We start from the raw sequence: 288,358 nt of genomic DNA, 5'->3' as shown, positions 1-288,358 counted from the left end.
CCTGTGGAGGTGATTTCCTACCCTCATCTGCCTAGTAGGGATGACTGGAATTTATATTCTTCTAGTTTCAGACCTGGTATAAAACCAACCTATCAGATTGATGTTGTAGTACAGAAGACAATAGTATTTTTGTGACCTGATTCACAAATTTCACAAACCTGTGTTCCATGGCTTATTGAATAAACCACAGTTGACTAGGTTCAGGCTACAAATTTAGCCATAAATTGTTATACTTGGGATCACAAAGCAAGTTGAGCCACAATCCAGCTTGGTTTAAAGGGGTGTTTTAGCGCAGTCAGCATACTCCTGCTTTTCTAATTCAACTTTTTAAAAAATTCTTGAAATAAACATTAGTGCTAAACGGCTGGAGACAGACAATGCATGTGCTCCAATCGAATAGCAGATCTGAAAGTGTGGTATGTGCTTATCCCATTCATGTCATTCTTTGAGCCAGATTTTATGTTGTCAGGTTTCTAAAAGTCTTATTGGCTACATAGTAACCAAAACAAAAGAAATAATACCTGTGCCATGAAAATCATTTCAAGTAATTTAAATTCCTAAGACATATTTCATCTGCCTGCTATGGCATGCAACAACCAGAACAAAAAAATAAATTGAGTTCTTGTGCAATTTTATCCCTGGTCTTGTAGCTATTTAATTACCCAGTTTCAAACTTCTCACCTTTAAAATCTTCCACTTTCCTAAAGTATCAATAATATCCAGCATTGTTAATGTGATTGGTTAATCAGAAATGTTAAATAAGCTGGAAATAAGGTTTTTCATATCATGTAAGCCAAAATCAAACAAGCATGTTATGTCTGAATCTAGTGGTAGACTTCTTTGTAAACTCAACTGGAGCAACGACACACTATCAATTCTTCTATCTAAGATTACCTCTAATAGCATTTTCATTTTCTGATTGCTAACTTTTTGACCTGGTCTCAGTAAAATCTGACAAAGTTAAAAAAGAAAAAATACATTTCAGAGAAATTGTGATTTTATAGATGAGGAAGTATTGAGGGGATTAGTGATTAGTACGTTGATGTCAGACAGAATATTATTTCCAAGTTCTCAGTGTCATTATTGGTAGGGGATATAGAAAAAGCTGGACTGTGGATTCTCATTCTAGCTGTCATGGAGTTCTTTTCTTATTGACTATTTGCCTCATCACCGATATATCGCAACATAAACATTTTATATTGTTTGCTTAGCATATTACATACTATTAACATATAATGTATTTTAGAGTATTAGATGTACCAGAGTATAAGACGCACCAAGTTTTTGAAGAGGCAAATTTTAAAAAAAAGTTTTTGCACTCTGCAGACCTCCCAAAAATGGCCCATTTTTTGTGAAAACGGGCCTGGTTTATTTCCCCCAAAAGGCATGAATAGCCTTTAGGAGGTTTGTAGAGTATTCGGGAGGGGCAAAAACAAGCATTTTTTGTGAAAACGGGCCCATTTTTCACTCATTTCTGCCCTCCCTAGCCCCCAGGAGCACTCTATAAGCCTCCTAAAGGCTATGCACACCCATTTTGGTGAAGGGGCGGGGTTTCAGGAGTCAAAAAGTGCTGTATTCAGTGTATAAGACGCACCCAGATTTTCAGCCTCTTTTTTGAAGGAAAAAGGTGTGTCTTTTACTCTGAAAAATATGGTATATTATTGCAATCCTTACTTGCTTACCTTGGGACTTATTTCTGAATATGCAATTATGCTCTTTAAAGTTACTTTTTAGAAAGGGCAGTGAAGCTGTATGTGAATGTGTATTTCATGGTGAAATTTAAGAAAACGAACACTACACTCTGTGTAGACTAATGTAATAACATAGACCAATACATTATGAGCCCTGGAAGTCAGAATGCAAAATGTACTGATTGATCTTACAATCTTATTTTTTCTTCTTCTTTTGCCTATTTAGGGAGGAGATAATAAAACAAGTACTGAAGCTCCGGGCAATAATTCAGCTGTGACTTCTGTGTCACTTAGCACAAACACCACCAAAGGACATGGAAATAATCTTCAGTTATCTACTGGCCTCTTCATACTCTCGGTCTCTCTCCTGTACTTTTGTTAAAGCATCTGGTCTGGGAAAACAACATCCTTCCCTACCAAGTTTCCTAATTCATCTAAGATGGTGAGACCTTCGTATTCTGAGAATTATAAAAAACAACAACATAAAATACTTGTATCCAGCCAGTACAATTTAAGCAACAGTTAAATCACAGTTACCAAATTGACCAAGACTCTTGTTCCTTCAAAAATAATTTGGTTCACAAGGCTGCCTATGGACTCCAATATTCCACACCTTGAAGTCATAATGTAAGAGAAATACAACTTGACAAACCATGGATCATGCCTTCAGAGAGGAAAGAGTTGATAAAGCTACACAAAATAAGCTTAATTTGAAAATGACGCTCATCCTCTAAGCTTATAAAACCAGTAAAAATATGGAAAAAAATTAGCGCCGAATGGTTTTTTCTTCTTCTCAATATAAGATCCAAGGATATCCAGCAGAAGTAATTCCATTCAAAATTTCACTTTGGAATTTTCTAATTATTCCATTGATTGCATCAGCAGAATGAGATATTTAAAATCTATTGTAAGAATATTTGTTAATAGCTAATATAAAATAAGTAATAAGGAAATAAGGAATCAACTTACATAATTAAACTTGAATAGTTTTTCTTATGGTAGTCTCCTTCTAAAAGTTTCCGGGGGTAATTTCTAAATGTCAGTTTTGGTGCAATTAGTGATTATTTGATCCTTTCAATGAAACATCTTTGGGCAAATAATTTTATGTTGAGTGAAAATACACGATGTTTAAACCCTGAAATATTAATCCTTAAAGTGTGTATCTTTTAAAGATTGAAACTGATATATTTGCACAAATTATTTCTATGCAAAATGTTCTGTACAGTAATTTGAATTAAAGCTGGTACTAAAATGTTATCCATATGTTTGGCTCTTCAGAAATAAATAATGGAAAGTCTTGTAGGCAGAACCATACCCGTAGACAGTCTTGTTCACTTAGTATGCGTGATCATGGCTTTTTAAATGCACACTTGTCTTTGATTTAGTCATTTACCCAAAGTCTGTATACATCCATTGCATTGTCAGGTACCTACATAATAAAACTTGGGGTGGGGGGGGAGGGATGTATGCATTCCTTTTGTACTGAGTACACTGTTTGACTTCATTATGTGATTATGCTATAATTTTAAATCAAACTACAAATAAAACAATGGACCTAATTCTTGTTACATTCTAGTTTTTGACAATCATCTTTAATATTCTGCTAACAATTAGGGCAGAGCTTTCTCTAACTGAGTAACCGGATTCAAAAGAAACATTAAAGTTCTATTCCTAATAATCTTGTCAGTGACCATACACTCAACAGGATTTGTTTGCTTCATTTATGATATTTCAATGGCTATGGACTGAATCTGGTGGCATCTCTGAGGCTGGGGACCAGAAGGTCTATTTTGAGGGGGGGGGGGTTCCTGCAACTGAAAGAGGGTGTCTGCAGGTCCTAGGAAAATATGCCTTTGCTTTAAGAGCTCCTATGTGCTTCGATGTACTTTTTGTAATCTCACCTGAAAGGCCACACAGCTCTAACACCCCTATTTTAAATATACCCACTTCTGGATTTTTCTTTTCTTGGGAAAAAAACCAAAATTCAATGGAATCATAAGATGAAATAGCTACAACAAGGAAATCAGGGTTTATCATTATGAATATAGTATACTATATAAGCTAAGGCAGGGATGATAGTAATAAAAAAACTGGAGGTGTAGCTTGCAATGCATTGCATTGTTTGCATTGTATACTGTTGTAAACATGTCAGGGAGCTGTTACAACGTTTGAAAAAGAAGTGGCTACAAAAAGGTTACTAACCTGCATTTGGGAGACTAGTTAACATCATTTGAACCTCTTTTTAAAAGCTAGTTACAATGCTGGCTTTTTTTGTTTCATGAAACCTAATTTGATTTAGAGAAGCAGTATTATTTGGTATCTGTTAATCAAATCTAATTACATGTCCAACTTCTGCTCTAGTCAGTGCAGGATAACTATGAATTGCTTAACAGTGCTTGAAAAAGACTGGACGAAGAACTTTGAAAGAGACTGGAATAAGCTGCAGAGGCATACAGTGAAAAACTTTTATCTCCTTTCTATGGTTGCCCTGGCTTCTAACCATATTAAAACTGAATGAGTTCTGTATACCCTGCTCATTGACTTGGAAAAAGATAGTTGGAAAGGTTTCTTAGTGTAATTTAATCACAGGACAATGAAACCATTGAGGAACCCGCAAACATGCCCATGAGAACAAGGTGTATTTATCAAGCCATAGGGGAAATGGCAGCCTCTTGCATGTTAATATTTCCCCACTTAAACCTGGGCGGTGGGGGAAACTTGATTGGTGGACTCTAGAAAAGGTGATAATACAAAATAACCTGGGCTGTTTGTGGGGAGTTGGGAGGGAGATTCTCTGAAGCCCAGTTTAGGGCTTCAACAACAAGTTGTGTGGCACAAAACTGTACTAATAGTTGCAGTCTGGGTTGGCAGCAGTATGAGGTCCTACGCCTGATTTAAACACAGCTACACTATATATTCAGTATTGGATCAGTCAAAATTATCTAACAAGTTTAATCTGGATCCTGGAAAGATCCTGGAAAGTTTTGAAGAAGTTGAGCTTCTTTAATGCTATGCCCCTGCTTTAATTTTTTCAATATATTTTATTTACTGCTGACCCTGTAGAACTTTAAAGTCACTAGAACCATAATTAGAAACTTTAAGCAAAGCTTCCACTTTGTCACAGATCCATTTTTCTTAAACTTTCTCTCAGAAACTCTTGCCACTTAAAAAAAATATGGATGACTGCAAAAGAGCTTTGTTTGTATAAATTACCGTATATTCATTTATATTTACTGTATTAAAAATTAATATGTTTGCTGAGGCTACCACTTCTCATAATTGTTTGATGGGATTTTAATGAATTGTTTTCCAAACTAGGCTAGCAAAGAATTTTCATTTTGGGAATCCCCAGGGGGATCTTGGGGAACCCTTAGGTTAGGCCCTATAGCAGGGGTGTCCAAACTTGGGAACTTTAAGACTTGTGGACTTCAACTCCCAGAATTCCCTAGCCAGCCTTTAAGTCCACAAGTCTTAAAGTTCCCAAGTTTGGACACCCCTGCCCTATAGGATCACATTTTAAGAAACACGGTTCTAGACAAAAGAGTTAAAAGACCAAATAGACCTTATTTATTCACTTTACTCTTCAGATAGTATGACAAATAATACTAAACAAGAATTGCAAGCTTACTTATGAACACCTGTGATTTTTCACTGTATCTAACATTCTATATGTATCTACGGTACATATGCATATATTAAGCTTATTTCAGCTAGAGTCTATTCTTCCCTTCCTTTTAGACATCTGAGGTTTCCAATGTGGCTGAAACAGTGGCAAACATCATCCAATGATTACATTGTGTCACAAAGAAGGATCTACAAGTCTACCTCTGTCTCCTTTTTTTTCTATAGTAAAAAGCAATTTTGAAATACTGTGGACATCATTTGCTTTTGCAGGAAATTTTTATACCAGTTCTGCATTTAAAATACACTATGTAGTATTGACTGCTATGGTTTTTCTGAAATCTACCGTTCTGCTAAACAGATATGCAGTATCATGCCAGATACATTTACTCAATGTGAAACCTTATGTAGTTCAAAGGGACTTATTCTCATGGAAGGGGGAATAGCACTCACATTCCAAGCTTTGCTGAAAGGTAAACTTGATCTCCTTCAGTGAGCAGCCTCTGATCAGTCAAATGAAACACTCAATTTCCTGGTCACGAATGCATTTAATTGCATGTTCTTAATGTCCCAGAGCTGCTTAGGAGGCACGATTGATTCTATTTTACTCTGCCAATTTTCTAAATGTTTTCTTTCTTCAGATACAAACTTTCGTGCCCTTCAGAGATTGATAATGAAACGTTTGTTACATTCAAGATCCAGGCAATATCTTATTTTTCTGGTTCTCTCGACATCTTTATTTCTTGCAACTTTCAGCTTTAGATATGAACTGATACAATTTTAAAAACTGGACAATACATTATAGTGATAAAGACCTGCAAACAGAGTTGATTTTAAATTGAGCACACCCAATATCCTGATCTAGTGCAGGGGTAAGCAACTGGACCATGGACGCATGTGGAGCATGGATCAAACCTTGTGTCAAACTTGCTAAGTCTAAAGCTCTCTGGCACCCAAGGTTTTCACACACACAGGCACATTCAGAAGTAACTTTTTAAATTAAATTGGATAGGAGAAAGAACTAAAAGTATCAATTTCCATATATTATAAATAACAATAGTGTAATCCAAATTTTCAAGCAAATGCCACAATGTTTAATATAATACTGGAGAAACAAGAGTCTGCTATTCCTTTGAAGGGAATGCTTCAAATCACCCAGGAGCACTTCCTTTTCCCAAATCAAAAGCTGTGTATTTTTCCAGGACTGTGTAGCTGCTTTAGCTGCCTCTCTGGCTGCAGAAGCCTGGGGAAAAATATTACTACTCTGATGACTGCGGGGGAAAAGAAAGAGAATTCCTGGGTATCCTCAGGAATCTGAACACCTCTAATGTGTAACATATAAATGAATGTCTATGAAGGGGGGGGGGAAATCACCAAATAATTCAGTGGAGTTAGATTAAAATGTTAACCCCTTCTTTGCTTCCCTATTTGAGGGGTATTGGAGTGTCAATATCATCATACATAAGCCTCTTTTTCATGATTACATTGACGTGTAGTTTTTCCATCCTTGAATCAGAAGAAAAAAACTAGCTGGCATAAATTGTGGTTTTCTCCTACTTTGCCTCAGTAACAAGGGCAGGAAGGGAAGCTATCCTTACCATTTGAGGGGAACTATCATTAAACACGAGTGTAGCATGCTTCAGAAAAAATTCTAAACCCATGCTTAAAATTGGCCCCAAATCAGGGGTGAAAACAATTTACCTTCCCTACCAGTTCACAAATGTGATCACACGTGCCACCTCCACACATGTGCAGGACCTTCTGCGCATGTGCAGAGAGTAAAAAACGGGACTGGATGACTGCTGCCGAGCGCGCCTCCAAAGGTGAGTAGAACAGCGAGCAGGGGGGATCCGCTGTGCCACGCGATTTAGATTAGCTAGAAAGCAGGAAATCCTACGATTCTAGCTAATATAAATTGTGCATCACAGCTGATCGTCAGAGATACGGGTTTGAGCAAACCTGTAGCATTTTTACTACCGGTTCTTGTGAACTGGTCCCAACAGTAGCATTTCACCCCTGCCCCAAATTCCTGACAGACATTGCATGGAGTTTAGAATGGTGTTTCTGGAACATGGCAACTTTAAGATGCCTAAACTTCAATTCCCCAAATTCCTCAGTCAACAATGAAACAAGATGTTCTGTCCTTCCATATACTTTCCAGTTGGTTCCAGCCAGCTGCTTATCAGAGTCCCTGGCTGCAGGAATTCAGTTCTCCCCTTATCAGGTCAATAAACTCATGATAAACAGAGGCTTTGCAGCACGAATTGCTCCGTGGTGCCTGGTGCCGCAGGTTTAGCTGCTAACACTGGCTGTAGCAGTAAGAGAAGCAGGATGATGCAAGTAGTTTTTGACTTACGTTCACAATTGGGATCAGAATTTTCATGGCTAAGCAAGACGGTTGTTACATTTTCCCCCAAGATTGTTAAGTGAATCACTACACTTAATTGAACCACGTAGTCATTAAGCAAATCTGGTTTCCTTCATTGAATTTGCTTGTCGAAAGCTGGCTGGGAAGGTGGTGCAAATGGTGAACACATAACCCTGAGATGCTGCAAATGTCATAAATACATGGCTTGTTGCCCAGTGCCTGAATTTTGACCATATGACTGTTAGGATGCCACGATGGTCGTAAATGCAGGGAATGGCCATAAGTCACTTTCTCCAGTGCTGTGGCAGCTTCAAACAGTTTCATTTACTGCCTTGGTCTGATAGCATGGAGTTAGTGGTCAACCTGCCAGTGGTGGTTACGACCAGTATGCCCCAGTACAGGTGTACGGGTGCCTCCTGGGAACACTGGGTACTGTTCCAGTATTATTTATTATTATTATTATTATAAATTTACCATTCCAGTACGGCGCTCCAGAGGGCTCACTCGCCTGCCTGCCCATGCTCCTTACCGATATTTGAGCTCTTTGGCGCTTCTGCGCATGCGTGCAGAGTGTACGGCGCCTGTGTGATGCTCCACCAAACAGCTGGAGTGTCACGGAGGTGTTGTGGAGCGTCGCAGGAGGTAAGGACACATGCGCGTGCTGCGCACGTTGATGTGGTGGACGTTGGGCCCCCATTGCACCGTACGGTTGCAACAGGATCCGACACCCACCACTGCAACCTGCCCTCTTGTCGACCTGCTCAGCCTTGATACCTTTGATATGTGTTGCTGGCCTGGCAAGGATGGCGGAAGTGGAGGAAGTTAGATCTTTGGTAAGGGGGAGAGGGGGATTTGAAATAACCAAATTCCAATGGCTAAGACCAAGATGGTTTTGAAAAACGGTTTCAAGAGACCAAAGGTGCCTGCTGCAGCATAAAATGCCAACGAGAGAAGAACAGAGTCACGGCCTCTGTCTCAATTATTGACCACAATGAATAAAACGTTGCAAATATCACTGGTATTGCAAGACTTACGTCACCAGACCATCACTTTAACATTGGAACATCTAAGGAGAAACATAAGCTGATTCCAAGATAAGCTGAGGATAAACTGACATCATGAGGACCTGTTCTTGAAGGACATGTTTTTGTTAATGGGGCATCTACATGTTGCAGTAGAAGGATGTACAGATGGGACCATAAGCCAGAAAAACAATGTTAACTCTACCCATCCCCCATCCCCCATACCCCTCAAGTAAAAAGAAGGAGAAGGAAAAACAGAAGGAGAAAGAGACTTGACATCTAACAGTATCTGAATGGTCATAAAACAATCCACCTTTGGAGATCAGGAGACATTTCCTGCTAAAACAGCAAACATATCATTTTGCATTTAAAGATGTGTGCTCATATATTTAGGTATATACTTATATCAAGATTAATCTAGAATCTAGTCAAGAAGGAGTTTTATTTAACATCTATAAATGTGAGGAAATATTGCCAGCTAGCTTAGATTTATTGATAAACTGAAACAGGATGGGCCACACTGATGACCATCAAATGTCTTCTCACCAGTCCTTCCCATTGCTTTTGTTTAGATTTTGACATGAATTGCAAATCCACAGGAAAATGTCTCAGAATCAAAATGGCAGCTCCAGTGCTATTGAGCAGGAATTGTTCCTCTCACAAAAGCAACCTGCTTCAAGCTGGAGTGATAATTTAGAAGAATCTCTTGTTAGGGATACCAATAGTTCCTGAGAAATCTAGGAGAATCAACAAATAAATACTGCCATAATTTCTTCCCACAAAAACAAAAAAGTCCAACATGATTGACTAAGTTATATTCCTAAATTTGGTCTAAAATCAGATTGAAATAGATATTTCACCTACTTAACCAACCATTTTGACAGTCTACCTAGATAACCAGATCCAAAGAACATGAGACTGAGGGGCCACAAATGTCTTGTTTTCCATATTTATTCATAGAAATAGCATTATCTACATGGCCCAGCTGGGTGGGGCTTCCAGTAGTCCATCTGAAGGCCTGCATATTGCCAACATCTGGCTGATATTCCACCGAATTCCACACATGCATATTTCCCTTTAACTTTGTTTCCTTTCAACTTTAGCACTTAGTCTCAAACTAGAAGTGCCATTGTTTTACCATAGCTTTTTCTTTTCTATTACCTGGGATTTATTTTTATAAATTTTGTAGCTGTACTATACTGATGATCTGATGTCGCTATATTTTGCAATATCCACTATTCCTCATGGGACTGAATATTATTTTGCCATTGTCTGTTCTCATAGCTGCTCTGCCTGTTTGGGCAGGAAGCAACGCCTGAAATAAAAGGTTACCTCAACCAGGAAGAATTTTGACTTCTTATATTAACATTTTGCATACATTATTTGGGGACGCAAGACTTCTGAAGGTAACTGTGGTTTGACTTCTCATTTCCTTATGGGCTATTACCTAATCTGTCCAGTGAAGCCATTCTACACCTTTCACAGTCAGTGACTACATGGAGAGATGCTAATGACTTGAGGCAATTCTGCTTTCAGGAAATTGTTGCACCTGCTCGCTCTTGCCTAAAGATAGTCTGTCTACAGTTTCAGAGGGACAGAGTCTGAGAATATCCTCAGCCCACCTAGCCTTCTTGCAAGGTGACTTGTGAGTTTTCTAGCTCCCCATCAAAAGTTGCAGTTTTCTACTCTGACGGCACACACAGACCAGCCTAACCAATTTGGTCCACTACGTTTGCTTGAGAGAGACCTCCATTCCAATTAGCTGATATGTGCTTTGGAGGACCTGCTCCTCATTCCTAGTCTCTGCCTTCAATGGCCATTTCATCCTAAGCTACTGCATTGCCTTCCATGAATTAATTTGTTTGCTTCAATTGTGGAATGGTGAGATGTCATCATTACTTTATTTTTCTTTTGACAGCTTCAACAATGGGTCCTCTTTTTTTTTTTACTTTTAACTGAGTGAACCTGACAAGAATTCTGTCAAGTTTCCTCTTCTAGCCCAAGTGGCAGGAAAAAAATGGTAAAACCCTTGTTGCTTCTTCTTCCCGCAAAAGTTGGAAAAAGGTGGAAAAGGTCAATATGGAATGACATAATTTTGATAGTCAAAATTAATCTAGTGTTTTAATGTAATGTTAACAATAAGCAAATATTGGGTGTTTTGTAATATGGGTGTCTGATGGAATAAAAACAACTACTGTATATAATTTAATAGTTTGTTACGTAAGTTGTTTTTCTCTTCTGTTATACTCAGTCATTTTTGTGTCATTGAATGGACATGAAGACATTGAAAAATATCTCTCTATGACTCTATCCCCCCTCTCTCTTTGTTCACCTATTCATCTATCTGTCCATCCATCTATTATCATTTTAAATGGAATATAGATGATATGTAGATAAATAGGTAGATAGATAAATAGTAGATAGAGATAGAATAGATAGATGATAGGTAAGTAGATAGATACCTAGATAGATAGATAGATAGATAAATAGATAGATAGATAGATAGATAGATAGATAGATAGATAGATAGATAGATAGATAGATAGATAGATACGAGTTCTGATAAAGGAAGTGCCTGAATAAGGTTGGCTACACTTGTAGCATACCACACACACATAAATAGTAGTAGTTTGCAAACTCTTAGTAGAATAAATTGGAAAGGTTTAAAGAAAGAATAGACTAATAGATTTTCAAGTTCCTTCTGAGTTCCCACCCACATATAAGCAGCCAGGTACAGCTTACAGGCAAAGATTATTTGCAGTTTCTCAAGATTTAGCTTCCTGTATTTGGAACACTTTTGAAAGAGACCTCAGTTGACTTTAAACAGAAAAGTCATACAAACAGATGTCAAGACAAAGGTGAAACGGAAACTATGTCACGGATGCTTCAGATTAGGGTACAGTAATCAGGGGAGAAATGGTGAAACACCAGATGGCTTAATTTTGTCAAAACCATGCCTAAATCTACTCAATACCGGGAGAAAGAAAATTTAACCATTTCTCTTCTAGTGTGCTCCAGAGTTCTCCCTGAAGTTGCTATGGCAGCTTTCCTCAAGGAAAAGAAACAGCAGGCTTTTTTAAATGGTGGGGGAAGGTTAACAGGAGAACACTTCATTAGGATTGTTCCACTGAGTGTGACATTTTAATTTCTTCATACGCCATGTTTCTGATTCCCCTTCCTCCTTTATCTATAATCATTCTAGGTATTCGTTTTTTCTTCCATTCAATTGTGTGCAATTGACTACCTGGACTAATCCCTGCAGTTTCCTGGTAAGGTTTTAAGAAATCAATTGCCAATGCCTTCTTTCTAGAGTTGAGGAAAGGTGACTGGCCCAGAGGTGGTATTCAGCAAGTTCTGACCAGTTCTGGAGAACCAGTAGAAGAAATTTTGAGTAGTTCAGAGAACTGATAAATACCATCTCTGATTGGCCCCGCACCCATCTATTCTCTGCCTCCCGAGTCCCAGCTGATTGGGAGGAAATGAGGATTTTGCAGTATCCTTGCCCTGGACTGGGGAAGGAATGGAGATTTTACAGTATCCTTCCCCAACAAGCCACGCCCACCAAACCACACCACGTACATCGAGCCCTGCCCATGGAATCGGTAGTAAAAAAAATAATGAATCCCACCACTGGATTGGCACAAGATAACCTGGCTTTGTGCCTAAGGTGGGACTAGAGTCTCTGGTTTCTAGCCTGATGCCTTAATCACTACACCAAAGTGGCTCATTTGAAAACTGAAAATGGAAAATGGCTGTATATTAAAAATGCTGATTTCAGTGATTTATGAAAACATTGCATGGCTTCAGGGGTTCAGCGGCTTGAGGAGAAAAAAGCCCCGTCCGCCATTTTTAGTAATAGGCAGGCCATTTGTAAGTACAAGCTGTCTATACGTCGGGCTTTCTTAGCCTGGGCACTGCCTGACAAAGAGAAGGAAACATAAACACACAACCCACATAATTATATACTAACATCTATGGCAGGGGTGTCCAAACTTGGGAACTTTAAGACTTGTGGACTTCAACTCCCAGAATTCCCCAGCCAGCATGGCTGGCTGGGGAATTCTGGGAGTTGAAGTCCACAAGTCTTAAAGTTCCCAAGTTTGGACACTCCTGATCTATGGGGTACAGCAAAGGCCTCATGGCTGGATGTTCAATTCAGCTATCCAGGCGATTGGCTCTGGTGTTGCTTCATGCAGATCTTCTAAAGAACCAGATAATGCATGTTTTGGGCACTCTTGCATAATATGTTTAGTAATATGTGTATCAGTATCACATCACGACAAGGGGAATTTTTCTGGCCCCACTGATACACAGCACAGGGACGTCTTCCAGTGCCACAGCTAATTCTGTTCAGTTTCATCCATCCAGGCAAAGTAAAACCAAGTGGTTTGGCAGAGAGATCTTTTTGAGGAGGTACAAAAAGGTAACTTGGACCATTCATTTGTACTTCTTTGTTTAATAAGACAGTATTTGAAATACTGTCTTATTAAACTATGAATCTGATCAGACAGTTCATATGCCTTCTCACGGCACCTACTGTGTGGAGCAAAATAACATTCCCCTGCCAAAAATTAGGACGGCCTCAGTCCTGTCAGCTTTTTGTAAGGTGTTCAAGGCTTGTATTTGCCTTCTAGCTAGATGAGCCCATTTCTAAGGGTATCAGTGAATGAGATTGACCTCAGACACACTATGTTTTCTTTTTTCTTTTTGAACCTGATGTTAGTCACCCAGGGTCACATTGGTGAATGGAGCAATTTCACCAACCAACCAAATATTCTGCTTTCTGCATGTGGATATCCTTGGGTGAATGCAGAGATAAAAATTAGCTTGCTATTTTCCTTTCATGAAAATACCCAGTTCTCTCAGCTACCATCACTAGTAGTAAGCTGGGAGAAGAATGAGAGTGGTCTGAGTACCAGAAAATTAAGGTATCACTTCAACAAAGCTGCTGGCTGGAAGGAGATATACACACTTTGAGTAACAAATAAAGTGGGAGTTTTTCCCCCTTGAAACTGAAGCCCTAGGTTTTCAAACTTATGTATACAGTATATAGACTTATGTATGAGTTAAATCATTGGTTCATTGGGGTCTTTACCAGAGGTGGTATTTAGCCGGTCCTCTCTGGCTCAGGCAAAGCAGTAGCAGCGGCTGCAGGAGGCTCCACCCCCCCTGACATAATGCATGAGCACTGTGCATGCACAGAAGGCAATGTGCATGTGCAGAAGCAGCGCATGCGCTCACATTTACAAACTGGTAGGGAAGGTAAGTGAATCCCACCACTGGTCTTTACCCTTTGGAGTTTTACAGTTCCACTATATCATGTCTGTTCTGACCCCCCCTCCGTCTGGTAATGAACGCAGACACAGGCTTAGCTGTTTGCCACACTTTATTGACAGTCCTGTAATCTTGTTGGCTGAAAGCCCAAACACGACTCACAGACAAGATGTTGGCAGCAACCCAGACTCCAACAGTTACAGACAAGAGCTTCTCCAGCTCGATACAAATGGAAACACAAGGCAGATCAGACAAAGAGTTCTCCAGATTACAATGAACGGTTGTGTCCTGCAAAAAGCCTCCTCCGAAAGTCCCTTCTTATATATGCTCTTGGGAGGGGCCACGCCACAACCACCTGAGCTTGATTATCTCTTAGGAGCTTGTCTCCGGAGCAGCTGTTGCCTTCGTTTCTCCGCCCTTCTTAATCTTGCATCAGAGGCAAACTCCCTTTGATCGTCCCCACTGCTCCATGCCTCAGGTGCCTCCTGGTGGCCAACCAGCCTCTCTGGTCCCTGCTCTGAGTCTGAACCCTGCCCAGGGTCCTCCATCTCCTCCACAGCCGACCCACAGGGTTCGTCGCTATCTGAATTGCTCAGCAGCTGCAATGGATCCTGCTGGGTCACAACACATGTCTATCTTAACAAATTGGCAAGACCAGATTTCTTGCCCGCTTCCCAAGAGCCATTGAAGAAGGAGTCCACACGTCTTCTGCTCTGCCTCAAGTGTCTTGTGCTAGTCTGCCTCTCACTCCAGCCATTTATAGTGTGGGAAGCCACCACCCAGTCCTAGAAGAATGACATATTTTTGAGAATATTAAAATAGGCAGAATATTATATTTCTCTAAATGAGAAATAGAGAAACATGTTTTTTTACAGGCAGGAAGCAGACTCACTCTTAATAGCCCCCTCCCCCAGCAGATATTTTGTGCCCATTAAGAAAGACTGGGGCAGCCTATCTACAAAACAAAAGACCTTCAGCTCCAGGATGATGGGATTATCCTTCAGAACATAATAGGATTAACTCAGTACCATTTAGCAGATGACACAGAGCTCACTACATTGTACAATCTCCTAAGGGTATTTCAGACACCACATCCCCCAGGGCAATTCAAAACTTCCCCCAACGTAGCTCAGACAAACACCTAGGATTTATACTTTGCCTATAGAGCCAGCTATGACCCTTACATAGCCCCTACATGGCTCCATGGGAGGCTGACAACAGCAATAGAATACATGTTCTTGCACAGGAACAGGAATCTCAAGTCCAAAGCCCAAGGGAAGGTATGAACCCCCCTCTCTCAACTCCATGTGGTCAGCTGCCCAGAACCCAAGATTACTGGTGGTCCTGTTCATCATTAAACCATCGTTCCCAGCAGCCTCCATGTTTCCAGTGTCTTTCTCCCAGCTTGGAACTGAACCAGATGGATATTTCTTCCAACAATAGCTAGCATGTTTGTCTTATTCATGTTAAATTTGATTTATTTATTTATTTGTGTCTCACCTATACAAATAACTCAGCAGTGAACATATCCAACATACCTTTTCTCCTCTGATTGTACCCACAATAATAACCCTGTGAGCAATGTTCCCTCTAAGGTGCGCCGTTGCGCGGGCGCGCACGTGGCAAGAAAACACCACACAGCAGTTTTCAACTGCCGTGCAGTGATTTCTATTGCCACAGGCTCCAGAAGCTTGGGAGGTCCTTTGCAGGCAGCTAGAACCGGCTGCCCACAAAGGACTTCCCCGGACTTGCTTTGATGAGCACGGGGCGACTGAGGGTAGTTGTGAAGCCCCAAAGCCCCCGCCGCCACCGGAATAACTGCTGCCACCTCCTCCTCCTCCTCTAACAGCACTGCTGGATTTGGCGCCCGGCGCTGTGGCTGACTTGAAGCCAGCAAAGCTCCAGCCGGCATCCCCGCGCGTGGCAGCGCCGCCTCCCCTCCGCTCGGAGCACCTGAGCTCAGCGCCGTGTTACCCCTGCCCCCTCCTCCTCCGCCGTGCTTTTGAGGAGCCATGAGGCTGCGGGAGCCAGTAGGAAGGTGGGGGGGGAGCAGGGGAAAAAAAGCCTCATGGCTCCTCAAAAGCATGGAGGAGGAGGAGGGGGCAGGGGTAATGCGGTGCTGAGCTCAGGTGCAAATGTGGTGGTGCTGTTGGAGGAGGAGGAGGAGGTAGCAGCAGTTATTCTGGTGGCAGCTCATCGGCATCTTCAGCAGCAGCCCTGCCCACGATGAAGAAACCAAAGATGGAGCAGATTCACGCAGATGACGTCGCTGCAACATGACTGGTGGAGGAATTCTGGGAGTTGAAGTCCACAAGTCTTAAAGCTATCAGGTTTGAAGATCTCTGTGTTTTTTTTTCTAAAGGGTTAGGGGTGCAAAGGTCTTGTAACTTGACACCTTTGAGACTTGCACACTTCAAATGCCAGAGTTTCTGAGCCAACATGACTGGAGGAGGAATTCTGGGAGTTGAAGTCCACAAGTCTTAAAGCTGTCAGGTTTGAAGACCCTTGGGGTTTTTTCCCTAAAGGATTAGGGGTGCAAGGATCTTGTAACTTGACAGCTTTAAGACTTGCGTGCTTCAAATGCCAGAGTTTCTGAGCCAACATTTTGGTTGCTAAGCAGGAGCGTTGTTAAGTGATATTATATAACACTTTGAATTAAGCGGGTACCTTGAAGAAACATAACTTTGAGTTTCAAATAATACTGATTTCGTTGTTGTCTTAGGTGACATCTGTGAAAAAAATTCAGGTGCTGCTCAGGCATAAAAATGTGCCGCTCAAACACTATACTTTTCTGCTCACATTGAAAAAAAATTAGAGGGAACATTGCCTGTGAGGTGTGTTGGGCTGAGAGCAACTGGCCCCAAGTCACCCAGCTGCTTTTGTGGCTAAGATGGGACTAGAATGCATGGCTTTCAAGTCTGATGCCTTAAATACTAGACCAAACTGGCTCTCTAATGGTTGTAACTGTGTAACATACTCTGTACAAATCATTCAAGGTTCCTCCATTGTAAAAATGTGATTTGTTTATTTATTTTAATTATTGGGTCTATATGACACTCCGATCGAACAGGATTCTGATAACTAGACACTACCAATTATCTGTACCAGATAAGTCTCATGTCCTTTTTATTCATATAATTTATTGCTATTTTATCATCTCAGACTAACTTCTCATCTGAAACAACCAGTGACTCTGGTGGATTGAAAAATTCTGCAGTTGTATGCTTGCTGCATGTGAGTCAAAATCCTTCTCTTTTCCCTTCCCAATAGTACACTATTGGTTGCATACAAGGAAAACCAGTACAAAATGTTTTACAGATGGCACCTACTACCAGCAAAGTTAGCAAAAATCTCAGCAAGTATATCACCAAAATGTTGGAAAAGTGAAATAGCACGGGGAACTTATTATCGCATATGGTGGATGTGTGAGGGAGCCAAAAAGTATTGGAAAAAGATTAAAAATTGGTTAGAATCATTAACAGGAGTCAAAATTGATTGGAAACCAGAATTGTTTTTATTAGGAATAAAGACAACCAAATATAAAAAAGAAATCCAGTATTTAATTCTACACATAATTACAGCGGCGAGGATTGTCTTCGCTCAGAAATGGAAAAATAAATTGATACCAAGCGAAGACGAAATAATAAGAAAGGACAAATTAACAAAAGAAATTCAGGGAAAAGAAGAGACAGAATATTATCAGACATGGGGAAAATGGTATAAGTGGTTGGAGGAAAGAAACAAGGTCAATGAAAGAAGCCAATAAAGGCCAAAAGTAGACTTTAAGGAGGACTACCATGCATATACTGGTATGCACTCAAGAGAGTTTAAACTTATTAGAGGTAAGCACCCAATATATCAGATAGATAAGTAAAATAAGAGGGTTAAAAATGGTGAAACTCAAACGAAATATATTACAAAGGAGAATTGTACCGATTTGAAACTGCTATAAGAAGGAACATGAAGTTCCAATGTATTGTGTAAATGCAGTTTATGTCTGTTTTGTTTTTGTGTATTTTGTATTTTTGAAAATATTTTTTTTTAAATGTGATTTGTTTATTTATTTTAATTATTGGGTCTATATAACACTCCGATCGAACAGGATTCTGATAACTAGACACTACCAATTATCTGTACCAGATAAGTCTCATGTCCTTTTTATTCATATAATTCATTGCTATTTTATTATCTCAGACTAACTCCTCATCTGAAGCCACCAATGACTCTGGTAGATTGAACAATTCTGCAGTTGTATGCTTGCTGCGAGTCAAAATCCTTCTTTTCCCTTCCCAACAGTATAATAAAATTGAAGCTGGACATTAAGAAACCCTCAGAATGGTAGGTGTCTAAAATTGTCTGCTAAGTGAGTTTTCAAATCCATATTTTATGGCATGAGAGTATATTTTCAATCTGTCGCAGATACGGAAGAAGAAAGCGATAATAAAAATTAACTAACTGCTTGCAAATGGCAACAGTTGCTTGTAATTTTCACAAAGTGAAAACAAAAATAGCTGTAGAAGAACTTATCATTACATAAAACTATATCCCAAATGACTATTTAGTAAGATGTTTCCAATTTGAGGAATGTGATATATGCTGGACAAAAACTCTGGAGTCCAGAGAATCTAAAGAAGGGAGATTATCTAAAAGGTAACAAAGAAGTGGGCTGCATTTTTAGCGGTAGCCTAGGGACATCATTCAATTGATGTCACAAAGGCTGCCAAGTACAATTCTTGGGCCATTCACTTAAAGATGCATTTCACATATCTTGTAACATATCAAGTTCCCCTGTGGTGCAGACCAACTCAGTTGCAGAAATGACACATACTCTGTACAAATCAAGTATGCGTTGCTACATAACAAAAATCTGCCCATGAATAAGTGTAGGTTGAATCCAGATTGTCAATTCTAGACTAGAGCTAACTGCCATAAATGTTGAGCAAGTGGAGTCTCAACCCATACTAATTTCTAGCATATGAAATAAAACGTAACTGTCCAAGAATTAAGAGGCTGATGAAACATAATGTTTGTTGGAATTCCCTTGATGTAGTGGGTAAAATACATTATAAAATGAGCTCAGGATAATTTATTTTGATGTCTTAAGTACCAGTATGTCTTAAGTATGTCTTTATTTTGATGTCTTTAGTTATAAGGCACTCAACTTGAGAATTTTAGTTATACATTTAAATGGGACATGAAATTAATCCCAGACTTTGCATTTGTCCAGCAGACATCTTTCCTATTGTAGGTAACTTTTTTTTTTAAAATTAGTATCTTGTATCGGTGTGAATTCTGTTAAGGAAGTTACAAAGCTACATAATTGATGGAGTCAGGCTATAAATTAAATTGCACATTTGTTTATACAGTTGAGAAACATAAATAGTAATAATTTATAATTACTATGTAATAAATAATTATCTCCCTCAAAACAAATTCACTTTATTAGTTCTAGCACTTTTCATTTAATGAAAAGATGGAGATACTTGTAAGTCTCAAATGTCTGTGAGCTGAAACCTCCCAAATAGCTAAAGTATTTTTACTTGGTTTCATTAGTAAGGCTATGACCACATGAGAAAGCTCAGTGCACCTCAAGGATCCTCTTTTTTAATGTCTCCACCTCGCCCCCCCAAAGTTCACATCTGCAATAAATAGTATTTATTTAATACCCAACGCACATCTCATATTTTCTCTTGAGACTTCTAAATGGTCCTTCTAACTTTAGCCACATAATGACAGTCCAGTGATGTAGATTGGACTGAGAGAGAATAGCTGGCCAAACCCTCCGCAAGAGTGGCTTTTTAGGCTACGAGTGTGGAATTAGTAACAGAACAGCCACAACAAAGTAAAATCTTGTAATTTATTTTTTTTGTCCCTTCATTTAAGCTGTGGAATGATTTTCTTTAGCCACGCAGGCAGTTTGTTCAGGCTGGAGTTGTGCCAGAGGACTCCATTTAAAAGTAGTATTCAAGTCCTTCCAGCCATGCCTTTTTTTCATAACCCCAGTCATGCCTCTATGCAGAATTGCAACAAAGTGAATGCAAAGGTGCTTCTAATGAACTATCTAATCTAAGCTTTGGGTTTCATTTAAAAATTTGCTGCCAGATAGCCAACTACACAGATGTCTCACCTGCAAGCTTTAGCCAAACAAAGTGGCTATTGATTCTTGTTTGCTGGTGAACATTCTTTGAGTCATCTCTATACTAACACTTAATTTATTAATTGTGGAAAAATATATCCCAAATAAAATAGTGGGGGCGACTGGCTTTTAATTATACAGGTGGATATAAAAAGTATTTCTCTAGCTATAGTGGGTTGAGGGGTGGGGTGGAATCACTAACTGGTTGCCCTTCATTATTAAGACTTCCAAAGTTTCTGCAGATGGACAGTTACTAGCAGGAGAAATCTGAAGGTATTATGAAACTGTTTTATCATCCGAATATTTTTCATTGCAATGAAAGAAGCAATGGGAAAGCAAAGGAGGGTGGCAAATAAAACAGCATGTAATTTGGATTCCTCATTAAAAGTTGTGTTTGAAAAAACATAATTGTGCGATGGAAATCTGGAAGCATGTCTATCTGCCAAGCCCTTGAGAAGAAGGCAAACTGAATGTCCCTTCCTTTCCCAGCCTTCATTTTCCTCAGTGATCCTGATCTGGCAGAAGCATTGTTATATCTGCAAAGGAAGAAAAGTGCCTAGGGTAGAAATAAGAACTCTTGAGGTGTAATAAACACTAGCAACATAAACACTTATTTTCTTCTGAACCACTTTGAAGGCAACCCTTGCTCTGTTTGCCCTAGGAAGAATGGACCTCAGTGGCTTTGTTAGAGATAATAGTTGGAATGTAGCATGTCAACTAGCCATTAGTAGCTGAACTAGGACGTGTCTACCCAACAGCATGGTCCCTATTTGCTGAAATAACATGTGAAGACGCAGGACCAGAAACAAACAACAGGAAAGACTTTGGGATGGGATGAAAATTTTCATATTTCTTTCACAATCAGTTCTCTCCTGCAAAAGTTCCTTCAGGCTGTCTCTCTGCTCCTTCCCAGCGCTTGTCTAATTGCCAGCTCAGAACTCAGCAGGGAAGAAATAATTAAAAGACTGTTCCTGAGGGGTTAGCATGAGAAGAATAGAAGTGGAGTCACCATGTCTCCTTTATCACATTAGTTCACCAAGGCAAGCTTGTAAATAGATGTCTGGCTGTTTAGCTCCACATGGACCATTGAAAGTGGGTACACCATTGCAGAAAAGGCTTTGTTAAGGTCCGAACAAAAATGGGATAGCAAGCAATCTAAAACAAAAGTGTGCTACAATTACATCAAAGGTGAGAACTGGGTGGCCTTCAACCAGATGTGAATAGCCAAAGTGATTATGACTTCAGAATAAACTCTGTTGATGAAGCTTCTGCTGCAACATCTGGAAGGCTCTAGAGTCCCCTTCCTGATACCAAAAGAAGTTGTGTATAAAAAGAAGCTCTAATTTAGAGACTATTCCAAATTAAGATGCAAGGAGCCAAAGTTCCCTTAAGTATAGCTTAGATCTTCACTATCCCATCCCCAAGGATTTTGAGGAGCTGCTTTCTGAAGTAAGCCTGCTTGCCTCTTTAAAAAAAATGGAAAAGAAAATTCCAAGACAGGACCTATAGAAGGAGAGGATGCAGGATCTTTCGAATCCAGTATAGCTCTAAAAGGCTGAAGATTCATGAAGATTTGCGAGCAGAAATTATCAGAGTGAAAATAGAAACCCATTAAAAAGTAATTATGTGAAACCCAAAACAGAAGGAAGTGTGAAAAGAATTCTAATTAGGAAACGTAATGCAATTCTGTCCATACAAGGTGATATGTTCTTAGGACATAAATGTCAAAGGGCTCTAGGATGTCCAGCACTGCTAAATAATGGCTAGAAAATGTAAAGCACTGGCTTCAGTCATCTCTTGTGTATAATGCTGTAAATAAAAAGTACAGTACATTGAAAGTGAATTCTGTTTATATGTGTTTTTCCCAGGCTTGTGTCTGGAAAAACACATATAAACAGATTTTAAACAGGAAGTTTCATGGTTTGCTTCCTTTGGGGTGATTTTAATGGATTTGTATTGATATGTATACATGCATGAGATTTGTAAGGCCACCCAGCTCTCTCTTTCCCTCTTTCCACACACACCAAGATAACAAATATAATCATACCTACATAACCAAACCTGGGCTTAATAGACACTCACTCTCCCAGCAGAACGGGCTCAATTACCATTCTGGCCCCAAGTATTCACAACTCTATGAAATGCTATTACAAAGGGCTACCAAGGGTGGTGCAGTGGTTAGAGTGCAGTACTGCAGGCTACTTCTGCTGATCACCGGCTGCCAGCAGTTTGTTAGTTCGAATCTCATCAGGCTCAAGGTTGACTCAGCCTTCCATCTTTCCGAGGTGGGTAAAATGAGGACCAAGATTGTTGGGGGCACTATGCTAAGGTGTGGATGGCGGGAAGCTTGGAGAGCAACAGAGAAAGGCAGTAAATATTTAATGTACTTAAGCATCCCAACTAATTTCCATCTTCCCCTATGAGTGAAGCCCCAAACAGAACCTGTCCTCCTCCATCCATCTGGAAGTATCAGATTTGGTGGTGATGATGAGGGGGGATGGGGGTAAGGCCACAATTTAGTAGAATAAGGCAGGATTTGTGGCAGGAACCACTTGAAAGGAAATGTCCTTAACCATTTGCACAGATACCATCTACTTGAGCAAGCCATTCATATGACTTCTAGTATTACTTCCTCACTGTAATGGAATGTGAGAACAATCTTGGGAAATGTGTATGCATTTGTTTGTTGGGGAGGGGGAGAGATATGTCCCTGAGGGAATGATTAGATAAAAGAAGGAGTAGCCTACAAGTGAGTACAGGCAGAGAAAAATAAAACTTAGAAAGGATCTTCTGTAACTAATAAATGGGTAAAAAGAGACAATAGGAGATTTGCACTTTCAGACTTGCAAAATTCTCTTAATATATCCTTGAAATAAAGTGTAGAATTAACTAATCTTGTCGTGTTTCTTCCCTGGTCCACTTGGGAGGCTGACATTGATTACTTTCAAGTCTCTCCAGAAAAGGGAAGACTAGAATCTCATATGGGCTGCAATAAGAATGCTACATGTCCACAGCAGTAACAATATGAATGTTTCATTGGGGGAGAGTGCGTAGACTTTTTTCCAAAACCTTGTAGGTGGACTGGTAGTAGAATCAAACTGAAAAAGTGAACATTTGCCTAAGGAAAAAAGAAAAACTGTGCAGGTTTTGCGTTGTACAAGCCTTCAAATTTCCCAATATAATTGACACCATTCCCCACACCCCCCAAGAAGTTCATAATTAAGCTCGGTGCATATGGTTAGGCCTAGCCTGGTACTTATCTGTAAAATATCCAAGGGACTTGAGGAATGCAGAATATGCCATTTTTTGAACACAGGTGAAACTGTGGGAACCTTTTTAGCCACACCTTAAAAACCTGTCATAGGGCTATGTGGCAGGGCAGATTAAATTGCACAGGAGGAACCCAGGGCTCTGTTGTGGACCCTCCTGGGTTTAAATATACAAGGAAATGCTGTCAACTAAATGTCTGCTTTCCTGGAGATTTATCAACAATGTCTCCTTTATTTATAGTTTTTCTCTGAGCTTCCTCATAAAAGGATGGCGGCTTTATTTTACGACTCTCTTTTATGCAACCCTTATTCAGTTTCACACACCCTAAATTTGTGTGGGTCATAAAATGATCCAGTTTCTTCAGGAAGCTTTTTCTCTCCTTGCCCAGAACTTTCAAATGTGGTGTGATGAATAAAAACCTGGGCATACATTTTAGAAGCTATTTTATTTGTTTGTGTGTGTGGCATTGTTGATCTGGACCCACACTGGAATCAAAAGAATGCAATATAAAACCAGGAACACCTGCCTGTCAATTGACCTCATTGGGAAATAATGACTGTTGCCTTGGCTGAGGTAAAAATGTCCAGCGGACATTCAAATTCATTAATTCAGCATGGAAGAAACATTTAAACAGAACATCCCAACAACACTCTTACATGCAAAGTTCATGGGGGATTTCAAAACAGTCAAGATAGCAATCATCGATCACTCCATAATCAAAGCTCGCCTCTTTTTTTACGTGCGTTGTGATCGGTTTTGATCACAGGGTTGCGGATTTGGTCTTGACTTTTGACATTCCACTTGTGCCCCTAATTATATGATCAGATTTATTGATTTCATGATCTCGTTGTAAATGTTGTGCATAGCTAAATTAAAATTTGATGCCATTTTCAAAGTTATATGTGGCTGTCCTAGTGGTGAAATTCATTTTTTTACTACTGATTCTGTGGGTGTGGTTCGGTGGGTGTGGCAGGAGAAGGATACTACAAAATCTCTGTTCCCACCCCACTCCTGGGGGAAGGATATTGCAAAATCTTCATTCCCACCACACTCTGGGGCCAGCCAGAGGTGGTATATGCCGGTTCTCCAAACTACTCAAATTTTCTACGACCGGTTCTCCATAACCTGTCAGAACCTGCTGAATTTCACCCCTGGGTTATACCCTGCAACTGTGGCTCTTGCATATGCCAAAATCAATGCATAGCACATTGGGGTTTCTGCTGTAACTGACATCTTACAAAAGGATCTCTGTAATTTATGTTGCTGGAAAAAAGGTACTAAATGTACAGATTTGATTTGATTTGATTTGATTTCTTTTTTTTACATGTTTATTCTGCCTTTATTACTTTATAAGTAATAAGACAGTGAACGTATCTAACACTGCCTACTCCTCCTTCTATTTTCCCCACAGAAACAATCCTATGAGATGAATTGGGCTTGAGAGAAATTGACTCGCCCAAAGACATCCAGCTGGCTTTCATACATAATGCAGGACTAGATTTCACAGTCTCCTGGTTTCCTGCCTTGTGCCTTAACTACTAGATTGGATCTTGGATGCCACATGAAAAACTGGTCACGTGTGCAGACACTAGCCAGACTCTGTGGTTCTAGGGTCAATTAAACTGAGCAAATAAGAAAAATTAGCTTCTTAAAACCATTGAGTCATTTTAACAACAAATTCAAGCCCTAAACCACAAACTGAGGCTGCCAAGAGGTGTACTGAACACAAACCTAGGTCAGCAAACCTCTTGACTATTTAATGACAGCAGGTCATGCTTATTAGCTACAAAAGGCCGAGTGTCTAAAGGGAAAACGCAGAAATGTGAAAGAGGGATAGAAAAGAGCAGTGTGGAAGAAATCAAGATTGACTATTTTATCTTTGGCTGAAACCAGGAATATAGGTAGTTATCAACTTATGATCACAATTGTGTCACAAGAATGTCAGTCTATAGGGCAAAAATGTTCCCAAATATGCCACCAGAGTGTTAGAAAGGTACCTGGATCTTACTATCATATGTGGATGACCTGTCCAACAGCAAAAAAAAAATGGTCAAAGATAAAAAGCTGGTTAGAAGAGATGACAGGACAACAAATAGATCTAAACCCAGAACTATTAACTATTAAGTATAATCTTTATTATCATTGTACTGAAATACAATGAAATTGATTATTGATATTGAAATTTATATTCTTACTAGGTATACTACCAGGGAAATACAATAAAAGAATCACACACTTAATGTTACATGTAATAACAGCAGCTACAGTCATATAGGCACAAAATTGAAAAAAAAGAAAGTATACCTATAGACGAAAAGGTAATAAAGAAAATACTAGAATGTGCTGATTTGGACAGGTTAATGATGGAACTTAAGGAAAAAGAAGATTCAGAGTGCAGCGATTAGTAACTTAATAAAAAAAGAAGATGAACATAATAGAAATAAATACAGTTATATAGATATACAGTATATAAGCAATATTACTTTTGTACTGTATGACTATAGATTAAAATGTCTAGAGTGATAAATAACAGGTGCAGCGATTAGTAACTTAATAACAACAGAAGATTAACAAAATAGAAACACACACACACACACACACACACACACACACACACACTGGTCTTGTTGTATTCAGGTCTTTTCCCATGTAAGATTGAGATTGTCTTGGCAACGTTTTGGCGAAGTCTCACTCACCATCCTGGACATCTTCCTCACACATGAGGAACTGGACAACTTCCTCACACATCTCAACAGCCTACACCCCAAAATACAATTCACTATGTAAATAGAAGCAAACAACCAACTTCCCTTTCTGGTTGTCCTAATCTACAAAAAACTCCCTAGGACACACCATCTACCAGAAAAAAGCACACACCAACCACTACTTAAACACGCAATCCCATCACCACCCTGCACAGATCAACTCTGTAGCCAAGACCCTCAACTCCAGAACCAAACGCCTAGCCGACAAAGACCACCTGAAAACTGAATTACACACTCTCACAAATGTATTAATCTCCAACGGATTCCAAAGAAAAACAATTACCAACCTAATCCAAAGGGAGACTCCCCCAAAAAACTGAGACACAGAACAGGACAACAACATCACCCTCCTCCCTTACATCAAAGGCACCACAGATAAAACCAGCAAAATTCTCCACAAACACAATATCAAGATGGCCTTCAACACTGACCAAAAAATACCCAACATCTTAAGAAACCCCAAAGACAAAATCCAGCTAGAAAACCAACGTGTCTGCGAAATACCATGCAAAATCTGCCCTGCAACATACATAGAATAAACAAACAGGAGAATAAATGCATGCATTGCAGAACACAAGAACGCAGTAAGAAAAAAAGAAAACAACTTTCTCCCTTTTCCAGCACCTTAAAGCTGCAGGACATATAATTAAATTTGAAGGAACCAGGTTAATCTCCAAAACTGAATATTTCAACAAGAGAATAATTATGGAAGCTATCGAAGTAGAGAAACACCCCCACAACATGAATAAATGTGATGATACCTCCCGCCTACCAGACATCTGGAAACCAACCCTAATCAACAAACAAGCCCCACCCATCACCCAGGCCGTTACAACACGAAACAACAATGGACACACAGCCAGCACCAATCAGCACCAATCTACCAATCATGATACAACCACACAACCAATCATTCCACTTGGAAACAAAACCAGCACTCTACACACACTCCACCAAGGTTTGTAGAGGAATGGCAGCTCCGACCACGCTTTAAGCCCAAAACTCAGACTGAAGATAGTGAGTGGGACCTCGCCGAAATGTTGCCAAGACAATCTCAATCTTACACGGGAAAAGACCCGAATACAACAAGACCAGCATACCTACACCCGTGAAAATCTACGAATATGTTTGTGCATGCGTGCGTGTGTGTGTGTGTGTAATATTACTTTTGGACTGTATGTGACTATAGATTAAAATGTATAGAGTGATAAATCTATATGGTACAATTATGAAAAGAATGGTTATAACTATGACGTACAACATTATTCACTTAAAAGAGACTGCAATGTATGATTAAGAGAATATTGGTTATAATCAGGGTGTATAATACTATGTATTTTTAAAAAGGACTTGATACAGACAGTACACTGTCGTTGCAAAACTGGAAATGTGATGTATTATAAAGAAAAATGTATAATAAAAATAGTTTTTTTAAAAAATGTCAGTCTCTAAGTGATACGATTATTAAACGAGTCACAGCTATTTTCTTTACCACAGTAATTAAATGAACCACCATGGTTGTTAAACAAGTAATGTGGTCATGAAGTAAATTCCCTGATTGATTGATTGATTGATTCGGAAGTTGCCTGGGAAGGTTGCAAGTCGCAATTGTGAGTGCATGCCGCAGTGGCAGCAACCATCATAAATGAAGCAGATCACTAAGGATCTTGGCTGAATGAGCAAAAAAATAAAAATAAACGACAGATGGGATTCCTTCTAATGAAAAACCAGATTCTCTGAAGGAGTCTGAGGCAGCTGTATCTTGAGAATTTGACAGATAGTTCATTGGAAAGAACAATTAACCAAGATATATTAACATTCTCTCATCTCCTGACTCTGTAAGTGAATTTTAGTTGTCTCCTCAAATCTTTTGAAGCACATTTCCTGCTTATTGGCTTTCAGAATTGGAATCCTTACTTTTGTGAACAGGCTGGGGGAGGGTGCGTTTGCCAGTGTGCGTTTTGCTTAGAGCAGTTTGTATAATGACTGATTTTCTTTTTTTAAAAAATCCAAAAACTTAAATTTGGCTCAACATTCTTTCAGTTACTCACTCCTCTAATGATTTGCCAACTGGACAATTTCCTTTAGTTCTTCTACATTTTTTTCTTTTTACATTCTGTACCAAGAGACAGAATTACATAATAGATCACTTCATCAATAAAAGAAGCTGAATTTATCAGGACAGAAACCGTTCTTCGAAATGCATAACTCGTGACAATGTTTTTTCCATCAAATATTTGAATTTGCCTATGCTTTTTGGCACCTGCAGAAATAAACTCTTCCTTCTAATCTGATAAAACGTTTGAGATTTGAATCTGCACAAAGATAGGTCTTTCTTTTTTAAAAAAAAGAAAAGAAAATGATATTAATTTCCTCATTTAACGAGGAAATGAGATCATTTAATGACCATTCACAGTCATAATGAGTGCTTAACTGCAGAAGTAAATTCTTCCTCCTTTCTCTTCTAACCTGATAAGTGTTTGAGATCTTAATCTTCATGAAGGTAGGTCTTTTTTTGTAAAGAAAAAGATGAATTTCCTCTTCAGATTTTTAAATTAGATGTATTCATTTATTTATATTTCATATTTCTGAAATGCTCATATCAATTATCTTTTCTAATATACCAATTACAGACCACTCAGATTGAATAGAAGTCATGGCTACAAATGCCAGGTTATTTAATGATCATTCATAGTCACAATAGCTTCACAATGTATGTGTTACTATAGAAGTAAAAACTTCCTCTTTTCTCTTTCTAATCTGATAAAATGTTTGATATCCTAATTTGCATGAAGGTAGGTCTCTTTTATTTTAAAGAAAAGGATTCTTTTCTTTAGATGACTCAATTCTTTGGCGCTCAGCTTTTCTTATGGTCCAACCTTCACAGCCATACACTGCAACTGGGAAAACCATAGCCTTGACTATACATACTTTTGTTGGTAGGGTGATGTCTCTGCTTTTTAGTATGCTGTCTAGATTTGCCATAGCTTTCCTCCCCAGGAGCAAAATGTCCTTTAATTTCTTGGCTGCAGTCCCCATCTGCGGTGATCTTGGAGCCCAGGAAAATAAAATCTCTCTCTACCTCCATTTCTTCCCCATCTATTTGCCAGGAATTGAGAGGGTCAGATGCTATGATCTTAGTTTTCTTAATGTTGAGTTTCAAACCAGCTTTTGCACTCTCCATCTTCACCCGTATCAAGAGACGCTTTAGTTCCTCTTCACTTTCTACCATTAGTTCATATGATAGCCATTTGCAATTTTCTCTGCTAACGTTCCTAGAAAGTCAACAGGGAAGGCAGGAGAGATGGTTGCAAGCAGAAGGGACATTGGCTTTAAGGGCTACTTCTCCAATGTGGAAAGGGATTGTTTTCCTCTCACGTACTGGAGGAAGGGGTCTCAATTCTGGCAAAAATGTTATCAAATACCAGCATCCTGAGTGTTTCAGAACAAAGACATTTGTTGGCTTTTTAACAAATGCCATAATATCCGCCCCCCGCATTGTAAAACAAAAATGAACCAAACATAGCATTCTTAGCCTTCCAGAATGATGGCATTCACCATTGTTTTTCCAGATTTGGGATCCCTTCATCTAGCATGCTGAGAAATTTGCCACTTGTGGAGTGGACCTCATATCTGGCAGAAACAGCAAACCCCCCTCATTCTCACAATCATTCTCCCTAGTAGGGCAGGGATAAGTTTTGGCTCTCCTGGGTATGATGAGAGGCCTGGTCCCTCTCTTCCCCCAGTGTTTCCCTTAAAAATGTGTGCAGTTACTTAATAGTCACAATTCAGAGAGCCAGGACTGCAGTCATTGAGCAAAGCATATGGAATCTCACTTAACGACCACTTCACTCAATGACCAAGATTCTGGGTTCAATTGTGATTGTAAATGGAGGAATTACTGCAACTTTCTGTAGTTAGATTGTCACAAAATTCTTGAAAACAAATGTAGTAGATCCTTCACTTGACTTTGTGAGCACAGCTCGAGAATTTGCATTATTTGTATAAATTCAAACAAGTTCCTGGCTGGGTCTAACCACAGTTATTCACTTTATAAGCTGCTCTTATTTTTTAACAAAGATAAAATTGTTTTCAGAACTGCTTCAATAGTTCAGAGAAGTGGGTTCATATGCTTCATGAGTGTATCCTCTATAAACATCTTTTCATGCATATAGATTAGAGTCTTGCAGAACTAGTTTTTCAGTTATCCCTGGAAACATTAAAGGTTATGTTTATTCTGAGCATCGTGAGGGCACTTGCCAAATTTCACTAATCTTCTAAATATATCATGGCGTTCAACTCAAATTTTGCCCTCCTTTCCTTTCCTATTCCAGCTACACTGGGAATACCAAGATGAAATCTGTTAAACTGAAGAGGAAAGTTTCCAGGTAGTTTGTTTTTAACAAATAAAGATAACCATCAAATTTGCTACAATGAGTTTCTGTGAAACCTGGTTGGCTTTCATTTCCTTCTTTGACTGACCCTCAAGACATTGATCGTCATAGTACCATAAACGCAAAAACACAAACAAACAAATGGTTTCTTTTTCCTGGATTTTGGCAGAGTGAAACGGCTTTTAACAGAAATGCTATACTCCATGTATTCTAATTACAAAAATAACATGGAAAGGGAAATGTTAAAGTTACACGTTCAACTGTTGAGATGTTTTTAGCCTAAAATGCATAGATAAGTTACCAAGATTGCCTTCAAAAGTGAAATAATGTTTGTATACCCAAGAACTTGCTATTTAGTATTATACCCATTCTACCACTGATTCTTTGACATTACATGAATACAAGACATCAACTGGTGTAGAAATTAACATTGGAGAATGGCATTGGTGCAGAAGGATTCTTGAAAAAAAAAGAATGAACATAGAAGGAAGAAATGCTTTTTGTTTCTTGTTTGAACTGTCTAATCTCAGGCTGCTTCCTTTTTGTTCCTTGTTTGAATTGTCTAATCTGGTTCCAGAGGAATGTTTACTGTTCTATTAATTAAATAACCTCATCTTCCTTTTCTAGCTCTCTGTATTCCTTAGAATTTCTTCCATCTTCTTTTTTACTTCAATGCCTTTTGATCAATGACACTGATCTATAGGTTATGGGAAATTATCAACTTCCAAGATAAAATGTGTTAATTCTACATATTTTGATTAGATGAATTTGAAAACAGGTGATAAAGGTGCTGGTTGGCTAAAGTTTTCGAGATGTTTCACAATAAAGATTTATACACAGACGAGTATATTTGCCTACAAGGGATGAAGGTGTCTAATGATCATAATGCCTCGTAACTTTTTGACAAAGTACGGTAGACCAATGAAAATGGTACCACATGGAAGTGTATAAATTTATCTTCACTTTGAGAACAGCAAGGCAGGTGGCTTTGAAAAACATGTGGAAAATTTGCTTAGGTTCTATGAAGCACTTTGTGCAAACTTGTCACTAAAAATTCACTTCTTACAGTCACATTTAGACTATTTCCCTTTGAACTGTGGGGCAATGAGTGGTGAGCATGGGGAGAGATTCCACCAGGATATCACAGGCACGGAGAAAAGTTACCAAGGAAAATGTAGTCTGTCCATGCTTGCTGATTACTGCTGGAATCTCTCCAGGGATGAGTTCTGCAGTTCACAAGAGAAAAGCCTGTTGTGTACTGAGCCGGTCCACCAGTAGGTGGCGCTGCGTAGACCTTCCTTCATTGGCCCATACATCCGGCGGGAGAATCCTGGTTACCCTATTGGTTCCCCGACTGACGGCGTTTGTATAAATTGCTGTCAGCCGGGGATTGCGTATCTCGGTTTTAGTCAATTACTGTTGCTTTTAAATAAAGATTAACGTCCAGCAGCCTTCTTGTACTTCTTGCCTTGGAACACAAAAAAGCCAAAAAGCACAGCTTAGATACCAAATTAAGATGGAACCTTGCCATTTAATCTGATGTTAGCGCTCATTAGTTTTTCATGCAAAACACATGAAAATATTACATGAAAAACCAATAAATGAATGGAAAGTTATGCTATTGGTATTAATAAAAAGATAAATTTATAATGATTGGCGTGGCACCATTCTCATTGCTATGTCACATTTTGCAGAAAAGGTATGGAGCATAATTGCACATCCCCCTCATAATTTTGAATTATTTCGATGCAATTTTGACCTGAAGCTGTATCTTGGAAACTGGAGCCAATTAATACTCAGGACTTATTTTATTAGTGACCCAGTTCTGGTAAAATTAAGCTACCGTACTTTTATTTCAGAGGCTTTCTCCTTGTAGACCAGGGTAGCAATGGTCCATTTGGAAATATGCAAAAAGTGGTTTTTTTCATTCAATAGATAATCAAGCACCTTTAACTATAGCTTGACAACTGCTTTGGACAGAGGTCAGGATCAAATTAATGGGCAAAACATGTTCATTCCAGCTTGCCCAAGATTTTCTTGTTCAATAAATGTCACATTTTTAGTGCATTGATATATTTCTTGGTTACAAGGATGAAATATGGTAGAGAGCAAGAGGTAGGCATTCTTATATATCTTTTTGTCTTTATCTCACCACTGCTTTTCATCCATAATAATCACTATGACCCTTATCATTCCTTTATTAAGCATTTCAGATGCATTGGAGCAGAGGTAGGCTCAGGAATTCTGGGAGTTAAAGTCCACAAATTATAAAAGGGCCATAGTTCCCTACCTCTGCTTTAGAGTATGATTCTAATAGATGTCTACGCAGATATAAATTTAATAATATTTAATCCCAGATTGAAACATATGATTAAAATGGAAACTTTGATGAGAAGAAATGACACAGGAGCTCCCAGTGTGATACACTGCATAACTCCAGTTTCTCTGCTCTCTTTAAGATTCTCAGGCAATGGCTAGTCAAAAGGTGTTGAGTAAGTGGGATTGAACCTGGGGTGAAATATGTGTACACAACTGGGGCTAGTTTTTTTCAGTGTGTGGTGCAATGTCATGCCAGGGTCTCCCAGTTTCAGTTTATGCCAGCCACACTTCCGTTTGGAATTGTTCTCTGTAGTGTAGCATCAGCACACCAAAGTGTTCAATCAAAATATAGTTAATTTACAGTATGTCTGTTAACTTTTTTGCTCTTTGAAGAGCACCAGAGCACCAATTGCTAGGACAATAATCATGTTAAATTACTGTCAGCAATATTGAGGGACAGGGAAGAGAAGACAGCTAATCTTTTTCAGCCCCTGACCTCTCCATACAGACTCCCTATATTTGGATAACAAATATCTTGGTTACCAAGGACGTGCGGTCAGGGGAGGCAGGGGAGGCAGAGCCTCACCTCTCTTCATGAAATAATAGTATATAATATTATATACTATATATATATATATAATATTATAATATTATATACATCTGTCTGGCCGCACCCGGGAGCTGCGGAGGCAGAAATGTTGTCGGCGCTCCCAGATGACGAAGCCATGAAAGCGACTGGGTCGTTCTCCAGTCGCTTTCGTGGCTTCGTCATCCGGGAGCGCCGACAACATTTCTGCCTCCGCAGCTCCCGGGCGCGGACGGACAGAGGTAGCCAGAATGGCGCCAAGGCAGTCCGGCGGGCGAGCGACCGAGGATCAGGCTGCCTCGCTCGCTCTTTCGTCCGCCTGGACCGCCTCGACGTCGCTGTGGCTACATCCGTCCGGCCGCGCCCGGGAGCTGCGGAGGCAGAAATGTTGTCAGCGCTCCCGGATGACGAAGCCACGGAAGCGACAGTTGCGCAAAAGCAACAGGAGCGCGCGAAATCCAGCAGAGGCAGGAACGTTCTCGGCATTCCCCAGTCGCTTTTGTGGCTTCGTCATCCAGGAGCGCCAACAACATTTCTGCCTCCGCAGTTCCCAGGCGCGGCCGGCCAGATGTAGCCACAGCGACGCCGAGGCGGTCCGGGCGGACGAAAGAGCAAGCGAGGCAGCCTGATCCTGAGTTGCTCGCCCGCCGGACTGCCTCGGCGCCATTCTGGCTACCTCCGTCCGGCCGTGCCCGGGAGCTGCGGAGGCAGAAATGTTGTCGGCGCTCCCGGATGACGAAGCCACGAAAGCGACTGGGGAACGACGAGAACCTTCCTGCCTCTGCTGGATTTCGCGCGCTCCTCGCGACTGGAATATGCAGTCGCGAGGAGCGCGCAAAGTCCAGCAGAGGCAGGAAGGTTCTCGTCGTTCCCCAGTCACTTTCGAGGACTGCGGAGCACGAGCCGGCGGAGCACGCTCAGGAAGGCGGGGAATGGGATCAAGTTTGCTGGAGGCTGAGGCAGCCTGAGCCTCCAGGACACGTGGTCCCATTCCCCGCCTTCCTGATGACGTCACCAGCCTCACCAGCCATAAACCTCACCGCACGTCACTGTTGGTTACCATCACTTTCCCATTCGGATTTAGCATAGGGTAAATATCGTTGAACTCAGTGAGGCTTACCTCTGAGTAACTTTTGCTAGGAATTTTTCTTTTAATTTTCTCACCTATATTTTAAAATTTTAAACCAGTTGGGAGCCAGCACATAAGCCAATTTTGACTGATCTCAGAAAGCTTAGCAGAATTCTTAGAAAGAGAACAACCAGGAAATCTCAGAGCTGAAAACTAGACTGGGGAGTCAAGAAAAACTCCAAGATGAAGAAGACGGTGTCCAAGGGCTTCCATTCTGCTTCTAGGACAACCTCATGGATATGTCCTTTGATTTTAGCTCAGCTCAAACACATTGATTTTCTTCCAAACTGAATGAAAACATTGAGGAAAAAGTAGAGAAGCAATTTCTAGTACAAAATAAATCATTCCACAAACTCTCTCCAGCTAGTACGTAGTTGGCTTCTTCAGGTGTATCCAAAGATACAGACTTACAGTAGTTTAACAGCTTATCCCAGGGGATATTTCTTTAGTGATGAATGAATGTATTGTGCCTCATACTATTGTTTTGATACCCAGTGAACAAATGCACATACTGTGAAATGTCAAATGTAACACAGTATCATTGTGTGTTCAAATGCCAGTTTTTCAGATGTTATGAAATGGAAAAAGCAGATCACGGGATATTTATTGTTTTATAATATCACTACTGAGTCCTACTGATTAGTGGGCCATAACTGGCTTGATCAAAATTAGCTAGACTGGATCGTTTGGCTATATAAGATTCTATGCTGCTGATATCAGGAAGGGATTTGGCCTTTGAGTTCAGTGGGAGCTGGATTGCATCTGCTTTTCAGAACTCACTCTTTAGTGAGGTATACAAGCCTGAATTTCAAGGTATTCCATGAGAGGGAGGGGGGATGGAGAGGGAGGGAGGGAGGGAGAGTTCAAGTTAAATTGCTCTGGTTTCTTGTATTAACTATGTTGAGCTGCTGATATGCCACCAGCATATCTTTCCAGATTTAAAGCTGTTATGTTTTATACACATTTGGGCCATTTTAATTATTGACCAGCATGTGAATAATTAATCATGCACAAAAGCATTAGCTTAATGTCTTTTGAAAGAATATTCTTAGTTTGCTCTGGACATGACAAGGTCAGAGTTGCTTGCAAGAAGAATAAATCTGCTTAAACATATAAATCTGCTTAAACATATAAAATTATTGATCTACATTTTAGCCAGTGTTAGTGGTTGTTAAAGTACGTTCTACTCTATCCTCAGAGGTGGAAATTTCCTGCTGACTCAATTACAGACCTGTTGTAACATTGGAGGACAGAAAGCTGCTTTTGCAGTCCTGAGTTCCTGAATAAAAGGAGAAATATAGCTCTGGTTTAAAAGAAAACATGCTGACTATTGCACAGAGAATACGATCTACAATAATGAAGTACTGAAAATAGTAAAAAAAAAATTTTTTTTTAAAATAAATTCTATATTTTAGCCAAGGTGGTCTTTTTCACAGAATTGTTCTTACATTTTACTTTACTCACTTCACATATGTCCTGACTTCCTTTTGGGGTTTAGAGCAACATCAATTCAAGGTTTCTCCTTTTTTTTTTTTAAATTCACAATAACTCTTGCAGATTGGACGGAGTCACATTTAAAGGTGAGAAAGATTTAAACCATTATTTTCAACTGAAAAACTGTAGATGGCTTAGAGCAAATCAGATTAAAAAAAGGCAGATGAATTCCTAGAAGCTTAGCATTACACATAACAGACACATGGAAATTAGCCCCATCTACTGCTGGGAGTTTGAAAAAAGATATAAAGCACAATTATCTCCTAAAATGTCTTTCTTTCCAAGAAGATAAACGATAGTTACATAAACTTGGTTGATTTATGCTGATCTATTTATGTTTATTGAAAAAAACTTAGAAAAAAGAGGGTTATATTTATCAATGCTTTGCTTATGTACAATGAGCAGAAAGCTTTAAACTGGATAAAAATAATTTTGTTTTAGCAGATGAAAAAACAGACTTTGAAAGGGATTTATGTACTAGTGATAAGTATCTGATTGCCAAAGTGTATAAAACGGTTGTTGAAAATGAATAGGATTAATATGTCAAATGGTATAAAATTAAACGGAGGGGGGAAGAATTTTATCCAATTTTCCCCCATTTAATCTTATAACATTATGCTTGTTCGGTGGGAAAATATGTGTCTTAATGGAGTGAAATTTTCACTGAACTATAATTTGAAAGAATTTTTTTGGAAAATAGAATGATGTGTCATTGGTATTTAACACCTGAAAAATTGTCAAAGATATATAAGGGAATATTAAACAAATGTTGGAAATGTAATCCGTGTGAAGTCCCCTTTCAGATCATGTTTGCTGGACATGCTGGATTGCCAAGTATTGGGATCAGATGTGTTGTTTGATTCAGAAAAAACATAAAAATGGATGGAAAATTGAAACTAGAAGCTTTTCTTTTAGGTATCATGGATAAACATATTGAAAGAAAAAAGGAGATTGTGCTTATACAGTATATGATAACTACGGCAAGACTTTTTAATGTACAGAAATGGAAAGATATATAAATTCCCACAACTGAAGCCAGGACTGTGAAATTAATGGAACTGGCAAAACTGACCACTTTGATGAAAGACAAAATCTAGCTTTGTTATTACTTGTAAACCATTTTTGGACATCTTGCTTGAGAAAGATAAAAATGAAATTTTTATTGTATATTTTTAAATGTCTAAGTTTAAACCTAGAGTAAGAGATCATTTTGTTATATAATTTTAATGATATTTTATTGTCTAATCTGTGTTTTTATATGATGGATTTGTGCTTTTGTTTTAATTTAGAGTATGAGGTTATTCTACTATATATATTTGTATCTATACTGAAGAAGATTGGAAAGCAATTTTTTTTTCTTATCAAACTTTAACTTTCCTCCCTTTTGACCCCCCCTTCGCTCATTTTTTCCCCTTTTTGTTATTTGTATTTTATCTGTTTGTGAAACTTAATAAAGTTAATTTTAAAAACAGATAAGCTCCATCTACAATTCTTTCGAAAAGGGAAACACCAAAGTCAAGAAAAGGAGCAAACATACTTAAACACATCCTTTTCCATCATGCTCCTCCTAACCAATATGAAATTAGCAGGAACTAGCACCAAATTAATAAGAACAATAAAAGGAGAAACAATCATCCATTCAAAGAGCAATCAAAAAATATTATCCCAATTAAAGCTGACAGGACACAGTATTATATTTAAACAGCCAGCAAAATTTACTTACATGGCACTGGTGATGTCAGCTAGCTTGCTAATGAAATGTCTGCAGAAAGATAAGCAAGCTAGAAAACAGCTGGAACCCAACAACTCAATCCCAAACTATGTATATTATCCACTATGGCAATTTTCAGCATTGATTGTACAAGGAAAAATAGGATTTCTGATATCACTAGAAGCATTACCATCTTGACAAGTAGAACTTCAGTAAGTAGTGGTGGTTACTCCTGGCCTGGGTTCATATAGCATGTTAAGTCTCCATAATTCAAACTATTTGGCTTTAGCTTAATATATAATTTGTTTAATTTGTTGAGCCATGATGGTGTAGAGGTTAGAATGCATTATTGCAGGCTATTTCTGCTGATTACCAGGGGTTTGATCCTCACCGGTTCAAGGTTGACTCAGCCTTCCAACTTGGTAAAATGAGAACCCAGATTGTTGGGTACAATATGCAGATTCTGTAAACACTTAGAAAGGGCTGTAAAGCACCATAGTCTAAAGTGCTATTGCTATGTAAGCCACTGTTGCCATGACTAATGGTTGAGCATGCTCTGATAGCTGGCAGCATCTAGAGCAGGGGTGTCACTTGTGTCATCACGGCAGTGTCACATGACAAATTGTGACTTTTCCCCCTTTCGCTAAACCAGGCAATAGGCGTGGCCAGCACATGACACATCCAGCCCACGGGTCAGGAGTTTGACACCCCTGATCTAGAGGTCTTTGGATGATCTCGAAAAGCTAAGCAAACCTAGACAAGGTTAATGTTTGGTTGGGAGCCCACTGGAAAATACCAACATATAGACTAGGCGAGGAAGCTGAAAATACACACTGGAAGTTAATTTAAATAATTTCCATACATTGCCAAGGAAATGACACGGATATGTCCATGAAGTCACCCCCCAAAATAATTTTTGACAGTAATATTATGCAGAGCTTTCCAACTGTGCTTAGTTTAAGAAACCATGGTTTACTGTGGTTACTGAGGCAGGTCTCCATAAACAAGAGTTTGGAGACTAAGGTTATTTTAACCATTTATATTTATAGAGATATGCATACTCCTTTTCCTGATTTCTCACGGGGGTCACCTAAGACATCTCACAACCTGAAACATAAACAAGCCATGACTGGAAAGGGTTTTCTGAATTCATGGCTAAGGCCGGACTAGTGTTCACGTCTTTCTGATTTCAAACCTAGGATCAAATACTAGAGTCTAGACAAAATTGGCTGAAGGTGATAATGGTTTTTCTGTAGAAGTTAAGGAAAGCAGTATCATAATGCTTGTTCATCATTTTGCCGTGACTATACTCAGGCAAACTTTCAGAATGTTTTTTGTAATTGTTGAATTAGAATTTGTTCATACATATTTTTTTAAAGATTATTTTTATCATGCCTTTATGGTTTTTATAAACAACTCAAAGTGTGAACATACCTAATACTCCTTCCTGTGCAAATTACCCCACAAAAACAATCCTGTAATGAGTAGGGTTAAGAAAGATTGACTGGCTTAGTAAACTTTTTTACTCCATTACTGGCCTATCGGTAGTTACCATAACTGGCTTAGTTTATTCATACTAGGTATGAGCTTCTACACGCTCACTCAAATATATTGAAGTCCTTGCATGGTGTGACTTGTCTTTAAAGGGAAACAAAAAGTCCATTTGTAAGACAACCATACTATTAAATTCATTTTCTATTTCCTTGGAAAAATCCCTGGATCAATTTTATTGCTGTAATACTTCAAATACAGTTCAATATTTCTTCAGCTTCCTTCTTTCTGTTATTCCAAAAGAAGTTGAACTTTTGTTTTCTGTTTATTTTTAAATGGCTGCTTTACTGTCATATAGATTTTTGAACAGTCACTTATAAGATAACACTTTATTGCACAACTGTGTGTTGCATTAAAATCAATGAACTATGATTTTATTAACAAAAATAAGAACACAGCATATTTAGAAGTAGGGCCACTATCAGCCCCATTAGCTGATTGTGTTCTATAAACAACCAGGACCTTTTATATTTGAGTTTAAAATTTGTCTGCCATGAAGGACAAAAAACTGATTACTGCTTTTTAATCTCTGCTGTAGCTGTATTAACAATCCCACCTCCATATAATTATGAATAACGATAAACAAGGCTATTACAGATGTGAAAGATAATTGATTGCTGTTCTGCTAATGCAATATGAATATAATTGACATTTAATTGTCAATTTAAATGGTCACTGTATTTTAATTAATTCAAAAAGAGAGGCAGAGGGAGAGATAAAGCTGGTCTAGGGAAACAATGATTTGCATATTTGGGTTTAAATATTGTGTTCTTCATTCATCCAGTGTGGTATTGTTCAATTTTGATATTTCCAAAGAATGTGAAAATATAAGCTCAAACTATGCATGTATATTCATAGCCATTTCCCAGCTTATATGACTTACTGTATGCTTTTTCTTGCACATGTTTATCTTATTACTGTATCATTATAGAAGGGCGTTTGGCTTGTAATCATCTATAACGTACACATGTCTGTGCATTTTCCCACACAGTGGATATTTTATGTATATTTTCTAACCTGGGAACTAAACCAGTATGGACTCCCCTCAATGTCTTTGCTTATTCTGTAAGATCTGATAGACTGGCATTCTTCACATCCCATCTGATAAGCAACACCATCTGAAGGGCCTTCCCTGCCCTCTGGAATGGGAGTAGCCGGGAAATCCAAACAGCCCAACTCTACTGAGTTATTTGTAAAAACAATAGAGGTAAGATATAAATAATCAAATATTTTTTTTAAAAAAAGAACCTTTTATGGAGACTGGATTTCGAGGCCTTTTAAAGCTAATGAATAATTAAAAAAAATAAAATAAAACTAAATCACTAGATGTGAACAGAATTAATGATTTGGCTGACCATCAATACAGTGAAAGAGTGTCTTTGTTCCTGGTATATTTGATAATGAACTTCAGATCCATTTGTTTGTTTTGTTTGTTTTGTTTTGTTTTTATTGGATTTATATGCCTCCCTTCTCCCAAAGGACTCAGGGCGGCGTACAACATTAAAAAACACACATCCCGAAAAGTTAAAAAGAAATTAAAAATATATCCAAAAAAACAAATCGAATTTGTAGAACCCCCAGAGGGAGAGCCTTCTCTGTGGGAGCGCCTTCCCTCTGGAAGGAGCTGCCCCCGGAGCTTCGCATAATCCCTCACCTCCGGTCCTTCTAACACGCCCTAAAAAGTTGGCTTTTCCAGCAAGCCGGCCTGGCCTGTTAATTTTAACTCACATACATTTAAAAAATGAGTTAAAATTAACAGGCCAGGCCGGCTTGCTGGAAAAGCCAACTTTTTAGGGCGTGTTAGAAGGACCAGAGGTGAGGGATTATGCGAAGCTCCGGGGGCAGCTCATTCCAGAGGGAAGGCGCTCCCACAGAGAAGGCTCTCCCCCTGGGGGTCACCAGCCGACACTGTCTGGCCGACAGCACCCACATTTTGTTAAATGTATTTTTATTTCTTCTGATGGGAGGAGAGAGAGGGAGGGAGAGAGGGAGGAAAGAAAGAATGGAGGAAGGAAGGAAAGAAGAAAGAAGGGAGGGAGGAAGGCAGGAAGGAAGGAAGGAAGGGCAATTTCCAGGTACAGGGAGAATTTATCTGGTCATCTGGTCAGACCAACCAAGGCATCTGATTAAATCAACTGCAGCATCCTATTTTTATAATTCTGGGACATTCTTTTTCTTTTGTAAGATGAAAAGAGGTGTTCCTTTCCATTTTGGAAAAAAAACTGGGATCCTTCAGCTTGAAAAACCTGTTTTGTACCCTAGGGGATTGCGATCTCCTTTGCATAAAAAACGGAGGCCATTGAGCCAAAGAGCATCCTGGATCAAAGCAGATTGTTTTGTTGGCACCAGTTGGCTCAGATTTTATCAAATGTAACTCAAAAGGGGTGGAGAAAGAGGCAGCAGAAGAGAATGCTTTTGAAAAAAAAAGAATAAACCTTGCAATCCCGGACAGAAAACATTCCAATGCATCATTGTTCCAATCTCAGAATCATTGTAGCATTGTACTTAATCTCCCTACTCAAACAGAATGAGGTATTACGTGGACAAATGTGAAAGCTTGCTTTGGGGGAAAAAAAGTAATTTCCTTACATTGCTTAATCGGGCCATGCTAGATTTGCCATCATGAGAGACAGGCAGGCCCTGGATAATTAGGACATTTGGTCTCGGTCAATAAGTCATAGTTCTTAGGGCCATGGTGTGAACCATTGAGTTCCTTTTCAGGTCAAGGTTAAAAGATGACCTTTGTAATCTGACATCTCAGGCTTTGTTTATGGTTAAATATTATTGCTTTAATCAAACAGATTTACTAAGCACTATGTGTTCTAGCTGTTTTTTTTAATGACTTTGGTCAGTAAATGGCAATCTTCCTGTACCAGTTGCTTTCTGACAGCACTCATGCCACATTCATAAACATATTTTAGCCACATTGGGTAAAAAATAAATGTGTAAAATAAGTAGTATTTTTTTTTGTTACTGAATATGTATTCCAATATCTAAGGAGCTGCCAACAAAGAAGAAGGGATCAACTTATTCTTCAAAGTATCTGAAGGCAGAACAAAAAGCAATGGACGGAAATTAATCAAGGAGAGAACCAACCTAGAACTAAGGAGAAACTTCCTGACAGTTAAAAAATTAATCAGTGGAACAGCTTGCCTTCAGAAGTTATGGATGCTCCTTTTAAGAAAAAATTGGACAACTACTTGTCTGAAATCGTATAGAGTCTCCTGCTTGAGCAGGGGGTTGGATTAGAAGACCTCCAAGGTCCCTTCCAACTCTGTTATTCTGTTATTCTATTTCTATCCAACAAATCAACATGTAATATTAGATGATATCTTTGGCAATGCCACTCACACTATTATTCATATGCTCTTGACACCTTCATCTACTATTTATTGTAAGGCCTCCAAATAAATGGCAATGTTATTATGTTGAGCCTTCATGCCTGATGATAATTGTATACTATAACCCAACATATTTGAATGACTAAAAATTAGGGCAGGTTTATCTAGACTGAGTTGAAGAGCAGGGATCTGGACATTTATTATTTTTAAAAATAATAATTTTAGTTTTATTGAACATAATTTTACATAATTAAATGATAAACAAGAACCAATGTATAAAATAAAAATAGCAAAAGATAAAAGAAAAAGTGTTCGAAACAGAGAAAAAAAATTAAGGAAGCACCTTCCAATCTTCTTTAGAAGTTAAAAATAACTTATCTTTTCTCTCCCCTTAGAACTATATCATATACTGTAATTCCCTTCTTCCCATATTCACACAAATCACCAGTTCACTTTTGTCCAATTTCAGCAAAAAGCCCATAAAAGGTTTTCAGTATTTCATGAAAATATTTATTGGTTTTTCTCTAATCAGACAAGTCAATTTTGCCATCTCTGTGATCTTCGTAATCTACTCCACCATTGTGGTGGGTGCTTCTGTATTTTTCCAACTTTGTGTTTATAAGTAGTCTTGCTGCAATTACAGTATATTGTTTAAGTAGCCCGTTCTGCTCCAGTGCTGGCCTGATCCACTGGGCTTTTGAACCATGAACATCCAACATACAGAGAGGACATAAATAGAGGAATGGCTGATTTTGCCTATGGCACTTTGGGTACTTCTCTACATGATAAGGAACATAAAAATTCAATGTGAGAAGCCTTATCTATGCATCCCAAACCAAAGATTCTAATAATGCAGAATAGTCTATGTTTTTTCCATTCTCTTTTCTTTCTTGGCTTCTGACAACCATGTAGCAGTGAGACTTACAAAATGACTACTTCTAGCCTACTCGGATAAAAGATAGAGCCATTATGACAACATTTAAACCACTGTTTTGCTTAAAAATTGCAATATTACTACTAATAAAGATGACGTGTTCTGGTGAGAGAGAGAAAAATGTTTGAAGACCTAATTCCATCCACTCTCTCTTCCTTAACATTTTTATGTCCTGAAATGGCTGCTGGGATTTCACGATAATTCATTAGCACCTTTATAGTGGAAATGTGGGCCAGCATGGAAATGTGGCATTTGCATAATGAGCTTGCATGGAAGAACCCACAGGTGATGGTTTAATGAATAGCTTGCCAGGGTGGTGAAAGAGAAAGGAATGGCTGTACACTTCAGTGAGATAAGCTTGTGGATTGCTATGGTTACTAACTCTTAAATCTTGATTCCCAAACAAAATACATTTACAGCAGCAGCAGCCATTTTAAAAGAGCCTTCCGCATTCATGGCCTTTAATGAATGAAGCCTGAGGCCAGAAAGGGGATTAAAAACACCCCCCATTTGAAAAAAAGAGATAAAACAGGAGGAGGGGACATGTGGTATTATTCTGTTTCCTTTCATTGAAATCCTATATTGGCCAAATGCAAATAGATTACACTTATCCTCCTTGTGCAGAACATTCAAAAATGCAGTTTTGTGGGGGTTGTTGTTGAGAATTAGATAGATTAAAAATGGGAAGGCTGCTTGAAAGGTTTGTCTTTCAAGAAGAGGGCTGCCCAGATTCCTAACCCTACTTTTTCGGGATCTCTATTCACAGAGCTGGAAGAAACAGGTCAGGGCTGTCCCAAAGGTTGCTTCTTGAAAAAGCACCTTTGGGACATCCACCAATCTATGCAAATCAATTTTAAAATCTAAATATCTTTATAATGGCTGGTACAATCTTTCTTGAATACCCCCTTTCAAAAAATGAAGAAGCCTTCCCTCCATTGAATCCCAACTGCAGCATTCAGCTATTAGGTAAAGATTTCCCTCACACATATGTGCTAGTCATTCCCGACTCCAGGGGGCGGTGCTCATCTCTGTTTCAAAGCCCAAGAGCCAGCGCTGTCCGAAGACACCTCCATGGTCATGTGGCCAGCATTCCTAAATGCCGAAGGTGCACGGAACACTGTTACCTTCCCCCCAAAGGTGGTCCCTATTTTTCTACTTGCATTTTTACATGCTTTCAAGTTGCTAGGTTGGCAGAAGCTGGGACAAGTAACGGAAGCTCACTCCATTATGCGGCGCTAGGGATTCGAACGACCGAACTGCCGACCTTTCTGGTCGACAAGCTCAGCATCTTAACCACTGAGTTACTGTGCCTATCAATATTTGTTTTTAAAAAGTTTTTATGACTTACTGATGATAAGAATTATTGTAGCAGGAGGTACCAGCCTATTCAGGTAAACATTCCTTTCAGAATGTCAGGGACCCTCCTAATTAAATAACAAAAGATCCATTCCTCAAAGACATTGCTACCTCCATGTGCAATGTTAAATAAGTGGAAATTGCAAACTCCGTCAGCTGACTACAGTCCCTTTTGGAAACTTGGCTAATTACACTTTCTTGGAATTCCTGAGCTTTTTCTCCTGCTTTCAAGGAACAAAAGCAATGTTTTCCTATATAGAGGGATTGTGAGGGAAGGCTCAGAGTGCCCATCTCCAATGGGGGACGACTCTGATTCAGATAACTGCCTGAATTTTTTTATATAGCTCAGAAACATATCTGGAAACATTTTTTTAATGCCACTAATGAATACATTTTACATAACTGCAATAATGTATGCTCCCTTTGTACATTTCAAACTAATAACTTTCTGAAAGACACATTTTTATTTGAGCTTTGCTACTTTTATGTAGTAAAACTGCTTTAATTTACAAAACCATCTAAGAGAAAGCACCCAAAGGATGTAAACAGAAAACAGAAGTGGGTGATGGGTTTGGCATTTCAAAAAACATTTCCTTTTTCTGCTGAATGATTTCTGTCTATCTGTCCTGGAGATTCTATACACTACAGAAGATATGCACCCCCTAGCTAAATTTATGGACTTTTTTTCTGTATATTTTAATTCAATATTCATATTTTGAATCCCTTTTTCCAAGATGGAATACATTAAAAAAACAGTCTACAGAGTTTAATTTTACAGGTGAAAAAGTTTATTTCGAACTGGGGAGAAGTCTATAGACTAAAACAGAGCTAGATGGGTTTAGCAATCATCTGTCTGTCTGCAGTAGGAGGAGGAGGGGGTTGAGAAGATCACTCTGCTGTCTTTTTTGAGTGATGAGCTCCATTTCCAGGACCCATTCTATTATGTGGACTCTTCTAATTAATATACGGTATGGTAGTTAATTGTTAGTGCTTTGGTTTTGCTGATTTATTCTTCCATTCCCCCCTGGACCCCTCAACCTCAGTCTTTGCCTTGTGCAAAATAATTGCCTTATTTTTACTGCTTTGATATAAGTTATTCTTGAAAGGTTTTTTTTTAGATAAAGAGCAGGATAATATGCTTTTAAAAAATAAAGCCAACAGCTAGCCTAATAAGACTTGTAACTCGAGCATGCTTGGCATAAGTCAATAGAAATAGTGTATTATAAACAATTTAAACTCTCTTTTTCCCCTCAAGGATTCTCAATAAAAGGTAATGGCACCAGTCTGGTTGATTGTCTTGACTCTTCCAGCCTGCTCAGATAGAGAGATCTTTTTCTTTAACTAATTATAGCTATTTGTGTGGTATAGGGTTTCCTGCCTAGGCAGGGAGTTGGACTACAAGACCTCCAAGGTCCCTTCCAACTCTGCTATTGTATTGTATTGTATTATGTAGGCCTGCATCTGGAACAAGGGGAAAGATTGAAATGAGCTAAATAAAACTAACAAAGCCAACTTTCAATTACAAAAATTATTTGATTGTGAATAGAGTGTGTAATAAGAAAAACAAGAGCAGATAGAATTCCTCAAAAAAAAAATCACATTGGTTACTTCCCCCTCCTCTTGAACAAGATCTTAGGTTTCACTTCAGAAAGGATGATTTGAGAGTGATCATTTGGGATCTTCCTGTTTGGAAGTCCACGGATGGGCCCTTTGTCATGTTCTTGCTATTTTACCCCATCAATATTTGATTGCTAATGCTCCGGTCAACAGTGCATCCTAAAGAAGCTGGTAAATTGATCCTAAGCTAACAGGCCTGAAAATATGGATTTGTTTTTCTTTCTCAGAAAAGCATCTCCCATGTCATTTTTATAAAAGAGGGAATTCAATTAGGCTGGGGAGGAGAGCTTAAAGAAGGGGCCAGAGAGATAAAGGAGGACTTTCCTACCAGCAACCAACCAAAGTCTCAAAGTTCTCTCTCCCACCCTCTTCTTGGCAATAAATATGGGCTTTATTCAAGAGGTAATTAACTCCTTAGTTAATTAGTTTGTGATTGCTTCCTTCTCTCACTTTCCTTCTCTTTTCCCAATAAGCTCTTTTGAATATTTAGATATTTGACCTCCATTGATTCAAAAAGGGAAATTATTACACTCTTCCCTGGATGCAAGTTGTCTCCTGGTTTTCAGCAGCTTCCTTTTGATTTTCCTAAGGCTCATCCGAAGGCACAATTCTATGGTAGAAGGGCTAAGAAAAAGGTCAGGAAGTTCAGCTGGTCCAATGGCTGTTATAATAATTATTTTTGCTGAGTATCCCTTGGGAACAGATATCAGACAGAAAGGTTTGAAATTATCTTCCCTCCTCGGTTGAAACACCACCAGTGGGGATCATAACTCCTTGCGAAACAGCATTGCTATCCTTGCAATTTTTGCTGAAGCAGCAGCTGACTTGAGATTAATCAAGGCTGCTGCTTAAGGACTTCCACCATCCCCAAAGTAGGGGAATTCAATTTAACAACCGGTTCTCTGCCCTAATGATTTCTTCCAACAACCAGTTCACCACACTGCTCAGAAAGTTAACAACTAGTTCTCCCGAAGTGGTGCAAACTGGCTGAATCCCCCAACCCAAGGAATGGCATCCTGGAAATAAGGGCACAGTGCAATGGTCGAGAGGGGTCTGTTCAAATTCTGAAAATATAAAGCCTTCCTTATTTGTGTTTTGTATAAATGTTATTTGTCCTCTCTGCATTGTGTTTAGTGGTAAAAACTTTTTTTTTCAACAAGGAAGTAAAAGAGTTTCAGTATATTCTAATTAGCTGTCCTGACCATGTGCAGAATTAAACATCTACATTAGCTACTTCTTTGAAAAAGAAATATATTTTGCAGGGCCCTGGGTTAATAATGATTATATGATATTAGGCGAAGGCTGACAAATGCGATTTTAAAACAGATTCCAAACCAGAATCCATGTTGGAAGGGCAAAATTGATTTAGGAAGCAATTAATTTGGTGTGTGTGTGTGTCTTCATTTAAAATTAAGAAAGAAATACAAACAACATTTCTTTAAACCTGCAACCAATTTGACTAAATTGCTGTCTTTAGATTTATATAGTTTTCTAATACTCAGGCTACAAAATAAAGTAGAACAGCCTTGTAACTAAATACTCTTCAACATCATGAAGTACTCTTCAACATCTTCATCAATGATTTGGATGAGGGAATAAATGGGGAACTCATCAAATTTGCAGATGACACTAAGCTGGCAGGAATAGCCAACACTCCAGAAGATAGACTTAAGATACAGAAGGATCTTGACAAACTTGAACATTGGGCACTATCTAATAAAATGAAATTCAATGGTGAAAAGAGTAAGGTTCTACATTTAGGCAACAAAAACGGAATGCACAGGTACAGTACAGGTGGTACCGTGCTCAATAGTAGTAACTGTGAGAGGGATCTTGGAGTTCTAGTGGACAATCATTTAAATATGAGCCAGCAGTGTGCAGCAGCTGCCAAAAAAGCCAACACAGTTCTAGGCTGCATCAACAGAGGGATAGAATCAAGATCACGTGAAGTGTTAATACCACTTTATAATGCCTTGGTAAGGCCACACTTGGAATACTGCATTCAGTTCTGGTCGCCACGATGTAAAAAAAGATGTGGAGACTCTAGAAAGAGTGCAGAGAAGAGCAACAAAGATGATTAGGGGACTGGAGACTAAAACATATGAAGAATGTCAGGTTGCAGGAACTGGGTATGTCTAGTTTAATGAAAAGAAGGACTAGGGGAGACATGATAGCAGTGTTCCAATATCTCAGGGGTTGCCACAAAGAAGAGGGAGTTAAGCTATTCTCCAAGGCACCTGAGGACAGAACAAGAAGCAATGGGTGGAAAGTAATCAAGGAGAGAAGCAACTTAGAACTGAGGAGAAACTTCCTGACAGAACAATTAATCAGTGGAACAGCTTGCCTCCAGAAGTTGTGAATGCCCCAACACTGGAAGTCTTTAAGAAGATGTTGTATAGCCATTTGTCTGGAACGGTATAGGGTTTCCTGCCTAGGCAGGGGGTTGGACTAGAAGACCTCCAAGGTCCCTTCCAACTCTACTATTGTATTGTATTGTATTGAATTGAAGAACATAGAGGCAAACTTCTTCCCTTCATTAAAAAATCTGCAAGACAGTCAGTTTACTTGAAATTCAGTCAAAAAGATGAAAAGTCAAGGAACACTAAGGCTGATCTGATAGTCATATCATATTCCTCTTTAAATCTTGCTTGCACTATTAGCGTTTTGAATTAAGTACCCACGTTTTGCCTATATATGATGCCCATATGCCTAGCACGTCAACCCTTTTCACTCACATTAACAATCATCTGTGAAATTTAACTACTGTATTGTAAAAATCAACTAGCCTTTTATTTAACAGTGTTTTAGAAATGATCAATTCTAAACTCGAAAACGGTGTGATTGCTCAATAAATAACCTGGATAATTTAACTCTGTATTTTAGTCCTTAATAAGAAGTGCTTCATTTATTAAAAAAAATAGTACACTGAATGCTTTGATACACAGAGATTTGTATTTTTCGAAATCTTTTTTTATTGTGTAAATAATAAAGTGTCCCATCATTGTTCATGAAAAAAATGCTGACTTCTCCTGGTGAGACATGGTATCAAGAGGATCCATGATTCCTTCTAGGTCTAAGGCAGGGAATTGTACTTGTGTTTCAAACCATTTGGCTACGGTGAGAAGCTGAAGCTCATGAAAAGCCTGGCCAATAAATTGCAATCCAATCGGTAAGCCTTTTTTTGAGAGGGCTGAAGGAACATTTACAGCTGGCAACCCTGAAAGATAAACAAACATTTCTTTCTTTGCATTATCTGATAAGGAACATACAGTACAACAGAAAAACTAAAGCAAATGCATCTCTCTCTCTCTCTCTCTCTCTTGAAGGCAAATATTTAATTTGATTTTGTAGCTTTTCAAGCTGTATTTAATTAAGATAAAAACACCCAACCTTCATTTCTTCTTAAAACATTTCTTTTATAAGCATTGATAATAACTACTTATGATTAGATAATATAATGATTTAACCCCAGATCTTTAGTGTCTTGGAATATATATGATTGATGCAAATTGTCCTTTACAACTTCATCATTCTGAAGTTCAAATATTCTTCCTAACTATTCATCATTATAGCCTCAGATTAGAGTTCCAAGTATAGTGAATTTAATTTCTCATTCATTATCCACTAACTCCTACTTGGATAAACTAATCACTTGAAAATGTTTGGGATTTTTTATGCGGGTTTCATTCCAACAAATTATCCCCTTGTTAAATGAGTAAATTTGGCAACCATGTATTTATTTGCTCATACTTGCTAATTGAGAAAATTACATACAAATATGCTCAAAGACATAATTGATCGAGATTTGGCAGAATACTGGTGTAACTAAACTTCAGGAGTTGTTACAATTACATATACCTCCAAAACTCCTCATGGCATAAACCTCACTACATATTTTCTCCCTCTTGTTTTGGATTATAGTTTTGTCCAATCAAGATCATGTAAAAAATAATAATCAGAAAATCAAATATAATTTTGCAAACTTTTAAGTTGACCTAGTATAGGGATTTACGCAAACATGGACAGAGTGTCAATTGGCAATACTTTGAATAGCTACAAGAAGATTGCAATATCAAATAAGCCAAGGTCAATCACATCTGACTGTCTATTAGAAGTCTGACTTGGCACCTGCTCTTTATTATATTTAATGTTTTAATGTGTTTAATTTTTAATAGGGTTTAATAGGGTTACGTATCTTTGTTCTTTTAACTTTTCACTGGGAGATGCCCAAAATTGACTAGAAGATTGGGGGAAAGCCTACAGGATATTTTAAATAAATAAATAAAAACAAATATTGTCATTTACAGTGTCATGATGGGAATCTCTACAGTGAATAAGTTTTGTAAAGGACCAGATTTTCCAGAATGTTGGAAGCTTTTAGAATTCAACAAAACAATGGCTGCCTGGTTTCAATTCACAAAACAAAATGTGTCTACAATAAAAACTTTCAATTTTTTTTACCGGCCATGTTGGCAGCCTGAGTGAAGATATCATCCTGGGTGCTGCGAGTCCTGTTGTCTTCCTTGATGAATTCTTCATACAACATAGCCTGATTCAAGGTAGTTGGGGTGAGCAGTATATCCACACCAGAACGGAAGAGTTTTGCAAAATCAGTAGCTATGAGTCTTCTCACTTTCTGAGCTTTGATGAAATACTTCTCGTAATTCCTAAAGGGGAAAGGAGGAACTCCCGTAAGAAACCAAAAATGTATAGTGAGCCATTATATTGGTGGCCCTAAAAACTTTCATACTGAACTTCCCTAAGCTAACTATTCTAACTATAGGGATACTCCCAGATCTTGCACTCTTGAACTTATTATCAGGCCATCTCTAAACTCCTGATATCACCCATCTATGCCACTGAGACTCATAAATCAATGAACATAAACTTCAGTGCCAGCAATGATCACTATTGACTCTGCTTACTAGTGATGTTGAAAGTTTATTTATTTATTTTTAAAGTTCCTATCTTTAACCACTCATCTCTCTCAGAGTTTCAGTTTAGTAACATCTGGGGGCCTTCAAGGTTTTTATTAAAAGAATGGGTGAACTTTGGGGATTAGGAGCTATATGTGCCCCTAATTTAAAGATTCCCTATATTCTGCCGTATAAGGCAACTGGGCGTATAAGATGACCCCCTAATTTCAGGTGCCCACAAGCCGGCTGAAGGCCTCCGTGCTGCCGGGCTTTCGTAATTTGAGCTCAGCGCCTTCCTCCTCCAGACCGCCAGCCAGACCTTACTAAGCCATCCCAGCGCTCATCCATCCACATGCCCAGGCGAGGAGCACTAAGGTTAACGATTGAAAGGCCGGCGCATCCACTGGTGGTGGCGCGGCTTTTTGCTTGGCGGCATTGCTTTTTCTTTTGTTTTGGTTTTTTGGTATGGCTTTTCTTACCCATGGCATATAAGACAACCCTGATTTTTGAAATAATTTTTTAGGGTTAAAAAGTCATCTTATACGCTGGAAAATACGGTATAAAATAATTCTTGGAATATAAATTTTAACACAACTGGAAGTTTCCTTTTGCTCAGTCATCTTAATGGGGCTGCAAGGGTAGGATTTAGTAAACAAGTCTGCCTTTCCACATATTGGGAGTTCCCCTAGCAAATAAAATAGATTCTTGACCCATTGGACCTACTGGATTATCCAGAATTTTAAGATACCGGTAGTCCTTGATTTACAACCCTTTGTTTAGTGACCGTTCAAAGTTTCAATGGCAGTGACAAAGGTGACGTATCATTGTTTTTCTTACTTATAATCATTGCAGCATTGCCATGGTTACGTAATCAAAATTCGGATGCTTGGCAATTCAGATGCTTGGCAATGGGCATTTATTTATGACGGTTGCATCGTCCTTGGGTCATGTGATCATCATTTGTAACCTTCTCAGCCAGCTTCCAACAAGCAAAGTCAATGGAGGGTGCCAGATTCATTTAATTACATGATTCACTTAATAACTGCAGTGATTCACTTAACAACTGTGTAAAATGGGATAAATCTCACTTACCATCTGTCTTGTTGTAATAATAATAATAATAATAATAATAAGCTTTAATTTATAAACTGCACCCATTCCTAAACAGGACTCGGGGCGGTGTACAGTCATATTAAAACAGTATGAATACAAAATATAGATATACTTAAATATACAAGTAGGTAAATTGTGATTGTAAATTGAGGGCTGCCTATGTAAGAATTTTGCCATCTATTATTTCAAAAGCCAAATCAGTAATAATGATAAAAGCTGATTTGGCAAGATGAAAAAATCTTGTGTAGTTTCTCCCTTAATTGAACAACAAATAAAATGTCGGTTTTGTAACTTTTGAGCCTTAAAATGTGTGTAACTTACTGTTTCAGCAAGAAGTAGTTCCCTGATAGAATTCTTCCCCTCACAACATCATTAAAACCTTCCCGGCGTGTGGCTGCAATCAAAGCTTCTGTGGACTGCTGGGCACTGCTGCGATGCCCTGCGAAAGGAGAGGCATTCAGCAGTTGACAAATACATCCCTAAAATATTCAAAGCTGATTAAACTATACGATCCCATTCAGCATAAAGGGCTATCAAAGCTTCTTATTGTTGATAAACCCGTTACATTTCATTTATTCATCAGCCCAAAAGCTAAACATTTTATATGGGTTTTAACAGTTGACACCTGATCTAGTTAGAAGGACTTGAGCTGAACCTTCTTCACTAAATACTTCTTGCACAAAATGGATGGTACAAAGAGACGGAAATCCTCCCCAAAGATGAATAAATGTGACCTTTTTATGTCTGTTTCTTTTTTCTGGTTCTTGCTGAAGAAGGAAAGAGAGAGAGAGAGAGAGAGAGAGAGAAGAGAAGAGAAGAGAAGAGAAGAGAAGAGAAGAGAAGAGAAGAGAAGAGGAGAGGAGAGAAGAGAAGAGAAGAGAAGAGAGAGCGCGCTAAATTTAAGTGTAGTTCCCACTGATACCTTACCTAGTATACTTTGGTTAATATATTGAAAGATTTACGTGTCAACATTAAACCAAGATTTGAAATCAAGGCTTGTCTGGAACTTTGGTTCCTACTTTGCTTTTTCCACAAGGACAAAAAGATATGTGAAATAAATGAACAAGAAATAGGCTTCATCGTACCTTAGTTTATTCCATATGTAATAATCAAATTACATTTTCTATATCCCTATTCAATAATGCAAGTTATGAAAACTTCTTAAATAATTCCATGCAGAACCACTGAACAGTAGAAAGGAGCTCCACATATACTGGGGCTCCATATTTTATCATATTACAATCATTGTGGATTTGGTAAACATTAAGCCGACAAGGTCCTAGTCCTTTCCCTTCAATACTGCCATCTAATGGAGAAGCAAGGAAGCATGCCTTTTCCAGGGCAGCTCCTGCCCATTGGAGCACTCTGCCCTCTGAGGTGCACAGCCTCTACCCTCCCAGCCTTCCATAAGACCTGGCTTTCCCCCCAAGCCCTGGGATAAGATTGGATAATTACACATAGTATTTATTTTCATTGTACATCATGTATACAATGAAATTGGATTAGTACATCATTAATACAACATTAGTAGGTTGACTTGGAATCAGGTTTTTGTTGTTTTTAATGATTTAATATGTTTAGTTTTATAGTTCAATATATTTTGTATGTTGTCTTAACTTGTGATTGGGAGCCACCCAGAGTTGATTATAATGTTTTAGATAAATAGCAATATCACTTACACTTATCTACTGCTTCATAGTTCTCAGCGGGCAGTCAGCAGAATTTGCCTGCAGTATTGCATTCTAACCACTGCACCATCACATCTCATAAATAAATTTAGAATGAAGTATTTCCAAAATGAGCACAGCACAAGGCATTAAGCAAACAATGGCTCTGTTACTTCAACTGTGCAATGCAGTGTTTTATACATCGAAATAAATATCTTGAATGCAAGCAATATTTCCTAGCTTTGTCATTCCTCTCTTCAATCAAATGCCGGACACAAAAATTTAATGGTCAAGATGCTGAATTGACAATATCAGTGCTCAGAGAACTTAATATGCACAAGGGAAAATGTTATCAAGCAGGAATGATCCAGAATTACGTAGTTTCAGTAACCCTATATTCATTTTTTAGTTGAGTAGAGGATCACAGTTGAGCTTAAGGGTGTATTTCTGTTGCAATCAGATCACTCCTCAAAGGACAAACCTCAGAAAATATTTCCTTCAAGATAAAAACATTCTTCCAAAAACGTAATAGTTATTTTCACCATTCATCAAGTCTCAACTCAGATCAATGAGACTTTTCTTGTTATAAAAAGGCTTTGGCCCAGACTTGGTCACCTATAATTAAACATTTATTTCATTACTGGTTCAGAGTTGGCTCACTCTTTATAAGTTGTTTGTTACTCTGGAACATATTAGTGGATCCACATTTATTTCATTATCCTCATTCTATATGATATGATTCATAGACAGGTGTACATAGAAAGCTCAAATATTTCTTTTCATCCAGGTTGATGGATTTTAAAATATTTGGCTTTGACTTTTAATCAAAATCTTCTATTCCAAAACTGTTTTTTTTTTCCAGAAGTCAACTGGGCTTTCTTGTTTTTTTCTTTTGAAGACTTCTTCAAAATCTTCTACTGTTGCAGTTTTCTGCAGCTGAACCTTCTCAAGTTAGATTATTAACTAGATTATCCGCCCAGGTCTGAATATTTTCTATGTTTATTCCTAAATGAGATACTGTAAGAAAGGTTAATGTAGAGTTTTTCTTCTCTAATCCTATTGTATCCTGGTACTGTTTTTCTCTAATTCCTGAGGCCATTATTTCCAATTATGCTTTTGCTAGGTGACAAATTATCAACAAATCCACAATCAGAAATAGAATTATACTTGACTCACTCAAAACAAAAAGATTGCAGAACAACTTCCTGCAATGTCTCAGAATATTGCTCATATTCATAAAATATTAAATCAATTTTTTCCTGTTGTTATCTCAACTTTTAGCATAAGATTAAGGAAATATACCAGATATCGGATTCCTCCCAAAGGAAGACTAGAACTTGGGTTTCTGCACATAGCCTTTTAAGACCAAACTGTCTCTCTCACATACCATACTAAGCTATGATATAACTGATTTGATTTTGCTTTACCTGGTTGTGGGTAACTGGTTATTTATTTATTTATTTTTACAAATAACAGTGTAGGGTTTACACATTGTTTAAATGCAGCTCTTGTCACAGTGCTGTACCTGGAAAGCTTCCTTAGGATTAGGCAGATGAACAAGTTATTAGAAAAATGTTGCAATTGAAGGCTACCTAGAAGTAATATTTTATAAGGCCCCTTATTGCCAAATGAATTGTCAATCGAAGAACCACCATTCTTAATAATATATTATCTTTTGTTATTAAGATGTTTACTACATAGTGTTTGGTTGCAATTACTCTAAATGTGAATATTTAAGAGACAACTTAATATTCAGCAGTGAGAAGGCTTACCATACTCCAGACCATCAAATCGAGCCATATTAGAAGCTACCTCTGCTGCACATAACACGTGATAACAGACAATGGAATAGAAGGTATGGGGCAGGCTCACTTCCATCACTTTAGCTCCAGCTCTCTCAAAGAGGTCAGCTGCCTTGGACCACACGGCTAGAGTCTCACTAGATAAACCTGCAGTATGGTATTCCTGGGAGGGAGGGAGGGAGGGAGGGAGGAAGAAAAAGAATGTTACGCACAACCAGCAGCATTTCGTAGGGTTTGTCTGATCTGAAAATGTCAAACACACTCAAGTGAAATGTGGGATGCCAATGAAAGGTCCTGTTTGAGAGTAAAATTTCTCCCTGGATTATATCTTATTTCTAATTCTGTACCAGGTAGTTCTCGACTTCCGGCCACAATTGAGCCTAACATTTCTGTTGTTAAATGAAACATTTGTTAAGTGAGTTTTTGCCCTGTTTTATGACATTTCTTGCCACAGTTGTTATGTGAATCACTGCAGTGGACAAGTTAGTAACGTGATTGTAAGTAAATCTGACTTCCCCATTGACTTTGCTTGTCAGGACACTGCAACAGTCAAAAAAGTATGAACCAGTTGCCAAACATCTAAGTTTTGATCACATGATCATGCGGCTGTATACAAAAGTCATGTGTGAAAAACGGTCATTAAGTCACTTTTTTCAGTGCCTTTTTAACTTTGAACAGTCACTAAATGAACTGTTGTAATTCGAGGACTACCTGTATTAGGGATAGTGCTCTATACAGGGCAGCCAAGATGGCCATGAGTCTGATATTATACTTAATTATCTCAGAGTTAACTTATTTTTGGAAAATCCTGGGATAACATGGGCCCTTGTTCGGGGAACAAGAATGATATTAAGTAATATTAAGTAATAGCAGTCATATGGAATTTATAGCAATGCTAAGAACTTGTTCTAAGACATTTCATAAATCCCAAAATAGGCTTAAGAAGCTTTAGAAGAGCATACATACATCTAAACGGTGGCTTTACTCAGTTACTCGTGCCCTGCTCGCCACTAGAACACATTACTATAATGAGCTCTACATGGGGCTCCCCTTGAAGAATACAGAATGCCATTTTTCCTCTGAGATGAGTGTCATGTTCAATGATAGTCTTCTCTCCCGCTATCTTGGATTATTTTTTTTTCTGCTTTTATTTAATGATTTGTTCGTTGGTTGTTTTTATGTATTATATGCAGTCTAGAGTCACATTTGCATACATTTGTTAAACAAACAAACACATGCTAACTGGAACCAGTAGAAATTTACAAAGCAAGGTTTAATATTAAGTTCTTCTGTTACGCAATTATCAAACCAAGCGCCACTCTCTTTTTGTTTATGTAACAAATAACTCTGAAGAACATTAATCTGCAGAAATGCCAATAACAAACGGAGGCTACATGGAAGTAAGCTGCTATTACAGCCCTGCTCTTTGCTAAATAAAGGACATGTTTTTAACATGTTCCAATACCATGTTTATTCATTCCACATGCTTTTCTTTCTGTAACCGTATAGTGAATTATTTTTAATAGCCTCCATCAATCTGGACATTCTCCAGATGTATGGATTCCAGTTCCCATAAATCTCGGGAATGGCCTTGTGGCTGGGAATTATGGAGGTGAAATTCTGGATGTCTGAAGAGTGCCCTTGGAAAAATTTGTATATTTATATATTTTTTTAAAAAAATCAATTCTCAATTCATTTAAGTAATGAATGGAAAAATGGTAAATCATAGCCTTTGGTCTGATGTTCAGAATGTGAACTTCATTATCTACAAACATGAGTTTTGAATACAAGATTTTGGTTTTGAAATTTAAATTTTTGTAAAGGAAAAAAAAAGTTTTGAAAGAAAAATGCCACATATTTCCTTCATATTTATACCCTGGCACTGGCATGTATCTCTTCAGAAGACAGAAAGGTATTTGAAGCTATCACAATACAACCAAAGATTTCACAATCCTCTCTAAAACATGCAAAACATGTTTTTATTCTTGAAATAGGAGATGCTCTTCATGCGTTGAGAACTACAACTTCTAGCATCTATCACCTTTGCCAGTAAGTGCCTCATGCAGCTGGGAAGATTAGTTTACAAACAAAGGCAAATATATGTGTCCTAGGATAATGTTGCAGGATCCAATCTGGGTCAGTCACCAGGTGTAGTAGATGTGTCTCCAGATTTTATTAAACTAATCTTGCAGGATCCAATTTGGGTTGGCCAGTAGGAGCCAAGATTTAGTCTCCTGAGCTTTCGGACTCATGCTGGAGTCCATCTTTAGGGAATTTCTCTCTCAAATTTTGGTCCCGGTAACCAACCCAGATTGGATCCTGCAAGATTAGTTTAGTAATATCTGGAGTTACTGTTGTGGCTCGCCGACAGCCTGTGGAGCTGGCAACAGAGTCGGACAGTGAGGAGGTTGGGGAGGAACAGGGGCCAGTCTTGAGGACTGAGGAAAGCTCAGATGAGGGCTCTGCGTTGGAGGCAGAGAGGGAGCTAGGCAGCAGCGAGGCAGAGGAACAGCTGGATCCTGTTCCCAGTGTGTGCATGCGCAGAGCTGCCAGAAGACAAGAACAATTAAGAAAGCAGGGTCGACTTAAGAGTAAAGCCACACCTTGGGGTGATTGGCCCCTTCCATAGGAAACAAAAGAGGAGCAAATGGGGAGTGGGCTTTTGCAGGAAACAATAAGTTCATTTAGTCGTGTCAAGAGAGAAAAGTTCTGTTTTTTAATTATAAGAGACTCTGTGCCATGTTTTGCCTTGCCCTGCAGTTGGAACTAGTTATTTAGCAGCTCGCCAAAGAAAATACGGTTTGTATTTAATAAACAACCCTCTGAAAGACTGGTTGCTAAGCCTTGTGGACTGTGAATGAAAGGAATTCACAGTGTAAATAAATGGGTTTTGCCGGGATCAAGACTCTGCTTCTTGCTTGTTAAACTCATTAAACTAGGAATAAGGAACCTGTGTAAGGGAACTCCTATTAAATCCCCACTATCTCTGACTATTCATCATCTCCCCTACGGGGAGAGGGGGCGGTCTATAAATTTAATAAACCTAAACCTAAACCTATAAACCTATCTTAAGACTGGCAGAAGCTGTACTCCAGCAAGACTTGGAGAGATACAGTTTTTCTGTCTTCCGTACTGGCTTTATTACTTGTGTAGGTTGAAAACATGACTCAAAGACAGAAGGGTATGCTCACATGTTTCATTTAATATAAATTAATATTTAGTGCTCACTAACTTAATGCTCACTAATTTCTTAATTAATGCAATTTAGTATTACATTTAATGTAGCCTAATGCTCCCTAATCATGCACCCATTTACCTTAGGAACCCCAATGCAAAGATTCTTCATATCTATCAAGTTAGGTAGCTGAAATGGACAAAAGGGATCTTGCACTGTGGTTGAATCTTTCGGGTCATGCCCGCCAAGAACACCTGAAAGAAATGGAATGGCACATGAGATAACCGGAAAAAGGGAACTGCTAAAGTACACTAACTTGGGAGAAATGCCTAAGGAAACATATCATTGTTGTACCTAACACAGCCGCTGCATCATCAACACATCTGGTTAAAATGCCTGGGACGTCCATCGAGTTCACAAGTGGGATGAGACCATAGCGGGAAATGAGGCCGTAGCTGGGCTTTAGACCAACAACTCCACAGAGGGAGGCTGGATTTCTTGTGGAACCTCCTGTGTCAGATCCCAGAGCCCTAGAATTGAATTTTAAAAAAGCATGACAATCAGAAACAAATACAAAACTGTATCTTCTTTTATATCTGCCATCTGAAAGCCATTTTTGAATGAATGAATGAATACACCTCTAATTACATTTCCTTCCAGTTAACTCCCAAGGACTCCATGGAGTTTTCTCAACAACAGTACACACACAGGTATTTTATCATTACCTTTTTCTGGTATTTTTTTATTTTTATTTTCACCCTATCCTGCTGCTCTGAAATTTATCGATGGCCTCCTATCCACGATTTAAGTATGTCTGACCTGACAAGATTGACCAGATATTGTCATCTGCTGAGGCAGAAAAAGACAAGCTAAACTTAAGATGTGTGTAACCAATCAGTATTTTTTAGATTTTGTACTGGACCATTCATCTTTCAGCTGTCAGAAGAGGCAAGTTTGCATTCCAATGTATCTTTAATTCCATCATAACTTGGAAAGAACTTGAAATGGTACTTAGCCGTGCTACAGGTAGTCCTCGACTTACAATCGAACCTAATATTTCCGTTACTGAAATATTTGTTAAGTGAGTTTGCCCCATTTTACGACCTTTCTTGCCACAGTTGTTAAGTGAATCACTGTAGCTGTTAAATTAGTCAAACTGTTGCTAACTAAATCTGGCTTTTGCTTGTCAGGTCTCAAATGGGGATCATGTGACCCCAGGATACTGAAAGCGTCATAAATACTGGTATGAGTCAATTACCAAGCATCTGATTTTTGATCACTATGACCACAGGGATGCTATAACAGTTGTACTGGTCATAAGTCTCTTTTTCATTGCCATTGCAACTTTGAATGGTCACTAAACAAACTGTTGAAAGCCGAGGACCACCTGTATTACGATGCTCTAAATTCAACATTGTGAGACACTCTTACGCAAAGCATGTGAAAGATGATACCGCGGCAGCACTGCCACCAGAGCTTCCTCCAGTTATCAGCCAGCCGGTATCTTCGTGTTGAGCAGGGGGGGTCGGTGCGCATTTTTCTCTGTACTGCCTTGAATAACTCCAGGGGTTCCGCACTGGCCCAAAGGCCCCATCTGTACTTCCAGACCTAGGATGAGCAAGTCGAAAAGGAAATTTTTAAGGATTGTGAATTATTAAGCGGGCTATTTTTTATCTTGCCAGAATCTAATTCAACTTACCCCATGGCAAATTCGTCTAGATTTGTTTTTCCAAGCAGTACAGCTCCTTGATCCAGCAATTTCTGAACTACTGTTGCATTGTATGGGGGGATATAACCTGAAAAAAAATGTAAATACAGGATTGGCTAGGGACTCTATCTTGTAATAATTGAGAGTGTGTTTTACCATTGCAACAATGTTTTATTCATCTATCTTACTGATTTTTGAGTCTTCAGTAGTTTAAGCGGTTTACAGAGTCAGCATGTCGCGGCCCAACAATCTGGGTCTTCACGTCACCGACATCGGAAGGATGGAAGGCTGAGTCAACCTCAAGCACCATCATGATGGAAGGAATCACACTCCTGGCCATGTGAGCCAGAGGTAGCCTGCAGTACTGCATTCTAATCACTGCACCAATCCAGTTCTCTATTATGATATACTGTCGCGAGAGAAGTTCAAACTATAAAATCAGTGCTGTACTTTGGACTACATCTACATCACAGGAGCAAATTTCTGCTTTTTACAATGTAGCCTTTCTCTCCTCTTCCTGCAAAATGCAGATGGGTAAGGCTGCAAAAAAGGATCCAGGTCTGCTAGTGGAGCTACTCCATAGAAAAATAACACTCAATTCATAACACATAACACAGATTCCAATTGAAATTTACCAAGTTATGTTGTTACAACGACATAAGTATGTACATCAAAAAAATTGCCCGGAACAAAAAGTATAATATAAAAAGTGCCACCTTGCAGTGAGATGGGCAACAAATTTATTAAATAAAAAATGCAGAAATCAATCATTCCAAGCAGACTCCACAAATAAAAAATGTGACCCAGTCTTACAGCATGTGGTTTGCAAAACTTCAACGTCAATCTGTTACTTGAGACAATGATAGAAAAAAATTGTTTCTGAAGCATAGAGAAATGCTGCTCTGAACATGGTTAAAACTTGGTTAGATGAACCCATGATCTGTCTCAATGATAGGCAGTTATCTATAGTTCCATCTTTCTACATTAAAAAAATATTTTTTTTTAAATCCTGTTGCTGTCTTGCCCATAGCATCAGAAAATCAGCAGTTTGAATTAGTTGGTACTGGGAACGAATTCCTTGATTTCCTGCTATTAATGACAGAACTCAATTTCCTGCTCACTTACTGACCACACAGATCAGTTGAAGACTAAAAAGATTAGTCTGGAATGTCTGAAAATCATAGGGGGCTGCATTTTATGGCCAAATAACAACTGCATGTTCTTATTAGCTATATTGGACTTTCTCCCTACCTTTTTCCATTACTTTTCCATTCAAAAATGTGTAGGGAAATATTATTTTGAATTTGATGAACTTATGACAAAACTCTGGCACTGCTATCAAAATGATTGAAGGCCTCACAATTAAAGCTCCTAGATTAATGTGATACCATTAAGACACTAAGAATCAGAGCTCTAAATTTGGACTTTAAAAAAAAATCTACTTTACCTTTTAACATCTTGGATGCACATGTTGTTTCAATGCCAACAGTGCTAAAGTTGTCTTTCACAGCAACAGGAATACCATCTAAATCACCCAATGGCTGACCTTCATTATGAAGAATAGAAGGATAATTAAATCAGTGTTTTGTCAGAGTTATTTGGGAGTATTTTGTTAGTAATAATAAGGCTTTTAAAAATACAATAAAATATGACTTCACCAAACCACATAGGTAGGCCTCAACTTACAACTGTAACTAAGCTGAGAAATATGGTTGTAAGTCATGGCAATCATTAAGCAGATTACCTCATGAATGTGTCTGACTTTAACAACCCTTTTTGCAGAGGTCATTAGAAGAACACAGTGGTTGTTGAGCAAACCCACTGAACCCTGTGGATGTTTGAAATCGTAAGCTAATGCTGGTTTACAGCCAAAAAAGTTAAAAGTGTGATCATGTGACTGCAGGATGCTGCAAATAGCTGTAAATGGGGATTGGTTGCAAAGTGTCAAAAATAGGATCATGGCATGGTGTGTGTATGTGTGTGTGTATGCTGCCAGTGGAACTTTGAAACTGGGTTGTAAGTAGTCTTGGAGAGATCCACTGCAACTTTGAATGGTCACAATTCAGGGATAACCTGTATGCACAATATGTTGACTAAGCCATAATGGCTTGCTTCATACAACATAATAAGCCCTATTCTTGGGTTTGTAAATCATGCTAAATACATATTATGGCTTCTTTTGTGAACTACAACTCTAGGTAAAGGGAAGTAAGTTTAGATTATTTTGGAAGTCCATATTGATACATAGGTTCAACAATGAATTCTCTCTCTCAGATAGGAATGTGTATGAAAACACAACATCTAATCTAAAAACTGCCTGCTATCAAAAATTAAGTTCTTCCTGTGAAGCATGATAACATCTAACCCAGTAAATATATGTGGGCCATGTTCTCTGAGAAACCCAGAGAAAAATAAAATTACTTTAAACAGAGAACCTCCATAGACAGTTACTTTAAACAAAAAGAAGTGAGATTTTTCTGTTGCATAAATAAAATAACTTAGTAGTATATTTCTTATGATAATTATTCATTATTTCTCGCGAGGAAAAATATTAGGTTCAGAGGCTAACCATTTTAGGAGAGAGCAACTGTTTGGTAGTAGTATCTTACCTTGTCTGTATCTCTCTTCTGATGCTCGAGCTTGTTTTAATGCTGTGTCTTCGATTACTGTTATGTAAGCATTAAGAAATTTGGTAGTTTTTATTAACGAGAGACATTTCTGACAAAGTTCAGTTGAACTGACATGGCCTTTCTTCAGTGCTGCAGAAATCTGAAATGACAATGAAAAAAAGGAAGAAGTATAATAATTTGAACAGAAAAAGTACACTGTAGTTATACAGTGAAAAGAGCCTATATAACTTGTGATGATGAAAATACATTAAATAATGCAAAGGAAAAGAAAGGAAGAAAGTAAAGAAAAAAGAGAAACACCCATATAATATCCATTTAGTAGAGAATTAGTTCAATTAGTTCAAAAATTTGTATCGTGAATCAATTCCATAGTACCAGGAAGGTAAATGTCTATGTAAGATTATTCTTTTTCACTGAACCCCAAGGTCAGTAGAACCAAAAGTTTTCATAAAATATGTTATCTTTAATCACAACATTTCTTTCTGAATAAAGAAAAAAAATTATATTAAAAAAAACATTTCTTTCTATGGTTGTATTAACATGTGCTATATCTGAAACCAAGACAAATGATAAGAGGAGAAAACTTGAGTTAAAGAACTATGACATTTCTTAGAACGCTAGCTGAAAAATGAGGTTCAACCCTTTTTAAGTATTCATTTGGGAGTTCCAGAGACACTAAATATTTGCTGATGAATTAATTTCTACCATTTCCCTCCAGGTAAACCAGACAAGAAATACAATCAGATGAGCTATTTCTACTTCATTTATTATATTACCACATTAACAAAAACTTGCAAATTTGAAAGCACAAATCTCCTGCTGAACGTTATCAATTGCCTGATCCATTAAACGGGTCTTTCTCTGACCATTTACACAACTAAGATCTCCTCCTCTTGTCTGATAATTTTTTAGGCAGCATCTCTTCCCTTACTCCCTCAAGGTTATTCTCACATACAGTTTCAGCCTTAAATCACTAGGGGTGTGTGTGTGTGTGTGTGTATGTGTGTGTGTAGAGAGGTTCCCCCTCGCACATATGTGCTAGTTGTTCCCAACTCTAGGGATCGGTGCTCATCTCCGTTTCAAAACCAAAGAGCCAGTGCTGTCCAAAGATGTCTCCATGGTCATGTGGCCAGCATGGCTAAATGCCATGGAACTCTATTACCTTCCCACCAAAGGTGATTCTTATTTTTCTACTTGAATTTTTATATGCTTTAGAACTGCTAGGTTGGCAAAAGCTGGGACAAAGCTGGGAGATCACTCCGTTACCTGGCACTAGGGATTTAAACTGCCGACCCGCCGACCCTTCTGATCGACAAGCTCAGCGTCTTAGCCACTGAGCCACCACATCCCTTTTGTATGTATGTATGTATGTGCTTGCGTATAGATATGTGTGTGTGTGTGTGTTTGCCAAGGCAATAAAAAAGAGATCCACAAATAAATGCATTTCAGAATATTAATGTAATGGTAAACTTCCTATGCTTATTTATGTAAAAATAAATGAATTTTTGATATATTCTGCAAAAGAAGGCTCTCCTTACAGGTAGGCTCTGTTAGGTATTAAAACGCCACCTGAATTGTTCTAGATTAGATTTTTTAATTTTGTACTGCTTTTGGGGAATCAATTCCCCACTGGTATCTTAGACTATGCTCCATTTTTAACTACAAATACTAATACATCTTCAATAAATCATGTCATCACCACAACATGGTAGTATCAGGTAGCCAAATACGGTATGGAATCCCTTGCAGCCTCTCAGTTTTGTACATATCCAGCTTCCTGTTTGCAAACATGAATATTATATTATCATCACATTGAAAAAAGCATAATATGCCTACAAATGAAATGTACATTTATATTGTTAGTCTATGTATAATATGCCGTATGCTAAACAAATAACCTACAAATAGCATAATCCTGTGCGTGGAGGGCCTCAATATGTTTACTGGGGGTTACTCTTATATAAACTGTACGGGTTATACTCTTATGTAAATATAAATAGATGGTTTATTTTGTATGAATTTAGTGAGACATTAAGATATTTATTATCATGTTGCTGATAATTATCAACAATTGTATCATGTTGATAATAGTTATAAGTAACGATTTGAGTCTGTGTGTGTGTGTGTGTGTGTGTGTGTGTGTCTGTGTACTACTGATATCTATGGTTTCTTTTTGCACTGCCAAGATTGCAGGCTGCCCTGCAAAAATCGTGAGAACTACTATCTGAACTTTCCATATCTTTTTGTTGTCATCTACTGATCATCTGGATTTCTACCACCCACATCCGTTATCTTACCCTTACTACAGCAGCAATCTTTAAAAAAAATTGCTAGAAATGCACTACCCACCACGCAATACTGAGTCTTGAATTATCTGATTTTCTATCCTTTGTATGCCAAGCATACTTGGAACATCAAGCGTCTCCCCCAAATGATTGCACCAGTGAGGCTAAAACCAATTTCGTTGTATACATGATGTAAAACGACCATAAAGGTTACACTATACTATTTAAATGCAGGCGGAGAACCCAGGTCTAGAGAGAGAAATAACTCCCAGATGAGCCAAAAACAACAACGACGCACCTCTCGGATCGAGGCGCGCAGCATTTTGCCCGGCATCCCGGGATGGAAGAGTCCGAGGGACCCGCAGACCTTCCTCGCTATATGAACTTCAGTTATTGACACTCGGGAAGGAACCTATGGGGGCATCCATGTTGGTAAGCTTTTGTAACATTGAGATCGCTGATTGGCTCAACGCTCACAGCATCAAAGCATGCTGGGTTTGTATTGGTCCAGGCGAAACCTGTCACTCTGCCTGTGTGCGTGCATGGGATTTGGGTGACCTGGGGTATCAAGCAGGAGATTTGAGATTAAGACGGTAGATCTTTGCGCGGCTTGAAAAGTCATAGGAAGAACATTGTGGAAAGGGTGCAGAGAAATATTGCAATATTTGCGGCCGTTTTTATGCTGGTAGAAGAGATTAGTTTCAATTGCCTTGAGGACTTGGTGCATGGGTGTTGCATTCTAGAACTGGAAAGGGAAAAACATACTTTTACTTCCTGTGAACTTTAGCATTCTTTTTGCTCATCAATCTGGAGAATCAATGAAGATTATTTCTGTCTTTTCTCCTCCACGTTTTTTTCTTGTCTTGTGAGAAAAGAGAAACAGTAAGGGGGGGGGGTATTTTTAAAAAAGGTAAAGGAACAAAATGATAATTTTAAAATAAGGACTAAGACTTTTCTAATTTATTAGAAGCGTTTTTCAAAGCAGATCAAAAGAGGCTTAATATTTCTGTTTGATTTTTGCAACTATGTTGCTAAGGGGACACACACTTAGTAGGAAAGTATGTTCTAAATTGTTGGGTTGTCTTAGCCTGGCTGCATTGAGGAAGAGTATGAGTCTACAGCCGCTGAGTAGAAAGTTCCATGTTTCCTGTCAAAGATGTTCAACAATGCCTTCTTGGGTGATTGATCGCTATGGGAAAAACGATGTACTCCGACTCACAAGTAATATGATATTTCCTGCGATTCGCCTCCCTAATGAAGTTATTATTAAAGTTCATGCTGCAAGTTTAAATCCCATAGATGTTAACATGCGAAGTAAGTAGATACTATGCATTGCATTTTATAGATATAGATGGTTGATAGGTAGATAGATAGATAGATGATAGATAGATAGATAGATAGATAGATAGATGATAGATAGATAGATAGATAGATAATGATAGATGATAGATAGATAGATAGATAGATAGATAGATAGATAGATAGATAGATAGATAGATGATAGATAGATGATAGATAGATAGGTAGATAGGTAGATAGGTAGAGAGATAGATAGATAGATAGATAGATAGATAGATAGATAGATAGATAGATTTTAGATAGATAGATGATAGATAGATAGATGATAGATAGATAGATAGATAGATGATAGATAGATAGATAGATAGATAGATAGATAGATAGATAGATAGATAGATAGATGATAGATAGATAGAAACATCAATGAACTAACTGTAAATGTACTCAACTCACAAAGATAAATCTTATGGATGATTTCTGTACTTTTATTTCAGTATTGATGGAATATGATGTTAATTATCTTTTTAAAAACAAACAAACAAACTCTAAGATAGGTATGTGGAACATCGTAGTAGGCATGTAACTGCTCTAATAGCCAGTTTTGTGCCAGGTGTTTCTATTTTATCGTATGAATTTGTCTAGTAGAAAAAAAGTTATAGAAAAGCTGATTAATACAGAATTTTCTTGTCACCTTAAACAAGAACGTCCACATTGGAATTGTAAAAAATTCAAACGAGTACTAGAAAGCAGCAAATCGAAATGTCTGTATTTCTTTGCAGCCTTCTTTCTACTATCTGCTAAATTTTTGCAGCCAAGATACAATTGTTCTGCCTTAGCAATTTTCATAAATAGATTGTGCCTTGAGCTTCTTTAGAGTTAAGTCTCTTAAATCTGTTGAAACCAGTGGCCTAATCTACAGAGTGAATATTATTGGAAACTTATTAATTTTCATGGAATGCAAGTGACATTTGATAAAAATAGGCTTAGATTCTTGCATTCTAATCTTAACTGCGTCCGCTTAAACATTTTCATTAACTTAATTTTGTCTTAATCCAGTCTAAATGATAATAGAATTATCTCCATTGACATCTGCTCTTTGACTTTGCCCATTCCTTTTTGTCCTGTTTTATTTCACCACTTACAAGGAAGTGTGACCTCATTTTCTCTTGCAGTCAGATCATCCTATTAGGACATGTTGAGCCTTGTTGGGAAGATTCCCCTTCTGTTTTCACATTAGCTTATGATATTTAAGAATAAATTTAAAAGCGGAAAATGTGCAGTATGAAGCACCAGCAAACGCAACAGTTTTATTGTTATCTTATATTAACCAGACTCTTGTTTACATGTACACAGTTTAAAACTTCAGAATATACTAAACTGAATTCAGACAAACCTGACTTTTATGTTGCTCTGGGCTGCTCTGGCAATCCTTTGGGACATGCTGGTGGGACTGCAGTTTTAAAGAAACAAATAGATACATTTTTCTTGTTTAAAAAAGCCAAACTGGATACTGGATTATCTGACTCTTACCTAATGCCTATCTCAGTGTCAGTTTTCAGTCTGTAAAACGAAAACCCTCAGTTTGGAATGAATAAAGGCAGAGAATAGTGCAAGCAAATAGTGAGGGGAGAAAAGTATATAAATCTAAATAAAGGGTGAACAAATTGATTCCTATTTTTCCATTTCTTTTAATAGATGGCTATGGAGCTAATGCTCTAAGAGTGAAACGAGATCCGCTGCACATTTCAGAAAAAGGCAACGAATTTCCTCTAATTCTAGGTCGAGATGTTTCTGGGGTTGTTATGGAATGTGGACCGAGTGTTTGCTACTTCAAACCTGGAGATGAGGTAATGGAAGGTTGAAATAGAATAGCAATAGCATTTAGACTTATATACTGCTACAGTGCTTTACAGCCCTCTCTAAGCGATTTACAGAGTCAACATGTTGCCCCCAACAATCTGGGTCCTCATTTTACCGACCTCGGAGGGATGGAAGGCCGAGTCAACCTTGAGCCGGTGGGATTCATAGGATTATAGATTGTATGAGTGGAAAGGATCCTAAGCCTTCTTCCTGTTTTATGCAGGAATCTTCAAACCACCATGGCAGATTATCTAGCTCCCATTTGAAAAACTCCAGTGAGGGGAAGCAACCGCTCTATTAGGCAGACTGTTTCACTTCTTCACTCCTCTCATTGCCATGATGTTCCTCTTAATACTCAGCCTGAATCTCTTTAATTTCAGCCCATTGCAGTGGCGTAGCGTGGGTTGTCAGCACCCGGGGCAAGTAATTTGCGCCCCCTAACCCGAGGGCGGCCCAACTGCAGCTGCCCCTGGGTCGGCATCAGTCAAGTGAGGCTCTCCATGCTGGCCTCCTGCCTTCCTCCCGAGGAGGAGCTCAACAGGGCAGCGGGAAAAGGCTCGACTGAAGGGAAGCAGGTGCCGCGGGGGTGGGAGGCGCACCGGGGGCTTTGGGAAGGCACCGGCTCCCCGGGGCACTCCAGGCGGAGCGGGAGGACACGGTGGCGTTGCAGCGGCGGGCAGACGGAGCGCAGCGCCGCTCTCCTTCGGCTCCCGCGGGGGCGGCGCGGCGGGTCTTGGCGGCTCCGCTGGGAGATAGGCAGTGCGCAGGAGGGGCCTGGGCGGGCCGGGGCCAGGGAGCTTAGTTCGCGGGCCGAGCCGGGCGCGGAAAGAGGCGGCCACAGTCCGGCAAAGGGCGGCGCGGGGCGAGTCAGGGCGCCCCCCCAGATGTTGCGCCCGGTGCGGCCGGCCCCCCCTGCACCCCCCACGCTACGCCACTGGCCCATTGCTCCTTGTTTTTCAACAAAAATCAAATCTGATCCCACCTGTATGTAATAGCCATAGTACACATGTACTTCTTGATTTAACCAACGTTCGTTTAGTGACTGTTCAAAGTAAAAACAAAAAAATGATAAAAAAATGATGTATGACTTTTTCCACGACCGTTGCGCTTGGCAACTGGCATGTATTTATGACGGTTGCAGGGTCCTGGGGTCATGTGATCTCCTTTCACAACCTTCTGACAAGCAAAGTCAATGGGAAATCCAGATTCATTTAGCAACCGTGTTGCTAACTTAACAACTGCAGTGATTCACTTAACAACTGTGGCAGGAAAGGTTGCAAAATGGGGCAAAATTCACTTAACAACTATCCTGCTTAGCAACAAAAAAATTGGGGTCAATTGTGGGCATACGTTGAGGACTACCTGTAATATTTTCCTTGCATCTCCTCTTTAGAAAGCACCCATTTTGAGTGGATTTACAAATAATGAGGACCCAAATTGTTGGGGACAATATGCTGACTCTGTAAATCACTTAGAGAGGGCTGTAAAGCACTCTGAAATGGTATATAAGTCTAAGTGCTATTGCTAATAGTGTAGAAACCAATGACTTCAACAGAGATTTCATTTAAGGTTGTAAGTGGGAGTATTTTTCTCTTTTATTGTTATTTTATGGGAATAAAAAACTTGCTTAAAGGTTTTCCAGAATGGAACGAGTTGGACATTCTATATGTAATACACTACCATATAGGAAATATGAATTTTAAGTATCTGCTTGCTTTAGATACACCATCTTCTGCAGATCACAAAATTGGATTATTTTGTAGAAACAAAATATTTCAGATTCTTTATTTTTCAGGTATGGGCAGCAATTCCACCTTGGAAACAAGGTACCTTGTCAGAGTTTGTTCTAGCAAGTGGAAATGAGGTAAGCCAACAAGGTTTTATTTCCAAATGAAGTAAGGTAAGGGTTCCCCTCGCACATATGTACCAGTCGTTCCCGATTCTAGGGGGCAGTGCTCATCTCCGTTTCAAAGCCAAAGAGCCGGCACTGTCCGAAGACGTCTCTGTGGTCATGTGGCCGGCATGACTAAATGTCGAAGGCGCACAGAACGCTGTTACCTTCCCACCAAAGGTGGTCCCAATTTTTCTACTTGCATTTTTGCATGCTTTCGAACTGCTGGTTGGCAGAAGCTGGGACAAGTAACGGGCGCTCACTCTGTTATGCAGCGCTAGGGATTCGAGTGACCGAACTGCCGACCTTTCTGATCAACAAGCTCAGCGTCTTAGCCACTGAGCCACATATGCGCAAATGCAAAAGAATTTTTAATTTTTAAAAACAGCAATAGCATTTGGATGTATATACTGCTTCAAAATGCTTTACAGCCCTATATGTGGTTTTCAGTTTCAGCATATTGCCCCCAACAGTCTGGCTCCTCATTTTACCTACCTCAGAAGGATGGAAAGCTGAGTCAACCTCAACCCCTATCAGGATTGAACCCCAGACTATAGGCAGAGTTTGCCTGTAATCCTTCATTAAAATTACTGCACCTAAAATGTGGTGTTGTTTCTATATTTACCTTCAAATGGTGGCTAAAAACCCTTTGAAGTTAAAATATTAAAATAACGTAGAATCTCCATTCTGATCTGCATAGTATTATAAGCATTTCTCTCTTTTCTATTTGGTTTTGGAAAAGAGAGTGGAAAGGGGGAATCTGACTGGCTGCTGCAAAAGCACAGGGCTTTATTTGGCAAGCTGGCAAAACAAAGTACTGCAGAAGACAGAAAGAGAATTTGCGTTCTCTTGCCTGCCTTTATGATAGAATCAGGGGTGCTTTCTAGCAACTCAGTTCATTTGGTGTGGAGACAGAGTAGGTCATGGAAAAGATCTATCACTCACTGCTAAGTCTTACTTGCCATAGGTGAGCTACAGTACAGTTAGGCCTTGACTTAACAACAGTTCATTTAGTGACTGTTCAAAATTACATTGGCACTGAAAAAAGTGATTTATGGCTGTTGTTCACACTGTTGTTCACATTGCAGCATCCCCATGATTACGTGATTAAAATTCTGATGCTTAGCAATTGGCATGTATTTATGATGGTTGCAATGTTCCGGGGTCATATGATCACCTTTTGCGACCTTTTGACAAGTAAGGTCAATGGGAAAGCTGGACTCACTTAACAACTGTGTTATTAACTTAAAATTGTAGTATTTCACTTAACCGCTGCATCAAGAAAGGTTGAAAAGTGGGGCAAAATTCACTTAACAAATGTCGCACTTAGCAGCAGATACTTTAAGCTCCATTGAGGTCATCAGTCAAAGACTCCTTGTACTAGCTAAAGCCGAGGTGTCAAAACTCACAGCCCCTGGGCCAGATGCATCATGCGCTGGCCACGCCCACACCCAGTTTAGCAAAGGGGGAAAAAGTTGCGATAAGTCACATGACGACTCTGACAATACGAGTTTGACACCCGTGATATAAAGGATGGCTGTTCGTTTTGTAGAATTGATTATTCTGAGGTGTCTTTCCAAAGACAATGTTTTCCAACTGCTTCAAACAGAATGCATAAGAGATACATGTATGAATTTGACAAGTGTATGTACATTTGCTTTTTGGGGGGCGGGGGGGAGGTGTAGATCTGCATTTAAGGAAAATGTTCTTATTGAGAGAACCCAGAACATTATCTCCATGCACTTATTTTTATGCAGGTCTCAAGGAAACCAAAATGTCTCTCTCACACTGAAGCTGCGTCCTTGCCTTACGTTGGTCTAACCACATGGTTTGCAGTGTCCAATGCTGGAGGACTTGATGCAGATAATTGTGCCGGCAAAAGGTAAACAGCCAGATGATCTGCAAGAAGTTAGTCATGGGCTTTCTTGTCCAAAGTAAGTCCCTAACTTTCCTTTGGATGTCTGTGAGTATGAGATTTCCTTCCTGATTCCATTTTAGCATCTCTTAAAGACTAATAGATTTCGTGCCTTTCAGCTTTTGTAAAATAATTCTTCTTTGAACACAACTAATTTAAATATCTTATATCAGGCACAGGAATATGTCACAGATAAGTTCAAAAAGTCATTCTTCATCTGTATAATTTTCTCAACATTGCTCAGTTCTCAACATTGCTCAGTTTTATCCTTTGTGCCAATATTAACCAAGTGTAACCAAATTTCATATTTTATTCCCATAATATTTCTACTATGTTGATATGTTCCTATATTATACAGTACATTTAAATATTACTGTCCTGTGCTTTAAACTTGCAATATTTTAAAAGTAAGGTTACCTGAAATGTAGATTCTTTATAGTTTCTTAACGTTGTACTATAAACTGAATTTCTTAAATACAGCTTCCACAGTAGGCACATTTATCAGTTTACTCCTTTTGATCCCTAGATATAAAACTACACAGAAGTTAATATTTTCATTTATTTGTACTTGTTTTTGCTTCATAGAATATTGATCATAGGTGCATCAGGTGGAGTGGGTACCTTTGCTATACAGGTAAGTATATTAAATCCGATCATCTTGGCAGAAGTTTTGCTTATGTCTTGAAAGAATCCCAGAATAGAGACTTTCGGCATGCAAGGACGAAAAGGTTAGCCATCAAAGAAAAACTTTGACACTACATTATGTGAACTTGGAGATGCATTAATTCAGGTTAAGCGTTCCAGGAATCTCTGCTATTGAACCATTGTAGGAAAATGCTTTAGAACAGGACAATTATTAGTGTGAAATGAAATATAAGTAAAAGCAATGCACAATAAGGCTCTCTCTGAAAGTTAAGCTTTTTAAGCATCATTTGTAGGTAGTCTTCAACATATGACATTGTTTAGTGACTATTTCAAGTTATGACAGACCTCTCAGGGCTACTTATGACAGGATTCAAAGTTCTGAGGGCTGCCCCCCCTCCCACAAATCACATTTTGGGTACTCAGCAATTGCCCTGCAGTTATGGCCATTTGCAATGCCATATGACCACAATTTATGATTTATTTATTTTTTTGCTAGAAACTGCCATTTATTTTTAGTTTCTGACAGAAAAAGACTCATTGCAGAAGTGGATTAGTTTAACAAACTAGCAAACCCTTTAATGACTTCAGTGTTTGCTTTATGATTGCTGCAAAAGTGGCCACCTTACGACCCACTTAATGACCGGCCTGACCTACTACTGTAATTTTGAGTTAAACTAATCCACTTCTGCAATGACCTCTTTTTTGTCAGAAACTGAAAATAAATGCCGGTTTCCACCAACAAATTTATATATCATAAATTATGGTCATCTATTGGAGCAGAAAAAAAAAGAATTCAAGACATAGCTGTGCTGTTGCATAGTAAGGCTCATCTGTTTGGGCCAGCCCATATCAAAAATAAGATTGCAAGCTGGGGAAACAAATCCAGAACAAACTACTAACAAATTAAGTCATCTCTATTCTTCCATTCTGATGTGTGGTGGGTGAAAGGTTAAGGATGAAAAAGTGTGGAAAATGTGACCCCTGCCAAATATGCCTACAGCATTTCCAAAACAAAACTTGACTTTGAATCTTAGAATCAGGGAAGTTGTGTAGCATAGCATTCATAGCCAGTGAGAGGAATAATTGTTGTGCATGTGGTTGTAGATTTCCTTTTTTTTTTTGCCTTCTCTCTTAGTTAATGAAAGCTTGGAGTGGTCACGTCACTGCAGTTTGTTCTCAGGATGCCAGCGAATTGGTAAAACGTCTCGGAGCAGATGATGTAGTTGATTATAAATCGGGAAATGTGGAAGAGCAGCTCAAAAAATTACCCAAGTATGTACTTAAGTTATTTGGGCAAAAAGTTTCCACATGGCAAGTTGGTTGTTTATTTTCTGAAAGTCCGTAGAGATTCTCAGTCATCGGGTCATAGTTGTCCTTAGGGGGCTTTTTTTAGGAGGCAACTGGACTTTCTTGTTCTTTCTTTGAAGATGTTTATTTTCTGGTACATTGCAAACCAACATGGCTATTTTCCACAAACTGGAAATTTATTTTCAGACAGCCCTAAATCAACAGGAGTGGGCAGCCATGACAACTTTTTGTTCTTTCTATGAAGACATTTCATTTCTCATCCAAGAAGCTTCTTCAGCTCTGACAGGACAGTGGGGAGTGGAAGGATTTATATTCCTTGCAGACAGCTGGTCATTTGCATCCTTTTAGAGGGTTGTTGAAGTGCTTGGAGGTTTATCTGTGTCCTCAGGGTCACCCGAGTAGCGCTCCTGATTCCTGTAGTCTGCAATTTTTCCTCTGGAAATCCATTCCTACTCCCACATCATTCAAAGGGTGTTCATCCCAAATTGTATAGCTAAAGGTCTGTAGAGATTCTCAGTCACAAATCATGGTTGTCCCAAAGGTGCTTTTTCAGGAGGCAACTGGATTTTCTGGTTTTTTTCTTTGAAGATGTTTACTTTCTGGAACCTTGGAAATCAACATGGCTATTTTCCATAAAATAGAAATTTATTTTCAGACAGCCCCTATCCAGTGGTGGGTTCCAGATCTCGTCACAACCGGTACGCTGCAACGGGGCCGGGCGTCCATCATGTGGACCCGCACTGCCCGCGCATACGCACCACCGCCCTGCGATGCTCCAGCTGCTCAGTGGGGCATCGTGCAGGTGCCGTACGCTGCTTGTGCGTGTGCAAATGCCCCGGTTGGCTCAAATAGAGGTAAGGAGAGCGGGCGGGTGAGACCTCTGCAGCACCGTATCGGAACGGTGCTGCGGCTCCCAGCAGGCACAAGTACGCCCGTACCACGGCATACTGGCTGGAACCCACCACTGCCCCTATCTCTAAGACAGGCATGGGCAACCATGACAACTTTATGACTTGTGTATTTTAGCTCCCAGAATTCCTAAGCCAGGCTCAAGAATTCTGAGGGTTAAAGTCCAAGGTTCATAAAGTCGCCATTGTTCCTCCCGCCCCTCATCAAAAACAATAACTTTCTGGCCTCTTTTAAATATCTTATAGGAATTACATTTTTTTCTAGGATGGTTTATACTGTTGTTTTCTATTGGGGGAAAGTACATGTCATGTTGAGTCACTCACTTAATTGCTGCATGTGTTTTTCTTTTCAGGTTTGATTTCATCCTAGATAATGTTGGTGGATCTACTGAAAACTGGGCTCCTAATCTTCTCAGAAAGTGGTCAGGGGCCAGATATGTGTCTTTGGTGACACCCTTTTTAGTGAACATGGACAGACTGGGTGTAGCTGATGGCATGCTACGGACTGGCCTCACTATTGGTGCAAAGGTTTTGAAGGTTAGTTAGGAAAAAAGAAGTATTTTTGCTTATGTGAGTGATAAGCTCATGAAAATGTTTGTGGAAGGTTATGCAGTTTTGCTTGCTTTTTGGTGCTTAATGTTCTTTCTCTCTTTCATAGCATCTTTATAATGGGATCCATTACCGATGGTCATTTTTTGCATCAAATGGTCCTTATCTGGATGACATTGCTAGTCTTGTTAATGCAGGAAAGGTACGTTTAACCTGGCTATTTCACTTTTTGCTATTTGATGGACCCCTGATGTTTTGGTTGAAGCCTTTCTGCTAAGTTTAGCAGGAAAGCAACTCGCCAGCAGGTGCCCTCTCTCCTGAATATTCCTAGTGGTGGGAGGGTTGTTTTATTTTCCCTGTTGTACTAGGTTATCAGTAAAGATGTAGTTGGCAGAGTGTGGTCCTCTAGCTTTTTAGTTCCCTTGAGATTAATCCCTTCATCTTGATGTCAGGAAGAGTTCAAAAGCATTAATACCTGCAAACCGGATAAAATAAAATACACCGGGAAAGCCTTTACTTAGGTAGGTTTTGGTTTTTAATTTTATCCCAGGTTAGGAGTTATTTTTTGCATGGTGGAGGGAGCAGTTGAATTTCTCTTTTCCCCTTGAACTATTCTTCTCTTTCCCTTTATTATTGAATACTTCAGAAAAACAATAGGCAAAGCATATTCAAAGAAAGGTATTGAATTGAATGAAACTAATGAATGTCATGGCAAAAATAACCCTATTTATTGGAAGAAAACCAATCATTCTTGGGTTTTGGGCCTGGCAATAGATCAGGTAAAAAACCAACACATAAAAGTTAGGACAGTTTATTGTAACAGCTTTCTCTCTCTCTCTCTCTCTCTCTCTCTCTCTCTCTCTCTCTCTCTCTCTCTCTCTCTCTCTCTCTCTCTCTCTCTCTCTCTCTCTCTCTCTCTCTCTCTCTCTCTCTCTCTCTCTCTCTCTCTCTCTCTCTCTCTCTCTCTCTCTCTCTCTCTCTCCCTCCCTCCCTCCCTCCCTCCCTCCCTCCCTCCCTCCCTCCCTCCCTTCTATCTATCGTCTGTCTGTCTGTCTGTCTGTCTGTCTGTCTGTCTGTCTGTCTATCTATCTATCATCTATCTATCTATCTATCTATCTATCTATCTATCTATCTATCTATCTATCTATCTATCTATCTATCTGTATCTGCATATTTAAAGCAACTCTGAGATATGTTCTCAAGTTATTTTCTTGACTTGGATTCAAGCCAAATATCTGACTGTTAAGATATCCTTCCTCCATAACACATAAGCTGCATTAATTGCCAATGCTATCAGATGCCCCCCCCCCCCGCCCCTTACATGTGAACTTCTTAAAGTACTCTGTTAAGAAAACATTTACAACAAACTTCATTGACTCAGTAGTGATGGAAGAGGGGTGGGGGTGGGGGAACCAGACAGGAACAATTTACTCAGTAAACCCATACCTTAAAGATACTATACTTAGCATACTGACCTAGCAAGAGTTGATAATGATAAAGTCACCCAGATGGGTTTATCTAACACATTCCAATGCCATGATGTAATTTACATTGTGTGTGCCTTTTCATTTTTTTCTTTTTTCCTTTGTCTTTGAAACCAGTGAGGGCCAAAAGTATATAAACTGAAATTCTGTTTTTTTTTTTTGGCAAGCTACCAATGCTTTGCTGGGAGCTTAGTATACACGGTGGTTGTTTGCATCCTTAACAGATTCATATTGTATGTTTAAAGTGATTTGGTTGCTTTAGGTTTTGGTCACAATGCTCTTGTCTTTCAAGGCTATTCTCTATGTCCTTTACATCCCCCCCCGCAACTCTTTAGTTTTGATAATTCCTGTTAATCAGCTTGTGTGATAAGAATAGAATTATAGTGTTCACACCATATTTCACAGTAGTTGGCATATATTATCTAGCTGAGGTCCTTAGAATGACCTTGTAAAATTAGTGCCTGCTCTTATTTCCCAAATGCAAATTAGGCTGAGTGTTTAGTAAATATGTCATAGTGTGGTCATTGTACAGGTAAAATTCTCGATAAGCAATTCATTTGTTATTGCTGTGGATTGTATAATGCATCTTCAAGGTTGTTTCCTATCATGTATAAATTTGCAGATCTAACAACTTTTTCTGTAACAATGAAAAAAGAACCCAATGGATTCTTATTATTTATAGAGTGACATACTTTACTGGACCTAAGTAGGTCTTTTCAAGCAAAAACAACAAACTGTCCATGGCTGGGAGTCAACCAGGAAATATTACAGATAGAATTTGGCCAAATGGGCGTGTCACATTTCTTTTGTGGTTGCGAAGATCTTGTCATTGCCTCTGTATAAAAACAAGAGAAAAGGTGTGGTTTTAAGTCATCCATTTGCGCAAGAACAGAGCAGGTGAATGCTCTTACTATTAAAAATGTTTGTGGATGGCTAGTTTTCTTTTGTCATAAGAATAACAAAGAATAAAACTGCTTAATCTTTTGTTTGCTGTCTTCACAAAGGACAGCTTTTAATGTCGTACATAGTTTCATATTCGAGCATTGAGATTGTACTTGCGATGTGCTTTTTAACATTTTTGCCACAACCTAAATAAATAAATATTTGATGTTTCATTCAATCAATTTCTATAGCCACCCAGCTCAACCCACTGTAAATCTGGGCAACTTGCAGTTCTAAAATTATAAAAAATTGAAATAAGTAAATAATAAAACAGTAAAAACATCCTTAAAAATGAATATAAGCAGGAGCTGAGATAATTAATCAACTTATATAGTATTGCATAATAAAGCCGTACTATAAATCAATGGCCAACTTTTAAAATTCAGTTATACAATATGTACAGTATTCTTATTTCTGTTTTGGTATGTTGATGAATGCATGCATACTGATTGTCCTTGGGAATTGTTTGGAGGAAACACGTAACAAGGCTTTTTTGTGGCAGCACATTTTCCCACCAATGTGGTGAGCTCCCTGAATGTTTAAAAGGCAGCAAAAGTAAGTTGAATAGTTAGGGCTGAAAAGGAGAATTTATCTCAACATAAATATGTGATATGAAAAATGTGACAAATAAATGGATAGACTAATTGGTAAACTATAAAAACATAAAGGTTTTGAAATGGATTACTGTTTGTGCCTTAGTGCATCATATTCCCTGTGTTTTGGATGAAAAAATGTAGTTTAATTTTATGTGGCCATCTTTGCTGTGTTCTACGTGCTTTCTCTGTTATTTATTCAAAAGACCAGCGGTTGCTGTGAGGGACAACCTTCAAAGTCTGCATTAGGGTAGCTGCAGTGTGACACTGGCTCCATCAAGAGGGAGAAGGGAGTAAGAAAGCCACCAGGATGAAACCAGAGTGGGGTTATTTATCCACTGTTATTTTAAACAATAGTTTTATGATTCCTTCTGAAGCAGAACTCCACCAAAAAGTTGATTTGCAGGGCAACCAAGGATACCAACATGAGGTAAAAGGAGGTGGCTTTGGAAGTCAATACTTTCCTCAGTAATTTGAGTTCCATTGCTATCATAAGTCATTAAAGGATGATTTTATACATATTATCTGGGCAACTGACTTTCCCATCCAAATGCGCAGTGCATTTTTCAAAATTTTATTATGTGCCATTAAGACCACATAAATAGATTTTCTTCATAGCAATCTGTACCTAACCTAATCTTCCAAGTATACCAATGGTATAAGCCAGTGGTGGGTTCCTCCCGGATCGCACCGGATCGCACGCGCTCCCTTTCAGCGCTCCACCTGGCTTGCGCGCTCCCTTTCAGCGCTCCACCTGGCTTGCGCGCTCCCTTTCAGCGCTCCACCTGGCTTGCGCGCTCCCTTCCGGCGCTGAAACCGGAAGTACAGTTTTGCCCGGCCCTGGCGAAGCAACGACGCCTGCCTGCGCTCCACCAGCTCGGCTGGGAACGGAGATGTTTCCTCAGCAGAGCGGAGCGCCTGAAAAGTCTTTTCAGGCGCTCTGCTCCGCTGAGGAAACATCTCCGTTCCCAGCCGAGCTGGTGGAGCGCAGGCAGGCGTCGTTGCTTCGCCAGGGGCGGGGCAAGACTGTACTTCCGGTTTCAGCGCCGGAAGGGAGCGCGAGAGCCAGGTGGAGTGCTGAAAGGGAGCGCGCAAGCCAGGTGGAGCGCTGAAAGGGAGCGCGCAAGCCAGGTGGAGCGCTGAAAGGGAGCGCGCGCGATCCGGTGCGATCCAGCAGGAACCCACCACTGGTATAAGCCCAGAACCACTACTGTATAACCGAGTTCATTCACCTTGCTGCTGGTTCTCCATTTCTTTTCACCTTTCGCCAGCATTAAATTGTTCTCCAGAAAGCTAGGTCTTTGCATAATGTGCTTGAAGTAGGAAAATTTGATGGCCTCTCTTTAGGAAGTTTCCATGGCTTATTCCGATATCCACTCTGTTTCCTGCTTCTTCATCTTTGTATTCTGTTTTTGCATTAAGGTTAAAGTTTTGGGGATTTGAAGATGTAACAACAGAATCAGGTAGTGCATTCCAGGCATTGACCTCTCTGTTGCTGAAGTCGTATTTTCTGGCAATCAAGTTTGGAGTGGTTTACATTGAGTTTGCATCTATTATGTGCTCTTGTATAATTGCAGTTGAAGCTGAAGTAGTCATTGACCAGTAGGACATTGTAGCGGATAGTTTTGTCTACTATGCTTAAGTTTGACTGTAGGCGGTGTAGTTCTAGGTTGACCAAGCCCAAAATTTCAAGCCTGGTGGTGTAGGATATTCTGTTGTGAGCAGAGAAATGTACTACTCTTCTGATGAAATACTTCTGGACTCGCTTAATTGTATTAATGTCCAATATACAGTGTGGATTCCAGACAGATGAGCTGTATTAGAGAATTGATCTGGCAAAGGTGTTGTATGCTCTAGTTAGCAATACGATATTGTCAAAGGAGAAGCTTCATAAGATCAGGTTGACAACTCTTAATTAATTAATTAATAATTGATCTGATCATGACAGGATCAGCCCTCTACCCATCTCACCACTTGGCACCTGGGAAGATTACTTTGTCCAGCAAGGGGCAACCAAGCCTGGGACTCAGGACAGCCTACAGATTTGCGTCTGCATGGCCCCATGGGAGTCTGACAACCAGTCAGAATACAAGCTTAAATTCAAAAGCCCAGAAAGGGTATAAAACTCCGGGACTCTCAGCATTCCTTCCCTTCTACCCCAGGACCACAAACCATATGGTCAGGTCCACCATTAAAAACCATCTTTCCAAGCAGCCTCCATGTTTCCCATGTCTTTTCCCCCACATGGAACTGAACCCAGATGGACATTTCTTCCAACACTCTTATAGAAATCCAGCTAACTTCCTGCTTTCCTTGAGCCCCACAATATCAGTGAAAGGTACACTATCTTGACTGTGGAAGGACATTTTCCTTTAGTTTATCAATATGTGTCAATAGAACCCGGAGTATAAAAGTACAGTTGTACCCTGCCACAAATACATTACGGAATACATTACTCTTGTTCAGTAGTCCAACCAAATGAGGTTTCTATTTCAAGAGTCTATTTTGATTGCCCTCCTGTTCTTTTAAAATTATGATTTATTTTCTCCGTATTTGTGGATGAACAAAACTGAAGGTTTTCTTGGCTACTCCTGATAATCTTATTACATATGGACATGGCTATTTTGCCTAGACCATGACCGACACAAGAATTCAGTTTGCTATTAATAAATAAAATGATTGCACTAATAAACGATTAACCAATAATGGGCAAACGTGTAGTCAGAATTCAGTAATAGTTTTTTTGTACATGTATGCAACCCATTTCTGCTGCAGAGGCCTTAGTCCTTCCTAAGTTTGGTTATTTGTTTGCAGACATTTCATTACCTGATTAGGTAACATAATCATGGTAGTGAATCTAGTATTTGCTCTCTAATTATATATAATAGTTTTCCTCAGCCACTGTTGGTGGCATTGTGGTTTTCTCCTTGGTAGTTTCTTGATTAGGCTATTTTCTGCTTGATTATTTGTCTTCTTGTATGTCTCCTGAGTAGTCCCTTGATTAGGCTATTGTTTTCTGTTTAATTATTTGTCTGGTGTTAATCTCTGCTTATCTGGGCATTGGCTGTTGAAGAGGATGTGTTCTGACCTTTTTGTTTCCTTCTTAGGTGGGGTTTTTTTTTTTTTTGGTCTCTTTTGAATGGTGTGTAAATGTAACCCAAAGATAGTGTTTTCATTGTCTTGCTAATCTCCTTTTACTGTCACATCACCACCTGCTGACTTGCATGGTTGTGTGTACGAAAGAAATATTTGTCTTAGTCAGGCTGTTTGGAGTAAACAGTGAATGACATATTATACTAGGTTACACGATCAGCCATTTTCAGGTTTATTGAAACAATGAGTCTGGATCAACCACCCAGATAAAGGGCTTAATGTACCAAAGTGCTGTGCTCATCAGTCCCAGCCGTCATGACACTTCCTGTCAATGTTGAAGGCCAGCAACCCAATTAGATAGTGGTCTGCAATAATATAGCACAGGGGAGTAGTTTGCTATAGCCTTGAACAAAAATCTGTTTCAGCTGAAAGCAACTTGCTTCTTTGAAAAAAAATGGATGTAGTTGTGGGCATCATTGAGTAGTAAAATTGTGCCCTCTAGAGAGCAATCCTGAGAATTACATGTTTTTAAAAATCACATTATACGTAATATTACACATTAGTAGTATGATAGTGTAGCTTCCAAAAGAAAACGATGCAGGGTGAAATCCTGAGTTGTTTTATAGATTTCACAAACTTGAACATTTAAGAATTTCACAAGTTATTTTTATTTGTAAGATAAGATAGGAACTTAAGTTTTGTTGGCTTCTTCAATCTTTTAGCTCTTCTTTAATTTATTTCACTCTTCTTGGGTACACGTTTTGGGTATTTTAATGTCTTGTTCTATGGTAAACAAGGGATGAAAAAGGATTTCATTACTTTGAATGAAATCGCTCTTGAAGTAGCTCTCCCCTAGTAAATAGACATTGAACTATGAGGTGATTTTTATGAAGAACCTTATCCTGGCGAGAGGTGGCATTTTGTATTTGCCCCCTCTGTCACCAGTTTTTATTCGCTTTATCTAGGGTAAAAAAAAATCATGTCTGCAAAAATATGACGAGAATTAATTCTAATGTGTTTGTATGTATGTGGGGGTGGGTGGGGGGTGAACAGTTACTCAGCATTTATTCGCTAAAACTGGTTGTTTGGATAACATATTCCCAGTAAAGAATTTCCTTAAAACTGGTGGGAGGGAAGGTATTGAAAGTAAATTTAGATTTTGTTGCTTATACTTTTTCACATTACCTACAGTATTGCTTTCATAATTAGTTTCATGTGCAACAATAGATAAGCAATCAATCATCTGATAATTCATTGCTAGTTATATTGAAAGGCTTTTGAAAGCTTCAGGGACACCTCTGTGAGACAGGCAGGTGTTACAGATCAATTACAGACACACTGAAATTGGTGGCAGTTTTAAATAACAGTATTTTTTCTTCCATGTAGATACATCCAGTTATTGACCAAGTCTTTGAATTTTCTGAGGTTCCCATGGCCTTTCAGAAGATGGAAGGAGGACATGCCCGTGGCAAAACAGTGATCAATGTAATTAATAAAAAGTAGTGAAATCTTGGTTCCTGTTTCTTTGTAAGAATTATTTTTTTCTTTAGAAATTCCTATGCTACAAATATTCGGTTAGTCATTTGTAAGAATTCCTACTTCCAAACATGAACATACTCTGGAAGTATATTACTTTCATATTAGCCTTTTAACATTTTCCAACTGAAACTCATAGAATGTTTTTGTGTAGTTATTGTTATTCAATAATAGTGGGGAGTGGGTGGAGAATTTTTTAAAAAATGGGTTATCGTGCATTAGTATCAGTGGTGGATTCAAATTTTTTTACTACCAGTTCTGTGGGCGTGGATTGGTGGGCGTGGTGTGGCAGAGGAAGGATACTGTAAAATCTCCATTCCTACCCCATTCCAGGGGAAGGTTACTGAAAAATCCCCATTTCCTCCTGATCAGCTGGGACTTGGGAGGCAGAGAACAGATGGGACGGGGCCATTCAGAGGTGGTATTTACCAGTTCTACTAACTACTCAAAATTTCCACTACCGGTTCTCCAGAACTGGTCAGAAGCTGCTGAATACCATCTCTGATTAGTATGAAGTTGTAGGGCCGGAATGGCCGAACCTATGGCACATGTGCCACAGGTGGCACACGGAGCCATTTGTCAGGGCACATGAGTCATGTGCGCGCTGGCCAGCTGACTTTAGCCTTTTTTTAGGCCATTTTTTACCCTCCAAAGGCTTTATAAGAGCCTGGGGAGGGCGAAAACAGCCTCCCCCGCTCCCCTGGAGGCCCTCCGGAGGCTTCAGCAGCTTCCATGAAGCCTCCGGAGCGCAAAAATCCATCCCTACGGGCAAACCAGAAGTTCGGGAACGGACTTCCGGTTTTCTCGTAGGGCCCGTTTAAGTCCTCCGGAGCCTTCAGGGGTCCCTCCGGAGGTTTCCCTGAAGGTTCTGGATAGCAGAAAATGACCCTACAAGCAAACCGGGGTCAGTTTTTGTCCCCCAGAGACTTCAGGGAAGCCTCCAGAAGGTCCCTGAAGGCTTCGGAGGGCTTAAACCGGTCCTACAAGAAAACCGGAAGTCCGTTCCTGAACTTCTGGTTTGCCCGTAGGGACGGTTTTTTGCTTCAGGGAAGCTCCTGAAGCCTCCAGAGGGCCTCCGGGGGGGGAGGCAGGGGGAGGCTGTTTTCGCCCTCCCCGGGCTCCTATAAAGCCTCTGGAGCCTGGGGAGGGCGAAAAAAGCATGCAAAAAATGGGGGAGAGCACCTGTCATGCATGCATGCGCGCTGGGGATCGCACATTGCATTATTGGTATGGCACCCCCGCACACAACCCCCCTGCTCTCCCCCGCTTTTGACACGCGAGCCAAAAAATGTTCGCCATCGCTGTTGTAGGGCAACTTTAGAAGTTACTTTGTATTTGTACAATAGCTGCATTGGATCAGTGTTATATATGGTTGAAAATGTTGGTAGCTTTAGATATAGATATAATTTAGGTATATTAGTCTCCTGGTTCTATGAATATTAGTTACCTTTACAGGATAGAATTATGTAGATATACACAGGCAAATATATGTTTGGTTTGGTCTATCCTGTTGATCTAATTATGGGTGGGATTTCTATTCAGATAGTTTATGTGGGTGTAAATGCAGTGATGGTTATCCATGGTAATTAAAATATGTTCTTTGTTAAACTGAAACATGGATTCCCTATTTCTAATCAATGTTGTGATTACCATGTATACTACCTTTAGAGCAAATGGCTGAAATTCTTCATAGCAGCAATTGCTACATTGACGTTTTCCTGACCATTTTGTCAGAATTATTATGTTTGTACAACAAAACAGATTCCATCTGAGTAATATTTATTTGTAAAATACATATGTTTATACAAGGGTTTGGACACAAAGACATTTTCTGCAAATACCACACCCTAAAATGTTTTCTTTATCAAGGATATAAGAAGCAGTTTCAAAATGTCACCAGAAAAATACAGCAGCTACATGATTGTCGCAAACAGTTATACAGCTTTGGGGTCAAAGTAAACATTTTAACATTTGGATTGAGTATTTTAATTTCCCAAGAAACAATGGCAAATTAACACAATACTGGTTTCCAAACAAATCAATGCAGCACTGTTAAATCCTTATAGATTTTCATGACATTTGACTGAGCAGCCTAAGGACATTGCTAGTTATGACTTCAGATCTGTGTTGGAAGCTAATTGAGCCCCTACTGATTTGCCAGTGTGGCATAGCCAGGCACTTTACAATGCACCAGGCTTGGCTACCTCCTGCTGCTGTGGCAGATTTTTGTGTGTTATGGATTGTGTGTGTGTAGAGGGAGTGTGGGAGGACATTCAGCTTGCTGCATGGGCTTCAAGCAACATCTGGTAATGCTCCAAGATAGTTGTTGGCAATGTTGCTTTTCAAGTGGTTTGTGTACATGGTAGTAGAAAGCAGAAATAATAGTTACAGATCTGGGAAGAACAGTGAGGATAATCAATGCAGGAGTTACTTTATTTCTAATTTCTCTTGTAAAATGCAGCAGCTGGATTAGACATTCTGAAGAAACAGATTTATTAGCAGTCTTTTCCACTCAGTAGTAGCGTGTGATAGCTTTGTTATTTGTGATGACAGTATAACAAATACTTTTGGTGGATTTTTTTACCTTGCCAGAATGTAAACATTTTGAAATTCAGCAGTTACACATAAACATATCTTAAAAGTAGGGTTTGTTTTATTGTAGAAACAACTATGCACAAGTAAAGCCAGCTTTAACATTAAACGTTCTTCAAGAAACTACTTGGTATTCTGATATTCAGGTTAGATTTTTCTGAATTCAAACTTTGAAACCACATTTTCATGTTAATTATCAATATAGTAGTAGAGGAATGTGAATGCAAATAAAGGGGTGAAAGCAGGAAAAACTGAACGGTGAATATTGAAATTACCTGAATGCAGAATCAGAAATAGAAAACTTATGTGCAAATACATGTTAAGTGAGTTTCATCAGAGAAGGTTTAAAGCAAAGACGTAGGAAAACATTTCTTAATGCAGTTCATTAAAAAGCAAGAACTCTTGTGCTATGCGAGTCACATATAGCTTGTTACGCAATTTAAAGTAACTCATTTTAGAACATAGAAACAGTATACTTGCCATGTACAGAGATATTAAGTGCAAATTGCGTAAAATAAAGGCAGCTACGCAGGTAATTGGCATTTTTAACAGATGAAAAACTCGGCAACAAATGTTTGTTAGGCACTGAAGCATTCATCTATCACAATTTCATTTATTTTAAAATCATCTGAAATGATTTAGGTTTTACATAAATTTCTAATTTATTTTTTGATGATGTTGAGCTAGTTAGCAATGAGTTTTCACTATAAAATATTTCAGTGCAATAGTAAATTCAGTTTCAGCTCTAAGCTTGGAGCACCAAAACATTAAAAGTTTACTTGTACATTTAGAATTGCCCATTAAAATGTTAGTAGCCTTTAGTGATATAAAATAGCTGCTTGCGATGCATGTTTGCAATAAGAAAAGGACAGAGAAGTCTAAGACTATTTCCTTTCAACCCAGAATATTTATACCATATACTCATACATAATTTCATTCGTGGCAAAGGAATGTATGGCTGACCTTGTCAAACCTGTCATCTCCCTTGTGCCCTACGCAAAGAGTTGGAAAAGAGAATCCGAAACAGGGAGTCCATTCGAGGCATGCTATAGCTCCATATTTAGTAACTTCCTCACTTCTGGTTTAGTCTGCCCCTCTGCAGAGCATGGAGGGCAGTGGGCTTGAGCAAAAGAACGAAACAAGGCAGAGTTAACAGACAATACAAATTAGGTGACGTGACATCCATAAAGGGGTACTCTACTCTTGGATGCAGTGATGGAGTTAGCATGTTATAATTTTTGTTTCTTCAAATGAACAAGCTGGTTGGGAAACCACCGTTTGTCTAATTCACTTCTCAAGTATTGGGGTTACATCTCAATCCACCTTTTAAATAATCAGGGGCTCCCAGCATTGGGTTGGTTTGTCTTCACTGGCTGCGCTGAGAATTAGGTGGGTTTGATCGTATTGTTTTCCCCCTAAAAGGAAAAAAAAATAGTTTTAATTTAGTCAATTATTATGATTTATCTTTGGATTGAACATTTCAGGCATCTTAAAACATCCACTCCTATTGTCTTGTTTTGCAAAGGTATTTCAAAAAACACATTACACCATGTAATTATATTATAACCCAAGATATGATTTATATCAGGGGTGTCCAAAATTGGCAACTTTAAGACTTTTAAAGCTCTGCTGGCTGGGGAATTCTGGGAGTTGAAGTCCACAAGTCTTAAAGTTGCCAAGTTTGGACACCCCTGATTTATATGTAGTCTTGGGCTTGCAACCACGATAGAGCCCAACATTTCTGTTGTTAAACAAGACAATTGTAAAGGGAATTTTGCCCTTTCTTGCCACACTTGTTAACTGAATCACTGTAGGTCAGGGGTGTCCAAACTTGGGAACTTTAAGACTTGTGGACTTCAACTCCCAGAATTCCCCAGCCAGCATAGCTGGCTGGGGAATTCTGGGAGTTGAAGTCCACAAGTCTTAAAGTTCCCAAGTTTGGACACCCCTGCTGTAGGTGTTACATTAGTAACAGGGTTCAGTGAATCTGGTGTCCCATTCACTTTGCTTGTCAGACGTTCACAAAAGATGATTACATGACCCCGGGACACCAAAACTGTCATAAACCAGTTGCCAAACACACAGAATTTTATCACACTATGAGATGCTGCAACAATTGTGTGAAAAACATTTTTCAGTATCATTGTAACTCCAAACGATCACTAAAACAAATGGTTGTAGGTCAAGAACTACCCGTACAAGTGCTTAGTTATCAAGCAAATATTTTTAGCTTTAGTTGGGGCCTTCAAATTTAATTGGGCCTTCAAATTTAGAAATCTGTTTTAGAATCATAGGAATGTCATTTCCCCATTTTAAGCATAGTTACTTCTAGAGATGGATGAAAAAAACTACTGGAATTGTGTGTATGTGAAATATTATTTCGTAGCTAATTTTTGATATACCTTTTTTAAGTTAAATGTCCATTCCGCCTATCTTCACTCATGGATCATAACCTGGATATACTAATATCTCAGGCAATTTCTCACTGAAATCTTGGCCAGATCCCCAATGTCTTCAGCGTCATCAAACTAACTTTATAGTCTTTCTAGACTACAGACTACAAATCATGGTTGAACTGACACAAATATTTTGCCAGTTTTAATTATCTATGATCTGAAAATGTTTTTCTTACAAATGCTTTCTGGTTAGGAAAATCAGTGAGTTAATTCTGCTGCATGCCGAGTGCACACTTTTGCATCCAAGAACAAGGGTAGGGCCTGTTTTTTTTCTGCAGCTGGAAATATAGATGTGTGCCATCTGGCTTGTACTTGCAGGACAGATGGTAAAAGCACCTTATGGTTGAAAATAAATCCATTCCTTACATATTAAACATATAGAAGCTTCAGAAGCATTTTGGTGTATCTCAGGGGGGAAGCATATAAAGAAAAATTCTTATCGATGCTATTTATTAAAAATTCCCCACAAGCTTATCTGTAAAAATTTAATTGGCAAGAAGCAATTCTAGTAATGTATAAGTGGATAAAAGTATGAGGTATAAAATTAAGTGTCTTGGAATAGTTCCATTAGTTTCCTGAAATACTAATGATATTTTTATTTATTTTATTTATATTCCATATTTCTAACCTGCCCATTTCCCTAAGTATATGACAGCTTAAAGTATTGTTATGCAGATTAGTTCTATGAAACATAGCTAGTTCTTGCACTCCTATGTTCTGAATAGATGTACCCAGGATCATGCTGTTATTGTTACTTTTTGTATCCTCCAGAGGGCACACTTACATTATGAGCTGCAAACTTGTACACTAGGATATGATTTTATGTCTTTAAACGTATGTCCTTTAAACTTTGAGGAGTCACTATATATCATATTTTTTTTAGATTAATAACAAAAACAGCAATGTAGAAAGGAGCTTTGATACAAATAACAAATCCTACATTTATTCCTGAATCACAGAGTGATTTTTATACTTTCACATCTATTCCAATGTTTGAGATGAATCAAGAGTTGCTATAAAATAAATTTATTCTCTTCTAGCAATAGGTATTGTTTCTCAAGAGTTCCCCCCCCCCCCAAGAGATCTCATGTAAATTACGATTACAGGATTATCATTTGATTCCTTACATTCATTTACTTGTAATACTATACACAATAAAAACTTCATCAGTTTGCGTTATGTATAAAGCAATGGTGGGTTTCAAATAATTTAACAACCGGTTGTCTGCCCTAATGACTAGCTGGTTAGGCGTGGCTCGATGGTCATGTGTCCAACTCAATGTCACTCAGGTCGATGGGTGCTTCGCCTGAGCTGTTACAATGTAATAAGGGTTAACCAGAGAGGCAGTTTCTGTAAGCAGGGCAATAAAAATTAGGCTAGCAACAACTCCAGAATGTTTCTTCCTGCCTTCCTTACAGGATTAGCCTTGTAAAGTGGGAAAAAACAAAGTAAGATTTATTTCAACAACTGGTTCTCCAAACTGCTTAGAAATTTAACAGCCGGTTCTCCCGAATAGGTGCAAACTGTCTGAATCCCACCACTGGTATAAGGGTTCAAAAGCTGCCCCTTTAGAAACTGCTTCTTCATTGCAATTTTAAAAGAAAAAAGTCTTGTGTACAATCAAGTCAGAAAATCAACAAAAAGCATTGCCCTTTATTTTAGAACATTCTCTTGGATTTCAAAAAATACTAATTAAACACTTCCCTTTAGTCAAGCACCGGGCATGTTTTTTTTCCTTTGAGGCCATTATGGTTTTATTTTTGTTTTTGTAATTGCTGATTTAAAAAAAAAATTACTCCAGTTTGTAGTTTAATAATAATTCATATTATCATACTAATCCATTATTCATAAATAATCAAGGTGACTGAATTATTCTAGCTACTCTTCTGTTATTATTTGAACACCAGATGATAAATGGAGCTTTATCATACATGTTACATGAGCTAATATGAGAAACTTACTTTTACTATTTACTATATGAAAATTAATTTTCATTAATCAAAGTTCATCACTTAGCACTAAAAATGTCTTACCTTTAATATCTAATACTAAATTTGGTTTCATTTTGCTGTAAATCTTGCCATCAGAATTAAAACTCCAGTTTTGCTTTTCATCGTTTTGCTGAAGGGCCAGGCCCAGCTTTGTACCAGGAGTGATCAAATTTCCTACAATCGTTAAGCAGATATCTTCTGCCCCCTGTGCAAAGAAACAGCATCAGTTAGAGCCCACTTCACACTATCACACAAGTAATTGGTCACATGCTTGGATAAAAAACAGGTATTTCAGAGGGGTCCTTAGTGCTCTCTGAGCTTGGCTGTTTTCTTGCAAATGTTTCATTACCCAACTAGGTAACATCCTCAGTGCTAGTCCTGACTAGGACTGAGGATGTTACCTAGTTTGTATAATGAAATGTCTGCAAGAAAACAGCCAAGCTCAGAGAGCACCAAGGTACCCCTCATGTAAACCCTGAGCTACAAATACTCTCTTTTATTAGCAGATATTTTTATTTACTACTTGGAAATTTATTCATGCCAAAATGATTCTCAATATGATGTTTAAAGATTTCAGCTTCATCATTACTTAAATAACAGATATCTTTCTAGATTGCTGCAAACATTCAGTATTTTAAAAACATAATAATATTCAGTTAAGTGAAATTCAAGATATATCACATTTATAACTCAGTTAATATAAATGATCTCACCAGTTCAACCTGCTTAGCATCATTAAATTGCAAGTAAGCAATAGGCCTTAGCTTCTTTTTAAACCTATGCTTTTGGAGCTACTATAATGAGGCCTACTTGTATCGAAAACCTGTTTTTGTTCTCAGCCTAGTGGCCTCCTCTTTTTTAAATAGGAGATTCTATGAGATTGTGTTTTAACACGAAGGAAAGGCCTCTTCTCAATCCTGCCAAGAATTGGTTGCAAGAATTCCAGCAAGAATGTTGTTTTAGGTGGGGCATTAAAATTAACACCTTCACTTTTTTAGTCTGTTGTAAGCTACAGCTCCTCATCTTCCCATGTTCAAACATGTTCTTGCAAAGGAGGAACCTTTTCCGTTCTGAGACAGGTTCACGGGATGATAATATAGTTGAGAAATCTCTCCCTTTGGAAGGATGCTTTGGGAGATGTTACCCAGCTGTAAACAAGAGATCAATACATAGCTTGCCACTTGGCTATCTTCAATGGATTTGATGTTAACAGGTTTGTACACTGTTAAACATGAAGACTGAAGAAGGCTGCAAATCGGCTCCTGGATCAATTGGCCAGATTTAACTGACAGGCAATTTAAATAGAAAGCCTCAACGTACGATTGAAGTTTGTAATTGGATTCAAGAAGTGCAAATTGTGTTCTGAAGAACTGGGAATCAAGTTGTTCAACTGGTTTGGGCATCTGAGAAATAACTACATAAATAAATTGGTAACTGAACAATTATTTCTACTCTCAAAAGTTGTTTCTACAATTTTACAGACAATTCTGTTTTGTTATTAATTGTTATGGGTCAGCAATGACAGACATATTAAATTTGCTTTTCTGAAAGGCTCAAAACCCTAATCAATGTAGCCAAAGACAGGACAAAATAAATAAGAATCAAATAGTGCCCTCTTCCTCATTTCTAGCTAATTCCTGCAAATATATAATGCAACTCATATTTTTTAATAGTCTTGCTAGTGCTTGAAGATAGATCCATGATGGCGAACCTATGGCATGCGTGCCACAGGTGGCATGCAGAGCCTTCTTTGCAGGCACACCAGCCATCACACCAGCCCAGTATCACCAGGCATGTGCGCGTGCCTCCCATCGGGCAGCTGGTCTTCGGGTCTCTGCCGTGCATGCGCAGGGTGCATGCATTGCATTTTGGGGGCTCGCATGGCGCTCCCATGCCCTGTTTTGGACCTGGAAAACCTGCACCAACCTGGAAGCAAAAAATGGACAAGAGGGGATGGGGCACATGTGCGGGAGGGCAAGGGAGTACGGGGGTCACACGTGCATTTGCAGGGGTTGGGTGTGCATTTGTGGGGTTGCACATTCAAGCGTGGGGAGGGGCACATGGGGTCATGCGCACATGCACGTGGGGGTGTCGTGCACACATTGCATTATGGGTGTTGGGACACGGGTGCGGTCGCGCATGCTTTTGGCACATGACGATAAAAAGGTTAGCCATTGCTAGGATAGATGTTCAAGAAATAGAGAAGTGAGTCTAAGATTCAACTGCTAAGTAATATAAACAAATACATCAATGAAGGGGAAAACATGTACATAGAGTCCTTTTTTTCATTTGTAATTTCAGGAATTGTTATGGAACCACGTAACTAGAATTATATCCTATTTTAGAAGAAAACAGACTAGTAGATTGGCCATTAGCAGCACCCAAGTATACTGAAACAGACACCAAGGCCCTTGGGTCATGACATGACAAAAATTCTTAATTACTTTCCCATTGCTGAGCCCTACAGAGGATTGCCTCCAAATCTCTTGCCACTTTTTATTTCCTTCCTTCTTTGTTTACCCATCAGGTAACACTTTTAGAGGGGAACCAACCCAGTTGCTGCCAACATAGCCTCTCCTAATGCAATTCTGCTGGGTTAAGTATATCTAGAAAGAAGGCTTCTTGGCAGTAATGACATGCGACACAGGTTGAGTCTTTTAGCTTGGTAAAAGAGAGGTGTCAGCTGGAGGCACTGTGAGAATGGCCTAGTTCTTCCCAATCCTGCTAAGGATTGGTTATAGCCATAATTAATAGGAAGGAGAAACTTAACTGTAATGAAAACTAATGATAGAAATAGCTGAAGAATAATAAAAAGAGGCTTGTTGATCACAGACTGTTACTAAGTAAATAAACAAAAAGAGAAACAGGGTGGACTCCTTTCAATCACCGTATTTTTCGGAATATAAGACACACCTTTTTCCTTCAAAAAAGAGGCTGAAAATCTGGGGCGTCTTATACACTGAATACAGCATTTTCTTCCTCCCAAAACCCTGCCCCCTTCACCAAAATGGCCATGCATTGCTTTTAGGAGGCTTTTAGAGTGTTCCTGGGGGCTGGGGAGAGCAGAAATAAGCAAAAAAGGGGCCATGGAGTGCAAAAACTTTTTTTTTTATTTGCCTCTTCAAAACCTTGGTGCATCTTATACTCTGGTGCGTCTTATACTCTGAAAAATATGGTACTTTTTTTTCCTGTGTGAAAGCAATACCTGTTTTCTGTTTGTTTTATGGAAAGTCTGTCAAATATGCTGAATTGTATTCTACAGCAAGACATGTTTCATACAGAACCTACCCTACACTTGATGAATCCATCTTGATAAACCCAGATCTGATCTCCAGATTTATTGTCTTCCACAGCTTGTATCCTCAGAAGACTCAAGTCATCCATATTTCCATCAGCTGCCATGAATTTTCCAGTCTCTTTGTTTCTGAGTCTGAAGTACACTTGTTTCTGAAATGTAACTAGTTTTCTTTAATAATAATAATAAAACACCTTCAAGATTTATCATGTCCCTCTTTTTCTTTTAAACTAATGTTAATATTATTAAAGGGAAACATAAGTAAAATATATGTGCACGTTTGTAAACTATATTTTGAATATTAATTTCACTGTACATATTTATCTTATTTCATATTAGAAATAGGCAGATTGACATCATATTTTGTTTAGACTTGATTGATAATATATACAATGAAAACATGAGTTTTCCTAAAATTGATGTCTAAATAACTTTTATGAAGAAGCCTCATGTTAAGTATTTAGGTTTTCCATAAGGAAGTAAAATGAAATCTATTAAATGGTTGAGACATTTTAAGTAAATAATCATACCTATTACATTTTTTGGCACAAAAACATATACATTTTGAAAAAGAGAGGAAAACATGGCATTATTTTTTAAATGTATTACCCAAAATCGGAGAACTGAGTTAAATCCTAATTTTTAAAAAATCACTGAGGACAAGAAATATGTTATTTTAGCATTCAGTATCAATAATAAAAGATATGTCTAAAACCTCAGAATGAGAAGTGGAATAATATTCATTGGCATGAAATCCTGAATAGACTCACTAGTGATTTTATTCAGGGTTTACATGTGAAAGGCAATATGCTTACTTTTTAATTCAGAGATGAAATTTTGAACAAAATTGGATGGTAGAATAAAAACCACCATTTAAAAGTCCCAAAGACCATAGTTCTCATAATATTCATAGAAGATAAAAATCACATGATTTGTATCATGTGATTTAAATGGTACTCAGGTGGAATATTAAGGCAAAGAAACAATACTGGAAGAGAAGTTGAATGAAGATGATAGAATAATAAAAAATTCATAGCAAGCTTTGATATCCCAAAATGGGCATGTAGTACTTTTCTTACCTGCAATAAAGGTCGTAGGGAACCAATTTTGTGATAGCCACTTGTCTCTTTCCAGTTTGATATTTTTTTAGGCGTTAGTAAAATCTGACGGCCTTTATAATTATGATGTTCATAAATAATCCATCTGAAAAAAATCTCTCGTTATTAAAACTGTAAAATAATGCTTTCACTAAAACATCTCTTCTTAAAAAAATCATAACTTCATAGTTATCTATTAGGGGGAAATTTTAGAATCAATTTCAAGTGTATCATTATACTTGTCAGTATATTTCCCATGACATTCTATAAGAGTTCTTTCAAAGTCTGTTTTATGTCTATTTTGTATTACATAATGATTTCACATGTTTGGGTCTAACAAAACCATTTCATGTGTTTGAACCTAATAAAGCCATAATGCTTAATGGGCTCTTAGAAAACAAGATTGTGTCACCAAAAAATAAGTTTTAGCCCTCCTCATTTGTACAATAACATAGTTTTATACTGATTCATTACAGTAATTTTCAGAGGATCTGTGGGAGCACGCATTAACAGCTAAATAACTATTATTTCTGAATCCTTGAAGCATGGTTTAAGTTTATGATTTTAGATTGGCTTAAAAATCAAGGCTTTTATTAAGAATGAGCTAAATCCAATGATTGGATGAGCAGATTTTTCCTCCTGCAGTTTCTGATTCCCCAAATTAGTTATGCTTATTTCCAGAAGTCTCTAGAATAGATTTTGAGAATTCATAAAGAAGTCTGATTAATTTTTTCTGTTCTATTAATTGAAGGAGTTTTAATGGAAATGGTTCTATCTTAAGGCAGCATGATGGAGACACTTTCTTTAAAAAAAAACATTCAAATACACAGAAAAACTATGTTTAAGTTTTTTTTTATATCTACCTTTAACAAATCTGTGACAAAATCATATCAATTGTGTGAAATTAAGTATTATTTTTCTGGAATTATATTATATTAAAAACACCAACATAGTTTTGCTATTTTCTGTAATATAAACATCTAAGAAAACGTTTGTTTGGTTTAGTTCCCTGGATAAATCTGAAACAAGTAATTGTCAATTGTCTGTGCCTAGCTTGACAAAAAGACAAGTATAAACACTTTCACATAGACATTGGAACGATATATAAAAGGAAGCATTATAGGAAATCCTATTTAAATTCTACAAATAATAAATGTTCAAGTTCAAATTATAACTTACATGCCACCATGGACGTCTACTGAAGCAATATGAGGATTGTAGCCAAGAAACTGGAGATTTACTATTTCTGTAATGAATTCAAATTTCTTTCCTCTGAAGTTTTCTTTTTCAAAAAGGGTTATGACTGGCTCAGAAAGTTCCTGTTTTTTTTTTAAAAATGAGGTCTTAAGTTATTGTTTTGCCACCAGGGAATTATAGTGCTAATATTCAAGACCAGTGATGGCGAGCCTGCGTGCGCTTGTCAGGGCTGCAACCCGGAAGGAGTTGCCAGGAAATGAACTTCCCGTTTCTGGCGTGTGCATGTGCACCAGCCAGCTGGTCTTCCGGTTTCTGGCAGTACCGCACACACAAAGGCCAGCTGATCATCACGCACGTATGCACGCCAGAAACCCGGAAGAGGAATGGGCGACGCCATGTGTACCAGGTGACACTTCGGGCATGCATGCCATAGGTTCGCCATCACGGTTCTAGGCAGAAAAAGTGATATGTACATGAAACACTGCAAGCGACTTTTAAACGTTTATATCTTTTCCCACTTCATTTACTGGGAATTGTTCAGTCCCCAGGAATAAGTCGACATCTTTAAAGCTTTAAGTTTTCCTAAATAATTTAAATATTTATCTTTTCAAATAATTCCATCATACAAAACTGCCCGAATGGCAAAGTCTAGAATAAAGGACTTTGCTCATTGAAAAGGTATTCCAGGTGTGGGAGGAAAACAAGGAGGAGAAGCAAGGCGATTACTTGCAACCACACCTTTCCTTCTTAGCTGACATTTTCATGAGTCAGCAGTAGCTGGGTCTCCAGAATTCCCTTGCAAATTGTTGGCATCTGGAATATTTATAATTTTTTTTTATTGCTAGTGCCACAATGTTAGAATTCCAAAAGACTTGGAAGAATTACTAATAAAATCATACAATTTTCCAAACAAAGTGTTTGGAATCAGTGGAAACCAGATTTCTTGGACTTGGTGATTCTTAGTGGACTTTAGTGAATCACTGAAACTTCATTTGCAAGGAGCTAATTGTATGTATTATATAACTGACTTTCCACAGCAAGTATCTGCTGCCTTAAATCATATAAAATAGACCTTTTTTCATTTTGTTAATTTATATCAGTGTATAAACAGTTTCATTCTGGTTTATTTTAATAATCATAGATAAAAGTGCAATATGTAGCCTTACTTCATCTACACATCCCTTTAATTCTATAATAAATACCAGATGCATTATTGTGTGAAAAAAATCATTTAGCAAAAAGAGTACCTTTCAGTCCAAGTTCACATTACTCTAATCCTAAAAGTAATCTTTGCTTTGGGGTTGAATTTATTCTGTTCAAATGGGTACAACCTTTTTTTCAAACTCAAAGCAGACTTGTTTTGATTTTCCAGGGACAAATTAATACACTTTTCAAGTAAGATTATGTCTACTAGTGTTGACTTAAGCTTTCATCTAAGAAAAACGGAGGGGCGTAAACATGTTGAAATTCCAGCCCATGTTTATCATCACTCTTAATACCCACACAATTATCTTTCCCTCCCAATTTTGTAAAACTTCTTTATTTTTCTTTCCGGTATTATTCCAGCCAATTAGTAACATACTGTAACCAAGAAAACATGGCATTATGGAGTTCAACTTAGTGATGTCTTCTCAGATTGTGTTACAAGTAGTCAAGTCAAGAATGCTGCTATACCCAAGGATAACTTTTGCTCTACTTTATCTCAAAGATATACACCCCAGGAAGGAGATGATGTAGCTATAGGTATATGATGCCTCTGGCCTGAACACACATAGATGGAAGTTTGGTTTCTAGTTCTGTACTCAAAGAGGACTTAGCAGAAAAGAACCTTCTCTTCCTCTTCTCTAAATGATCTCATTGCAAACTTTCACTTGAAGCTGCTTTGTTTTTAATTGAACTCAGTACTCGAAACTGAGTTGGTCTAGGGTGAAAAATGCAGGTAGTCCTCGATTTACAACAGTTCAATTAGTGACCATTCAAAGATACAACAACACCGAAAAAAGTGACTTATGACCATTTTTTTACACTTAGAACCATTGCAACATCTCTAGGGTCAGGTGATCAAAATTCAGGGGCTTGGCAACTGGTTCATATTTATGACGGTTGCAATGTCCTGGGGTTATCTTTTATGACCTTCTGACAAGCAAAGTCAATAGGGAAGCCAGATTCACTTAACAACCACGTTACGAACTTAACTGTAATGATTCATTTAACAACTGTGGCGAGAAAGGTCGTAAAATGGGGCAAAACTCATTTAACAAATGTTTCACTTAGCAACATAAATTTTGGGCTGAATTGTGGTCGTTCCTCGAGGACTTAAACTAGTGAGATGAGTGAGATATGTTTTTGTTTTTACATTTTTACTTATTTTTATGTTTATATTATTTACAAATCAAGTCATCCTAAAAGATTCTGGGAAGCATATATTAACAAACAAATCAGGATTTAGTTGCAAAGTCAACTCTGAAAAAGAAGATTGGGTTATCAAAGAATTAACTATTATTTTTGTTGACTAATGGAATGATAGAATAACAACTTTCTAAACAAATTAACAATCTGTAGTTAAAAGTATCCAGAATCAAAGATATTATTACTCAGGATTATAACTCATCCTCCCACTGCTACGCCTCAGATAAACCATTCACAAAGATTTTGAAGCCTCGCCCTTTTTTAACCTACTTCGCTATGAAACTCTTTTTCACAACTTACAATATTTACAACTTGTAACGATTTCAAGCACGTTTGGGGTAGGCAACCCATTGCAGACAGATCAGGATAGGCTCCTTCTTCTAACACATACTGATTCCCAGAGAAATTTTCTTTATCATATGCAATCCAACTACAAGAAAAAAAGGGAAGAAAGAACATAAGATAGATTTTAAATAATTTCAAGATTGAAACCTGCTGACAAGACTGCTGAGCCAAACGCAGCAACTATTTGGTATTTCTATTCATTATTTATTTGGTGGAGACTAGGGATAGAAAGGGGACGTGGTGGCTCAGTGGCTAAGACGCTGAGCTTGTTGATCAGAAGGTTTGAATCCCTAGCGCCACGTAACCAAGTAAGCTCCCATTACTTGTCCCAGCTCTGCCAACCTAGCAGTTCAAAATCACGTAAAAAATGCAAGTAGAAAAATAGGGAACACTTGGGCGGGAAAGTTAACAGCGCTCCATGCACCTTCGGCATTTAGACATGCGGGCCATATGACAACGGAGACATCTTCAGACAGCGCTAGCTGTTCGGCTTAGAAATGGAGATAAGCACCGCCCCATGGAGCAGAAAACAACTATCACGCATGTGCGGGGGAACCTTTACCTTATCTTACTTTAGGGATAGAAACCAGATTTTTAAGAACAATAATAGGAAATGGTACAATTTACAAAATCATCAACCATTTTCCTTTATGTACTTAATTGAAAGAGAATCCAGGCATACTTCCTAAAATGTAAGAGAAATAATTCAAACAGACAACTCATATTCAGAGGGGGGCAGATGCTTTGGAATCCTTAGAAGAGAAGATGATTTAAGTGTTACTGACAAGTCCTCTGACTCACATTTCTCCCTTCAAATGCAAGGCACTAGTAAGGTTTATTTATTTTTATGGCAAACAATGCTGATTAGAACATTCTTCAATGTACTTTTGGACTCATCCTTCTGTCATTCATATTAAGTTAAATGTAACTTATTAAAAAAAAAACCACAGGAAACTCATCATAGTTGTAGTTGCCCATAAACATCCTTGGAGTAGTTCCATGCATGCACCCTTGGGATTTGGAGTAGTTCCATGCATCAACATAAAATTATGTATCCATTCAGCCCAGTCTAAATGACCTCCCTTTGTGCCTCTTTCAAAAATGTGCTTCCATAATAGCTTGTTGACTAGAACACATCAAAGTAGCATTTCACTCACCTGCCAGATAATACCTTTGAAGATTTAGCAGGAAATTCCACAATTTGAGAAACATCTTTCTCAAGTATTTGACTGCTGCCTTGGAACTCTGGTTCTGAAAATAACTGGACCTTTAAAGGTAACAGAGATCATATAGATTGACAATACATCCAGACATAATCCGTCTATTCTCTCTTGATACAAATGAGGCAGATTCAAATATGCAGCCTACACACACACACACGTATGTATGTATGTGTGTATGTGTATGTGTATGTATATGTATTGCTGTTCCTTCCTGGATTATCTTTATACTCGGCAAACTATTCTATCAGCAACTCTCCCCACATCCCAATTCTTCACTTTCTTAAGTCACTATACTTCTGACTTGGCTTCCATTCCATATCGCCTATGCAAAATATTTGATTATTTTTACCTTAAATTTTTCCACACGATCATTGATATCCTAAAAAAAATACAGAGAACAAAAAATAAGAAAATGACACCAGAAAAAATATAATAATTTATGAGCAAGAAAAAACATTTTAAAAAACTGTGATAAGTTTTTTTTAAAAAAAGAGGTATCTTCTTACCAAAAGTATAGGTTGAACTGAAGATATCTTATTATTCTTTGCCCCCCAAGCTTCATAGCTGGTGTACATTCCTTTATCAAGAATATATTGTTCTCCTGTAAAGTCAGGGTTTTCATAAGCCACCCACCTAAAAGAGTGTCAATTATATTTTATTACATAAATTATATAAAATGATTTTAGTGGAACGTTACATTTATATATATGGTTTGCATAATTTTTTTCAGTCCACTTAACAAATAACTCAGATTTTAAAGGACTCAATGCCTATTTCCATGCAGGATTTGTAGGAAACTGCTTTGTTCAGACTCTGCCATTCATATAACACTTTAGGAAACTTTTATACTTTTTCCTATTATTATGCAATTTGAAAACACAACCCTACCTCCTCTAGGAGTATCTCCTATTGAACTCAATTCAGTTTCGGGACTGACATGTTAATAATGAAGTTAAGGCTATTTTTCATTGAACACATGTGAAATTACATATAGGTTCCTTTAGTAAAGTGTTTGTATGTTGCAGCCCCCCCCCCCCCAAATTCTCCAAGTGTTACCTCAAAATTTCATGAGATATTATAAAAGTGACGGTTATGTGCTTTGGCCACTTCTGTCTCTTATGTTTATTCTTATGGAGGTTGTTTAACTACCTGGTAATTGATTAATGTTTATTCTGATATATAAACCCAGACATAGCTGTAAATTGCTTGGCCAAAGTGATAAGGTATGAACAACATGTTAACTACTAAGTCCAACCAGGCATGTTTCCACGTGAACCTGAACTCAAAGTTTTGAAAACAGTCCAGGCCTAGCTGGTTCTCAAAGATAACAGCCTTTTCATTCTACAGACAACATGCTACTCCTATTGCATTAATGCATAATTAAAACATGAATATGGTGTTGTGCTGAGAATCAAAATAAAGAATAATGGTTTCTCCATTCTGCAGTAAGACTATCATGAAAATGCTAGTCTTTTCTGCTATTGAAGCAGAAAAAAAACATTTTGAGTGTCCTTTAAATTGTTTAAATATAAGGTATGGTTCAGTGGTGGGTTTCAAAGTTTTTTAGAACTTCTTCTGTAGGTGTGGCCTGCTTTGTGGGAGTGGCTTGCTGGCCATGTGACCGGGTGGGAGTGGCTTGCCAGCCATGTGACTGGGTGGGCGTGGCCAACTTGTAAAATGTGGTGAAATTCACTTAACAGTCTTGCTTAGCAATCAAAATGTTGGCTCAGGAACTCTGGCATTGAAGTGTGCAAGTCTTAAAGCTGTCAAGTTACAAGACCCTTGCACCCCTAACCCTTTAGAAAAAAAAACCCAGGGGTGTTCAAACTTGACAGCTTTAAGACTTGTGGACTTCAACTCCCAAAATTCCTCCTCTCGCTCTTCATCTTGATGATGTGCGGATGGGCGGGGGGAGGGAGCTGGAACTGGTTCTAAATGGCACTGTAGATTTGTGGAACCTCTTCTATAGAAGAGGTTAGAATTGGCAGGAATCTACCTCTGGTATGGTTTTAAATATAGTCCTCACAGAAGGATGAAAAGACACACTCAGGACCTCAAAGTGATTTGCAGAGAGAAAGTCAAATATCAGTATCTGGCCAGACAGGGCGTAGTTTGTTAAGTAAAATAATACTGCTTGTATGCTAATTTTAATTATGATCCACTGTAGCTCCTGATAAAATTCAAATGAGGCTTTTTCCTGTATTTAACTATGACTTTAATAGTTTGTATATAGTTAAGAGAAAGATAACATGAAGAAGCTAGAATTGCACTTTCTTCAAATTATAGTTGACTTGATCTCTTGCTTATGCTTGTTTCTGTTGATACCTAAAAGGACGTGGCACTTTTGCACTTAGAATAACCTATCTGTTTTTAAATTATAGTACTTTGATAGGATTTGAGCAACCAGATTTTCTTTATTTAAATCATAGTCAGTTACCCAAAGTGAGTTTGAAGTCTGAAGTCAGTAATAATTTCAACATCAAATGGTGTACAGTATAAACCTTTAAAGGAAAAGTTGGGGAAAGCCCAGAAAATTCTGAGTTGAGATATATTCCATAGGAATGCCCCAATAATAGATATCAATGGTGAATACAAGTTCTTTTCCTTGTTTTGATTTCATTCATGGGAATACAGTAGAGAAAACTAATCTGAGTAGGATTAGGATTCTGTGTTAATCACCACTCCTGAATCAGGACAAGGACATTTGTTTATGTTGCCAAGCACTTCAACTTCAAAGTGCTTTGACATAGTTGCCAAACTATGACAAATGTATTCCTGCAGGGAATTAAATATTTATGTAAAGTGGCAGAACAGTGCAATACACCTTTTGTCTCTGAAAGGAAGAAAGCAATAAGGTTTGTAACCTATTACACATATATAATTGCAAAAATGTGCCTTGCATGAGGAATTTCAAAGCACTGAAAGTTTTTACTTAGGGCCATGGATCACTAACATATTAATAAAACACTCATTTTTAAAAAAAATCTTGGAACACTTAACAGATTACAAATTGAATATGCGCCAACGATTTGATCTGACTGTAAAAAAAGGCAAACTAGTTTTAGCCTGCATTAGCAGTTGTATAATTTTCAAATTAAATCCAGTCTGTTCTCTATAGGTGAGATATTGCTTCCATTTATGTGCTGAGTTCTGGGCACCACATTTTAAGAAGGATTCAAAGAAATTCAAAGAAGGATGATGGAAATTATAATGGGACTAGAAACAAATTCACTAAAGAGAGATTAAGAGTGCTGGGCATATTTAGTCTTGAGAAAAACTCCCGAGGAGGGACTAAATGTACTTCAAATAGCTGAAAGAATGTTACATAGACTTATATTCTCTTGCTCCAAAGTACAGGAATTCTGCTCCAGAACAAGGAATAATGGATCTAAGTTACAGGGAAACAGATTCTAACAGAATGTTAGGGGGCGGGAAAGTTCCTAATACAGGTAGTCCTCAACTTACAACACTTCATTTAGTGACTGTTCAAAGTTACAGTGGCACTGAAAAATGTGACTATGACCATTTTTCACAGTTGCAATCTTTGCCGCATTCCTATGATCAAATGAAAGTTTAAATGCTTGGCAACTTGTTCATACTTATGACCGTTGCCGTATCCCGGGGTCATCTGATTACCCTTTGTGACCTTCTGACAAGCAAAGACAATGGGGAAGCCAGATTCATTTAACAACCAGGTTAATAATTTATCAACTGCAGGGAGATACTTAACAACTGTGGCAAGAAAGATTGCAAAATGAGGCAAAACTCACTTAACAAATGTCTCACTTAACAACAGAAATTTTGGGATCAATTGTGATAAGTCGACGACTACGTCTTCTAAGAACAATTCACCAGTGTACAAACAACCGATGGACAGAAATGTAGTGGACTTCCCTTCATTGGATTCATTCAAGTGGATCTATCTATCTAGAGAGCATCTATTCTGAGAGGCTGCTTTAATTTAGATTTCTTTACTGATCAGAGAGGTAGATTTCATTCCCTTAATTCTGTGAGCCTAAATTCTAGTTTAATCTGCGATCATCTTCCTAGTAACATTTAAAATTCACCCAAGAAACTGCACAATTTTTTTAAAAAAATTCATAAGGGAAATCTTTTTTTCTTTGGCATTTTAATATGAAGAGAGTTTTCACTCAAACCATTAATAAATATAATGTCTGATGCCCTTGCATTTATTCCCCTATTAATTTAAAATGAACATCTTACTTACACTCCACTAATCACATTTACGGATTGTGTCCTTAATCCATATCCGGTATCCTTCAAATTGGAAATAATTCCTAATACATTTATACTGGAACCTTTACTGCCAAAGTCTTTTTCAGTGTACATTACCATGTGAGGGTGCATCAGATCCTGAAGAAAGAAAAATCAAACGAAAATAAACAGAGAAATGAAGACATAAATGTACTGTTTATCATATAAGAACATTTCCCTCTCGCGCATATTATTGTTGCCTTGCATTTAGATGTTGTAGGAACTGCAACAGAGACTGAGACAGTATAAAGAGGAAATCAAGAGTAAGAGGTACCCATAAAGAAGAAAATTGGGGGATGTTAAAAAGGATTTTTTTTCCTTTTCTAGTTTTGTGTGCATGCGTGCCGAACCGGCAATAATGCCGGCAGAAATATACCCCTGCTTCACCTATCTCAGTGTCCTCTGAATACACCGGAACTTCAGTGCCCAAAACTAAACCCAAAAGTTAGCAGGCTCAATAGCCAACATATCTGGAGAACAGCAGGTTGGATACAAGCGCACTCAATTGTTAATGGCACATTTCCTCTGAAATCCAGGTAGATGCTCCAAAGTCTGTGAGGACAAAATTGCCTTGCAGTTAAAAGAATCGCTGTGAAGAGCAACACGAACCAATCTCACAGGAAAAACTAATTTAAATGCCTGTGCAAATGCTCCCTTAGCACTTCCATTGCTTCAGGTAATCTGGATGCTGACTAAAATACGCATCTGAGCACAGACAGTTTGCTACAGGCATTTCTCTATTGAGCCTTTTAATGCAGGAAGTGGTGTACTGGCAAACCTCCCCTTCTTTCCTGTACACTACATAATTACATTGGAGTTGTTGTCCTGGCTCTCAACAATTTGCTGATGGATCCATTATGTCATGCCCCTGTCGGAGCCTGAATCCATGGGGAGATGGAGCTGTGGCCAATGGAGACTGAGGGGGTAGCTTCATTGGCTTCGGAGGAATGGTGGGATGAGCAAGACGAGGCAGCCCCAGGCCCCTCAGGCTTGGGATGTCTTGCCAGCAGGGAGCAACAGGGGCAGGATGACTAAGAGAGGGCAGGCAGTGGAGATGAAGAGCGACGGAGCTCAAGCAATGAGCAAGGACCGCCCCCTCCTGATACCCGAGTATGGAGAGTGAAGCGGAGGCAGGAACAGCTCAGGCCAACCCAAAGACTTGGGAGGACAGCACCCTGCCCCTCTTCACAAGGCACACCTGGGGCCTGAGACTTATGGAGATGCTGTGGGGAGGGGCATTTGTGGAGTTTTGTGTGCTGTTGCCGATGTTTGGAGTTTCCTGGACTTCTTGCCTTATTCCTTGCTTCCTGAACTATTTGCCTTGTTCCTTTGCTTCCTGGACTCATTGACTTATTCCTTTGCCCCACTGGATTTCTTGCTTTGAAGCTGTTGTGCTAACAGGCCAAAGGCTGCTGGAGGGGTGTGTGTGTGTGTGTGTGTGTGTGTGTGTGTGTGAGAGAGAGAGAGAGAGAGAGAGAGAGAGAGAGAGAGAGAGAGAGAGAGAGAGAGAGAGAGAGAGAGAGAGAGAGAGAGAGAGAGAGAGAGAGAGAGAACTTTGCTCCGGGCCTTGCCATAAACGTGGGAGTGTTTGGGGGAAAGTTGGAGCAATAAAGAAGTGTTTTGAACTATCAGCTGACTGCGTTGCCTCTGTGCCTTGCCCCAGGACATCACACATGATAATAAATACAAAGAATGGGTAGAAAGCTTCACTTCCCTATTAAGTAAGAAGGAAAGAAAGGCCTGTTTGATTCTGGTGTGCTCTGAATGGCTGCTCCTTCTACTTTCTCCTTACTTCAAATTAGCCTCAAGCTCTGACTGATTTGCACCTCTGCAATTTTAACAAGGTTGTTTCTCTGTTTTCAGAGAATACTTAAACTGCTATCATTATCAATCCTCCTTTCTTTACTTCCCTTGGGTTGTACAAGACCAATATACATTGGTTCTTTGCACATCTGTCTGTACAGCCTGGCATTTCATCAGAATCACGGACAGCCCAGATAAGTAAGCAATGCCAGAAATCATGCAGATACCCAGAATAACACAGGGATGAGGCTCAGGTAGATATACAGTAAGTCAGGGGTGTCCAAACTTGGGAACTTTAAGACTTGTGGACTTCAACTCCCAGAATTCCCCAGCCAGCACTGGCTGGGGAATTCTGGGAGTTGAAGTCCACAAGTCTTAAAGTTCCCAAGTTTGGACACCCCTGCAGTAAGTAATACATTTACTGTACATTGGACTACTTGGCCAACAATCAAGACTTCTAGCAATGATATTGGGGGTAGTTGGAAGCCGCAGCCCAAACCAACAGGAAGGAAATATGTAGGAAAGCACACAGCATTGCTTTTCAGGTTTATATTTCAGATTCAAATATACCCTTTCACCCCTAATACAGTTTCAGATGAATGAATCATCCAACTGATTCATGAGCCAGCAAATGACACACTCTTACACGCATACTTTTTTCCATCTTATCTTTACTGAGCTGCATAAGCGCAATGTCAAGGAGAATGTAAGGAAGGAAAAAAATTGTTCTGCAAACAATGAAAAGGGTACATTGCATTTCTTTAATGATAGGCCAAGATTATGTATTCTTACCCCTAGAACAGGCCGCAGTGATTGCAACTGTTCATCATAACCACCCCAGTCCGTCCATTCTTGGTATTCACCTTCTTCCAGTAAATACTGATGTCCTTCAAACTCTGGCTTCTCATAAGCAACCCAGCTACAAACAGTGAACAAAAATTGAAAACTCAAAAACAAAGCATGATTGTTACAATGTCATCTTAAAAGGACCAAAAAATGGAGCATAAGATAAACTGAACTAACATTTTAAATTAAGGCAATTTTTTAACACTATGTAGATCACCATCTGTAACAAATGGTAGTATACGGCCCAATTTTATTCAGCTTTAGCTAAATTTTAAATCAGATTGGTAGGAAAAAATAATAATAAGATTCATATAACCTCAAAAAAAACCCAATCACTATGTTTTAATACTAGCATTATCCTACTGTGTGGCATTTATGTTTACATAATAGTGATGATAATTCTTTCATTTCATTTGAACATATTTTGAATACACCTAGTCCTGCACTATTTGCCATAATATTAACACAATTTTCAGAAAAAAATATACTCTCAAAGTTTGTACAATATTAATAAGGAAATTTATTTATTTATTTATTTTATTTTATTTTCAAAATTTATAGACCGCCCCCTCTCCCCGAAGGGACTCGGGGCGGTGTACAGGCATCTCATTAAAAACAGGTACAAAAGATAAATACCCTTAAATATATTCCCTTAAAAGCGAATTAAACCTAAATTCAACTGTACAGAATAATAAAAGTTAAAATCAACTAAAACGCATACCCCTAAAAATTTAACAATACAGACTTGAGGGACTAAAATTGGTATTAGGCCAGGCCCGCTAAATTGAACAGGTGGGTTTTAAGCTTCTTACGGAAGGAGCGGAGGTCGGTGGTAGTTCTGATATCCGGCGGGAGGTCATTCCAGAGGGTCGGGCCCATCACAGAGAAGGCCCTACTCCTGGGCATCGCCCGCTGGCATTGCCTAGTGGACGGCACCCGCAGGAGTCCCTCCCTGTGAGAGCGAATTGGCCGAAGGGATGTGTGGGACAGGATACGATCCCGCAAATAGCTAGGTCCTGTGCCATGGAGCGCTTTAAAGATGATAACCAACACCTTGAAATGCACTGGGAAAGCCACAGGTAGCCAGTGCAGCCCACGCAGCAGAGGTGTTACGTGGGAGCATCTAGTAGCTCCCACAATTGTCCGCGCGGCCGCATTCTGAACCAGCTGTAGCCTTCGGGTGCATCTCAAGGGGAGCCCCATGTAGAGAGAAATAAGGAAAACATGAAGTTTTTACTATTACAAATGCTTCACTGACTTGTTCAGATTGGTATTTTAACACCTTTAGACGTTATGGTGTCTCCTAATCTTCCAGTTTAATAACTAAAACTATGTTACTATTTCCACAACTGTTATGAGTAATATCACAGGGGCTTTAAAGTACTGTTTCCTTAATCTGCATTTTAGGATGTAATTTCTAGTTCCAGAAAGGCATGAGGTGGTAAAGTTTCAACTTCCTAAACACTCCTGCATTTTAGAGGGTTTTAAAGATTTTCTAAATCTTTTCCAAATACTTATGCCTTTAATGTGACACAAACATTTTAATGCCGGCTCTCTGATTTATGGCCTGGATACAATCAGCCACATTATTTGCGATATAACCAGCTTAAATCCCATTAAATCAATGGGCCTACTTAAATATTATTTAATCTGGATGTGTGTGTGTGTGTGTGTGTGTGTGTGTGTGTGCACTGTTCCTGACTGAGCCTTTCTTTTGGACTATATAGTAAAGCTGTAGATTCCAATTATATTCTTTCATAAACATACATGCTGTGATAGATGGTCCATCTATCATCTTCCTAAATCATATACTGTATTTGTAAGAATTATATCTTGCTTTATGTACATAGCATTCAGGCCTCCATTTTTTCTACCAACAATCTTATGAGATAGTCAAGAGAGAGTACTTGGCCCATAATTAACAGTTAAGTTTTTGTAGCTGAAAGTCCTACTCCAACACTTAACCATGACACTGCATTCACTCTCAATGCCAATTTCTCTGCCTCTACCCTCCAGGGATGTAAAATGAGATGTTATCATTTTTTCCCTTATACGTACATTCCTCCCTTCACTTTTATAGATCCTATTGAGGTGAGCAGCTCATTCTCCAACTCTTCAGGTTCTTCAGCTCTGTCTCCTTCCTTAGCAAGTGCTGTTAATTCTGAATCCAGTTCTATATGTCTTCCTTCAAAGAATGGCTTTTCATAAACAATTACCTTAAAGAAAATAGTTTACGGTTGGAAATTTGCTTTTTATAAAAGTTCAAAATGCTTCCACATATATTACAGCAGAATTCCTCTGAAACACCTTGTGAGCAGCAGCCTGCTTTATCATTTCAGATTCAGAACAGATAACAAAAAGACAAGAGCAAGATATAAGACATTATGTTTGTTCGTAACTAATATAACATCTAAATCTGTGGCACCTCACCCATAGCTCTTCTCTCCAGCCACCAAACGCTAATATCTGATATACCCGTGATGGCAAACCTGTGGCATACGTGCCAGCGATGGCACGCAGAGCTATCTCTGCTGGCATGTGCATCGACGCCCCAGGTCAGATCTCCATGGTGTTTCTTTCGTGAGCTTCTGTTACACTGAAAACGACGAAACACAAGCTCACGAAAGAAAAAGATCTTACCTCTTGCCGCACTGCCAGTGTTGGGATGCCCCGCCTCCTGCTGGCCAGCTGGTCTTCGGTTCTGTGCTGTGCATGTGTACACATGATTGTATGTGCACACATTCACACATGTCCACACATGCGCACTCACACCTTTCCATGTAAGGGCATGCACGTGCTTGCAGTTTGGGCACTTGGTGTCCAACAGATCCGCTATCACTGTGATATACCAACAAAATCAGAGCCATCTGAAACCTGCTAAAGTAGTGGTTCTCAACCTGTGGGTCGGGACCCCTTTTGGGGGTCGAACGACCCTTTCACAGGGGTCGCCTAAGACCATTGGAAAACATATATTTTTTAAAAAATACGGAAAACATAAAATAATGTTATGGTTGGGGGTCACCACATGAGGAACTGTATTAAAGGGTCACGGCATTAGAGAGGTTGAGACCCACTGTGCTAAAGGAAGACGTTCACCAGAGAAACAGATCTCTTTTTCTTTTATACCCACACCTTCAAACCTTTTCCAGAGTGTCAGGTGAACAAAGTTGCCAACATCGGACCTAAAGTTACAGATTTGGAGGCACTATCTAAGGCAGTATTTCTCAATCTCAGCACCTTTCAGGTGAGTGGGCTTAATTCCCAGAATTTCCCCAACAACCATGCTGGCTGGGGAATTGCAGGGAATTGAAGTCCATACATCGGAAAGTTGCTGAGATTGAGAAACATTGATTTAATGGGTATCCTAGAAACCATAATTTGTCAGGATATAAATAAAAACACAGATAATCAGCGGCATGAATGATTGGTATATGAATATAAACTCTTACAGAAAAAGATATTATTACATCATTATAGTTTAAATATAATGACCCACATTCAATAAACAACACATATGTATATAACTATTTTACCTTTCGGATTTTAGGATATTCAACCTTGCGTCCTCCCTACAAAAATTGATGGGAAAATGTTACTGGAATGTTACATAACTCAGATTGTTTTCAGTTAGCAGAACAATTCAAGTACTACCCACATTTTCCAATGAGTCAATAGAGAATCTATTCATAACAATGATCCAGTAATCAAATTTTAATTAAACACATGCAAATTTTACTACATTTAATAGTAAAGACCTAAAATAAAAGCTCAATAAAATGTCTGAGCTGCAATGGCCCTCCAATGGAAAAAATATTTCCAATCCAATTACATGTTTACAAATTTTAAATCACACAATTTAAATACCTGGAGTATTTAAAGGATTAAAAAGTAGAGTCAGTCTGGACACTGAGGCAGAAATATGAGGGGGAAAGGCTAAGTTATCACTATTAAATTTCACAAATTATGTTTATTTTGAACTTCAAAAATCGGACGGATGAATAATTGAAGCTAAAACTATTCTTTCACTGTTACTGTCTTTTAGGTGTGTGTTTTGTATCATCTTTTAATTATCTCACCATTTTCAAGGGCTTCAAAGATCTAATATATGCCTCTTTTTTCTCCCAGCATGACAGATCAGGATATTCTCCTGGTTCCAACATTAAAGGGATTCCCTGATAACCAGGTTCTTCATAAAGTAGCCATCTAGAAATGAAAAATAGTATGATGTTTATAGGAAAATTTGAATTCAAAAAAGCCCAGAGAATAGATGATACTTAGAATGTCTCCTCTGACTACTGTCTAAATCAGGGGTGTCGAACTTGCAGCACAAAGGCTGAATGCGTCACATGCTGGCCACGCCCATGCCCAGCTTAGCGAAAGGGGGAAAGGTCACAATATGTCACATGATGATGCTGTGACGACATGCCTTTGACATCCCTGGTCTAGATGGAAGATTGCATGGATAGAAAGTCGAAGGTATTTACCTAGCAGTGAAACAAAGATTGCTCATTAAAATGTTTATAGTCTGCATATTATCCAGCAGATCTTGTGCTATTATATAATAAAATCAAATCAGATAAACTTCCATTTAAATCACACAATTTAAATATCTGGAGTATTTAAAGGATTAAAAAGTAGAGTCAGTCTGGACACTGAGGCAGAAATATGAGGGGGAAAGGCTAAGTTATCACTATTAAATATTTTTGTTATATGATTTTACAAAATTATTTAATAGTAAATGTTTCAACACAAATAAGTGATAGCATCTAGCTAAGCTTGACTGATCTCAGTAAGACTGTTAACACTTGGATGGGAGGCTACCAGGAAATCAAAAGACTGTAGTCTAGACTGCAAAGTTTTAAAAAAAACGTGAAAGAAAAACAACATATCACTTATATGCTGTTGCTAAGAAAACTACAGAAACTGTTCTGGTAGTGAAGCTCATGTTGAAAGACAGGTTATACTTAGTTATAGGATTTTAAAGTGTCAGATTGATCTCAATGAATAGCTATAATGAAATGCATATAAATATTTTGCCAAGATATGTATGTGGCTTCATTTATATATCCACCCCCACCAGAAGCATTCCCAATATATTCAGTAATGCTATGATTCATATTCATAATGCACTTTGCAAAATGATGAAACCTAATTTTGTTTTTTTATACTGCTATCTCCAGAAGCTGACACTAGAATTAAAATCAATTATTGTATAATTAGACATACATTTGTCCTATCTGAAAATTCAACAGCGAATAATCCTTTTCGTATCCTTGTCAGACAATTTTGAAAAATGTTGCTGATAAAGGACTCCTTGAAGTCCTTTATACATGAACATGTATACAACCTAAGATCTCATTCCAGCTTTTTTAATTCATGTTTTAGTTTATTAGATTTATATTATCTTTTTTTCAATCTGGTGTAAGATCTGCTTTCTATCAAGTTATTGTTATACTTCTAAATATTTCTTGTCTGCACAGTTCTCTAGGATGCTAGAGCTATTTATCTAACACAATTTTTATTCAGAAAAGTGCATACCTCTGCATAGTTTTATAAACATTAATGCAAAATTATTCTTAGGCATATAATAGCTACAACCAAGATTTCACTCTAAATGCATTTATGCTCATAAGAAGACCAAATGACCACGAAATATCTATCAGATATTGTATCATAAAATAAACTACCTATATGTTATATTTTGTTTTGTTATCAATGAATCACTCCTGAAATAGCTACCACCCCTTTAAAAAACCCTGAGGTATAAAATATGTAACAGATTCAGGGTTATCCAATAACCACAGCTAATATGCATATTCACATACTTACATGCCCCAAGACACTTGAATAGAAGAAGTCTTCTGAGAAGACCCAAGTCGTGTTTCTTCAGTATCATCAAAATATGCATTTACTAAGCCTAATCCTTGTGGTTCTGTAAACAGGTCAATTCGGCAAATTCTATAATCCTGAAAATTTATAAAATTCAAATTAAGTAGCCATAGCCACATTGCTCTTACCTTGTCGGTTCTGATCTCACCTTAGAAACAAAAATATTTAATAGCATCTAAAACAGGGGTGTCCAAACTTGGGAACTTTAACCATGCTGGCAGGGGAATTCTGGGAGTTGAAGTCCACAAGTCTTAAAGTTCCCAAGTTTGGACACCCCTGATCTAAAAGCATCATGCCCTGTTCATCTGACAGCTTGACTACTGCAATGTGTTTTATATGGGGTTGTCCTTGAAGCTTCAGTTAATGCATAATGCAGTGAACAAACAGTGATGGGCATGCCTCTGCATGCAGATGTGACACTGCTTCGTAAACTGCAGTGGTTCCCAAAGTGCTTCTCGGTGGAATTCAAGGTGTTGATTACTACGTATAAAGCCCTACCTAGCCCTGGGCCTGATTATTTGAAGGACCACCTGTCTTCCTGGACAGCTCAATCTGACAGGGTTGGTGTGCTCTGGATTCCATCAATTAAATAATCTATTGGCATCCCTGAAACAAGTCATCTCTGTAACAGCAGCCTTCCTTCAAAATGAAGTTCCTTTCAAGAGGAAACTCTATTTGTATTTTGTAGGGGCCTGAAGATGGGCTTCTTCCCTAAGTCTTTGGTGAGGATAATTATTGACCCTCTCTTTCTTTTCTTGGTCCCCCTCTAGGTTTGTTTTCTCCGTCATTTCTGTTTTTTTTATATTGGTTCTCTGGTTCTGTGTTGTTCCCTTTTGAAATGGGACAATTTGTAATCCAACCCAGAGTAGATATAAATAATTATAAATAATATTATTTCACTGAAAATATATAGAAATGAATCAAAATCAGAATCATACACATTAAACCATGTGTGAATGCCAATACATATGCACAACCCTATCCCCAACTAAATTACAACACAGTGTTATCCAATCCCATCCAACTGGCAAAGTGCATATTTCATAAATACTGATCTTACAATGATGATAAAGATATACAACTGCATTTCTCGTATTTTAGGGCGTGTTTCAAATGTACCTAAATGCTTCTATTGCTATACATATTGAAATCACTTCAAAGTGATTCAGAAAACTAACTTTTTCATAATAAGATTCTCTTTGATAGGATATAGAATTTTTCCATGTGAAAATTAAAAGAAAAGAATGATATAATTAGTCTATGCAATTTATCATAGCTGATATATGTAGTCTATCTTATGTCCTTCCAATTTCCCTCTTAATTCCCTACATTTATTTAACCATAAAGACTAAAGGAGTGCAGGTGCCGACTGGTTAAGATGAAAGTTATCAACCGCAAGTTTGACAGTTTGAAACCAAGCACTGCATGACGGAATAAGCTTATGTTACTTGCCCCAGCAACTGCCAACATAGCAGTTCAAAAACATGCAAATTCAAGTAGATAAATAGGTACCACTTTGGTGGGAAAGTAAGAGTGTTCATTGTGCTTTTGGCATATAGTCATGCTGGTCATATGACCATGGAAGCATCTTTGGACAAAACTGGTTCTTTGGCTGTGAATCTGCACCGCCCCCTAGAATTGGATATGACTGGTGTGGAAATCTTTGTCTTTTTTAAAAAGACTATTGAGATGCCATTTAATCTTTACAGAAAAGGCAGAAGAAGCATTTAGATATGGGTTAACATACACTGTGGCTATTTTTAAAATCCCATCACACCAGATGCAGGGCTGATCATATAGGTTCATATCACTTATTTCTCTTGCTTCCACCTTGACAATATTACACTATTACATATGCACAAGATTCATGTATAATTTTGCATTACTAGAGTAAATCTGAGCAGCATTGGGTAGAATTACACATAAAATCAAATTGTGGTTATTGTAATTTTACTCCTTACTTGCCTTTACTACATGCCTGATTGAACCAATCACAATAGGCTCAGGAGCTTTGCATGTATCTTCATTGTCAAATGCTTCTTCCCCCCAAAGATTTGAAAATTCCAATTCTCCTTCTTCCATTGGAATAGAAACTCCTTCAAAATTTGGTTTCTCATATAGAATCCAGCTACAATACAAGAGGGAAAATTAAACTGTTGACATGCTTCAAATATCTATTAGTTCCTATTGACAACTGCTTTACAATTTTGAAAAAGGGAAGTTAATGTGATTTTTAAAATACTAGAGCAAAATTACTATAAAAAGTAACAAATGTGTGGTTTAAAGATTGGTGTATTTCTACTTAAATGGGTGGCTCGTCCGATGATGAACAAGTAATAGCAATAGCACTTAGACTTATATACCGCTTCCCAGTGCTTTACAGTCCTCTCTGAGCGGTTTACAGAGTCAGCATATTGCCCCCAACAATCTGGGTCCTCATTTTACCCACCTCGGAAGGGTGGAAGGTTGAGTCAACCTTGAGACGGTCAGGATTGAACTCCTGACTGAATTACCGTAAAATACTGCATTCTAACCATTCTAACCACTGCACCATCACAAGTCCAACTAGGGAACTTAGGTCATGCAAATAACTTCATACATTCCTAATTCAATTCTAGGCTGTGTGTGTTCATTATACAGTAGATATGGGGGGTACACTTGTGGGAGGCCGAGTGGTGGTGGAGGAAACAGAAGCTAAGGAAAAACTGTTGTTCTACCAATAGACAAATAAAACCCAAATATCCTTCATGTATATTTCTGCTTCATTTTCAAAACCAACAAAAATCACAGTAACTTTCTATATCTTCTCTTTATTATGAAACTCTTTCCCTCTACCCAATCCTTTCTCCACATATGTAGCTAATAAAAAAACCTAAGATTGTGGATGCTTTTCCCCCAAATGGACACAGTACTATGCTTAAATCTATCAAGATGCTTGTGCTCCTTGTCATTAATGCATAGAACATGACTCATCTACAAGTTTTCATCTACAAGAGCAGCAATAGTATTGAATTAATCTATTTTATGTAGTTAAAAAAAGTAACAATGAACATAGAATGACTAGTAGTATGCATAAGCATGCCTACTAAAATAATCAAGTATTGAAACAAACTGAGAGCAAATCCTCTCAAACAATCCTGCTATGTAACAATAAACCCATATAATTTACCACAAAGCAGTTGAGTGAAAAGGTGACTAAAAGTAACATCCTACTTTCTCCAGCATACGAGTATTAACTTGCTTGACATAAGGCAACAATCATTAAGAGAGAAGATCTTGCTAGCGCTTGAGGGAGAGTGATGCCATTTTCAAGAGATCAGAATGAAGATCAAGAAGATAGGCTGGGAAACAGAAAATAGATATCCAGAAGTAATTCCAAATAAGGACAGAAGTCAAAGCAAGCCAAACATCAGGTGCCAGAAGTACAGAGCTTAAATTTTAATGCAAATTTTTTTAAAAAGTGAAGTAAATAAGCTCAATTGTGTCAAAAGCCACATAGTTAGTTAGTAAATTAAAAACAAACAAATAAACAAGCCAGCAAGCAAGCTGTAAAAAAGTATCGAACGAAAGGCTGTACTATAAACAGGCGAAAAGGAAGGTGACAGGATAATACTGCATCTCATATATTAGATTTTATTAAGGTCACCATGTTTACTTGTAATTGCTAATTACTTTAGGAATTTAGTAGTAATTATGGACAGGAGTTTATGTCAAGGAGTCACTTGTGCAAATTGGAATCAGCATTGCAATATTGTGATCTCATAATGTTGGAGCTCATTAGCAGATCTTTTGTCATGGTGCCTTACCACCTTGTTATACTACATAAGGGGTATATTACAGCTCCCATGCAATGCCAGCATTTCCTTAATTCTCCCAATGGTATTCGTTTTCAGGCTATCAATGTGCAGGAACTATGAATCGGACTAGGCTCATTGGATATGCTGTTACTAGAATCTGATACAAGTATTGCTCTTTTATACTCCTTTTCTCTGCAGAGCAGAACTGAACACCTACTCAATATATAATAGCAGTATGTTTGTTAGGTTTTGTGAATTTCACATACAATGAATTTATCAAAAAAGATGTTTGAAAAAGGAGATATAGGATATTATCGTGACAGAACAAAGGAAAGATACTAACAATCGTTCAAAACAATTGAAAACAATTAAATGCTCAGTCATAGGCTGCTATTGAATTTTTTTTGAAATCTTCTACAAAGCCAAACTTAAGTATTTCTATACTTTTATTATGCATGCATCATTTTATAAAAATTATAAATTATAAAAATCTTGAATATTTGAATTTTAATTTAGATTTTAAATTAAAATCTAATTCCAAATACAAACATGATAGTAATGTCTTCCTGCTTCAAACCAAGCTCTTTTGCTTTAGGTAAAAAAAAAATCTTATTTCTGTGACATCCCTGAACTTCATTAGTTGCGTTCTCCCTATCCTTGGCTTTACGAAGACCTTGATAGTAACAACAATTCTGCCATAGGAAATAGATCATTATTTGATAAATACAATAAAGCAAGCTCTCTCCAACTTTTTGTTAAGAGATCCAGAAAAGATCTTTAAGAAAGTCCAGCATTTAATAATATTTAAAGCTAGATTTCTGGTTATTTTTTCCAAGGCACAAACTAGTACTCATTTGACAGAAATCAGACAGCATGCAGTTTTTAAAAAAGAAGTTACTTAAAAATTATAGGCAAAGCTTTTGAAACATCAAAGAAAGAAAACAAGAATATATAGGCAAAGCTAACAATAAAGATTCTATAAACATTATACACGTTATGACACTTTTATACATGTCTTAGAAACAGTTCAGCGAAAACTTGTTTAGGCAAGCTCAGCTAGAAAACAGGCATGGGGCCAACCTGAAAATTTCCCGAAGAAATAAAGAAAGCCACTTTTACATAGAAAGGGGAATAAGCAGCAGGGTGGCAGGATACACAACTAAGGAAAAAAGTAGGAGAGTGGACACTTTTATTCTTACCATCCTCGGATAACTTTAACTAAAATCACAGGCGACAATTTCCAAGAGGTGCAATCCAACACATCATGAAAAACTTCAAAACTATTTTCGGGAGCATCTGATTTATTGCAAATCATGACCTGTATTTTTTTTTAAAAAAAGAAATTCAGTCTCATTTAATCTAACGAGAAAATTACAATAAAACAACAGGCATCAATGAAGGAAAGCTGCCTTACCTTTCCAGGTCTAGGATTAGTTTTATTCTGGGCTTTTCCTGAAAATGTCTATGGAAAGCAAAAGGGAATAAACAGTAAGAAGAAATCAAGCATGACATTGGTATGTTCTACTTTCACAACAGTCTTACACTGAGCTCATTGCTCCAGCCTCACAGCACTGCAGCAAATCCAAACTGCTTTTGCAGAAACGAGTATGGAGACACTCATGATATGGATATTTGTCTTTTTCTATGCTTTACTTTGGGGGATGGTTATATAAAACATAGCTTTTCACACAGTGCAAAGAAATATTTTTGACCACTTCAGACATTGATCTTTTAAAAAAAAAAAAAAGAAATATTTATGAAATATATTTAGTGTTAAAAAAATGCTGGGATCCTCCTGCGCTTCCTGGCATGTACAAGCCAGATTACCAATGATCTTACCTTTGGAGCATTCCAAGATTGGGATTTGTCAGTGAGAAGAAGCCCACTATGAGCTGGGTGATCCTGTCCTGATTGTTTCTTGTACAGAAACTTACACAGAGTTGCTAGTCTTGGAAGACACCAGAAAACAATTTATGCATTCTGGGATTACCTCAATGACCATAGGATTCACCACTGGAATTTGCATTCTGAACATTTCAAGATTGTTAGTATTTCTCAATATGATGGAATAAACCTTCTTACCTAATATGGATATATCCATAATTTACATATTTTAAAGTATAACTGTTCCTACATCAGACTACAAAACATTGATCAAATGCAGATGTATGTATGTATGTATGTATGTATGTATGTATGTATGTATGTGTGTTACAACCCCTGGTATGCCCAAATATGGGAGGAAGCTCACTACTCCCTCCTTCTGTCCTTCGGCTCATCACAGAAAACCATGCAGGCAGAAACCCATATTTTTATTTTTAATGTTGCCTTTTTATATTTGTGTTGTATTTGTGCTGATAAATAAATAAAGGGAGACTAGTATAGATCCATTTCGAGCTATTTAGCTCTCATCAGCTAGCCATACCCTTACTGGGATTTGAACCTGGGCTGTATTATATATTAGGCAGGAGTCTTAGCCACTATGCCACAGGCTCTCCTCCTTTATCAGCTGAGCCAGGGAAATAAGTATGTATTTGTGTTACAACCCCTGGTATGCCCAAATATGGGAGGTCTCCTTTCAATTTACCCATAAAGGCCTATTTTAATGCAAGTTTCCAAGAATGATCAGAGGGTTAAAAGAGGACTGTGCTCGAAGTATACATCTTTATTAGCTAATTAAGTGCTATATCTCTTCTGTTATTCTGTGGAAGCAATTTGTTTTATATTAATGCAGTTCATCCCATTGACCGCACTGTGTGGAACAAGTAGTACTGTAAAGATAGGGTTAAAAGTTCTGAAAGATCAGTACAAAGAACCATTTAAATTTAATTAATTATAAATTAAAATAGTTTCTAAATAAGTTTAAATATTGATTAAAGACGTGGAATTAGACTGTGATTAGTATTGTCAGGGAGATTGCTGTCAAAGGTTGGTATGTGCAATAAATGATTAATACAATCAAAATTCATGAGGCAGATTTTTTTCTGGACTTGACAGTATTTATGGAAAGCACAGATGATGGCACTATGGCCACTAGTACCTTTTTACCAGCTTAAGCTATTATGTTTATTTAAAGAATATCACCCTAACTACTTGAACAACAGATATGTATAGACACTCATACACATATATATAAGAAATTGTGGGCTTATACTATTGGGATATATTATTCTAATCTGTGCCAATTAAACAGATTATTGTGCCATTTCTTGGTTCAATTCTAAATATTATTAAAAGGGAAAGCAATGTGGTAGATGTGTCTTTGAAAGGAGGTGGTGTGGTGAACTACACCGAAATGGCAATTTCTCAGGAAGAAGAAAGCACATTCCAAGCTGGGTGTGGATATGGGTGTGAGATAAGAGTCAACACAGTCCAGAGCTGGATCGAAGATCGAGGAAGAGAGTTAGGATAGCCACTCCCTAGAATCTACCAGGGTACATCCATTAGAGTGAGAGTAGTATTCATTTAGTCTGGCAAGATTCTGGCAGTCTTTAGGGGTAGTCAGATTCTAGGCACTAGGACTAAAGCTCCCTTGCAAGGGATACAATACTGACTTCTTCCATCACAAAACTCGGTCACAAAACTGGAGCTTTGGAAAGGGCCGTTTAGATCAATCCCCTGTACAGTACAGGAATGGAATGTGAATGAAAGCATGCCTGAAAAATCTTATCTCCACATTCTCTTGCATCTGTGTTGACTCCAATTCACTTCAATCTTTTGTTATGGTCAAAGATCGGAATCAAAATTAAAACATTACAACAAAACAGAATACAACTCTCAGTTGAATTCTCCTTACGGTGAGGAAATGTTTTCCAATATTCAGTCAGAATGGATCTTCTAATTTTAATCCATTATTCGTGTTCTGCATTCTGAGGCAATAGAAAGTTGACCTCCTGTTTCATAATCCTTCAAGTATTTGAACAGTACTATCAAATAGTTCCTTCCTCCTGTCCACTAATTTCCTTTTTTCAAGGATAACCATTCCCTGTTCTCTAAGTCTCTCCTCATAGATTATCTTTGTTGCTTTTCTGTGAACCTGTGATTTTTCTACATCCTTGTTGCAGTATCGTGTCCCACCCAAAATAAAGTACGACTGTAAAACATTACTTTCAGTGTAAATAACTTCCAAATGTAGCTGAAAACTGCATTATCTGTTTTGTTGCAATCAGATAATTATCTTTATAATCAACTACTATTTTAAGATCTTTTTCATCAGTACTATTGTCAAACTATGTCCCATTATACCTGTGCTTGTGTCTAATCTAGTCTTTAAGTAAATACTTGCACATTTGTCAAATTTTATTTTACCCTTGTATGGGTACAATTTTAACTATTCTTGGCAGTATCATTTTTCCTTAAGCAAAAATTAGCAAACATTTCCTTAGCAAAATTTTACCAAGACCTCCTCCCACCCCCAGAATAACAATCCTGCGAGTAGTTTGGGATATTTTATTGTGATATGCATAATCACAACATACTGCTAAACCATCTTTTTTTTTTTTTTTTTTTGATATGAAGAAAATGGCAATGACATTTTCAGGTGAGTGTTGAAGGAAGGAAAAATCATTTTTTAATCAATCCAAATGGTCATTTTCAATATTCTTATAGCAACACACACTGCTAATTTTAGTTGTTTTTAAAAGTTCACTGAAGTGAAAGAAGATAAACATGAAGTAAAAAATTTACTTCACTACGCAGAGATTTTCAAAAAGTCTAGATAGATTGCATTCAACCCACCTCAATAGCTAAGAATTCATTTGATTCGCAGTGACCAGGTTTCAACCAGTTTGAAAAACTGTTTTCAAGGCTTCCAAAGTTTGGCATTTGTAAAATTCTCTCTTTTTTTGCATCATCAGTTTGTAAATATTTATCCATATAGTTTGGTGCTGTGAAACCTGGAAGAGGCTAAACAGAAAATAAAGCAAATGATTGGCTGCAGGTGAAACATATTTCAGGTAACATATATTTCAGATAACATACACATATAAAATAACATTCAATCACGTGACATATCAAATATATTTCAGATAAAATGTATTTCAGATAACATTATAAATAAAAAAAGTTACCTCGGATATCTGAGTTACATCAAATATTAGAGGAGGAATTCCTGGAGAAGTGGCGCTCTTCTGAGATGCAAAAGATGTTGTGATTGTGTTTACCGTGGTTACAGATGGCGTAAACATTTTTTCTTTAGTTACAGGAGCTAGCAGACTGGAGAAGATGGTGCTATTTTCAAGTCGAGACCTCTTGATGTCACTGTCTGTGCTATCCTTGGTCTCTTTCCCATTCATTTCCTGCATGAGAGCTGAATCTGCTCTACTGGGTAACTTCAGGGACTGGAGAAGGAGGCTGTTCTCAGCAGAGGCCCGCTTCGGTCTAATCCTAGCATCAGTCTCTAGGCTTTGCAATTTTAACTGGACAGATGGAGTTAGATCTTGTGATCTGTCTCTCTTGATTCCCAATCCCACGGTAAATATATTAGGGTCAAATATTTTCTCTAAATTGTCCTCATGAATTGGAGGCATTGCAAAGTGAGGGGCAGGAGACTTTGGAAGCTTCTGCTTTTTCTTTTTCTGAGGTATACAAACAGAACTGTCTAGATTTTTAAGTGTTTCTGTAAACTTGGCCATATCTGAAGGAGAGTCACAAACGCCATCAGTGCTGCTGCCTTCAGAAACATGACAACCACTGCTTTGGTTTTCTTGCCCGCTGTTATTTTGTTCAAATTCTTGGTTGTCTTCCAAAACTGTATTAATCACCTTTTGATCTTCATTTTCAAACTGAGAAATCTGGTTTAATTCTGATTTTTTGGGTGTCAGATCAGGCTGAGGCAAAGATTTATCATTATTATTGGGAACATCATGATCTGAGCTGAGGGAAAATGTCTCTTCACTTTCAGAAGATAAGGATGTGGCATTCGTACTCCAATTATTTGTTTCTATTTCTTCATTCTGCGCTATAGAAGAAACATTATCTAGGCCTTTGTCCTTGACCAATTCTGTATCAATTTTTGCAAAAGTGAAATCATTCATTTCATTACAATCTACTTTGTCATTCTCATTAACTTGACATTTAACAACTTTTCCAAGTTCTTCATTTTTCCTAACATCCTCACATATAATGTTTGCCTCAATCTTTCCCGGTGCCTTAATGTTTGTGTCTGAAGAGATTTCTTTTACTTTTGTGCCATTTTGCACTAATTTCTGACGATGGTTTCCTTTATTTGTTATTTTATTAGTCTGTTCACTTTCAGTTTGCTGTCGTCCAAACTTCAACTTTGCTCTGCCAACAAATGTATTTGATACAGAACCTCTTTTTGGAGCAGGAGCATCAGCAGATTGATGTTGATTGTTCTGCTTGCTTTCAAACATGGATATTTTATTGGCAATGCTGAAGTTAAGTTTAACTTTGTCTGTAGAATCTTGCTCATTTTCCGTATTTTCCAGGGTTTTTGAAGCTTTAAGGTTTAATTCAACATTCTTTGGTTTAGCTGGCCTATAAAAAAATAAAGTAATAAAAACTAATAAAAGTAATAAAAATATTTTAATAACATTTACTTGAAGAGGATTTTTTTTCTAATTTATGAAACATCTATGTCTATGTCTGTTTAGGAATTATTTCCAAATAAACACATAACAACTTGTACTACATATTGCACTGACATACTTTTTAGAATTATAATCTTTTTTTCTAAAAGAAGAATCCTAAATAAGTCTCCTAAAAAGTACTTCCCATCGACTTATTGAATTTAATATGTATAAAAATGTACAAAATGCCAGTCTAATAATTTAAAGGAATAGTAAAATGAAACTAATTGTGAGAGCATCAGAAAAAGACATACAAGAAATGTAATTTTTTAAGCCACATAAATTAGCAGAACATTAGTTTCTTAGCAACTTACTCCTTTCCTTTTAATATCAAGTCATATGCTTTAGTGCATCAAAAATAAGATTTACCATTGGAAGCTTTCATTATTTCTTTCTGTGAACTCATTAAGTTCAAATATGTTCTATATTTTCACTTCAAAAAGTTTTTTCTCTCTCTCTCTTTCTGGATTTTTTTAAAATCAATTTTTGATCATATATTTCATTTCTTGATAATGCTCCTGACATGCACGTTTGTGTGTGTGTGTATATATGTATCCCCACACACACACACTATAAGAGAGGAGGGGTGAGCATGACATGTATTTGAGATCTAAATGATTTTTTAGAAAGCTACCACAAATTATATACACATACACATACATTTGACATTTATTCAAAAATATCTTCCTAACCTTTATTTTGTCAACTTACAAAGCTTTACATTGACTTATTTCACTTTGTCCTTTAAATACTAAGACTTGTTAATGAAACAGAGAATTGAGGATTCAGGTCCTTTTGCATATTGCTATGACTCATTAAATTCAACTATTGTGTACACTGAGTAGAAGAGATGAAAAGTTTCTAATCTAGATAGGCCTGAAGTAAATGAGATATATAAACTGAATCAAACCACTATGTTCATTTACTAATTCAGAACCAAAGGGTTCTTTTTTTAAAGAAAGCTGAAAATGACCACTGTCACTTTCTCTGGTACAGCATCTACAATCTTGCAATGTAATTCATATATATTTTTCTTTATTTGAAAATAAAAAATGATACCAATGTTTTTATTTTCTGCATAAGATAAGGAAGCTGTTCAAAAATTAATTTGTCAGCAATTAGATGAGAACTGCTTAAGTCCTTCATACTTGCAAATTCCTAAAGGGAACATCTTGGAATTATCGTAGTGTCAATAAACTCAAACGAGTTAGAATGGGACGCCAAATTTAAGGAACCTCGTTTAAAGAAAATTATAAAACAACAGAATATCCCTTGAAAGATGTTGAAGCTAAATTTTTGTTCTATTATAATGAAGCAAAGTGAAGGAAGCCAATTCTTGAACCATTTAAAGCTCTCAATGCCTACAGCAGTAATTCATATTCTTTGCTGGAAATTATATCAATGGATGTGTCAGAACTGGAAATCAATGCAAACTGATTGCAGTTGATTGCTCACCTGAGGATCATGAAAATGACACTAATATCTTCCTGTTAAGCATATTTACATAGAAATACATTCCATTGATTTCAACATAATTTATTTCAAAGTAGGGCTTGGATTTTTTTCTAGCCTAATAATACTTACTCAGAAGTGCTGCCAATTTTAGTCCTAAGAAAATATATTTACAATTCCAAGTGTGTTGTGCACATTTAGTTCAATTTCAGTGAACTTAAATAAAATGTAAATAAATTTAATTTTTATTATGGCTATATAAAGCATTCAAAGGAAAACTTCACAACATGTATCGGCACAAATAAAACATCCCTCCTTATATTGATGAAGTAGTCACATCTCCTGGAAAGTCCCCATACTTTCTCCAAGGCATTTTTCAGGTTGCATGTATGTACATGCCATGACAATATCACACCTGGAACTGCTGACTAAACAAGGCTGCTGTGCATGCAAACACATGCGAAGATAACCTTGGAAAAATTGTGAAGTTCGAAGGTGAGCCTTTCATAGGTCATGGCGACCACAATGCTTTGAAAGAAGGTTTCCTTCACAGCAGACTTTGTGAAATGTCTCTTTTAATACTTCACACAGCCCTAATTTATGGTGCAGTTTTGTAATTAAGCGCTTTGTGTCGGTATGTTTAAAGAAGCTTATTTTATATATTTCTACATGAAATGTAAATATGGACCAAACTTTTGGATTAGCCACAAAAAAATTTATATAATAAACTACCATGCTGTAATTTTGAACGAGGCAAAAGAAGTGTTAAGCAAATTGGAATATCAACTCTATCAATTTGAATTCAAGTAAAAGAAATCAAATTTAGCATGGGATTCAAGGTTACTATTTATTTTCTAGACAAACATTTGGCTCTATTAAGGAAGAAATTCAATCACAGAAGAAGAAGAAATAAGATATGTACATTTTGCTGATTTCTTTCCATTGCATGAAAACCTATTCTAGAAGACTGAGAAAGTATCTAGAATTGTATGCTAGTGACAGGACACTGGTATTTATCAGTAGAAACAGCTCTTGCTTTTCCATTCTATTATACTTTCTATGCTAAGAAACCAATTTGGATTGAAGTTTTAATATAATACTTACTATTTTGTATGTACAGTGCTTATTAAGAAGAGTAGCTAGATTTCCTTCTCTTTATATGCTTAAGACCAGAGATTAAAGATATTGTATGTCAATTTATATAAAGTATTACTGTAATTATCTTCCCAGGTTCAGAGAATGTACAAAACCAAAATGAATTAAGCATATACATTGTACGGCCAATTTATAATGCTATCATTATATCTTTGTATCATGCAAATTCAATTTTTAATTTCTATATAACATTATACTTATAGGTTTTGTGAGCAAGTTCATAGACAGGCCTCCCATAGATAATTAATTAATTAAATGAGATGATTGCGCCTAATCTACTACTGGGATCACCATATCAGAGTGCACAGTTATAAGTTTTTTTTAAAGAGCTGCTATGCTTCCTCTCCCTCTCCTAAATCAAATTTAAACCATAATATATTCTACTTCTCAAAATGTGTGTATGGATTCAAAATAAGACATCAAGTTTAATTAGCAAACTTAAGTGAATTTTCAGATGCAAATTAAACCTGGGAGAGAAGGTGGGTACATTATTCTCTTACAAATCATACAACTGTAGCTGAAAAAATATCATGGGTTCTCTTATCCTATCTTGAAGAGATTTCATGTAAATTAATATGGCCACAAAAGCTATGCTTTTAAAACATTGTTCTGGGAAGCCACCTCCATTTACGATTTTTTGTTTTTATCAGAAACACTGCTTCAGAACATTTCATATTCATAAATTTCACTTGAAATGTATCTTTCAAGATACAACACCATGTGACAAAGTTTCATTCGTAATTTATAAACTGAATAGAATAGAATCTGTGCAGTTGCTTGGGCAACTGGTTCATATATATATATATTATGTATAAGATCTGCATATGAACTTGTACCATTTATGTATAAATTGGCACTAGACTTCCTCTCCAAATACAAAATTTTATCAAATCATCTGACGACAAGTTGTTCTTGAGCCTGAAAAAACACTAACTTGTAATGATGGTTTGGAGACCACACAGGTACACTCTGTATTCAAACTATAATATGCTTAATATAAATGGAAACAAGGTTGTAACTGTCCAAAACTAGATTTCTGCCAACTATTTTAGAAAATCTGCTATCTTTAATTAATGACAAGATCCAACTGATCCCCAACATTACTGTTCTGGTTTTAGAAAAAGGAACTTCACTAGAACTTGCAGCTGAGACAGAGAGGATAATGGCAATAGGGAGAAAGGCAGAGGAGCTCTGGATGTAATTGTCTCTTCAGTGGATGGAGGGAAGGGGAAATTTTAGAGAGGGAGACAGTCAGGGAAACATTTAAGACGCTTTAACTACTCCCAATTAGCTCCACTCTGTTCATGACTAACCTTTTTATTAAAAGAAACAAAAAATGAGTCCAGGAATTAATTTAAATGAGTAATAATGTTTAAGACAACCATTCATTGCAAGAGGCATAAAAAAATTTCTCTTACTCCCAAAAGATTTTCTGTAATATCCCAAAGGTGCTTTTTTTCAGGAGGCAACAGGACTTTCTTGTTTTTTCTTTTGAAGATGTTTCGCTTCTCATCCAAGAAGCTTCTTCAGCTCTGACAGGATAGTAGGGAATGGAAGGACGAAACTTCTTCAAAAGAAAAAACAAGGAAGTCCAGTTGCCTCCTGAAAAAAGCACCTTTGGGACAACCATGACCTGGATGTTTGAGAATCTCTACAGAATTTTCTATAATACTTTAGTACACTGGTAGTCCTCAACCTACAACCACAATTGAGCCCAACTTTTCTGTTGCTGAGATAATAATTGAGTTTTGTCCCAATTTATGAACTTTCTTGCCACAGTTAAGTTAATCCATGCAATTGTTAACAATTGTAACGCAATTGTTAAGTGGATCTGCCTTCCCCATTGACTTTGCTTGTCAACAGGTTGCAAAAGGTGATCACATGACCCCCAGTACACTGCAATCATCATAAACATAAATCAGTTGCCAAACACTTAAATTCTGATCATGTGAGCATGGGATGCTGCAATGATCATAAATGTGAAAAACAGTCATAAGTCACTTTTTCAGTGCTGTTTTAACTTTAAACAGTCACTAAACTAATGATTGTAAATACGGACTACCTGCATTTAGCAAAATATTCTTCTAGCTCCATGCTAGCTGTAATTCCTCCTAAAATAGAAGTCCAAGAACAGAAAATGGAAAGCACTACTATGAATTGTGTTTCATTCATGAAACAGTGAACAAGTGAAAGTGAACAAGATGAAAATATTCTAATTGCCATCAATCAAGTATTTGTAATTATAGTGCTGGAGTTTCTTTCTGACAATAGAAGTATATTCACATATTTAAACAAGTATGCATAAGGATAGATATTTACCAGTTAAAATCCAAGCTTATTGAAAGATAGGTGACATGGGTGGCATATACAGTTAATAAATAAATAAGAATACTTCATTTCATCATATGTAAAACATTAAACTTACAGGCTAACTTTTGTTGTGACTGTTCTGGAAACGTCAAAGCATATATTTCTTGGCTTTGCTTCATCAAAATCAGGAGAAATTTGCCTTCCATTGCCTTCCACCTCATCATTTGTATGCTTGTCAGCCTGCAATATAACCCTGCCACCAGAACTTCTGACAGGATGCAAATCCTGAGACTCTGTCCTCCCTTCAGAAGGCGACGAAGTGCTGCTATTGGTCACAATGCCTACAGGAGAAACTACAATGTTTTCATCAGATGGCAATTCTTCTACTGAAGTACATTTGGATGTTGGATTACCATCCATTATGCTGTCACTCTGTCTTTTGGTGGAAAGATTTTTTCCAGGAGTTTTTACGCTTATGGGTGAAGGAGCACCTGCATCAGACTGATTCTTTTTAAAGGATTTCTTTTTATAAGGGGATGAGGCTGGGCTCTGTTGCTTGCTCTTCTCAAGCTCTGATTTAGTAAAACCCTTGTGATTACTTCCAGACCTTATGTCATTATTATTTGTGGGAGACATAATCTGTTGACAAGGCCTAAGTTTTCTCTCAGAAGTGCTTATTTTTTCTGAAACCGTATCTGAAGGAATACCATCAAAACCAGGCTCCTCTTTCACAGGATTCTCACTTGCATTTCTATCCCCATTTGGCACATCACTGGAGTTCTGAGATTTTCTCCTCTTTCCAGATTTCCTAATTGCAGGTTTTTTATCCATTATGTCTGTGTTACTACAATCGTCGTCTAATGCAACAGCTACTGGTTTATTCAAACTTCGTTGTTCAGTTCTACGAAGAAAAATATCCAGTGTCAATATTCTAGAAGGTTGGGGGTGCTCATCTTGCTTAGGTTCCACAAAAAACGGTTGATCTTTTGATTCTGCATATTCTGGTTCTACAAATGTAAGAGGCTCCACTAATTCCTTGTGATTTAATATGATTTGTTCTAGATTGTCATCAGATAGAGTAGATAAACTTTTAAAGAAATCTGGAGTCGTGTTTGTATCATTGACAAGTTCGTTCTCTCCTTCCAGTGTCCCAAGTGTAAGATTGCTATCAAATAATGTATCTTTTATTGTTTCATTACTACTGTGCCAATCAAGTGACCATTCACTGCCAGAAGAAATTTCTTTAGTGTTCCATTCTGAAACAATGTCATTATACAAAGGTGTCAGATCCCTATTGTAGAGATAATCTTCTGAATTGTCAGAAGTATTCTGGGTCTTTGACTGGTTCTGCTCGTAAATCGAATCAGTAAGAGATTCTTCACTCTTAGATAGGTCATTTAGGTCCTCTATTTCTATGGATGCCAATGGGGCTAAATTCTTATGAGGAGATTCAGGCCTTATACTTTTTATACTTGGCTTTAAAGAGGTTTCCGGTGTATTCTTGGGATTTTTTCTCCTCCCTGTAGTAAAAAAATATCCAAACTTTCCCAAAACTGCCTTCTTTTTTAATTCCTTTGAAGACTCTGAAGAGCGGGTTTTGGACTAGAAAAAAAGGAAGAAAGAAAAGAAGTGAGATTGCATAATAATAAAAAATGCTTATTAAACATTTGTTCAAAATAATTAAGGAGCTATATCTGAAGTATTTGTTGAATAGTGCTTTGAAAATAGTGACTTAACACGTAAAATATTGTATTTTGTAAAATGCATTAAGTGAAATCTTGTTGGGCAATCCAAACACATGGCACACCTAGCCAATTTAAGTAGATTTTAAAATAGGCATGGAATAGCTCCGTACTTTAATTGGAGTGCACAAAAAATTCCCAGGACTGCAAATTATAATGAGAAGTCAGAAAATATCCCACAAGGTAGCAAGGACAAACCACTTCTGTGGACATGTCCTTACAGTTTGCAGAAGGCGACTTTGATTCACAGCAACTCTACTTTATAACAATCAAGTTCTTTGATATCAGATTAAATGCCACCTCTCCCCAGTTTAACAAGCTTAATTCCAAATAAATTGCAATTAGTATTATAGTACTATGGTCTAAATTTCTTACTTAAATAGATCTCTAAAACATTATTCTATTAATAACAAATACATTTTTGAATTTTCAGCAAAACACAGGGAAACACAACACAGTTGTGACATTCTTAATAAACATGTTTAGTAGATATTGTTTGGGTCATTTTAGTGCATGTGGTAATTTTCAGGCCATCTTTTATTTTTAAAGTGTATTTGCATTGCTCATTAAGCCACAAATTAACCACACATGTATTAGATTATTGGGCTGTACAAACTAAGCCCATGTAGTTAATGGTTTAACATGTACACAAAAAAATTAGACTAAGATTGGGCATGGGTAATTATGTCATCCAAATACAGCCAAATACAAAAATAAAAACAAGAACTAGAACAAAATCTACGGTATTCCTTCTAAGTCACCAAGACTGCTAATGTTGAATTTGGTCCTCTTTGAATTTCTCCAATTCCCCCTGCATAAAGAATTTGTATCTTACAGTCACAGCACAGCTGCCCAATTTGGACTGGATGCCACAGCACACTGACCCACAAACAAATCAAATTGGATCGAGATGGGAAGCTATAAAAACTGAATGAATGGGTGAACTGGTGGATGGATGGATGAATGAAGGAAAGCATTTCGGCGCAGCCATGCTCGTGAATCCTTGGGCATACAGCTGCCTTGATGGAAGCATTAAAATAGCCTGCAACTACAATAGAACAGCCACCTTCGGGGAAAGAGTCAAGCTTCCTAAAGACACCTAAAGTCGCGGAGGAAATAACTCCAAGTTCAAGCCAAGCTAGTGGTGCTGAGACTGAGCCAAAGCGGTCATTCGACCCTCTTTCTTCATCCAGCCTATTCCCCCGCTCCTTCCAGCCTTGCGCATCTTTCGCGGTGGCCTCGCCTCCGAGGGAGAAACGGCGCGTCCCCAGACCAAGCACAAGCTCACGGCCCTCCGTCACCCAGCCCTTCCCTATACTGTAGTCGGGGAAAACCGAAGGGCAGATCGGTCTCTCACCTCCCGGGATTTCTCCGCAACTTCTCCCGCCCTACCGGGATCGACCTCCGCGACCCTTCCCCATGCCCGCTTCTTTCTCTGCGGGTCGTCTACTCACTTAGCGGCTCTTCTTCCCACAGTCCCAGACGCGAGTTCGATGGCCGCCTCCAAGCGACCTCAAGTTCGCAGGCAACTCCTGAGAAAAGAGCGCCAAGGCCGGCTCCCAGGAAGGCGCCAACTGCAGAGCAGCCAGCCGCACCCGCCCGACGGAGCGAGGCCCGCCTTCGCCTGCGGTATCAGCAGCTGCTGCCGCTCTACCTGGCACAGGTGGGACGGATGGAGGGCGGGCCGAATTCTGGGAAGGGAAAAATGTAGTCCGCAGAAGCTGGCGGGAAAAGGTTATTCGGGAACAGGCGCCTGAAGAGTCAAAGCAAGTGGGTGGGGAGGACGGCGAGGAGAAATTGGCTTCGGAGTCGCGCTATAAAACGCGGATTACGAAACTGATTATGGAGGGCGATTTTCTCCCCCGAAACCCCAAACTTTGCTTCGAGTCTGGTTGCGGAGCGATCCCGCAAAGATTCGAAATGAAATCGGCCGACTTCTGGGCCCATCTGAGCTGCAGCATCCCTTTGTAAGTGTTTCTTAAGAAGGGACAGGCCATTACATTAAAAATAAATAAATCAGAAAATCACGACCGAGTCGGACAGTGAGTTTCTGCTAAATTTTGAGCCGCAATCAACAGAGCACCAAATTAAAATTTGTCATTTTATGTATTAATCACAGACAAAAGGATGAGGACAGAGGTTTATCATTTAAAAAATGTACCTCAGACTTATGATATGCATTCTGCCTGGGTAATTTAAAATCAAAATCAGTTAAACTAACATTCAGTTTTGTGGGAACCCAGCCAATTTTGCTTTTGTCAATAAATCACAAACCATGGCTTAGTGCAATGCGTGAACAAAAGTGTGCGCGCAAACATATAAATGTAGCAACAAGGCACAGACAATCAGTTATTTTAAGGTGCCATGTAATCAGGCAGAGCTTTCCAGAAGAGAAAAGGGAAGGATGCCAACAAGCATAACAAAACTCACAAAAGATGTTATTCTTAAAAATGCTTCCACAAGCCTGAGCAATCTGAAATACCGCTGGTACACTGCCTATTCTCATCTATTCAGGACAGAAAAACCGCCTTAAGCAAAACTGATACTTTGATGGTATGGTAAAAAGCCAAGATTCTTCTTGCTTTTTAAAAAAATGGTTATAGGTTATTTAATCAACAACCACATCTGAAGTTACCATAGTTATAAAACAAGACAAGGGTATAAAACATATATTTCAAAATAAATGTGGAGTGAATAGGGTATACTCATTAGCTAATAGTGTTTAGGGAGCTGTATCTAGTGAATAGTGAATCTTTACTTCTGTTCATCTTTGTGCCATTCAAGACAATGATCTGGAAGAAAATTATTTAGTTCATATTAATCCCTTCCACAACAATCTGATATATTATACTATAAATACAATTGTAATTTATCAACAAATTCAAATAACACAGCCACTTAGTTTTTCTGCCTAAGGAAAGATCCAATGCTTTTGCTTACTCATCGAAACTTTCCATACTACATTACTATATGCAATTTAGAGTATATTTCCAGAGAAGAGTTACTTAACAAGAAATACACTATACACTGATTTGTCTAAATTTACACCTAAATTTAGATAACAAGAAACCAAATGTTCATTTTCTAAAAATACCTTACTTTTTTCCTTAGTTTTTAAATGCAAGTACAATTTCTTAATAGATAGATAGTGTTATGGAGAAGGTACAATATATGTGCAGACAGGTTCCACCCCTGCTAGTTTGAAATGCGAAAAGGGACATCATATGGTAAAAAGTTTAGAGGCAATATACCAGCTGATTTGCTTTTCCAATACAATATTAGTTTTGCTGATTTAAATGGCTAATAAAGGCAATGGTTCAGGTGATCACACAGAAGCATATGAAAATTAAGAAGGTGTACTATATATAATGCTAACCACCCTTTTTTAAGCAACAAGCCATTGCATTAAAAAGATGGTAAATGTAAAAAGGTGTTCTACAACCAGATGCTGAAGTTCCCTTTTCCTAATTTGTATCAAGCTTCAAAACAGCTCAGCCTAAATAGAGACCTAAATTTTATTTGCCTCCTGTGGCTGGAAACAAGTTGTCAGTAATCCAAAACTTTTCATGTTCTGAACTATTTCCTAGTAAACATGCCTAGGAATGCTAGCTTAGTCTGGCTTTAAGAATATATTATTACTTATCCTTAACTTCAGGCGTGCAAGAGCTGTATTAGTGAGGGCACTAGTTATTAAACCAAGCAAGAGTAGGTTTAACACCCTACCTTTCTTAAAGCCTGAGAAATATAAAACTTCTTGCACTTATCTATGTATATTTATTACTGAAGTAATTAGATGCTCCCTTTGATATATAGGCACGTTTCTGATCAGGTGCACACATGCAGTTCCTTATTCTAATTAATGAGCAGCCAACTTCATTTCTTCTCAGAAGATTAAGCACAACTCAGAAGAAATGAAGTTACAATACTTTCTGTATAAATCTACATATTTTTTCTTTATTGCAAACTCTAATAAACTTAGAACAACTGGCTAGATTCTCCATAATTTTCTTTCAAGGCAGTTGCATACAGAACTCAAGATTTGTCAGACCTTTGAGTTAGGCCAATTTAAGAAACATATTGCAGGGATTCCAGAAAAACTAGAATATTTTATTCTTGTAAGGCCAATGTCAACTCTAAAATCCTTTAACTATATAATTGATCAGTGTACACATTGGTTACGTTTTTAGACAATGTCATAAAATCCTCATAAAATGTATAGGAATCCTCATAACTTATTTGAATATAGGTTTTTTAAAATTTGACTTCTGACAACTGGCTGAACAAGTTCCTGAGTTTCTTTGGCAAGGTTTTTCAGATAGAGTTTGCCATTGCCTGCTTCCTAGGACTCGGGATGAGCAATTGGCCCAAGGTCACTCAACTGGCTTTGTGCCTTAGGTGGGACTAGAATTCATATCTTCCAGTTTCTATCATGCCTTAACCGCTATGCCAACTGGCTCCTTTAGTGAAATAATAAAGGCTTAAAAATTCTTCACCGAGCATTAACTATTTTATTTTTATTATCCCTATATATAATATGATAATTTACTTTATTACTTTAATGAATAGCATCTGTACTCCAACACTCAGTTAAGAAAACACAGCGACATCAGTCGTGCAGATAAAACAAGCAAAATGTTTTTTTTGTGAGACAATAAATCCTAAAACTCATTTGCAAGGATATTCAGTGTTACACTGTATTAACAACATTAAAAAATGTGTGTACCATATGTAATAGCTGGAATCCAGTACTCACCAAAGTTCTCCACTTATACATGATTTCACCAAATGCATAGCAGGTGCATACCAATGTATCTGGGAAACTTGTGATCTGGTCAGGTTTTGCTTTAACCACCTCATCACTGCCTCTAAGATTTCTGTGATTTTTACAATATGCCAGATCACACTTGCACATTTCTCTTTATCCTCTGAGTCTGTCCGCCCATATTGCTCAGTGAAACTACAGTATAATGAGGATCTACAACTTTCCTACCAAAGATTGGCTCAAAATGTGAAAAGTTTGGTTTTCCTGAAGTACTATATGTTAGGTAACCAGAAATTATTGTAAATTTGCATCCTAGTATTTGGGTTTTCTAACTATGGGGAAAGAACAGTTAAGTCTGTATTCTACTTTTTAAAGTTCCATTACTTCTTTCTCTTAAGTCATTAGTTTGTAGACAATATGTTGTGGTTTTTAATTGAATGATGCCACATTTTCGCTTACTGTACTTTGACAGGAAATTATTTCAACAATCTGAAATAACTGCACATCAAAAATGAAGTTGAAAAATAATCCTGTACAAATGCTCCCTACCAGAGCTTCCCGAGATGCCAAAATTACTATTATGGGCATTACTAATTCAGAAGATTTTGACAGCAAGGAGAGCAATCATGAACCTGAGACTGATCTGGTTGGTAATCATCAAGAGCAGTTGCTCCCACAGTCAGATGATGAGAACCAAGAGCTGAAGTGCCTGCCCAGCCCTCAGGCACACCAAACTCTACAGTAAGCAGAGCGAAGGTTTTCTGTGTTCAGTACTTTCTTGCCTAGGAAAGCCATTCCCAGTCCTTGGACCCTGATGTACTTAAAAACTATTGTTACCCAACAAGATATATTGAGAACAATTGCCATCTCTGGACTTTGCACCTGAAGTCTTCAAACACTTGCTTTCCAATTGGTCAATCTGGACTGGGTCATGATTGAATAATGTTTCCACTTGCTGCTTTGGGCTCTTGCTATGTGGAACTTGTTGCAGGCAAGCTCAGGCATAGCTGGAATATGTGTGTTTTTCCATACCATTTCTGCTGCCATTGTCTATACTTGCTTTAACCAAAAGTAAACTCTTACCAAGGTAGCTCCTGTGATTGGCTTGTATAGCTGCTTACTTTGGATATCTAGTGAAATCTAGTGAAAAGCCAACTCTTTTCCTTTTATGCCAACCAGTGAATTTTGTGAACCAATTAATTACATCCATTTTTTCAGCTATTTTGTGCTTTTTTTTACTCACCAAATGGGTTAGGATTGGAGTATAGTTACCTTGGTAAATGTAGGTACTCAGTCCATAATCAAGGATTTGGAACCAATTTTACATCCATGGCACATAAAAAAAGGTTGGACATGAGATTTTAACACTAGCAGCAGGCAAAAAAAGGAATGAGAGTAAAAAAAAAGGAACAAGATTTATTCAAACTCAGGATAAATATTACCACTTTTCTGGTTAACTTTGGGAAGGTATCAATAATATCACCCTCTACTTTATAGATCCCATTGTTTTGAAAAAGTTTTATTCAGTATCCAATATTTCCTTTTTAAGGAAGTTGTTGAGATGGTTACTGTAAGCATCAGGAAGCCCTAGAGGAAGCAAATTACTTGAACCCTTTGTAGCCATGTTTTCGGCCTAGACATGGGATTGAAAAGGCAATGACTGTTGTTGTGTATCGCCTCTAGTGGAATAGGGGTAGTGCATTCATCATTGGTCTTCTTGACCTCTCAACCACTGTTGATATCTTTCTGGAATAACTTCAGGGGTTGGGCATTGGTACAATTTTGTATCGGTGTTGGTTTCTTCCAAGGTAGAATCCTTAGTGCTCCCTGAGTTGGGTTGTTTGCTTGCAGACATTCATTATCAGACTAGGTAACATCTTCAGTACAAAGATTGATTTCAGTCAGAGTTGTAGGGATCAAACCCATACCCATTTTTCTACCGGATACTTGGTGCTCTCCACATTCCCATTTAACTTTAACATTTGACCAGTGGGTGAAGTCATTCAATGGCATCATCAGTATACTGACGATTCCCAATTGTGCATCTCTGGAAAATGTTGTTATGGGCATTCTGTCTGGTGACTCTGTGGTTCTGCAATGGGAAGAACAGGCTTATTCCTTTGTTTTTCAACTTGCAGTGACTCCTAACAAGGCTCTGATTGCAATCAATGTTCTCTCTAATTTTTTTTCGATGTGAGCAGAAAAGTATAGTGTTTGAGCGGCACATTTTCATGCCTGAGCACCCGCATTTTTTTCACAGATGTCAACTAAGACAACAACGAAATCAGTATTATTTGAAACTCAAAGTTATGTTTCTTCAAGGTACACGCTTAATTCAAAGTGTTATATAATATCAGTATCACTTAAGAACGCTCCTGCTTAGCAACCAAAATGTTGGCTCAGAAACTCTGGCATTTGAAGCACGCAACTCTTAAAGTTGTCAAGTTACAAGACCCTTGCACCCCTAACCCTTTAGGAAAAAATACCCAGGGGTCTTCAAACCTGACAGCTTTAAGATTTGTGGACTTCAACTCCCAGAATTCCTCCTCCAGTCATGTTGGCTCAGGAACTCTGGCATTTGAAGCATGGAAGTCTTAAAGCTGTCAAGTTACAAGATCCTTGCACCCCTAATCCTTTAGGGGAAAAAACCCCAGGGGTCTTCAAACCTGACAGCTTTAAGATTTGTGGACTTCAATTCCCAGAATTCCTCCTCCAGCCCTGTTGGCTCAGGAACTCTGGCATTTGAAGCATGGAAGTCTTAAAGCTGTCAAGTTACAAGACCCTTCCACCCCTAGAAAAAAAACGCAGAGGTCTTCAAACCTGACAGCTTTAAGACTTGTGGACTTCAACTCCCAGAATTTCTCCTCCAGTCATGTTGCAGCAACGTCATCTGCGTGGATCTGCTCCATCTTTGCTTTCTTCATTGTGGGCAGGGCTGCTGCTGAAGATGCCGACGAGTTGCCACCAGAATAACTGCTGCTACCTCCTCCTCCTCCAACACCACCACCAGATTTGCTCCTGAGCTCAGCGCTGGGTTACCCCTGCTCCCTCCTCCTCCTCCGGCGTGCTTTTGAGGAGCCATGAGGCTTTTTTTCCCCCTGCTCCCCCCCGCCTTCCTACTGTCTCCTGCAGCCTCATGGCTCCTCAAAAGCACGGCGGCGGAGGAGGAGGGGGCAGGGGTAACCCAGCGCTGAGCTCAGGTGCTCCGAGCGGAGGGGAGGCGCCGCTGCCATGCGCGGAGATGCCAGCTGGAGCTTTGGCAGCTTCATCTCAGCTGCAGCGCCGGGCGGCAATTCCGGCAGTGCTGCCTGTTAGAGGAGGAGGAGGAGGTGGCAGCAGTTCTTCCGGTGGCGGTGGGGGCTTTGGGGCTTCACAACTAGCCTCAGTCGCCCCGTGCTCCTCAAAGCAAGTCTGGGGAAGTCCTTTGCGGGCGGCCCGTTCTAGCTGCCTGCAAAGGACCTCCACAGCTTCCGGAGCCTGTGGCAATAGAAATCACTGCGCGGCAGTTGAAAACTGCTGCGTGGTGTTTTCTTGCCACCTGCGTGGCCACGCAGCCGCGCACCTTAGAGGGAACGTAGATTGCAATGCAAAGTGTTGTTTGTCATCGTAAAGCCCTCCATGGCCTGGATCTGGGTTATTTGAGAGACTGCTTTTCTCCAGTTCTCTCCACCTGTCCCATCAGGTCTGGCAGGAGGGGTATATTTTAGGTTCACCTACTAAAGCATGTCATCAAGTGTGACTCAGGAAGTCTGCCTTTTGGGTCACTACACTTGCCCTCTTAGAACAGCAGCACACCCCAAATTTGGCTGTCCCCAATCCTGTTAGTTTTCAAAGGGTCTTAAAACTAGGCTGCTCTTTCAGGTATCAAGGTCAGGCAGGTATTATTTATTTTTGTTTGTTTATATTTGGTTAACCTTATTTGCTTTTGGACCAGCTGTGTTCACTCCCCTATGCTGCACCATAAAACAAATAAATAAGTTGACTAATAACTGGTAAAGGTTTATGACTACTTTTCCTAACTATCTCACCCATAGGACAAGACTGACAAAAAGCACTTATCTCTTAACTGATTTATTTATTATTTATTATTTATTTCTTAGCGCTTATAGACCGCCCCCTCTCCCGAAAGGGACTCGGGGCGGTGTACAGTCCATATCAGAAATACATCATGAATAACTATAAAATTTAGACAATTAAAATTATTAAGTAGATAGATAAATAAGTAAGAGGAGGATAAAAAGATTTACAGAACTGTACTGCTAAGTAAATAATTTAAAATTTAAAAATTTAAAACCCCAACAAGTATCCTATACAATTAAATTTAAAAGAACAATCCCCCTAAAAAAACCAGTAAGAAATATGTTTGCCAGGAGGTAGACGTTATAATTATGCCAGGCCAGCCAGTCGGAACAGGTGTGTCTTCAATTTCTGTCGGAAGGAGCGGAAGTCGGTGGTGGTTCTAATGTCGGGGGGGAGGTCATTCCAGAGGGTTGGGCCCATCACAGAGAAGGCCCTACTCCTTGGTGTCGCCCGTTGGCATTGCCTAGTGGACGGCACCAGGAGAAGCCCCTCCCTGTGAGAGCGAATTGGCCGCAGGGATGTGTGTGGGAGGATGCGATCCCGCAGGTAGCTAGTAAATAAAAATGCCCACTCTAATTGGGTCATTTCAAAGCTCATATTTGGTATTACAGTACCATTTTATATACAGGAATTATTTCCCCAACAGAATTGCCCCTAGCTTTATTCTTTTTCTCTCTATTTATTTCTACTTCAATGTGTTTCAGAGAGTTTTCAGTCTATAATTTCTTTTTGCTTGATATGTATAAGACTGGAGGTTCCATACAATTAAGGGTACAAAGCATTTTTCCATAATATGCACCTCATATCACTTAAATTTTTCCATTCCTCTGAAAATTTGGACATCAATATTTTATCTGGTGGCAGACAAAGGCGTCCCTTTTACAATAACTTTGTCAATTAGATTCATCTTTATTATCGTAGGAATAAATCACTGTCAGTATCTATGTTACTTCTTAATGTATGCTGACCAACCTTCAGTAGTTCTCTTAAGGCATCCTTAATTTCTTCAACTTTAGCAATGAGAAATCCACAATATTACTTTTTTTTCCAACTTAGGAGACACAACTTTTCTCATTTTCAATTTGTTTTGATCCACAATGGTCAGCCTTCTTTTCCACAAAACGAAGAACCTCTACCAATTTTCTTTTTTACCTACTGTTTTGCCTTTTCTCTTTTTTGGTAGGATTACTTGAGAAGGGGAATGACAACATGTCTATGCAGCTGATGCAAATTATATAATTGCCATTTCTGCTTTGATGAACATGTTATTTTGATATCAATGTGAATCTTTATAGATGTCTTTGATCTAGACTAAATTCAATTAAAGTTCTCAATTTGTTGTTGCCAACTCAATTGTCTTCTTTCTCTCAAACAATGGAAATACTTCCCTTTATTAAGGACTTTTAATACGGCAAATAAGAGACACAGTTGGCAAATACTTAGGAATTTGTGTTCTATTTTCCAGGAGATAACCAAAAAGGTAGACAAAAGATTGCAGTGTGGGGTTTGGTGGGCTTTGAGAATGATTTGAGATCATGACCTACTACTTTATAATTTAAAGCTGGAAGTCAAATGTCTGTATTTTAAAGTGGACTTGGTAGTATGTATCTGTTTGCATGGATAATAAATCTGAGATGTTGCTGTGAAGGAGAACTGTAGACACCATCAAGCTACCTTCTCCCATTAAAAAAAGAACACTGTATCTGCTTGATGCTAAGGAGCTGAGTTGTGGATGAGGCAAGAATTTCTGCCAATGGTAAAACAGCCCACCCACATTTCTGAATCGCTTCAGGACTGCAAATGGAAATATCACATTCTTGGCTAAACTAAATTAGCTTAGCTGCCAAATAGATAATGATGTAACAAGATTGTCCGTACATGACTCGGGACTAATACAAATAATTTCAATGTACAACTTTATATATGTATGTATGGAAATATATACTGTACCCTGTGTACGCTTATTTCTTCTTTTACCTTTCTTATTTTATAACTTTGGGTTTTGTTTGGGGTTGGTTTTTTTTGGTATTGAGTTAATTAAAAATGGGATAAATTTATATGGAAATGTGTATATTAAAACATTGGCAATAAATATAGAAAATGTTTCAAATTTCATTTTATTGCTTCTGGGAGGACTTTCTTGGATTAAAACACATTTCAACAAAAGCAAAAAATAATAATACCAGTAACACTGAAATTAAATGGGAAATGCAGTGGGTATCATACTTCTCTTCAAAAATCATTTTTGTAAATCTAAGGAGAATGGGCCTATCAGATTTGTACTGCAAAAATCTAGACATCCACTAGACAACAGCAAAAAATTATAATATATTTTTCTTGCCAACTAGTGATCATCTACATTTGTGCATTCCAGGTATAGTAGCTCTAAATAAAAACTAGTGACATTCTCACATTCTTTTGTTTTTGGGAGACCACGAACCAATCATATTTACTGGTTACAAAAAGCAAAAGAAAAGTGACACTTTATTTCTGAATCAAAAGTATTTTGATATGCTCTATAGTTTGTTATTATCTATAACAAAAGGTTGCCTTATTTTCCTCAGAATAGTTTACTTCTAAGTAAGACTATTAATAATATTAGTTTTCTTTAGTCCACTTTTATTTATATAACCCAGGGCAGTGAATACACCTGGGATATTTCTATTTTCCTCCCAACAAAAGTTTATTTGTTAAGTGCAGTAAATAAACAAAATGAAGGTTGTGTTCATGAAAATAATGGAAAAAGGCTAAAAGATAGAGAATATCCACAAAAATGGTAAGACATTCCTGTTCTAATTTTGCCATACCTAACAGCAAATACTTTGCAAACCATATTCTTCATCCCAATCTGTCAGCTGCAATCTTTATTTTTTTTTCTTTAATTAAAGAAAAACTACAATCTTTATTCTGAAACATGACTAGAAATATTTAACTTAGGCAATAAATCTCAGATTAGAACAAAAAAGGATAGTGCCTTACCATTGTGATGTTAGCTCTTTTCCACTTTTGGAAAACAGACAAGGATATAAGAGGTGAAGTCATGTGCACACTAATGTAATACATCAACTATCTCTGTCCCTCCCACTCTTACGTTAACTTTTTGATTTTATGCTTAGGGAATCTCATAAAGAAAAGCATAGTTCAAAACAATATGTTTTCTTACTAGTCAGGAAATGGCCTCCACTTAAGTTGCAAAATAGGTTAGTTTTTCCTCTAACTCCTGATAACTGCAAATGTTTAGAAAGCTAATAGTTTTGGAAAAAGCAACAGAAACATGTTTTGAAGAATAAGAGAGAAAACATGTAAAAGAACTCAAGTAACTAATGATCAGTTATTGTTTGGATTCCAAATCTATAAACAAATGTATGAATAATATAAATATGTGGGCAGCTTGATCATACATATTTCAAAGGACTTTTTCAAAATTTACTAGAAGTATATACAAATTCATTTTCATTTAAACCGTATTACTCAGAGTGGCATATAGTATTTGAAATATTAAACTAAATGTTAATCTAATTTTAATACTGAGTGCAGCAGTCTCCCTACATAATTTTATTCACTTTTCCATGAAAATAATAGCTGCAACTAAATATCCAAGTGCATAGCTTTGTCAACTTATGTCTTTGTAACTAGCATTGTAAGAGCATATAAATCACAGTAATTCTAGGCAGCATAGGTGTCAAACAATATTTTTTGCTGAAAATTTCAGTAAAGCCCTTTTTTTTTAAAAAAAAAAACAGTTTTCATTTCATCAAGATACTATTGGGAATGGACTCAGTGTTGCTACCGGTTAATTATTGGTCTTATATATCTGGTGTTGCAATTTTACATTATCTTTAATCTCTATAATTAAAAAGATCATGTTAATCTTCTCAAAATGAGATGAAGAAATATGGTGATTTCATTATTGTTTTTGAAAAGTAACTTTCCATCCTACTAGAAATGAGAAAGCTTATGATGAAGCTACTTTACATGAACTTGTTATCTTCCATCGTATCTAAAATAAAAAATAACCTTCCAAGTACCATGCAGTTTTGATGTCAACAATAAGGATGTTTTCATCAACTGCATCAAGTCTACAGCCCTGGTTTAACTTGATCGCAATCTGCTGTCCATGTGCTAATGAAGTGCAGATAGGTTGGGCCAGATAGTGCCATCTGCAGTGACCATAATATCTACCAAATGCAAGCACAGGAGTGGCTGCAATGTTAAATCAGAGTGATCAGACTGCATTCCATGACTATGATTTTTTTTATTTTATAGGTAAATAACCCTAACCCTAACAACCAAAAGACATGACAACGTACAATTAAAATGTAACTGTGCTAATAAAATCATGAAAGACTATGCATGAAGGTAATTAAATAAATGACATATATAGGTATTAAAACACCTATAAAGTGTTAATATAGCACTAGCTCAATCCTTTAATATGTTGTTAAATTTAAAGTATAGAGGCCATTTATTGTTCCATGTTCTCAATTTTGATACAGTATATCTTTTCAGTACAATTATATTTATATGATATACAGGTAGCGCTCAACTTACAACAGTTCGTTTACTGACCAAAGTTACAACAGCACTGAAAAATGTGACGGGACCATTTTTCACAGTTATGACCTTTGCAGTATCCCCGTGATCACATGATCAAAGTTCAGATGCTGGGCAACTACTCATATTTATAACTGCTGCTGTTTCCCAAGATCATGTGATCCCTTTTTGCGGCCTTCTAACACGCAAAGTCAATGGGGAACTTACCAATTGCAGTGATTCACTTAAGAATTATGACAAGAAAGGTCTAAAATGGGGCAAAACTCAATTAACAAATGTATCATTTCACAACAGAAATTTTGGGCTCAATTGTGGTTGTAAGTCAAGGACTAGCTATACTTAGATTCCAGATATTTTGTTATTAGATAAATTAGAATATTTAGAGATAAGAGAAAAAGGTCAATATTCTATCAATATTAATTACAGTTTCAGATATTAATGTTACAAATATGATGACTATTGACTTTTTTTCAAAGTCAAATATATTTAGAATAGAAATGAAAAAATGAAGCAAGAACATATATCAAAGTATTTGTTTTATAATAAAACAGCTGGTCTTAAGCTAAATCTCTGGATATTAAAATCTCCATTGTTGTTATATGAAGTGTGTGCGTGAAGAATGTAGATATATATTAATAAAATTGAAAACAATTTTAGAAAAGTTGAATCCCTCCCTTTATTAAAAGTCTCACACATCTGTGAGCTTAAACATTCTTCATTTTAATAATAATTTACACAAATGTAACATTAAGTAACTTTTGGAAAGTGACTTACGGTAATTCAGTCTGATTTAAGACATCTTAAAAATGAGCAGCTTGAAAAAATGTTTAAGCTTGATCTTGGCCTTTTTCTCTTTTAATAAGAAACATTTGATTAATTATGAAGATCTTTATTTTTTTATTTTATTAGGAAATGTATTATGTTTGAATCAAGCTCTTAGTTCTGAAACCCCGAATGTTTAGTATATATTTAAAAAATTCAACAAGTACTGCTTGATTTGTCTCCTTAAAGAAAAAAATATTGTTCCCTGGCTGCTATTAGAAAGAAAAGAAAGGTTTTATTTCTTGTTTAATAAAGAATTAAGAGGACTGTATAATAAATTTATATGATTTAAACTTTAAGAAGACAGGATAGAAAGACAAAGGAAAAAATTGGATACATGAAGTCTCAGCTGTTAGTGAATCCTCATTCTGAAATAGTCATACATGAACTGTTTACATTAAGCTAAGTGTCATATGTTACATTAATATATACTAACTTGTGATTTCTTTGCTTTCATGCATAAACACATTACACTACACTGTTTTGAAAGACTATTTATCCCCTGAATTCTATTCTGGTTGGGATAAGTTACCTAATTCTTTTTATCAGGCGCAAAAAAGAAGTATTTCTCCCATTTATAATGTGGATTATGTAAAATTCAGTTGAATTAAGGCGAAGAATCAATTTAATTAAATATCTCTTGAAGACATATATTTTAGAAAGAGATTCTTCTTAAGGCCTATATTGTAATTTATTAGAAATTTACTCTTGCCAAGAATCACAGTGTCAGCCTTACCAGTTAATTGCCTAATGCAATCTTGAAATTATCTAGACTGGATTGACAACATTCAGAACTTGTAATACCACTGTAAAATATTGATTTATTGCTTGAGAAACCAAAAACCACTTTTTATTCAACTGAAGAGGTTGAATGATGTAATTAGTTATTTAAAATACTATCTTGTATGGATTTATTCAGAAATCTTATTGAATTTACAAGGATTTATTGCTAAGAAAATTACTTCTTAGTCTTAATCTACAAATGCTGTATGTAAACTAATTTATGGAGATATTTTTCTGCAGTTTTTAAAGCACCACGCATACATTGTAAGTAGAGAGGGAAAGGTTTTTGTAGATGACCTGGGTCTGGAAGAAAGATTCAATATTCCTTCTTCAACCCTCAGTAGATATAAAATATCTAATCAGGATTGCCTCTATCCCAACTTCTACGACAACCTTAATTAAAAGAGAAATTATTGCATGCTCTATATTTTATGCATTTTGCAATTTACACTGCATGTCAATTCTTAAAATCCCATCCAAGTTTAACTTTAGATTGTTATTACCTTATTCCCAAATAGATTTAAAACAGGAAATCCTCAGATAGAAAACTATAAACTGAATTTAAATATCAATATAAACATTGGTTGCCATACTATATGTAGTAAAGAAGTAGCTAGCATCTGAGTAATTTCAACATATAACTTGTTTGTTTTTAGATCTAATTAAAAATGCATTCTAGTTTTATAGCACTTGTATTGCCAAGCTATTAAAATATACAGATGCTATAGCAATTCTTCACGCTCAGCACTTTTCTCCCAAAAAGAATTGTGGGCTTTCTCTTGCTAGAATGAATGAATGGAAATGGCCAGCCAAATTGACAGAAAGTTGACAATTGAGTACAGTAGAACCTCTGGTCAAATCGGGTTCCAACCAAAAAATTCACAATTTTTTTTCCGCAACCAATTTCCCCTTCTGTGCCATTTTTTTTTGGTAAGCACCAAATTTTCAAAATTAGACTCAGGTGATGACCAAATCAGTTTGCAACCAAAGTTATGGAACAAATTATGGTCATGATCAGAGGTTCTACTGTATGTTGATGGATACGAAGTAAAAAAAGGGAATGGCTATAAGATTGTGCATTGTTTGAAATAGTTTTTGTCGTTTTCTCAGATTAATCCTGTCCCCATCTCCGTTTACACAGAGGGTTACTTTTATTGTTATTTTTTGCTGAAGAATATCAGAGTGGCTTGAAGGATGGGACACTGTTATTAATGTGGTTTGGAAGTATGAATTTTTAAATTCTTAAATGTTAAAAAACCCAACAAAAGACAGCTAATGGTCTGTTCCATTTTAATGAAGAGATTTCTGTAAGATAAAAGATCACTGGTGAGATTTGGAATAGATTACCCATCTTTACCTCTAACCTTAACAAAAATTACAGCAACACATAGCCAATATGGGCTGATCTAGGAAGCTGAGTATTAATTCTAACTAGAACAGAGAACCACATGGGAATTCCAGATATATAAATATTATAATAAACACTATACTAAATTAGGAAGTAAAAAATATACTAAGAAACTAAGAAAAAGGTGTTTTGTTAAATTATGACCATGTACTCAAATACATGTCATGTATTCCAGTATTTGAGAGGTTGCTACAAAGAGTAAACCTATTTACCAAAGCACCTGTAGGCAGGACAAGAAAAAATGGACGGGAACAAATCAAAGAAAGAAGCAACCTGGAACTGAGGAAAAACTTCCTAACTGTGAGAACAATTAACCAGTGGAACAGATTGCCTTCAGAAGTTGTAGGTGCTTCATTATGGGATGTTTTTAAGAAGACACTGGACAGTCACTTGTCTGAAAGGTTATGGGGTCTCCTGCTTGTCTAGGGAGTTAGACTAGACGACCTCCAAGGACCCTTCCAGCTCTGTTCTGATTGACTGAATAAGACCCCCTGTCTCTCTTACTGTAACGCTGCACAGAAAATGCTTGAATGGAAATACTGAGTAGAATTAGAATTAAGAGTTTCTTTAGTTCTTTCCAGTCCTGGCAGAGACTGACCAACCGATCAATAGTGAGTGATTCTGGGAGCTGTTATGCCATAATATCTGGAATGTCACATCCTTGCCCCTGAAATTTGATGGGGATTCAAATATTAATGCTCAATTTGGTAGGTATGTCTGAATGCATGTACTTTCTATATATGTAAATAAACTTTACATCACATACATTCCCTCAATCTCCAGTGAACTGCTTTTATATCTAATTATACAAATATTAATATTTATTTATACAAGTTTTTACTAAGATGAAGCAGAATGAACACGTGAAACAATGTTGTCGTCCCTTTTGATTATTGTAAAGGAATTTAGAGATGACCCAGAGGAAAGTATGAAACAACCACTAAGGGTGGATTTGCGGAAAATATTACATACTGCAGAGACTGAAACAAGAGTAAGAAAGAAACTCAAAATTATTCTACCTTGATTTTGTTGACAGGCTTTCAACATTTTGATATTATAACCTACAACAATAAAGTAGCATTTCTGGAATCTCTGCAGTGTTTGTTTTTGACCTAATCTATCTTGAAGAGCTGACACTTTTCAGCATAACATTTTATAGTGTCACAGGTTACACACCATTCAGTCACCAAAAATGATACAACATGAAAGAAAAATAGCACCATGAAACAATGAATCTGACTAAGGCATAACATGGCATTATTAGAGTAACTATTCAATATGAAGAAATTCCTGGGCATATTTTAAAGTACTGTAAAAACTTTGAGAGTGACTAACAATAACAAATTAGACATATGGAAAATTTTCCAAGAAGATATGCTAGATAAGATGCAGCAGTCAAGAAAGCTCCTTCCTATTACCACCTGTTAATCTCTGGTGTGAAATTATCCACTACTTCAGGTTAGCAACAACAACAAAAACCTGAAGCCAAATTAATGGAAAAATACAGCAATAAAGCATTTAATAAGGTTTTAATCAGAGAGTAATATAATACAAACCCAGTCTTCTGAATTTTTTCCCTTTTCCCCAGTTGTTTCTTCTAGAAAGCGTGTTGGTAACAATGAAAATAAAACTTTTTTTTTCATCTAATGTTCTTAACGTATGGGTTGAGTACATTCAACTTTGCCTTTCAAACTGAGGACTTTTTTGACAGAAAGTTCTTTGAGTTGGTAATAAGGTTTGGGTATGTGGTTATATGATCAATCATTACTTACAGTTTTTCCAAATAACATATTTGTCTGAATTATTCAGCTTCATTATGGTATCCAATTTTATATATAAGTAAATTATTTTTAATTAGACATATGGAATGCCTAGGCATAGCAATAGATAGATAGTAAATAGATGGATGGATTGATGGGCAGACTCTACCCATCCTATACAATCTGACAAGAGAGGCATGTTGTGTGTACCATTGGACAAGAAGTGTCGGCTGGTGGGTCCTTGAGCAATCTTTTGTGCCATGATATTCATCCTCTGGAATCACCCCTTCTGAGATTAGGCTGGCCCCTACTCTGCTGACCTTTCATTTATTTTAGAATTGTATACATGTTTTACTTATTTTAAAATTGTGCACTCTTTTTTTCTAAGGGACTTTTACAGTTTATTATTACTTCGAACAAATCCTTTATAAATAAATGTATACATCTGAGAGGGAATGAAGCACTTCTTTTTTACTATTTGTTTATAAAGTTTTAGAAACTTTAGAAAAGCTTCTAGTTTTATCTTTACATTTACAATAGGTCAACCAGTCCAGCTTCGCCACCATTTCTTTTCTGAAAAATGCTTCCTGAGGAGACACCCATAGAGAGGCATCATCGTAGAAAGCAAGCAAAGCCCTTCTGAAGGACCCATTCTAGATGAGAAGCTTATTTAAATCTAATTATCTTTGACTCATTTGTAAACCTTTTTAGAAAAAAATGGCTTAGAAGAATATAAATGACTGATGACTGAATCAAACATAGTAGAACTTGAGCCTTTGACCACTTATTGGAAACTTTGTCAGTTGCCTATAAAATAAAGATATTAAAACCAGTGTTCCAATTATTTATAAATATCTTTCTATAGATTTTAAAAAACAAATCTAGCTTTATTATATCAACTCTCCTGTGAAATGAAGCAGGTCTACAAATGTTTCCATTATCCATTGGTATCTCATACTGGCCTTATTCCCCATACTCACAACTATTATTGTTATTTTGTCCTTAAAGTTATTGCTTGGATTTGCTCATTCTTTAAAATTACATCATTTTGATTATTGTTGTGTAATCGTGGTCTAGGTGTTGTAAAGTGAAGTCTTTAGGTAAGAATATCTTTGTATCAGCTTATATGAATGTAAATAATGAATGCATGGCCTGCCTTTGAAAATATTTGAAAGTTCTTGTTGATGAACCTGCAGTTCTATTAAATGAAACAGGGCAACTTGATTGTATTAACTGCTTCATTTACATGTCTATATCAAAATAATGATTAGAATCTTCAAAGGAGGGGCAGTTCAACAAGCAGATGTTGTTGATCTACATTTTTTTAGCATTCCTCATTAGAGATCTTGCTGGTTGAGAGTTGCATCAATATATTGGAGTTTAGCAATAGGTGGAGGATCACAGGTTCCTCAATCTGGAATAAATTTGGATTTAGTCACGATATTGACTTTTCCTGACCATACTAAGTCAATTGGCATTTCTTTAAAGCCCTATTTTTTTGTGTGCCATTGCCAATAAAGTTAGATAAAGAACTCCCATGGAGAGATGCATCTCAATTGTAGTCCTTTCTTTTTCTCAATTGTATCAATCTTCTCTCGAAGAAGAAAAACCACTTAAACACAATGTCTCCCCCCATTTCTAAAGTGTACAGCTGGCCAGAAAGCTACCGTGATCCCCCCCATCAGTTTCCACCAGAAGTTATCCACAAACTCAATACTATTTTGATGCCAAGCACAGGCCTAAGATCTGACTAAAAGAGACCCCGGGGCTCTAACACCTCAGCACAACCATATTCTCAATAACTTTCTCTAACAATGGAGGTTGGAGACAGGACAGAAATTGTCCAATATGGACAATCTCTTGATGGCTTCTTAATAAGGGGCCAAACTACTGCCTCCTTAAGTATTAGCAGTACTGCCCCATCTCAAGGCTGATTTCACAACTGTATGTCACCTCTCAGGAAACCTACCTAATTAGTTGATAACCCAAGATAACTTTCTCGAAATGAATAGGATCAAATTCCCAGGTAGCCAAGCAAGAACGGGTCTCAGTCAACTCCATGGATCAACTCCTCATGATCAAATTCAAGTTTTGAGTGAATTCAAATTATCTGATAGATGCCTAAAATGTAATCCTCACAGTGGTCCTACAAGTGAATCTCCACTTTTTCCTTGTCGAGGAGGAACCAAGTCACTCTAAACAAAGCAGTTTGAATGGCTGTCTGTGGGTGCAATAAGAGTGAAAATATACTGATGTTTTGCTGCTCTTACTGTCATAAAGTATGCGTTTAAACAGTTTGTTGTTGTTAGTTGCAAAGTCATGTCAGATCCATTGCAACCCTATGGACAATGTTCCTCCAGGCCTTCCTGTCCTCTACCATCCCCCAGAGTCCATTTAAGCTCACACCAACTGCTTCAGTGACTCATCCGGCCACCTCATTCTCTGCCACCCCCTTCTTCTTTTGCCCTCAATATTTCCCAGCTTTAGGCTCTTCTCCAATGAGTCCTTCCTTCTCATTAGGTGGCCAAAGTATTTGAGTTTCATCTTCAGGATCTGGCCTTCTAAAGAGCAGTCAGGGTTGATCTCCTCTAGGACTGACCCGTTTGATCGCCTTGCAGTTCAAGGGACTCACAGGAATCTTCTCCAGCACCATAGTTCAAAGCCCTCAATTCTTTGGCGCTTAGCCTTTCTTTATGGTCCAACTTTTACAACATACACTGCAACTGGGAAAACCATAGCCTTGACTAAACACACTTTTATTGGCAGGGCGATGTCTCTGCTTTTTAGTATGCTGTCTAGATTTGCCATAGCTTTCCTCCCCAGGAGCAAGCGTCTTTTAATTTCTTGGCTGTCGCCATCTAATGTGATCTTGGAGCCCAGGAAAATAAAATAGTTTGGCTCGTGCTTAATTAGATTCACTCTTTGTTGGTTCTCCAGAACCACTCTAAGTGTCTCTTCTCCATTTTATCTCCCTCATCTCTATTGTAAAACAAGGAAAGCCCTGAGAGCAGAGAAAAACCACAAAGATGTGATCCAAAACCTCTGCTGTCTTATCTTTGTAAGCAGTAATTAAAATTTTACATGCACAATTCACCAGGCCTTCAGGAACAACCTCAAACTCCTGCTTGAAACTCAGTTGAGTCCTGCAGGTGGCTGGGGCTCACCTTGAACAGGAAAGGGTTCTTCAAGTTTGCTTATAACTTTTTGAGAATTAGGAAATACTTTTCTTTTACTCTTCAAATAAAAAATGTGCAACATCTAAAAGTAATTACAAATATTGTTTTAAAAGTGACACTCCTTAAGTATGAAAGAGACAATGCCTCCTTTAAAGGTCTTTTCCCACCATGAAGTTCAAATGTGATCCTCTATCTTTGAGTTGGCAAAAACTATCAACATGGAATTTGTTGCCAACAATTCCAAATCCTTGTCCTGTTTTGTTGCCTCTTTCCTGATTTGCTGCTAAATTGTGCCATCCTGATTATTCACATATAGTGCATGATATACAAATTTACCAGTTGAACACTCCGCTGTTGCAGTCCTCCTTCTTCAGTATATTACCAGATGGTGGGAAAGACATCTGCCAATCATGACATTGTAGCAGGAATGAGGTTAGTCTAATTGCATGGAGTCCCATCCATCATCTCTAGATTTCTTGTGCATTTGTTTCTATGCCTCAACTTGTCACAATTCAAATTAAATAAAAGCATTTTTATAAAACCATTGTTCGGATTCACAAATGGATTTGAATCACAAGCAGCAGGTTTATTTAAGATCTCAAACCTTTTTCATTTTCCTTATTGTGTGTGTGTGTGAGAGAGGGGGGGGGAGGGAGGGAGGGAGCAGGGAAAGAGAGAGAAATTCCATCACTCACCTGTTATGCCATTTGTGCCTCATCTTGCACCACTTACAATAATGCTTGTATTGTTTAGTCTAGTATTATTGTGCAATTCTTATGAACCATCACTTTCTACCATTCTATAAAATGGAGTGATGAAATGTAAGTTTGACTCAAAGACGGGGGACGCTAACATAGGAAAATAGATTGCAAGACTCTTAGCAACTCCTGTTGTTAGCCCTACAAAACAAGATGAGAAGCGAACACTGGAAAGTGTTACTTATATTCAGATTGGCTATAGTAACAGAATCTTATAAATCTGACTGTCCTTCCTGTCTACCTGCTTTTATATATCCTGTGATGTTGCCTGCCTAATCTTGCCTACTTTGAAAGGCTGGCAAATGATGATATCCGCATTTGCTATTGTGTTATATAGGTAGTCCTCAACTTACAACAGTTCATTTAGTGTCCATTCAAAGATACAGCGGCACTAAAAAAAGTGACTTGTGACTGTTTTTCACAGTTACAACCTTGGCAGCATCCCCATGATCATGCGATCAAAATTCGGATGCTTGGCAATGGGTTCATACTTATGACCATTGCTGCGTTGCAAAGTTATGCAATCCCCTTTTGCGACCTTCTAACAAGCAAACTCAATGGGGACGCCAGATTCACTTAACAACCGGGTAGCTAACTTATCAACTGCAGTGATTCACTTAACAACTGTGGCAAGAAAGACTAACATGGGGGCAAAACTCACTTAACCAAATGTCTCATCAACAGATAGGCTCAATAGGTCTTAAGTTGAGGACTACCTGTATAGAAAGACACGCCCTTGTTGCAAGAAACCATCTGCAAATAGTCAGCACAGGACCACTGCTTTGCAAATGTAAAAGAATCACAGAGAAGGAAGCATCCACACGTCAGCCTAAAATAGCAAAACACACCCACTATGGACACCTAATTTCATGTCTGCGTAAGCTGTAAGGTAACAAATTTTGCATATAGCAGGTATGATTGAAGGCTGTTCTTAGAGGAAAAACACTATTTAAACACCAATACAACTAAAAATGACAAGCTTTTTTCACCGATAGGGTGGAGTTGAAATGATGGCCATGACTCAAACATGCCCTGGGAAAAAATATATATCGCAAGGGCCTGATGAGCTATAATTAGGACATCATCTAAAATGGTTGTAATTACTTGTATTAAAAGTGCTATTAAAATACATCTCAATTAGAACCATTTAATAAAATGGTGTTCTTGGTCAAACAAAATAAGCACTGCAATACCAAATAATATGATTTTAATGCAGGCTATCACATTAGTATGTGACATGATGTGTAATAAACCATACCACACCTATTATACATCCTGTGGATAAAAAATAATAATAGAATAATAGAATTCTTTATTGGCCAAGTATGATTGGACACACAAGGAATTTGTCTTTGGTGCATATGCTCTCAGTGTACATAAAAGAAAAGATACATTAGTCACGAATCATAAGGTACAACACTTAATGATAGTCATAGGGTACAAATAAGCAATCAAATCATACTAGGAAACAATCAATATAAATCGTAAGGATACAAGCAACAAAGTTACAGTCATACATTCAAATTTATTTATTATTATTTATTTATAAGTGGGAGGAGATAAGTAATAGGTACAATGAGTAGATTAATAGTAATAGTAATGCAGACTGAGTAAATAGTTTGACAGTGTTAAGGAAATTATTTGTATAGCAGAGTGATGGCGTTCAGGAAAAAACTGTTTTGTGTCTAGTTGTTCTGTGTGAAGTGCTCTATAGCGTCGTTTTGAGAATGGAAAATTGTGCTGAAAATAGTTTTACTTTCTAAACTAGAATCTCATTAATAAGGAAGAACTTAAGCACAGAAGCAACTTAAAGTATATTAAAGCTACTAACAAAATTGATGTCATCTCATAATGATGCATAAATATGCTGTTTGCACCAAAATGAGAAACCCTACAAGTTCTTGTATTAAAATAATGCTTGAATATATATCTTAAATGCATAGCTTGCTTACTGTTATACCTTGAATATGTTGCTTAATGTATAATAATGTAATATAATTATCAATCCATAAACATAATATAATATTTCAACCCACAAATCAAAGATAATGTATAATAATGTAAAGTGAGGCATAACGTTTATATGCATAGTAAAGTAGATAATATAAACAAAACTTTAGAAGATGTTTAATAACCATGTTATTAAAAGCTACAAAACTTTACTGCTAAATCATTCTGAAACATTTCTAGAATCTTAATTGTCAATTCATCCGAGTAATGCTTGAATTTTAAGAGCATCATAAGAACTCTAGATACCTCTCAGCACAAAAAGTAATCCTTTCTGGCAATCTTGGTTACCTTTGGAAAAACAGTCTGCTACCAACCAGCTTTTTTGCTCACTCGTATATGACAAGATGGGAATTGTAATTAATGCTCTATGTCATCTCCAAATGTGGCAGTTTGGGAGTGCTCTTGCAGTCATGTGATCAAAATTCAGATGCTTAGGAGGGTGCTGTAAACCACCTAATTCCTCCATGAAGGTGATTTCCTTGGGAAACCTGGGGGTGATGGCTTCATGTGGCCAGCAGTTGCCTTGTGAAGGACTCGGGTGGGCGTGCATCAACAGCAACAGAAGCAAACAGTCAGTGAAAATCAGCTGGAATGCCAGGAATTTTAGAGTGCCAGGTGTCAAGTCAGGATGGGAATAATTGGAAAAGGGGGATGACGTTGCAATGGCACTATGTGCGATCTTGGTGCTCCGAGATCGCAGTCGATATTTCTGCCGCTGGATGGTCCATTCGGACCTGAACCATCCCGCAGAGATGGTGATTGAGAAGGGCACTTCCTGTTGATCTCAGTGACACCGCAATGTCCCTGAAATATCCAGGAATAGCCTTTTTTTCCAGCGATAGAAATGCAACTAATGAAGCTGCTGAAGTTGGGACAGCTCCGGAACGGGAAGAAAGAGAAAAGAGAAAGTGTGTCGAATTGGTGAGGAAATGTTATTGTTAGAAAAAGAGACTACCCCCCCCCCCCCAAAAAAATAAGTTAAATTAAAATTGAAGATAGAAGACTGTAAGCAGTGAAATTAATCTACATTAAACTTAGTGTGTTATCCTGTTTTTAATTTTTTTTCATGGATGGAATTTGTGCAAAGGCTCCCTATTTTTAAAACTGAATGGATTAATTTTTTCTTCTTCTTTTTTTACTTTTGCTTACACCTGTGGATTAAAATTTGCCCTTTTTTATAATGCTTGATTGGATTGATTGGATTGTTTTTGATCTCCATTTAAGGGTTTTTTCCTTTCTTAAACTTGGAATATAAAGAAGATAATAAGAAGGATTATAAAGTGGGTTGTAACAACAGGAGGAAAAGGTTAGAGGCTGGAGGCTGGATACATTGTTTTTCTTCTTTGATCACTTGAGATTCAAGGTTCTTTCAGTTTGTTTACTGAGAGTGATAGTAGGAAGAGCACAAGTTGTTTATACATGTGTTTTTTCGGAGTTCTATCACTGGCTATTGGAGGGAAGACAACATTTTGACTTGAAAGATAATAAATGAACCTGTTTGAAGTTTACTAAAATAGCCTTGAATCCTGTAGTGGCAGTGCCTGCAAAATTGGAACAATGGCGCAACAGGAAAAAGAAACTGTAACATTGCAAATGATTATGTTTGAAATTCAAAATCTATTAGTTGTGACAGAGAGAATTGAAAAGAGATTGGAGAATATGGAATGCAAAACAGAAAAATTTGATGGAAAAACTGAGGATGTTTATCAAATGAAGAATGTGGAGGACAGAGTTCAAAAAATGGAAGAAAAAAATGAGCAAAGAGATAAGAAATCTGTGGATACTGACAACAAAGTGAGCGTGGTTGGTAATGGCAAGAGAGGAATATGGAAAGGGGAGATAGATGGATTGGAACTCTACCCCAGACTTCAAAGCACAGAAGAAGAAGAAAAAGAAAAATTGATGGAGATAAGGAGATAAATCTTTACAGAAGCACCAGTGATAACGAAAGATAAGCTGATGGAAAGAGCAGATGCTGGGTTTCGAGCTTTTATGAGATATGAAAGGAACAACATGTTGCAAAGAGAGGTTCACACAAGATTTATTAAGAAAGTAACTAGAATATTAATGCTACAAATGGCAGGATATATATTTTGTTTGTTTAAGGTGGTAAACATTTATTACAAAAAGCAAGGATGTGGTAACTGCATATTTCATTGCATTATTTGAAAAACTGAAAGTAGTCTTAATCTGGTTTGCCAACAATAGAAAACATTGTGCATTACTGTTCATTATGAACTATAATGGTTGCACAAACAGTTTTCAATATCTGACATTTTGTGCAAAAAATACTGAACAGAAATAAAAGTAACACAAATACTATAGTTTTTAAACAAAGAATGCAGTATATTTCAATATGTAAATTAATTGTGTTGAATTATTGCATTGGTATTTCAGGTTCTGATTTTTAATTACGCATTTAAAATATAGAAAAGATACACACAAAGTCTTGATCAACGTTTTAAAGCAAGTCCCAATTTTTTAAAAAAAATTTTTAGTCCAAAATATCCACAATATACTGTAGATTTATAGTACAGTACATTTTGGATTTTTTGGTACCGTGTTTTCCCGAAAATACAACCTGTCCTGAAACTAACGCCTTGCCACATTTTTCACGTGGGCAAAAATATAAGCCCACCCCTGAAAATATGCTCCCTGGACAAACCCCTCCTCAGGCCAGGCAGAGCACCGCTCACCGACCTAGCGATATCCTGAAGGCGCCAAGTCACAGGAGCCAGGGGAAAAAAGGCACTCATGTTGCTTGGCGCCTTCAGGATACCGCTAGGTTGGAGAGTGGCATTCTGCCTGGCCGGAGGGGGGAGTTGCTGGGCGGCTGCTCCCTTGCGAACTGGCTCCCAAAGAGCTGGGCACAGCCTCAGGGGCGAAGCAGCCATGAGGTGACCACGCTCATGAGCAGCCGCTCGGCAAACCCCCTTTCCAGCCGGGCAGAGTGCCATTCACTGACCTAGGGGGTATCCCTAAGGCGCCAAGGCACGTGGCCCTCTGCCTGCTCCCAGCTCCCGCGGCTTGGCACATCCGGGATACCCCCTAGATCAGCTACCCCCAGAGCTCTGCCCGGCTGGAGAGGGGGGTTGCGTGAGTACTTGTTCCGCCACCCCGCGCTCTGAGCATAACTTGTTCTCCGGCTTCCAAACTCCAAAACCCGGCTGCCGAGTCTTCCAGCAGCAGCCACTCTAGGAGTGCGCTCTATGGTTGTGGCCTGGCTGCTGGAAGACACTCTGTCCGGAAGACTCTCTGTCCAGCAGCCGGCCCACAACCATAGAGCGCACTCCTAGAGTGGCCACTGCTGGAAGACTCAGCAGCCGAGTTTTGGAGTTTGGAAGCTGGAGAAGAAGTTATGCGGGGAGCGCGGCGGGGGCGGAACAAGTGCTTGCACAACCCCCCTCTCCAGCTGGGCAGAGCTCCATGCACTGACCTAGGGGGTATCCCGAATGTGCCAAGCCGCAGGAGCTGGGGAGCGGGCAGAGCGCCACGTGCCTTGGTGCCTTAGGGATACCCCCTTGGTCAATGAATGGCGCTCTGCTCGGCTGGAGAGGGGATTTGCCAGGCGGCTGCTCGTAAGCATGGTCACCTCATGGCTGCTTCACCCCTGAGGTTGTGCCCGGCTCTTCGGGAGCCTGTTTGCAAGGGAGCAGCTGCCCAGCAATCCCAAAACAATAAGCCCTCCCCCTATAATAAGCCCAAGGCCATATTTCGTGGGGCAAAAGAAAATAAGACCCTGTCTTATTTTCAGGGAAACACGGTGTTAGAGAAGACTCCTGAGAATACTGTGGACATCCAAGAAAACAAACCAATGGATCATGAAACAAATCAACCAGAGTTCTCACTTGAGACACAAATGACTAGACTCAAACTTTCCTATTTTAGACTCATTATGCAAACATCAAACTCTCCTGAAATGATTCTAATGATGAGAAAGCTGGAAGGAAAGAGAAGAAAACGAAGAGTAGCCTAGTGGATGGACTCAGTTAAAGTGACAATAGGAACAATGTTAGAAGATCTGAAAGTTCAGTTTACAAACAGTTCACTATGGAGAAAATCTATCTATGTGGAATTGAAAACAACTCGAAGGCTCACATCAACAAACTGATCATCATGTGACTTGCATTATAATAAATTAAATACAGATAAGTAAAAAATTTACTTGCTGCATGAAAAAAGAAAGAAACAGAAAATATACTTTCTATCCAACCAAGTGTTCCGAAGAGAAAGTCCATTTTAAAGTCTTTCCCAATTATCAAAATATTCTGAAAAGCATTTACCTGTTCAGATGTTTCACACAGTAAGCTTCATATTAAATGTCTCTTATTGCAAAGACATGGATGCCATATATTCCAGATCAACATGTTGTACATATGCATGACATGAACAAGGTAGGAGTCTTCAAACTATAAAAACAACTGCTTAAATGTTTATAATTCCCACTTCCTGTTAGATCTGAGCTGAAGACATGCATAATATAAAAATGCAGTTCACCAAGCCATACAGGTTTTGGTATTATGAAGTGGCAGATGATACATATATAGATGAGCTTGCAGTGAAAGAATCAACCTTTATCCTGCATGCTTCATTTGATCTGCTGTCTCCTGTTTTCAAAGAACTACATTTTGAAAAGCATTACAAAGTAGTTTGTATGCTTGTTATTATATTTACGGCTTAATTTTCCAGCAAAAAGCAAATGACCATTGGCTTACCTGAATGGTCGTTCTCTAGGCGCTGCGGGAGTGTCCAAGCATGAGTTAACTTCAGCTTGCTGCCCAAGGACTGAGTTTAAATCTTTAGTGTAGTCACGCCTCCTGCTCCCTTTGGAGGTCAGTTTGAAAAACGAGGAGGTGAAGTCCAGAAGGATGTCAAAGAAGGTGAACTATTTCTTCAGGAGAGGTGATTTGGCTCCTCCAGATTACCCCAGGGTGGGGTTGGACACTCCCGCAGTGCCTAGAGAATGACCATTCAGGTAAGCCAACGGTCATTCTCCTAGGCCCTGCTTGGAGTGTCCAAGCATGGGACATACCCAAGCTATATAGTCCCAGGGTGGGAATCAGAGAGATCTATTTGTGCTGGAGCTGCCAGGACCCGTTACAGGACTCTCCTCCCAAAAGAGGCCTCCGCAGCTGCAAAGGTGTCCAATTTGTAGTTACAAATAAATGGGGATGGCGAGATCCAAGTCGCTGCCCTGCATATTTCCTCGATGGGCGCCTGTTTTGCCCATGCAACTGAGGTCGTGGCGCTCCTTGTGGAATGGGCGGTGATGTGAGGAGGAACCGGCGAGGCCTGATGTTCATAGGCCAGCTTTATACAGGCACGTAGCCAATGTCCAATAGTTGAGGAGGAAACCTTCCTGCCCATCGAAGCTGGCTGGAAGGAAACAAAGAAGGATTCGGACTTGTGGAAGAGCTGTCCTCTTCCTGAATATGCGTATTGCCCATCGTACGTCCAGCTTTTACCAAACCCGCACCCTGGGATGTCTGGAATGCAGGCAATAGTCAGGGAGAATCACCTCCTGCGTCCTGTGAAATAAGGTGTTAACTTTTGGGAGGAAGGAAGGGTCAAGACAAAGAATGACCCTGTCTGGATGCACAACGCAGAGGTCCTCCCTGACCAATAGGGCTGCCAGTTTAGAGATTCAGAGGGCCAAAGTGATTGCAATTAGAAAGGCAGTCTTAAATGATAAGTGGCGCAAGGTAATGGAACGAAGTGGTTCAAATGGAGCCAAGGTCAATGTCTGCAGAACAACTGCCAGGTCCCAAGTCGGGTACCGGTGGACTGTCGGGGGATGTAAGTTGGTAGCTCTCTTCAGGAAGCTGCGAACCCTGGGATGTCTGCTGAGTGGTGTAGAATCGTCTCTGGACAAGATGGTGGCCAAAGCGGCCGTCTGCCTCCGAAGGGTGTTGGGGGCAAGCCCCTTGTCCAATCCATCCTGAAGAAAATCAAGAATTTGTGGAATAGTTGCTGCAGTGGCGACAATTTGACGTGGCAGACACCAGGGTGAAAAGGCAGTCCAGCTACCGTCATAGATGCGCACTGTGGAGGGACGTCTGGATGCCTGGATGGTGCGGATGACCTTGTCCAAGAAATTGTCTTGCCTCAGGAGGTCCCCCTCAAGTGCCAGATGGCCAACTGGAGTCCAGGTGCTGAATGGCCCGATGCTGAGATAGATCTGCTACTGAGGAATGCACCAGCACTTGGTCACTGATAGGTCGACAAGGTTGGCAAACCAGGATTGTCTCGGCCACTGGGGCACGACCAGCAGCACTTTGGCACCTTCTAACAGGATCTTCTTGATCACCTGGGGAATGAGGTTGAGAGGCAGGAAGGGGTAAAGAAGACCTGGAGGTCAGGGGTATTGGACGGCGTCCACCATTCCGCTCCGGGGCACTGGAATCGTGAAAAGAACCGAGGAAGCTGCGTGTTCAATGAACTCACAAACAGATCTATCCGGCTTTTTGATAACAGCCAGCAAGACCTTGCGCCTATCCTTGGACTCAATTAAAACTGAGTCCAAGGCCTCCCCAAAAAGCTTGCTGCCATTGAATGGAGCAGAAGCAAGCTTCCACTTTGCCTTCACGTCCACCTGCCAGTGACGGAGCCACAGCAGGCAACATAAGGTCACATTAGAGGCAAGGGCTCTAGCTGAGAATTTGGTGGCATTAAGCAAAGCGTCGGCCGAATACTCGATCACTGTAATTATTTTGTTCACATCTTGGCGTGACCTAATGTCGCCAGCCGGGAGATTGGACAGCAATTTGCGCAGCCAAAATTGGGCCGCCCTACTGAAGTAGGAAGAGGTGGAGAAAGCCTTCATGGCCCACGCTGAGGCCATATGAGTCTTGTGGCAGGCCTTCTCCGCCTTCTTGTCCTCAGCTTTGAGTCCTTCCAGCAGGGCAGTTGGGAGGACCGAATTCAAGGTTAGGGCCACTATGAGGTCATCAACCTGGGGGAGCTTCAGGAGATTCTCCATGCCAGCTTCCATAGAATAAATCTTCTTATCCACCCTGCAGGGATTAGCCATGGAGCCCAGCTGGGTCCATTGACATTGTATAATGCCCAGGAATAACTGGGGAGCTGGGACCAGCTCCTGAGGAGGGGTGGTTTCTTTGAACAGCCCTGCACCTAGATCCTAAGATTCAGGTGGTTGGCTTATTGCCCTGTTCGGTAGAATTCTTATCAGATTGCGTGGGAAGCCCCATCTGAATAGAGGAGCGCTAGCCTTGGTAAGAATGGCCCAAAACATAGAGGGCTTGAATAACTCCGAGAAAGCGGGAAGGTCGGGGGGTGGATTCTTGTCCTCTGACAAATCCGGGGCATCCTGACTGCCCTTCTCCGCGTCAGATGCTTCGCTGACGGCCGAGGAGGCAGGAGGGGAGGCCCTGCCTGCTTGCTGTAGGGAATCAGCAACCCTCGCTTTGGCTTTGGTTTGGCCTGGGAGAGGTAAGGTGAGGCCCAATTGCTGGATACCATCAGCAATCCCCTGAGAGATAGCCCTTGCAAATACCTCCTTCATAGCTGGGGATAGCTCATGAGCGGAATCTTGGTTCTGGGGCATATCCCTAGCTACAGGCCCAGGAGGAGGAATTTCCTCTTCCAACAGGGAACAAGCCTTCTCCATGTATTCCTCCTCTAGAGACCAAGGACTTGGGACATGCCCTATAGGGGTTAGAAGAGAACCCCAAATCACCTTCCTCTACTACAGATGGAGATTCTTCTGATGGAAGATCTAAAATGGAGGGGTTAGCAGGAACCTCAGCAGGTGGAGGGAGATCCTTTTCAAGCCCCTGGTTGCCCTGAGCCTTCTGAAATTGTTTTTCTAGGGCTCTCTGGCGCCTCTCAGCCAGCCTCTCTTCTGCCTTGGACACCTTCCTTGTCTTGAGCTGTTTGCCTTTAGTGGGGCATGCTGAACTAACACCCTTGGATTGGGCTTGCTGCGTTTATTAATAGTAGGCCCTGCCTGCTCTGCAACCTTCTCCACACTCTGCTGGCCATGGTAGAAATTCTAGCCCCCAAACCTCATTATCCAGAAAAGGTTGCTTGGAGAAAATGGAGTCTCAAGTTGCGATAAATTCCTGAGGCAACGGCTCCAGCAGGTGATGCAACAACAAAATGGCACCAAGAGGAAGCTCTTAGGGCGCTTGCAGATCCACGCTGGTAATATGAAGACAGGGAATGGCCTGGAAAGCAAAACTCCCTGTAGCCGGAAATCAAGGTCTTCAGGGGAGGGGGAGACCTGCCTGGAGGCCCAGAGCACTTGACTAACACCCTTCCCAGCGGCGATCTGCTAAGGGACCAGGTTGCAGCACAGACAAGGAGAAAAAAGCAGCTTGGATTTAAAGCACACACTTTTTTTCTCTTCCAAAATGGCCGCCACAAGCTTGGAGCGACACCGTACTGCCATCGGTGATCTGGAGTGCTCAGTAGCGCCTCTGGAACTAAGAGGGGTCCTCCAACAGCTCGCAGGGGGCTCCTGACTTCCCTACTTGGCCCCTAAGCTTGCCAGCGGCCGCTGATAAGTCTCCCAGTGCTGCCATAACCGCGTGGAGGCGCAGGAGGCTGGAACGCTCCAAGTAGCCTGGTCCGTGTGTGAGGAAGGCTAATTAGGCAAAATAACTTCTTTCAAGGGTAAAACAAAAAAACTTATCTAAAGCTACAACTGTGGAAACAAAAGTAAAAAAGGCTACACTAAACTAATTAGGAGAAATCCAGCTTGCTATCCAAGGACTGGAAATCCCAAATACATCCTTTTAGGGTGACTGAGTTTTTCAAACTGACCTCCTAAGGGAGCAGGAGGCGTGGCTACCCTAAAGATTTAAACTCAGTCCTTGGCCAGCAAGCTGAAGTTAACCCATGCTTGGACACTCCAAGCAGCGCCTAGGAGAAATAGTCAGTTTGGCTCAGCTCACAGTCTATGATATAAATATTATTTACGTGAAGATTAAACATTGTAAAAAGAAAACTATCGTACAACCTTACCTATAAGATAATTACGCATACTCAGTTTCCATACTAGAAGAGAAATAATTGGTACACTTCTTGCCTTTTTACTGTCTGACATATTTATAAGAATAACATGATATGAATACAAAAAAATGTTTTCCAATATACAGTACAGATTTAAGCCAACCCAATCAATTAACTTCATGGGGATGAATAAGAATAGACATTAGAAAGATAATATACAATTCCTCCATCTAAATCTATCACAATAATTTATTTGTGCGAAAAATACATATAGAAAAAACATTTTTAAAATTTCCCGTATATGTAACTCAGAAAAATGAATTTTTGTACTTTGTATTATGCAAATGAAAAAAATGGCTTCTTTGGTTTCTGTTAAAACAAGTTATTTCAGAATTTAGAATATGTTGAATGATTTTCTTTCTACAATAAAATGTAGTACAAATACTTTTAATTGAATCTTACCTTTCTAAATGAAGCTGGCAATGTAGTCGAAGATATTGAATCCACTGAGATACCATAAGGATACTGTGAATTTTGTGTTGGAACCAGAGGTTGCTGTCTTTCCTGAGTAACATACTGCATATCAGGCATGTCAAAATAGCTGAAAAATAGATTAAAGTTTTGCTTTAAGAGAAGCTGGAATATTACATTGAATTATATAAAAGACAATGTGTTTATAAAGTTTTTTGAAAACTCAAGTAAGAGCATGAAATTACTCACCACAATGCCTATAGGGTAGTTAAAAAGCTGTTATTAGGCAGTTTATGTTCATTAGTTCTTTAGATTATGCAGATAATTCAATCCACTGAATTACAGAAATTTCCCCAGTTTGTTGTTGGTCTCTTCCTCAATGCTGTACACTCTCCTCTTTCTGTCTGCATAAGGAAAGCCCTATCTAGATTCCATAATTTAAAGAAGTTAGGTTGATGATGGGAAGCACTAGCAGAACTTTCCCATGGCAGTATCAACCTAATGAAATTTCATTTGTAGGGAAGTCTGCCAGACCTACTGATATTTAGAAGGCTAGTTAAAACCAAAGCAGTTCCCTGAAGTTTATCCCTGCAAAGATAAAAGTGTTGGCATAGTCCCAATTTTAGGTTAGACCTAATATGGCAGAAAATATGGGATAAAGCATGAAAAAAAGATAATGCCATATGGGGAAAAAATGGAAGAACATAATGGCAATCCCCTTGCAAATTATAGAAGAAAGAAACTTTGGTGTGCCATAAAGAGAGCAGGGGTAGAGCTTGAATCGAAGGGGAGATAATCTAATCTGAAGATGATGTATAGAATGAAACAGCATATACTCAAATTAAGCTCTATCAGATGCTTGCAATTGTTTCATAAAATATATTTGTTCTCTTGGCATTAAAAGAGTCTGCTGTTTGGTTGGTTGCAAACTACTTTTCATCATGTTTCTCAGGGACAGATGACATTAGAAGATAGAGCCCCAAGCTACTTTTTATTTGAATTGAGTTTTCCATCACAGCTTGAAGGCAAAGGGCAGAGTTCACTATTCCCTTTCCATCACTATTCATAGATTCCAATGAAACCCTAACCAATGACTCCCCAGGCTGTTCTTGAATCTGTCCAGATTTTCTTCTCTCAAAAATCTTAAGCCTCCACACTACGTAAAATTATTTTTAGAAGCTGCTAGTGCTTCAACAGTTTTAAGGTATCTTTAGTGACTAGTCATCTTATTTCTGAAGATCTTTCACTTTTGATGAAACAGCTTTGGAACGTAGAACGTAGAATAGCTATCCAGCTATTTTTCTATTTTCAGGAACTATTTTGATTTTGATTGTTTTTGACATTGCATGCCATCTATGTACTTCTGGATTTGGGTGGCCCCCTAAAATAAATAAATGCATACCTTACATACATATCAAACAAAAATGCAGACTATCTGTGTGTCTGAGCAGTTAGAAGCTTCTGAATTTCTTCTTACAGGACTTAACTGAATTGTATACGACTGACTGCTATAGTTCTGATTTCACTGTCTTTATGATAAACGTTGCTTTTCTTTAGTTAATTATTTTAAATTAATGCAGCACTTCAATTTCTATTTTGTTCTTTCATATTGCAAAAAGCAAACCTATAGTTATTTCTAACTTCAATCTTGTCAGATATTACATGCCCATGCCTGATCATTCCTGATATTTTGTTTTCTGTTTAACTTAATGGAATGTTACAAAAGAATTCTGTCTGTTTGTCCATCAGCAGACTGTCTGAATAGCACAACATCAAATTTGGTATGGGAGAAGAAGTCAGCAAAAGAAAGTTGGACTATGAAAATTAGTCTGTTCGGGCAAATGGGAAAAAATCCAGAAAATGTTCCCTCTTTTACAATGGCAATTGAGCAGAAATGCTGCTCACTAATCCAGAATTAGCCCAAATCACTTTGATCATGAGAACAAAAATGGAATCATTAAGGGATAGAAAAGAATGCAAGAAGCCATGCTCCGCATGTTTTACCATCATGTTAATTAATCAAATATTTCTATTACTTTCAACTCAGCTTTGCAAAATGTGGTTTATTGACCGGAAGAAAGAAATCTTCAGGTAAGAATATTTTGGTGGGAAATATCTCCAAAGTAGAAAAAAGTTGTACATGAGTTGGCATATCAAGGAGAAACCTTCTTTTCATCATAATTTTCTTTGGAAAAATTTAGCAGAACAATCCTTAGGATATATAGCAAGGAAGATTGAAATCTTCAAAGATTTGGTAAAGTCTGCCACCTACTGAATTGATTGTACTAAGCACTCAGTATTTAAGCCATGGATTTTTTTTAAATAGAAAAGGGTAAAGTAATGTTCATTATATGATATATAAAATTAATTTTTGCTATAACAAAATAAGTTAAATGGAATATATAATATTAAGCCTGCATTGCAGCAATATAATACAATAAACTGAAATGAAAGTAAATTTTAATAAATGAATTAATATGTGTTTTATGGTATTTTTGAAGTTAGGTCTTGGAGGATAGTATCTTTCCCTGCACTATTTTTTATGTTTATTGAAACATAATTGTGCTTCAAATCTACATCTACATCTACATCTACACATCTATACATCTATATACATCTATACATCTATATACATCTATACATATATACACATATATACACATATGTACATATATGTACATACATACATACATACACACACACACACACACATATTTGTTTTTGTAGATTTTCACGGGTGTAGGTATGCTGGTATGCTTTATATATATGCTGGTCTTGTATTCGGGTCTTTTCTCGTGTAAGATTGAGATTGTCTTGACAACGTTTCGGTGAGGTCCCACTTGCCATCTTCAGGCTGGTGTTTTTGGCTTTGTGCTTGTGCGAGTATGGCATGGTCAGAGCTGTTGTCTTTCTATAAATCTTGGTGTGTGTGTGTGGAGTGCTGGCTTTGTTGCTGTAAGTGGGTTGATTGGTCGTGTGGCTTTAAGGTGCTGGACATGAAATTAATTTTGAAGGAACCAGGTTAATCTCCAAAACAGAACACTTCAACAAGAGAATAATTATGGAAGCTATCGAAATAGAGAAACACCCCCACAACATGAATAAACGTGACGATACCTCCCACCTACCAGACATCTGGAAACCAGCCCTAGTCAACAAATGAGCCCCACCCACCACCCAGGCCGTTACAACACAAAACAACAATAGACACACAGCCAGCACCAATCAGCACCAATCTACCAATCATGATACAACCACACAACCAATCATTCCACTTACTGAAACAAAGCCAGCACTCCACACACACACACACACCAAGATTTATAGAAAGACGGCAGCTCCGAACACATTTTAAGCTCAAAACCCAGCCTGAAAATGGTGAGTGAGACCTCGCTGAAATGTTGCCAAGACAACCTCAATCTTATCTAAATCCACTTAGAGATTTAGGAATGCAATGATGGTCAGAGTGCATCAGCAAAAAAAGAAACTAATGCTCTCTTCATATTGTGATTTGGCTTGAAATCTGATTAAATGATTCTAGATCAGTGTTCTCAACCTGTGTGTCGGGACCCCTTTGGGGGTCGAACGACCCTTTCAACAGGGGTCGCCTAAGACCATCAGAAAACACATATTTTCAATGGTCTTAGGAACCAAGACACCAATTTTATGGTTGGGGGTCACCACTACATGAGGAACTGTATTAAAGGGTCACGGCATTGGGAAGGTTGAGAACCACTGCTCTAGATAATCTGTAGAATTCTCTGCGGCTGAAGCCTAATCACCTCTCAAACGTGTCCTTAAAAAGGTGGATAGTAATCATTCAGAATCAATGGGTCCAGCTACGAACAAAGAACATAGAATAACAGCATGAAGGGACCTCATCTAGTCCAATATCCTGTTTGAACTTTATACCATTTCAGACAAATGGCTTTTTGAAAGAGTCCAGTGATTGGGCACCTACAACTATTGAAGGCAAATTGTTCCACTGGTTGATTGTTCTCCCCATTAGGACATTTCTCCTTAATTCTCAGTTGCTCCTCTTCTTGATTACTTTCCATCCATTACTTCTTGTCCTGCTTTCAGGCGCTTTGGTTAAAAAAAAAAAGCCACAAACACACACATATGGCTTCTTGAGGAAGGAGCACACCACAATACAATAAAACAAACTTGCTATGAAAAAAAAACAATCCTTTCTAGATTCCATTATTTGCCACACGGTGGCATCGCATGCCTTCATAAAATGAGGCTTTACATCTGCTGCTTTAACCAGATGTTTGTTACTGTCTTCCATTGTAGGACTGTCACAATGCATTAAATGTTACAATTCATTGGGGTTTGCCGGGGGAGGGAGGGAAATTACACTTTCTAACCAGAAAAAGTCCCCTGAGACTGTTAATTGCTGTGTGAAATAGTAATTGGAATGTTTTGTTTGTCATGTTACATGGGACAAGTGACACAGCTTTCCTATTCCCAGGCAATTTTAAGAATATCTCGTGAATTTTTAAAGGTGCTCTCACATAGCTGTAAAAAGAAGAAAATATCTTCCTTGGTTGTATCTTTTAAATGACATCTATTCCTCCCCCACCCCCAGCTAAAATCTTACTTTCATGTGATGACATATGACTACAATACTGCCATGGGATTTTCACTAAAAGGCGTGTGCATTCTTAAAATTGTCTGGGACAGGGAGAAGCTTTAATTGCGCCTTTGAAGTTATGCATTCAGTGAGTTCTTGATTTTGCTGACTGATTTATATATATAAAAATGTCTTTCCAAGATTACCTCTGCAAATGTACCAACCTTGTAAAATAAGCTTTTTCACTTCTTCAATCAGTTAATATTATTTACTGTCTCCCCAGAGTTAATGATTTGGTATTGTATGTCACTTACTTTCAAAATTAACGGTAGTTTGCCAGACAGCCGTTGAGTGCTGACACAATATACAGTAAAAGCATTAAAAAAAAGATATCCCTATAAAAACAATGCCAGCATTCATGTGAAAAAGGAGCAAAAAAAAAAGTGTGGGTAGATGCTGAGCAAGCTTCTTACACAGGCTGTTTAGAGGCTTACTGAGATTTTGGTAAAACCACCTGCTCTTCCAGAAAGGTGCTCCCTGAACAATGGCTATCTGATAAGACAAATTATACTGTAAATGGCTTTGTAAGAGTCAAATGAGTAGTCGGAAACTAAATAACTCATGGTCAGCTGTACTAACTATAGTGAAAGCATATCTGGCATTAATGAATATTTGTGAAGCACAATTAGCCAAACAAGAGTAAAAACAACTTTAATAAATACTGCAAAATAAATACACAGCATTGTTTAACACCACACCCAATTGATGCAACCAATTAGGTGGTAGAATTAAGAATACTTTAAAAGTCATTGTATTAATGATTTTGCTAAAAATCCGGTTATATTAAAACATGCACACGCAGCATTTGTATATAATGCTTGCTCAGGATGCACATTAAGATGAAAGTTAACCACACTTTATTGTACTTTTGTCTTTTTACCCTGAAAACAAAATAACTCCGGTGTTCACTGATATCAAGAAGAGAAATATCATAATCATGTAAATCAATTATTTTATTTATTTATGTTGCTTGTGCAAATGAATGCTTGAGGCTCTGTTTAGAGATGTAATAGCCTCTTTATTAATTTGGGAAAGGTATACAGTTAAATAACAGAGTCTCAAAGGTGCTTTTTCAAGAGACAAATGGGTTTATTCATAACATAAAATAATAAAATTAGATATCTGTAAGATGAAGAGTTCATCAAGTTGGCTGTTATAAAATGTACATACTGTACCTCAAATTCTCTTAGAAGGACTGCAAACAAGAAAGTTTTGATGTTGTATTGTCCATCTTAGTTTTATTAAAACTTTCCTACAACCTGTTTTCTGACAAAAATGCCGTAAGAAGCAGTGGTGGTGTAGGAAGTTATCACCCAGCCCTCTCCCAGAAAAATGAAATATCCTAGGAAATATTGACAAGGCAGAATATTACATTTCCCTGGATGTAAAAAGGAAGAAATGTGTTTTAAAGACAGAGTAGCTCCCTGCAGCTTCCTGCTCCCCCCTTGTCAATGGGCCATTAAGATGCTCAAGCCAGTCCCTTTACATAATAAAGAGTTCTCCCCTTCAGCTCCAGGGTGATGGGATTAAGGCATGATTAGCCTTCACCCACTCACCACATGGCATCTGAGAACTCAACCAAACCTGGATTCAAAACACAGCCAAGAAGTTGCCCCTGCATGGCCCCATGGGAGTCTGACAACCAATTAGAATACATTTCTTACACAGGAACAGGAAACAGAGGGGTGGGTTCCAAACGGTTTGCACCGGTTCGGTAGAACTGGTTTGTAAAATCTACCAAACCGGTTAGAAGAGGTTCCACTGGTGGATCCGGAAGTAAGTTCCGGAATGCCTGCCCCAGCCCTGTTGCTCGCTCGCTCACCCCTGCCCATCCGGAAGCTGCTCCATCGCTCGCTCCCCCCGCCCCTCCGCACTATCCTAGCCACACCCACCACTCACTAATTGGCTGGCTTACCAATCGCCCTGCCCACCTCTAAGAACTCCATCTAAACCCACTTACCTTTTTTCCTGCTTGGCTGTCTATTGCTGCCTGCCGAAGAAAGCTGCAACTAAGCACGGGGCAGGGAGAGGCAGCGGCAGGCCATCTGGAGCCTGTACTATAAGCGAGTCCGGTGACCTTTTGCGGCCTTGCAAGGATCCTGGGCTCGCTTATAGTGCAGGGCCGCTGGGCCACCAGAAAGCACGGGTGGGGGTGGGGACAGCGGTGGGAGCTTACACGGTGCAGCCGGCATCTTTGACAAGTTCGGGGACCTCACAAGGCCTTTACAAGGTCCACGGACTTGCCTAAGATGCCTAGCTGCCAGAAAGCACATTTGCGGGGTGGGGACAGCGGTGGGGGCTTATGTGGCATGGCCAGTCTCCTAGGACCTTCTAGGTGCCACTCCGCACAAACTACCGTCTGTCTCCCCATGCTCAGAAAATCAATTCCAGGAAGGTCCTTTGGTGGCGGCAGGCGTCCTAGAACCTGCTAGCAAAGGACTTAGCTGGGCTTCCTTTTCTGAGCAGGGGGAGACGGACGGTATTTTGTGCCACCCATCTCCCCGTGCTCAGAAAAGCAACTCTGGGAAGGTGCTTTGGTGATGGCAGGCATTGTAGAACCTGCCTGCTAGCAAAGGACTTAGCCAGGCTTCCTTTTCTGAGCACGGGGAGACGGACGGTAGTTTGCAATGAGGTTGTAATGAGGGGTCCTGGGTGCTCTCTGAGATTGGTGGTTTTCTTGCAGACGTTTCATTACCAAACTAGGTAACATCATCAGTGCTAGAAGTGAGTGGTGTTGAGAAAGATAGAAGGACAAAAAGGAGAAAGCGAGGGAGAAAGAGGAGGTGGAGGATAGTGGGATCCTTGCTACTTTCTGAGCTTGGTGGTTTTCTTACAGACATTTCATTACCAACTAGGTAACATCATCAGTGCTAGAAGGGAGTGGGGTTGGGGAGGAAGGAGGAGAAAGATAGAAGGACAAAAAGGAGAAAAAGAGGGAGAAAGAGGAGGTGGAAGATAGTGGGATCCTTGCTGCTTTCTGAGCTTGGTGGTTTTCTTACAGACATTTCATTACCAACTAGGTAACATCATCAGTGCTAGAAGGGAGTGGGGTTGGGGAGGAAGGAGGAGAAAGATAGGACAAAAAGGAGAAAAAGAGGGAGAAAGAGGAGGTGGAAGATAGTGGGATCCTTGCTGCTTTCTGAGTTTGGTGGTTTTCTTACAGACATTTCATTACCAACTAGGTAACACCATCAGTGCTAGAAGGGAGTGGGATTGGGGAGGAAGGAGGAGAAAGATAGAAGGACAAAAAGGAGAAAGAGAGGGAGAAAGAGGAGGTGGAAGATAGTGGGATCCTTGCTGCTTTCTGAGCTTGGTGGTTTTCTTACAGACATTTCATTACCAACTAGGTAACATCATCAGTGCTAGAAGGAAGTGGGGTTGGGGAGGAAGGAGGAGAAAGATAGAATGACAAAAAGGAGAAAGAGAGGGAGAAAGAGGAGGTGGAAGATAATGGGATCCTTGCTGCTTTCTGAGCTTGGTGGTTTTCTTACAGACATTTCATTACCAACTAGGTAACACCATCAGTGCTAGAAGGGAGTGGGATTGGGGAGGAAGGAGGAGAAAGATAGAAGGACAAAAAGGAGAAAGAGAGGGAGAAAGAGGAGGTGGAAGATAGTGGGATCCTTGCTGCTTTCTGAGTTTGGTGGTTTTCTTACAGACATTTCATTACCAAACTAGGTAACATCATCAGTGCTAGAAAAAGTGGGATATATTGAGAGGAGGATGAGGGGGGGGGGGAGTCCTTGGTGTTCCCTGAGCTTGGTGGTTTTCTTGCAGTCATTTCATGAACCAGCTAGGTATCTCAAACCAATGACAATAAAACATCTGCAAGCAAACCATCGAGACCACAGGGCATTTATTTCTTCATTTATTAAATTTATATGCCTCCTGCCTCGTGATCATCACGAACTCATCAGGACCTTCCACAATGACCGGCCTCAGAATTACATCCCCACAATCTCAAATTTTATTTATTGTATAAAGAATATTTTAATGGTTTTATTTCAATTTATTATGTATAGAATATTTTTAATGGTTTTATTTTAATTTATTGTGTGCAAAATATCTTTTTTAAAAATTATTTTAGGTAATTTTTATTTTTTTATTGTTTATAGAATGTTTATTACAAGAAATGTTATTCCTTTTTGCAAATGTTTTATTTGTGATGCAATATGTTGCTTTTAAGTGTACAGGTTGGTGTATGATTTATGTCTCTCAAAGTGGCTGCTTTTCTATGGGCAGGCCAGGTTGGTGCAAGGCAGCTTTGCCAGATTTTGTGTGTTTCTGTGTGATACCTGGCAATGTTCCCTCTAATTTTTTTTCGATGTGAGCAGAAAAGTATAGTGTTTGAGCGGCACATTTTCATGCCTGAGCACCCGAATTTTTTTCACAGATGTCACCTAAGAAAACAACGAAATCAGTATTATTTGAAACTCAAAGTTATGTTTCTTCAAGGTACCCACTTAATTCAAAGTGTTATATAATATCAGTATCACTTAACAACGCTCCTGCTTAGCAACCAAAATGTTGGCTCAGAAACTCTGGCATTTGAAGCACGCAACTCTTAAAGCTGTCAAGTTACAAGACCCTTGCACCCCTAACCCTTTAGAAAAAAAACCCCCAGGGGTGTTCAAACCTGACAGCTTTAAGATTTGTGGACTTCAACTCCCAGAATTCCTCCTCCAGTCCTGTTGGCTCAGGAACTCTGGCATTTGAAGCATGGAAGTCTTAAAGCTGTCAAGTTACAAGATCCTTGCACCCCTAGAAAAAAACGCAGAGGTCTTCAAACCTGACAGCTTTAAGACTTGTGGACTTCAACTCCCAGAATTCCTCCTCCAGTCATGTTGCAGCGACGTCATCTGCGTGGATCTGCTCCATCTTTGCTTTCTTCATTGTGGGCAGGGCTACTGCTGAAGATGCCGACGAGTTGCCACCAGAATAACTGCTGCTACCTCCTCCTCCTTCAACAGAATCACCAGATTTGCTCCTGAGCTCAGCGCTGGGTTACCCCCGCCCCCTCCTCCTCCTCTGCCGTGCTTTTGAGGAGCCATGAGGCTTTTTTTCCCCCTGCTCCCCCCCGCCTTCCTACTGTCTCCTGCAGCCTCATGGCTCCTCAAAAGCACGGCGGAGGAGGAGGAGGGGGCAGGGGTAACCCAGCGCAGAGCTCAGGTGCTCCGAGCGGAGGGGAGGCGCCGCTGTCACGCGCGGAGATGCCGGCTGGAGCTTTGGCGGCTTCATCTCAGCCGCAGCGCCGGGCGGCAAATCCGGCAGTGCTGCCTGTTAGAGGAGGAGGAGGAGGAGGTGGCAGCAGTTCTTCCGGTGGCGGCAGGGGCTTTGGGGCTTCACAACTAGCCTCAGTCGCCCCGTGCTCCTCAAAGCAAGTCTGGGGAAGTCCTTTGCGGGCGGCCCGTTCTAGCTGCCTGCAAAGGACCTCCCCAGCTTCCGGAGCCTGTGGCAATAGAAATCACTGCGCGGCAGTTGAAAACTGCTGCACGGTGTTTTCTTGCCACCTGCGCGCCCGCGCAGCCGGGGACCTTAGGGGGAACGTAGCTACCTGGTTGTTTAGGTAAGTGTGAGGTGGTTGTTGGTTCTGTGAGCTTCCTGGCACTGTCCTTTATAATTTCCCACAATGCCTTGATGGTTTTTATTCCAGTGGCTTTGTCTTTCTTGTTCTTAGGGTTAGGGAAAAAACTGGTTTCATCTACAGTCTTTTGAGGGGAAATTGTTATTTTTTGGTGTTTTCCTGGCACTATCATAGTTTGTGTGTGTGTGTGTGTGTGTGTAATGTCCCTCAGTTATCTACACATTAATAATGATTAAGTACTAATAATATTTCCTTATACATTTTAGTGACCTTTCATTACATAATTGTTGTTTTCTTTCATACTTTTAGATTTCTAATTGCTGTTTCTGTTAGTTAGCAATTGATAAAACAAATCCCACATGAAGTATTTGAAGCCTTCTTGATTTTAATTGTCAATTTATTCATTCCTGCACATTCTAATATTCATTCATTTTCATATCTTTGTTTTTCCACTGTTGTGCAAACACAATTCTAGCAGCTGTTAACATGTGTAAAATTAAATATGTATTGTATTCCCTTTGAAATACAAGTAGTAAGTAATAAGCTATTTACCTTCTGTAAGTAGCTCTTTTATTGTTTTGTGTACTTATTTTAATCTTATTTAAGTAGTAAGTGCACAAAATAATAAATTTCCTTTTTTATATCTTCTTTTTGTAGATCATCCATTGGGGCAAAGAATTCAGTGACATCGTCTTGGCCACTCCCATCCAGTCACATGACTTGCAAGCCACTCCCACCCGGTGACATGGCCAGCAAGCCACTCCCACAAAGCAGGCAACACCTACAGAAGAGGTTCCAAAACATTTTGAAACCCATCACTGGGCTGAACAGAGTATAAAAAGCCCAGCAAGCCCCTTCCTCGGCCCTTCTCTTCTTCTTCATCCAACATTGAAGCATGTGATCACCTTTTCTGTTCAAGAATCAAGCCATATGGTCCTGTACATCATTAAACCATCTTTCCAAGCAGTCTCCATGTCTCCAGAGTCTTTTTCCCCACTTGGAGCCAAATCCAGAAGGACATTTCTTTCAACAGTGGGATTCAAGTAATTTAACAACCGGTTCTCTGCCCTAATGAGCTCTTCCAACAACCAGTTTGCCAAAGTGCTCAGAAAGTTAACAATTGGTTCTTCCAAAGTAGTGAGAATTGGCTGAATCCCACCACTGGTAAGAAGGTTTATGTAAATCACAAATCCTTCCTGTTTATTTGCACTGTTCTGACTGATGCACAACAGGAAAAAAGCATCTTTCTTCAGCAAAGCCTTTCCCCATGAGCAAGATTCTTCTATGAAATTTACCTACTTAAGTTCCTTTTGTCATTAATTACTTCCTGTTCAATTCAGTCAATAAAATGTCCTTTCATATTATTATATTCATATATTATTATATGAATTATAATAATTAAATAATTGTTTTCTATTCCTCTTGACTTCAGTGAAAATTACTGGTTCGCTCTTATTGTTTTTATTTTCCCCAAGACTAATATAAATGAACATAACATACATTTATATCATTATGTTGTGCACTGTTCCTCTTGTTTCCAGGTGCCAAGGTAGGATGGAAATGAAGAACAGCTGCATCACTTCATGCATTGTATTCAATAAGTAAGTAAGTAAGTAAGTAAGTAAGTAAGTAAGTAAGTATGTATGTATGTATGTATGTACCGTATGTATGATTTATTCATTCTATTTGTATGGCCACCCATTTCATCAAGTGTATCTGGACAATGAACAAAATTTAAAAAAATAAAACAATTATAAAAGTAAATAGATTAACATACATAACAGCCAAGACTAAATCACCCACCATAATTGCTACATTAGCCAAGAAACAGGTCCTTGCACCCACTCAAAAAGATAAAGAGGAAAAAAACAACCATTAGAAATAATTACCGTAGCCGAATGCATTTTGTAATGTAGGATTGGCCATTATAGCATTTTTCACAAGGATGAAAAATTGTGAATAATGTAGTGATTGGAGAGAGGAAGGATGCCTCTGCCTAGATCACCCAATGAAACTGATAGACATGCACTGAGGGCATACAAAAAGAATGCTTTTAAACTATAAGTAAATATAAAATTTATAAAGATAATGGCAATAACCATCATGGCGTATAACAAAATAGTATAATACATAAGCATTAGATGTTAAGAAAGGAATTGAACAAATTCATGACAGGATGTCTTTGAGAAGCAAATACCCCAAAAGACTGCTGCCTTCGTATTTGGTATGTAAGTGTTTTTAAATGCATCTTACTGGCCATGGGAAAAGAATGCTGATCACAGCAAACTTTTAGTTTACACAATAGAATCATTCTTATGGATTTTGAAGTATTTCAAAAAGCAACACTGACAAAGTGGCCATACTAAGTAATATACACAAACATGCATACCCAAGAACTGTTGTAATGAAACCTGTATTTTATTATGACAAAATTTCTTCCTAATACTTTAACCTCTTGCTGAGAAAAACAGACAATAAGCAAGTCTTTGTTCAGACTTTATCCCCATTTAATAACGTCCATTAAGATTTTGCTGCAAATGAGGCTATTTATCTAATCACATAAAAGACATAAATGGCCATATCCTTTCCTTCACCTTTCATAATTTTACAATTGGTTTACAATTCTTGAAGATATATGTTATTTATTAATTCAATGTATTTAGCTTCCGAATCCAATGCGTGAAGGAACAAAAAACAGATCTTGAAGGCCACAGTTGCAGCCATCCAAATCTTGGGGAGGATGCTATTCCAGAGGGCAAGTGTTCTGACTTAGGCTTCCCAAGAGCATGAAGCAAATACCTGGTCCCGTCAAAAAACCATCTTATTAATTTACTGTGAATTTTGCTCATTCATATCCAGCAAAGTCTTTCAAGGGAGGATTTACAGTCACAGACCTTATGTGGCTTGGAGAACTGCCAGGCTGATATCTGGAAAATTTGGCAAGGAGTCTCGAAGAGTCACGAGCCAATTAAGCGAATTAATTGTCTCCTGCAAACTCCACTGCCCTTTTGCTCCTATTTTATTTCCTCTGGGAGTGGCCATTCATCATCCACCTGTGGCCTTGCTCCCAAATCGACCCCTGTTCTTTAGCTGTTCCCTTCGCCTGGCAACTCCGCGCATGCGCACACTGGGAACAGGCTCCAGGTGTTTGTCTGCCTCACTGATGTCTGACTTTGAAGGCAGCTGATAACTGGCATACGGCTCTGGACCCATCCCTACTTCTGACACAGAGCCCTCATCAGAGCCTTCCTCAGACTCCAGGACTGGCCGATGTTCCTCCCCAACCTCCTCACTATCCAAATCTGCTGCCAGCTCTGCTGGCCACTGGCGGGCCACAACAGCAGGCATAGTGAACATGCCTACTCTATTAGATCTTTTCAGATTGTATTGGAAATAAAGATCACCACCTATCACCTACCTGAGATGTTATGGATAAATTTAAAAATGGTCTTCGGGACTGTAATTCAGCATGTTTTGGATGTTCGTTACAGTCTCCCAAAAGAATAGAGTCACCATTTGGAAGTTCTAAGGAGCATCTTTGCACAAATTATATGTAGTACAGAAGCTGTATGGCTTCCAAAGTCATCCAGGCTTGACAACAAAGCCACGCCTTTGCTACAACCCATCTCAACTGCTGCAGTGTGCTGAGACAGTATTCTTGAAAAGTATATGGAAATTGCTTTGGATGCACTTTATATCACAGCTGTATTGAAATATATGCTAATAGATTGCTCATTTCTTAACTTAAAGTGCTCCTATTGATTTTTAATATCATAAACTGCTGTAAGGATCTGCAGGAGGGGCCCTTCTGAAGCTATGCCATTGCCAGAGGCCCATCTTTCTGGCACAGACAAGTTTTCTCAATTAAAAAAAAACTGTTAAGAGAATGAATTTCTTTCACTAGTTTTTATTTGTGGGTATTAACCTGCATTTTTAATTATCTATACAGGTATTCCTTGACTTACAACCACATTGAGCCCAACATTTCTGTTGCTAAGAGAAACAGTTGTTAAGTGGATTTTGCCCCATTTTACAACCTTTTTTTCACAATTGTTAAGCAAATACTGCTTATGTATACTAAATGTTGTTAATTTAGTAACACGGTGGTTAAGTGACTCTGGTTTCCCCACTGACTTTGCTTGCCAGAAGGTCGCAAAAGGTGATCACATGATCCTGGGACATTGCAACTCTCATATATATGAGTCAGTTGTCAAGCATCTGTATTTTGACCATGTGATACGGGGATGCAGCAACAGTCGCAATGTGAAAAACGGTTATAGGTCACTTTTTTAATGCTGTTGTAACTTCAAACGGTCACTAAATGAACTGCTGTAAGTTGGCGGCTACCTGTAATCAGCTTTTGCTTTTAAATTTTCTTGCCACCTTGAATGTTTGTCAGAGAAAAAGACTACTATTATTATCTCACTTTTACATAAACACATAGGTACATATTTGTAAAGGTGGCAAATATACTAAAATTACCGCCTACTCTTTTCCCTAAAACTCTGATGGCAAACCTATGGCACACATGAAGCCATTTCTGAGGGCATTGGAGGCGTAGCCTGTCAGCTCCAGTACGCATGTGCGCGCTGGCCAGTTGATTTTTGGCTGTTTTTCGTCCTCCAGAAGCTTCCCTGAAGCCTCCGGAGGGCGAAAAACAGCCTAATGTGCAAACTGTAAGTTCAGGAACAGAACTCTGGTTTACGCATTGGGCTGTTTTTTGCCCTCCAGAGGCTTCAGGGAAGCCTCCTGAAGGAGAAAAACGGTCCAACTGGCAACCCAGAAGTCTGTTCCTGAACTTTCGGTTTGCGTATTGGGCCGTTTTTCGCCCTCCCCAGGCTCCTAGAAAGCTTCTGGAGCCTGGGAAGGGCAAAAAACAGACTTTGTGGGCCCACTAGAAGTCGGAAAATGGACCATTTCGGACCTCCAGGGAGGCATTTTCGCCTTTCCCAAGAAAGAAAGCCATGCGTGCATGCGCAGGGCAGCAGGTGGGGGTCATGTGCACATGCGCAGGAGGCACAGTGCAGGTGAACATTAAATGATAGAATGGGCATGCGTGTGCACATGATAGCATGCACGCATGTGCTTTTGGCCCCTGAGGCGAAAAAGGTTCGCTATCACTGCCCTAAAACAACAATCCAGTGAAGTAGGTTAGGCTGACAAGGAGTAACTGCTCCCAAAATAATACAGCCAGCCTAAGGGGGGGCTGAGAACTCAGTTTCCTGATTTCCAGGCCAGAACCATCATCACTACACCAAACTTGACTGTTGTGCAAAAGAATGAGGGCAGCATTCTGGTGTATATATCTCCACATTCAGCAACATATTGAAAATACGTGATTTGGCAGTAAGCTGGCTAAAGACATAATATACATCACTTACGTTTAGGTTCAGACAGCTGAATGAAAAATATGAGATTCTGCTAAGAGGTGTGTTAGATATTAACACTAGCTACCAGAGTTTCCACTCTGGTCCTCTGTTCCTGCGGGAACAGAGGTTTAATCTGATTGGCTAAGAGGTCTGACAGCTCCCTATAAAAGGGTTGCTGTCAGACCAAACAGTCGCTGGATTGTACATACTTGTCTGTCTGAATAAAGAGCTGTTGTTGCGTTAAGCCAGTGTCTGCCTTCTCATTGCCCGATCTAACAAGGTGGAATAATAAATAAATAATTGTCCAGACAGTTGCATAACATCACTATTAAAAATAGGCAAGATTTGCATAAACATTCAATGCAAAGGCTACGCTACGCTAAAGACTGCAAGCAAACATTTGCCATAATGAACTTTTACATTCCCATGTTCCTAAAAATCTAATTGACTAACTTACAATACAATAGCAGAGTTGGAAAGGACCTTGGAGGTCTTCTAGTCCAACCCCCTGCCTAGGCAGGAAACCTTATACCATTTCAGACAGATGGCTATCCAACATCTTCTTAAAGACTTCCAGTGTTGGGGCATTCACAACTTCTGGAGGCAAGCTGTTCACTGATTAATTGTTCTAACTGTCAGGAAATTTCTCCTCAGTTCTAAGCTGCTTCTCTCCTTGATTAGTTTCCACCCATTGCTTCTTGTTCTACCCTCAGGTGCCTTGGAGAATAGTTTGACTCCCTCTTTTTTGTGGCAAGCCCTGAGATATTGGAACACTGCTATCATGTCCCCCCTAGTCCTTCTTTCTCTTAAGCTAAACATACCCAGTTCCTGCAACCATTCTTCATGTGTTTTAGTCTCCAGTCCCCTAATCATCTTTGTTGCTCTTCTCTGCACTCTTTCTAGAGTCTCAACATCTTTTCTACATCGTGGTGACCAAAACTGAATGCAGTATTCCAAGTGTGGCCTTACCAAGGCATTATAAAGTGATATTAACACTTCACGTGATCTTGATTCTATCCCTCTATTTATGCAGCCTAGGACTGTGTTGGCTTTTTTCGCAGCTGCTGCACACTGCTGGCTCATATTTAAATGGTTGTCCACTAGGACTCCAAGATCCCTTTCACAGTTACTACTACTGAGCAAGGTATCATCTATACTGTACCTGTGCATTCCGTTTTTGTTGCCTAAATGTAGAACCTTACTCTTTTCACCATTGAATTTCATTTTATTAGATAGTGCCCAATGTTCAAGTTTGTCAAGATCCTTCTGTATCTTAAGCCTGTCTTCTGGAGTGTTGGCTATTCCTGCCAGCTTGGTGTCATCTGCCAATTTGATGAGTTCCCCATTTATTCCCTCATCCAAATCATTGATGAAGATGTTGAAGAGTACTGGGCCTAAAACAGAGCCTTGGGGTACTCCACTGCATACTTCCCTCCATGTAGATGCAGTTCTATTGAGGATTACACATTGAGTGCGGTTGGTCAGCCAGTTACGAATCCATCTGGTGGTGATGCTGTCTAACCCACATTCTTCTACTTTATCTAGTAGTAGGTTATGGTCTACCTTATCAAAAGCCTTACTGAAGTCCAAGTAAACTATATCGACGGCATTCCTCTGGTCCACTAATTTTGTCACATTATTAAAGAATGCAATAAGATTAATCTGGCATGATCTGTTTTTGACAAATCCACGTTGGCTTTTGGCTATTACTTTGTTTGCTTCTAGGTGTTTGCAAATTTGTTGCTTGATTATTTTTTCCAGAATCTTTCCTGGTATTGAGGTCAGGCTGATAGATCTGTAGTTTCCTGGATCTATTTTTTTCCCTTTTTTGAAGATGGGAACCACATCAGCTCTTTTCCAGTCCGCTGGTAGTTCCCTGGTGTTCCAGGATCTCTGAAAGATATAATTCAGTGGTTCTGAGATCTCATCTGCTAGTTCCTTCAGAACCCTGGGGTGTAATCCATCCGGTCCTGGTGATTTGAACTCATCTAGGGTAGACCATTGTTCCCTCTAAGGTGCGCACCTGCGTGGCCGCACACGTGCCTGGAATACGCCGCGCAGTAGTTTCTAAGTGCCGCGCAGCGTCGCATATTTGCTGGACACGGACTATAGAGCAGCTAGGGAATTGCAATCAAAACACCCTCCAGGCTCCCGCTAAACCTTTCCTACCCAGTACATTGCCGCCTGACTTCAGGATTCTCCCTAATCATTGTGGGTCGAAAATAAAAAAGGGAAAGGGGGGGTTTTAAGGTTTCAAAAAAGCGCCCCTTTCTCTTTTTTCTTTTCGATCCACAATGATTAGGGAGAATTCTGAAGTCGGGCGGGGCCAAGAAGCGAGGAGGAGAAAAAGAGACGGAGGTCTTTTCTCCCTCCTCGCTTCTCAGCTCCGCCCGACTTCAGGATTCTCCCTAATCATTGCGAGTCGAAAAGAAAAAAGAGAAAGGGGCGCTTAGGTGTTCAAAACAGTAGAGTAAACGCTTCAGAGGCAACAGTTTTCACGGGGAAGTAGAACAGAGAGCCCTGGAGTTTCGCTGCCCACCCGGTCGGACCTCGCTTTCCGCGCGTGATCGGCTAATTTGCTACTGCCTGGCTGGCTCCCCGGTTAGACTTTTGCTGGGGGGGAAGCTCCTTGGCCTCCGTCTCTTTTTCTCCCTCTTCGCTTCTCGGGGCTCCACCAATGGGGGAGCAAGGCCCAGCGCCAGGCTTTGGGCTAACACAGGGGTCTGCAAAGTTGGCTGTTTTAAGACTGGTGGACTTCAACTCTCAGAATTCTGGAAGTTGAAGTCCACCAGTCTTAAAAGAGCCAACTTTGCAGACCCCTGGGCTAACATGATTGATGCCCTCGGAGTCAGAAAGAGGCGAGAGAGCCCAGTCACATGACATGACATCACGCTTTGTGTCCACATTGCTGAGTAATAAAAATTCCAGTCCCACGTTGTAATGAAGGAGTACCTATATTTGATAACTCATTGAGATTTTCAAAGTCATTGAGAATATTTTTGCTTTTAATCTAATTAAACTTATCTGTCAGTTTAAAATAGTGACTTCTATAGGTAAATCATTTGGAGCAAACTAAAACCACTACTTTATAAACAAAAGGAAGGTGTGTTTTTTCTCTTATTTGTTATGGTAGAGCCATTTTAACAATCTATATTTGCAAATAGTATGGAGTTTAGAAATTCTTTAGAAATAAAACCTTAACTACAATATAAGCACTTTAAAGTCATCCACACAGTTCACTGGGTTGTAGGAGGAGTAAGATTTGAAAAAAGTGTGACTAAAATATTTTTCACTTCATTTTTTTAGAGTTTTGGATAATGCAGTTTCCTATTCTGTTTAGCTATTCATTATTAGAATGTACTTTTTCCAATAGCAAGCAACTTCTGTGTGAGCAATCATGAAAAAAATAAGATTTTATGAGTCAAATTATTTTTTCATATTAAAAATAATAAAATTTAATGTTTTGCAATTAGTTTTGCAGTAGTAGTAGGTTACTGAAACCACCTGTATAGAGAGGAACAAATTTTTAAACAATCAGCAAGCATTGTTGAACATGCAGGCAATAAATCCTTGAGTTTACAAATTAATGATGGAAGAAAACTGTTACATGTGAATGAGACTTTATGTATGGGGATTTTAATAATTTTACTCATTTAAAATAGCAAATTGCACACAATACATTCACAGAAGCATAGTGTATAGACAACTTTTGCAATTGAATGTGAACTCATTAAAATGAAGTATATCAAGTGAAATTCATTAAAATGAAGTATATCAAACATTTACTATTTTAATATTACTGGTATTAAGTGCCATTTATATATTCATTTCAAAGCTCTTTTTTATTTAATCCAAAATGAATTTGAAAAGATAATTGTAATAACCCTGTAGGTACATCACCAGTCAGTGCTGATGTCGAAACGTAAAGCTGGAGTAAACATTGTTACCGTAAACACTATACAAGTATTTTAATATTGCAGACTTGCAGTTATAAGTGATACTGATGTATAACACTTTTAATTAAACGTGTATCTTGAATAAATATTTTTCAGTGTTTCAAATAACACTGATTTCGTTGTTGTCTTGGGTGACATCTGAAAAAAATTCAGGTGCTCAGGCATGAAAAAGTGCCGCTCAAACACTATACTTTTCAGCCCAGACTGAAAAAAAATTAGAGAGAACATTGGAGTAGACAGGTGCTCACTTACCACTTTCTTTCCTATTTCAATTTGTGTTCCTAATCTGATTTTTGTGGTGCTGCTTTTGATAGGTTGGACTGTTTTATCCCTTTGTGTAAAGACAGATGCAAAAAATGAGTTAAATAGTTCTGCTTTCTCTCTGTTGCTTGTCACCTTCTTGCCACTCTCTCCTAGCAATGGACCAATTGTTTCCTTAACTTTTTTCTTGTTTTTAACATGTTGGAAGAAGCTTTTTTTGTTAATTTTTACATTAACATTTTACATTCTTTTTTACATTTTACATTCTTCATTGTGAGCCTTAGCTTTCCTCACTTCATCTTTACAGGCTCGGGCTATTTGCTGATATTCTGCCTTAGTTATGTCCCCCTCCTTCCACTTTTTATACTTACCTTTTTTGTCTTTCAGTTTGTCAGATAGTTCTTTATGCATCCATGCTGGTTTCTTTTGGGAGCTGTTATTTTTCTTCTTCATTGGTATTGTGCTAGACTGGGCTTTTGTAATCTCATTTTTCAAAATTTCCCAAGCTTCTTGAGTTGTTTTCCCCTTGAGGATTCTCATCCATGGAATTTTTCCCAAGCTCTCTCTATTGAAATTAGCTTTCTTAAAGTCCAAGACTCTAGTTTGACTTTGTTCTACTACTTGTGTTTGCATAATGTTGAATTCCACTATTGCATGGTCACTTGCCCCCAGGGTTCCTATGGCTTCAACACTATCATTTCCTCTCTGTTAGTGAGAATTAAGTCCAATATGGATGATCCCCTTGTTCCCTTCTCTACTTTTTGGAAAACAAAGTTGTCTGCTAGGTTTGTTAGGAACCTGTTGGATCTTCCACTTGGTGCAGAGTTTGTTTCCCAGTTGATGTCAGGGTAGTTAAAATCTCCCATTACTATTTGTGGTGTGCTTCCTACATACCTTAGTTAGCTGACTAGCAAAAAGTTCATCTACTTCCTCTGCTTGGTTGGGTGGCCTGTAGTATAGACCTATGGCAATGTCATTTCCCCCACAACCTTTAATATTAACCCAACTGCATTCAAGATAGTTCTCATCATTGTTGTGCTCTATTTCTGTAGAGACGTAGTTATTTCTTATATATAATGCAACTCCACCTCCTCTTTTATTTGGTCTATTTCTTTTAAATAATTTAAATCCTCTAGCTGTATGTTCCATTTGTCGGTTTCACCCCACCAAGTTTCTGTAATGGCAATAATATCGTATCTGCCCTCTTTTACTTGAATTTCTAATTCGCCTGTTTATTCCTCATACTCTGTGCATTGGTGTATAGAGATTTGAGTCCATTTTGATTGACCTTGTGTTTACTGTCTACATAACCTGTGTTATGCCTGACTGCCCCTATTTTCTTGCCACTTGTGTGATTCATGCACATGGTATGGCAATCACTATTAAATGCTTGACAGCAGGAGTGATAATCTTACACACACACACATCTATGTTACATGCACTTATAACCCTATGAATTTTCATTTGCTGGGGACAGAAATGTTCTGTATCTATTAATTCTCTGTCCCCGCTCTTCGGTTTAAATGTTTATCAAGAAAATCTGTGAATTTAATGCCAAGTAACTCAGTCCCTTTCTTGGATGGGTGCAACCCATATCTTTTGTACAGTTTTTCATTGGACGAGCTACAGGCATCATGACTAATAAAACCAAAGCCTTCCCTTTTACACCACTCCTTTAGCCACACATTAAACTCTGCTACACGCTGGCCCTTCCCTTTTTGTTCCTTATATACTGGTAAAACCTCTGAAAAGATAAGCCTACAACCTATACTATTAAGTTCATACCCCAAGTTCTGGAAATCATTCTGCACAGAACGTACATCTTTCTGGGACAGATCATTAGTGCCAAAATGTATAATAGCATCAACGTCACAGTCCTTACTTGCATTCTTGACTATCTTAAGAATATGCCTCTTGTCTCTGCTGGCAGTAGCACCTGGCAGATACCTGACCTCTTTTAAAACCATATCCTCTCCTAAATTACATCCCTTACGACTGAATCACCAACCAGAAGGTGGCTTCTCTTTTTGTATACCTTGCTCTTCTTCTGCGACAAATGTGTGATACCTGGTTCCCCATTTCGCCTATCTGAAGAAAGTTCTAAATTTTGGACCACGATCCCCTGCTTATTTGAGTCATCATTATCACAACTACCTTGACCTATCTCTTTAGTGTCCCCATTAAGGTCAGCAAGGGCACTATATCGGTTTTGCTGGATCACAGCAAAAGCTTTGTGTTTATGGTTCACAGCTCTCAACCTGCCCGATCCCACGGTTGTCCAGACTGCTCTTCTCCTGCAAGATCTTTGTGGCAGAGGGGGCTGATAGCATGGCATCTCCATAGAGTGGAATGGCTGAAGTAGACATCTAGTTTCTGCTTGGAGAGCACAGATTACAGATTCTAGATAGGTAATCTGTCTATGTAGACTAGTAATTTGTTTACAAAGGGGACAGTATCCAAATTTGAAAAGAGTACTGTGAAAGACAGGTGCAAAACAGCTATTACATAAATAGCTAATAAACTTAATAGTTTATTAATAAAATAAACTTACTCAGCATTCACTATATGCACACAGACACTGTGGTCCATGGGATTTTGAAGAATCAGATGCTACTTCGCGACTGAACAACAATACACACACACTCTTACATAGAAAGAGGGAGGGAGAGAAACAAAATATGACATGTTGTCTATAACAATATTTGTGCCTGCAACTTATTAAAAATGTATTAATGTGACATAAGAAAAGGTAACAGAGTACTCAGGAAAACACAGGTACTGAGGAAAAGCCACTATCACTAGCCAAATGCTTAGTTATTTCTGAATTTATTTAGCAGCAATTATTCTTATGCTCAAAGGCAAACTGCCATACCTTGTCACCTTCCTGATGTGTCCCCAATATAACCACTGTAGGTATATTTGACTGTCAAGGAAGTGAGTAGCATCCTTCAGACACTGGAATCAGCTTGGGAAATTAAATTATTTTCTATCATTCAAAGCCATTTTTTTAAAGCTGCATGAAGGATTTCCTTCCCTATTGCCTTTTCATAATGAGCCTGAATAAATTCCAGCGTCTTTTCCCAGATATATCCCAAACACAAGATTTGGTATTAAGATAGAGAACTAAGAAATGTCTTGTGGATTATACTAAGGACAATATAGTGCCTAAAAGTATCTGGTTTTGTTAATGAGGTTATTTTGGAAGTTTTGTAATTGACACCATATCAGTTAGCTTCAGTAAATGTCAGTATCTTTAAACACATTTATTGCAGGATATACCAGAATAACCACTGAAATCATGATTGCTGCATAAAATACAAAATGTCATTAAGATACTATCCCAAACAGGTTCTTTAATCTGATTTCAGTTAATAATAGTAAAGAACAAAAACAAGTTGAGAGGAGTCTAGTTTTGCTACACAAAAGTATATATTTGGGGGAAACCTGTCACAGAAGACAATGAAGTTCTGGAAACATATGCTCCTTTCTTTCTATATAGATTCCAGCATATATAGACACTCACCAAAGAGTGAGTGTCTATATATGCAAAAAAGATTATGACTGCTCTTTTTGTGATTTTGTTGGTTTCTAGCTTATGATGATTTGCATCAATTAGGTTTTAAGGTGGACTGTAGGTGACACCATAAGAGTCAGCCCTATCATTAGACACATTAAACAACTGCTGCAAGTAATAGATATTGAGGGGCAAAAATTTTCACCAATTCCTCCAATTCCTTAAAGCCACCACTTCTTTCTTCTTGGGGATGGAATTCTCATTCTCATTGTCTCTCTCTGTTTCTCTGTCTCTTTCTCTCTCTGTGTGTAAAGTTCTCAAAATTATTTAATTATAATTTAATTCCTGCTGTGGGGTTCCTGATGACACAATTCATGTGCAGAAATAACTGTGACTAGATAGCCTATGGTTAGAGCACTGCCACTGATGTGGGAACCACAGTTCAAATCCTGGGGCTGGTACCTACCTTACTAGTAGGGGTTCCTTGGGCCAACATTTTACCTGTCTAAAATAAAATATGAAAGTGGCATGAACTAGAAGAGTCATGCTGATTTGGATGTTGCTTGGATTAACAAGATCCACATCATATGTTGAGGAACCAGGATAACCCGATGATAAGTGGGCTACCGGAACAAACAATAAATGAATGAGACAAGAGAACCACAAGGGAATAGCATCAGCCAACCACTAGCCAATAACCTGCCTCCCCACAACATGGAAAATCCTATCAGGCATTATAGACACCAAACTACAGATTCATATGGGCCAGTACATGAGCTCAGCTCAGAAGGGCATTGGGAACAATACCAGAGGCTCAAAACACCAGCTGCTCAAAGATAAAGTACTCACCCAAGACCCAAGGTCTGGGCAGACCAATGAGAGTCCTGGATTGACTACAGGAAAGCCTATAATACCACAGACATGGATCTCTGAATGCTTGCCACTAGAAAAAGTCAACAGGACACTAAGAACCATTCAAGGTGTATGCAGAGAATGAATGAGACATTGACTCACAGTGAGCAATCTGACATGAATCTACAATGAGAACATCACAATGTCATTTAGACTAGAAAAGCGTAGCTGGATGTTAGTCAAGAGAGGGAAAATAGTTAAGACTGAAAGTTGTACTAGTGGGTCACACAGTAAACATTCAGACCAGTTACCTTGGTATCCCAAAGTCACATGAGAACCACAATGTATACATATATGCTAAGCACTGGGGAAAAGGGTACTGACCATCAAAGAATGGATTTCAAAATTGATTGAATTAGCAGACAGCAAAATTAACTGCTTTGATTAGAGACAATGGATTAGACAACTTTATAAGAGACCGCAAGCCATTTGTGGAATTTCTATGTGTTAAATATGACAGATGGTTAGCAGAGGAATTTGAAGATTAGTTTTAACTATGCAGTAATGTATTGAGTATGTATGTATGTATGTATGTATGTATGTATGTATGTATGTATGTATATATGTGTGTGTGTGTGTGTGTGTGTGTGTGTGTGTGTGTTCGTAGATTTTCACGGGTGTAGGTATGCTGGTTTTGTTGTATTCGGGTCTTTTCCCGTGTAAGGTTGAGATTGTCTTTGCAACGTTTCGGCTTTTAAGCCCACAGCTTGAAGATGGCAGGTGTGATCCTGCCGAAACGTTGCAAAGACAATCTCAACCTTACACGGGAAAAGACCCGAATACAACAAAACCAGCATATATATATATATATATATATATATATATATATATATATATATATATATATATATATATATATATATATATATATATATATATATATATATATATATATACATACATATACATATACATATACATATACATATACATATACATATACATATACATATACATATATATATACATACATATACATATACATATACATACACATACACATACACATACATATACATATACATATACATATATAGTCTTTTCCCGTGTAGAATCCTACATGGGAAAGGACCCGAATACAACAAAACCAGCATACCTACTACACCCGTGAAAATCTACGAAAACAAATATATATATATATATATATATATATATATATATATATATATATATATATATATATATATATATATATATATGAAAAATCTACGAAAACAAATATATATATATATATATATATATATATATATATATATATATATATATATATATATATATATATATATATATATATATATATATATATATATATATATATATATATATATATATATTACAACACAAATATAAAAAGGCAACAGTAAAAATAAAAATATGGTTTTCTGCCTGCATGGTCTTTGTGATAAGCCGAAGGACAGAAAGAGGGAGTAGTGACCTTCCTCCCATATTTAGTCATACCAGGGGTTGTAACATAAATACATACCTATTTCCCTGGCTCAACTGATAAGGAAGAGAACCCGTGGCTTAGTGGTTAAGACTCCTGCCTAAGATATATACAGCCCGGGTTCTAATCCCAGTAAGGGTATGGCTAGCTGATGAGAGCTAATTAGCTCGAAATAGATCTATCCTAGTCTCCCTTTATTTATTTATGAGTACAATTACAACACAAATATAAAAAGGCAACAGTAAAAATAAAAATATGGTTTTCTGCCTGCATGGTCTTTGTGATAAGCCGAAGGACAGAAAGAGGGAGTAGTGACCTTCCTCCCATATTTAGTCATACCAGGGGTTGTAACATAAATACATACCTATTTCCCTGGCTCAACTGATAAGGAAGAGAACCCGTGGCTTAGTGGTTAAGACTCCTGCCTAAGATATATACAGCCCGGGTTCTAATCCCAGTAAGGGTATGGCTAGCTGATGAGAGCTAATTAGCTCGAAATAGATCTATCCTAGTCTCCCTTTATTTATTTATGAGTACAATTACAACACAAATATAAAAAGGCAACAGTAAAAATAAAAATATGGTTTTCTGCCTGCATGGTCTTTGTGATAAGCCGAAGGACAGAAAGAGGGAGTAGTGACCTTCCTCCCATATTTAGTCATACCAGGGGTTGTAACATAAATACATACCTATTTCCCTGGCTCAACTGATAAGGAAGAGAACCCATGGCTTAGTGGTTAAGACTCCTGCCTAAGATACATACAGCCCGGGTTCTAATCCCAGTAAGTGTATGGCTAGCTGATGAGAGCTAATTAGCTCGAAATAGATCTATACTAGTCTCCCTTTATTTATTTATATATATATTAGGCATACCAGGGGTTGTAACACAAATACATACATACATACATACATACATACATACATACATACATATATATATATATATACACGCGCGCACACACACACACACACACACACATGTTGTATTTGTGCTGATAAATAAATAAAGGGAGACTAGAGACTAGTATAGATCTATTTCAAGCTATTTAGCTCTCATCAGCTAGCCATACTCTTACTGGGATTTGAACTAAATAGCTTGAAATAGATCTATACTAGTCTCCCTATATTTATTTATCAGCACAAATACAACACAAATATAACAAAGGCAACATTAAAAATATGGTTTTCTGCCTGGATGGTCTCCTGGAGTGAGCCGAAAGATAGAAAGGGGAAGCAGTGTGTTCCCTCCCATATTTGGGCATACCAGGGGTTGTGACACAATACACACACACATGTATGTATGTATGTATATGTATATATATACATACATACATATACATACATAAATACGTACATATATATATATACACATACATATACATATATGCACATATGTACACACATACTGTATATACATACATACATAGACACACACACACACACACATACATATATATATTGTGTGTGTGTGTGTTCACGCATTTGTGTGTGACAACAGATGTTGGATTGATTTGATTATTAGACAAATAGATTTCCATTTCAGAAGTATTTATTTATGTAATATAGCTTTTTTGTTAAATACAGGTGGAAAGTTTATTTGTAGACCCTTTATGTAAGGGGAGGGAAATATATTAAATTTTGATGTATCTTTCAGCATTCAGCCAGGGTGGATTTTTCTTATGTTTAATGTTAAATGTATTTGATATTTGGGAGAAGGGGAATTGTACACATGTTTTTTTTCTTTTTGTTTTTAGTGTTGAATATTTGTTAGTCTGGATTTTTTTCTTTATTTTGTATTTTTTCTTTGGTGGTAAAAGAATTAATAAACATGTTTTTTTAAAAAAATAACACACAGGCATTAAGTTCCAGATCCACAGAAGTAGGAGTAGAGCACTAGACAGGACTCAAAGTGCAGTTTATGTAAAATTTCTCAGAGACATTGTACTGTAACACATAGCAGCAGGTTGTAAGATGCAGGCAGGAACAGCCTTCATTGAATTGCACAATGAAGTAGGTGGTATTGTATGCAGGAACGCCTCTATAGAATATGGGCTAGACCTTCCAGGTTCAGATGGGAGATTCCACAGAAGATTGTAGAAAATAAGATTAAGATCCTATGGAATTTCCAGATCAAGTCAGGCAGGCAGGTACTGGCCAATCAACCAGACATTATGGTAGTAGACAAAATCCAGAAGATAGTCATAGAGATACACGGAGATAGATGTAGTGGTGCCAAGTGACAGCAGCAACATCGGGGGAAGGAACAAGAGAAACTGGAGAAATATCAGGGCCTGAAAAAGGAAATGGAAAGTAAAGGCCAAAGTGATCTCAGTGGTGGTAGGAGCACTTGGGCTGTGACTCCTAAACTGGGAGAGTGGCTCCAACAGATCCAAGGAAAGACACAGAGCTCTCTGTCCAGAAGAATGCAGTGTTGGAACCGTTGTGATCCTGATACAAATGTACTACCCTCACCATCAATAGAAGAAGAAGAAAAAGGAAGAGTCAACATGGAACTCTATGGAAATAATATGAAAAGTATGGCTGAAAAGCACCATAAATACCTGGGTGTCCTTCAGGCTGACATATCAAGCACACTGACGTCAAGAACTTTAGTCATAAATACATTAGATGAGTGAAACTCTTAAAGCCCAAACTCAGTGGCAGAAATACCACTGAGTAACAAGATTTGCACTTGTGCAATTCTAGTTGTTACACATACAGCTGAAATAGTGGATTGAACTCAAGAAGATCTAGAAGTCTTGGATAGGAAGACCAAAAAAATAATGACAATGAATCATGCCCATAATCCATTCAGTGACACTGACAGGCTATATTATTCACTAAGGAAAATATGTGGGCTTAGAATGTGGCAAGTATATCAAACAGCTGACAAAGAAAAAAGGACATTGGAAGAATAGCTGAAGGACAGTGAAGAAGATGCATTAAAGCTAATACATGATGAAGGCTTACTGAATACCAGAGAGACAAAATTGGCCTACAGTAAAGACCAAATGAAGAATAGAAAAGAGAGATTACATGGTCAATACTTATTTTAAAAAAACAGACAGATAACAAGACCTGGCAATGGCTAAGAGCAGAAAAAATGAACAAGAGACAGAGAGACTAATTCTAGCTGTACGTGACCAAGTTTTAAGAACAAATGCATATTCAAGCCAGAACTGAGAAGACAGCTCAGCAAATGCAGCCTCTGCCAAAGCTGAAGAAACAGTGGACCACCTAGTTAGCTGTTACAAGAAGATCCCACAGTCTAAGTACAGACAAAGGCAGGATGAAGTAGCAGCAATAGTGCATTGGAATATCTGAAAGAAATATCATTTGTCTGCAAGCAAGAACTGGCGAGACCACAAAATAGATAAAGTAATAGAAAATGAAGAAAGAAAGTGCTCTGGGATTTTGGAATTCAAATAGATAAGCATCTGTCATGCAACACCAGACTTAATGATTGTAGATAAGAAAACTAAAAAAGTCTGGATAGCACCTGAGGAGAGCAGAAGAGAAAAGAAGAAAAAGAACTGGAGGAAAAATAATCACAAAGTACAAAGACCTGCAAATAGAAATAGAATGACTGTGGCAAAACAAAAGATAGTTTCATAATAAGTGCCTTGGGTGCAATTCCAAAACATCTGGAGTACCACTTGAACACCATCAGCATTGATAAAATTACCATCGATCAATTGCAAAATGCAGTTTACACCCTGCAATAATATCTTTAGCACCATAAAAAAAAAACATCTGGGAAAGACTTGATAGATGGACAAAGTGCCAAATCCAGTCTACAGAACTGGCTGACTGAGCAACCAATCATAATAATTTATTGAATGTATCTAGATGGATTGCAAATTAAAACACTTAAAACAAGAAATGACAAAATCAGAGTGGAACGAATAAAAACAATCAGTGCAATCCAAATGCTTGAGTGAACAGCCAGGTCTTCAGAGCCTTTCAAAATACCAGTAGGCTGGGGGGTTCATTTGAATCTGGGGGTGAACTTCATTCCAGAAGGCAGACATACTCTGGAATTACCTGAATTACCTGAAAATATGTTGGGTTGAACGAATTAGAGCTCTACCAAATAACCAAAGCTTACGTCTTGGTAACCATAAATTCCTTTGCAATCAATTGGCCTATGTAATCCAGCATCACTGGTTTATAATAAGACGTTTCCATATGCCTCACAATAATTCGTAGTAGTTTTCCTCCTGCCAAGTATTTATTTATTTATTATGGCCACATATAGTATTAATGTTACCTTCCCACTGTTTATCTACTTGCATTTACATATTTCAATCTGCTAGGTTGGCAGGAGCTGGGGACAGGACAGGAGCTCACCCTGTTATGTGGCACTCGGGTCTCAAACGTGGGCTACATGTTGACTCAGTGGCTTTCCAACTGGCAAGCACAAGCCCAGTGTCTTAACCGCTGAGCCACTATTTATTTATTTATTTAGATTTCTAAACCGCCCCCTCTCCCAAAAAGGGACTCGGGGCGGTGTACAGTCAGATAAAATGCAGATAAAATACATGAATAACAATATAAATAATATAAAACAATTAAATACTAAAATTTAAGTGGAGGAGATGAGACTGTACAAGAAATAAATATGCTATGGAAACCCTAAAAAACATCCCCAATTAAAATACCCAAACCCAGTTAAAATATATCCCCGGGAGGCAAAACTAAGAGAGTGCCAGGCCAGCTAATTGAAACAGGTGAGTCTTTAATTTTTGACGGAAGGAGCGGAGGTCGGTGGTGGTTCTGATGTCGGGGGGGAGGTCATTCCAGAGGGTTGGGCCCATCACAGAGAAGGACCTACTCCTAGGTGTCGCCCGCTGGCATTGAGTCAACAGTGTTCTCCTTATGGTCGGAAGGTAACAGTGCGCCATGACATCAGTCTGGCCATATGACCAGGAAAATGTCTTTGGACATGGCTTTATGGCCTTGAATCTGAGATGAGCACTGCCCCCTATAGTCGGCAATCACTAGCAGAATCTGTGGAGACTCCTTTACCTTTTAAAAATATATTACTATAGTGACTATGGGCTGCTAACAGCACTTAAAGACAAAAGGAATGACAAAATACCATACATAAAGTTAAAAATAAACACAATCAGTCAACAATTAAAACACCCATCTCATGGTTTGTAAGTAATAACTCAGCGATCATGTCTAGGAACACAGTCTCTCCTTTAGGGCTTTGTGAAAGAGCAACAGTGCATTGGGGGCCAATCTGATCTCTGGGGAGATCATGTTTCAAACAGCAGGTACCATAACAGAAAAGACTTGCTTCCTAGACCCTGCAAGATGGCATCCCTTAATAACAACTATGTGAATCTATACTTAAAATGCTATGTAAGAGAATAAAAAAAATTAAAAAAAATTCTGGAAAACAAAAAAGACGGCACTCTTTAATTGATAGGACCCAGAGCAGGTCTCTTCTGCTGAATCTAATGGGATGATTAGAAGCAGTCAGGGAGAGGAATAGAATAGAATAACAGACTTGGAAGGCACCTTGGAGGTCTTCTAGTCCAACCTCCTGTTTAAGTTGGAAACCCTGTCATTTTAGACAAATAGGTGTCCAATCTCTTCTTAAAAACTACCAGTGTTGGAGTATTCACAACTTATGGAGGCAATTTGTTATACTGATTAATTGTTCTAACTGTCAGGAAATTTCTTCTTAGGTTACTTCCATAAACAATAGGCCTTACATTATGAGGGGCTTTATAAGTGATCACCACTAACTTCAACTACACTTGGAAGGGTACTAGTAGCCAATAAAACTTGTAGAATAGAAATGCAATGTAAATACAACTGAGGGGCATTAATAGCTACGTGCACCAGAGGTGGGTTGTTCCTGGTTCAGGCAGGAAGTTCCGCCCACCCACTTGGGCGCTTCTGAACCAGTAGCAAAAAACAACATGGAAACCCACCACTGGGCCTGCACTGCTAAATTTTGAATCAGCTGAAGTTTTCAGGTGCAATATGGAATATTCCATGGCTCATATCTCTTAAAATGAAGTATTTACAGTGTTAATTGTGACATTAATGTATAGGTGACAGTTTCAAGTAGGTTATAGAACCACTGTGGGCCATTCCCAATGCTATACATATGTATTTCTAAAGTATGAATTGCTTCACATTTGTTGCACAATGTCATAAGAGTAAGTTGGGGGGACGGGGTGGGGGAAGATTCAGATTTTTTTCAGCAATGAACCCCACAAATATAGTACAGTTGTCTACTACACTTTGAAGTGAAATAATGCACATTTTCTAACGGCCAGAGTGTATTTATGATTGTGAATTGGAATTAGATGAAAACAAGATGCTGAACACTGCAAAGCAAAACAGGAGAAGACTGGGTTTGTCAATGACATGACACAATGGGGCCTGTTGGGGGAAAGATGCTCAATGATTTATGCAGTGTCTGCAGCTGTTGATTTACATGAACAAACTTGTTATCAAATGGCAACTGGCCTGGCAACTCCATTTGTTTACTGCTTGTGAGATCTATAGTTCAGATTCTCTAATTTTTGTTTAACATCACAACATAATCGTTTAAATGAAAAGTACAAACTTATTTATTTCCTTCCTTCCTTCCTTCCTTCCTTCCTTCCTTCCTCCCCTCCCCTCCCCTCCCCTCCCTCCATGAACTAGAATATCTGGCATCTGAATAGCAGGGCAACTATTATAGTCATATACATTATTGGTTTTGTGAAATTGTTACATTACTTTTTTAAAGTAACTTATTATCAGAGGAAAGATGGAGGAAGTTTAATATTTGAATAAATATTGTCAATGTTGAATTACCGGTAATATGCTGATAATGCACAAAGAAAAGAATGTCTTCCTTTCATTTTAATACAGTGAAAGAGCAACAAGTTCAAATAGTTTCATTTTTTTTCCACTCTGGTTGCAGCCAAAATAGTCTGCTTAGCAAGCACAGCCTTTATTAAAGCATAGGCAGGTATTTCCAGAGGGAGTCAATTTCTATGTAAATTACTTGTCTTAACAGGTATTCCACTTCTGCATCTTCTGTTTTTGGGTACCTATTTATTTACAATCCAAATCTATGGACTGCAGACAATAAAGGTTGTTTTTTAACACTTTAACAAGTGAGTTGCAGCTCACTTCATCAGATGCATAGGGTGGGTAGACTAATGTAGGCTTTAATTGGGATTAGGAATGGAGAAGGCAGGGGAAGACATGCTGTGTGCTCAGATGCCAGTTGCTAGATGCAAGTAGATTACAAGTACCTTATACAATTTTAGCATATTATATTTAACATGTCATTTTAAGCACTCACAAAAGCTTATGCCTTTTAATAAAATGTGTTAGTTGAAAATGATGTTACCTAGATTTCTGATTTTTTAATTAATGGAGTGTCCCTGACCCTGGCATGCTTGTCGTTAGAAGCTCCTCATGTGCCCTGAAACACATCCATTGCCCCATTCTGCATCCTTCCTAATTAGTTTGGAGAGCCAACAAAAAAGTTTAATTAAAAACTGAAATATAGGAATCCTGGGACTTATTAAATTAAAATGACAGAAACTCTATTTTATAAATCACAGTTCTATTTAATTCTTATGCTAACTCAATTATGGAACTGGAAAGCAAAGTTCATCATGATTAATCACTTACCAATTGTGTCTTATTACAGCATGTATATGCATGCATGCACATAAACTTACACACATTATATAATATTTTGTACTTAACTATTCAATGACTTGCTGAAACATGCAATGAACGTTATTGCATTGGACAATTCAAAATATTGCTAAATGTTGGATGTAAATAAATAATAGTTATAGCAGCAAATTCTCTGCCTATTCAAACTCATCTTTGGTAGCATTACTTTGAATTAAGAGTAATAACATTGTTTCTAGAATGGCTTTCCACAGTCGAAGCACCTAGCATTCAAATTCTAGTGTGAATAACCTCAGAATTGTTCGGAACTTTGTATAAATTTCCCGCATGATTCCTCTGCAACGTATGATTATCTTTTCATGAGTAGAATTATCCTCTAACTTTTTATGAAAAGGTATATTACACAGTTTATGAATTCACAGTAATTACTAATTTACAGTCATGCAAACTTGTTGTAACGTGCTGTTGATATGCTTTTGGAATATGGCAAGACACTGAAGAATTATATTCCAGATGACCTTTTTTCCTCGCTCAATCATGTCTGATTCTTGGAGACTGCCTGGACAAATCCCTGCAGTTTTCTTGGCAAGTGCTTTGTCACCGCTTCCTGTCTTGGACTGAGTGAAAGTCACTGGCCCAAAGTTACCCAGCTGGCTTTATGTCTAAGGCTGGGCTACAAATTCACTGTTTACTAGTTTCTAGCCTGATGCCTTTACTGTTTTTTTAAAAATCCCAGATTAAAATACAATCAATATTGAAAGAATATGTGCATTTTAGTAGAGATATGCAAAAAGTTTCAAGATCAAAACGTTTGACCCCAAAATTTCTCATTCCAACTGCTACAGCTAAATAACTAAACTACCTAAAAACCATAGTAGTCATTTTTTTTTCTGTGGCGGTAAGGAAAGTGCTGATATTTTTGACACATATTCCTCATGAAACAAAGTCAAACAAAAATATTTTTCTCATACTTGACTTTGCTGATATGTCCGCCCCTTCCCCGAAGAAAAGAAAAACATCCACAGCCCTCATCTAAGCCATCCTGAACAATGGCACTTAACAGTAGCACTAAACCTGGGCCTGAAATATAGACCCAGCTCTAACACCATTGCTGCCACACAAAAAAAGCCACCTTATATTGTTGCCTCAAAATGACTGCCCCTGAGACCCAGCCTACACCTAAATAGGCAAATTGCTACACACTTAAAAGTTATATATTGCTGAGTGCTACATCCTAGCTGCTTAGTATTACAACATGCATTTTATTTTAGACTTTAAAATAAATTCTTTCTCGAGCAGGTTTCCACATCCTGGCCAAACCAGATAGAATGGAAATAGAAATGCAATTTATTTTTGAATTCTCTTCATAATTAAGAATTCTAGGAATTACCATTCCAACACACCTGTATAGCTCTTTAAGAATGGAAGTACTGATGGATACCTCCGATGAAGATGGCTGGCTAAATAGATACTCAGGGAGGGATCCCTGAAGTGATTTCCCTGAGCTGTAGTTCTTTAAGTACTAACTGAAGGGACTAGCTTTCGTTCAGTTTTTATGAACCACCCAGATCAGGGAGAGCCTAAGAAATGCCCCTCAAGATCCTCTGATACAGCTCAGGTCTGCAAGCAACTTCAGGAGCTGTGCTTTGAAGCTGCTGCATGCTAAATTGGGGGGACGGGACTCATTGAAGAAGCCCCAATTTTGAAATTTACCTTTCAGGTAAAGTTGTACCTTTCATTTCTCCATCACCTTTAAGGAGTGTGAATCTTTACTAAGTGAAGTTAAAAGAGGCTTTCTTTATTCACAGCCTGCTATGCCTTTTTGAAGAACTGTGCCATTTTTGGTATTTCTTTAGTGTTAAACAACAAGGAAGAAGGCTGATAAGGCAAGCCAAGGATAAAGAAATGTGGAGCAAAAGGAAAACAGAACAGCTGATGAAGAAATATAAAGACTGAAAGCTGTGGTTTTAGTTTATTATTGTAGTAACTTGCTCTGCTTTGCTGTGGATGGCTAAAACTTTCTGATTTTTATGATTCCTGAACGGCTAGCAATTCCCAAGTGACTTACAGAAAAAGCTATCCTTTGACCAAAGAGGGCGTCAAGACAGAGGAGCAAATTATGAGAGAGATATTTGAAATTTCTCTAAATAAAATCCACCAATTTGATCAGCTGTGCTCCAAGGATAATTTTAAAAATCTCTCATACTCCTTTAGAGATGCAAACGTGTAGAAACTTACCAAACTACTGAGACAACTTCACAAGTAGCTGAAAATGCAGAGAGGTTGGAATATAAACCTGACGCCAACTTTTATTATGATGGTTTAAACTTAAATCTCTCAATACAACTGAAAGAAGAGCTTCAAGAAAATCAGCAACTTTTAAAAAGACAAGTTTGGGACTTTTTCTTTAAGGATATTAACAGGGTCGAGAAATCTTGATAAAAAGAGGGACTTATAAACTATCCAGAAAAGAAAAAGATTTTACTCCATGAAGACAAGTTGGAAGAAGTGACTTAATGAGTTAACTGGAACTAGGATGGATTTTTGTTTGTTTGATATTTGTAAGAGAAAAAAAGTCTTAATCCAAAATTTGAAAATGTAATTTTTTAATATATATAATGCTTAAATAATTCTTAAAGTATGCAAAATGATATTGAAAATGTATTTGAGAATCTCTCTAAGAGAAAGTTAAAGAAAATATTGTAATAGTTTAAATATTTTTTTTGTTTTAATAAGGATGTTTCTAAAAGAAAAAAATATTATTCTATAAGAGTAGTTTGGAGAGAGGGATATAAATTTAATACTGATGTTACTAATTACTAATCCTTCAAAGCCTACATGTTAAGAAGTTAAAGAAATAGATGTATTAGAAAGTTTAGCTTTTAGAAATGTGTTTAAAGAAAAGTTTAGCATTTTTAAAAAGGGTGGGGTGGGGGAGTATATTTTCCCTATAAGGTCAAAGAATCTGAAAGAATACAGTAAACCTTGTTATTAAAAATTGTGATGGTTCATAAAGATTCTTAGATGCAAATAGAAATACATACTATTTCCATAGCAAGGAAGATAAAGCAGGAATGGTTAAACAGATCATTCAAAGAAGAGAATATATTTAAGTACGTTTTTCACTTGGATATCACTTCTGGATTTTGTGCTTGTGATGGAAAATAAAAAGAACTTTTGACTTTGATTTTGTCAGTTAGATAGATTTGTCGTAATAGAAATGGCTGCTTATATACTAATATGTAAAAACAAAAAATTGAAGCTGGAGTATTTTTATCTTGTACTATGCTAAAGAGTTGGAAGTCAATGCCTTTTTTTCCTTCCCCCCCTGCACATCACATTTTCTTTCCCCCCTCTCTTTTTCCTTCCTCTAATTTCTTATTTCCATTTTCCTTTGTATTTTATATATTAAGTAAAAACCATTTAAAAAATAAAAAGAAGTACTGATCTGTAAATGTTCTGTTTTTCTTACACTTGCTATAAAAATAAAGAGAAAAATCATCTCTTAGTAAACTCCAATTAATCTGTCATCAAAATGCTGAGTCTTAGATATGCCTGGAGGTCATATTCCCAGAGTTTACTAATGAAAGTACAACTCAATAGTGTGAAATTATAGACAAGCCAAGCTATATGGATAAATCATGAGGTGTTTTGGAATTTCAGACTGACACCGAAATTTTTATTCATATCTTTATTATTTCTTTATCTACCTACATTTTTTACTACACTCTATAAAACCACCGCCTGTTTCTGTTTTGTACTACTTTTATTCTGTAGTCAAAAGCTTAAATGTTTTTTTTTTTTTTAAATCTAGGTGAAATATTCTTGGTACAAGTTTAAACAGAGCCAGAATAATACCAAAATTGGATTTTTAAAAAAGTAAATAACTAAACCATTGTAAATGCATTAATCCTTGAGTAAAGTACATTTTAGGATTAAAACAGGGCAAGGTTTAAGAAAGCAAAAGATTAGATTACCTCTTCTCATGAGCACGCCAAAATTGATCATTATAATAGGACAAGCATTTTCCTTGGGCTAATAATTCTAGTGATTATTTGTAACAGGGACATCTAAGTCAAATTAAATTCAAATGAATTTATGTAAAACATAAAATTTATGTAAGAATATTAAGAAATTATCCCCTTCCTGATTAAATTTGATATTTCACCACACAACTTTGCAAGGCAGCATTGAGAGCATAATATACCAGTAATGAAAGTCACTTTTACTCTGTCATCCCTACCATAGTAATATGTATTCAAGCCAAGCCAAAGTTGTCTTTTGTCTGTTTGCACATGAATTATTTGCTTTATAATTTTATCACCTGTCCCTTCAGCTTTCTAGACTGGGCACATAGGAGAAATGATGTAAATGTGATACTCTAGATCAGTGATGGCGAACCTTTCACATGCCATAAGCAAGGGGAGCGCAGGGGGGTTGTGCATGAGCGAGCCGCACCCATAATGCAATGCACGACCCCCCAGTGCACATATGCACATGACAGGGGCTCCTCCCCCCACTTTTTGCATGCTTTTTTCGCCCTCCCCAGGCTCCAGAGGCTTTACAGGAGCCCGGGGAGGGCGAAAACAGCCTCCCCCGCCCCTCCCGGAGGCCCTCTGGAGGCTTCACGAGCTTCCCTGAAGCTTCCGGAGGACTAAAAACAACCTACAAGCAAACAGGAAGTGACTTCCGGTTTACTTGTAGGGCCGGTTTTAGTCCTCCGGAGCCTTCAGGGACCTCCCTGAAGGCTCCGGAGGACTAAAAACGATCCTATGAGCAAACCGGAAGTCACTTCTGGTTTGCTCATAGGGTCATTTTTAGTTCTCCGGAGCCTTCAGGGAAGCCTCCAGAAGGCTCCTGAAGGCTCCGGAGGGCTTAAACCGGCCCTACGAGCAAACCGGAAGTCTGTTCCTAAACCTCCTGTTTGCCCGCAGGGCCGGTTTTTTGCACTCTGGAGGCTTCAGGGAAGGTCCTGAAACCTCCGGTGGGCCTCCAGGGGGGTAGGGGAGGCTGTTTTCACCCTCTCCAGGCTCCTATAAAGGCTCTGGAGCCTGGGGAAGGTGAAAATGGCTTTAAAAAAGGCTGAACTCAGCTGACAGAACAACGCCTCATGTGCCCTGACAAATGGCTCAGCGTGCCACCTGTGCCAGACGTGCCATAGGTTCGCCATCCCGGCTCTAGATAGAGGTGGGCAATTCATTTTCCAGGGGACCACATGAGAAACTGGGACTGTTCATGGAAGGCTGAAGCATTAGCCCCCAGATGCGTTTCAACCAAGGTGGGGTGGGTGACCGAGGCTGGGTCCCTCATGTGATTACCCCCACCGCTGCTTCCTCAAACTGCTCAGGTGATGAGTGAACTCTATACAGGTGCAGAAAAGTGCTTTCTCTCCTTGTCCTCCCACATCCCATCAGCCAACTGAAGGAGTGCACAGTGACTGTGCAAAGTTGGACCCTTCCTCTCCCACCCCCTGCGGTGCACATATTTATATTTGATTTCTAATTTCCAACTGATCTCACACAGGCAGGCCATGGACAGCAAAGTGCAGGATGTGACCCAGCAGCTGTACGATACCTAGGTCTGCTCCAGATTACTGTTTCTTAAAGTATGATCCAAGGAATCCCGGTGCTTCCTCAAGACCCTCTCAGGGGTGTACAAAATCATAATTATTTGCCAGATATTGAAGATATTTGTAAAAAATCAACTTTTAATTTATTTGTTAAAATTATGTTTTTTCACAAAAAATATTTAGTTAATAGTTAATGATTTAATATTTTAATATTTTATTATTAGATAAATAAATATATGAATGTGTCATTTTCAATATGGTAAATATTGATAAATATAACCTATTCAAACCAAAGCTCTCCATAATTTTTAACTGGGAAGGAGTCCTAAGAATAAGAAACATTGCTCTAGATCAGAGGTCCCCAACTCTTGATTTGTAGACCAGTACCGGTTCACCACATGCCAGCAACCAGTCTGCGCAAATAGGCAAAAACCCATCTGCGGCAGCACACAAAACCACATACACCAGCTCTGTGGAAAAATCTCTCTCCATGGAACTTGTCCCTGATGCCCAAAAGGTTGGGAGTCACTGCTCCAGATAACTAGCAAATCTCATAATCACAACTCTCTGATTAGCCTTGCTGAAAAATTAAGTAATTGCTTCTGGAAAAAAATTTTTTTTTGATTGTTTGGAACAGATATACACTGTAAAAGGAATATTGTAACTTGTAAGTGCATGCTTCCAAATTCTTTTGTATCACTGCCCACAAATTTCTTCAACTTGCCATCTTAATACTACAATTACCATTTCTAGAGACAGAATAATTAGGAACAGGAAATGCAATAATTTTTGTTTCTGGTCAACATTTTTCCTGGAAATTGAAATATGGAATATCACAGTTCTCCATTTCAACATTTCAGTTACTAATGCGATAGCAGCCAAGCTATATATATATATATATATATACACATACACACACACACACAGTGTACATACCCATTATACTGTTGTTTCCTTTCAGGGTAAGCAATATTACACAGAGCACAATAAATTAGTTACAAATAGTAATCCAAAAATTAAAAAATGGAATAAGAAACATAGTTTGCCCCAACATAATTCATGATAGCTATCTCCATAGTTATTTCATCTTGCAAACCATGTTAACTTCCCCTAGATCCAGATAGCAATACATTGTCTCTTGTTCATTAAACGTCTCAATTCTCATATCATCACTTGACTGAACCACAACTTTTTTAATCTTATCCTTCTACTTCACCCATCCAATCATCCTTCAAATATTTGTTTTGCAACTTGATTATCATTCATTTTCTCTCTGTGATCAAACCACTTCAAACCACTTCTTTCAGACAGGCACAGACTAATCATTTATATATTCAATCCACATTACAATACAATACAATAGTAGAGTTGGAAGGGACCTTGGAGGTCTTCTAGTCCAACCCCCTGCCTAGGCAGGAAACCCTATACAGTTTCAGACAAATAGCTATCCAACATCTTCTTAAAGACTTCCAGTGTTGGGGCATTCACAACTTCTGGAGGCAAGCTGTTCCACTGATTAATTGTTCTCACTGTCAGGAAATTTCTCCTCAGTTCTAAGTTGCTTCTCTCCTTGATTAGTTTCCACCCATTGCTTCTTGTTCTACCCTCAGGTGCTTTGGAGAATAGTTTGACTCCCTCTTCTTTGTGGCAACCTCTGAGATATTGGAATAATGCTATCATGTCTCCCCTAGTCCTTCTTTCTCTTAAGCTAAACATACCCAGTTCCTGCAACCGTTCTTCATATGTTTTAGTCTCCAGTCCCCTAATCATCTTTGTTGCTCTTCTCTGCACTCTTTCTAGAGTCTCCACATCTTTTTTACATCGTGGCGACCAGAACTGAATGCAGTATTCCAAGTGTGGCCTTACCAAGACATTCATTTAGTACCCATTTCTTTTTGACTCTTGTTTTATTAGATAAGCTTAAGTATCATATTATCCAATTTACATTTAATTTTCTATTGACATCCCCAATTCTCACTTTCATATAACATAGCAGGCAGAAGTGCATTTTTATAAATAGCAATTTCATTTCATTTCTTTTGACAACACTTACGACCTACAACAGTGCCACATTTTTCATCCATTTCCCTATTTTTAGCTATTATTCTTCAAAGCCACCTAATTAATCTATTTCCTCTTGTTTTAATTAAATTTAATGCTAAAAAGTTCATGCTAAATAGCTAATATGAGTTGATTTAGGAGTGAGGATCAAATTAACACAAGGATTTTAAAGTAATTTTAATGGGAGATGAATTGATTTGACTATCCTCTGTAATAGGAACTCAACTCCAGTAATTATTTTCACTTTTCAGTGTGTGTGTGTGTGTGTGTGTGTGTGTGTATCTTCTGAAAAAAATTCTTATGTTTGGTCTCATTATACACTTTCATACACTGAGAACCCCGACTGAGGTATTTTCTCCTTCCCCTCCACATTTAGGCTTAGCGATTGTACCACATGTCAACTCACAGTGATATCATATATAATATGATATTTTGGAAGATAATATCCCTACAAAAGTAGAATTCTTGAATGCATTTAATTCAGGGGATCAAACTTGTGGCCCGCGGGCCTGATGTGTCATGCGCTGGCCACTGCCACCCCCATTTAAGCAAAGGGTGGAAGCGTCACAATATGTCACGTGACAACAACATGACACTGCAAGTTTGACACCCCTGATTTAAATGGATGAAACTACTGAAAATACCTTTTTGGAAATTATGATGTAATCGTAGAGAGAGAGATACAGTAGTATAAAATAAAACCGCATTTATACCTATTAAGATTGTAAGTTTGTAACTTTTACCCCCTTTTTCTATGTATTTCTTTTTTTTTATCTTATTTTTTCTTTTTCCTTTCTTTACACTTTTTTTCTATTTCTCCTTTTTCCAAGTTTAGTTTGATTTGCTTTTATACTGTAATTAAATCTTCAAAAATTATATGTTCAAAAGCATGCAAATACAAGTAGATTAATAGGTACCAATGTTCCATGAGACTTTGGTGTATAACCATGTTGGTCATATATATATAGAAAAGCATCTAATTTTATAAACATTTATTCTACTACATTCTGGACAGAACATTCCACAGAAATATAAGTAACAAACATTTAAAACTGATAGCAATGCAGCTTTGCAGCTGTACTGTAAGTAATGATGTCAATATTTGGCTCAGTTTTCTCTCTTAAAAAGAAATTAAAGAAGTCAGAAAAGGAAAGCCAATTATCTTTGTTTTGAACATAGATTTTCAGATTGGCAGCTATTAAGCAACCTTACTTCATTATTCCAGTCTCAGTGTATGAAAAGTCATTTCACACTGATTTCTGCATAGTTAAGCCTACAAAAACATTATTACAGTAATTCTATGCATGGCAGTTTAGGTTAAACAAAATAAAGTATAACTTAAAACCACAAAGCTACATGCAGTGAAGAGTCACTTAAAAGAGAAAAGGAAGAGATACCAAGCAAAATAAAAATCAACAATGAACCACCTCTCATTCATGACACACAGCACAGCTATGCAAGCGAATCCCTTTAAACTTGAGTTCCATTCATTCTGTTCATGGAGAGTTTATATTTAAACATTGGGACATTGAAATTGCAGAGAAATGGTTGAAAGAGTTAAGAATATTTTATGAAGAACAGCATACACCCAGTAAACTTTCTGTTTTCAGTTCCTTGAATATATTTTTTCAATTGTAGATTGAAAATATTTTTGAACTTCTAATTATTTTGTCAAATTGTTTTGTGATAAAATAGCATAACCAAAATATTAACAATCTTGACAATATTTTTGAGAAAGAATGATGAGTAATGTAAAACATTTTTTGGTATTCATCTATATATATGGTACATGATTTTAACAGAATATATTTAATTTATTAACTATGTAGAATTATAGAAAATATTGTTGGAATTACCTATTTTATTTCCCTGCCTACTGTGGAAGTACACGTCTACAATATCTCTGAGAAATGATGATCTAGACTCTGTTTAAACATTATCAATGCATGAAAAGCTATCACCTCTAGTGACAATCTGTTCCATTGTTAAACACGTTGTGGTCACCAATTGAAATTTATATCATTATAAATTAAACCCCCTGGTTTTTATGCTGCTTTCAGGAGCAAGCCTACAAATTTTGAATCATCTAAGAAAAGGCCAATAGGATACTTCACTAATTTTATATACCCTAACAGGAATAGAAGAACACAGTAGAAATGGGTTATAACAGCATGTACTTGATGATTCTGTTGTGGTACTTGTTCATGATAAATATTCTCTCCTGATGTGAAACAAATATTTAATCAGCATTTGAGGGTATTTGATATCCAACCTCACCCTGACCAATCCTCACTGTGTTTCCTTTTGTGAATTCTGAGCTCAGAGATTTTCCATTTTAGAAATTAGCAGGTTAAGAAGAGTAGGGAAACTCTGTATTTCCCCCTTGAGGAAGGATGACTTGCCAAGCTTAGCAACTCCAACACAAGGTCATTGTCCCAATATTTTATAGTCAATCAACAGTAAATTAAATTATAGAACTGCACTGAAATCTAAACAAAAACAAGGCAACTCTAAGAAGAAGACAATAACTAAGTGTGTAACTTGGAACAAGGATTTTTTCTCAGATGCTCTCTGAGCAGGGATATTCTATGAACAGAAAGATCCAGGGTACCGTCCTATTACATTTAATCCAAAGCTTTTCTCGAATTAGTGGTATATACAATACATTAAACATACCTAGAATTGGGATCAAAATGTTAACTTTAGTGATGGTGACATGTATTTATTTATTACATTTATATTCCACCCATCTCACTCTGCAAAGCAACAGCAATGATTTTAATTGTTTTTTATAAATGTCTTCATTCTAAAGTACCAACATTGGGTAACTGTAGCAATTATATCTGTTTATATAATAGCTGTCAAACTATGAAAATAATGGTAAAAAGTTATTGTTTCTATGAATAAAAATAATAGCAAGAACATACACTTCCATTTTCATGTAATCTTTCACTAACAGATTAATTATAAAGAAGAGAACTGATTGCAGCTATTATTCTAAATATTCCTTCTATAGAAATGCATTATAAATTGGGACTCAAATGTTTAAATATGTATGCTTTATAAAGGAAATTATTTTACTTTATTTCTCTTCACCCATAGATATAAATAATATAAATATATTTATTTTGAGTTAAAGTATTTACTCTGAGTTTATTGTTAATACAAGTAATTTTTTAGTTGGAAAACAAATTTCTCAAATAAATTTAATTAAGCAAAAGAAATGGTGGATTATATTTAAACAACTTTTTTTACCCTGAACCACATTCATTCTTGGGCATATAAATACTTCCTGCACTCCACTGATTGGCTTGACCAATAGTTGAATGCTGTGAAATATGACAAACATATAATATGGCAAGCTCAGTTTGGTTGTGTGTCCAGGCAACTGTGAGGCTTTGTACCCAGTTTATTTAGAAAATCACAGTTTAAAAAATCTCAATTTGGTTGCAAGTATGAATCAAAGAAGAACCTCAGAGCACTGATATATTTTCAGCTGGTATCGTCCAGATCTATTAAACTTTATATATAATTTAATAAAACTTTGAGGCAGGGTAAATTTCGTATTGGGAATGTTACAGAAAACGGAAAACCTGAATGCTTAAACACTATGTTTAAGAAACAATTCAAATATAGTACAAGGAACTGGCTGATTTCACGAGGGTCCAGAATTTATTGTCCCCAAATTATCAAGTCTAAAGTTAAATAGTCAATACATACCATGACTCACAATGTTCTATCATTAATCATTCATTCCTATATTTCTCTACATTTTAAAAGTTTTATTTTAACATTTATTTTGAGAGTTGCCTCGATAGTAACATTAAAAGGTGGCCAATACACATTAAAAGTCGTCTAATTCCTTAAATGTAAGGAATCATCATGCTAATTTTTACTTTTAAGTAACTTTAGTTAGATTTGGGGTGTTAACTTTACAGAATTAGTTCAGGAAATATCAGTTATCTATTGCCATATTAATTATACTCTAGCAATTAGGATGCTATAATCTCGGCTGTAAAAGGCATGCAAAGGTATTAATCACCAGCTGATTCAACCATGACAAAAGGAAATACTTCAAATAGTGTACTGCATAATTAAGCTACCTGAAATTATTTCCCAAAATTTACGGATATGGTTATTAACTTATGTGACTTAAAAAAAATACTAAACAAAATCATGGATCGTATTTCCATATTTGAAAGCAAGATGTAGGTTCGCCGTAAGTCAGCTCTTGTAGTTCTCAAAATGAGTCTTTCCAGAAACAGACTTAGGTAAACCTCAAGTGATTTCTTACTATAAGCAAGGACCATACCGTATTAGTGTTTATAGATAATCCTCAATTTATTACCACAATTAAGCTCTAAATTTCCATTGCCAAGCATGACAATTATTAAGTGAGTTTTATCCCATTTTACAACCATTCTTGCCACAGTTAGTAAGTGAATCACTGCACTTGTTAAGTCAGTAACAGAGTTATTAAATGAATCTGGCTTTCCCATTGATTTTGCTTGTCAGAAGGCCACAAAAGGTGATCACATGACCCTGGCCAGCCATCATAAATACTTACCAGTTGCCAAACATCTGAATTTTGATCACATGACATGGAGTGCTGCAATGGTTATAAGGGTTATTGGTTATGTCACTTTTTTCAATGCCATTGTAACTTTAAAAGGTCATTAAACAAATGGTTGTAACTTGAGGACTATCAGTATTTGGTTTACAGCTCACTCCAATTTATATGTTGAGAATGTAACATCATACCCATACAAATATTAAAGTAGGTTCAAGGATAAAAATGGGGCCATGGTAGGCCTGGCCTAGTGGCCTCAGTGAGGGGGAGCGTTTTTGTCCTCCCTGGGCTCTGGAGGCTTTCTTCAAACCTCTGGGAAGGCAAAAACAGCCTCCCCAAGCTCTGGAAGTTCTCTGGATGCTGTAAATGAAATGGGCCTGTTTCCAGTCTTCCCAAACTTCTGGTAGTCCTGTTTTTCACCCTCCCAAAACTTCCACACATGCCCTGCGCTTATCTGCATCCAAAATGGGCCATGTGATGATTCCTGGGAGGGGTGGGGTGGGGTGGATAGGGCCAGCCAGGAGTGGGATTTGGGGTTTCTCCAAACAGCTTCTAGATAAGATTCTGGGGTTTCACAGAATCTTATCTAGAGGTTCTCCCGAACCCCCAGCAGCCCACCCCTGCCTATAAGTGTCTTTTCTATAAGAGTTCTCTTTTCTCTCCCCTCCCTCCCTCGTCTCATTCTTAAGATGCTAAGAAGCTAATTTATTTTGGTGATATTTTTAATTTGATTTGTTTTTATAAGTGATGGAAGTCTATGGCATAGAATAGATCCTCAGTAGGTTTTCCCTTGGGATTTAAACTGATAATAAGCTGTTACAAGCTATTGTTTCTGAATGGAAGACTAGAGACTCATACATATCTTTTCAACTCAACCCTCCCATGAGGATTTTCCCAAGCTTTTTTTGTCAATAGAAAAAAGTGACTTTTTCATTAAATAATGAAAGGTATGGGTGAAAAAAAATGCAGAAGAAATTTTCAACACAAGGCTACATTACATATATTAAACTACTTTTAGGTTGTTTTCAAATAGGTAACCATCACCAACACTTGCTTTTTTTTTTTTTTTGCTTGATGGTTTTAGAATGAACAAGAAATTGAACAAGATCAAAAGTACTACACTATTTTTGTTTGCACATCCCATAATGCTCAGTACACAAGGCCATTGAAAGCTCACCCTGCATTAATTAGAATACATATTTTATGACTCCATTTTGTTTTTAATTAATATTTTAATTAGCAATGAAATATTTTTCTGCATTTTTTTCATTCAACAAGTCATTCCAAAGTATTATCGTGTCAATGTATGTGATCCCTACTACAGTGATAATGCAACAATTCTAAACATTTAAAAAATATGTTCTTGTTTCTATCAAAACACAATCAGAAAAGCTTTTTAAAATGTATTGTAAACATTATGATACTTTATTATGAAATTCCACTTTAACTTCTCATTTAAAATGTGTTCAAAATAGGTAAAAGTTGTATTAAAAGCAAAAGTACACCATAAAATGGTTCTTACAGCAAAGATTAGAAATGTGGATGACAGAGTGATCACAATTCACTTTTTTTTAATACAACACTGCTTATCTCAAGACTTCACTCTTAAAATACTATACAGATAATCTTCTCTTATCAACTGCCTTGTTCAGTGATGATTCAAAGTGGTGACAACATTGAAAAAGTAGGTTAACAACTGGTCCTTGAACTTTCTGCTCTCTGGGTCTCCAGAGTTACATGATCCTGACTCAGTCACTTTGCAAACTGGGGCACATTTGCAATGGTCACAGTGTAACAAGGTCATGAGATCGCCTTTTATGATCTTCACACACCCAGATTCAACAAGTAAAGTTAGTGAGAATGCTGACAGGAAGTTTGGAAACCATGGTCAACTTGAACCACCTGTTCGCTTAACTAAAAATGGAACCAATATTTGAATCCAGCATGGTCAGTGATGTCTCACGTAATGACTCTGTCACTTAGTAAAAGAGTTGCCAATCCCAACTGCAGTCAGTAAGTGAGGACTACTCATGTAAGTGTCTATCTCTTTTCATTGTAAAAAGTGAAACTGGATTTTCGGGGACCCAAGACGGATGGGAAAACCTATAAGGAATATATGGTCCTTTATCATATTTTAACATAACAATGCCCAATAAAATTGAGAAAATGAAAAATATGAAAAAATGTGAAAACATGTCTAAGTTGAACACTTGGATGACTTCTTGCATCAGAACTGTAGGAAAATCCCCACCAGTGCATTTCAGAGACATACAGGATGTAAAATGACACATACTTCAGTATAATTATTATGTCAGGAATTCAGATCTTGATACTCTACCTGCCACTGTCATTGTACCTGCGATGCTTTGGAAGAACAGCAATTTCAAAGTTCATTCTGACTAATAAATCAATTCCATCTACTGGTGACACATGTATTAATACTGAAGAATTTTCTTTAAAATAGAGACCAACATCACAGAGCTTCTCTATCTGGTAGGCAACATATGTAGATGTGTGAAGGATGATGGGTCAGCAAGCCAAACCAAATAGTAACATAAGCCGTGCCTCCCAGCCCATCTAGTCCACCAGTCTATTCTGAAATGGGCTGTCAGAAGCAGAAAAAAACCCACTACCATTAGAGATGCCTACTTCAGAGGCAGCTCTTCCCTCATCAAGGTTAACAGCCATTGATCCCCCTGACTCCAACTCTTTTTTGAAGTAGCCAGGCAGGCAGGCACACATCTTGTGATGGCAAATTCCAGAGTTTAATTATGTGTTGTTAAAAGTAACTCTTTTGTCTGTCCTCATTCCTCCAGGATTCAATTTCATTAGGTGGTGTTTTTTTTTAAAAAAAAATAGATCCTAGGATTTTGGGGAAGGGGAAAAGACTGAGGAGAGACATTGCAACTGTTAGGGAAGCCGGTGCTGAGACCTAATGTTCTCTCCCAAGTCCCAACGGTTTGGTAAGACCATAATAAACAACAGGTCACAGGTGGAAGATGAAAACAAGCAGTGCTGTGCCTTTAAGACTCAGAGCTCCGGGAAAAGGATCATGCAAGGGCGGCGCTTGCTTTTGCTTCACACTTTGGGAGAAAGGGTACATTTCAGCAAAGCCCACCCGGCTTCCTCCGTTAGTCCGAGAGCAGCGTCCGTCGGGAGGAGAGAAGGGGACGCGCGCGTTTTTCCTCGCAGGAACGAACCACCGGTCGGAGAAGAGTTTGGGTCACCCCAAAACCACCTGAAGCAAACTAAGGAGCAACGGGGAAAGGGGGGGGGGTCGGGTGCTGCTGGGGGGGGGAGACCCTTTTGCTCCTCCGGGGAGAGAAAGCGGGGTGGGAGCATCAACTACAAGTGGTTGTATTAGGAGTGGGAAGGGGCGGGGGGGAGACGAGCAAGAGAGACGCAGGTGGATGGGCGCGCCTGGAGATGACAGCAACCAGGCCGGGATTACCTGTTAGTGGGAGTCGTGGGCTCCGAGGCGTCGAAGGAAGGCGTGAAGAGGGGAGAGGGGTCCACCACTGCCTCTTCCTCCTTCCTCTGCTGCTGTTGCTGTTTCTTCTTCAAGCGCCAGTGTCCGAAAGCCGACCGCTTCTTGCGCTCTCCGGAAACGGTGGTGGTGGTAGAGGAGCAGCTGGCGCGATGTTCCCGCCGCCCTTCTAAGCGCGGCGACGGACAAGGAGAGGAAAGCGGCGTATCCTTACCCAGGTCCGGTTCTGAGTCCTCGGACTCGCTCCTGTGGTGGAAGAGCCGCCCGAGCCTCTTGAAACCTCCTTTCTCCATGAAAGCTGAGGGTGACTCCCGGCGCGGTGGTTGCAAACCGCCTTTGGCAAGCGGCTGAAGGATAGCCGGGGAGGAGAAGCGCTCGGTTTGCGCGGTCCGTCGGGAGACGGTTGGAGAGGAGGGGGGAGGGAGAAACAAAGCGCCTCCTAAAGGTAGCAGGAGCTGCTCCTAACCGCGGCTCGGACCGCGCCCTTCCCACCTCCTTAGCTGTGCGTGTGCAAACTTTCCAGCGACAGCCATGAGTTCGCCTGTCTCCGCGAGTTCCCTTCTCCGCGTTTCTTCGCGCCTTTTAGCGAGTTTCATCTCTCGTTCCCGCGACTGCAACTACTACTCTCGGGTGTCGGGAACCTCTCTCGTTCCCTGTTTAAAGGGCTGCCCGTTCGTTATCTTGAGGCTGCCGCTGCAGCTTCCTGCAGCATTACCCAGGAAGGGAAAGGCTAGTCTTGATCTGAGGCTGATGGTTGTAAGGTAGCAATAACTACTGTTGTTTCTTTCGGATGGAAACTAAATTAGCAACAGTTTGGGTCCCGCGCGCAAGGAAGGGCTGCAGGTTTCCAGAAAACGGTATGAACAAGATACATTCATACGTTTAAGGTAGTCCGCGATAGGCTGTTTTCTTCGCTGTAAAACGCCCACCCCTTCTCCATTAATGTGGCAATCCTCTTCTCGTCACTGAATTTGGATTTATTTGTGAGAATACAGGCGTGTAGTAGCTTGCGCTCTAAACCTGATTCTAAACTTTGCATATCGGAAAAATGTACACATAGGAAAAGAGTAAAAGCAAAGCAAAGAGCGCATTGGATTGGGATGTACTGTAACTAGCCTATTCATGAATTGTAGGTACATTTTTTAAATAGTAATTTTTGTTTCCCAAATAATAAACCGGATACTCTAGGAATTATCCTCATCACCCTTCAATTTATGATAGAAAAAAGTTCCTCTTTTGGCTCCAAAAATGCAAACATTTAAAATTATATTGTTTGATGAAAAATAACACATAAGGATGTCTTCTGTCTTTGTGGACAACAGAGGATCTTCATTATAATCAATGATTTGGAGTACTGCAGTGCTTAAAAGAAATTTAGTGGAATATGAACTGAAAAAAGTGTCAAGCCTTGGCCTAACTGCCTATATTCTCATTCCATGCAGGTTCCAGAAACACACATATAATATTTAATTTCCTTTGACATCCAAGCCAACTTACCGTAAAAAAAACACATACAAATAATAAAGGGAGTAAAGGGAGTGGGCATGTTTGCGGCTGCCATAGTCTTTGTAGGTCCTAGAATTTGTCTATCAGGCAAACCTGTGGTTTTGCTTGTCTTCCTGTCATCTATTATTTCCATTATATTTTTTCTAGCTTACTTCCACTTCCCTGAGAAAATATTTATGCATGACTCTTCAAAGTTCTATTCAGGTGGATGGAATTTGCTTCCAGATGAGTAGATTAGACTATTACCACATTGAAACATAGGTTAAAAATACATATTTCAGGCGAGCCATTTTTGTTTTAATGATTCTGGGTTTCAAATAAAACAAATTCGTATGGGAAAAGTAAGACAACAGTGGATCAGATGAACTGCACTCTCCTATTCTCTTTTCAACAATTCCCAACAATTTGCTCCCTTAAGCTGGCAATATCCTGGGTTTTGGGGGGAAGGAGATTTATCCCATCTCAACATTACTGCCCAAAATAAAACAAGCCTGTTTACTGTATTTGGAACAAAACTCAATTTGTACCATTTACTAACCAAAACACCAGATGTGTGTTTCTGTTGAGACTCAAAGCTAGATCTCCAAATGTGGAATATTTTGACATGCATACAAATTGTCCAGTATTATCATTTAAGAACTATGTGGTTGACTTGTCATCCAATTATTAACAGCTTACCCTGTTCACATTTTAACCACAAAATCACCCCGCATGCTGCTAGTCCATTATCATTCTAGAATAAACTGTACCCAAACATCAATAAGAATAAGCTGTTCTTTTTAAAAATTGAACAAGAACTGATAATTTAATAGTAATAAAGAACTTGCTTAACTAACTTGGTCAAATATCATTGACAGTGCCAATCACATTTATGGGAAATCTAAAAAGTGGATCCACAGTAATAATGGAGTGAATCTTATGTCTGCAAATATTTCATTCCCAGGCTGTCCTCTTTAACATATGTAAGGACACTTTCTTTAATGTGGTTTCAAATGACTCAGTTTCTATATTGTTTCTTCGGTGTGCTTCCTTACACAGATTTAAGCAAAATGGGCATTTTTTAACGGGGGAAAAATAATTTTAGGTTTGTTTTTGAATGGAATCACACATTACATTAAGCCAAAATGTTTATACAGCTTCATAATTGATAAATTATGTTAACCTAACCAATTGTGGTTCAGGAAACCATGTGTGAAAGTCAATTAAACTCATTCATCAAAACTTAAAACCAAACATTATTTCTTAGTGAACTCTTAACTGATATAATTTTATAATACAAAATTCAATTCTATGTTTTTTAATATAGTGTTGTATTTATAAGTGATTAAAAATACACAAAACTGGAAATAAGTTTTATTTCAAGCCCAAGGCAAAGTATCACATTCAAACATTTGGGATTTGGATTATTGAATTGGATAATTTATTTGTAATTTTTTTGAATTAATTATTCACTCTATTTATAAGCATGTACAATTTAGATTGTTTATTAGTTAAAATAATTTGGATTATTGTGTATTTATACTGCAAAGCTTTTGGTGGTTTTTAGTAATTATAAACAACATAAAAGTTTACGTAGTTTCTATGGTAGGAATTATGTAAAATTCTATAATCATCAAATTTATAAAAACAACCGCACTGAGTTATTTCACTTTTGTCAGGCCTCCTGGAGGAATTCAATTTTCAAGAGTTTGGGAATAATTAGAACAATTGGATCCATCCAACATAATTTTTAAGGATTCGTTTGAAACAAAACCCCAAATGGTTTGGCTGTTTACGTTTCAGATGAAACAAAACCTGGAATGATCCTGATTTTATAGAGCAAGTAGAATAAAATAGTTGTTATTGTCTCCATTTCACCTGAATAAATATTTCATTCATTCTACATGGTATCAATGTTGGTTTCTTGTATGTACCTATTCTATACTGCAACAGTTGATGCTTGCAACGGGAAGAGAGATAACACACTGTTTTCTAGTGATTAAGCTTGTTCCTGAACGGACACTTCTAATCAAGAGTTCAGGGAAGGAGAATTTAAGTCCTTGGGCATTCTGAGAGTCCCAGAATCTGCCCTTTCCTATACTTTGCTTAACCAGTAGGAGAAGTTATCTGTCAGTTTCAAGTTAAGTATCATTAGTGAATTGATTTTAGCCAAACGTATATGATCATCCCAGGCCAAGAAAGAGGGGGCCGTAGGAATTCTGATCCAGTGACTGGTGGTTGTGAGGGACAGTATGGAAAGGAACTTAGAGTAGATCCCAGCAGGATGTAGTTCTACAGAAAACTTCTAATTCTGTGGATGTTGTTTCTGGTAGAATGATGTTATCTTTCAAAGAGCTGGTATGTAATTCGGAAGTTCCGCAGATACATGGTTCCTGCTATAGTGACTGTGGCCAATTCTGGCTAATCTGCAACTTATTTCCTTTCCTAGATACAGCAATGAAAACAGTTATTCGTGTGTTTCTTTGGACTATTGAGATTCACAGTATACTATATGGGGTTACCCTTCAAGACAGCAAGAGCTGGAGCCCCTCTGAATCAGGTGGCACATACATTATTGTAAAAATAATAAAATTAATCATTTGACATAGGGTGACTGAGTCAGACCTGGTGCTAAATCAAGTCACTGGATTCAGACATTACACTATGTTGTGATTTGTTTTGACTTTGCATGTTCTACAGACTTAGCCATTGTGATCGGTATAGTTTATTGATTAGTATTACACATCAGCCCAATCAATTATGAATCATTTAATATACCATTGTTAAAAGATGGCTCAGCATAAACTCCACTACTGTTTTAAAGAATGTTAAATCTGCCTTCGAGAAATACGTTTATCTTTTTGTTTACCTGTTTTCAATCCATAATTTATTGTTTCTTCCAATACACCTGTATTTCTGCTAACCTGAAATACATGCTAATGCGTTATATGCTTGCAACCTTGATATCTGTTCAATGGTGCATCATTATGCAACTTTATGTTTAGAGTTGGGAGGTTTAGAAGTTATAAATTATTTTCATTTTTTAAAAAAATCTACTACTTATTCACCATAACAGGCTCTTTTGGCTCAGAGAAAGGAAGCATAAACCAGGGGTGTCCAAACTTGGGAACTTTAAGACTTGTGGACTTCAACTCCCAGAATTCCCCAGCCAGCATGGCTGGCTGGGGAATTCTGGGAGTTGAAGTCCACAAGTCTTAAAGTTCCCAAGTTTGGACACCCCTGGCATAAACTGATTTTACAAACTGCAGTGCTTGGGTTCACCCATCTCAGCGTTACTTTTCACAGCCAATTAGTCTTACTTATTGGGGTACACGATACTAGGTCTCCCCACTTAACAACAACTTGAGATTGCTGGAGAAGCACTTGTTTGTTCAGTGCCCTTAGAGTTTATGTGGGGAATACACACACTTGGCATGAGATATCAGTCCTGTGTGTCACTCCGACACGCAGCACACATTTTTATATTAACTTCTTAGCACTATTGATTACAATATAGCACAAAACTTTACTTAAGGATACACACAGAGCCCTTTTCATTCTCACATACGCGCCACAGTAATTGTTCAAGAAGCCTGAGGGAGAAGACAGATTGCAATCCAGATGGCTTCAGATTCACAGGGTATATCTTCCATCCTATATCTTTATATAGTAGTATTTCCATTTTCTGCCTCTCACATGATAGAATAATATATAATTAGCCCAGAACAGAGCAATCAAGTTAAATACTCTTAAAGAAAGCAGTGAAAAAAAATCACTTCCATACTATCGCCTAGAAAAGTGTCAAGACGTATCTAGGAAAGTTATCAAAATGCGAGTTCAACTCAAGGCAGTTTTTCTCCAGAGGTGCCACAGAATGTAATGTTTATATCCCATATTGCATAATTCTAAAAGATAAATACCAGTAACTCTTTCCAAAATGATGAAAGATAAAACACCCTGACAATTAATCAAATATTTTAATTCAGTTATATTGGTGGTGTCACTAAATAAAAACTATGTTGATGAAAAATTATCTCAGCTAATTTGGATGTCTGGAAAACTGGTTCTTTGTCTGTTGACATTATTGAAAATTTCTACAAAGAAATGAAAGAATAATAATGATGATGGAAAAGACATTAGACAAATATTGCAAAATCCAGAACTCTGGCAGAAATTTAAATACATTCTTAATCATGTATTATAAATTCACCATTACTTCCTATTATGAAGAGTATGGTGCACCTTTTAAAATAATTGTGGATCTAGAAAATGATATAATTGCTCAATAAAACCTCCCAATGAATGGTAACAAATTATGGCAATAGAAGAATATTCACCAGATGAATTCTGTGAACTTATATTAATCAATAATTTTATTATATGAATGTTGCACAGATATAGCATATAGAATGCATTTGAAAGTATGATTACACAAGTCACGTAGCAAAAAATTGGCAAAAAAGAAACAAAAACTGCATAAATTTAATAATTAATAAAATCATAATTTTCCATAGCCTTACTGCTATTTTTACTTATTTTACTTTCTATCAATGAAGCTGCAACTTACTACCTGCAGATCCTGAGGCAATCCTGCATAGATATGAAATATCCATATCAGTACCTTTTTAAATAATGGATTGGATGCCATAAAGTTTTCTATTAAAATCTCATATATGTAACACTAAGCTCTCTTGTACTATGGATTAAAAATTCTTACTTTGCAAATAAATAGCAGTGCAGATAACATGAGTAATAGTGACATTCTATGAAGGAAGTTTGAATACACTGTTGTGCTTACATTGATGAGAAATGGGGAGGGGCTACAACCACTCAAAAAATAAACAGAGGAATATTTTAAAGAAGAACATAAAATCCAAATAGTTACATATAATTTTAAATGAGATAAGCAGGAAATTACTGGATAACTATTTAAGGCAATATTCCTTTCCAGGCAAGGAAAATTATGCAAATTATTTAAAAAGAATAAGATGCAACAGGCAAATTAAGTGAAGGCACAAGAGAGGATAAAAGAAAATGCAACTATCAATTCCTATGTATATCATGTAGGCTATTATATGGGGAATGTGTTTTAAGAAAGGGAGAAGACCAGGTGCACCACAGTGTTATTCTAGGCTAAAACAAACAAGGTCGTGCCTGAAGGATTATACATAATGCTAATATACAATGACGTTTGTTTGAAATAATGAAAATGATAATAAAACATATACTTTCTGATAAGCACACACCTTTTTAATCACACATCCCTCTTTTTGCACTCCTTAATATTAGTATAATCCACCCCTCCCTTACTCCATTCTCTTGCTACTCTATTTTTGACAGTTCAGAACCTATGATTAGCCTTCTAGTGTTTTTCCTGTGCCCTAAAATATTCTCTTCCTGTTTTGTACAAACATTTCTTTTCTGAACCTTTCACTTACGAAAAAGGCAATGGGAGGAGATGCAGTTGTCCCTTATACTTAAACCTATGAAATACATCTAAGAGCATGTCTTTAAACATTTCATGAACACTTATTATATATGCCTCTTTAGTACAACACCATTTAACATCAACAAGCATCAAAGTAAGTAGAAATATCATTATACTACTTACTTTTCTTACATTGAATATCAATATCTTTTAACAAAGCACTTTCAATTTATGTCTGAACCATTTTTATAGCTTATATTTTTAAGGTTTTGGAGATTCTGTAGCCGAAGTGCAAATATGTTGAACATTTCTTAAGTGGCATAATAGGTACAACCAGCCTTTCAAAAACAAACCAACTTTATATGCCCAAAGGGTGTCACCTGACTTCTGACAACCAATAGAGGAAAAGAAGGAGTTCCGTCAGATTTGGGGCAGGAAGAGTTTGGTTGGTTTTGCGAGAGAGTTGGCAGAGTCTGGTACTAAAGTAGTGACTTTAGGAAACAACCCTTGAATTTTAACCAAAATACCATGTAAAATGTATCACCCATGGATAAGCTGACTCTCAAATGTTTTCATTTTCAAACTGGCTTATCTACAATTACATACTTTTCATGGTATTTTGGTTAAAAATTTGAGAGTTGACTTATCCATGCATGGGCCTATCCACAGGCATAAATACGTAGGATATACATAGTAAAAACAGCCTTCCTCAAGGTTGACTCAGCTTTCCATCGAGGTAGGTAAAATGAGGACCCAAATTGTTAGAGGCAATATGCTGACTCTGTAAACCACTTAGAGAGGGCTGTAAACACTGTAAAGCGGTATATAAGTCTAAGTGCTATTGCTATAGGAGTACTTTTAAAAAGTATTACCATATGTACTTGCAAATAAGCTCATACATAGGTAAGCCAAACCCAATTTTTTGGGTGCATTTGGCCAAAATTCTTGGCTCATTTGCAGATATACATGGTAGCTTAGTTTTATTTAGAATTGTACCGTGGTAGTTTGGTTTTATTGGTTTTATTTAGAATTTTATTTTTTATTTTTTTTACTGTGTGTTGTGCTGATATTTATTTCTTTTGGTTGCATTAAAGAAGTTGGTTTTTGTTTCAGTCTTGAAATTGACTGTTTTGGTTTGCCTTGTTTGCATTTCGCAAGGATTTAAGGATTTCTCCTTCATCCTTTCTTGCTTCTCAAGAGGGTGGATGTGGAAGGGAAAGACTGATTTATAGTGAAGGGGTTGTGGCCACAAGGACACTTAATTTGTCAATTGCTGTTGACCAAGAACTGAAGGACCTCCGCGGAGGTGACTGATTCAACCCTGATGAATTTTCGTTAAGATGTCTTGAGCCTCTGAAATATGCTACAGGAAAGCCACTCTATGGATAAGAATGCTCAGTAGTTTAAAATCAATATTTTGACCCACATTATGTAACTCCCCAAACCAGGGGTATTATTTATGGCAAGTGTGGGGATCAGCCTTTAACAATAGCATACACACACACACACCCACACACATACATACACATTTACATATACACACATATACTATCTCTCAATGTCACCTAGCAGTTTGAAAGCTACTTAAAAATAGGAACCACCTTTGGTGGGAAGGTAACAGTGTTCCATGGACCTTTGGTGTTTAGTCATGTCGGCCACATGACCACAGAGACGTCTTCGGACAGTGCTGGCTCTTCGGCTTTGAAACGGAGATGAGCACCGCCCCCTAGAATTGGGAATGACTAGCACATATGTGCAAGGGGAACCTTTACCTTACAATGCTAGAACAAGAAGGAGAAGAGGCAAGTCTTTCCTTGATGAACATCATTTAAAGCAGAGACTGTGTCAACTTAGGAAAATTAGAATTTAAAATGATCAATAAGATGATAGAAGTAGTTGAGAGTTATAATTTTACAGATGGAAGGTAAGTAAAAAAAAATCAACGAAGAAAAAGGCATTGAGGGATTTAGACAAACTCATAAAGGATCAAATCATTTCAATCAAAATTTATGATATATAGCTGCAATGTGTTCTTATGTTATGCATTTTATTTGTTTTTATTTATTTTTTTGTAAGCCACCCAAAATCGCATGAGAGATGGATGGCTATATAAATTATTATTTAAAAAAAAACACCAAAATGTAGACTCAGTAGTATTTCTTGTTCGGATAGAACTAATGCAACAGTGAGCACATAATTAGAACAAGAGGACGATGATTTATTCTTTTGTGCTAAGGTGCTGGAGAAGGCTGCTTTGCATTCCTTGAACATCCAAAAGGACTAACTATTAGAGGAAATTATGCAAGCATGCTTATTGAAAGCAAAGATCATATTTAAGTGATTGTCCACTAGGACTCCATATCCCCCTCAAAGTTATTGCTATTGAGGCAAATATCATCTAATATGTAATTGTAGGTTTGGTTTTTCTTGCTTAAGTGTAAAAAAGTAAGATTTTACAGAAATCTAGAAGTAACATGCAGGCAGAGTTAGCAAAGGGTTTGCAGAATGGTTTAAATATGTATGTGCTTGTTATTATTTATTTGTATCAGAATTTACTTGAATTATCTCATTCTGGATGTAATTTATTAAATATGTTGATTTTAAAATGCATCTAATTTATCTTCATATCAAATTTTTCCTCAACTTGTTTTTTTATCATGGATAAAATATAAAAACCTGGGTATATGTGCATGCGCATATACAAATCTATACTCCAGGCTGGCCTTTAGATTGTTAAGAGATTAGGAGCATCCCAATTTTTATGGCCAAGGACTATACTTCCCTTATATGTTCCTTATATATAAAAATATTTAAATTTGTTGAGACTTTGTTGAGACTTGTCCAATAATGTAGTGATATTGATACTGAACAAATATTGTTCTTTTGGTTTTTTGCCACAAGGACAGATAGTCCTTGACTTAACAACAGTTTGTTTAGTGACCGTTCAAGATTACAACGGTACTTAAAAAGGAGACTTATGGACCATTTTTCACAATTATGACTGTTGCAGCATTCCCTTGGTCATGTTATCAAAATTCAGATCTTGACATCTGGTTTATATTTATGACAGTGTCCTGGGGTCATGTGATCCCCTTTTGAAACCTTCTGACAAGCAAAGTCAATGGGAAAGCTAGATTCATTTAACCATGTTAGTAACTTAACAATTGCAGCCATTCACTTAACAACTGTTGCAATAAAAGTCATAAAACGGGGCAAAACTCACTTAACTAATGTCTCACTTAGCAACATAAATTTTGGGCTCAATTGCAGTTGTAAATCGAGGACTAACTCTAGTGGGTTTGAGGACGAGAAATGATTGCTAAACCTTCCAGAGATATTACATACTTATTTTACCCCTTATTTTAGCAAACGGTAAAAACAAAGCAAAACACCGTTTTACAGAAAATTGGCAATTTTGATTGTCAAATTTCACCAGTGGAATCTAAAGGTTTACTGAGAGTACTGCAAAAATGATTATTGGGATCATGAATTTGTTGTCACTGAATTAAAAACTAATTCCACCTTAATTTTCATTTACCTGAGAAAGAAGATGTTTGTTTTAGTGTTGCCTAACAGAAGAGAGTCTGACAGTACAATTCTATCAGGTAAATCAGTACAAGATTATAGTTTGAGACTGCCCTGTCTTCAAAAGACATTATCACCTCTTGACATATTAAGTAGATGCTTCAATAACAAGAGTTGTTTGATATTTTAATATTATATAAAAGGTAGATGTTAAAAGAACAAATTAATATGTCTCATCAACTAACCATACTTTGATGTCTGGAATCCTTGTTTTCATATAATTACATTGGATTTAGTGGCATAAAATAGAGACAGTAAGAGTTTTATGTGGTTATCAGCCTCTCTTTGCAAGTTTCCCCACCCAGTGGAATTTAAATTCCACCAGGTTTAAATTTAGATATTTTAGGTTCATAAGATATATATTAAAACTATTCAGAACTAGTACTTGAGTGTCTCCTCAGAAATTTAATGAAGGGTGAAATGCATCCTGTCTAGCCTTAATTTTCAGTACTTTTTGTGCTGCAGAAAGCCACAGTGGTAATGAAGAAATATATCATCGCAGACTAAAATTGTCAGCACTGCAAAACTGTTCTAATGAATTATGCTACAACTACCTAGCTTCAGCAACAATCAGCAGCTCTTCCTCCTTCATAAACCTATGTTCATGATAAACTGGAAAATACATAGGGACCTGGTACTAAACAGGAAGACAAGTGTTTTTAGGTGATAGCCAAGGATACGCACAGAGTGATTTTTGGATTAGTGTAATAGATTCTCCAGAAATTTCTGAAATCCAAATGGTTTCATTAACCTGCATTAACCATTAAGAAAATATCAGCGTTTAGTCATGCTGGCCACATTTCTTTGGCTTTGAAACAGAGATGAGCACCTCCCACTAGAGTTGGGAACGACTAGCACATATGTGCAAGAGGAACCTTTACCTTATATTAGCACTTAGACTTATATATTGCTTCCCAGTGATTCACAGCCCACCCACCCCAAATGGTTTACAGAGTCAGCATATTGTCCCCAACAATCTGGATCTTCATTTTACTGACTTCGGAAAGATGGAAGGCTGAGTCAACCTTGAGCTGGTTAGGATCAAACTCCTGGAGTGAGCAGTGACTTAGTCTGCAGTACTGCAGTCTAATCACTGTACCACCAAGCTCTATATTGTTGGATAACAACTGTCCAAGTTCAGAGGAGGGCTCAAGCAGGGAATTAATCTGGACTTGTTACATAAATATAATGTCCCCTCCTCTGAATGCCTTTGAGCCTTACGTCAAATTTCCTAAGAAATCCTAAGAAAGCTGCCAGTCTGGGGAGATTCCTGTGTAATAGGCATAGAATAATAAAGTAGCTGTGGGTCTGGTGGTTTGCACCTGACAAATATTTCCTAATTTCAGTCAGGAATGTTTTGTATCCTGGAATTGAAAGTGCTGTTTCTTTTGCATTTTTGGAAGATACATATGAAAGATGTTGAACAAATCAAATGAAAAACTAGTATTATCTTTGGCAAGAAGCACTTAAGCCATCGTGGATGCTTATACATATATGAGAACTGCTCTCCAATATATTGGATAAATTGATTCATTCTGATTAATAAGTAGATATTCTTTGATGCCTATAGCTAAATATTTTTTTTTAAATCCATTGAACTGAGTCTCATATCAAGGAACTACATGAATATTATTTTCATAACAATTATACAGAATAATCATTCTGCCTTCTTCCAGATCTTTTGTTTGTTTGTTCCCTTGTTTGGCTTCCCAGCCTAGCCTAAAGAACTAGGATTTCTTGGCCATCTTCTACCCAGTATTAAATACAGATCTGAGAGTACTGAGTTTTTAAAGGTTACCCAGGGTTGGCTACCTGAGGCCACTTAACTGAGCTGTAGGGAATATGCCAGGTTCAAAGGCAAAAAGGGCTATGGGGTTCCTAGGACCATTAGCACAGTACTCTATGTAACACCTTAAAGCAGTAGCATCTTTGCCCTGGATTGCAAGGTAGCTATGCAATCCTGGGAGAAGACATTTTTAGTCTAAGGAATGCAGACAGCCTGACCCTCCATGTATGTAAAAGCACTGTTTTGCCTTCATACCTTACGTGCTGTAAAGATAGGTGATTATAGCAACTGACTCAGCTGAATCACTCAATTTGATAATTTGTTCATTATCTACCATTAGGAAATACACTTAAAAAAAAGAAATATATAGCTACTCAACTTGAAAGTTCAGCCCAAAGTTCAACGAAATACTTTGTTTTTGCTTGAAAATACATGAAAGAGTAGAAGCATACTAAAACAGTAACTATTTGGGGCCAAAGGGTATTAGGTGTGGCTAACGAAAAGTAAATAATTTTGGGTTTTACTATTGCAGTAAAACAGCAAGCTTAGACCAAGAACTGTTACGCAACTATTGGTGCAATGCAGATATTACCCAAATTACAGCAGTAAATTGCTATTGCTAAGCCTATATTTTTAGACCCATGATGGCAAACCTATGGCACGCGGAGCCATCTCTTCAGGCACACGAGCTGTCAACTAGGTCAGCACTACTGCGCATGTGTACATGCTTCCCGCTGGCCAGCTGATTTTTGGGTCTGCTGGGAGATGCGCATGCATACGCGGGGTGGGGGCGGGATCTCACGCACCCTTGTGTGGGGTGGGTGGGGGATGCGCCTCCCCCCACCGTGTTTTTGGTCCCAGGAAGCTTCAGGGAGGCCTGCTAGCACCAAAACAGGGTTGCACGCACCTGTGCAGGGGGCAGGGAAGCACAGGGGGGTCGGTGCTTATGTGGGGGGCATTGCATTATGGGTGTCAGCACGCACATGATATCGCGCACAAACTTTCGGCACCCAAGGAAAAAAAGGTTCGCCATAACGTTTTAGACTATTCATTGGTATCCTACATTTATTAACCTGCTGTGATCCATAACATTTCTTTAAGATTAATAAAACAGAGACTTAGATCATAAGTTAGACTTGATATTTGGATTTCAATTATCCTTACCCCACTCCTGTTATTCAGAGTTTTCTTTTTCATGCATATACAAGAAAGCAGGCTGCCAATACTATGATTAGTTGGTTAAAAGACAAATATTTGACTTTATTTAATGAGAAATAGTATAATAAACATATCCATGCATCTGGTATAATTTAACAATCTTAGCCAGTTGTTTACCAAATTATTTTGTCAGTTTCCTTAGATGGCAACTACTAACTGCACCCTACAAATCTATGCTAGATCTGTGAAATTGATGTAAGGTGAGGTTGCACAGTACTACACCCTCTCCTCATCCCTTCTAAGAGAACTGGGCCAGTATTCAAAGGAGACAGAATCACAGCTGGTAGCAGTCTGTGATTCCAATAAGCATAGTGTGGAAGCCTATATTCTTCCATCTAAAGACACATCTGAAGTATGGATGACTACAGACTTTTCTTGTTGCTTCCAATGGTCCCATGACAAAATTAACTCCAGCAGAAATCAGATGTGGCTAGTTTATTATCCATGATTGACTCACAATCCAGAAAACAGTAGAGAGAGAAACAGATTTTGGATCAAAGCAGCCCAAATCTTGTGTTTAAAATATGGAAATATGTTTATAATTAATAAATGTTCTCTGACCTTCTTGTATATCTTTAAAAGACTAAACTGCTACATTATCTTGTAGTGGAAAAGTGGAGGAACCATTGTTATTTCAAGGAGTTTAGTGACCTATTTTAAATTCTCCATATTGAAAAAAAAGTCTGGAAGTTTAGAGTTCATTCTGAGATACTCTGCTTGTTTTTCACTCTCGCTTGCTGCACAAAGGAGAGGGGTGGGGGAGGAAGTTTCTTTTGCTGTGAAAGTCTCAGACTTTCAATTCCCATCGCAAGAGTCATATGCCAAGGTCATATGTCCAACAGCAAGGCCATGAAGTCATGACGCCAAGTTTTGATAAAACCTGTGGGGTTGTTATTAGGGAAGAGCTTCTATACAGAACCTAGCATTAGGTACTGTGGAAACTGACTACCCATGGGGCATCTCTCCTGTTGTTATTAAGGAGCTCCTGGCAGCTTGTAACAGATTTGCTTTTTAATGTTATGCTTTTAAATCTGTTTGCTTGAGCTAATAATAAAGTTTTAACATCCATTTATTTACTGCTGTGCTTATTATTTTATCTGGATCCAAAAGAACCAATTGTCTGGGCATCTGACACTTGGCAAACATGTCTCAATTATTTTTTAAGATAATAGCAAAGCACTATCTTTTATATGTTTGCATGTCATTCAGCCAAGGAAGACATAATAATAATAATATTATTATTATTACTATGACAATGCAGCATTGGAATATCTGCAAACCTTACCATCTGCCTGCAAGCAAGAAATGGTGGGATCACAAAATAGACAAAGTAATAGAAAATGTAAAGGTTAAAGTGTTCTGCAATTGTGGAATTCCAACAGACAAGCAACTGCCACACAATACAATACAATACAATAGTAGAGTTGGAAGGGACCTTGGAGGTCTTCTAGTCCAACCCCCTGCCTAGGCAGGAAACCCCATACCGTTCCAGACAAATGGCTATCCAACATCTTCTTAAAGACTTCCAGTGTTGGGGCATTCACAACTTCTGGAGGCAAGCTGGTCCACTGATTAATTGTTCTAACTGTCAGGAAGTTTCTCCTCAGTTCTAAGTTGCTTCTCTCCTTGATTAGTTTCCACCCATTGCTTCTTGTTCTGTCCACAGGTGCCTTGGAGAATAGCTTGACTCCCTCTTCTTTGTGGCAACCCCTGAGATATTGGAACACTACTATCATGTCTCCCCTAGTCCTTCTTTCTCTTAAGCTAGACATACCCAGTTCCTGCAACCGTTCTTCATATGTTTTAGTCTCCAGTCCCCTAATCATCTTTGTTGCTCTACAGACTTAACAACTGTTGATAAGAAAGACAAAACAAGTCTGGATAGTGGATGTGACAGTAACTGGAGACAATAGAATAAAAGATTAAAAAATGGAGAAAATCTCAAGATACAAAGAACTGCAAATAGAAGTAGCAGGTCTGCGGCAACTGCGGCAATAATTATTAGGTGCCTTGGGTGCAGTCTCAAAAATATCTGTAGCACCATTTGGACATCATCAGCATTGACAAAATAACCAGTCATTTGCAAAAGGCATCTTTAATTTGGCATCCTTTGTTATCTATATTACTAAACAATAATACCTTCCTTTCCTAGTCCTTGGAAAGGACTTGATAAGTGGACAAGAATGCCAAATCCAGTCCAAACATATGGCTCGAGCAATATTAACTACAACAACAGATGCTAGAAATAAAATTGTGTACATTACTATTTTTTGCTGAGCTTTATCCAAGCTTACCTATGAGAGTAAATAAGTTTAATTCATGCTTCTGAGTATATGTATAAGACTAAACAAGATTGAGTATATACTGTATAATATTGTGTTTCTGATAACAGTGCATTAAAATAAATATAATGATGATAATTCAGTCCATTCACCTCATCATGTGTGCCACTGAAAACAGCAGTTTTATTACTTCAAGGAGCCGAGCTGAGCAAACACTAGCAATATAGTATTTGCAATCGAGTAGGCTGTATGGTGCTACTGATGCCTGTCCATTACATAGCTAGAACTGGTTGGAGCAGTTGTGTAAGTTTTCAACCATGCTATCATTTCAAATAATTAGGTTATTCATTAACTTCATTTCTTCTTTTAGGATAAGTTTAATATGTTTGATGGATTTTTAAAAATAAATGTGTAGCTGAACCACAGATGAAAACCTGGTTTATTGGAAATGCTGTCATATTTGCAGGAATCTTTTGTTAGAACTATTAAAAACAGTATGGACTTGCAGGTTCCAATTCTGGTCATATGTATTAAAATGTCATATGTATTAAAATGTATCTCCTATGTATAGGAAAGAAATTATCTGAGCAATAATATTCATTTCCCCCCCTGCAATTGTAGGCATTTGTACAGTTGTACCAAGCCATGGTACAAACTTATCCTGGCAACCTACTACACCCTCAACTGAGACAGTTTTAAATCATCCCTAGATGTTCTCATGTTTTTTCCTAATTTAACTAAGCCACAAGCCACAACCATTTTAACATGAGATTAATCTGATGCATTTCAGTAACCATTGGAGATTCAAGATATATTATCAGCTTTCAACCACTAGATCCTTTTATAAGTATGGTAACATTAAGCTTAACTCAATTCATAGTGGAAGCATGGTTAAGTTTATATATGAGCTTTATACCCAGTATCAATAGACTGTAAACAGTTTACATATAATACTAATAAAATGATATTAATAGTAAAAGGTACAGTATTAAATTAAGTACAAAAATTACATTAGATAATTAAATAAGAGTAGGAATGTGCAACCTACTCATTAGTTGAAATCATAGTTTCAATCACCATGATGAAATGCATATCATGATGTCATACTGCAAATCCCACCCCTTACATACATGTTTACAACATGATGTTGCAAGTGTAAAAAGAACAGCCTTTGTGCTATAATGTTATGATGCACATCTCATTACTTCCTCCCACCATTATGTCCAATGGTTGGAATATAGAATTCAACCATAGACGTTTTACTTGCCATAGACTGGCAAAGCAGAAAGAGGGAAATGCCTTTCTGGTTTTTGTATTTTGCAGCAGATAGGAGGAATGCAGCACAGGGAGATAGATGTTAAGAGTTTCCATTTCGTTTTGCTTTAATGGTATGCATCATTTAAATTTTAAGAACTTGTAATGGAATTTGCATTATGCAACCAGCACTGTTTGTCAATAATACGATGGCTATTTGAAATATTGCAGCTTTCTCCAACAGAGAAGTTGATGGGAATCATACATCATGTTTGTATGATATTTAATGTGATATGTAATTTTATCACTGTGGCTTACTCAATAAATCATGGTTAAGGTAGTAAACTTTTCTAGCCAGTGATTACATTTTTTTCAACCAGCCACCAAAATCCAGATGGCCTAGCAGTGATATGCAGTAATATGAGGGGAAGGGGAGGACTAATATTTTTGGCATTTTTGTTTGGGATTTTATGGGGTATTATTTTAAACAAGTATAGTAGTCAATCTGTGGAGACATCTATTTGCTGTCTTATTTTTTAAAACCTGGAAAAATAAGGGCCCTCTTGGAACATTTTGGTTAATGAATTGTCAAACAACTGTTCATTAAATCAAATTTTCCTTAAATGTTTTTGAACTTGCAGTACTTTTTCTCACATGAGAAAAGTTACAGAAGTGATAGAAGCACTACGACACCTAGTGGCGTCAAGATAAGTTTGCAAGAGCATACTGTATGATACTCATGGGACAACTACTATATTTATGCAAAATTCTGTGTGAATAAACTTATAGTATGGAAGTAATATCTTTTTAAAAAATTACTGTAGTCCCTTACTTAATCTGGCCATTTCCTTTTGTACTAAAGTGCAACAAATATAGTTCAGTTTTACTCAAAATAATCTAATTATTTAGAACTTATTTGCACATTGTATGAATTATGATAGAATACAATTTCAATTGCAATCTGATTCTTGAAATAACATTAAGACAGAAAGTTAGAAAATATTGCTATACTATTTGGCCAGATTCATTCATTTCACTAAGTTATATTGGCTGAGTTAACATAACGATGCTAAACTACTGATTGGTTTAAAACTGCAAACAGTTCAGTTAACAGAAGTTGCTCAGCCACAGGAAACCACTCTCTGGCCTATAATTTTTCCTTATTTTTTTAAAAAAATATTTAGTTTTTAAGTCAGTTTATCTTTTCCTTTTTACTTGGGGGTGGGGGAGACAGTCAGTTTGAAAGAAAGCATCAGGCTGCAGCCATTAACTTTTAGCGTGTATGAATACTCAAGATTGTTTGTGGAGTGAAGGTGAGAGGGCAAAGCAGCATTTTTGGAAAGGAGGACTAGAGAATGGTATTTTGCTTCCAGCATGCTAGCGTGCCTTTCAAAACAAATATTAAAGAATGAACTACCTGATCAACTACCTATTCTGACTATGAATCTCAGCTTTGCGTGACAGAATAGCAGAAAAACAGCTGTGTGCTAGAATCCTTTTTATAGTAGCAGCCAGGATCTGACTCTCTTAAAAGAGGTTGTAGTTCTCTACCACACTGTTTTATTTCACAGTAAACTGCAAGATTTATCATGCTTATTTTTTGCCTCCCTTTAAATAATACATTTTAAAATAAGATTTTATTCTGTATTTTGGATGTACTGTAATCTGTCTGATCCTGAGGAATAAAAGAGTGTTTAAAGATCAGTATTTTAAAAAAACCTCTTCACACAAATAAAAAACTTTTATAAGTTGTAGTAATGGCTAAAGAAGGATCCTTTAAGGAAGCTTTTTGTTGCTCAGTTGCTAAGTCAGGGGTGTCAAACTCAAGTCTCACGGGCCGTTTCCGGCCTCTGGGGTTCTTAGATCTGGCCTGCAAGGCCGCCCTGGAAACAGCACAGGACTAGTCTGCAGTGCATCTGCCAGCAAAAACTGGCTCCCAATCTCCGTTTTTGGCTGTGACGGCCTCCTGCACCCTCCTGCCAGCAAAAATGGAGCTTGGGAGGGACACATTTTTTCTGGCAGAGGGCTGCAGAAGGCCATCCCAGCCTAAAACAGAGATTGGGAGCCCGTTTTTGCTGGCAGATGCACTCAGGCCACCACAGGCGCTCCTGACATGAGTGATGTCAAGATGGTCACGCTCACCCTGGCCCCCCAAGGTCAAACACAACCCTGATGTGGCCCTCAAATGAAAACTGGTTTGACACCCCTGTGGTAAGTCATGTCTGACTCTTCATGACCTTAGACCTGTGATGGGAAACCTATGGCATGCGTGCCACAGGTGACACGCGGAGCCATTTCCGAGGGCACGCAAGGCGTTGTCCTGTCAGCTCCAGCCAGCTAATTTTCAGTGTTGATTTTCCTCCGTTCTTCACCCTCCGTAGGCTTTCCTGAGGGTGAAGAACGGAGGTTCGGGAATGGAAGCCTCCCGAAGCCTTCGGTGGGAGAAAAACAGCCCAACGGGCAACACGGAAATGTTCCCGAACTTCTGGTTTGCATGTTGGGCTGTTTTTCGCCCTCCCCAGGCTCCAAGAAAGCCTCTGGAGCTTGGGGAGGGTGAAAAACAGACCTACTGCCCCACAGGAAGTCTGAAAATGTGGAATGTGCAAAGAATCCATGTGAAAAATTAATTGCCAGACCATTTATATATTTTAGGAAAAGGATTTTCATAGATGACTTTATGTTTGACTTCCCAGTGGGAATTCTTCCTGATTTATCATCTGAAGGTTTAACATCTGAAATAATGTATTGTATTGTATTACATACTTTTTCCTTTTTAGTTGTTCAACTTGTCTGCTAATGTACAAGATTCTGCCTTATTTATTACACTGGAAACCAGTTTGTCTAGTTTTTGGTTATGTTGAGTTTTACCCAAGCTTGTCATTCTTGTAGAACCCCACCTTGAATGTCTAATTATATCTATGATCAAAGCAATGCAAATATATTTCCTTTGGAATTGCACATAACTATCTGGCTGCTACAAAACTGATTGAAGCTGCAACTCGCCCAATAGTCTTTTTATAGCTACAGTTCATTAAATGTGCTTTCTTTACTTTTCTCTTACCTGTGGCTATTACGTTTTTCAATAACACCAATATATACATATACACAAATACATAGACAGCAAGCTAAACCACAGTTTACTTAATCATGGCTTGATGACTGAAATAAATCCGCAAGGTTCTATCACTAAATTATACAGTATGATTTACAAACCATCAATGCTGGATTAATGCAACATACTAAATTGATAGGAGTTATTCCCATTTAGGCCTTAACTTCTTTTTCCCCAGGACCTTCCATTTTAGAAAGTTTGCGGGGCTGATATTTAGCTGTCATTTCATTTTAAACAATATAAGCCTCCTGGAGACAATAAATCATTTCAATGAATACATGTAGAATAGCCCAATCCACCTTCCTAATAAATTGCTTTGTTATTTTCTTTGATCCTATAGCGAATGATGACCTTAACAGGAGTTTTAACATTTCCCTCTAGCCAAATTAGCATACTTTATTTTTCCTGCTTCTACAAAAGAGGCTGCAATTCAAACTGCTACATTACTGTTTCTCAATTTTGGCAGCTTTAAGATGGGCAGACTTCAAGTTCCCAACATCCCCTCAGTAAATGGGAATTCTGGAAGTTGAAGTCTACGCACCTTAAAGCAGCCAAGGTTGAGAAACACTGCTCTACACCGCCTGCAAATTTGCTGAACTTCAACTTCCGGCAACTCCGGCTGGCTCCCATGGCTGATTGGCAAAGTAGGCTGGGAGGGTTAGTTTCATCGACTGTTTTTGGCGCCGTAGAATCATTTGCCAGGCCATCCGTAAAATGAATCTGGGGAATATACTGCCCCCTGGAGGGCAGCATCCGTTAAAGCCGAACTTCAGCTCGCGAGGACGTTCTTTTTCGGTAGTCTCTGTGATGATCCAGCACTTCCGGGTTGCAACAGAAACCAAAACAAGTCGCACCGGCCGGGCTTCTCTCTGGTCTGGAGGTTTGGAAGACTCCAGCCGAGTCACGTGATTCCCTCAAGACGGCGTCTTTAAAAGGAAGGCCGCCTTGGTGGGCGGGGCGAGGTGGAGTGGAGTTTGCGCGTTGTGGAGAGGTGCGAGTGAGAGAGTGGCCAGCGGAAGAGCGCAGAGGCGGGGGGTGGGGGGCGCGGCTGGAGACGGAAACGGACTGGCAGGTAACGATTGCGTTGCCTCTTCCCTCTCTTGGTCTCGGGGTGTCCGAAAGCAGATGCGGCGGTGTGTGTGTGTGTGTGTGGCGCATGGAGGAACTTTCGCTCTCCCCCTCCCTCTCCGTTGCGAGACGGAGAGTTCTGGTCTGCCTTTTCCTCGCGCCCCTTTCCTCCTCCTCTTCTTCCTCCTCCTCCTCCGCGGGGCTTTCTCTGCGGCGCTGCAGGTGGCGCTTTCATTGTACAAGGGAGATGCATTGCATACGCGCGCTCCCTTAGACTTATATACCGCTTCATAATGCTTTCACGGCTCTGCTTAAACGGTTTACGGAGTCAGCCTATTACCACCACCACCCCCAACAATCTGGGTCCTCATTTTACCCACCTCGGAAGGAGGGAAGGCTGAGTCAACCTTGATTATCTTCACGGCATAAAGGCGCGGCAAATTCGTGCCTTAGAGTCGCCCCCCCCCCCAATTAATTTGGGAAACCAGCGGGAGGGGTTTCCAAGGCTCTGTTGCTTCAAGAGATTGCATGCGGCTTAATCTTTGCATGGCGTTTCCCCATGAGGCTCATTGGACACCCGGGTTAACGGGTGCTAACTTTTAAATCGTATAAGCTACAATTAGCGTGGCTATTTGGTGAGTTCCGGGTTTATGAGATCCAAACTGTTGGAGAAGGCCAGGTGGCCTCCTCCCTACCTCTCTCTCATCCTAAGTAAGCTTGATTGTCTGCCGTAATGTAAATCGTCCATTGCCGCCCTCCAGGCTATTTGGACAAATTCCCAGCATTTTCTACAGTTTCCTGTGGGCAGGAAACTCCAGAGTACAGATAGTCCTCGATTTACAACCACAATTGAGTCCAAACTTTCTTTGGTTAAGTGAGACGTTTGTTTAAATGAGTTTTGCCCCATTTTATGACCTATCTTGCCACAGTTGTTAAGTCAGTTGCTGCAGTTGATAAGTCGGTAACCCGGTTGTTAAATGCATCTGGCTTCCCCATTGACTTTGCTTATCAAAAGGTGATCACGTGACCTTGGGACACAGCGATGGTCATCAGGATGAAACAGTTGTCAAATATCTAAATGTTGATCACGTGATCATGGGGATGCTGCAAAGGTGGCAATTGAAAAATGGTCATAAGTCACTTTTTTCAATGTCGTAACTTTGAACTGTCACTAAACAAACTGTTGTAAGTCGAGGACTACTTGTATAAAAGTCTGCACTTTTGTCAGCCGGCGAATGCTTTAGTTGGGGAAAGCTAATGCAGATGTTGTGTGTGTGTGTGTGTGTGTGTGTGTGAAATTGCTTAAGTTAGGTTTGTTTAATATCTGCTAATTAGTTTGTGGATCCTGCTACTGAGATTCAGAGGTATATTTTGTGACCTTCAGCAGAGTTTGGAGAGTTGAGCTTGAGGAAAGGAACTGTTTTCTTCTCAGATGCTTTCTGTTCTCAGTTCCCCTGTTAATCTCTCCCCAAAACAAGGAAAGGAGTTGAAATTTCATCCTGTTTCCAGACTCTCAGTGCCACTGGATGACTTGTAGCTGCCTCCACAAAGTCTAGAAAAGTGATAGCAATAGCAATTAGACTTATATATGGCTTCACAGTACTTTACAGGCCTCTCTAGGCAGTTTTCAGAGTCAGCATTTTTCCCAACAATCTAGGTTCTAATTTTACCGACCTCTGAAGGATGGAAGGCTGAGTCAACAGTAGGGCCTTCTCTGTAGTGGGCCCCACCCTTTGGAATGACCTCCCCCCAGACATCAGAACTACAACCGACCTTCGCTCCTTCCGTATGAAGCTGAAAACCTACCTGTTTCGACTAGCTGACCTGGCATAACTCTACAACCTCCCCAGCCCAGGGCATTTTTAATTGTAATTTTAGTTTTTAAGGGTTAATTTCACTGGGGTTTTAACTTTTTAAGTATTGTAACTTATTTATTTATTCTTACCTCCTCTATACGCTATATAATACCTTTGTACGTCGCCCCGAGTCCCTGTGGGGAGAGGGGGCGACTAATAAGTTCAAGTAATAAATAAATAAATAAATAAATAAACACTGAGCAAGTCAGAATTGAACTCCTGGCAGTGGACAGAGTTAGCCTGCAATACTGCATTCTAACCACGCCACCATGGCTTGCTTGCTTGATTGGCAAAAGGTTTGATAAGAAAAGTTAAGGTAGCCTTTATTGACACTTTTTCTTGGCACACATTAAAAATGAAATTCTGAATGCCCACTCTCAAAAGAATGTGTGTGTGTGAGAATGTGTGAATGAGATGGCAAATCTTTTGGGCTTGGCATGTCAAAAATCCAGAAAATGGCAAAACTGACTCTGTTGGCATCTATCTCTCTCCCTCTCTCTCTCTCCCTCCCTCCCTCCCCCCCCCCTCTCTCTCTCACACACACAGACCTTAAACAATTTCAACCCTAGTGCCACTATTGCCACTCAAAAAGGCTATAACTCACTGCCAGGAGTTAGATTCTGATCGGCTTAAGTTGACTTGGCCTTCTATCCTGAGATTGGTAAAATGAGGATATTTTTTAGAAAATTTTGTAAATAAAGCCCTCATATTAGGCAGTTACAGCTTTGTGTTTAAGTTAAAGCATGCTGCCATTTTTGTTTATTTATTTGATGGTGTACTGAGAAGTTTGGACTTGGTAAACTGCTCATTATTTAAAGCAAATCTCTCTCTCTAGCTTTAAGAAGAATTTACAAATCTCTTGATTTTTATGTGCATACTTTTCCTGTGCAGTTGTTCCCTTCTAGTTGCACCCCTACTAAAATTGCTTTTTGTCTTCAAAGCTACCATTTGCTGAAGCAGAAAAATGGGTTAGAAGAAATCTCATCACAACAGTATTTAGACTATTTATTATACAAGTTTGATTTATTATACAAGTTTATTGTTTTTAACTAAAGAAATTCAGAGCATAGGTTATCAATTCATAAAGAATATCATCACATATTAGGAAGCTATGCAATGCGAAGTTAGTAATACTTTTTTCAACTAAACGTAATTTGAAAATTCAAGAAGAAAATCCCATATTAAAAGGGTGATATTCAGATAATCATGTGGGTTTGAAAGCCAAGTCTTTATTTTTTGTTTGTAGTGAGTTATCTAAGGAATAATTTAGCCTAGATGTGTTTCTGCACTTCCTGGAAGAATGACAGATGACAAAGATGTACTCAGAGATGTGTGGTTTGGAAGAATACCAACCTGTTTTATGTTGTATCAAGATGAGAGTACCGAAAGAGAAGCGGAACCATACTATGTAAGTCTATAACTCCATCAAAGACTATAGTTGAAGATTATTGTGGCTGGGTTTACACATCATACAAAGTCATAGTGTGGCTTATTTTTGGCCTAGTGCAGGGGTGTCAAACTCAGTTTCATTGAGGGCCGCATCAGGGTTGTGTTTGATTTCAGGGGGCAGGGGGAGGGATTGGAGTCATGGCCAGGGTGGGTGTGGCCAGTTCGATGTCACTCATCAAGGCTCCATTTTCAACTGTGATAGCGTCCTGCAGCCCTCAGCCAGTGAAAACGGAGTGTAAAGCCTCCCCAGGCCTCTGTTTTCGCTGGCGGAGGCCTGCAGGAGACCATCACAGCCAAAAATGGAGCCCAGGCAGGCCACATGTGCCCCCTCCTCCCAAGATCCATTTTCAGTTGCAGAGGGCTGTAGGAGGCCTTCGTAGCTGAAAATGGAGTCCACATGGGCCTTGCACAACCTCCATGAGCTCTATTTTTGCTGGCAGAGGTACTGTGGGCCGCTGTTTCCGGGGTGCCCCATGGGTCAGATCTACGCATGGGCCAGATCTTAGCACCCTCCAGATCCGGACCCCGGGCCTTGAGTTTGATATCCCTGGCTTAGTGTGATGTATCAACCCAGAGAATTATTCAGTAATTTATGATTCAGTAAACTATAACCTAGGATGAATGAATCTAGTAACTGTCTTGCATATTTGACTTTAACAAATGATTAATGTTTTGTTGGCTAAGTCTTTTATGTCAATAAACATTGTGGGATTTCTATTTCAGATCAGCATTATTAACATTAAGTTTGATAATAGAATTTCGTTTTGTTACAGGACTGATTCTGCTATTCTGTCTGGCACATTGTCTCATGTTTCTAATATATGTTCAATTTTTTTAAATATATGTTTAAAAATATGGCTAGTTCAATCTCTGTGAAGTTCTATGAACTAGATTTCATCAAACAGGAAAGGATAAAGTATGTTAGGCAACAAAAAAGTATCTTTGGTAATTTACATTTAATACAAATCCTTGCTGTGTAAGACCTTCTTAGGTCTTCAGGTTTCTGACTTCCTAAGAACTGTTCACTTACTATCTTACCTGGTGAAGAGTTCTGAGAAACAAAACCATATATACACCATTTTGTAAATTTTGAGTTGGCCTGAGAAAGTTATTGATTCTTTTTGTCTTTTCATTCTGTTCTCTTAATCTTTTCTTTTCTTTTTTGTGATAGCGGTATGGTGATGTGGGATGATTTATTTTCTGTATTACTTACAAGCATTCATTAATAAAATGTAAATTAACAATTTTTACTGATGTCTTACAATTCATGAAGGCTAAGACACTGAGCTTGCCGATCAAAAAGGTTGGCAGTTCAAATCCCTAGCACCGTGTAACATGTCCCAGCTTCTGCCAACCTAGCAGTTCGAAAGCACGTAAAAATGCAAGTAGAAAAATAGGAACCACCTTTGGTGGGAAGGTAACAGCGTTCCGTGCGCCTTTGGCGTTTAGTCATGCCAGCCACATGACCACGGAGACGTCTTTGGACAGCACTGGATCTTTGGCCTTGAAACGGAGATAAGCACCATCCCCTAAAGTCAGGAACGACTAGCACATATGTGCGAGGGGAATCTTTACCTTTACCTACAATTCATGATTATTGTAAGTAACATCTTCCTGTATGTCCAAATTCCATTTGTAATGGAATACATTTCTTATGAAATTTTTATTCTGCCTATGAAGGTTTGCCTGAATCTGTAACTAGTATGCAAGTAATTGTAGATTGTATCCTTAACTTTTATGCCCACAATTTTCAATCTAATTGCTTCAATGTCAGTCCCCTAAAACTTAATAAAGCTCACTTCTGTGGTTTCAGTGTATTATGGTGCAGTATGTTTTTTAACCTTCCCACCAAATCACATACTCTATACTGAAATTAATGTTTAATTGTCTGAAATCAGAAGAAATTTTATTGTGTTTTGTAACATAAAAAGGCATTCTTTTTTTCCTGCCCCGTAAAGTGTAACAGGCTTATTTGTAATTCCTTAACCTTGTATTTGTGGGATTGAAACAACAATAATGCTTTATTGTTCCAATGGTGCTTTTTCAAGTGGCAACTGGATTTTTTATTTTTTCTTTGAAGATGTTTTGCTTCTTATTCAAGAAGCTTCTTCAACTCTGAAAAAGCACCTTTGGGACAACCATGACCTGGATGATTGAGAATCTCCATAGATAAAAATGCCTTATTGTTTTATCAACATCTTATAATGGTGGAATAGGAAGAATTCCTCTCTCTTTCTGGTAATGCAATATAGTGCATGTGTATTTTATAGTGTATATTTTAATTTAAATTACAAATTTTGAATTAAAGCCATACATTCTGTTTGTAATCTGTTCACAAAATATGCAAAATCCAATTTCAAACTTTTGTTTTTCAGCTGCTTTTACCTAGGATAAGCTACCTGACACTTGTAACTGACAAAGTGAAAAAACATTTTCAAAAGGTTATGAGACGAGAGGACATCGGAGAAATATGGTTTGAAAATGAAGGTACCCCTTTGAAATGGTGAGTTAAGTTTTTGAATGTATATTTTCTACGAGTCTTAAATAGAGTGAAAAATTCCCATCAATGCTGTATAAAGTTGGATTTTCTGGCAGCCATTTAACATTTTCACAATCAAATAAATGGCCAACTCGACATCACTCACTCCCAGTCACATGACTCACTACCCATGCCTACCCAGCTGGTCATTAGGTCAGAGAACCAGTTGTTAAAAAAACACTGGGAGCCACAACCCCCCTCTCTTTCCCTCCCCTGTATCTCTCTATGTCTCTCTCCCACTCTGTTACCCCATCTCTCTGTATCTCCCTTCCTCTGTGTCGCTCTGTGTGTGTGTCTGTGTATGTGTATTTTCCTCTCTCTCTTTTCTCACTGTTTCGGAAAGCCCCCCTCATCCTCCTTCTCCTCTTGCGACCTCCTGGCCGGCTGTGGCGGGGCTGGGAGGATGTGCATGAGCAGGAGACTCAGTCGAGTGACTGGGCAGCAAAGGTGCATGTGGGACAGGTGGCTGCTCGCTTGGGAGGGTCTCCCCACTTGGTCAGTGGATCGCGAAAGGAGAATGAGGGAGAGGAGGAGGAGGGAAGCCTCCATCACGGCTCACGCTCATTTCTGAGCCAGCCCAGGTTTCCAAAAAGAAGAAAGAAAAGGAGTAGCTAAAAGCCCCAAGGAGAGCTGTCTTGACCCAGCTTTGGCTTTCCAAGAGAGAGGACAGAGTGAGAGAGAGAGAGAGAGAGAGAGGGAGGGAGGGAGGGAGGGAGAGAGAGAGAGAGAGAGAGAGAGAGAGAGAGAGAGAGAGAGAGAGAGAGAGAGAGAGAGAGAGAGAGACACACAAAGATAGATAGATGATAGATAGATAGATAGATAGATAGATAGATAGATGATAGATAGATAGATAGATAGATAGATAGATAGATAGATAGATAGATAGATAGATAGATAGATAGATGATAGATAGAGATAGAAATACAGAAAAAGGGGGAGACCAGCTGACGGGCGAGCGTTTTTGGCGAGGGTACTCCAGCTTTCTCCGAACCTGACCCCTAGAGTGGGCGGGGCCAGCCCCCTTTTCGCGCTGCCCTGAGCTTCTTAAAGCCGCAGCTGGCCTGCGGGCCTGTCCTCCTTTCTGCCGTCTCCTGTACATTCCCAGTCACGGCCGGTCAGGCCAGTGTCACGGGGTGGAGAGTAGGTTGCGCATCTCCCCAAGTGACTGAGGCAAGCCCAGCACCAACAAGGGTTGGAAGAAGCCCCAGCAAGAGTGAGGCGCAGGAGAATCAGCCCCAGCTGCAAGCCAGGCGAAGAGGAACTGTGATGGGAGGATGAGGGGCAGGGCCAGCCAGTGATGGGAACGGGAGCCGCAGTAGAGGTTTATTCAAATTTACGCATTTACACACTTACTCATGCATGTGGCTCCGGAACTGCAGGATGCTGATACCGGTTTAGGGATTTAAAGTTTCAACATTTATCTATTATTTAAGAGTAAAATTAGCCTTTTGCAGAGATAATTCTCCCATTGCTTAATTCAGGAGTGATTGATGAGATTATTTGCATCAATATTTCTTTTCTTTTGGCACACATGGAACCTGCTTGAATAAGCTGTTGTACTGATGGTGATTTCTGATTAAATGAATGTTTGCTTAGTTCAAATTTTGGTTATGCTATCTTGATTTGAATCCTGGTTGGTGAACCACTGGCACAGACTAAAGAAGAAAATGCTTATCGGTATTTCTTCTGCTACTACATACCCATAATTTTTAGGATATAAACAACTGTAATCATATCAATAATGGAATAGTAATGATTGTGATTAAGCAAGAATCTTGGCTAATGTCAACTAGAATTTGAAGAGTTTAGAATTGTTTAGCTTTAAGCATATTTAAATATGGTACTTAATTATTAATACACATGCCAAGTAATTAGTATTTTAGTAAGGAAGGGATAGGGCAGAACAGAAATCATGTTCCTATAGTCTCTTCCTGACCAAAAACATTTGCATGTACCTTAATTATTGTATTGTACATTTGGCAAGTAAGGGAGTGGATACAGTTGCAAGATATCCTAAAATATTTGATCCCTTTAGGTGTAATATGAGCAATGCAGTAAGAAACATCATCTACATCTTAATAGTTTTGAACATTCTCACAACATTTATGGTTTCCATTCCTCTGTTTCTTCCTGGATATTAACTTGGCAGTTATTTCACAAATTTTATTTGTAATTATATACATTCTGTTAGAAGTTCTAGGCTTTTCATGCACTTTCAGTGCTATTTTATATTTCCATCACTTTCCAACTTTTCTTCCTGTTTTAATTGTAAACAGTCCTTGCTCTTGCCTGTAAGTTTGGCAGCCATATTTTTCTTCTGTGTATATTTTATACAACATTGTTCTCTCATACTCGCTTCTGGAGTTATCATTTTCATATATGCAGTGTTCTACTTATTCACATCCCTTTTAAAATAATGTCATTAAGCATCCTTGTTCGTATGTACTAATAGCTAAACACTACCTGCTTTTAAGAGACTGTCCAAAATATTTTCCCCCTCTTGCCTTCTAAGCAGTTTCCACATCTTTTTTCTTTCTATCAATTTCTGCTCATGCTATTGGGAGGTGCATACTCATTATATATTCATTTCAACTTCAGTTTTCTTTTTCTTCTTCTTTTCCATATCTTTTTAAAAATCCATTTTGAATACTATTATTTAATTTATTATATAAAACCTGTTCTTCATATAAGTTTTATGACCTACCATTAAAAACCTATGTTTGATCTTATAGTTTATTGTACTTTTTACATAAAATAATTTCACTGCATGGTTTCAAAGCTGAGTGATCAAAATAATATTTTGATATGTTTTTCTGACAGCCACTTTGCTGTTTTTATAGCAGATGCAGGGAGAGCATATGTTGTTGATGTTCTTTATGTGTTAAATCAATAGGACATATAATTACAGTTGTTGTTATGTATGAAGCTTATAGTTCCTAGAATCTGTGTTGATGTAGAAAAGAGGCAGATTCAGCTTTCTTTTCTCAATATTCTGGGGCTGTACTCAAAATTATGGGTGGCAGGCCAACCCTATAGGACTTAATGTAGCTTTTGGGAATACTATTGGAGAACAGCCTGCTATTAGCAATCATACAGTGGCTGTAGAAATCTGTATACCCTTTTCAAATGCCAGGTTTTTGAGATGTAAAAAAATCAGACCTCTCCCACCTTTAACATATACAGTAAGCTATACAGCGCAGTTCAAAAACAAACAAATCTTTTCGGGGAAAAAACTTACAATAATGTGGTTGCATAAAGATGCATACCCTTACACTAATACATTGTTGAAGCACCTTTTGATTTTATGACAGCATTCAGTTTTCTGGAGCATAAACCTATCAGCACGTCACATCTTGATTTGGGAATCTTTTCTCTTCCTTGCAAAAACATTCCTAATCTGTCAGATTGCAAGGGTATTTCCAGTGTACAAACCTCTTCAGGTCACCCTACAGGTTTTCAATTGGATTAAGGTGTAGACTCTGGTCGGGCCATTCCAAAACTTCGATTTTCGATTTGGAGGTATGCTTTTGGTCATTGTCACGTTGAAAGTCAAATTCCTCTTATCCAGTATTTTAGCAAAAGCCTGAAGGATTTGTGCCAACATTGACTGATAATTGATACTGTTTATAATTCCATCCACCTTGATGAAAGTCCCAGTTCCAGCTGAAGAAAAGCAGTCCCAAAGCATAATGCTGCCACTACCATACATTACTGTGGCTACGATGCACTTTTGGTAAAAGCAATAGCTCTTAGACTTATATACTGCTTCACAGTGCTTTTTCAGCCCTCTCTAAGTGATTTTACAATGCAAAGCATTGTTTTTATGCAAAACAAACTTGTTGGAATTATGGCCAAAATGTTCCAGTGTTGATCTCATCAGACCATAACACATTTTCTCACTTGCTTTTGTCAGGCGTTTTTGCAAAATATAGCCAGACTTGGATGTTTTGCTGGTTAAAAAAAGGCTATTGTCCTACCCCCAGAAATTCCTGCAGCTCTTTTAATATTGCTGAACGCCTCTTGGCAGCCTCTCCAACCAGTTTTCTTGTTGTTTTTTCATCCAGTTCTTGGCAATGTCACAGTTGTGCCCTATTTTTTTCCACTTGTTGACTATCTTTGTTCAAACTGGTACCGCCCCAAGCACTTGATGGAACCGGACAGGTTCCAGACGGAGCTTGGGCCTTTACCTGTAGCCCTGACCCGCGCTCGGTCGGAGGACCTAGTCGACGCCTGGAATAGGGCGACGGCGGGGGCCTTGGACCGGGTTGCGCCTCTGCGACCTCTCCTACGGCAACGACCCACCCGGGCTCCCTGGTACACCGAGGAGCTTAGGGTGATGAAGCGCCATAGGAGATGTCTAGAGAGCAGGTGGAGGTCCTCACGCTCCGAATCTGACCGAACACAGGTGAGAGCCTATTTACGGACCTACCTTGTGGCATTGAGAGCGGCCAAACGTAGACATTGTGCCGCTCTCATTGCGTCTGCGGATAACCGCCCTGCCGCCCTGTTTAGGGTGACCCGCTCTCTCCTGTTGCAGGAGACGCGGGAGGCACCCTTGCAGGGAAGAGCAGAGGAGTTTGGGGAATATCTGCAAGACAAAGTCGCTCAGATCCGGAGCGGATGGCCCCCCCCCCAGTGGACCGGACGAGCCGACATCAGTGAGTCTTGTGAGTCCACTCTGGGAGGAGTTTGACTCTGTTGCCCCCGAGGATTTAGATGGGTTGCGTGGACGGCTGCGACCCACCACATGTTCAATGGACCCGTGCCCCTCCTGGTTGGTACTGGCATCCTGGGAGGTGACGCGAGGCTGGCTTCTGGGCCTGGTGAACGCCTCATTGAGCGAGGCTTCCTTACCGACTGCCTTGAAAGAGGCGGTGGTGAGGCCCCTGCTCAAGAGGCCTTCACTTGACCCAACGGAGCTAGCTAATTATCATCCAGTCTCCAACCTCCCCTTTTTAGCGAAGGTTGTTGAGAATGTGGTGGCGCAGCAATTTCCACGTCACCTCGACGAATCCGTATATCTAGACCCACGCCAGTCCGGCTTCCGACCCGGACACAGCACCGAGACAGCCTTGGTCGCGTTGGTGGATGATCTCTGGAGGGCCAGAGATAGAGGTTGCTCCTCTATCCTGGTCCTATTAGACCTCTCAGCGGCTTTTGATACCATCGACCATGGTATCCTACTGCGCCGGCTGGAGGGGATGGGAGTCGGAGGCACCGTTTTACGGTGGTTCGGCTCCTACCTCTCCGGCCGGATGCAATATGTGTTGACTGAGGGGCAGAGGTCAACCCCGAGGTCACTCTCTTGTGGGGTGCCGCAGGGGTCGGTCCTCTCGCCCCTTCTGTTCAACGCATATGTGAAGCCGCTGGGTGAGATCATCCGTGGTTTTGGGGTTGAGTACCATCTGTACGCTGATGATACTCAGTTGTACATCTCAACCCCAAGCCACCCCAACGAGGCTGTCAAAGTGATGTCCCGGTGTTTGGAAGCTGTCGGGGTCTGGATGGGGGACAACAGACTCAAACTCAACCCCTCCAAGACTGAGTGGCTGTGGCTACCGGCGCCTCGGTTCAGCCAGCTGATCCCATCACTGGCCATAGGGGGCGAACAATTGCCCCCTGTGGAACGGGCGCACAATTTGGGCGTCCTCCTAGACGCCCGGCTGTCAATGGATGATCATGTGGCAGCCGTGGCAAGGGGGGCGTTCCACCAGGTTCGCCTGGTGCGCCAATTGCGCCCCCTTCTGGACCGTGATGCCCTACGCACAGTCACTCATGCACTGGTGACGTCTCGCCTGGACTACTGTAACGCTCTCTACATGGGGCTTCCCTTGGGACGCGCCCGAAGACTGCAGCTAGTCCAGAACGCAGCCGCGCCGGTAGTCATGGGGAGTACTAGGTACTCCCACGTAACACCTCTCCTGCGCGAACTGCACTGGCTACCTGTGGTCTTTCGGGTGCGTTTCAAGGTTTTGATCACCATCTTTAAAGCGCTCCATGGCATAGGGCCTAGTTACCTGCGGGATCGCATCCTCCCATATACATCCCTGCGGCCAATCCGCTCTCACAGGGAGGGCCTTCTCCTGGTGCCGTCCACGAGGCAATGCCAACGGGCGACACCGAGGAGTAGGGCCTTCTCTGTGATGTATTGATTTTGTATTGATTTATTTATTAGCTGTACAGTTTGGCATATTTTACCCTCCTCTTATACATGTATTTATATAGTTATTTCTACGTTTTAATCTGTTGTATTTAATACGGACTGTACACCGCCCCGAGTCCCTTTCAGGAGAGGGGGCGGTATATAAACGCTAATAATAAAATAAATAAATAAATAAATATCTTCACTGTGTTCCAATGTATATCCAATATCTTGGAAATATTTTGCCCCTTTCTCTGACTGATACCTTCCAACAAAGAAATCCCTTTGATCTTTGTAAACTCTTAAAAGAACATGGCCTTTGCTGTAAAAACAACTGAATAAATGTCAGAAAAATCCTACTAGAACAGTTGAACTTAAATGGACTTCATCAGAGTCACTTTAATTGATGGCAGGTGCGTTCTGACTACTATTTACCATCAGTTTGAATGTGATAGATGAACACAGCCACATTCTTACATGTCAGAAGATATGACCACTTACGCAATCATGTCATTGTAAGCTTTTTATTTCTTTCCTCTTACACCCTCCAATTTGTTTTCAGTTGAATTGTACAGCTTATAGGCTATATTAAAGGTAGGAAAATTGTGAAGTGATTTACCTTGCTCTGATTTTTTTATATCTCAGACACTTGGTATTGCGATAGAGTGTGTACAGTGTATATCCACTGTATATGTTTATTCCCACTTACCTACTTCTCCCTTTTTATCTCTTTAGTCTGTTGTAGATCATCTTTTTGGGCTATGCTACTGTATACTACTTCACATAGACGTTTGTCTGTGAAGATCATTCTCTTAACTATTTTGAATAAGTTTTTGAAATTCTTCAGTTGCATAATATTGAAATCTAATATGTTTCCAGTTGAATGATTTGGTTTTTTAAATTGATTAATAGAGCTGTCCTACCATTTTAGGATATTACAAGGCAGGTATGAGTTTGGTTATATTAATTTATAATAATATTACCTGATATTGTTTAAAAACATGGTGTGTTGCAACATTATATTGAAGCTTAACATATTTTTATGGCAATCCTGGCATAAATGATTTAGTCTTTTTTTTTGAAACAACATTATTTTATTTTTTGTTACAAATTTTAAATTCTTTTATAAACAAAATGTTGCATAGTTCATTTTAGTATATGCATAGTTCATTTTGCATCATATTTCCATTTCCAATTTCAGCCATGTTACTTCCTTTCTATGTCCTCCGTCTTAAATTTAATTTCTTTTTCATACATAAACAATATCATTATTTGCCCCCAAAGTTAACCAAATTTATAATTTCATTTCCATCTGTTATCTTATTTTACTATAGACAGCATATATCCTCAAAATCGTTTTTTATATAATAATCATTTCACTTATTTAGTTAGCCACAATTAATGATGTTAATATAGCTCCCTCACATCATGATTATCTACATACTATTAACAATATTAACTCATTTTATTCTACTAGTAAATCCTTTTCTTTGCCTTTCTCATTTTCTAACCATTTTCTCTTGGTTTCTCAGAAATTTCACTTCTTTTATGTTCTGTTCTTTCCACCCATTCACCTAGCTTCTTCTTTTTTTATTTTTGTAATTTCTATATTTTTTCTTCTCAGTCCTTTTTCTCCCTTTTAATTTTATTGTTCTGGTAACTTTCCCCAGATTTTCTTCCAATCTTTCCCCACTATTCCTATCTTTGCTGTTTAATTTTTTCTTTTGGGGGGACCCTTCCCCCTTGTCTCCTTTTTGTGTGCCACTGTAAAACCCAGTGAAATCATCTAAGTAGTTTTCTTTTTCCATCCCTATTTCTTCCATGATATCTTCTTGTTCTTCATTTGGACCCTCTTCTACTGCATTTTCTCCTCTTCCCTGATATGAGTGCCCCCCTCCCCCCAAATTACTAGGTTTTCTTTACCAATAGATGATTTAGTCTTTAAGGAGCTGAAACATTCTTGCAACTGGCTACTGGATATGTGTATTGATACCAGACTTTAGTTTATCACAACCAGCAGATGGTGCTAAATAACTACATATAACACTTCTACCATATATGCCATGTTCAGCTTTTCCTGTGTATGGTAGGTCCATTTGATCGCACAAATTAAGCAAGTAAAATGTATGACCTATTTTATTAGGATGAAGTTATTAAATATTGTGTATGCTTCATAATGAATATTGTATTCCCAAATTAGAATGGAATTCTAGCTTGTGTTTTGTTATGCTAATCTTATGTTTCTTCCATTAATGTTAATGTTCACTTATTGTTAACAAACATTTATGGATAATTGCAGGTTTTAATGACAATGTAGTTTTGAGGATATGGCCAGATGTGTACATCTAGATCTAGCTCTCGGCCATTTTGTTGTTGAAAGAACAGTCTCTTTTATATCACTCTTGACACTCTGTATCTTGACAAAAACATTTTCTTCACACAAGACAAATGATAAAAAAGCATTTTCAAGGTAGTATAGTGAGTAGTGAGCGCTTTCCTCAGCGTGATGTGGATAGACCTTTGTTTCTGGGGTATTATTATTGTGTCATAGAAAAAACTACCTTAGAAGATGAGCGATACCTGTACAGCTGTAGCTGCTTTTGCTCTTATTGCTGTTTCCCCAAAGATTTCCTCTGAAATAATATGAAAAAGATATTGCCTCAATTCTTCTTTAAAAATATATTGAAGCGCATTCATGTATATTGTATGTCAAATTTGCTAACTAAATTTTTATCTGGAGATATTTGTCAAATTCATTTTCTCTTTATCATTCAGCTTACTTCTGTTATGCCTACAATGTTAGTATATTTCATTGGAAATGATAGTTGGAAATGATAAAGGAGTTGTGGTTACTTAACAGTTTATAAATATACTTAATTTTCTGTAAGAGTGATGTCACTTTATCTGATTTAAGCAAATGAATTTTATTGCTAGGTAACAGAAAGTAGGTTATATGGTGAGGATGCATACCGCCCTTCTTTCTGCTCAAACTGCTTTTGTTTATTAAAAAGATCAAACCAGGAATGTCAAAGTATGTGTAAATATAGAATTTCTGGTGCACCAGAAAAATGCATGCAAATTCTTCTTTTCATTTTTCAGATAGCACACTTTTTCATAATGACCAATTTGGATAAAAAGTGGTTAATTTTAAATGCAAAACTAAGGTATACTTTCTGAATCTGAATCCTGTCAGGGGTTTATCAGCTAATACCAGAACTAGTTAGCATGGCTGATGGTTAAATATAGTGTAGATCAAAATCACCGGAGGGACTCAAATAAGAGTTTAGGAAACCAGTAAATTTAAATCATGTTTTCTGATTCTGGATTATTGTCCTAGACCTAAACCATAAAAAATATGAAACACAATTCCAAGTTTGTGAATAATAAACAGTTGAAAGTCAGAGCGGAAACCTCCAATTCCTCAAAACTCTGCTAGAAGGCAATTCAGCATTTATTGCTAAAATGAATTTGGCTAATGACCTGGTTAGAATTGTTTCGCCAGAATCATTAGGGTAACTACCACTGGCAGCAGCCATCGGGATAGTTATGTGAGCATTTGATCTTTGGACCATTGTGAAAGTATTTGGTGTAACTGGGATGTTATTTGATCTTTTTCTGTAACTGATTTCCAAAATTATGACTCCATTCTGTGCACGATGATTATGTACTGGACTATAAAGGAACATTAAATAGCTGATGTACATGACTGATAATGCAGGCTATTTGTTTTAAAATTTTATGGTGAGTGTTGTACTATTAATCTATTTAACATGGGATTGCACGTTTTAGCAGGGTTTGGGGAATGTGATGGTATAATAACTATAGGAAATGGAGTTTAGGCATTCATCTTTTCAGAGTTTAGATATATTTTTTTAATAAAATGAATGTGCTAAGTTTAGTTTTCATCATTTTCAGGGGCTGTAGGCATCACAAAATAAGTTACTGTGTTCTGTTACAATTCTTGCAATGCAGATTATTACTATTATCATGCTCTCTGCTTTTTAGGCACTATCCCATTGGTTTACTATTTGATCTTCATGCTTCAAATACAACCCTTCCATGGAATATCACAGTCCATTTTAAGGTATATAAGCAATGTATCTCATTAATATATGCTTCAAAAAGATGTATTAGAAGCAGGATTTACATTTTAATTTCTGGAATGAAAAGGAAATGCTAAATATCAACAGACAAGTAAAGGATTTATATATTATTATTTGTTTTCAGAGTAGTATGTTTTTATACTCTCCAATCTCATTATCAGTTTAAAAATGTAGTTGTAATAGCTTGGGGGGGACTGAAAGAAATATTGAATATTTTTGTTAAAAGTTGCCTACCCTCTTTTCATGCATAATAGCAATAGAAGCAGTAGCACTTAGATGTACATACCACTCCATAGGGCTTTACAGCTGTAGTCCCCAACCTTTCCGGCTCTGTGGACCCGTGGGGGTGGAGACAGTGGGTGGGAGACAGAATGGTTCTGCACAAGCAGGCCCATGTGCACCCACTCCTTGTACAAATGGAGTTTCACATGTTCTCCCAATGCTTGTGTGGCCTGGCTCTCAACAGGGTGTGACCTGGGGGTTAGGGACCCCCCTCTTTACAGCACTCTCTGAGAAGTTTACAATGTCAGCATATTGCCCCCCAATAATTGAGCCCATCAGGATTGAATTCCAGGCTATGGGCACAGTCAGCCTGCAATACGCCATTCTAACCACTACGCCACCAGGGCTCTTACATATAGATACATGTAGTTAATATACTTTGAGCAATTCATGGCTTTCTATAATAAGCCATAGTCCTGCATATTGACTTCAATACTAAAAGTTGGCTCACCATTGAATGCATGGATCATTCATCATTCTTCCTTATTAGAAACTAGTTGCTAAGGATTAGTGTATTTATTGCTGAATTGTAAGTCTGGCAAAGTGCAACATTTCTCTGTCATTAAGCATATTAAGTCTTGATATATTACCAAATTTTCCTAATAGGTAGTCCTCGACTTAGGACCACAATTTTGCCCAAAATTTTCATTTACAAACAAGACACCTATTGTTAAATTGGTTTTACCCCCATTTTACAATATTTCTAGCCACAGTTGTTAAGTGAATCACTGCAGTTGTTAAGTTAGTAGCATAGTTGTTAAGTGAATCTGGCTTCCCCATTGACTTTGCTTATCTCAGTGCTTCTCAAATAGTGGGGCGGACCCCCCAGGGGGGGCGCGAGGCTCCGTAAAGGGGGGCTCAGCTCAAATTATTTTATATATTTTTGTTTTGCAGGTTAAAGTTTTTTTTAATATTGTGTTCCTTTAAATCCTGTGCTCCTTTAAATCTTTTCTGCTACAGTTAATAAAGCTGTTCTTTGTTGTAAATTGATCCACATTTCTTTCTTTTTTTATTCTCTTATACGTTAATAAGGATACAGTATTATGCAGAGGTGTACTTATAACAATTTTATAGACAAATGATACTATTTACAGTCGCGCGGGGGGCGCGAAATGTTTTCTTCTTCCTAGGGGGGGCATGACAGAAAATAATTGAGAAGCACTGGCTTATCTGATGGTAAAATGTCTGTGGAGATACTTAATCATCCAAGTCATGGTTGAACCAAAGGTGCTTTTTCCAAAAAGCAACTGAACTCTCTTGGTTTTTTTCCCTTGAAAATGTTTCTCTTATCCAAGAAACTTCTTCAGTTCAATTCTTAAGAACTGAAGAAACTTCTTGGAGGAGAAGGAAACACATTTTCACAAAACAAACAAATAAGAAAGTCCAGTTGTGTTTTGGAAAAAGTATCTTGGAACAATTGTTAGAAGGTTGTAAAAAGTGTTCACTTGACCCAAGATATTCAACTTTCATAAACACATTATTAGTTGCCCAGTATCTGAATTTTGATTATGTGACCATGGAAATGCTTCAATTGTCATCAGAGTGAAAAATGGTCATACATCATTTTTTTCAGTGCTGTTGTAACTTTGAACAATCATTTTAAAAGGGGTTGTTGGTCAAGTACTACCTGTAATGTTCTCGCTTTCCTTTCCTCCTTTAAATTACTTTTGAGTATTTTTTTGAATTTTGATTACAATTTTATATTTCTAGAACTTTCCAGAAAAAGATCTTCTGCATTGCTCCTCTAAAGAAGTAATTGAAGCTCATTTCATGGCTTGTATAAAAGAAGCAGATGCCTTAAAGCATAAGAGTCAAGTAATCAATGAAATGCAAAAAAAGGATCATAAACAACTTTGGATGGGGTTGCAGAATGGTAATAGCCACTTTTAAGTGAAGTATGTGTATTCAATCACTTAAAAAACCTAAGGGCTGAGGTAATATTGTAAGACATTTCAAGTTTCTATTTGTACTTCTGGAACTCAAGTAATTGGAATGAAAGATACTGTATAAATTTTGTAATCAAGGTCTTAATAAGTAACAAGTGATCCACAGGTTAACAGTTGCTATCCTTTGTCAACTTTTGATTTAAGAAATGGTAGATCATGGCAAACCTTAATCTGAACAACACATCTCTTATCTGGAGATGCAGTGGTTTGCAGTAACTTAGTGGTAGGCTGCTAACATTAGTAAGAATAATTGAGAGTATTGATTACTTGGAGCAACAATAAATCACACCAGGTTGCAGAGGACAGGGAACAATGTAAGCAGGACATGGATAGAGACCTTATCTATCAATAGTTCTGTTCTTTTGATAATGGTCTAGGTGCTTCTTCTTATAAAAACTTTCTTATATAAGACTATCCAACCATGCATTATTTAATTTATTTTCATCTCAGCAAAAATTAGAATAGTCAGAATCACTAATAGCTTAGTATCTAAAATGCTGTGTGGAAAGAGGACACTTGAAAATATTAATAATTAAAAAGTGAATTGAACTGTTTTGGATTGCACTGCTAGCATTATTTAATCAGTTTCTCTTAAGATTTTCGACATTCAAGATTTGCAGCAGAAATGTTGCTTGGCTTGATTGGGAGAACTTTGTGGTGATCCAAGATAAGAAGTTAGCCAGAAATGTTGGTTGTATAGGTTTCAATGTGTGTCACTGCACCTGTAGAACCCAACAGATAATATTTTGAAAACTTTCAAAGGCTAATTTTGTATTTGAGCCATTAGTAAAAGAGAAATAAGAAAAAAACTTATGAAACCAAGATAACTTTTTAAAATACATGCTGCATCTTTCAGTATGGCTTTCATTATATATGGGATGATGTTAAACTTCTCTGTGAAACAATATTCATGACCACAAAAAAGAAAAGAAAGTAGCAGTTGCTGCAACTGCCTGATGGCTGATGGTACATCTGCAAGTTGCTTTTTCTATGAAACATTGTGCATTTGTCTTTCTACTTATAGTGTTCTAGTAAAACTCTTTACTAGACACAATTAAAATTCCTTTTTTATTTTGCCATTTTCCTCAATTTGTAGAGAAATTCATGCAAGTGGTGGAAGTTTACACAACAAAGACTGACGTAAGAAGAGTGAAACAGCACTTCATGATAATCACTTTGTTAATTTACTGATCTGTTAAAATGAAATGTGGATGACATTAAAAACAAAAGGATTAGAGTAATATAGAGAAAGTTTCACCCTTGATAATAGAAATACCTACTACATCTACTTATTCCAAATCTTGTGTTGAATTGTATTTCCTTCTGTTGAAACTGCCTGTTTGAGTTTTTATTTATTTGGAAAATATATCTTGAGCAAACTGGGTATATAATAACATAGTGCTACAATCATTTTTGTATTTCCCTGGCAATAAATTCTCTGGAAATTATTTCTAAGTGAAATTTGTTGCATTGCATTTCTTCTCATTCAACCGATGAGAAAATATCAATAAATTGAACTGGCACTATTATCAAATATTTTTCATTTATAACAAAATGGGTTCCATATCAGTAGAAAGATCATCACCAGATAGGTGCTGCTTAGTATTTTAAGTTTTTTAAAATGTAAATGTATGTCAAAGCTATAATATTACGGTGCAAAAGAGTAAAGGGAGATGAGATGGAAGCTTAGATCCAGTTACCCATTGCTTCACTCTGCATTTTGTTACCTGAGATTATTTTTGTTTACCAAAATATTGTTACTGTAAATCATTCTTGTAGGGGAATGTAACTATCAGAGAAAAATAAAAATACTATTCAACAATACCCAACACAGCTTTTAACTCTATAGTTCTTCCACTTTAGAGTTTTATGTTTAAAGACACTCATTTACACCTGATGTTTTAATTTCAATTATAAAACTTTAAAGCGCCTTGAAAAGTATGAAGGCAGAATGATAGTAAAGTAACATAAGTTAATTTTTTAAATGACAGCATTACACAATTAGGAAGCTAATACTCATGAGGTCTAATCTTTAAATCTTAGCTAAACTGGGGAGACAAAGATTGAGATAACTGCCTTGTCTTCCCCTCCATCTGTTGGCAAACTTCCAGGAGCTCTGAGTGACCTTCAAGCAGGTTGTCAATTGTGGAAACTGAAGCAATATTGCGCTCCCAAACTTTCTTTTTATTTATCACTTTCCTATTAAAATAGAAAAAAATAATTTACACTTTAATTCAAATATGCAAATATGCTATCACAAGATGTGGCATATAAATTGATCCCAGCAAGTTATTTTGAAGTCTGTTTAAAGTACTAAAATATTTTATCTGCAGCAACAGACTAGGACCACCATATTATATTATATTTGTGGAAAAGTCTCTGGTTTTCCAACTGGCCTGAACATACCTTAATATACAGCAGCAGTGTCAAACTCAAGGCCTGGGGGCGGGATCTGACCCATGGGTGCTTAGATGTGAAACAGCAAAAGACTGGCCCATGGAGCCTCTGCCAGTGAAAATGGAGCTTGGGAGGGTCATACATGGCCCTCCCGAGTGCTGTTTTCACTGGCAGAGGGTTGCAGAAGGCTGTCACAGGTGAAAATGGAGCCCGTTTTCTCTGGCACAGCACTCAGGCCACCAGGCGCACCCCCGACACATCATGTCAAGCTGGTTACACCCACTCAGGACCCCCAAATTGAACGGAATGCTGATACGGCCCTCAATGAAATCGATTTTGACACCCCTTGATATACAGTATTTGATTGCTGAAAAATAATTCATCCTAACAAACTCAATATGATCCTTCCATTCATAAGAATATGGAGGTAATGTGAAATAAATGAAAGTATAACATTGTAGTCAAGTTGTTTATATCTGTTTCCCTGTTTTTCGTATGTAGGTATGTGCAGTTGTTTTCGTTAACCTTAGTAATTGCTGTTTATTTTCAGACAAATTTGAACAGTTTTGGGCTATAAACCGGAAACTCATGGAGTATCCCGCAGAAGATAATGGATTTCGCTACATCCCATTTAGAATATACCAGGTCAGGGAATATATGATTTTTTTTTTTAATAGAAATGTTGGTCAGCCTTGCTCAGCTTCCTTTACTTGTCACAGCCTCTACCAACCTAGTAGTTCAAAAGCATGCAAAAATGCAAGTAGAAAAATAGGGACCAACTTTGATGGGAAGGTACCAGCGTTCTGTGTGCTTTCGCCATTTAGTCATGTCGGCCACATGACCACGGAGACATCTTCTGACAGCGCTGGCTCTTCTGCTTTGAAACAGAGATGAGTACCACCTCCTAGAGCAGTGATGGCGAACCTATGGCACGCGTAGCCATTTGTCAGGGCACGCGAGGCGCTGCCCTGTCAGCTGGTCAGCGTGCATGCGCGCGCTGGCCAGCTGAGTTCACCATTTTTAAAAGCCATTTTTCGCCCTCCCCATGCTCCAGAGGCTTTATAGGAGCCTGGGGAGGGCAGAAAGAGCTGTCCCGCCCCCCCCCCCCCGGATGCCCTCCGGAGGCTTCAGGGACCATCCAGAGGCTTCCCTGGAGCCTTCGGAACACTTAAAACGACCCTCCGAGCAAACCGGAAAAGACACTTCCGGTTTGCTCGGAGGGTCATTTTGAGCGCTCCGAAGGCGTCAGGGAAGCCTCTGGACGATCCCTGAAGCCTCCAGAGGGCCTCCGGGGGGCGAGGGAGGCTCTTTTCGCCCTCCCCAGTTTCCTATAAAGCCTCTGGAGCCTTGGGAGGATGAAAAAAGCATGTAAAAATGGGTGGGTCGCGCCTGTTGTGCGCACATGCGTACTGGGGGTCGCGCATTGCATTATCGGTGCGGCACACCCGCACACGACCCCCCTGCGCTCCCCCCACTTGTGGCACGCGAGCCAAAAAAGTTTCGCCATCGCTGTCCTAGAGTCTGGAATGACTAGCACATATGTGCGAGGGGAACCTTTACCTATAAATAGAATACTGGTTGTAGTAGAAATATTTCTTCAAAGGATGTTACTATTTATGTCCATTAGCATTCTCCTGAGACTTTGTCTCTCAGTAAATGGTCCATGACTGAATAAATACCCTAGCTTTTATAACCATATTGATTTTCCTTGGATATAGTGTGGACACTTGGTTATTGAATTCAGACAGAACATCATCTGAGGAAAGGTTATCTTGACTCTATTTTGATAAGTATGCATACATTTGTTATCTAGAAGCTGATGTGCTATAAAGGATAGAGTCAACCAGCTAGACATCAGTGAGTCCGAGAACCTTAGAAAGGAGAACCAATATGGCTAGAGCAAAACTACTTTGGACTGCTTCCTATCCCTTCCTACCTATCCGGAATAACTCATTTGCTGCTCAGCCTCTTTTCTTATAAAGTCAGTCTTGCTAGAAAAGAAGATTAACTAGACTTGGTCAATTTGTTAATGAACACATGGGCTGGTTTGCCAGTTTATGAATGGCAGAAAAATTCTCTCTTTTTTGAAGGGGGGGGGCATGAAGGGAGAGAGGGAGGGGGGGGGAGAAGAGGAGAGATCCAGGTGTTTCCTTGATTTATTTTAAACAATTCTAGGAAAGAAGTATGGGGGAAACATAACTCAATTACACACTCTTAAAAATACAGAGACATATAGATATAGAGGTAGAAATAGAGAAAGAAGATAGCATTGTACTGAATTCTAGAATTAAGCTAAGTTGCTTGTCAATGGAATAGCCTCTAGGACTGCAGCAGTTACCCATGTCTGCATTCAATGGTCATCAGCTCCCAATACAAAATCTACACAGTCAGCTTTTTTTGTCTTTTCTTGTTATCTCCCCTCAGTTCCTTTTGGGTAGATAAAAAGGCAGTGGAGCTTAAAATCTACTATTCCTTACTGAACTTTCAGTTCAAGAATTAACTAGCGTTTAATTGGCTGTATAGGTGGGTAACTGTTGGAGGTTCTTTCAGGTTGATTGAAAACATTTCTCTCTGCTGCCCCATATCCTGCTCCTCCCTCTTTTCATGTGTGAATTACGGTTTGCTGAAGAGTCAGGTGTGTATGTGTGTGTGTATGTGTGAGGAAGAGTGTGACAGGGAACATTAAAAACAAAGCAATGTAGATAGTTTAGGGAAGAATCCACAACGTTGAACAATTTCCAATAATCATTTGAAGAACCAGGCACCATCTAAACTGTCCCGAGCCTCAAGCTATATTTTAGCTCTCAGTTTATATACTCTCTGATACACATAGTAATGACTGCTGACTATGTAAGTGCAGTTATCCCAACAATTTTTTTCCTAGGTTAATTGTAATGTTTTCCTTCAGGAGAAAAATATAATCCATATTGTGCTCATAGTTCATCTGCATATTTATTGTAATACTGTGCCTAAGTCATTTATATTGTTTTGTAGACAATGGAAACACTTAGGGAAAGAATCAGGCAATTTAAATAAATTATAAAATGAAATTAGTTTGTTGGATAGTGGGTAGCACCATAAAGGAGGTTTAAGAGATTCACAAGCAGTCTGTGTGGGAGACAGTCTAAACAGTTGCCATAATTTCTCCCTCATTCCTGAAATAATGTTGCTCTTGATCATGTAGGAGATTAGGAAAGTTTCATTATTCCTTACGACATATCCTGCCAAATGAAAGGATGTGAGGAAGACATGGGTTGTTGCCCACATATGATTAGGAAAATTGTCCTTAACTATTTGTGACCGAAATCTTTTGTCTATTGTCTAGACAAAATTGTAATACTCCTTACTATATAAAAATAAATAAGTCTAGCTTCATTCCAGATGTGTGTGTAATTCTAATGACTGCCCTTAATTTAACCACAGTCTCTGAGACATTCTTATTATTTACCTTAAGTATCACTGACATTGCTTTGATACTGTTATAGACATAATGATAACATTTTACTAAATAACAGACCGTGGCAATTGAAGGTTTCCGTTACGGGTGCGCTACATGTGTATTTGTTTCAGATTCCTTTAGGACTGTATAATTATTAACTTTCAACAAGGAGTAGTGCTTCAAAGTTCCTTAGAAGTAACTTTAAACTATGTATATATAAATAATTACATACACACACAACAAACTGACATAGTGTATGTAGCAAAGCCTTTATAAGTTATATGAAGGCTGATAATTTCCAATTACTTGTTGTATTGTAGGACAATTAAATTAACGAAGTTGTTACCATGAAATGTAGTGATTGCCACCTACTGAGATTTTTTAAAAGCAGGAAATTGTATAAATTCACAGAGAATAGCTAGTAATCGTGATACTATATAAATTTATCTCTTTTGAATGAACAATGTCATGAAATCATTGTTGTGGTACTATGGGATACAAGAGACTTTAACAGTATAGTTATACGTTTAGTTTTTATAATTTTATTTGCCATGATTTTTATGTCAAATAATTGGCAGATATGCCGATAAGAAAAGAAACAATTGAAAACAAAGAATTAGCAGGATATAAATAGCCGCCAAGTTCAATTAGCCACTACTTGGGAATTTAACTTTTTTATATATCTAAAGGGAGTTTTGTTTCTTTCTTTCTTTCCTTGCCTACCTATTTTTTTTTCTGACCTTATCTGCCTGCAGTTTTCTTCCACTCTTTCTCTTCCTGACAAGTTATACTTCCTCTTTCCCCAAAACATCCTTTTGAAATTATTTTGCTGCTTCTGTTGGAATAAAGGAATAAGTGGGAAATGTGTAGGATGTATGATGTTTTCTGGGTTGAAGAAGCATGGGATTGAGATGGCATTGGTTTTTCTCTTGGTGATCTATGTCAGGGTCTGATTTGGGATAGTGCAGCTCTCCTTGTCCTCAGAAGTTTTTGATATTATTGCACATGACATCTTAGGGAATTCTCTGGTGAATTAGGGACTGAGGCTGTGATTTACAGTAGTTCCACTCTTTCCTTTGTCACAGTTTCATTCTGTTTTAGTCAGGGAAGAGAGGTTAACTTAGTATTCCCTCACTTACAAGAATCATTCCTTGGTCCTTTTGCTTTTTAAGCTATACGAAACCTCCTGGGAGGTAATTCAACAGTATACTGATGATATCCAACTGTATGTCGCTATCCTGGTTTGTGGGAGAAATGCTACTGATATTGTATCCCAGTGCATGGAAGCTGGGAGGGTCTGTATGTCAGAGAAAAGACTCAAAAGAGAACTCAAACAAAGCAGTTGTATATGTGACTGAGTAGTATAGGTGATGAGATACTGTGTCTAGGTCCTCTTGATTATCTAACTAGGCAATATTCGAGCAGGATCTGTAAGCCCTGAAGAATCCCCAATTATGAACCTGTTCCTGCATGTATAATGCCTATTGACCAGGAATAACAGTGGTACCAAAAGAGAACTCCAATGTAAAAACAACCCCAAGGAACCAATCAGCCAGAGAGGGCATGCTACAAATCTCATCGGGTAAAGAATTTCAACTTGTGGGATCTAGGAACAGCCTTCTCTGCTGTTACTCCCACCCTCATCTCATCCCCCAAAGGTGAGCAAGCCCCCACTCTGGTAGTCTTAAGACCTGTCTCTGCCAGTTACCATGGGGATTTGGGAGTGTTTATGCAATTGATAGCTGGTGGCTTGAGGGCACTCCCTTCGCCTTAATCTCTTAGCCTTGTTAATTTTTTTAAACTTTTGATTAACTTGTAAATTTCAAACTTGCTTTTAACTTTGTTTTGGGAATACTTTTAGTCATGTTTTTGTATTATTTTATTTTGTCATTTGTGAATCACCCAGAATCACTTAGGTGATATAGGCAGGGTAGAAATTTGATAGAGAGACTGCTAGTGGTTTTATGTGGGTTTATTCTTGATTCAGGAAAGTAGCTGCCAAAGTGTCAGTATCATATTTTAGGTAGCTGCATTTAAAATTTGAAATGTAAAGTTTATAAAGGTACTTTGGGTAATTCAATCAGACAGATAATGTCTTCTATAATTGTTTCGAACCTTAGTTTACATCATCAACATTATTTGGCGTGAGACAAATTTCCCAAGGAAGTCAGGTTGAGTTAAAAAATAGAACAGCAAGGTTATACAATTGTGTTTAGCACTCTTTCTCATCAATGCAAATTAATGAGAAATACATTTTAAAAGATACTTGCCCATTTCTGGGCAAAACATTTTCCCCGACATTGTTTAAACGACAAAGTTTCTCTTACTCAGTTTGTTTTAAAAACAGACTTTCTAGGAGTAGTCTTTCCAGGAAACCTTTTTCCTGATAATCATTACCCTGTCACTTTGTGTAGAAGTTTTCATTGCTTCCACTTCCTCATATAGACATGGAAATTAATCTGTTTGCTTATTTGGCTTCCCCTACATCCTTACTGTAAATTTCACTATAAATTTTCCCCTACATCCTTACTGTAAATTTCACCATAAAGATATTGGTAGCTGCTTAAAGGCATAGACTGGGTTTAAAATCTTCTCTTTCTATCCTTTCTTCCTTTTTTTTAACTTAGTCAACCTGCTTGTTACTTATCTCAAATTTGAGAATGCCAAAAAAAATATATGCTTGTAAACTTTATAATTAATTTAAAGTTTATTTCCCTGGGGTACTAACAGTGAAATTAAATAGTATAATTGAGACTCGGTGATTTTATTGTTTGGAATATAGCAATTCAAGGATATAATTTGTTAAAAAAATTAACAAACAGAAAAGACAGAAGAAAAGCACAGTTATTCACATTTCTTCAAAAATGCAAGTGAATATGATAGTGCTCCTGAGAGACTTTGGGTTTAAAAAAATAACTGGAGAAAGGAATAAAAGCAGTGCAAGTAATCCTTGCATACTTCCTGGCTGGGGAATTCTGGGAGTTGAAGTCCACAAGTCTTAAAGTTCCCAAGTTTGGACACCCCTGGCATAGGATAAATGAAGCATCTCTCTTCCAATCGTTAAAAGAACTGTTTCTTTCAACATTGTTTTGAAAGCTATTCCCTATTGTTCCCACATTAAGATGCAGGCACATCTATTTCGGGCTTTTCCCAATATTTATTTTATTTATTTATTTTTCAGGATTTATAGACCGCCCCCTCTCCCCGAAGGGACTCGGGGCGGTGTACAGGTGTCTCATTAAAACGAATACAAAAGATAAATATCCTATACTCTTAAAAACGAATTAAACCTAATACAGCTGTACAGAAAAGTAAAAATTAAAAGCAACTAAAAAGCATACCCCTAAAAGACTTAAAAATGCAGGCTTGAGGGACTAAACTTGGGAATTAGGCCAGGCCGGCTAAATTGAACAGGTGGGTTTTTAGCTTCTTACGGAAGGAGCGGAGGTCGGTGGTAGTCCTGATATCCGGGGGGAGGTCATTCCAGAGGGTCGGGCCCATCACAGAGAAGGCCCTACTCCTGGGCGTCACCCGCTGGCATTGCCTAGTGGACGGCACCCGGAGGAGTCCCTCTCTGTGAGAGCGAATAGGCCGAAGGGATGTATGGGGCAGGATACAATACAATACCACAAACATTTATATATATTGAGAGATGCCTCTTCCAGGGGTGAAATGCTACCGGTTTGGGCCGGTTCACCCGAACCGGTAGTAAAAATACACTTTAAAAAGTTTTTTTAAAGTTTCGACAATCAGCTGTGCCGTGCAATTTATATTTGCCAGAATCTAAATTGCACAGCACAGCTGTTTCTCACCCTCGCTGTTCTACTTACCTTTGCAGACTCAGAAAAGGCTTTTTAGTGCCTGTGGGGCGTACGTGTGCAAAGCACACGTTTGGCGGGCATGTGTGTGAGTAGCAAACCAGTAGCAGACTTCAGAGCACACCCCTGGCCTCTTCCATATGCTTCGCATAGCCCTACTGGACAGTTTAGTTCCTGTTGACAATTCAAACAAGCTTTTTCTAAAATCAAGCTTCTTTCTTTTATGAAATGTTAAAGACATTTTTCCTGGCATGGTTTAAGAGGCAGACTTTCCAGGAATAGTCTTTCCAGGAAATCCTTTTCCTTAAAATCATTACACTATCACTTTCTCTTGACGTTTCATTGCTTCTACTTCCTCAGCTAAGCTAAGTAAAGGAAAATTTTGGACAATCAGATAATGATTATTGGAGGGGAACTGTCCCAAAATTTAGAAAGATGGGGAGAATCTGAGAAACTACAGGTTGGTCAATCTGTCATTGATATCTGCAAAGAGACTAGAAGTTTTCATAATGCAAGAGATCTGTAAGCATTTTGAAAAGATGCAATAATACGAATCATCCAGAATAGCCGATAAATACATCTTAATACATCTTTAAACTTAATAAGGTTAAATAGCATTACATAGACTTGCTTTTTAGGGAATTGATGGTTACTCATTTGAAAAGCTTGGAATCCAACTTTAACCAAAGTCCAGCAGTGTTAAAATGTTGCTATTGGATATTTTATTTATTTGGAAGTAATGCAACAGTGTATATAATCTGATATTTTGGTACACCGAGGAAGTAATGTAGGAACTTTTAATGTAAAGATCTTTAGTTTTTGTATGGCTAAAAAATTGACATGTGGAAATCATAAGGGGTATTGTGTGGGTTTAACATTTAAGGCAATTTGCTGTGGTTTAAATATAATTAGGAAATCCATTCTTTTATGTAGATGTAAAGACTAGTAAGTCTTTTGGTTTTCATTTCTTAAGAATTACAGTTTGTGGTTTGTGTTTTTTTATGTTATGATTACATCCTGTATAAATTGTTTGGCTTATACATATTGCTTAAAAGCCAGTTAGCCAGTGTTCTTAGGAAAAAGACAATAGTATTTAGTCAGCTTACCTATGGAAGAAGTTACTATGTACATGTTACTTTGAAATAACATTAGGACATTATGTGACTGAAGTGCTCTACTTCTTTAATGCTAGCTTTCAGAATAGATCAAGGCTCTTTTAAGGAGGCCTCAAAATGAAACAAACTTTATTAAAACTCAAATAAAACTCAATTCCCAGATTAAATTGGAAAGTTGGAACATCAAATAAAAATAGTTTCACAAACTTTCCATTTTCAGAACTCTTTATTAGGTAGTATGGATCAAAAATAATGCATATGTGATTCCTAAAATAATTATCAAGCAACTCAAAAATATGTGGTTAAGTCCCCTAACTCTATAAGAGTAAAAGAGTAAAGTTCTAGTAGCAACTACAAGAGCTAAGCGTCAATTTAAGTTTTTTACATGATTTAAAGAACTGAAAGAACTTTAAAGTAATAGATCATTACTTTTTAATAATAATCTAAAGTTTGAACCACTGCAGAATTACTTAGTGCGATTAGATAAATCAGTTTATGGAACATTTGTATTTAGATATTTTCACAGTGTTTCCTTTCACCTGACGGCGGGGTGTTAAATTCCTGGCCTGTGTGCCAGATCCGGCTGATGGGGTGCTTAGATATGGCTTGCGGGGCCACCCTGTAAATAGCCAAGGACCGGTCCACAGAGCCTTTGCCAGAGAAAATGGAGCTCAGGAAGGCCACATGTGATCCTCCTGGGCTCCGTTTTCCCCGGCAGAGGGCTGCAGGAGGATCCCTCCCCAACCCTGCCTGGACCACCTCAGGTTGGTGACGCCTGCCTTAGGTCAACAGCTTTCAAACATAGTTTTTTGTGGGGAGGGTTTTTGTTGTTGTTTCCTTAGTCCCTTGTGTCTATTTGAGACCTCAAAATTCAGTCTGAAATGTCCCACTACAAATAATCAGGCCTTGCATCACTTAATAGCTTTAAAAGTTAAAAGAACACCTTGAAATTGCATTTAAAAAATTGATACAGATTTTTCAGCATAGGCATAATGCAATTTCTGTATCATGAACCAGTCAGCAGTACAGTTACTATGTTGTATAATTATCAAAAACTTCGGAATGCTCTTCAAATATATTTTGATATCAAGTTTGTTGATTTTTAATTATTATGTAACTAAGACATGGGTAACTGTTGCCAAACTCAATATTGTGTGATGTGCAGTTGCTAGATTATTTCAGGACCAGAATTAAGTTAATGTTGGAAAATATCTTAAAATTCAGTCTTCTGTATTTCTATTCCCCATTCCCCCTTCCAACTGTTAAATGAAAAATATTTCATATTTAAAATATCCACCTGATCTACAAACAGTTGTTGGCAAAGTGTGATTTATATTGATATTCCAGATTTATGATGCCGTTTAACATGTTTAGATCATACAGCATTTTCATGAAGTTGAAGTTTGGAGGTGTCTTCTAATCTGCCCTGGCGCTTTTATTACACAATTGTGCCGTATTTTTATTTAAAAAATAATTTCAAATAAAAAGAAAGCATTATTTTTTTAAAAGTGGTGCAGTGGTTAGAATGCAGTATTGCAGGCTAATTCTGCTGACTGCCAGCAGTTTGATTCATACCGGCTCAAGGTTAACCAAGCCTTCCATCCTTCCGAGGTCCAAAGCGCTGCAAAACACTGTGAAACGCTATATAAGTCTAAGTGCTATTGCTATATGAAATGTTTTATTTTACCACTCATGCTCTTGTCAGATAATTATGTATAACTATATAGTAACTTTAATACTTTATTGCTAGATAACACCAGAGCGACCTTTTATACAGAAGCTATTCCGTCCTATTGCTGTAGATGGACAGCTACATACATTGGGTGATCTCCTAAGAGAAGTTTGTCCTGCTGCAATTAATTCTGAAGGTATTTTGTTAAAAGACGTAATGGAATATGTTTTTTCTTGTTTTTAGAGTGGGTTTTTTAAAAAAAAAAACATCTCTTGGTCTGGAGAGCTGCAGTGTTCATCTTATGTTTGAAATGAAGCTAAAGCATAGAGGTAGCCCTTGAGTTATGATCCCATGCTTAGCAATTGTTTAACATTACAATAGACCTCCAAAAGCTACTTACAATCTAGTTTTGAAATTCTGATCTATCTCTTTCCCCCAGGTAATGACACCATATTTGGGGTTTGGGTGCTTAGCAACTGGTCTACATGTATGACTGTTTGAAGTGCTCCACAGTCTGTGACCACGATTTATGATATTTCTGCCAGAAACTGACCTTTACATCTCATTTCCAGTAAAATCCGCATCACAGTGAACAGTGGGCTTGCTTAATGGCCCTGTTTCGTTTGCTTAATGACCTTGCTGTTTGCTTAATGCCTGCCACAAAAATGGTCATAGATTTTGGTCTAGTCACATGGTGACCTGCTTTATGACTGGCATAACTGTTAACTCTTAATTTCCAAGATCAATATGGTCATAACTCGAGGACTGTCTGTCATGAAAAATGGATGACAAATAGCAGAAACAATAGAATCTGATTTTGGATTTTTAATTGGGCAAGGATAGGGCTTTGCTGAGCCTATATAATTTTTGCTACTTTTCTATGTTTGGCAAGATCAGAATAAATGGTTGTTTTAGTTTGCAGCTTTTGAAATTTGTTCCTCTAGGGAAGAGAAGACAAATCAGGTTCAGAAGGATGTACAGCAACAACAACTCAATATTTTCTAGTTGAGAATGCATTATTTACATGATGTTACATTTCTTTGTCTGGAATCAATTAATTCAAACTATTTCACATTTATGTTCAGTCGTTTCTTGAGTGGACCTCAGGTTTAGAGAGCTTCAGCCATTATGGACATGGGTATGGGTTTTATTCATTTCCCTTGGTACCCTTGTAACTATTTTTCTAAAGTTTCAGGGACATTTGGAATGGTATGTGTATGTGTTGGATGATTACAGGAGGAATAAAAAGCAATATCATCTATGAATAGAATCATCTATGATCCTCTATGAATAGAAAGAACCTAAGACCCCAACATATTTCCTGAAAAAGCATGGAATAATTTTCAGATTAATACCTTATAATACAATTCTGAATTTATCACACCATCAAGATCTTACGCATACTTTTGTATCCCTGATTTAAGGATTAATGTGATAAGTCTTAACATTGCTATTACCTGAATTTTATTTATTTTTCTTTGCTTTTTATTAATGTATGGAAGCACAACCAAGAAGAAAGACCAGAAAAGAAATAGAAAAGAGGTTTGCAAGATATACAAAGTGAATAGGGGTTTTGGAAAGAGTACTCAGTGTGTGTGTACAAAGGCAGTTTATATAATTTAGCACTTTAAAATTATTAAAATCAAATAAATATTGGGTAATCAGTGAAGGCAGCCAATATAACCATCAATAAGAAGAAACACACAATAGAAATTTCTATCTAATCTGAGAAAGTTTCATTATTATACAAGTCAGCCCAAATCTAGTATTTTTTTAAAAAGTTACATTAGGAGAGACTCAAATTTTGGATGGCTACAAGTCTGTATGCAGAATTATAATCCATAAATGTTGTCCAGATAAAATGAATTAAATTAAATTCAGTATCCAACTTGGTTTTTTTAAAATTATCTTTAACACTGATGTGTGCTTACATTGCTTAGTCTGCCAATCTTTTGAGTATATGGCATTGGTTTTTTATATGATAGAAATTGCTGGGATACTTTTATTTAAGTTACAGATTCCTTCCTTAAAAGTTAACAAACTTTAGTTGACAACTACAGCCCTATAGTCTGTAGATACCATTAAGTCGTTCTGTAGCCCAATTCTCTCTTACAGCATGGAGCTTAATATGTGGAGACAGATTTTCATTGTTATACTTTGTGAGATGTCCAACAAGATCAACAAGAACTCAAGGGTTCCTCCTAATGTTTTTGCTGGGGAAAACATTTCCTATAATTATGCCATACTGCAGAACTCTGAAACAGGCCAAACTCTCTCTTTTTATGACCTGTAAAGAGGATGGGGTTTGGTCATGTTGCACTTGCTAGAGGGCTATGGAACACTTCCTGTGAATTGCTTGGATAGTAAACAGAAAAAAATCCCTTGCCACAGGCTGTCATGATTTAAAGTAATTACGGTGAGCTTTTCCTGTGATTTCTGTGCTCATAGTAAGCCAAAGTCCTTAGCTGAAATGAAATGAATTCAGCAGCAAAGCATTCTTTACTTTGGTATTGCTGTTTCTTCTCTTTTGCTTTATATTCTGAACATAACTGTTTGCATCCACTTTTATTCAACAATTATTATGTTTTAAAGTAACAATTAGGTATTCATCCAAAATTAGTTCAATCTTGGTATCTTTTGCCATGATTTGTGTGCAAGCCTGGATGGAGGTATTTGAATTTGTATTACTTGTATGCATAATACTTCTGCTTGTTTTCAATGGATAAAAAGCTATCAAAGCTTGTATACACATTTTTACTGCTACATCATGTAGTGCAGAGGGCTTCAAACTTTTTAAATAGGGGACCAATTCAGGTCCCTCAGACTGTTGGAGGGCCGGACAAGCTGGGTGGGTGTTGCCCACCCAGTCATGTGACTGGTGGGCATGGTCAATTTAGTAGTCCAAACAATACACACAAATTAAATTTTAATTTGTTATGCTCCTGGGGGTGAAAAGCAGGTTAGTGAAGGGATATGACTGCCTTGGGGGGTATAGGAGGGATGTGTGTGTGTGTGTGTGTCTCCGTGTCCCCCTCCCTCCCTCCCCTCTCTTTCTGGAGGCAGGGAAGGCAAAAAACAGACCTGTGTTTGGCCTCTCCAGCCTCCAGAAGGTGGATGGGGGCCGGGGCGGGTGGGAGGGGCAGCCTCATGGTCCATGCGGGCTGATTTAATGGCTTCGGTAGGCCATATCCAGCCCGTGGGCTGTATTTGAGGACCCCTGATGTAGCGTGTTCTTCAGATTTAGATCCCTCCTCCACAAGCTGCCTAAGATTAATTGCTGTTTTAAAGTTAGTGTTTGATTTATTCGCGATAGCCATAGCCGGACTCAGTTAGCCCTCTGTGACCTGACCCCACTGATTGTGTCACCACCATGGCTGTGACTGACATCTTTTAGAATTTTAGCCCTTTTTAGTCTGGGGCTCTTCGTGGAATGGATTCGATTAGGCAAATTTTTACTGGTCAACAGAAAAGAAAAATGCGTCCGGTTCCGGCGGCTACGGCGACGGGCAAGTCTTTGCCTTCTCCCGCTCTCCCGGTGGGCTTCCCCCGCTTCTGGGTGGGCACAGGACGCCCCGAAGAGGCATCCTGCCGAGGGAGCGGCTCGCGGAGGGCCCTGGCATCGGCGGCAGCTGGTGGGGGCTTCTCCGCTTTGCTCTAGGCATCGGGGAGCAGTCTCGGAGGGTGCGCCTGCGTCTCGCCCCATGCCGATCGGGCAGCGCAAAATTGAAGGAAGCAGCGGCGGTATGGTGAGGTGCTTCCTTTCTCCATTCCTTCTCTGTTGAATTGATGGACTTTTCAGCAAGGTTATAAGTTAAACTTTCGGAGCTTCGTTGGAGGTGCGGTTAGAGGGGGGGGATTTTCCCCCTCCTTGGACAAGCGGCTTGAAATTTTTTTGCTTTTGCCCCTAGGAGGAAGGAGGAGGGGGGAGAGCCAACTAATGATGCCTCACCCCAGTAAAAATGATTTTCACTGGACTTAGTTTTATAATTTGTTGATGACCTGAGAACTTTGTGAACTTTTGAAACTTTACTATGCCTCTGAGCCTAAAGCTGGCAGGGCAAGATGGCACACTTCCGTTGTCTTCATGAACTGTGAAACTTGACTCCACCTTTAAAACTCAGGCTTCCGGTCTTTGTCTCCGTACTACCCAGAAGAATCTCTTGTGGATTGCTATTTCCTGAACCCTCTGGAGAGGAAACCTTTTCTTAATGCTAGATTGACCAAAGAAACTCTCACTTGTTTGGATTTTCTGCCTCCTGGACTCATCTGCCTGCTCTACTTCTCCAGCTGTCCAGTCTCTACACTGACTGACTTCTCTGTTTTATAAACTATGTCTCCAAAAAGACCACCACCTGGGAAACCTGGCTTTGCTACTTCTGCACCGACATCTGCAACATCCAGCCCTGCCACACAGTCAAAGATTACAGAAATGATGCAACCTAAGAGTACAGAATTGGGTTTGCTGCAAATGCTTCAACAACTCATACAGGGCCAGGAAGAAATTAAGAAACAATTAAAGGAAATGAAGGAAGAAATTAAAGAGAATCAAGTCCAAATTTATAAGAACTCACAGAGACTGGACCTTGTGGAGGGTGGGGTGGCGGAGGCGAGGGGGGGGATGGAAGTTCTACAGAAGAGTAACAAAGAACTTGATATTCAACAAATGAAAACAGAGTTTGAGAGAATGTCCTTTTATCTTAGATTTCAAAATGTTATAGAAACAGATGGGGAAAATATAAGGGACATTATGACCAACATCTTAGCTGAATACATACACAAAGACAAACAACAGATGGAGTGGGAGATAGATTTGGCCTATAGAGTGAATTCAGCATATGCCAGGACACACAATGTACCCAGGGAGGTTCATATTAAATTCCTTAGGAAAAGCACAAGAGACGCAATTCTGGGTGTACAAAGGGGGCAAACATTGACATACCACGATAGGGAGATAACCATCTTGAAGCAGATCCCAAAAAAAATTAGGGAGAAAAGGAAAAGTTATTCGCAATTGGCGAATAAATTATACCAGAAAGGGGTGTGGTTTAGATGGTTGATGCCTGAAGGGATGTTGATATTCTGGGAGGAGACAAGAATTAGAATCAATACACCCATAGAGGCTCAGGCCTTTATGGAAAAAAATAAAGCAAACCTAGAAAAAACAGAAGACTCTACAACGGTTATACAGGACACGGGAGGGGCCGGAGCCCTGCCAGCGGGGGGGAGAAGGGGCAATACCAAGAAAGCTCAGATCACAAAAATGAATAAGAAAACCACATTATTATAAACATACCGAAAGTAATAGTGAAATTATATTTAGAAAATATGTTATAATATATAAGTTGATTGAAAACTTCTATTTCTATATGCTGATTTTACATGATTATGTATTAATGTTTTATACCTAGATGTATACTATGAGTTTGGAGGGAGGGGGCGTCTGCCATACTTGCAACTGCCAAAATTTGTATATTATTCCACATACCCTTTTCCTAGTAAATGTGTTAAAAAAACCAATAAAATTTTCTGAGAAAAGAAAAGAAAAGAAAAATGCATTTGAACAAACTAATGAAAATATCTAAATGGCTCTAAATGGCCCCCTCCCCCCCCCCAACTTTTACATTTCATAGTGAGCTTTTTGAATTATCTAAACTAATATACGATACCTAGTAAAGAATATATGCTTCAAATCTTACCATAGTTCAAATATTAGTTATTACTACTAAAAAACTAGTGTCTTTAATGTATTGTTAAAAATCTTAATCAGTATTATTGCTCATTGTAGTGTGAACATTTGAAAAACAATGAGCCATTGTTTAGTTAATGAAAATAATGCATTTCTAATACAATAGCATAAAATGACTTTATTGTATGATGTAGTAGGATTCTGCTTTTATATTTTGTTATAGGACATAAAAATGAGTTGAGGAAAAGATGACTAGACTTGACAAATTATTGCCATTTGAATGAACGCGCCCTTTCCCTCAACATGTTTTTCCACTAGGAGAACATTTGAGAGTGGCTAAACTTTTTAATTTGGTGTAAGGTATGGTTATATGGTTTAAGATGGAGTAATGCTGAATATGCTTTTCCAACATTTATTCAGAGTTAGGTTACCTTCATCCCAGTGATGGATTCCGGATTCCGTTCCAACCGGTACAGTTGGAATGGGCCCAGCAGCGTCCACATGGAAGCATGCGTCTTATGCTTCCGCAAGCCTCCGCAGTGCTCCAGCTGCTCAGCAGAGCATCGTGCAGGTGCTGTACGCACCATGCGCGGAAGCACCGAAGACTTAAAAGACCAGTAAGGTGCTCGGCCGAGCGGGTGGGCCCTCCAGAGCACCGGAACGGTATCCGGTGCTCCAGGCAGGCTCCAGTACGCCTGTACCGGGACGTACCGCCTGCAACCTACCACTGCTTCCTCTTCTAATTCAGTTTAACAACTAAAATACATAAATTTAATAGCATGGCACTGTTTAGTACAGCAATTAAGGGATGCCAAAAAAGAAACAAAATAGCTCTGAGAACAATATTAAAATAAAGTTTAATAGCTTTTTAATTAAATGCCATTAAATCAGTCAATTCTTCATTACTGTATGAACAAATGCTGATTATCTGGACATATCCACAGAGGTAATTTGCAACTTTTCTGAGAACTTTTAGGGATTTCCTTAATTCCATCTATTCAATTTATATTGCCTTGTCGCTTCTGTTTCTCGAAATTAGTCTTTCCAGATATAGTCATTTTTTTCCTTTGTCAATTGTTTACTTGCTGCATATACCCTAACCCTTACCCTAAATCTGACTCTTATTGTTTCTCGGTCATCACGTCATGGGTGCAGTCTTTATCCAGTCTAAATCAGTCCATGGAATTCTTAACAACCAACTTGAGATCTATAACTTGAGGGTACTTATCTTATTTCTCTTGCTTTCTGTTAGTGTCAACTTTTACAAATACATGTTACCACTAGAAAACAATGGATTTTGACTGTTCTGACCTTTGTCATCATAAAAATATTCTTATGTTCATGATCTTGTCTAAGTTGGTCATTCCCTTTCTCCTAGTATTAATTTCCTGTTTACTGTCCTTCTCTAGCGCGTTGTCCATCTTCATGTATTGTTGAGCCCAAGAAAATAAAATTATCTCTTTAATTTTTGCTTCATTGCTATTAACTGTGAATTCACCAAGCTTGGTGGTTGGCATTGTCTTAGTTTTCTTAATATTAACCCAGATTTTCCATTTTCCATTTTTTACTTCCATAGTGAGTTCTTCCAAGTTTGCTTATTTTTAATTGTTGGTATTTTTACCTCCAATTTTGATTTGGTCCATTCTGATAATTTATTTGTTTAAACGAGTTAAATAAATATGATGAAAATGCACATTTCTCTCACTCTCATTTTTTACTGTGAACTATACTGTTCCTCCAAATTCAAGTTCTTATACAAGCTTCTTATTCAGCTAAAATTTCCTTGGAAGAATAATCTTGTTTTCTAGTGTATTGCTTACTCTTAATAATTTATGTGTTCTGGCATGATCTACACAAAGACCATGCCCTATTTAATAAATCAAAGTTAAATTTATCTTGTCCTCACTGTTATTATCCTTGATTACATATCAGATATTATATGCCTCTGTCTTTTCTGAGATCTGCTTTTAATATTTTTCTCTGTAACTTTTCAAAAATATATAAAAGTGAACCCAGGAAATACCTCCTTTTTAAAGGAATTTTACAAATAAAACAAAGCACTGTTGAAGTAATTGTTCTGGAAAAGCCCAAGCAGATTTGTAAGGTATAAATAGGCTTTCAGCTATCTTTTTGCCACTTGTAGTATTTTGACTTTGCTATCTTGAAGAACAAGAAGTATTAACCTTTAAATGTCTAAACTCTTCTCACAAGAAGGTCTTCTAAAATAATGGGGGCATTCTTGTTTGCTGGTCTATCATATTATATCAAGTTGTTATTAGCTATTTCTGCCACACCGAATCATACAATTCATTTCAAACTTTTGATGAAAGTGCCCACTATTTCTAATCTTTCCCAGAATTTTAGAACTTTCTCCTCTTAGGACCTCTCTTTGATGTAAGATACTTATCTAAATTGTTCCAATAAATCAAATCCATTTTGAAACTCCTGAATTGTGAAGGTTCCTTTTGGAAAAACTGCCTCCAATTATCATCTTGAAACTATATGCATTATTTACTCAGGAGTATTTCTACAATATATATGTAAGTATACAGATTAATCATAGTCTCTACAGCTTCATCCCAACTAACAAAGGCACTTTCATCCCCTCCAGATATCATTCTGAAAACATCAAAAAAAAAAAAAAATCCCTAGAAAGCAGAACTGAGCAAATCTCATTTTCAAAAGACCCCAAATACTGTAGTAAAAGTCCCTTGCAGCTTTCATATGGAAATTTGGTAGGTTTCATTTTGCTACAAATAAAATTAAGCCTATATATTTCTTCTAGATTTACATTTAGACATGTTTGTTCGTTCATTCATTCAACCACCTTAAAACAGTTTTTTTAAAGTGAAAGAATTTTTTTTCAGTAGTAATTTAAAGATACTTAGCAGATTATATTTAGTTGAAATATGACAGGGTGATTTTCTCAAAAAAGCAATTTAGTCTGAAAATATCATACATTTCATTTTGCGGGCAATTTGATTTGGATTTTCTGTAATAAAATTTAAACCAAATTAAATTGGCCAACCTTGGTGTCTACCCAAGCCACAGCTCTTTTCATACTCTCCGAACTTTGTATTGATATACCCCTGTATTATTTGTACATATTTCATTTCTATGACATGTACAAGATTGGACCTGTTTTAGGTGTATTTTATAGTAGATCCACTGAAATCTTGAAGAACTGCTCCAAATATTAGGTTCAGTCTGCTCTAAGCCTATTTAGTCTGGTGTAATTGTTAAACAATTATGCAAATACTTTGTCCTTTTGTAAATTACTGCCACTCATATTTATTTAAAACCTTTGCATTTAATAAACCTTTTTGAGGCCTTGTTCTTAAAACTATTGTTTTTCACTTCAATGTGCAAAAGTCAGTGAAGCAGAAGTTGATGTTTTTCTGGACTTAAGATTGTATTAAGATTGCAGTGGTTTAAAAAAAATAGCAGCAGCTTCTTGATAGTGTTATGAAGCTTCATTTACTAGAACTTTCCATGTGCATTTACACATTCATTTGAATAGTGGTAAATAATCAGTAGCAATAAACCAAGGATTCTGTAGAATTTCACCATGAAACTTAAGTATCATATACGTAAGTTGTAGTTGTTTCCTTTTATATCTGACAAATGCTAGTTTAGCAGTTTCTCGTTCTCTTTCCTTCTCTCTGTGAATTAGATGGTGAAAAGAAGACTCAAGTGATGGTTCATGGAATAGAACCAATGTTGGAGACACCAGTACAATGGCTAAGTGAACATATGAGTTATCCAGATAACTTTCTACACATCAGTGTTATTCCATTATCTGCAGATTGAAATGTCATCATGTTTGTCTGAGGATCAGCCATTGTTGGGGACAGCAAAATGTACAGCTAAATTCAATCAAGCTTGGTGAGATTGACCTGACCAAAAATCTTTGCTCCTGCCAACTGAACAGAAGAAAGATCCTTCATGTGATAACAGCAGTTGAGCTGGCCAATTTTTGCATTAGTCCTTTTTTCCAATCTCATCATTAACTTTGAATGTGGAGCATGAAGGCTACTGCAAAACTTCTATTTTTCTAATGGTAAATATGAAGTGGAGAGCATGAGGAATAAGTGGAAATATGCACCACTTTGTTTCTTATTAATCAATAAAAGAGGTTGTTTTCCAAAGTTGTAATGACTTACCTTTAAAATAAAATCTGACTTATTCTAGAAAATTAGATCAGTACCCTGTAAAAATTAATGTGTAAGTATCCCTTTAGAATAAGATGGCATGCTAACGTCCTTTCCCTGGGGTTTCATACACAAAGTTTCTTTCCAATTTTATACTTGGCAACTGAATTTTTAAACAGCCACATGTTTTGTATTGCACAAATTACATTAGTGATCCTAAACACATTACTAGCATCATAATCTTACAGGCATTATTATGCCTTAGTTCAAAATAATACTGTAACATTTCTTGCATAATTTACGTATAGTGTGACATTGAATATGCTCTGATAAATGTCTTGAATGCATGCTGCAAGATGGGTTCTCTATCAGTGGAATAGCACCACAGATGGAAGGTGTTTTCTTTTCACCCAGCAGTTTCCTATATAATCTACTACCTGCTCTGGCAAGTCAAAGAACAAGGTTAGTGAAAGTAGGATGAATATAAGAAGGGAGGGAGCCCTGTTATATGGCCAGTTGTCCACTCATATGACACTGAGCAGAGTCCCAAACTACTGTACAATGTAATTTTAAAAAAAATAATCAGAAATATATTGGTGTCAGTGAAGGAGGGAGTCATATGGAGCAAAAAAGTTTAACATTCCTTTTAAATAGATTGTAAGAAGATTTTGGAAGTTTCAGGGGTTGGATTATATTTTGGCTCCCAAAGAAGTAATGGGTAGACGATACTGAGCACATCGCAAGTATGCTGATGCCCTAGTAAAAGTCAAATGGAGGAGTCCTGTTTCCAACAATACTTTCTGACAGCATACGACAACTTTAGCACATTAGTTCTAAACATCTAACGTAAAACAAGGTGGATAGATCAAATATTATCATAGATACATTAAAAAAAGCCTTCCAAGATCAAAGTTGTTCATAATTTTTAATACCAGAAAAGGCCATTTTTAAATTATGTCTTGTGTTTCTGGTCCTGGTAGAGTTCGGGATTTATTTTTATACTCCATGATTTAAAATTATATTTGGAAGTATTAGAGATTTCTTCACATTTGTTCCAGAACTTTTCAAAAGAAGATGAAAGTCTTGCTACTAGAGACATACTTTGATTATAATGAAGACTTGCCAACAGTAGGAATTGCCTCCTTTATTCCAGTAGTAAATAAGAGAAGTAATGTTTGGGAATATGAATGTATACTGAATTTTTACCTAACTGCCTTGTATCATCTTCTAAATAAGATTTTTTTCATGACCACTAGATATTATAAAATATAGAAAATTTTCTTGAAATAAAGTTTGCCATTCTCAGATTTGTTTGCTTTTTAATATTGTAATAGTTTAAAATGAATTCATGATGTTGAATACATTGAAGAGTAATACTTAAGTATAGATAGTCCTTGATTTGTGATTACAACTGAGACTAAAATTTCAATTGCTAAGCAATTGAACATGACAGGATCTGTCATCTTATGAGGGTGCACAAATTGCCCTCTTTCAGCGAACTGGTAGTAAACTGGTTAGGGACCCACCACTGGGGTGATGTGGCACTTATAATTTTGAGGATGGGTCGTAAGTTACTTTTTCCAAAGCTGTTATATCTTTGAACCATTATTAAACTAACAGTTGTACTACATTCTGTTCAGACATCAACATAATTTGCACATCTACAATTCTTTTGATAACTGAAAGAACAATGTACATTATATTTGGAAATACTTGTGTCTTCTTAACCCAGAGCGATGTCCACCTTTGAGCAAATGTGATTTGCTCAAGCATTCTCTCCTTGTACCTACATGTGCAGAACAGAAGAACTAATGCCTTTGCTGTTCCAGAGACCACAATAAGAACATTGACTTGTACTTTTCTGATGTTCCTTTGCCTGCAGAAACCTTCATGAGCAGTAGAACCAGAAGGTTCTACTTTGGCAAGTCTTCCTCCTTCCTGCAACTTTTCAGATCTGCTGCCAGTTTCACAGCATTATGTGGGGTGCCATATAAGATTACAGTGGAAAAACAGGGAAGTTGCTGAGCTGGCTTATTCCTTGTGCAGCTGATAGCCTCTTATTAAAAAACATTCATATCTGCATGAATCATCCAATTCAAAATAAGTGTAATACAGCTCATGTTTACATGTATGAGCAACATGTACATACACTGGTCCAATTTGCATCATTATTTATTCCTAGAATTCAACATTATCAATTCAGATCTTGTCCTCTGCTATATACTGAGCAGATAGGCGTAATTAAGACATTCTTAACTGCATTTTATAGCCACATTTTAGAATTTGAATTTGCAGCACCAGTCTCCTGCAGTTTGAAGCTCTTGAAGTTCAAAAATAACATAGAAAGACATAGGTTACACAATCAAAGCCAAGAATACTACGGGACTTAGAGACTATAGAGTTTGGAAGTGATATGTATCTATGAAAATAAGGATTGCATTTTTGGCCTGTCCCGTTTGAATGTATCTTTTTTTAAAAAATGAACCATTAATAAGATTAAGTTTATCAGAAGCTTATAGTATTTATTTCTAGCCAAAGAGTAGAATATTATTTTGCAATTTCTGTCTGAATTTTAGCAGCACAATCCTGGAGTTCTAGAGATAAAGTAGTCCATGTAACTATAAGCAAGTGCAATGGTCACTTTTTCAAAATTAGACAAGGTTGGTTATGTGTTAACAAGCAGCTGTGAATAAAGTAGAAAAAAAATCCATTACAAGAAAATGTAATTCTTATTCTGGTAATTTACGAAAAATATGACGTCTGATTTCTTTCCATTCAGACAGTTCTTTTTATCAATACCTTCAAGTGGATGAAATAATCTTGTGATGCTTTCTCACATATGTTCGTAGGAATGATTGATAAAATGGTCTAGTCAGTTCTCTTAACTGAAAATAGAGAAAACAAATTTTACAATAACTGTTCTTACTCATACAAGGATATCTTCCATTCAAGAAGAACTGCACAATTACAGAAAATTATTCTTGATGAAAGAGATAGGTAGGTCAGGTGGAGCTGCCCTACTCACAGTCAGTTCAAGAAGGTCTTGGTATCGTGGAAGATGTCAAATAATCAGAGGGTTGGTTTTTTTTAATACATTTGTGCTAGAGGCTAATTTCAATAAATAATTTCAAGGTAAGCATGGCCATATTCAAAGTGATAGTATATGGCAGTGATGGCTAAGCTTTTTCTAAAGGTGTGCCAAAATTGTGTGTGCGCATGCTATTGTGTACGTATGTGTGCCCCCCACCTGCGCATGTGTGTGTGCCTCCACATGCACGCATGCCCTCACGCATGCACATGCATCCCCATGCATTCACGGGCAGACCCCATGCATGGGGGGGGGGAGTTTTTGTCCTCCCCAGGCTCCGGTGGCTTTCCTGAAGCCTGGGGAGAGTGTAAACAGCCTCCCCTGGCCCACCAGAAGGCTGAAAATGAGCTGAGGGTTTCCGTGCCAGCAAATATGGCTCTGTGTGCCACAGGTTCGCCATCATGGGTATATGGGAATGATCTTTGGAGACAGGAGGAAAAAGCTGCAGCCTAAACAATAGTGAACAAAATTTTGAGTCTGAAGGAGGAGATGTAGAATAAGTATCTCAGAAGGGACTCTTCCTAGTTTCAGGAGAGGAATGGATGGAAGGGGTACTTTGAGACTTGCAATATTCTGTTAGCATAATCTTAACAATTACTCAGGTTTGTGCTTCTTGCCTGGATTACCTTAAAAAGGTTAACATGTTATGGGTTCAAATGGCTATCAAGCTCTGAGAAGCTTTTTCCACCCCTACTTCAGATTCAAATTCAACATTCACGTTATGCAGGCAGTTACTGCATATTATTATAGTACCAGAGGAAAATGAGGGTCAACATTCTCTTTATAAATTAACATTCCCCCCCCTTGATTTTTTTGAAGAGATGATAACTGCAAATAGATTGTTGTCAATTGATATGAGTGTTAAAAAAAGGACTGTAGGAGGATCTTTGTTTTTATAATGTTATAAAAGAGGCCGTGAATGGTTCTTTAGTAAACATAAGTTTCCTAGGTAAGGAAAATAAGTCCCTAGTCTCTTCAGGGAAAACACTGTTTCAGTATGTTATTGTTATTTCTTAGAAAATCAAAGCTATGTTGACAAGAGGGCACTAGAGTCTTAAGTTTCTGTTTATATAGAGAGCTTCTTGGAAACATACCTGACCAATTATACTTTCTAGTTTGGCTCATTGGGATTGAGGAACCTAGCTTCCTTTTGTGAACTATATGCCAACCCAGATTGTGCTCTCCTTAATTTTGATTCATTGTTTGATATTAACCCAGACATTTTGTAAACCACAGTTTATAACTGAGCATATTGGGCAGGCATAACTAATTGTGATTTAAACAATAATGACTATTTAATGCTTAAGTATAGCTCATGCAAAAGGAGAATCCATTTAAGGACTACAGTCTTTTTCTTAAAGCCACAATAAGTTGCAATTATCACATAGGAAAATGTGAAAATCGTACCACTGCACAGGAAATGCAAATATTTTATTTATTATAAATTTAGTAGGAAGTGTTAACTTTTCTACAGTGTTAGCAAGATATCCCAGTGCTTTAAAAGGATAAAAAATCCTTAATCTGCACGATCATAGCTACCCATCACTTCATAATATTGACTGACATTCTGGAGTAAGGTGTTCAGAGAAACATTTTAAAAGTACTTTGCCAGGTACATAGCGGTTATTGGACAGAAGAATGGAAATTTTCCAATGAATCTAAAGACATAGTTTGTTGACTTTTTAAAGAATTTTGCTTGTGATCAAAGTGTGCTTCTAATTTTGGATTCAGTACATACTAGATTTGTGGTTGGGGCCACACTATGCCCATAGTACACTGGACTTCAGCAACAAATACAGCTGAATGTCTGCAGTTTCTGCATTTAGTATGGGAATCTCCTTGCTTCTTTGCATAGGTTGGAGCAGACATCTCTGGTATTGCATGTGAGGGAACATATGTGACTGTCATTTGGAGACAGTTGCATGAATGTTCCTTTTATACATCAATTTTTTTTAACTTTCTGCCTAGGAAGGGCCTCAGCAAAGCACAGAAAAGGAAGTCAAATCAACAAGCAGGGTGCGCACCTTCGCAAAACACACAGTTGAGATTTGGAAGGTGTTTGCGTCAGCCCATCTTCAGCCATCTGCAACCTCCACTTATTCATCAACCAGCTTGTAGTGACCACTATGGATAGTTGTAGGCAACTCTACACCCGCCTTTAAACTGATCAATGTTAGAACAGCTGATTATACGGAATAGGCTGAATAGGCTGAAATGACTGGGTGTGTGTGTGAGGAATTTATTCAGAAATGAAGTTGAAGTGCCAGATGTAAAGACAATGTCATGACTTCACCGACTACTAATTTCCCTTCACAAAAGCAAAATATAATTGTGGTTTTCCTTCCTTAACATTTTTTTTAACGTTAGATGCTTCATCTTTGAAATAATTGCTATTCAGTTATTGAAAACATTCCACTCCGGCAGCAAAATATGAATATGAATAAATAGAAAACCCTGCTTTTTTTAACTACTTGCTTCATCTTGATTTATAGATCATTTTAGACCGATATAATATGCACAGTAGTTCAAAGGTTAATGGCGTTACAGTATATTTTAAACACAGAGATTTCTCTGTTGACACGTATCAGTTTGATCTTATTTTGAATTCCTTTTCATTTTCTTGTTGTCTGAAGCCAAACTTGCTACGCCAGCTGTAGTCCTAAGCAGCAGCTTATCATTGTCTGACAAAAGCATGCAGCCAGTATTTTCACCAGGAAAGGAATTCTCTTTTCTGCATTTTGTGTCTGTAAGGACTACCCAACCTGAGGTAACTTTTTCACAGCTTTTAAAACATCTTTGGGGAGACAAGCGCTTTTGACACAGAACTTGGTCACTTCACATTTCCACACAATTATTCCAGTTCAGATAAAAGCTGAAGCTGTGAGCAGAGGAATAGTTTTCCGCAGGGAAACTGCACTACCTCTTGCTGAGTTGATAAATGGCTGTGGCAGACAGGTGGTTTTCTTAAATAAAAGGGCAAGTGAATTGTTAATTGTTTTTTAAAGTCAATATAACTTCTTACTCCATAGAGTGTGGGAAACCATGCAAATGATTGAATGAACAGAAGGATTCCAACGCTTGCCATGAGAAAACATTGAAGCGCATTGTCAATATAAGACGTGGAAGTGTAGAGCACCTTTTTGGCAAGATGTGTCAGTGCTACCTATCACTAGACTGAAGAAACATTTATTTAATAGCTGTCCTTGAAGCAGCTTCTCAGAAAACACCTGCCAAGACATGTTTGCTTTATAGGTTTTGTGGAGGGAGTTAAAATAAAAGCATTGGGGAGTGCAAATAGGAACTTGAGATTTAAAAGGGGTTGAATCATTCTTCTGAAGAACAGATGAGAGGAAAACCAAAGCAATCAGCTAGCTGTAGAGGAAATATACGATTCATCAATTTGATACAATAGAAAGTGGACTGATTTTAATGAGTGTCGTACTCTTGCTCACAGGACTGAAAAATGCCTTAGCGTTTGGTTAAAATGCCATGGAAAGAATCCATGTGCTGCAAATCTTTTATGTGAGGAGAAAAAAGAAAGTTATTCATGTTGCTCATCAGTTCCAAAACTGTGTAGTTTTGCTTACAGGTGGCATCCATTTTTGTTTTGTTTTTTTAGCACTTGCTGTCAGAAAAGCATGGAAAATGTCAACTTTTGTTAGGGACACTTGATTCCCTGTATTCCAAACCAGGCTTCAACATCCTCCGTAACAGTGCTATTTTAGGCAAGCTGATGAGATGTTCTTGTTGGTGAACAGCACGTATGAATAGGGCTCTTTTGATGCAGTGTAACTCATATCACTCCTACACTCTGTTGTGGGTTCTAGCTGTACAGGGTTCACGATAACCATCTTGTTTTCTCTTTTTCTTGCTCAGTAAAAAAGTGTTTTTCTTTACAATTAACAAGGCAGAAAAGACACATATTCCTTCCTGTGTTTTCCCATAACAAACCTATTAGGTGGGCTGGCCTGAGATAGCATGACTGTTCCAAAGCCAGCCAGCCAACCAGCTAAGGCACAGGGATTCAAAATGTTTTACTATCGGTTCTGTAGGTGTGGCTTGGTGGGCGTGGCATGGCTTGGTGGGTGTGGCAGGGAACGGATACTGTAAAATCTCCAGTCCCTCTCCACTCCAGGGGAAAGTTACTGAAAAATCCCCATTTCTTACGGATCAGCTGTGTCTCGGGAGGCAGAGAATAGATAGGGGCGGGGCCAATCAGAGGTGGTATTTACTGGTTCTCCGAACTACTCAAAATTTCCGCTACTGGTTCTCCAGAACTGGTCAGAACCTGCTGAATACCACCTCTGCTAAGGCAGGACTAGAACTCGCAACCTCCCGATTTATAGGCCAGCATCTTAACCACTACACCAAACTGGCTCTCCGATCTTGGATTTTAAAACTTGCATATTTGCATCAGGTTTCATTTATTTGGGCATTACTTTAATTGAATAGAGTCCAATTCTAGTCACACCTTTTATTCACCTCTTATCTCAAAATGTGAACAGGTAGCCACTTCCTTTACTTTATGAGGCTATCTGGTCTCTTTGAGTTTGAGTTAATATGTACTGCTCGGATAGGGCTTTTATGCAACTTGGGACCTGTACTGTCCAAAAAGTTCCAGAAAGTGTAGGAATATAACCAAAAAGCAATTTTACCCTAGTAATTGCTTCTTGTGGTCACAAAAATATCGAGGTGGGGATATTCAGTGTGTATAATTTTAGGAATGTGGCTTCATTTGCAATTCTCATGCATTAGGATGGCACATAGAGGTAATATTTGCCTTTCCAATTATTGGATGCACTTACTCAGAAATAATGGGTACCATTAAAAAAAAACCTTTGGAATGAACGAAGTGGTACCTACATCGAATTAAATATGTTTTAATTAAATGACATGAATTTAGTTTGAGTTAGACTTCTTTATTCTCATTTATGTTGCCCAAAATATATGTGTAGCTAGGCAGGTTATGTTTATCTGCTTCTGACATGTTTCTAATTTAAGCTTTTATTACTCTGGATGTATAATTTACAAAAGTAAATTATTTTTTAAAAAACCATTAAGTATTTTTGCATCTTTTGTTGAGCAGAATAAAATGCTGAAACAATATGTCATTCTATTCACACTAAAATAAAATTGGATAAACATTTGATTCACATGGCAGCAAATGAAGAATGAAGCAATGGGATTCTGCTGCTCCATACTGTAATAATAATAATAATAATAATAATAATAATAATAATAATAATAATAATAATAATAATAATAATAATAAAAAATATTTATTTCTTAGCCGCACCCTCTCCCGAAGGACTCGGGGCGGCGTACAACAAAACATAGGAAATAAATATATAGACAAACATACATATAACAAAACATATACCAAGACATATACAAAACATATACTACAAGCATTAAACATTCCTGAAGGTTTTATCTTAAACAAGAATTTGCTGCAGGGGGAGAAGCCAACATCGCGACAATATGGACGTGCTGTCTTGATGCTCTGAGACCGCAGCCGATACTTTTGATGCTGTGTGGTCCAATCGGACCTAAACCGTCCCGCAGAGACAGTGAACAGGAAGGATACGTCTTGCTGATCTCAGGGACATCGCAAAGTCCTTGATCGATCTTAGAGAAGTTCTTCAAGCCGGCGACAAAAATCCAGCCATTAGGCTGATGAAATCGAGGCGGCTCGAAAACGGAAGGATACGGAAAGAGAAAGTATTTCCAGCTGGTGAGGAATTCTAACCGTTTTAAAAGAGACTGCCTATGAAAAACTTAACATTAATTTAAATTGGAGAACAGAAGAAATAAGTGGCGGATTTAAGTTTGGAATGGTTTTGGACAGTGGGTTATTTTACTTTTTAAATGCTATTTTCATGGATGGAATTTAAGCAAGCCTTTTAAAATGAATGGATTAAGTTTTCTTCTATTTTTTTTCTTTTATTATTCTTTGTAACCTATGGAGTAAAATTCTCTTCATTCATTACTGTGGGTGTTCTTCTAACTCATTCAAGAATCTGACTTTTTTTAACTTGAAATACAAAAAAGATACAAAAAGAAACAAAGAAAATTGTAACAATAACACTGCTACTCGGAGGCTGGAGGTTTGTGTATTGGAAATGAAACACACTTATTTTTCTCACTGATTATCCTGGCTTGGCACTCCAAGTTCTCACTGCTTGTTTATAGAGAGTGATAAGAAGCATACAGATGTCCCTTTGAAGTATATCTTTAACCAGAGAAAAGTGAAAATAAAACGTTATTGTGAATCTATGCTTAATCTTGTTAAAAACCTTCCAAGCCAGAGCAGCAGTGTTTGTTAGCTGGAGATAATGGCACAATTTCAGCAGCAGAAAGAAACTTTAAGTCTGCAAAAGATATTCTCAGAAATACAGAAATTATCAAACACATATGAAAGGATAGAGAAGAAGTTGGAAGACTTAGAGCATCTAACAGTAAAATATGATGAAGAAGTTGGAGATGTTTATCAAGTGGAAAAAGTGGTGGTTAAAATCCTAAAAACGAAGAGGAAAATGAATATAAAAAAAATTAAATTTGTTGATATTTATGGTGATTGGTTTGTCTCTGAAAATGGAAAGAGTGGAATACTGAAAGAGGAATTAAATGGAAAGGAAATCTACCCCAGATGGCAAGATACAGAAGAAGAAAAAACAAAATAATTTATGGATTTAAAGAGAGAAATTTTATTAGCAATATCATTGATAACACTACTGACAATCAAAGATAAGATGATTAAGGAAACAGAAGAAAGGCATAGAAATTATATGAGAGATTTTATAAGCAAGGAGTTGCTAAGAGGAGTCTATACAAAGTTGATTAAGGAGATGATTAGAGGACTGACAACACAAATGGCAGAAGATATGAGACTGTTTTGCTACTGGAAAGATAGATGATCTGGTTGATAAGTTGATAGATGAAAGAGTATAATTTAAAAGTAGTTAAACTTAGTGAAATTTAGTGACAATAGATATAGTTAAATAAATAACTGATAATGATAATAATGTATACAATGTGTAGTGTTATGATAAGTAATAATTGGATATGAATATTGAATGGTATGCATGAAAGGAAGATTATAAATCCTTTTGGATTATATATAAAGGTTAATAAAAAAGAACTAAATTAGATACAGTTAAGTCTTGATTATTAGGGGGAAAATGTTATGATACAGGATATAGTTAAATAAAGGAGGGATAATGATAACAACGTATATATAGGTATGGGTACAACATAAGGAAACTGGATGTAAATTGTAAACAGATTTGGAAAGGAGGATTAGAAAACTTTGTTATTAAATATTATGGATGTTTAGCTAGAATAGGACATAAGGATTCAGTGTTATTGGAGGATTTTAGAAATAGTAAATGAAATGCCAGTATTTGGTTATGTATTGAATCTTGGTATTTTATAATGAAAATGGAGGTATGATGATGGTAGCATGTATAAATATCTGAGTTAAAATATTTGAGTTAATATGAATTATGTTTGTTGACTGTGGAAGAGATGCACAAAAGCCTTTTTGTAACCAACTGATACACTTTCTACAGTATGTAGAGAAGGATGTGTTGTGTTTGTTTTGAAAATAAAAAAATATATTTTAAAAAAGAATTTGATGCAAAGGGAATGCAACTAAATATTTGAGGAGAGAGGTTTTCAAATGCCACAGCAAAACTATAATAATGTCTGGTTGGGGGCCTCTTATGAAGTGAGGGTGAGCAATGATCCAATCCAGTTTATGCAGTAACTATCTCATCTATTTACAGACTAACCCTTGATAAAAGGTTTTCATATACCTGAATGGATGTCATGCAGGAAAAGTTCCAGACGTATTCTCCATCATTTCAGAATGAGGACATAGAACAATGGATTTAAAGATGGCTGGTTTTGATTGTTTAAATATGAAGAGCAGTTCTAGGCATACTTGACTAAAAGTATGGACAACACTCCTTTTGCTGGATTTGGTCAAGCACACACTTAAATTTGGGTCCAGTGCTATAGAGGTTGGAATCAAAAGCCTAAAAGGCCCTTCCAATTGTGTAACTCGCTATCTGTAGAAACAGATGAACCTGTAGACTAGAGTGAGACACTGTAAGACACAAACATCATTTTCTAGAAACCTTTGGGTTTTAGACACCTTAGCTGCACATCCTTGCCTTGTATAGCTACTTGGCAGTTCCTGTTTGTATCATCTCCTCTATCTTCTGGGGTCACCTAAAATAACATTCCCCCTTTTAACCCTATTCTGAGACAGAGATAGGTTTCCCACAACCTGACAAATAAATGTTTTTTAAGGAAATAATTCTATTATGCAACTCCCTAATCCTACAGCATAAGTATATATGACTTTAGCTTTTCTTTCTCCGTTTCAGAGAGAAAACAATCTCACAAAAGATAAAAATAAACTTTTGTTTTTAAAAACCCCTCAAAATATACATAAACCCAATTTATAATAATATACTCAATTGTCTCTCAGACAGGGACTTCCGGTTCCGGCTGCGGATCGCACCGGGCAAGTTTTGCTCGCCCCGCGCACTCCTGGTGGGCTCCCCCTTGATCTGGGGGACACAGGATGCCCTGGAGGGGTTCCTGCTGAGGGGGTGGCATAGCGGGGGATCCCTTGTGTCGGTGGTGGCCGGGGGGGCTCCTCGCATCGCCCTAGGCATCGGGAGGCGAGAGGGGAGACGCCGCGGCGTCTTTGCGATGAGGCAGCTGGAAGAAAATCAAGATCTGAAGGACGCAGCTGCTGTGCGGTGAGGTGGAAACTCCCCCCTGTTCCCTTGTTTGACTGAAGAAAAAAAAAAGACTGCCAGCTTTTTAGAACTAACTTTCAACCTGTTTTGGGGAAGTGTGATTGGAGGGAGGGGGATTTCCCTCGCCCCTTGGACAAGCGGCTTTAAAATGTGTTGCTCTCTGCCCCCAGAGGAGCTGACAGGGCAAGATGGCACACTTCCGTCGTCTTTACAGACACTGAAATTTGACTCCACCCACAGAAGCTGCTGGCATCTTGTCTTTGTCTCCGTGACACTCAGATAAATCTCTTGCTACATTTCACCCTGAGCTTGGAACAAAGGACTTTATTGCTTTATTGCCAGGAGCTGAATTCAGAAAAGGTTCCTATCTGTTTGGACTCCCTGCCTCGTAACCTCACTTGGCGATCTATCTCCCTAATTGTTTCTTCTCTGTACTGACATTGTTATCTCTTTGCCTACTACAATGCCATCTAAAAGACCACCACCGGGGAAGCCGGGTTATGCTATCTCCGCCCCAACATCTTCAACGTCCAGCCCCAGTGGACAACAGACTTTAACTTCTTTGCTCCAACCTAAGCCTTCTGAGGTGAACTTTCAACAGATGTTTCAACAACTTTTAAAGGGGCAGGAAGACCTAAAAAACCAACTGAAAGAGATGAATGAGCAGCTTAGAGAGAACCAAGACCGGGTGATTCAAAATTCACAGAGACTGGAACTTTTGGAGGAGGGGACCGCTGAGATGAGGGGGGAGGTGAGGGGAGTGCAGAGAGGGAATCAAGAACTTGAGAACCACCAGTTAAAAATGGAATTTGAAAGGATGTCCTTTTTTCTTAGATTTCAAAATGTGACTGAGGCTGATGATGAAGATCTAAGGGATATTATGACAAACTTATTGGCTGAATACATTAAAAAAGACAAACAACAGATGGGGTGGGACATGGACCTGGTTTATAGAGTAAACTCAGCATATGCCAGAACACACAATGTTCCAAGGGAGGTACATATTAAATTCCTCAGAAAGACCACAAGAGATGAGATTCTGAGTGCACAAAGGGGGCAAGTACTAAAATACCAGGATAGAGAAATAGCCATTCTGAAACAGATCCCTAAGAAAGTGAGAGATAAAAGAAAAAATTATTCGCTATTAGCGAAGAAATTATACCAGAAAGGGGTGTGGTTTAGATGGCTGATTCCAGAAGGTATGCTAATATTCTGGGAGGACACGAGAGTTAGAATTAACACAACTACAGAGGCCCAGGCCTTCATGGAAAAAAATAAAGTCCTTCTAGATAAACCTGATGACACTGCACAGGACATACAGGACACGGGAGGTGCCGGAGCTCTGCCGGAGGGGGGAGAAGGGGCAACATCGAGAAAACTCATCACAAAAATGAACAAGAAAATCTGTTTGATGTAAAATGATTGAAACTATCTGAAGATAAAAGTCTATATGCTGACAAGATACTATTTAGTAATAATCTAATGTATTAATAAATGAAAGTTATGAGAATGGGGGGGGGGCATTTCCTGCACAATGTAACTGCCAAAATTTGTAACCTGTTCCACTACCCCTTTCCTTGTTTATTATTTTAAAAACCAATAAAATTTTGTTCAAAAAAAAAAATTGTCTCTAAGACAGGTTTGGTATAAACAGTGATCTCAGTAGACAGAAGACTTTCAGGTTACGTCAACTTCTAGGAAATTATTATGAAAACTGCATCATTAACTCAGTATGA

General features: G+C 38.2%; 4 protein-coding genes across 6 annotated transcripts; 2 read left to right on the top strand and 2 right to left on the bottom strand.

Annotated features, from left to right (window-relative positions):
- Positions 1 to 49,472: 49,472 nt before the first annotated feature.
- On the bottom strand, positions 49,473 to 66,323 carry QRSL1 (glutaminyl-tRNA amidotransferase subunit QRSL1). The gene is made up of 11 exons (XM_081944872.1): positions 66,174 to 66,323; positions 63,570 to 63,729; positions 62,408 to 62,506; positions 60,952 to 61,048; positions 60,684 to 60,860; positions 59,607 to 59,782; positions 59,394 to 59,506; positions 56,048 to 56,240; positions 52,930 to 53,047; positions 51,041 to 51,246; positions 49,473 to 49,796 (listed from the first exon to the last, which is right to left on the bottom strand). The coding sequence occupies exons 1-11, from the start codon at positions 66,207 to 66,209 to the stop codon at positions 49,585 to 49,587; spliced, it is 1,587 nt and encodes a 528-aa protein (XP_081800998.1). The 5' UTR covers positions 66,210 to 66,323; the 3' UTR covers positions 49,473 to 49,584.
- Positions 66,324 to 66,396: 73 nt separating this feature from the next.
- On the top strand, positions 66,397 to 83,875 carry RTN4IP1 (reticulon 4 interacting protein 1). The gene is made up of 9 exons (XM_081943352.1): positions 66,397 to 67,189; positions 68,870 to 69,021; positions 70,830 to 70,898; positions 72,683 to 72,807; positions 73,426 to 73,474; positions 74,621 to 74,757; positions 76,055 to 76,238; positions 76,360 to 76,452; positions 83,749 to 83,875. The coding sequence occupies exons 1-9, from the start codon at positions 66,901 to 66,903 to the stop codon at positions 83,863 to 83,865; spliced, it is 1,215 nt and encodes a 404-aa protein (XP_081799478.1). The 5' UTR covers positions 66,397 to 66,900; the 3' UTR covers positions 83,866 to 83,875.
- Positions 83,876 to 85,660: 1,785 nt separating this feature from the next.
- On the bottom strand, positions 85,661 to 213,676 carry CRYBG1 (crystallin beta-gamma domain containing 1). The gene is made up of 23 exons (XM_081941261.1): positions 212,912 to 213,676; positions 163,911 to 164,049; positions 128,736 to 130,222; positions 122,183 to 123,611; positions 121,851 to 122,018; positions 118,528 to 118,575; positions 118,313 to 118,431; positions 115,282 to 115,444; positions 113,257 to 113,393; positions 111,504 to 111,630; positions 110,961 to 110,996; positions 109,486 to 109,643; positions 107,374 to 107,500; positions 104,732 to 104,877; positions 101,010 to 101,136; positions 100,853 to 100,882; positions 100,438 to 100,547; positions 99,236 to 99,365; positions 96,509 to 96,648; positions 95,312 to 95,435; positions 94,226 to 94,384; positions 90,980 to 91,142; positions 85,661 to 87,905 (listed from the first exon to the last, which is right to left on the bottom strand). The coding sequence occupies exons 1-23, from the start codon at positions 213,238 to 213,240 to the stop codon at positions 87,817 to 87,819; spliced, it is 5,685 nt and encodes a 1,894-aa protein (XP_081797387.1). The 5' UTR covers positions 213,241 to 213,676; the 3' UTR covers positions 85,661 to 87,816.
- A 107-nt stretch (positions 213,677 to 213,783) lies between these two features.
- On the top strand, positions 213,784 to 275,329 carry ATG5 (autophagy related 5). Of its 3 annotated transcripts, none has more exons than XM_081941264.1 (8): positions 213,784 to 213,804; positions 237,268 to 237,429; positions 239,846 to 239,973; positions 250,157 to 250,235; positions 252,247 to 252,409; positions 255,430 to 255,524; positions 265,002 to 265,119; positions 274,283 to 275,329. In XM_081941264.1, the coding sequence occupies exons 2-8, from the start codon at positions 237,322 to 237,324 to the stop codon at positions 274,417 to 274,419; spliced, it is 828 nt and encodes a 275-aa protein (XP_081797390.1). In that variant the 5' UTR covers positions 213,784 to 213,804; positions 237,268 to 237,321; the 3' UTR covers positions 274,420 to 275,329. The 3 variants fall into 3 exon arrangements, with proteins under 3 accessions (XP_081797390.1, XP_081797389.1, XP_081797388.1); XM_081941263.1 differs by lacking the exon at positions 213,784 to 213,804 and adding an exon at positions 233,943 to 234,088; XM_081941262.1 differs by lacking the exon at positions 213,784 to 213,804 and adding an exon at positions 234,045 to 234,169.
- The last annotated feature ends 13,029 nt before the right edge of the window (positions 275,330 to 288,358 follow it).

Source organism: Natrix helvetica (assembly GCF_964273705.1).
Source record: "Natrix helvetica genome assembly, chromosome: 2".
Lineage (NCBI taxonomy): Eukaryota > Metazoa > Chordata > Lepidosauria > Squamata > Natricidae > Natrix > Natrix helvetica.
This window is presented reverse-complemented; position numbering and strand designations above follow the sequence as displayed.

What these genes read in the sequence shown, in the direction of transcription:
- QRSL1 (XM_081944872.1), bottom strand. Translation starts at nt 66,209, where the DNA reads ATGCCGGGCAAAATGCTGCGCGCCTCGATCCGAGAG. An exon ending in TGCGCGCCTCGATCCGAGAG is followed by an intron (nt 63,730 to 66,173) that starts GTGCGTCGTTGT and finishes TTGTCATTTCAG; the next exon opens with ATTTCTGCAGCACTGAAGAA. An exon ending in AGAAGAGAGATACAGACAAG is followed by an intron (nt 62,507 to 63,569) that starts GTAAGATACTAC and finishes TTCATAATGAAG; the next exon opens with GTCAGCCATTGGGTGATTTA.
- CRYBG1 (XM_081941261.1), bottom strand. Translation starts at nt 213,240, where the DNA reads ATGGAGAAAGGAGGTTTCAAGAGGCTCGGGCGGCTCTTCCACCACAGG. An exon ending in CTAATCCTAGACCTGGAAAG is followed by an intron (nt 118,432 to 118,527) that starts GTAAGGCAGCTT and finishes AAAAAAATACAG; the next exon opens with GTCATGATTTGCAATAAATC. An exon ending in TCAAAGGTATTATCTGGCAG is followed by an intron (nt 99,366 to 100,437) that starts GTGAGTGAAATG and finishes TTTTTCTTGTAG; the next exon opens with TTGGATTGCATATGATAAAG.
- RTN4IP1 (XM_081943352.1), top strand. Translation starts at nt 66,901, where the DNA reads ATGTTGCTAAGGGGACACACACTTAGTAGGAAAGTATGTTCTAAATTG. An exon ending in TGGGTACCTTTGCTATACAG is followed by an intron (nt 73,475 to 74,620) that starts GTAAGTATATTA and finishes CTTCTCTCTTAG; the next exon opens with TTAATGAAAGCTTGGAGTGG. An exon ending in CAGCTCAAAAAATTACCCAA is followed by an intron (nt 74,758 to 76,054) that starts GTATGTACTTAA and finishes TTTTCTTTTCAG; the next exon opens with GTTTGATTTCATCCTAGATA.
- ATG5 (XM_081941264.1), top strand. Translation starts at nt 237,322, where the DNA reads ATGACAGATGACAAAGATGTACTCAGAGATGTGTGGTTTGGAAGAATA. An exon ending in GAGAAGCGGAACCATACTAT is followed by an intron (nt 237,430 to 239,845) that starts GTAAGTCTATAA and finishes TTTGTTTTTCAG; the next exon opens with CTGCTTTTACCTAGGATAAG. An exon ending in TTGGATGGGGTTGCAGAATG is followed by an intron (nt 252,410 to 255,429) that starts GTAATAGCCACT and finishes GTTTATTTTCAG; the next exon opens with ACAAATTTGAACAGTTTTGG.